The sequence below is a fragment of the Culex pipiens genome, chromosome 2, assembly GCF_016801865.2.
Source record: "Culex pipiens pallens isolate TS chromosome 2, TS_CPP_V2, whole genome shotgun sequence".
Lineage (NCBI taxonomy): Eukaryota > Metazoa > Arthropoda > Insecta > Diptera > Culicidae > Culex > Culex pipiens.
In genome coordinates, this window is record NC_068938.1 from 1,379,811 (window position 1) to 1,668,168 (window position 288,358).

Genomic DNA, 288,358 nt, shown 5'->3' on the forward strand with positions numbered 1-288,358 from the left:
ATACAAAAATACAAAAATACAAAAATACAAAAATACAAAAATACAAAAATACAAAAATACAAAAATACAAAAATACAAAAATACAAAAATACAAAAATACAAAAATACAAAAATACAAAAATACAAAAATACAAAATACAAAAATACAAAAATACAAAAATACAAAAATACAAAAATACAAAAATACAAAAATACAAAAATACAAAAATACAAAAATACAAAAATACAAAAATACAAAAATACAAAAATACAAAATACAAAAATACAAAAATACAAAAAATACAAAAATACAAAAATACAAAAATACAAAAATACAAAAATACAAAATACAAAAATACAAAAATACAAAAATACAAAAATACAAAAATACAAAAATACAAAAATACAAAAATACAAAAATACAAAAATACAAAAATACAAAAATACAAAAATACAAAAATACAAAAATACAAAAATACAAAAATACAAAAATACAAAAATACAAAATACAAAAATACAAAAATACAAAAATACAAAAATACAAAAATACAAAAATACAAAAATACAAAAATACAAAAATACAAAAATACAAAAATACAAAAATACAAAAATACAAAAATACAAAAATTCAAAAATACAAAAATACAAAAATACAAAAATACAAAAATACAAAAATACAAAAATACAAAAATACAAAAATACAAAAATACAAAAATACAAAAATACAAAAATACAAAAATACAAAAATACAAAAATACAAAAATACAAAAATACAAAAATACAAAAATACAAAAATACAAAAATACAAAAATACAAAAATACAAAAATACAAAAATACAAAAATACAAAAATACAAAAATACAAAAATACAAAAAATACAAAAATACAAAAATACAAAAATACAAAATACAAAAATACAAAAATACAAAAATACAAAAATACAAAAATACAAAAATACAAAAATACAAAAATACAAAAATACAAAAATACAAAAATACAAAAATACAAAAATACAAAAATACAAAAATACAAAAATACAAAAATACAAAATACAAAAATACAAAAATACAAAAATACAAAAATACAAAAATACAAAAATACAAAAATACAAAAATACAAAAATACAAAAATACAAAAATACAAAAATACAAAAATACAAAAATACAAAAATACAAAAATACAAAAATACAAAAATACAAAAATACAAAAATACAAAAATACAAAAATACAAAAATACAAAAATACAAAAATACAAAAATACAAAAATACAAAAATACAAAAATACAAAAATACAAAAATACAAAAATACAAAAATACAAAAATACAAAAATACAAAAATACAAAAATACAAAAATACAAAAATACAAAAATACAAAAATACAAAAATACAAAAATACAAAAATACAAAAATACAAAAATACAAAAATACAAAAATACAAAAATACAAAAATACAAAAATACAAAAATACAAAAATACAAAAATACAAAAATACAAAAATACAAAAATACAAAAATACAAAAATACAAAAATACAAAAATACAAAAATACAAAAATACAAAAATACAAAAATACAAAAATACAAAAATACAAAAATACAAAAATACAAAAATACAAAAATACAAAAATACAAAAATACAAAAATACAAAAATACAAAAATACAAAAATACAAAAATACAAAAATACAAAAATACAAAAATACAAAAATACAAAATACAAAAATACAAAAATACAAAAATACAAAAATACAAAAATACAAAAATACAAAAATACAAAAATACAAAAATACAAAAATACAAAAATACAAAAATACAAAATACAAAAATACAAAAATACAAAAATACAAAAATACAAAAATACAAAAATACAAAAATACAAAAATACAAAAATACAAAAATACAAAAATACAAAAATACAAAAATACAAAAATACAAAAATACAAAAATACAAAAATACAAAAATACAAAAATACAAAAATACAAAAATACAAAAATACAAAAATACAAAAATACAAAAATACAAAAATACAAAAATACAAAAATACAAAAATACAAAAATACAAAAATACAAAAATACAAAAATACAAAAATACAAAAATACAAAAATACAAAAATACAAAAATACAAAAATACAAAAATACAAAAATACAAAAATACAAAAATACAAAAATACAAAAATACAAAAATACAAAAATACAAAAATACAAAAATACAAAAATACAAAAATACAAAAATACAAAAATACAAAAATACAAAAATACAAAAATACAAAAATACAAAAATACAAAAATACAAAAATACAAAAATACAAAAATACAAAAATACAAAAATACAAAAAACCAAAAATACAAAAATACAAAAATACAAAATACAAAAATACAAAAATACAAAAATACAAAAATACAAAAATACAAAAATACAAAAATACAAAAATACAAAAATACAAAAATACAAAAATACAAAAATACAAAAATACAAAAATACAAAAATACAAAAATACAAAAATACAAAAATACAAAAATACAAAAATACAAAAATACAAAAATACAAAAATACAAAAATACAAAAATACAAAAATACAAAAATACAAAAATACAAAAATACAAAAATACAAAAATACAAAAATACAAAAATACAAAAATACAAAAATACAAAAATACAAAAATACAAAAATACAAAAATACAAAAATACAAAAATACAAAAATACAAAAATACAAAATACAAAAATACAAAAATACAAAAATACAAAAATACAAAAATACAAAAATACAAAAATACAAAAATACAAAAATACAAAAATACAAAAATACAAAAATACAAAAATACAAAAATACAAAAATACAAAAATACAAAAATACAAAAATACAAAAATACAAAAATACAAAAATACAAAAATACAAAAATACAAAAATACAAAAATACAAAAATACAAAAATACAAAAATACAAAAATACAAAAATACAAAAATACAAAAATACAAAAATACAAAAATACAAAAATACAAAAATACAAAAATACAAAAATACAAAAATACAAAATACAAAAATACAAAAATACAAAATACAAAAATACAAAAATACAAAAATACAAAAATACAAAAATACAAAAATACAAAAATACAAAAATACAAAAATACAAAAATACAAAAATACAAAAATACAAAAATACAAAAATACAAAAATACAAAAATACAAAAATACAAAAATACAAAATACAAAAATACAAAAATACAAAAATACAAAAATACAAAAATACAAAAATACAAAAATACAAAAATACAAAAATACAAAAATACAAAAATACAAAAATACAAAATACAAAAATACAAAAATACAAAAATACAAAAATACAAAAATACAAAAATACAAAAATACAAAAATACAAAAATACAAAAATACAAAAATACAAAAATACAAAAATACAAAAATACAAAAATACAAAAATACAAAAATACAAAAATACAAAAATACAAAAATACAAAAATACAAAAATACAAAAGCACAAAAATACAAAAATACAAAAATACAAAATACAAAAATACAAAAGCACAAAAATACAAAAATACAAAAATACAAAAATACAAAAATACAAAAATACAAAAATACAAAAATACAAAAATACAAAAATACAAAAATACAAAAATACAAAAATACAAAAATACAAAAATACAAAAATACAAAAATACAAAAATACAAAAATACAAAAATACAAAATACAAAAATACAAAAATACAAAAATACAAAAATACAAAAATACAAAAATACAAAAATACAAAAATACAAAAATACAAAAATACAAAAATACAAAAATACAAAAATACAAAAATACAAAAATACAAAAATACAAAAATACAAAAATACAAAAATACAAAAATACAAAAATACAAAAATACAAAAATACAAAAATACAAAAATACAAAAATACAAAAATACAAAAATACAAAAATACAAAAATACAAAAATACAAAAATACAAAAATACAAAAATACAAAAATACAAAAATACAAAAATACAAAAATACAAAAATACAAAAATACAAAAATACAAAAATACAAAAATACAAAAATACAAAAATACAAAAATACAAAAATACAAAAATACAAAAATACAAAAATACAAAAATACAAAAATACAAAAATACAAAAATACAAAAATACAAAAATACAAAAATACAAAAATACAAAAATACAAAAATACAAAAATACAAAAATACAAAAATACAAAAATACAAAAATACAAAAATACAAAAATACAAAAATACAAAAATACAAAAATACAAAAATACAAAAATACAAAAATACAAAAATACAAAAATACAAAAATACAAAAATACAAAAATACAAAAATACAAAAATACAAAAATACAAAAATACAAAAATACAAAAATACAAAAATACAAAAATACAAAAATACAAAAATACAAAAATACAAAAATACAAAAATACAAAAATACAAAAATACAAAAATACAAAAATACAAAAATACAAAAATACAAAAATACAAAAATACAAAAATACAAAAATACAAAAATACAAAAATACAAAAATACAAAAATACAAAAATACAAAAATACAAAAATACAAAAATACAAAAATACAAAAATACAAAAATACAAAATACAAAAATACAAAAATACAAAAATACAAAAATACAAAAATACAAAAATACAAAAATACAAAAATACAAAAATACAAAAATACAAAAATACAAAAATACAAAAATACAAAAATACAAAAATACAAAAATACAAAAATACAAAAATACAAAAATACAAAAATAAAAAAATACAAAAATACAAAAATACAAAAATACAAAAATACAAAAATACAAAAATACAAAAATACAAAAATACAAAAATACAAAAATACAAAAATACAAAAATACAAAAATACAAAAATACAAAAATACAAAAATACAAAAATACAAAATACAAAAATACAAAAATACAAAAATACAAAAATACAAAAATACAAAAATACAAAAATACAAAAATACAAAAATACAAAAATACAAAAATACAAAAATACAAAAATACAAAAATACAAAAATACAAAATTTCAACGGATTTAAAATTGTACTAAAAATTGAACATGATAAACATGAAAAATGTGATCGTTTGAGTAAAACGGCTTCCCCCGACCAGTCGTGGCGTGGCAGTTCGTAAATAAATTATGACATGTGAGGATGTGTGGATGGCCTTAGGCAGCTTGGCACGATAAGCAATAGCAATTGGTACACGTGGCTGTGTGTATGTGTGCCCATCGTATGTATCCTTCCAAGTTTATTTGCACCCAGTGTACACAGTCCCGAGGAAAAGGTGCAGCAGCGTGGCCTCCTTGGACGTGGAAATAAAACAGTACACACTGAGCGGGCATACACACATGCACACACGTACACGAATAACAAGCATCCGGTTCCGGTGGCGTCGACGGGCTCCGGCGGGGTGTTTCTTCGGAACGGAAGCGCAGACGATATAAGCAAAGTGAAATGAAAGTAATTTTTCATAAAAATTTTAGCTCGAAATGGGAAATTTAATATTTATTAAATTTATTATTCGTTGTATGATATCTCTATTCTTAAAATCCCCCCCAACTCCCTTAAAAATAATAACACTATATTCTACTTCTAACATTCTAATAAAACTAAATAAAAAATAATCATTCCCCACATTCTTCTCATAATTTATATATATACTATATAAACCAATAATATATCATCCCCTTACACCCCATCCTCCCCCTATAACAAATTTCCAACCAAAATACCCACAAAAAAACATACTAAACCCAACCAATCCAAATCCCCTCCAAACCACCCCACTCACCCCCCACACCCCCCCCCCCACACCCCCCCCCCCCCCCCGCCCCACCCTCCCCTCACCGTCCTCCCCACTGCACCACCAAATACCACCTCACAAACACCTACACTCCATCCCTAATTTCACTTTCATTATATAGATAAGAAGATACCATACATTACAACATAAACAAAATTTTTATTTATATATAAAGATAATTTTTTTTATTATTTTCTCTTCTTGTCATAGTATGTATTTTATATATGTGTAGATCATTTAGATGACAATATTCTATCTATAAATTTAGTTACGACGAAGCTTTTTTTTTTAATACTATTAAGTATATTAACCTACTGGTCCCCTCTAAAACTACAATTAAACTCCCTCTTAGAATAGACAGACTAATTGATGCTTATATGTTTGATACTAAGAAATAATAGTGATTGTACATAAAAATTGCGCAATGCTCGGAGAGGCGATTTATATTTCTCGCATTCGTGTCCCTAATTTACTCCCCTCCTAATATTATAAGATGGCATGAGGTTATAATAATATAGTAGTTTACTGCAACTATATGTTGACGATTTGAGTTATTCAGGCCTGATTAATGTTCTAGTCCATCGTTAGCTTGCATACAATTTATTTCTACCCATACTGATGTCGCGAGCTTTACCCAGATTGTTTTATATAAATACGAAGAGTTGCTGTTAAAAATCAAGTTTGTGTCAACGAGTTCCATTACAACATTTGTTAAATGACACAGGTCCCGAAAAAAACTACATAGCTCGAGTGAAATATGTGCAAGAGACTCAATGTGAAGCTGTTACATGAGTATGTATAGTTATCTGGAATAAACTCGTTATATATCAAAAATCATGAGAAATTGTAATTACTTTTCTCTTCTCACTTATAAGCATGGTATACTAATCCTTAATCATTCTTATCGGCACCTAACACAGCTGTAGCGATGTACGAAGTCTTCGCAGTCTCTGTATATCAAATCGCCAACTACCTCATATTCCCCTAGTACAATACATAAAATGACAAAACAACACCTCTCACCTTCGCAACTAATGAGTTTCTAGTACAATAATAATTAGAAAATGTGTTTAGCATATGTCGCTGAATATGTCTGCTTTGCGTGTAATTGTTTAGTTGATCATGAAATGAGTAGTCGACTATTTTCGTAGGCCGGTCAGATATGACAGGAGTATCGGATGTATGTTTCAATCGACTGGAACATTGTTCCCAATACTAGTAATCTGGATTGTATAACCTAGAGTGTTAAGGTGACATGTAGAGTGATGCACGCGTGTGTGTAACATGTTTAGTAGTACTCATTCGTTATGATAACTCGCTAAATCGCATCAGTTAATATAAGTTTCATGAATGAACTCCCACCTCCTCCCACCCTCCACCCCTCCAAGTCCGATTGTCTCGATAGTTATGAGAGAGAATTTAAGTAGAATAAAACATTTTGTGTTTCAATTTGATTCTCCATGAGTGAAAATCCAGAGTGAAAGCTGTCAATACTCACGAAGTAATATGAATATTAGATACTGGTCTGAGTCATAAGAGCTGTTTATATTATGTGGTGGTAGTACTCGATAGATGACTTCTTTATGAAACTATATCCCTCGCGAGTAATGTGCAACTTACTTACTTATTAAATGATACAATTGCATAGAATGCAGAGCTGTAAATATACTCTGCCTACAACAATGAAACATGAAAAACATAATGAATCAGAGAAGTAAAGTTGTCTTTCTTTGCTAGAACAAAATGTGTAGCCTTGACTAAAATGAACGCTCTTCTGCTACACGGAGACCAGGAGTCTAAACAACTTTTGTGTGTGTAAATGAGTGAAAAAGTTCTATAATTGATAGTGTTGTCAGCATGAAATTGGGTGCTGGAAACTGTTCATACTTTTACAGCATTGTGTTTCAATGTGTACTACTTTTCAGTGCATACAAGATACAGCTCTATGAAAATTGGGGAAAACATCCCAAGTGTTCTAGAATTTGATCTTAATACGATTATTGAGGAAATGACACTGACAAATCGAATTTATCAAATGAGTTATGTCATGTTGTTTTGTAACACATCTTTTAGTGGTCGTGTGTTGTGGTTTCGTGAATTGTCAAGAACAATGGTTTATGTATATAATTATAGATTATAATATTAAATATATTAAATTATATAAAAATTTAATAAAATTATTATTTATAAATAAAAAAGTCACTGAAATTGGAACTCTGTTTGTCACATGATACGTCGTTCGACACGATGCCACTCTTTAGTCCGATCACTCTTCGTCGATAAATAATAAAGACTTAATTGGTGCCGCCGCTACGGTTAGCGAGTACATAGTGAAGAAACACCAACAAGAAGATCTGGTGGTTTGCTTTCAGCATAAACTTAAATACGTTTGATGATTTGAAAGTATTAATCCTAACAAGGTTAAAACTTACATCAAAACTTATTATTACATAAAATAATTATTAAAAATTTCTTCTGTTTTTTTTTGTTTTTAGACATTAATGACAACAAAAGAACATTCTTCTTAATATGTGATCGGCCTGGTGTTAGATGATGCTTACTTTGAAGACATTCGTGTCCTTGAACAATAATTGCCTATGCTCTTGTTGTGATTGTTTTGGGGCAAAATAATTTTATTTACTAATAATAGATAAATTAAATCTGATTGTGAAAAAAATGAGAAAGTACGGCCCACCTACTGGCAAATGAAGGTCCTGCTCAAGTATTTGCTAAGACCGGATGTGAATCATGTTTATTTAGTCATGATGCATGAGAGTTGAGCTATGGAATAGAAAGTATTGTTGTATACTTATTGTTATATAAGAGTAGTATCCAGACCCCTGTCACCTTCACGATCGTGACCTATGATATAATATTCACGATGTGTGCATATGCTAATATATATCTAAAGTGTTTTCATTCAAGTTATTGACTCCCTTCAGCCTGTACCCCCTCACACGTGCATCATCGCAACTAACTGTGTGTATCATATCTTGTTTTTGTTAATCGAATCAATTTAAGAACTAGCATGAATGCTAATACATGCTCTGTGTGAAATCAGCTGCACGCTTAAAGTGGCTTAATGTGTTACTGTCTAAGATATGTAAACGAGAACTTTATAGAATAATGACGTATTGAATAGTTTGTCTTTATGGGCCCTTTTTGTAAGTGAACCAGAACGGTAATCATAGTTGTGCTTGTGAGTAGAGTTTGTAAGATAACACTAGTTTTTTGGTGTTATGTTACTAACTATTGTGTTCTCTGTAGCTGTCAGAATTCTGTAGATCGCTATTAATTGGTGGTATAAACGAATTGGTAAATCATTTGATGTATGCGATTAGTAAGAGTCTAGACTTAGAACGTGTGTTGTAAATATACGATATTCAACTTAAAACATACTTATTTTACATTGATAATTGTATTGATGTGAGAGTTTTTAAGACTTGTTTAGTCTTTATTTGCTAAGTATTGTGATACTGGCTTCGACTCGTTATTGTTTATTTATATGTGAGACGAAATTGATATCGTAACTATTGCTACTAATTAGGTAACTACATATTGTAACCTGTATTAATCATTTACTTTCAATTTTTATATGTAAATTTTCGGCAGAGCGCTTTGATTGGAAGCCTAAATATACCCGCTAAAAGTAAATAGTAATTGATAAATCAGTATGTTAGTCACAAGAGAGCTGTCGTCGCTCTCAAATAATATGATTACTCCGTTGCCGCTCTATCGCTGGTATAGCAGAATGTGTTCCAGACGTATCTCAGTAAGACTCCTACTCCTTCTCAACAACATGCTACAACATCATTCTCCAGTACCTCAGACCACTCTACAGTTTACTAAACACATCATCTCACATCTACTTCAGGTCTTATCTATATAGTTGCCGATGGATCCCTGTTGAAATACTATCAGACCAGCTCATAAAGCTTGCTCATAAGGTAGTAGCCAACAACTTCCGTCCATAAGATAGACATGCCCGCTGTGATGACGTCACCGTGTAAAAAAATACGCCAAATATTTTGTCTGACGCATCCAATCCTAAACCCAACTCGACTTCTCTGCTCTCCTAGCATGACATAATTACACAATAAATCTCTCATAGTGCTCTTATAGAACTATTGGTGACTGTATATAGCACATAGACTCAATACTGCTTGTTTTCACTGAGCTCAAATGCCTCATCGCCTTTAACGTTCTCATCACCTAGACCACGCTCACTTTCTCCTATTCAGCGCCTAGCTAGACCTAAAGATCCTCCTCCACCCTCTGTCTCTAAGCAATTCTGCGAGCGCTGTACGATTTGATAGATAGAGCGTCTCTCTAGTGTCTGGTCTATAATTGTCGTCCCCCCCCCGTAACAAAAAAATCAACCAATTCACGATTCGACTGCACTCGTATACATCGTCGCGACTTGCGACCCGACAATCTCCTTTAAAATTTTCGAGCCCTAACATAACACTGATCATGCATGCGGGTTATACTACCTGATCCTCTAGTCACAATTGCTTAATACTAATAGTTCCATCACTACGCATTCCACCTATCACATCACCCTTCTATGACATCAAAAACTTCGATTCCACTCGGCTAGCCATCTTTCGTACCAATCCCCTTGTTTTCATTTTTTTCATTTGCGCTTGTAGTACAAATCCCTCATCGATATTCTCCATTTTTCTTTATTTAAATAAAATATTGCATCACAAAAACATAGGCATTTTGTTCAAGGACAGAATGTCTTCAAAGTAAGATCAATTCTACACATGCCGATCAATTTTAATGAAGATGTTCTTTGTTTGGTTCTTAATGTCGAAAGAAATTTTTAATTAATTATTTTTGTAATAAATAAGTTTGATGGACGGTTTAACCTTGTAGGATTAATACTTTCAAATCATCAAACGTTTTTAAGTTTTGCTGAAATCAAACCACCTATTTCTTGTTGTTGTTTTTTTAACCCTCTACTGCCCAAATTTTTTTTTTCGAAAATATTTATTTTTCCCGTGTTTACACGGAGAAAAAAGAGTTCCCAAAATCGTGAACAAGCGTTCATGAAATTGAGAACCACGAACAAAGTGTTCAAATTCCATGGTACGTTTTTGAAAATCGTTCCATGGAATTGGAACACTTTGTTCGTGGTTCCCAATTTCATGAACGCTTGTTCACGATTTTGGGAACTCTTTTTTCTCCGTGTAGGAGGTCATTTTGAGCAACTTTTGTTCTGCGAAAAACTTTACTTCTCTTGTTTTATGTTTTTCATGTTTCATTTTTAGTATTTTAATTTGCATTTATCTTGTTTAGTTTATGTTTGTTTTCGGTAGTATTTGGCCTACTCTACCACCTAATATAATTATATTTCGCCATTCTAATTTTTTCATGTTTTTACAGTCACTTTTTCCATTTTTTGCATGTTTTTCACATTTTCTGCTATAGAATCGCACCATCATCATTTAAATTGCAAAAAAAATGCGTAGAGGCATAATCTGGGACACTATAAAAATTACTGCATACTTCTTTTTACTGAAAATATTGAAAATGTTAGTGAAAAACACAGCCTAAGTTGACCCCTAAAAAAATGTCATTTTTAAAAACATTGGCAAAGTCACATAAAACAAGTTAAATTTTCTAAAATTTTAAGAGTTCTTCTTTCCAGTGCTTTTTAAAGATCAAAAATTGGTTGAAAAAATGATTTTTGGCGATTTTTCAAATCGAAGCCTAGAGTCTAGAGGCGGGTTTAGGTTGTAGAGGGTTAAGTAAATCATTCTTTTGTAAAAAAAGGAATTATTACTCAAGTTATTCTCATAACTCTTTGTCAGCTCACGTTATGCTGTAGGGATGTTCTAACATAGGAAAATACATGCATTATAAATTGCTCAGAAGAAGAATAACTAGACGAAAAAAAACTTTAAAATTTTTATGCCATCCTCTCGCGCGCATTCATTTTTATGTAAAACAGCCCCCCTCAGAAAGCACATAAAAATCCATGTACCCTCAAACACACAGCACCCGATAGAGCACCGCCGCCACCACCAGCACCATTGGCGTTGCAGCGAGAGAGCGAGACGGGGAATTCGCGCGCCTTCCGTCGCACACACTCGCTTCATTATCATCTATTTAGCATAAAAATGCGCATACAATATCGCGCATTAAGCCTGAGCGCGCGCACCTCTCTGATTGGAGAATAATAATATGAATATGATTTCTCTCCCCCACCGTAGCCGTTTCTTTCTCGCTCGATTCGCTCATTTTCCACTCACTCACTCACTCGCACAGGTTTTATGTTTTGAAACGCCGTTTTACAGTCAAAGTTGCCCCTTCGGCACTTTACAATACATTTAAACGGGGGTGAGAGAGCGAGGAAAGAAGAGAGAGAATCGAACAAAAAAATCTCGGCTCCCCCTGGCTCGCACACACCATCAAAGTAGGCGCAGGGGAGCGAACACCCTCACAGGTTTAAACAAAAAAAAGTTAAAAAGCGTCGCAGCAACCGTTGCTTTTTTATCAGTCGTCGGACGGGGGAGCCCACCACCACTACAGGTGAAGTTTGGTCTTGGTAGCAGCAGCAGGCCGTGAGCGGAAAGCTCGCGCTCGAGAGCGCGAGAAAACTTGACGAAAGGGGGATACTCAACGAAACAATCGTTATCAGAGAATACTCTCCCTCTCTGGAAAACTCATGGCCTGCCGCTGCCTGTCAATGTGTGCGTTTTGGGGTCTTCCCGGGAGCAGCAGCAGCAGCAGCGCGGGTGGCCGCGCGCGATCTTATTGTTTTCTTGGTCCCCCCTTTTCGCTGTCAATTTCTTTCGATCCCGCTGGCTCCGCAAAAGGCGCTTTTGCTAGTCCGATTTGACGTTTCGGTGCAAACGCATGTGTGCGGGTTGCTTGGTTGTTGTTTTCGCCGGATTTTCGGTTTTTTTTTGCGCGCGCGTGATTTTTCGCGTTCGTTGTTTGTTGTTTGGCGATGCTTCGCGTTTGATCGTCGCGTCAGAGAGCCTACTGAGACTGAGGGCGGCGAGGCGACGACGTTAGATGTTTTGTTTGGGGTGGCACACGCGCGCGTGTGAGTGTGTGTGCGCGCGGGGAGCTTCAGAGTGGGAGGGAAAATTCGAGCCACCCTTGCGGAGATAAAATGAGAGAGAAAGAGTTGGCATGACTCCCCGCCAGCCAGCACAGCCTACTGAGCGAGCTTTTTCCGCTTGCCGACGGTGAGGAGGACACCGTTTTTTTTTGCTTTTTTTCGGGGGGTCCAGCGACGGAAGCTCCGGAAGAGACGAAGGTTGCGCCTCGGCTATCTATTTGATTTTTATAACTTTATTAATTAGTGTTGTTCGAGTCGAACGATGATAGATTGACAACAGGGGCGAACTGCTCTCGCTGTATTTGTGTGACTCCGAGCGACCGTCCAGTTTTCGGCTCACCGACTGTAGCGTAGTGGTGTGAGCTTGATTCGCCAGCCGGTATCCGGTTCGATACTATACTGTGACAGCCCCCTGATAGTCAGGCCATAGTGCTCGCGGATTGTGGCCGCGCTTACGGAACCGCTGTCTCGGATCTCAAACCAACCCCACGGGACGGTCTCTCGCGCGCGCGTTTAGTAGTGTTGGCGAAGGGGTGCGTGCTAATGAGAAAGGATATCATCTGGCTAACCACCCGCTTCCCTTTCCCTCCCTCCACCCGGAAATCGGAAAAGTGTGTGCGTTTGTGTAACAGAGAGAGAGAGAGAGAGGGGGTGAAGATTCGGGGGTGACCACACCGACAATCAATTAGCCCGGAAGTCCGGAAGAAAACCAAGAAGAGAGATTCTGTTGGTGTGTGAATGTTTGTTGATGTATTAATGATTGCAGCCGGGAAAACAACAAAGTAGGCTGACAAATTATGACAAAAATGCAAATGCAGCGTGAGATGTGCAGCAATGAGGGGACAAGTGCATCGTGACCAGTAGGCGAGACGAGACAAAGTGTGTAACGAGGCACGATTGCTGCGATTGGAGAAGAAACATTGTCGGGGGAGATTCGCAATTGCCGTCGGCAATTGCAGTTTCGCAGTGTGCTTGGATTGAATTGTTGTGTTGAATTGGGCTGGGCAATGCAATTGGTTGAATTGATGTAGTTGAATGAGAACGATATTTGTTATTTGCCGACGGATAAATGAGTGGTGAGTTTTTTTTTAATTACATAAAAAGTTCAATTTATTGTATTCCTTTGTATGTACTTTTGAAATGACAGTTTAAAATTTGATTTCAAAATCACAATGTTTTTTTTATTATTGTGGAAACTTTGTAAAGAAAAACCTTTTAAATCCACCTAGAGGTGGTATCAGTCTTGTTTCAAAATAAACAGCTCTGTAAAAATATGGAAACCAAAGAAATTTGTTTAAAAAAGGTGAAAATCAACTTAATTTTTTTTTCTGTGGATTAAATGCAATGTATTGAAAGAGGCTATAGACTCGGGTACTTTAGGGATCGAAGTCGGACCAGCAAGTTCTGAAGAGAGCGAGTCTTAGTCGAAGTCGGCTAATTTTCAACAACTTTTTAAGTAAGTTTTGGCTTGTGTCAGAGTTGGTGGAGTCGACATAGTTGAAGAAGCTAGCCGCAGGGTGGCCACCAGATTTCGATCTACAATTTCCCGAGTATATTTTTCCAGTTTGCTCCCAAGATCTGAAGGAACTTCTCCGGAAAGTTTTTATATCAAATAACAACGTTTTTTTTAGTCTGACGTTATTATCAAAGTACTTTTTGAACACATGCACTTAATACTATTTTTTTATTTCTCAAGAATTTTATCAGTTCAATCCAAATCCCTAATTTCTATTATGCTTGGGATTTTTTATTTCAATGCATTATAATTTTGCCAAACTTAAAATCAATTAAAATTCGTTTTAGTTTTAAGAATAAGATAAATTACATAATTACTGTTATGTTGGAAATGGCATTTACTATTTCAAAATAAGGTAGAAAAGATCAGCAAAAATGCATAGTTACCAATATTTATGAAAATACTTTTCAACCTTATTTAAAAAAAAATTATATTAGTTGGCCAAAATGGTGTGAGTACTTTCTCTTTAAGCATGACTTTCATGATTAGAATATCGGTAGAAATATAAAAAATAACTTCAAACGCTAAAACCTAATTTAATCGATTTTCTATCTTTGGCAAGTTTGTAGGTATTGATGGGATGAATTCCAGAAAAATGCTGTCCTGTTATTTCAATTTTTCATATTGAATAAATAAGAGAATTGCGCATATTAAACACTTTGGATATTTCTTTAATTCTTTTAAGTTATAAAAAAAAACAAAATGTTAAAAAATAAATCTAGCGTCCCGTTTTTTTAACAAAACATAATTTCCCGATTTCCACAGAAATAAAGTAAAAGTTTTTTTATAATTAAATTTCAGATGAATTTCCAATGAAACCCAACAAGAACAAATGATTGTTTGTATTAAAAGTGAAATTATTTTAATTTAAAAGTATTTTATTTTGAAATATTTTAGTTTTCAAATTTATTGTAATTTGTTATCAGAAGGCCTCGAAAAAACACTTTGGTTAATCGAATCACGAAAAAAATCGTTGTTTTATTTTTTATGGTCTCGTGGCGCAGGGGTAGCGGCTTCGGCTGCCGATCCCGATGATGCTATGAGACGCGGGTTCGATTCCACCTTATCAACTGAGCTTCTATCGGATGGTGAAGGAAAACGTCGGTCCCGGTTTCTCCTGTCTCGTCAGAGGCGCTGGAGCAGAAATCCCACGTTAGAGGAAGGCCATGCCCCGGGGGGCGTAGTGCCAATAGTTTCGTTTTCGTTTTTCGGTCGAGCTTAAGATTGACCCATACACCACTCCAAAATGCTTAATTTTTTTAAATCCATGATGGCGGCCAAAATGGCGGTGATAACATATTGAAAATCACATTTTTGAATTTCAAATGCAATCAAATATTCAAATTTAGCTGAAATGGGTTCGCAGAATTCAAATTAAATGTTAATAAGAAAATAAAAATTACAAAAAAAATGTTTCGATTATTCGAAGTCTCATACAAACTTTCGGATAATTGAAACTTCGGATAATTGAGTCTGGACTGTACTTCCCACCAATGAAAAAACGGCTAATATTCACTTTTGGCAAAAAAAAAGATATTGGCACCAGGCGGTAGAAGATGTTCCAACGCATCTTCTGAAACTTGAATAACTGAAATAGTCTTTAGATTTGGCTGCCGATTCGAAAAACCAAACGGCGAATATGCCACTCTTATGGGAAATTGCCTTGACGGAGATTTAATAATAGCCGAATTTTCAATTATGGGCAGTCTACCTCTCAGAAAAACCACTCTGAAAATAATGTTGAATTGTGAAGCTAAACTGTCAAAAACAGGATTTTCAATCTGCTGTTTTGATTTGTGGTTACAATGTATTGGTAGTGATATTTTTTCAACAGGGCATAACATTAGGAAAATCGAGGCCAGAATAGACAACAGACAGATTGTGTCTTTGAGAAGATTTGATAGAAAAGTGAATGTTTTGAACCGATTGAAATCTAAAACATAAAATACACTAGTCTATTGAATCCACAAGGTGAATCGATCCAAGTGTTTAGCCGTAAACACACATTGCAAGAACCTTAAACTCACTGTTTACTTTGATTAGAAAACTCTCTTCCACGGAACCACGGTCCCAGCAGGCCGCGGCCGATCGTTATCAGCGCCTCTAATGCCCAAGTGCACAAAAATGAGGCAAGGCAAACGTGTGCTCGCTCACTTGACGGTGAGACGGGTGACACACAACGAAATCGATTAGTCAGGTGCGATTGAATACAAAATGCCGACTGTTTTTCGACGTCGTCGTCGTCGTTTATTACACTTTGCCATTCACTTTTGGGATATTCCCCGTTCGTCCGATTATGATAATGATTGCGTGACTTTGAGGCGCGCTGACGTGGAAGGAAGCCACCACAAAAAGCCGGAAATGACTCGACTTGACACCACCAACTTATTTTTTTTAAAGAAGGCATTGGATTTTGATGCAGATTGGTCACATTTCCAATTAACGTCCAATTAAAGAAACACTGACAGCGGACATCTTGACCAATCATCGCACCGAAAAAGTCGGCGCAAACGCAATTGATGTTGTCGCTTACAGGTGGAAATCTGGCCGAAAATGAAAGTTGTCAGATTTCTTACCATTTATCGTGTCATTTTTCTTCTTCTTCTAAAACGCTACATTGCTGATAACAACGAGTACAGCACAAAGTAGGCCCATCGTGGCAAAGGTAAATATTTGAAAACGAAAAACACGACAAATTATGCGCGCGGCTTGCTTAGAGAGTTCGTCAGTATGTAAACGTGTCAAGTCGTGGCGGTCGTGTTCTAATTTATTATTCATTGATTTCACCTGCAAACGCAGCCGAACCTCCTTATCGAACGCTTATCACGCTGATTTCGAAATGTTAGAAGAAATATAAAGGAAAAAAAGACTTTCTTGTCACGATGGAATGTCGTCTTGGGAAGCATGTGCCAGTCAGTGACACATTGTTTTTGAAGGCGCATGTTATCATTATTTTTTTTATTTCAGGAAAATTGAGCTCATTTGGCAGATACAACTGATATGCTGACAAAGAGGGGTGTTGAATATTGATTGGTAGTTAAGAGGCAGTTTTTGTAAATATTGCTCGGTTTGTTCTAGAGGTCGTATCGAGGTGCTCCGATTTGGATGACACTTTCAGCGTTTGTTTGTCTATACATGAGATGAACACATGCCAAATATGAGCCCTCTATGACAAAGGGAAGTGGGGTAAAACGGGCTTTGAAGTTTGAGGTCCAAAATACATGAAAAATCTTAAAATTGCTCGCATTTCCGTAAAACTTTATCAATTCCAACTTTCTTAGATGCATTCAAAAGGACTTTTGAAGTCCTTTAAAATGTGCTATATACATTCAAGATTGGTTTGACTTTTTCTCATAGCTTTTGCAAATTACTGTTAAAAATGGATTTTTTTAAAACCTTAATATCTTTTTGCAACAGCCTCCAACACCCATACTCTTATAGGTCAAAAGTTAGGGAATTTCATGGACTATAAGCCTATGGTAATAACTTTTTGGCCAATCGCAGTTTTTCTCATAGTTTTTCGATTTTTCTATAACAAACATTTTACAACGTTAATTTATGACCTATAGGCTGCCATATCGGCACTTTTTGGTCTCAATTTCGTCATATTTGGAATCCTCGGACAATTTCACGTATGTTAGAAGTATTGGAGTTGTAAATTTGATTGAAAAAAATGCCATTTAGAATGAATTAAAATATTTTTTAACATTTTGTCGGATTAGGGGTAAAACAGATATTCGCCTACTTGATACAGCATTTGACGTATTGATCACAGAATAAACCAAATCTAACTTTTTTCAAAAATGTTTTATTTAATTATTTTTCAAAATCAAATTTACAACTCCAATACTTCTAACTTACGTGAAATTGTCCGAGGATTCCGAATATGACAAAATTGAGACCAAAAAAAGCCGATATGGCGGCCTACAGGTCAAAAACTAACGTTGTAAAATGTTTGTTATAGAAAAATCGAAAAACTATGAGAAAAACTGCGATTGGCCAAAAAGTTATTACCATAGGCTTATAGTCCATGAAATTCCCTAACTTTTGACCTATAAGAGTATGGGTGTTGGAGGCTGTTGCAAAAAGATATTAAGGTTTTAAAAAAATCCATTTTTAACAGTAATTTGCAAAAGCTATGAGAAAAAGTCAAACCAATCCTGGATGTATATAGCACATTTTAAAGGGCTTCAAAAGTCCTTTTGAATGCATCTAAGAAAGTTGGAATTGATAAAGTTTTACGGAAATGCGAGCAATTTTAAGATTTTTCATGTATTTTGGACCTCAAACTTCAAAGCCCGTTTTACCCCACTTCCCTTTGTCATAGAGGGCTCATATTTGGCATGAGTTCATCTCATGTATAGACAAACAAACGCTGAAAGTTTCATCCGAATCGGAGCACCTCGATACGACCTGTTACACATTGGTGAAAAACTCGCTCTTAAGTGTGCAGTCTGAATATTAAGAGCACTTAGGAACACTATATAATGTTTAGTGATTTAATTTATTTCAAAATGAAATTAATGATCTTGAAATTAATTTGAAAACAAAAACAACATTGAATTCAACTTGTAAAAACATCTACCATAGTCTGATAATATTTTGTCTCTGATATCGTTGACTAAAAAGTGCCCTCAGAATTGAGAGCAAGTATTTCTATACTTTGGCTCAATTCTGAGGGCAGATTTATATTCATATTAAGCATTATTGCATATTTTTAAACTTAGTCCAAATTGGCTTAAAAGAATGTTTTTCAGAGCTCAACGTCACTATTCTTTTAAACCTAATCCTGAATTGCTTCGTTCAAAAAACTGATTTGAAAGTTTGCTCAGATGCTGTTTCTTAATTTGGTCGTAAAAGGTGTAGATTGCGTGATTATTTTTTGGTGTTTTCGATTAAGTTCCTTGGCAAGCTCAACATCATTCCACGAGACCACAAACAAAAAAATGTAAAAAATATTCTTGAAAAGTTTTTGAAATTTTCAATATTGTATTAAGAGCGAGTCCACGAACAGGGCATACCCCTTTGTATGGGATGTCGTTTGGACCTCACCAATCTGCCTGAAATTTTCAGGGGTTGTTTGTACATATAAAACTAGCATCTGGCCAAACAACGGGAAGTGGGGCAAATCGGGACACAAAGTTTGAAGGTTCAAAAACGTCAAAAATCTCAAATTTTTTAAAGGTTTAAAATGCATGAAAATAAACATTTTTATGCATGATTCTATTGTAAAATTGTCTCAGGAACACGAATATGATAAAATTATCACCAGAAAATGGGATTTAAGGGGTCCCCCGAGCAAAAATTTACAACCAAAAAATTCACTAAAAGTAAAAGTGTCAATTTAATACGTTAAACTGCCTTACCCAAAGCGTTCTCATCCTCAAACGGTAGTCCCAGATGTCCCCTACAAGCTGCAAGTCGAACCGAGTTGATATCTGGATGGAACACTTTTTTATTCGAGTTTGAAAATTATGCTATTTTTTCACTTAAATGCCAATAACTCCCTTTAAATTTAACCAATTGGGATGCTCTACCCTGCATTTTGTTGCATTTTTCAAGTCCTTTCAGATGCATTTTGAATTTTGAAATTAAATTAAATTTTGCCTAAGTTACAGCCTTTTTGAGATTTTTGACGTTTTTGAACCTTTAAACTTTGTGTCCCGATTTGCCCCACTTCCCGTTGACCTAGAGTGCTCATATTTTTGACAGATGCTAGTTTTATATGTACAAACAACCCCTGAAAATTTCAGGCAGATTGGTGAGGTCGATACGAGATGGGCATGCTTTGCTCATGGACTCGCTCTTAATTCAATCGTACATTTCCAGCTAAATTTCTTTATTCCACAAAATTCCAAAAAGATTGCGAAAGAACAAATTATAATTAAATAACGATGAACAAGTTGCATTTAATGAGAGGAAAATAAGACAAAAATGTAAGGATATTTTAATGATCAATAATGTTCAACTGGTTACAATGCAATCCATGTTGAAATCAATTTTACCAAATATTTTTCTATGCAGATGTAAAAAAATTGCAGTTAATGAAGTTTTGTCAAAAAAAAAAATAAATTAAAAACTCAAATTTACCTATTGATTAATTTAGGAAAATAATAGAATTTGAGTATACTTATGTTACAGATTCTACTTTTGATGAATATGAGCTCATCCAGTTTCGTTTTGGAGATGTTCTAGCAAATTTAATTTATAAAATCTCAATTACATTGAAGTAGCTAAAACATAAATTCAACTGACCGAAATTCTTCCAAATTTTAAAATACAACTTTTTTTTTCAAGTAAATGGTTTGTGTCACGGGGTTTCATTTTGTTTCTTGAGCTACTGATAATTTTAAGACACTTGTTTTTTTCATAATTATGCTAAAGGAACACATTTTTACGTTTATTTTCAGCAATGTTCAAAGTATCGTGAAATATTATTTTTTTGTAATTGTCATGCCGCGAAATTTCTTTTTTTTTGCCGTAAAAAATCGTAAATTTCAACCAATCCAAAAATTGCCTCTTCCGATTTGCAAAAACCCTTCTTAAGACAGCAAAGCTCCTGAATGGCACTCTTTCTATTAAAATTTATTTTCCACTTAATTTTGCGATCTGGACCACACTCAACCAAAGTGCTATGGTTCAATTCTCGTTGTTTTATCTAAATTTATTTTTACAAGCCGTTTCTCAGAAACTAGTTGTCCGCTCTAAACCCCCTTCCTAAAAAAGGAAACCAGGGGAACACCATTTACATCTGAGACTCAGTTATCCGAAGGGTTGGAACTTTGAATATTCAAATTACGAACAAAAAAAAGTTTTTCGATTTTTTTATTTTGTTACTTTTAACATCAAATTCCAATTCTACGACCCCAATATTGCCAAATTTGAATGGTTGATTGCCAAGTTGATTGCCCTAAAAACTACCAAATGATAATATGATAACATCGAACAAAAGTAATATCCGAAGTGAAATTCGAGGCCTTCGGATAATCGAGTCTGGACTGTATATTATTTATTTGCGTCGAAATTCGAGGCCTTCAGATAATCGAGTCTGGACTGTATATTATTTATATTTTTTGCGTCTAATGTAGGCATAATGACACTTTGACGTCTAATATACTTTCTTAAAATCAATCGATATGAAGGAATAAATATCTAGTGGGAAATGGGTACGCAAATTTATCTCAAAAGTTATGCAAAATAATTTATCAAAGCAGTGAGAATCCAATTTGATGATTCTCACTGGAATTATGACTGAATTTTTAACCTTTCAAACGTAAGCAAAATTTCCCCTATATTAAAATAAATTTATTTGCGGAAAAGTCCTTCACGAAGTCAAGTGAAATTCGAAATATTTTACTGAAGGTTTCATGTACAAATTAATAGATGTATTTAAAAGTACATAAAATTGTACTCTTTTGTTATTTCCCCATCAAAGATTCTTCCTGCCGCGATAACACTAAATTTACATGTTTTTCAAAACAAACCACAAGCAACGAGCGACCACCACCCTTCTCGATCAATATTCGTCAATTTGACACGCAGAAAAGGTGACCGCTCCGATCAAAAAATCAGCCTGCCACACCAAAAACACCACGTCAGAGCGGCGGCCAAACAAACCGTGACAGCTAACAAGCAGGCGGCGACGACGACCGGCATCACAGTAGGCCGGACTTGAGTTGACTGACGGAAGGAGCCCGAGGAACGTGTGTGAGTTTACGGAACACGGTACAGGTGCTTCTATTGGGAGTTGTTTTCGTACGATTTCTTACTCCGTCTGATAAGGTGATAACCGCATATGAGTAAATAAATGATTTTAAAAATTGTATGTAAATTTACCGTAGGGTTTGTGGACAAGTGAAATTGTATCAACCGAAGCAAGCCGCGGAAGGAAGCCCTCGTTGAGAATCGTAACAAAGAAAGAACTTCCATCCAAGTTGGCCAAAAAGAGCGAAAAAACCCCGGCGGCTATTTACGCTCGGCACTCGTTACCCCGCCAGGCCCGGCTTTGATTCCCTTCCCGGTCGCCGGTTGCTTCGATGATGGCTCGGTAAAGTGAGTCGCGGTTAGCCGCGTCAAGTACACTCACTCACACATACGAGTTCGAGCAGCACGTGAAATGTTTTCGGGATGCTGCTGCAAGGAAAAGCAAAGCTTGCTGAGATGATGATGTTTTCTTCCGCGGAGTTGCCGCGAATTTGCCGTCGGCGACCGCAACCGCGGCTTGGTGGCGCTCCTTTCGCCCCGGACTTTTTCGGTCTCTTTTGCACGGCCTGCTGTGACGTGTCCGTCAGTCAGTTGGTCGTGTTGGTCGGTGAGATGTGTAACAGGACCATAGTTAGCGGCATTAAGTTGCCCCTGAGAGCGCGGTCGGTGGCGCGGTCAGTGACTACTTTGATGATCTCTTGGCCAATGATGGCCGATGATGATGGTCATGACGTGTTGATTTTGGGTGGTTGGTTTTACGCATTACGGACGCCGGTAGAAGATGAGAGAAGGGGGACGAAGTTAAGGTGGGCAAAAAGAAAGTATGGCGTAATCGGCGGCGTTGTCTTAGGAAGTGAACTCGGTTGACCAATACCAGCACCACCAACACTCAATGAGTAGAGGGCCGGAGGAGATAAACGGACCACGAGGATGTGGAACGAGTCGTGCGTGACGACTGCTGGCTGGCTGGCTGCTGGGTCGGATTGATTAGTGAATGGTCAATGGTGGAGGAGGAGGTGGGGGTTGTTGTGGCCCACCGGAAATAGATCAGCTGATTTCGCTAAGATGTGTGTAGGAAGATGAACACGTGTTTACGTGCGAAATGGTTGGTAGAGATAGTATCAACAGTTTATGGTCAATGAGAAGTTAGACGTCACTGTTTTGTGAAAGAACAATCCTCATAATAATGAGCTTTTTTTTTTAAATTTCTGGTTTATTTTTGTATTTGACTGATATATTGCGAGTAATTTCTCTATGATCAAATAGGTAATTTTACAGCACCAAACACTCATAAAACGTTTGCAATTGTCTATACAAAAATACTGCAGTCGAGACTCGATTATCCGAAGATTTGTATGAGATTTTTTTCGTGTTTAATATTGTCTTACGTTTAACATGAAATTTTAGTTAAATTTGAACAGTTGATTGCCTATTAAATTACAAAATGTATTTTTTTCAGTATTTCATAACCGCCATTTTGGACGCCATCTTGAATTTAAAAATTTGAAATTACTTTATAGTAGTCATACAGTAGTAGGTCAAACAATAAAAAATTAGACATTGAAAGAATTTAAACACCAATTTTTGATATATTTAAATAATAATGTATATAAAAATTTACGACCTTTTCAAATGTCAGGCTAAATTTTTGAAACTTTAAACTACTTTATCTACTTTATCTTATTTAGTATCTATCTAACAACAATTCATTTCAAATTGCAAAATACATTTTCAATTTTTGCTTATAAAAAGTATCACAAAATGCTAAATAAGTTGTGACAATCAGGCTATTTTAAATTAAAAAAAACATTCAAATTTCGGATTTGCTCAAGCATTGCGTATAATTTTGAGGAAGAGTCTCGAAGTTTTTGTTTTTTTGTAAAAGCTTCAAAATGCTCTATTTGATAAAAATAAACAATATTCAATGCATCAAATATAAATTATTACCGTTTGTAGTAGTTTTTTCAACACAGATTAAATTTTTTAACAAAAGTTATAGTTGTTTTCCTTCTGTTTTTTTTTTTAAGAAATTTTAAGGGGGTTGAATGCTTGAAATAAAATTTTACAATCGCCTTATCAAATTGTAAATGTTGATTTGTATACACATTTTTGGCGTTGAGGCCAATATTATAAATCATCACAAAATATATCGTAAAATTCACTTTGAAATGTTTAACAGGAATTTCAATCAAAAAGTTTTTAATTTCCCAAAATTTCAATTTATTTAAATCTTAGATCAATGGAACAACCATTCTTTAAAAAGTTAGACATTCGCGAGGGTTTTTTAAAAGGCTTACATTTTTTATTTATTATCTGGTCATTGCATTTTTTTTAAGTTTTTGTGTCCTAAAAAAATCCCCAAATATCAGAGAGCAACAAAATGATTGCTGAAAATTTATTTTTTATTAAATAAACCTTTTACAATTGATTGTAAACTATTCCAAATTATTGTGATGTGGACTCTCTCTGTGTCGACATTGAAGGGACCGTCAAGAGTGGGAGGTATCAAATTATAGAACGAAAAAATCAAGATGGAGCAATATTGATGTCGAGAACGTTTTTTTTTATTATTTTGAATCTAATAATGCACTTTTGAACTTTTTGCAAATTTTGATGTTTGAGACCACAGATTAAAAATAAAATAAAAAAAGAAGCCATAAATTAATTGATATTTTAGCATTTTTTAGGAGTAGCATAACTGTAATAATGTTTTAAATATTTTCAATACTTTTTGCTTAAAATTTGTTTAAATTAGACTTGAAATTTATTTTTTATTATTGAAATTGAAACTGAATAATCTTAGATAAACTATTTTTCACACAGAAATGTTTACTAGGTTCATTGATTTTGACGAACATAGAAGTTTTAAATCTTTTGCTTATTTCGCAATTTGCATGCCATTTTGCATCATTCTAGCAAAAGAACAGCACAAAACCCTATCAAAGTCAAGGTACACGATCTAATTTGCTTAGTGATTAAATTTAAATAAACCACCGGCTTCAATATCGCCTCAACACTTGAACCACTTTTTATGAATATCGAGTGCGCCGCTTTATCAGCTCAGCTTTCGTCAGAAAACCTTCTTTCGTAATGCTCACGACGCGCTTGATAAGACCAGAATGGATCCACACCTTTTTTTCTACACTTGATTATTTGTTAGACTGCTCTAATGGCAGGAAATTTCGATTAGGAAATGTGTGTTCATAATCAAGGGCACTACCGGCTTGAGGAAGAACCAATTTGAGACGTTTAATTTTCTGCGTCATTATCTTTCCGGGTTTTCCAAGAAAGAGAGAAAAAAATCGTCGATTTTTCGTCGAAATTTTAGTTAAATTTGAACAGTTGATTGCCTATTAAATTACAAAATGTATTTTTTTCAGTATTTCATAACCGCCATTTTGGACGCCATCTTGAATTTAAAAATTTGAAATTACTTTATAGTAGTCATACAGTAGTAGGTCAAACAATAAAAAATTAGACATTGAAAGAATTTAAACACCAATTTTTGATATATTTAAATAATAATGTATATAAAAATTTACGACCTTTTCAAATGTCAGGCTAAATTTTTGAAACTTTAAACTACTTTATCTACTTTATCTTATTTAGTATCTATCTAACAACAATTCATTTCAAATTGCAAAATACATTTTCAATTTTTGCTTATAAAAAGTATCACAAAATGCTAAATAAGTTGTGACAATCAGGCTATTTTAAATTAAAAAAAACATTCAAATTTCGGATTTGCTCAAGCATTGCGTATAATTTTGAGGAAGAGTCTCGAAGTTTTTGTTTTTTTGTAAAAGCTTCAAAATGCTCTATTTGATAAAAATAAACAATATTCAATGCATCAAATATAAATTATTACCGTTTGTAGTAGTTTTTTCAACACAGATTAAATTTTTTAACAAAAGTTATAGTTGTTTTCCTTCTGTTTTTTTTTTAAGAAATTTTAAGGGGGTTGAATGCTTGAAATAAAATTTTACAATCGCCTTATGAAATTGTAAATGTTGATTTGTATACACATTTTTGGCGTTGAGGCCAATATTATAAATCATCACAAAATATATCGTAAAATTCACTTTGAAATGTTTAACAGGAATTTCAATCAAAAAGTTTTTAATTTCCCAAAATTTCAATTTATTTAAATCTTAGATCAATGGAACAACCATTCTTTAAAAAGTTAGACATTCGCGAGGGTTTTTTAAAAGGCTTACATTTTTTATTTATTATCTGGTCATTGCATTTTTTTTAAGTTTTTGTGTCCTAAAAAAATCCCCAAATATCAGAGAGCAACAAAATGATTGCTGAAAATTTATTTTTTATTAAATAAACCTTTTACAATTGATTGTAAACTATTCCAAATTATTGTGATGTGGACTCTCTCTGTGTCGACATTGAAGGGACCGTCAAGAGTGGGAGGTATCAAATTATAGAACGAAAAAATCAAGATGGAGCAATATTGATGTCGAGAACGTTTTTTTTTTATTATTTTGAATCTAATAATGCACTTTTGAACTTTTTGCAAATTTTGATGTTTGAGACCACAGATTAAAAATAAAATAAAAAAAGAAGCCATAAATTAATTGATATTTTAGCATTTTTTAGGAGTAGCATAACTGTAATAATGTTTTAAATATTTTCAATACTTTTTGCTTAAAATTTGTTTAAATTAGACTTGAAATTTATTTTTTATTATTGAAATTGAAACTGAATAATCTTAGATAAACTATTTTTCACACAGAAATGTTTACTAGGTTCATTGATTTTGACGAACATAGAAGTTTTAAATCTTTTGCTTATTTCGCAATTTGCATGCCATTTTGCATCATTCTAGCAAAAGAACAGCACAAAACCCTATCAAAGTCAAGGTACACGATCTAATTTGCTTAGTGATTAAATTTAAATAAACCACCGGCTTCAATATCGCCTCAACACTTGAACCACTTTTTATGAATATCGAGTGCGCCGCTTTATCAGCTCAGCTTTCGTCAGAAAACCTTCTTTCGTAATGCTCACGACGCGCATGATAAGACCAGAATGGATCCACACCTTTTTTTCTACACTTGATTATTTGTTAGACTGGCTCTAATGGCAGGAAATTTCGATTAGGAAATGTGTGTTCATAATCAAGGGCACTACCGGCTTGAGACGTTTAATTTTCTGCGTCATTATCTTTCCGGGTTTTCCAAGAAAGAGAGAAAAAAATCGTCGATTTTGCATAAAGAATTAATAATTGGTCAATCATCCTCCGCTTCTGGTGCTGCTGCTCGCTCGGTATCATCGTCAGTGAGCCGAACTAATATCAAAATTGATAAAATTTACCCCCAAAACATTCCATTCACATTCCCGACACCGGAACACCGGAAAGAAGAGTTTCATCAATGAATGAATCACGCGTAAGAGTCTTTATCGCACAGCTTTTCAATTTTTCAAAGGTTGCTGTTCTTGTCCGATAATCCCAGTAATCGCCCATCGCAAAATCGATTAGCGTTGCACATGTTTGCTTTGATGGATGAAAGGGTGTGTTGGCTCATGGCCTACTCCAAACTCCAACTTCCTGAGATCACACAGCTGTAAGGTGTTGATAGGAAAGTGGTGCATTTTGAGCAGGGTTGAAGTTGTTTTTGAAATATTTTTTTCTTTCCTATTTTGATAAATAGAATAAAATTTAGTTTCCGTACAATTTTTGTGGAATGTATCCTTCAAGTACAACCCTGTTACTGTGATTGCAGCACCCGTAGAGTTCATTCATGAAAAAGCAACGTTCCTCACACACTTTTTTCAAGGCTCACTTTGCTCAATCTTAAAGTTCCGAACCAGAACCGCAGGCCAGCAAACAATTTTGAGTATTATTATAATAAAATTAAATATTTCTCGCATCTCTTATTACAGTGTTTAGCCCAATTTTCTCCGCTCCATTCAAGCTGCTGCTGCTGACTGGCGGAAATTCTGGGAGTTTGCTTACTTCATTCACGTTCGCTTTACTATTTTGTTGTTGTTGTTTTTTTTTTCATCTCACACCTTCCGCGGATCATCTTCTCAGCAGCTTTTTTCACCCTCCCTCTCTCACCTCTATCTCTATCTCGCTCGTCGGTTCCCAGAGTCGTTCTTTTGTGCGGTAATTGATGGTAATTTTATAATTTATAACGCTTACAGAAACTGCTGAGTGTATGTTAATTCCTCCCCGCCAAAGTCGTCGCCTTCGTCGTTGTCGTCGTCGACTCATGGCTTGCTTTGGAATGATATTTGGCGGCCTACTGCGGGTTGTTTTCGTTTTACTAATGAATGGGTTCAAGTGCGTGCTCGAGCACATCCCGCCCCCCGAAAATTGCTCATTAAAATATGAATTTATTAAAATTGAAACGGAAAAACAATATTCATGAGATTGCTTTTCATCTTCAAAAAAAAAAAAAAAAAACAAAACCTCATTCTAACCAACCTGGGCAGGTGAAGAAAGCCAATAGAACGAAAATGCTTATAAATTATATGCGTTTATTGCCTATTTATTTATCCTTTTGTTTTTTACACTCTCCTTTCTCCTTGAGCAAGCTTAGCCGGTAGTCGGGGCCGTTTGTTCCGGGATGAGTCTGGGGTTTTCTCCCGGAAGAACGCAGGAACAAGTGCACGGTGTTAATTGAATTAATTACAGAGGGCCCACTGCTGGTCTGACTTGTGGCGGTTTGGGATTAGACCCGCGTGGTGGTGGTGGCGTTTTCTGTGTTTATGGCCGTGTTTTGGCCCATCCAAGTAGCCCATTAATTTACGGTATCGATGGTGATAATTGGAGAAAGGTTCAAATTTGATGTAATTAAGAGGAAAATGATGGAATATTTATGGAAAGTATGTCATTTGTTTCGAAGATGCAGGATTGGCAATTTGAATATTTTTTTCATTTTGTGCTGTTATTTTGACTAACGATGGGTATTTATATTCATGTGTAGGTCATAAATCTCATTAACATCTAAAATATAATGGATGTCTTCATGAATTTAATGATTAAAATGCATTCCCAGTAATTTTAGTTATATATTTTTTATTGTCTTTCTACAAAGTAAGATTATTTTTGGGTCCATAATTTTTCAAACAATCTTCAAAATGTTTTGAAAATAAATTTTAAAAAACAGTTTGATAATCTGAAAACTGTTAGTGGTATATATTGATCCTTGCACTGTAACTTGGATTTGGCCCGCACTTTTCTCTCGCACTTTTGACAACAATATTTCCAAAAACTAGGCAACCAGCAGTTGTTTATTTACATTTCCAGTCGCAGTTTCCACCAAACTGGACATTCGCACTTTAAAATTGCGATTGACAGGTGAGCAACATCGGCTCGCTTTGATCGTTTTTTGAGAAAATTAAAATTTCCCAAGCCAGCTTGACAAGTCGCAATAGTGCGATCGATAGCAATAATTTAGTGCGAAGTCCAAGTTAGTGAGAATTGCGCAATATTTTTCCAAAATCTTTAAAAATTTATACACATTTATTTATACATTACAAGAGAACTGTGCAATTCTGTACAAAAATAGCTTTTTTCAAATTAAAATAATTTTTCATACAAAACTAGTATGGTAAAATGCAAAAATCTGTACTTTTTTCTGGTTGTGACAAAGTTGTAGGTATGGATAAAAACTACACCGAACAAATTATATGTACACGAATAAATATTGCTGATCTCAAAAATAACTTAAGCAATTGCGTCGTGAAACTGCTTACTTTTCATGTCATCCTCAAACGACAAAACGGCTTACTTTTCTCTACCAAAAATATATTTCCCCAATTTTTTTTTTAATTCTATTCAAGAGGGTTTTCAAAATTGCAAAAAATTGTTTATTTACAACTCGTTTCAAAATGTGTTTTTTTGCACACTTGTCGTAATTATCCAACTCAGTAAACCTCTTTGGATAAATGTTATGCTGAAAAAACTTTCTTTTTACATCTTGTTGCATAAACTACTTTTTGTCACAGAAACTTGATTTCTTAAATCCTGTATTTTTTCATATGTTTTAGAGGACATAAAAATGCCATCTTTCGAGAAAATTCCAGAATGAGCAATTCCATGTCAAATAGGGAATCGATTGTACTCGACCCTCTCCGATTTCAATGAAACTTTGTAGATATGTTATCCTAGGCATATATAAGCCATTTTTGTGTATATGGAGCCAGTAATACTCGATAATGACATTTGAAAAGGGCGTAAGTGTTTTCAATATTTTTGTAGTCTGTCATATACTGCCCATGTTCGCATGAATGTCCCATATGCAAAAACAGCAAGCTGAGATAAACGCATTTGAAGTTTGTCCCATACATAAGGCTACGTGTTAAGTTTTCGCGAAAAAACTGGATTTCCTCCTAATTTCTAGAACAAAGTACTGGATGTTATAGGCTCTTTTGAAAGAGCACACGATTTTGAACCAAACTGCATCAATAACTCGAAATCGATGAAAATGCATATGGGACATTTATGCGATCAGGGGCAGTATAGAAATTGCCAAAAACCATCAAAAAACCTATTTTTTCAACATTTTTATTTCTAAAACCGCTGTAACTTCACAAGGATTGGACTAAGGACAATGGTCAATATGGAGACTTTTATGTAAAATTGTCTGGAGAATCGATTCCCGTATTCGGTTTTTGAAAATTTTGACGTTTAGAGCACCTCTAAAAAAACAGTTTCAGTAAATGTTTTTTTGTATTTTTTAAGGTGAGTTGCTCCATCCTGCATTTTTCGTGAGTCTTTTTGTGACATCTTAGGCTATTTTCACAAAAATTTTGAGCGAAAAAAAATCGTGGGCTCATCTTCAAATTTGATCTTAAAAATCAAAAAATCTCATAAAAGTGGAGTGTTTTTTTTTTCAATGTATTTTTTTTCGGAAAGCCCGTCAAATTTCCTACAAGTTTGTCTTTGACCACTTTTTGATACGATGCAACGGCTTCGAGATACAGCAATGTTTAAATTACGAAATACAAAAATATTGAAAACACTTCCGCCCTTTTCAAATGTCATTATCGAGTGTTACTGGCTCCATATACACAAAAATGGCTTATATATGCCTAGGATAACATGTCTACAAAGTTTCATTGAAATCGGAGAGGGTCGAGAAAAAAGTACCTACAAAATTCCTGTTTTGACTAAATTTTAAATTTCAGGTCCAACATTCTAAATTTCTAGCAAAAACATATGACAAAATGCTTTACATATTATTACTGCTTAAGAAAATATTTTTTTCACGATTACAATGAAATGTTTCTTTAAATTGTGTTAATTTCACTTTTTATGAAGAAAATAGAAAGAAGATCCATTAAAATATTCTAAATAACTCAGCCATTCTTTCTCTCATTTTCAGACATAAAAACTTGAACAAGTTATTCGCGAAAAATCAGTGAAACCATGTGAAATTAGTGCAAAGTTAAAAATTCGAAGAAGAACACCATCGCACACTGGTACTCAACTGGTGCCGATTATGCCGCTTTTGGTCGTCCAGCGGAGTGCGCATGGAGTGGCATTAGACCACCAATTCAATCACTGCTTTTATCAGAAGCCATCAAAAGTGAGCCCGCCGCCGCCTACTAGGACGACGCCGACCAAGACTGCGACTGCGACAGGCCACGTCCAATTTACCAAAATAGAAGAACCATTATCAGCCGTGGATCAGCAGGCGCTGGATTTCACCATGTCCAAATTTAAAGCCAGCTCCGCTGCCTCGACCGCGGCCACCCGCCATCCGCTGTATCGGCAGTTTTACGGGGCCGGTGCCGGAGGTGGGGGAGGACCGGATGAGTCGCCACCGTACGAGAAGAACCACGAGGAACAAGGTAATTGTCAGAGACGAATTCGATTGGCTATCGCAGATAGCGAGCTGTCAAAACAAGATCATCATCATCCACTGTGTCAGAGACTGAGATTCTGCTCGGCAAAGTGGAAAAAGTCATCCCACAGTGCCTCGTACCCATTAAGGGGATAGAGGCACACACACATATCTATTAAGGTGAAAGGTACCACCGAGCAAAACCATAAACTCCTTATAAATCATCATTAAGTCAATCAAATAATCGTTCTAAAATCGTCCCCTATGCTCTAGAACTTCCTCCGTCAAGAGTGAAGAGTGAAAATAAAGGCCCGAGATTTGTTTTGCTCAAGGGGCAACCCTTTCAAGAGATTCCGGCACCTTTTCTTCCTCATTCCTCCTTCAAGAAGGGCGAACTTCTCGAGGGGACGATCCCTTTTGTCGCGTGCGGCGGTTGTCATCGGGTTTCGCTCGAGATGTAGAGGCGTGTGTGACAGGACATAAAAAACAACCCCCAAGCCATGTCGGGAGAACATAAGTGTTTTCCACAAGGAAGGGTTTGCGCCATATAAAAGGGGTAAATCTATGATTTATTCAGCAAATTCCTTGCGAACGTTCAGTCACGAAGGGAGAAATTGTTTATTTTATTCAATTGTAAATTGAGGCAATTTTTGGGAAATTTGAGCCTGCTAGGTGGATCAGTTTATATTAGCTTGTAATACACTGGAAAAAAGCATGTCGCTCAAGTAGGCGACGGGGTGATCAAACGGGTGCAAGTTGGTTGTTGAAAGGGGAGCCTACTGCGACCAAGATAAACGTTATTTGATTTGGTGCAAAGTCAACCGGAATTGAAAATTTGTTCCGTCGTCAAGCTTGTACGCAATTTTGTGGTCGGGAAAGCTGGTGGGGTGCATAAATTATGCGGTTTAGATTCGCGGTTTTTTGTTGAGTGTGGGAATTTCTGTGAATCAATATGAAAATCAACAGTTTTAGAAATTTTGAGTTTTTCAATGGCAAATTTTTTCTTATAAAAAACAAAATTATTTTTCAAAATGCTTATCACTGAAACCTTAAACTTTTCGCTCAGTTGGCCCACTCAGAGTTGCGTGCAGCCTGCTACGATTTGCATGCTCAGCTGCAAGTTCTGTTCTGTGGTGTGCAGTCAGAGGCAGACGTAATTAAAATATCGTTAGATATATCAACAGAAGGAGCGCTCCTTGGGGCAAGGTTTTTCGTCAAGTTGCTTTAAAATAAAATAACAATAAAAAAGAGCACTACTGCTGCTGCTGTCGAAGAAACCTTGGAGAACGCCAAGGAAAACATGGAAATCGTCATGCAAAATCATGCTAATTAGCTCTCATTACATTTTGCAAATATTTTCGCTGCAAAAAAACAGAAGGCATAATGCTCCGCAGCAGGTTCTTCCCCGTCTCTCTCTCCCTCAAGGCAGCGCCTAGTTAAACATTCATAACTGGGCCGAACAGTGTCAGTGGAACGATTTATATATGTGAATAAAAAGTTGTAAAATTAATTTTTTGCTCTGCACACTGCACACGGTTGATGGTGTTGCAACGCGTGCAGCAAATCGTCAACTGCGCCCATGGACTTATCAGTCAGTCAGTCAGAGCCTACTAGACTGCGCTGGCGGCTAAGCAAACAAATAATTAGTCGGACTTGAACCACCATTGCTCATCAAAGAGTGCCAATTAGGCAGAGAAGCTGAGCTCGGATGGCAGCGCCTACTGGCGGTCGTGCCGCAAGGTAACAATTTGCATAGCATTTAAACAAGGTAACCAGGCCTACTAAGGTGCTGCTGCTATTTTAGATTTAGACAAGTCTGACGGACGTGTTTATTTCGAGAAATGTTTCAGAATTTCAATTTGTTTCCCCTTCTCAACGCCGCTGTTCTGCGGCGTTACTTTGCATGTCGTTATTGGGCTCAGCCGGACCGTGGACACTCTGTGAGGGGCCGTTGAAGATGATAATTATAGCTGGCACCCCCTTCGCCCTTCCTCAAAAAGGCTGGAATTGCTGATAATGATCTCGTGATGTCGCATAATTACCACCAACAACTGCGGCGCGCGAGGAACGTCTCATTTTTTTCCTACTATAAAACACAATATACTTGAGGTGTACAATGTTCAAGCTTTTTTTATTCCCTTCTCTCGTTTTCAAAAAATGTAATAATAAAAAAATATACGCACAGAGACCACCGGGGCCGGAGATCGTGTGGTTTGATCGTGTCTCCCCCCGAAAATTCAAATGAGAGCTTGTCTGACCAGGCCCCGCAGTTTGTAGGAATTGAAGAAGACAACACGACAGCCATACAAAAATTTGGTGGCGCTCGCGAACGCGCGGCACAAACTGTAATTAACACCCCATGATCATTTACGAGGATCCGGCGCAAGAGCACTGTAATTAGTAGGCTGGTTTCGTATAATCAGACGAATGCTGGTGACAAGTAGGCTTGTTGTTTTTTGTTTTGGGTTCGATGAGGATCGAAGTGGTTCATACCACCATGTTTAAAAACAAATGTTTAAATATTTTAACAAAATAAGTTATTGAATAGTAACACTTATCGTGTTTTTTAAACTTAAAATAGTAAACTTTCTCAATAATTCATTTTCTATTTCAATCTAAAATTTAAACACATCATAATTCTAAATAATTCTAAAGCCGTTCCTGAAATTTGTCTTTAATTAAAGGATGTTAAAAATAATTTTAAAGTCCACTCATTGGATGTCAACACCAAGGGGACCATCGAGGAAGAGAAGCATCAGTTTACAAAACCATGCAAAGTAAAGTCTCGATTGAGATTTTTTTTGTCTGATACCCAACTATCAGAGAGAATCATGGCACTCCCTTAAAAACTCTGTTTTGCATAGAAATAGGTCAGCCAAAATATTGACAATCGGAAAGTTTTGAAATCAAAGGGAACTTTAAGGAAGGGAATCATCGATAAATGGATCAATATTGAGATAATGAAGATCGAAAACCAGAGAGTCGACTGAACATTTTTTTTAGATTTCGGCCATCCAATTTTTTGCATTTATTTATCAGGTTGAAGGCATTTTGCATCATTTCTTTGTCCATATTATTTCCAAACAAATTTGACAGCAGTCCATGCAAAAATAATATGTGAAAATTCAAAAATCTTAATTTTTTGAAGGAATTTATTGATCGATTTGTTGTCTTTGGCAAGGTTGTAGGTATGGATGAGGACTTCACAAAAAAAAAAAAAACAAAAATAAAATGAAATACGATTTTTCTGATGATATTTTTCTAGTTTTATAAATCAATTTTTTGTCTCTATAAATTGATTTACAAAACAATACATTTTTAATTCTATTTATATTCTTATCGGAGCATAAAATTACATCTTTTCTGAAAATTCCAGAAAAGGCAAAAAATCTTTAAATAATGATTTAAAAAAAAATCAAAAAATAAGTCCAGACTGTTTGATTGAAGTTTCTAAACCAAAACTTGAGTGTTTTTTTGATAAAGTGCACCATTTTAAAGTTATAGCCATTTTTAGTCAATATTTTAGATGGGACAAATATTTAATATTAAACCGGTTCAACATTTCAGTTTCCAAAATTTTCATTTTTTTTTTTCGTAGAGATCAAAATGTAGGGAATTCTACTCTATTTTTTTCCTGAAATGGACAAACTTGGGTTATGGGACATTCCAGGTCATCTGAGTACACTTTTGGACTCGACCTTCACCGATTTGGACCAAACTTGGAGGGAACTTTCATCTATCGATAGTGAACATAAATCCCAAGATTTAACCATCCTTTTATTTTTGGCACCGCCCTCATTTTTGACGATTTTCTAAAAAACTGTATCTTTTATTATAATCATAACTTTGCAACTGTTTGAGCAAAAACTTTCTACAGGTTGCATTTTATAGAAAATTGTCCAAGGAATTCAATAAAAATAAGATTTTCACGCCTTAATGCTCCCTAATATTAAATTTAAACGTTTTGAGTATTTAAATTCAGTTTTGACCAATTCCTTATATTTTTTTTTTATTTTATTACCATCGTGTTCCCCGGACAATTTTACATAATAATTAATGTAGACCTCAAACTAAAATGATCTATTGGCGAGACACAACGATTTTACTGAAAAAAGTTTTGATTTCGCTCTATCCTATGAATGCAAATCCGAAATAAGTTTCTCAAATATGTATAAAAACCGAACTATGCGGGATTCATCGCTTTTTGTTGAAAAGTACACTATGTTCTTCGTGTGCTGCACAAAATCAAACTTTTTTCAATAAAATCACCGCTTCTCGCTAAAAGTTCATTTTAGTTTGAGGTCTACATTGATTATTATGTAAAATTGTCCGGGGAACACGATGGTGATATAATAAAAAAAAATAAAAATATAGGAAATTGGTCAAAACAGAATTTTAATATTTAAAACGTTGGAAGTTGATAATTTAAGATCATGTTTCAACAAAGAATGTTTGATGTAATTTTTCCTTCAATTGATATTTTTTTCTTAAGAAATAATCAACAAGAATCTACAGTATCGATAAAAAGATTGCCAATCGTTTTTGGATGGTATTAAGAAGTTTGCCATTTGTGAAACAGAAAATTTTAAAAATAGATAAATATTTTAGGAGTGTATTTTTTAAATCTTCTTCATGAAGTCAAGTATAAGCTCATGATTAGAAATCCGCATATCATTTTTATTATAACTGGTGAAAAAATCATGTAATAAGTTGGAAATGTAAAAAAACATTAGGATTTACTATAAACAGTAAATTTAAAGAGAATGCATTCAAAATATGTCTTTTATAACAATTTATCTACAGAATTTTAAAATTAAAATGACATATTGTGCTTCGAATCTCGGACACTGATAAAAGCTGATTCGAAATCTGGACACTAGTTTTTGCTTATGAATCGCACAAATTTGGACTAAAATTTTAATGATTGGTATTCCGTAGGTCTCAAAGAAGCTTTAAACATCAAAAAATCTATATTTTGTACAACAATTTGCTAGGATTCAAGGAACCTGAACTTTTTGGTTTGCTTTCCAGTTGCTTAGGACGCCCATGAATTTTTTCACAGTTGTGGTAAACTCATATTTTATTTTTATTTAATTGTTTTGATCTCCAAATAAGTATGAAATAAAAGTTGATGTAAAAATTTATCAAATAGGACAGTTTTGACAGTTATTATGCGAACTTACTTATATTTGTTTCGAAACGTCCGGGAATTCGAAGCATGACGTTACCGGAGCATGTAATTTGATTTGTAGTTCTTTTCTAATTTAATTTAATTTAGATTGAATTTTCAAGATTTTTTTCATATGTTGGCTCGAAGCTCGAACAAGGTTGGTACTACGTATGGAATGTTTCTTTTTTAAGAGTCTTGGATGTTTCTACATGTACTGCAGGTTGGGAACAACGAAAAAAAAATACCAATTGGATTACAAACCATGCTTAAACATTCATGCATCATTAAAAATATACAAAAATCATACCAACCCAAATTTCTTTCACATTCCAACTTCAGTTCATTCCCAAAATCGTCCACTTTGCTCCTCATTTCCTCCAATTCGTCACATTTATGAATGAACGCCGTCTCGCTCTCAAGCAACCTGAACTCCTCTAGAAATTACACCTAGTTGCCTTTGGTTCCCGACGATTGACGAACCTGCCAGTCAGTCAGTCAGTCAGTATCGCCATCAAAGCAAGCCAGGCCAGGAAGTTCAAAATTATCCATAATTACCGCCAACAATGAACGTTAACACCGTTTCGCTCGATCTCTGCGCTCTGCGAGCCATCATCGAAGGTGGCGGTTGTCCCGCAGCAGTCTCAGCAGCCTTCTTGGATCTTTTCCATATATTCAAATAATCGAACCTCGCCGGAATATTATTCATCTCTCAGGGGCGATTATATCATTTTTGAGCCATCACCATCTCGGTTCCGCTTGTTAGATCGCGAGCGCGAGCGTCTTTTGTCCAAACTCATCATCCGAAAAAAGCTCGAGGATCAGAGCGGATCACCGAGAGCGGTAATTTCCTAGAAGATGATGATGATGTTGATCGCTTGGGATGGAGTTAATTTTAAAATTTGAATTTTTAAACGAATTATGGTGTGCTTCTGTGAACCGGACAGAAAATTAGGGCTACTTGGATGGAGGGTGGGGAGTGGGGGAAAAGCGGAAATTAGCGTTCAGCCCGTCAAAACAGAGCAACGTACCCGTCCATCATAGTAGGCGCCCATATGTGTAACGGGGCAATCACGAACGGGGGCTACTCTGACCACAATTAGACGCTAGAAATGGCTCACTTTTTGGCGGTCAGTCCAAAATGTATGTAAGAAAGTCCCAACTATGAAGAAGGAAGGAAAAAATTGCGATATCAATCTGGATTTCCATACACACTAATTAGTATGGTTCCAATTAGACCACGGAGGGAAATCTTCCGCCGTACTTATTTAAGTTTGACATGACAGTTGCCTTTCAGAGAGGCCCCTTCGCGATATCCATCTTAATATTTAATTTTGGGCTTCGCGTTGCGTGGCGAGAGACCTGCTATTCAAATTAACAATTTGACGATTCCCTTGGCCGCGCCACCACGGAGGTACGTAATAATTTAAATTTCCCAAAATATGAGCTTCACACTCAGGAGGCCGCGACGTGAAGACGCGCGCGGCGAGTGGCCACACCTGAGTGACCCTTTTGCAGGTGGGGGTGCTGCTACACCCTATTGTTATAATTGTACACCACCTCGCCTCCTTTGATGTCACTGTGTCGAAAGTTTTGTACCAGTTTTCATAAAAAGGTGGAATTTATTGGGGGCTATAATTGTAAATCTTGTCCGCAAACAAGTTAATTTGGGTAACCATTAGGGTGCCCAGAATATGGGACTTTTTTTCAAAACCTCGCTCCACAAGCTGAATATTGTTCCTTGACCTATTTTAGGACTCTGGGCCAAATATAAGCAAAAATCGGTCATAATTTACCAATTGATACTCGGAGGTGAAGTTTGTATGGGAAAAATCGAAAAAATGTATGGAAAACCCAAGATTCTTACGGTTTGGTCTGCACGGTGCGCTACTTCCATCCAAATATTCCCAAAAGTGAGATTTTTATTGAAAATTTAATGCTCTACAACTTTGTAGAACACACCAAAGCTGTAAAACTCGATCCTGAAAAGTTATTAGCGATTTAAAAAAAGTCATTTTTGTATGAAAAACATTTTTTTCGCGAACTTTAGGCTCTGGTATCAATGGGTTAATCTCATCCAATTTCGCTCAAAATTTACACAGATGCTTAAAATAACCCAAAAAACTGTTTTTCGCTTGTGGAGCAGGGGGTCATTTTTTCTGGGCACCCTAGTAACCATTTGAATCCGTGCATGCGTTTGTAATTTATTATCTTTGGAATTAAGTTTTTGAATAAGAAAATTTTAGAAATTTGCTTGTTTTTTGCTTTCTTTTTTGTAATTTTCAAAACTTTTTAAAATAATTCATCGATAACTCACATCTCGATCTAAGCAAGCCTCAAACAACCCAACCTGAGAACCAACGACGACGTCAACTCGTCTGGTTGGCCGGGCGCCTCTCCGTTTTCCAAAGGCTACTGCCACCGTTGACCAACCTCGCAACCCGAGCCCGGCTATCTCTGCTGTAGAGTTTCCCAGAGACTACTGCGATGCGGTCACAAAGTTGGAGCGGCGGCGAGCGCGGTGTGACAAATTTTATGTGTTTTTAAAAACGACAATGATAAACGCGCGGGAAGTGAGAAAATAGGAATAAAAATTGTCAAATAGTACAAGCAATTATTTTTTATGTGTCACAGTTGTTTATCTCCGGGTTCGGGCTTTTTGTGCGGCGGCAGCAGAGTGCGTTTTTTGTGTTTCTTTTTCCGAAAAGACACACAATTTATCGCACTCTTGTGAGCGCTAAGGTCAAACGGCGGCGGTGACCGGCCGGGAAGGTCGAAAATTGGCGGTGACCAAGCAAAAAAAAAATACTCGTTTTGAGGCGGAATCAGTGAAAATTGATCTACGATTGAACTTTTTTGCTTTTATTAGCTTTGATCAATCGCTACAATTTTGCTTAAAAAACTGGATTTAAAATTTGACTTGTGGCTAATTTTAAAGTTTTTTAAGCTTTCTTCGGCATGATTTCCTACCATTTTCTCTATGAGACTTGAAAAGTTAGATAACTCGTTTCTGAAATACAGCCTCACAAAGAATTTAGATCGACGAAAATTAGTTTTGAGTGTCACCTAAGCAGCCAGTAATTTTCAACTGGCAATTTCTCGTAAAATATTGATTCGATTTTAAATGCTAAAGAATGAATCCTTTGTGAAATTTTCTGAACTTTTCGATTTACTCTAACACACCAAATTAATTGACTCGGAGCGTTTGATACGGTATGTCCACGCGGGACTGGGCCATTCGGCAGAAAATTATTCGGCAGAATGACATTCGGCGGAAAGCCGAACGGCAGAAAAACAATCGGCGGAATGGGTCATTCGGCAGAAAAGGTCATTCGGCAGAAAATACATTTGGCAGAAAAGCTTGTTCGGCAGAAAATCAATTGGCAGAATGTCATTAGGCGGAATGGTACAAACGGCAGAATAACTCGTTAGGCCGAATAAGTCGTTTGGCAGAATGTCGTTGAGCGGAATAGTACGAAAGGCAGAAAAGATCATTGAGCCGAATAAGGGCATCTCCACCGCAGGGACCTAATTGCGTTGCAAAGCTAATTTGGCACCCGCGTCAAGCCCACCGCGGTACTTGTGCGAGAGCTAATTTAGGTTCGAGTTCATCCGTGTTCATCCGAATCTAAACAAAACTCAGGTTAGCTCCGGGATCTACCGGGAGCAAATCGTCTGACGGATGGTTTTTTCAAGCAAAACAATGTAATTAGGCCAATGTGAGTTTGTAAACAAAGAGTTTATCCTGCTCACGTCAGTAAATGTTTACATTAGGAGTGATGATTGATTTTTCGATTTCAATTCTTCGAGTTTGGAGATATTTTCCCTCCTGTGCTGCAAGTTTACGCATGAAAAATGACTTTTGGCCACCTTTTGGCAATCTAGGGTGATGCAGTTTAGTTTTTGAGGTCAGATTGGGGCTGTGTTTGATTAATTTTGGTCAACGCATTGTCGATCAACTGCTGGACATCACAGAAAAAAAAATGATGGTAATATTCATCAGGAAATGGTGACAGATTTTGTGGCAAAATAAATGATTAATTTTACCCCAGAAAATGATGAATTTTCATCAGTTTTTGATGAATATTCATCAGGTTCACATTTTTACACATTTTTTATGTAATATTACACAAATAAAGAGGTAATATTCAACCTACCAAATTTTCAACATTCCAAAATTCAACTTTTTTTTTCTGTGATGCAAGAGACAAGTCATTGGTATTGAATAAAAAGCAAAATTCAAGCAAAACATTTTAAATAAGCCAATACGGATTCGAAAACATGCAATCCTGATCTTAAATTCTAAAATTCTAAAATTCTAAAATTCTAAAATTCTAAAATTTTAAATTCTTAAATTCTAAAATTCTAAAATTTCTAAAATTCTAAAATTCTTAATACTAAAAATTTTAAATTCTAAAATTCTTAAATTCTTAAATTCTTAAATTCTTAAATTCTTAAATTCTTAAATTCTTAAATTCTTAAATTCTTAAATTCTTAAATTCTTAAATTCTTAAATTCTTAAATTCTTAAATTCTTAAATTCTTAAATTCTTAAATTCTTAAATTCTTAAATTCTTAAATTCCTAAATTCTTAAATTCTTAAATTCTTAAATTCTTAAATTCTTAAATTCTTAAATTCTTAAATTCTTAAATTCTTAAATTCTTAAATTCTTAAATTCTTAAATTCTTAAATTCTTAAATTCTTAAATTCTTAAATTCTTAAATTCTTAAATTCTTAAATTCTTAAATTCTTAAATTCTTAAATTCTTAAATTCTTAAATTCTTAAATTCTTAAATTCTTAAATTCTTAAATTCTTAAATTCTTAAATTCTTAAATTCTTAAATTCTTAAATTCTTAAATTCTTAAATTCTTAAATTCTTAAATTCTTAAATTCTTAAATTCTTAAATTCTTAAATTCTTAAATTCTTAAATTCTTAAATTCTTAAATTCTTAAATTCTTAAATTCTTAAATTCTTAAATTCTTAAATTCTTAAATTCTTAAATTCTTAAATTCTTAAATTCTTAAATTCTTAAATTCTTAAATTCTTAAATTCTTAAATTCTTAAATTCTTAAATTCTTAAATTCTTAAATTCTTAAATTCTTAAATTCTTAAATTCTTAAATTCTTAAATTCTTAAATTCTTAAATTCTTAAATTCTTAAATTCTTAAATTCTTAAATTCTTAAATTCTTAAATTCTTAAATTCTTAAATTCTTAAATTCTTAAATTCTTAAATTCTTAAATTCTTAAATTCTTAAATTCTTAAATTCTTAAATTCTTAAATTCTTAAATTCTTAAATTCTTAAATTCTTAAATTCTTAAATTCTTAAATTCTTAAATTCTTAAATTCTTAAATTCTTAAATTCTTAAATTCTTAAATTCTTAAATTCTTAAATTCTTAAATTCTTAAATTCTTAAATTCTTAAATTCTTAAATTCTTAAATTCTTAAATTCTTAAATTCTTAAATTCTTAAATTCTTAAATTCTTAAATTCTTAAATTCTTAAATTCTTAAATTCTTAAATTCTTAAATTCTTAAATTCTTAAATTCTTAAATTCTTAAATTCTTAAATTCTTAAATTCTTAAATTCTTAAATTCTTAAATTCTTAAATTCTTAAATTCTTAAATTCTTAAATTCTTAAATTCTTAAATTCTTAAATTCTTAAATTCTTAAATTCTTAAATTCTTAAATTCTTAAATTCTTAAATTCTTAAATTCTTAAATTCTTAAATTCTTAAATTCTTAAATTCTTAAATTCTTAAATTCTTAAATTCTTAAATTCTTAAATTCTTAAATTCTTAAATTCTTAAATTCTTAAATTCTTAAATTCTTAAATTCTTAAATTCTTAAATTCTTAAATTCTTAAATTCTTAAATTCTTAAATTCTTAAATTCTTAAATTCTTAAATTCTTAAATTCTTAAATTCTTAAATTCTTAAATTCTTAAATTCTTAAATTCTTAAATTCTTAAATTCTTAAATTCTTAAATTCTTAAATTCTTAAATTCTTAAATTCTTAAATTCTTAAATTCTTAAATTCTTAAATTCTTAAATTCTTAAATTCTTAAATTCTTAAATTCTTAAATTCTTAAATTCTTAAATTCTTAAATTCTTAAATTCTTAAATTCTTAAATTCTTAAATTCTTAAATTCTTAAATTCTTAAATTCTTAAATTCTTAAATTCTTAAATTCTTAAATTCTTAAATTCTTAAATTCTTAAATTCTTAAATTCTTAAATTCTTAAATTCTTAAATTCTTAAATTCTTAAATTCTTAAATTCTTAAATTCTTAAATTCTTAAATTCTTAAATTCTTAAATTCCTTAAATTCTTAAATTCTTAAATTCTTAAATTCTTAAATTCTTAAATTCTTAAATTCTTAAATTCTTAAATTCTTAAATTCTTAAATTCTTAAATTCTTAAATTCTTAAATTCTTAAATTCTTAAATTCTTAAATTCCTAATTTCTTAAATTCTTAAATTCTTAAATTCTTAAATTCTTAAATTCCTAAATTCTTAAATTCTTAAATTCTTGGATCTTAAATTCTTAAAATTCTTAAATTCTTAAATTCTTAAATTCTTAAATTCTTAAATTCTTAAATTCTTAAATTCTTAAATTCTTAAATTCTTAAATTCTTAAATTCTTAAATTCTTAAATTCTTAAATTCTTAAATTCTTAAATTCTTAAATTCTTAAATTCTTAAATTCTTAAATTCTTAAATTCTTAAATTCTTAAATTCTTAAATTCTTAAATTCTTAAATTCTTAAATTCTTAAATTCTTAAATTCTTAAATTCTTAAATTCTTAAATTCTTAAATTCTTAAATTCTTAAATTCTTAAATTCTTAAATTCTTAAATTCTTAAATTCTTAAATTCTTAAATTCTTAAATTCTTAAATTCTTAAATTCTTAAATTCTTAAATTCTTAAATTCTTAAATTCTTAAATTCTTAAATTCTTAAATTCTTAAATTCTTAAATTCTTAAATTCTTAAATTCTTAAATTCTTAAATTCTTAAATTCTTAAATTCTTAAATTCTTAAATTCTTAAATTCTTAAATTCTTAAATTCTTAAATTCTTAAATTCTTAAATTCTTAAATTCTTAAATTCTTAAATTCTTAAATTCTTAAATTCTTAAATTCTTAAATTCTTAAATTCTTAAATTCTTAAATTCTTAAATTCTTAAATTCTTAAATTCTTAAATTCTTAAATTCTTAAATTCTTAAATTCTTAAATTCTTAAATTCTTAAATTCTTAAATTCCCAGATTTTTAAATTCTTAATTTCTTAAATTTTCAAATTCCTGATTTTGAATTCAATTTTTTTGTATTTTTGATAAAAATAGTGTTTTTTCGTAAATTTTTATTTTCGAATTTCTTAATTTCAGAGTTTTAAGCTTTTGGAATTTCGACTTGTAATTTCTGTTTTTTTTTTTATAAATTGTTGAGCTCTTGAATTTATAAATACTTTAATATTAAAATTATTATTCAATTCTGCATATTTTTAATTTTGAATTTCCAAATTTAAGATTTTTTATTATTGAGTTTTTCAGTCAGAAAATAGATATTTGTATGATAATTGTCAAGTTTTTTTTCACTCTGGTTTACTTCATTTCGATCCCATCCGTGTGGATCAATTGGACAGCGCACTGGACTCACAATCCAGAGGTTGCTGGTTGGTACTACCAATAGTGGCCGACATGTCTGCCGACAGCTATAAAGACAACTTCTTTTTTTACTCTATTCGACCATAAAACTATATCTGTCCTTTTAATTTCAAAATTCTGCATTTTGAGATTCGGCGGGGATTTTCAATATTATTATATCGTATACAAGATTATCAATACGTTTGTGATTTTCAGTCGCATACAAAAAGGAAAATTCCTATTCTTCGATTCATATTGCAAACAACCACCGTGCGAAGAAACGTCAAACGCCACTTTTCGTTTTTGTTGCTTTTTAGTTGCGTACCGCTTAAGAAAAATCTTTTCGTTGCCCTTTCCCTGGCCATTTTTTATATGGAGTTTTGCGTTCCTTCCAATCTGCGTATCAGCCTTTACGGTACTACTATTCAAAATATTTTTAATTCAAATGAAAAAAAATAATAATTAAAAATGTATTCGTATTTTTATTTTACTCCCTACCCTATATTTAAATTTTAAAAAATAATTTAAAAATGTTCAAATCGGTTAAGTTATTTTTAAATTTTGAACATTCATGTTTTAAACATAGGTGGCTGATTATTTTTTATTTAAAAAATACCAAAATAAATATAAATTCCACAATTTTTCAATTTAATAAAGTCGTTTTGAACCAAATAACTCATTTCTTTAATATTTATTAAAATTTGATAATAAAAATAAATGCATCTTCAACCAAAACGAATACAAATTATTCTAAAAATCGCTGAAAAAATTAGCCACCGGCAGCTCGGGGACTTCTCGAGCACCTATCTTGGCTACTCGACGGATCCCCGATGAACTTTTTCTTCGCTGAATGAACTCGAAGGCTAATTTAGCTTTAGCTTTGCTACCCGCGGTGCGAATGTTGGGGTGCAAACATGTCGCAAGCAAATCGGATGAACTCTTTTAAAAATTTGAAAATGATATTTTATAGATGTAAGCAAACAATTAGAACATATAATGCAATTGGAAGCATGCTCTATCATGATAAAATGTATTTTTATTGATTTCGATCAACAAAACGGCTAGAATTTGAAAATGAATAAATTAGATCCCCGCGGTGGGCTTGATTCAGTAGCCAAATTAGCTCCCAGCGGTGCGGAAACGTGTATTAGCTACGGAGCAAAGCTAAAACTGGGGATCCAACCGATAGGTTTGCCACGCAATTAGATCTCTGCGGTGGAGATGCCCTAAGTCGTTTAGCAGAAAACCATTCGGCAGAATCTATGTTTAGTAGAAAAATAATATAAAAATAATAATCAAATTAAAAAAAAACCGTTTACGAAACTTTCATGCAAGTTTCAACCGTTTGTCTTGTTTTTTTTTTTTGTGCTGCAAACACACTAACTGACAAACTCACTTCGCTGAGTTTGTTTTCGCACTTTTGCCTATAAATTTTAAGTTCGCTATGATAACCAAAAAAAGTGTAATCGTAGTTGAACAAAAAAAATCAGTATGGGAAAGTGTGAAAACGAACACACCAATGTGCGTTTTTCAATTACAGTGAAAGCAATTCAGTCCAGCTGAGCGTTGTCAAAACAAAACATTATTTAGTTCCGTTTTCGAAAGTTTTCCAAATCTCTGCCCCTTCGGAAGTTCCTGTTGGCTCCCTTTCTTCATCCGGGTTTCCTGCAGGAAGTCATAATCTGTAGAAGATGATCACAGCTCGTCAGGGCATCTCAATTATTGCAAGTAATTTTAAGGTATGTTTAAAGAAACAATCCTAATCTGTTATTATTTTTTGGCAGGTGGTGCCGAAAAGAAATTTGGGAACGTCTGTCCTAGATGTTGATAGTGAACACAGGTCAACACTATTCGTCTGCACAGTTCCTCATTTGCAGAGGCGAATCTCATGGCCATGTGTCTGCAGAAGTCGCTCTCGAATCTTAGCCTGGCAAGAGGGAATCAAGTCTGAAACTCCTCCAACAACAACACCTCCACCGGCAAAAGTTTTACGGTCGCGGCGCTTAAGTCTACGGTCAACAAAATGGTTCCTACGTCGTCCTCGTCCAACCCGCTGGCGGTCATCATTGGTGACGGTGAACGTCATCAAGACTACGAACAACCTAATCAGTGAGCTGGCCGGTTGAATCGGTAGATCTGCATCCACGGCCACGACCGCAACCAGTACGGGCACGAGCAGTGCCGCGAGCCAGAGCAGAAGTATTCCGGTGGAAGTAGCAGTAGAAACTCGTGAAATAGTACCGCAAGTAGCATCTCGGTCAAAAGCAGCTCAAACTCGAGCTTGAGTGGCGGAGGTGAATACAGCACCACAACAACGACCAGTAGAAAAAACAGAACTGGTCCGGCAGTACCGATTTAAGCAGTTATTACGGTGGCCACGGCTGGTGGAAATATAAGCAGTACTTTTGAGCACGTTTTCGTGCTCAACCAGCTGGTCCTGAACACGCTTTGCTACCAAAATGGTCTGCAGCGGATCGCGCAACGGTTCATGGCGAACCCGCACAAGCCCCGCCGGATACGCCACCGCTCAGCTGCTCGACCACCAATCCCGACGGACTGTCGTTGCCACTCCAGTGATAAAGGACTTCCCAACAGTGAGGACTAACGCGTGCTCTGTCGCCCCTCTCCAGCCGTAACTAACATTGTCGTTCTTCTTCTTGTTTGCACACTTTTAGGACGCCGAACTGGCCGATCTGCCGGGAATTTTCTGCGTGGTCATGCACGACTTCCGGTTGGACCTACTGCCCACGCCCGAGTTTGTCCAGGTGCACAAGCAGATGTCCAATTCAGTACAAGGGTGGAGCGCAGGACAAGGAGGACGGCTCGGACGAGCATCTGCAGACGTTCAACATTGAAGACATGGAGAACGCAACCATGTTGGAGTGCGTCGGCGGAATCTACCCTGAAAAAGTCGCTCGAATCGTTCAAACCGAAGAAGGTTTGATGGTGGTGGCGGACAGTTCGCGGGTTACCATCCATACCAACGATAGGTCGAGTGTATCGACGCGCTCAACGGCTGCACCGACATCCAGATTGCCGCGGTTGGTAACCTGGATGAAGTCAAACAGTGTGGCAGGCAAACAGCTGACAACGTTCGACTCGTAGAAGTGAGAATGATGAACAAATCGGCCGCTCCACTGCTGTTCCGCGGTTCTGATGTAGAATAATCCCAATTTTAATCAAAGTCGTCCAAAAGTGTAGATCGAGCCGCAGATAGCACTGCATCATCCGTTCAAGTAAAGCTGAGCGGTCAAGCAGCAGGTCAACCTAATCAATTACTAGAACATGAACGATTTCGCTTTTAATTTTGTGTAAATACAGTTCGAATAAAGAATTTTGTGCAAATCAAATTTATTAATTTTTGTTTCTAACACTCTATCACTATATCACGACGGAAAGACCTCTTTCAATGCACCGGTTCTGGGATGATTCGCCTCTGGGATGATTCGCTACCGCTGGCGCGCATCGCCAGTGCAGTCAAGGATTGCGGCTGGATCGACCTGGACAATGTTCCGCTAATGGTCGCCAACACGCTATCCAGCTCGTGGGATCGCTTGTTTGCAGGGACATCCAAGCTTGCCGTGGAAAATCTGTGCCACAGCGCCAAGGACATCGGCCTGTGGGGCATCTTCTTCATGTCCGATCCACTCAAGTACGAAATATGCTGTTTGACCTGCAGGACCAGGATGCTGTTGTGCATGATGGTTACTGACAGCGAAGTTGACCACGACAAGAACCTAATCATAACGAACATGCTGCAGCAGCTGGGGGCTCGACGCCAATCTGCGAGGACATTGGCCGCCTGATCTTGTGCGACAACCGCCGGATCCCGCTGCACGAGCTGAAGCACCAACACCGAGGGCCGGGGCAGGCCCGTGAACAGAATCGGCAGCATAATCCTTGCGTTCTAGCTCCAGTGGCTCGTGAAGCTCTTGTAGAACGAACTCACCGGCAGGGGCCACGGGTTTGTTGTCATCGAAGATCTGAGGACTCGGTCCTAACCAGGTCCCAGTACCGAAAAGTACCTAATAAAAATAATTTTATGAAAAAAAACCGCTTAATTTAAACTAAAATCAATTTCGGATTAGTTTTTTGTTGGCAAAAACAATTCGATTCGTGGTTTATTTACTTTGTCGGACTGCTCGAATAAAATCAAAACATTTCAACAGTGTGACCAGTTTCGCGGAAAACTGCATGAACAAATATTTCATGGCAACCCTGACTGCATGAAAAAAAATATATTCAGTCGAGCACGATTTGAGCACGACGAGCGGAATGAGCGCGATCTGGCACGATTAGAGAACCTGGATCTTATTAGAGAACGGCCATCTCAAACCAAGAGTAACAATCGAAGCACTAAAACTGTCGAACGGAGGTACCAATCGAGCGAAAAACAACAACGATGAAGGTGCGATGAGCGAATATAGTGGAATTTGACGCGATATGATGCGATTTTTATCAAATCGCGAAGTGTCATTCCCCTCGGATCAGAAACTGTTTTTAATCGGTAAAAAGTTGTACATTAAAATTTAAATAAGGCTTTAGGACCCTTTTCATTCCTTTATCGCAATACCAGTTAATAAATAAAAAAATAAAAAACATTGATTTCTCGAATAAATGTTAATCAGTATTTATTTAGTAGGTGTATTTCAGAAGCAATAAGAGTAGTAACAATATAATGAATAAAAAGAAAAAAAAACAGCTTTAGATTTCTGATCATTCGTTCTGATCAGGCTTTAGTGGAGATGGGCGTCAATAGCATCGAGATATTCAATGATGCCGATTTTCTTGTAATCCTTGACCACATCCAAGAGTTGCTGGTTGTGATCAACCGCGTTCGGATCGACCGTTTTGAGTCCAGCTTGAATTTCGCAAACCTTGCCTTGAGCCGCCTTTTGTTCCAGTTGAAGAGCATTAATCAAGGGGATGATCCTTGACTTTTTGAAGCCCTGTCGAGCGAATCGCGCGTGCCAGCTTTCGTGTCCGTTAGTATCACGCGGCAAGCCAGCTTTAACGTTGGCGTTGACGCTCCACAACTTAGGATCGTACAAAGGAGCGACTTTTCCGCCCGTGGTCGGGTTTACACGGCCGTTCACGTAGATTGCGTCGACATAGTCCATCCATTGTTTGAGTTCTGGCGGTGTAATTTTCTGGAGTTCCATGAACGCTGATGAAAGAATTAACTATTTAGTTACAATCCTCAAGATATTATAATTCGAAACTCACCATTCGGGATGTCTTTAGATGGCACAAAAGCAAGTGCCTTCACGCGACAGTAGTGCCGATACAGTTTGTAGTTGTTGTTAACCTTGACCTTGCATTTGGTTTCAACGTTACGCCACAATGCTTGCGCAAAATGGAAAAAACACGTTGATCGCCTCACGTCGTGCAAAACTTGTCTGAACGCGTTAAGTTGAGCTTGCTCGAAATCAGTGTAGATGCGCTTGGGTCGGAATGAGATATTCATCCCGTTGGCAATAGTCAGGATGCTCTCCAAGACAGCAGTGTAGAGTTCTTCGCTTTTGGAGGACATCAGGACATATACTGCAGGAACGCTAGTGTCGTGGTTGGGTGCTACCGAGCAATGCAGTGTATACAGCTGACACAGAAGCGGCGAAAGTCCGAACGTGCCATCCCCTGTCCAGTACGTCGCACGTGCCATTCTGCGTAGATCTCCCTCCGTGGTGAAGATGAACGCACACTGGCCTTTTTCGGATTTTACGCAGCCGTGGTAAAATTTATCACCGTCCAGAGATATGCGTAGGTTCTCTGGTACGCTCAACTCCGCGATGGTCTTCGGGTCTGCGGTGCAAGCTGTACGGGCTCGCTTAATTATTTGTCGTTGAGCGTTCTTCGACATGCGTGCCTGGGTCGCGTTAGAGACCCTAGCGCCGGCTTCGGAAGCTACGCGGGATGGGGCAGCCAGGCTTACTACAGCGCCCTCCTTCAAGAACTGGCGCAGCTTGAGGTCATCAACCTTCATTGGATCTGGTACGTGGCTGTGCGGAGTCAGCTTCCTGGGCTCGTGAATACCATCAGCTGCCACTGTGGTAACTGCCCGTCCGGCACAATACGAATCCGAATTTTTGCCATGCTTCCGATTCCGACATTCCCAATAGTGGGATTCATCACGCTGTAGAAGTAAAATTGAACATTATTTTTTTTTTGATATAATAGTTCTCGGAAAAGATCCCTATAAGTTTGTATGGATATGGATATGGGTGAAAAATGAGGTTATAAAACTTGTGCCATACATAAACTACTCGAAAACATGAGTCAGAGGTATTCAAAAACAACTGACAGAAAGAATCTTGACTCAATGTTGCCAAACGAATGTACCATAAATGCAGTTAAGGTTATGCACGTGGTTTTCTAACCTCACTTTTTTGGCCTTAAGTTAATGTCGGAAAAGTGACAAATTGTTTTCATTACAACTTACAGTTTTGTCCTTCACGTAGTAATACCCGTCGAGGTAAAGTAAATCTCGGCCGTTAGTTGTCTTCAAGATCCGGGAAGAAACAACTTCCGCCGTGGGATCTTTGGCTCCAACCGGGTTGTCGTCCGCATATGACTCCTCCAGCGTGGAATCTGTTTCTTCCGGATCATTTTCAGCATCTCCCTTTCTGGCGGTACTACTACCACCCGGAATCCGTTTGGCCTCTTTGGTTGCTTCCTGTGTATCAACGTCATCGTCGGACCAGCTAGAGTCTGCTTGACTACAGGACTGATACTCATCGGAGTCATGGGACCTCGCAGAAATATCCGCTTCGGAATCCTGCGACCTCGCCGAGATGTTCAGCTCCGATTCCTGTGGCGTTGCCGAAATGTCAGCATCGGCCAACGATTCGGCTTGCAGCTTCTTCCGGTTGAGCTTTGTTCCTTGGAACGCCATTTTGCATCCGCTCACTGCAAAGATTTTTAACTGAATGACTGCAAAATTGACAGGCGTCCGATCGAAAACGAAAAATGGCGCGAATGAGGACTAAAGAAAACGGAGAAAATTTGCGCGGGAAGTTTTTTTTTATTTATATGCACGGTTAACTGAACGTATAAAAATCAAAAATATTCAATTCAATTGGTGTTTATTAGAATTTAACAGTTCTGCTCCAGGATGTTACATTTGCAATTCAGAGATTTGGAGAACCTTTCAACTGTTTAGATGTTGCTAGCTGCATGCTCTTTTAGGGAAAATAAATTTTGAGAAAAAACCCTAGATCAAAATCAAAAATATGTTTTACTGAAAATAATAACAACTAGATTCTAAGTAATGTACAAATTTGAATTTTCAGTTGAACTATTTAATAAATATTATTGCATTTGAACACAACTTATAACCGCAAGAAATAATATTTGTTGCAAAACCGTTGTTGGGTGATTTTCCCCAGTCTCGACGTTCTAGCAGGATTCTAGCAGAATTCTTAGAGAGCTGGATATTCTTAGAGCATTCTAGCAGAAATGTTCCACCGTTCTAGCAGGATTCTGACAGAACCAGCTCTGCTAGAATATTTCGTGACTGGGTCTAGACTTAGCCAAATTTTGTCGATTTATGATTAACCCCAACGTTTACTAAGTTTCAGTTTGAGTGTAAAGAAAAAAGTTTTGATGGGCGAAGGAGGCGGATTGCGGCAATAAAAATTCCGGTAAGTAGCGTGAAAAATTGTACTGGCCACGGAACTGGCTCCAGAAGAACTTTTCTGACAACCGGAAGGCCAAACAGCTCCATCCCTCTTGCCAGGGAACTTATTCTGGACGGTCACAGAGCCGGCAAAAACATCCGAAAGGCCAAGAAGTATCCTCCCTCTTGCGCAGGGTACTTCTTCCGGATGATTTTGGCAGGTTCCGCGACCATCCGGAAGTAGTCCCCTGCACAAGAGAGAGGATGCGGTTTGGCCTTCCGGATGATCAGAGAACCGGCAAAAACCATCCGCAAAGAGTTCCTTGCGCAAGAGGAATGATGATTCCTGGCCTTCCGGAAGGTTGTTGTCGGTCCCGTAACCATCTGGAACTAGTTCCTTGCACAAGAGGGAGGATACTTCTTGGCCTTTCGGATGTTTTTGCCGTCTCCGTGACCATCCGGAAGGATTTCCCATCGCAACAGGGAGGGCTTTCTGAAAGTTTTTGCGGGTTCTGTGGCCCTACACTTTTCCGAGGAGGGAAACGCTAGGCGGAAAGATGAATTTACCCCAGTTAACTTATTTTTCTTCTTCAGATATTAGGCGACCCCCTGCGAGACTTTTTGCCGGGCACTTTTTGGAACCAGTTCACGTTCAAGAACCCGAAAAAGCCAAAAACGGATGGTGCAAAGGTGGCGAGCAGGTGCTGAGGCGGAAGATTATCGCGTGGCGCAGTAGAATGGCGACTACGTGCCGAGCGGATCGTGCAGGTTGCCGGTGCACTCCCTCACCAAGGATCATTGCACCGAGGACAAGCGGTTGAGCTTTAGGTGAGTCCCATTTTTTAACTTCGTTGATCGGATTTTTGATATTCTTTTCGAAATTCCAGATTCCTTAAGACAAAAACGCAAATGCATGCGTGAGGCCAAGGCCAAGGATCGGGTGGTCGCCAAAAAAGCTGCCGGCGGTGATCAGAATAACGTTTCCGACCTGGAATCCCAGTACGAGGACGAGTTCGATTCGTATCTGGAACGGCTGGACGTGCCTGGACGAAGACCAACCAGCGTGCACCAAAAAGAGGGGAAATTTGCCGAGAGGGGAATTCGTCACGTAACGTCACGTAAATTTTGGTTTGACACCACGTATAGAAACCTTAGGACAAAGTTCTTTGTCGAAAATCTGCCAAAGCCGAGAAGACAGCCGCGGAAGAGGTAAATCTGGCGATAAATTAGTTATAATTTATAGCATACTTTGTTGAATAAAATGTAAATTAAAACAAGATTTAAATAAAAAATAATAATTCATTATAATAAGTTGATGCTAACAATGAAAAGGGCTGATTGGCTTAGTAAAGTAAATCCGCCGTTTTCATTTGATGCACTGTTGTTTGTCGTTTACTCGGCTCGACTGGCTCTAGTTTTTTGTGTCAAATCGAGTCGATTCCCGCTCGATTCTCGAGCCAAACTCGAGCCTAAATCGAGTTGAGTTTGGCTCGATTTTTCTCACTGGGTAACTCTATATCAGGACACTACGACGAGGGATTATTAGTTTTTGAATTAAATAATTGTTTTTCGCCGAGGATATAAAATTGACTACAGAACTGATTCGCTAACTCGAATGGAACTGCATACGAATAAGGTCTCCTAGGCCCAGTGAAAAAAAAAATATTAAAAATATTTCCATCAAAAGTGTCCATGTGACATTGTGATCTTCCCCAAGGGATGCACCAATCTGAAGAAGCTCTCTGCAATGAAGGTTGTGGCAAGCACTATCATCCGGTGGGAGGCCTACCGGAACAAGCGGCCGAACGTGACCCAGTGCAGGAACTGCTTGCATCTGGGCCATGGAACCAGGAACTGTCACCTCAAGGCCAGGTGCAACAGCTGTGGGGGTCCCCACACGACGGACGACTGCCAAGTGTATAAAGCCGAGCCGAAGAGGTGTACCAAATGCAACGGAACGCACGAAGCCATGGACCGAAGCTGCCCCCTAAACTGTCTCAAGTTTTCGTAGAAGGGAAGAGAAAGCCACTCGGAAGAGTAAAACAGGAGTTGTAGTTTGTCTCGATGCTCAGCACGTAAAGAAGGCCGCAGCCGGAGGTGCGAGCTCTTTTATTCATCCTTCATAGTATTCATTTCACTAATACCGTTACAAGTAAAGAGAACGTCAAATGACATTTTAATGATAGGGCGATACCTATCAGTTCTTCCCCTTTAGAGAAAATACATAGTTTTAAGATAAGAAAATTCATTCAAGAAATTACAAAGGTAATGTAGTTATTTACATAGAAAATAATCCAAATTATTTAGATGATGAGAAAGAACTAAGTGTTCAGAAATCGTAAAATTATTATCTATAGATAAATTCACTGTTCACCACAGGCTTCTTAATTCGCTTCGAGCGCCGAAGGCAAACCGCCGGCAATTCTGCCGCAGATGCGTCTCGCTTCCGGCTTCTGGATCGTGCCGTTGCAGCTTCCGGGAAACCCCGGAACAAGCCGCTTCCGCCGTATCCGGCCCCCAACATATCTTCGTCTAAATTCAGCATCTCAACGTCCAAATCCACCACTGCCGCGTCCGGCGCAGACTTCTCGAACGGCGTCATCAGGTTCGGCCGTTCGTCTTGTTGCTGGTAATGTGGTTTAAGCTGATCGCGATGCGCTAGCCACACCGCGCTTCCAGCCGACACCGATCTCCTTCGAGTCCACAACACGACGATTCGTGCAACTAGGCGCCATCGCGTTTTCTTGTCCTCGCTCCACTGGGAACCGTGTTGAACGAGTATCTGTTTAAAATACAAATAAAATTGTTTTATGACATTTATAATGAAAACTGTAATAACAAATCTAAAACTCAGGACAGAAATCCAGCATATCAGCCTGTGAACAAAGCCAATAGACCTTGATACAACAAGTAATTCATCACTATTGTGGATTTTCGATTGGGAATTAATGCAAACACTGCATGGAATCAAGATATTTTGATCTATTTTATGAAAATATATGCTAGGTATGTCCCAAGTTAAAGAGACTACCTCATTCACCACCCTTTCAAAAAGTTTCCATTGAAACCATTGAGTTTCCACATCTACTATCTGATCATCTGTCAAACACTTCTCTTGAAAAGTTTTAGTTTTAGGTATGCTACAGTTTAACTTGTTTATAATTTGCTTTTCATTCAATGTACCATTGCACACCCAACTATTTGAAATTAAACTAAATTTCCATTTCAGACAATCATCGTCTTGAATAAAATTAATGAACTGAATTGAACAAATGACCAACAAACTAAAATTATGGAATTCTCCATTTGTCACTTTCGTCAGCCCGCGAATAAGATTTCTTAGCAAACAAATTGAGAAAACTAATCTCAAAAATATGAATAACACAATGACTATTGCCAAACTGTCCAGCAAACAATTACATTCAAGCAAACAAACCAACAGCTTTGGTTTGATGCTTTTAATAAGATTCCTGTCCAACATTTGTTGTTTCTCAATTGTGTACCAAATATGACTTTCCAAAAACAGATTTAATGATTTGGCATAGATGACTTGTAAACATTTCAATTTCCCGCTTTGAAAATAAAGCGGTTTGCCAACTTTGTCATTTAACAACCAGCAATCGTCCACAAATTTTTGATCATGCCGACCACAAAAATTGTCAACAAAGCGATTGTCTAACTTTTTAGCACATCCTTTACTCAAAATCAAAATAAATTGCAAATTTGCAATGCTCGTCAAAATTTCAGTCATCAGTTCGTACAGAAACAACGAATTTTGTATAGCTTTAAATTCATTTTGGCAAACAATTACAGCAATCATAATCAAAAATATTATCATCAATTCAATGTTTTGCATATCATACTCGTTTTTCAAATTAGATTTACATAGCTTTAAACTCAAAACACTACCTTTTCGCCCTGACATCTCAGAAACTTCGTCAAATAATACTTTTTCAAAACAAACACTTTCCGAACTTTCTTGAAACATTCCCCAAATTGGGGTTAAAATCAAATTCTGAACATCATCAATACAACATTCAATTCCACAACCATCATTGCCAATCAGCAGCTTTTTGTCCGAACTCTCATAGTTATCAAGATTTGCTTGATTTGAGTTAACATTAGTGGTAAATAAACATTCCAAATCAAAATTGTCACTGTCTTCCCAATTTGAGGTATAATATAAATTTGCTGCTATTGCATTGCTTGAAATATTCCTTTTGGTAACAAAATTATGTTCAATCGAACCCACGTTATTTTCCAACATCACATCTTGTTTCATATCCAAAACATCGTCATACAAAAATAAATTATTCAAACCACACACAACATTTTCTTCCCAATTTGGGGCACCTTCAAAACTCACGCTGACATCTGCTAAAGGTTCATTAAAACCTACATTCTCACATTCACCACCTTCCATGTTCTCATCATGTAAAAATCCAAAACCACAAAACAAATTTTCATCCCAATTTGGGGCATCATCACAATTTTCATCAATATAATAACAAGTCTTATCAAACAAATCGTTCAAATCCAAAATCGAATCATCCTCCCAATTCGGGGTAAACAAACTTTTCAAATCAATGTCAACATATCTATCATCATCAATTGGTATAGAAAATGTGCTGTCATTCAACAAGCAACCATCATCAACTTCAAAATCAACCATTTGGTCCTCTATTTGTGTTTCATCCAGCTTAACATAAGTTGTGTTCAAAACAGTAAAAATTTTCATGCATTGGTCGTTATTATCTTGAAAGTTTTCTATTTGGTTGAACATTTCCGCATTTGCGTACTCAATTTCACTACCTTCATTGCAGGAATAATTATCTGCAGTACTCTCACCCATGAAATTCACAAATTGTCTGTTAAAGTAATCAAGTTTGAAGCAATTTTGCTTAGAATGACCCATTTTCCCACAAAAATCACACGAAATTCTAGTCTGAGGATATCTCCTATCATAGCTTTTGTGAAAATACCTTTGTTGTTGTGTTTGGTTATTGAACCTTCGGTTAGTGTAAACTTGAGAATCAGAATTGTAGTTTTTATAAGGCTGAAATCTGGAATTGTTTCTCCTTTCTGGAAAATTTTGCCCTTGCAACCCATCATTTTGTCTGTAATTTCCGTACCGTGAAGACCCTTGTCTTTGTGTTGTTGTCTTTTGAATGTAATGAATTTGTTCTGGTGTAAAGTAACTGTACTGTCCCAATTGAGATCCTCCAGGTTGATAGTTTAATGCTTTAACGTTTTGTTTTGCTATGTTCCATGTTGTGATGAACTTGTCCATCTTGTCCAAAGTCAAACCTTCCTCCTTCAGCAAATTCTCTTTGAGATTCCCGTCAAGAAGACCCGCCAGAACCCTGTCCATAATGGCCACGTCCTTAAACGCCCCAAAACCACAGAATTCCGCCTGCATCTTGACCGCCTGCACGAAATCCTCATTGGATTCATCAGGTTGCTGGTTTCGCTGACTAAAACGAAAGCGTTGGACTAAGTCCGGCTCCGTTTTGTCCAATTTTTGTTTCAGTTTCAACACAATGTCAGCATAAGAGGCCTTATCCAGCTCATCTTTGCTGTAGTGCAATTTTAATTGAGAAAAGAGAAATGGACCACAGATCGTCATGAAATGTGATTTCTGACGATCATCCGGCACTTGATTTGCGTGAAAGGTATAGGCTAGTCGATCGGACCAATCCGTAAATGACGTATCCTTCCTAAACATCTCAATAGAGGTAGAAATCCCGTTTGAACCCATGTCTTAAAAAAAATCACGAATAAAATCAAAATTCAAATTTCCCAAAGAAAACAAAATAAAAGAAAAACACACAAAAATCTCTATTACTGCAAATCCAGGGATCAAAATAAAATAGCTTTTCACTCACCGATCTCCTTCCCGGCCTTTGCCAGCAAGCAACACAAACCCCCAGTAGATGACTCGTCCTTCGATCAGCGCACCAGCACCGAAAATCGTCAGTGCCCGGAACAGCAGAAGGAACTCCGCCGTGGCCAATAAGCCCCACTAATTAAATAAAAAGAAAAACTCTCTTAATAATCAAAATAAAATAATGAGACCTTTTGTTCTTATAAAACAAAAGAATCATACACACACTTACTGTCACAAGGCAAAATGTTAATTATTAGTACACCAAAATGTCGAAACAAAAATTTCCTTGGTGATACTGCCTAGGAAATTTCACTTTTTTTTTAAATAAAAAGGCAAAAAGAGCTTGTTTGACCCCAATCGCCCTTACCTTGCGTTTCAGCTCCTCCAACACCAAAGAAAATCAACGCTCGCCGCGTCGCGTCGCCGACCAGTCAGCGTCCAAAATGGCGTCCTACGATGAAATTCCACCGACTACCGCACCTCCGCAGCCAATCAGCCGAATCCAGCCGAAATCCTCCCACCGGTTGCAAATCCCGGCACCAGGAACTACCCGAAGAATTTGCGCTCTCGGTCCTCTTGGTTGCGGCACGGCACCTGCGGCAAACAGGAACACAAGCTCCACTCCTCCGATCCGCTACAGTTGCACACACACACCCGGCGTAGTCGTCGGAGTGAACAAAATGGCTGCTGCCAACGCCGCACGAGGCTTTTTCCAGCAACAAATTCACCGCGTTTTGCTTAGAATCTCCCCCTTCTCACGACCGACCCACGCACAATTTTTTTTTATCAGTGTTTTGGAAGCCTCACCGGCCAATCGTTCTCCACGAGAAAAAACGAACTTTTTATAACCGAACAAAAAAAAATTATTGCACGCACTACGTCAAATTTCCCCGTCGCCAACTAAACTGTCTCAAGTTTTCGTAGAAGGGAAGAGAAAGCCACTCGGAAGAGTAAAACAGGAGTTGTAGTTTGTCTCGATGCTCAGCACGTAAAGAAGGCCGCAGCCGGACGTGCGAGCTCTTTTATTTATCCTTCATAGTATTCATTTCACTAATACCGTTACAAGTAAAGAGAACGTCAAATGACATTTTAATGATAGGGCGGTACCTATCACCCCCCAGCGTGCGGATTTCATCCGGATGCGGCAGCAATCATCGAATCCGAAACCGCCGGTACGAAAGGCGAAAAAGTAGAGTCCAGCAGTTCCGGCGTTTACGCCGCCGGAGTTCCCTCCGCTGCCGGATCGCCCTCGGCCCGCAGGAAGCAGTCAACAAAATAACGGCGCCGGCGCCGATACCACCCCCACGGCGGAAGGAGAGGAGGTGCTCTACAGTACGACTGAGCTGTGGCACATTTTCAACGAGTACAGCGCCAGGTTCCAGACCTGCAAGACCCGTGTGGATCAATTAAGACTCGTTAGTTACATGCTCGGCAAGTATGGAGGGAAATGAACATCTTTTTGTAATGTATTATAATGTATTTTGAACTGTAGAGCATGAACTCGGTCCTAACCTGGTCCAAGCACCTGAAAGGACCTAATAAAAATAAGTTAAGAAAAAAACACTTGTCCATGCGGTTTATGGATGGTCCCAAATGGTTGGTGCTTTTACTATGGGTTTTGCTGTAAATTTTACAATGAAAAATGCTGTTGAATACTGAAGTTTCATTTCTCTTTAGAATTAATAAATACAACAAATTTGATGCTTAAGTATATATTTTCACAATTTTAGAATAAGCACTCGATGCAACTCTTCTGGTAGTCCTCGAATCTCATGTATAATAGCCTACGGTCTGCATCGTCCAGCAAGGGGTCTAGGCAACCCGGCGTGGCAACAGCGGACCAACTTGCCCATAAGCTTCTGGATTCTGTTACTACCGTACAGATTTGTTTAGCCAACTCACGAATCGGGGCCATAACTACTTCCAAGTGGCCGTCTTGCCGGAACCCGTTCGAGTGCAGGCTTTCACGTCCCGTCCGCTCAAGAAGATCTGAATTGCGTACTTCTGGACCGGCGTCGGTACGTCGTAGTTCGCCAGCATGCTGAAATTGTTCTTCTAGACCATCCTCGCCGTCCTCCTGAAATCATCAAAATTGTGAATCTCAAATAGGCTTCAGAAATCAAGCCGCCAAGCCTACCTGAGATGACGTTAGTCGCTCGCTCCTTCTTCTTCTCGCGCTTTTTGGCCAGTTCCTGTTCGAACTCGTTCATAAAGTTCACCTCGTAGTCAAAATCGTCGGCGTTGTCGTCTCTTCGTCCAGGCACGTCCAGCCGTTCCAGATACGAATCGAACTCGTCCTCGTACTGGGATTCCAGGTCGGAAACGTTATTCTGATCACCGCCGGCAGCTTTTTTGGCGACCACCCGATCCTTGGCCTTGGCCTCACGCATGCATTTGCGTTTTTGTCTTAAGGAATCTGGAATTTCGAAAAGAATATCAAAAATCCGATCAACGAAGTTAAAAAATGGGACTCACCTAAAGCTCAACCGCTTGTCCTCGGTGCAATGATCCTTGGTGAGGGAGTGCACCGGCAACCTGCACGATCCGCTCGGCACGTAGTCGCCATTCTACTGCGCCACGCGATAATCTTCCGCCTCAGCACCTGCTCGCCACCTTTGCACCATCCGTTTTTGGCTTTTTCGGGTTCTTGAACGTGAACTGGTTCCAAAAAGTGCCCGGCAAAAAGTCTCGCAGGGGGTCGCCTAATATCTGAAGAAGAAAAATAAGTTAACTGGGGTAAATTCATCTTTCCGCCTAGCGTTTCCCTCCTCGGAAAAGTGTAGGGCCACAGAACCCGCAAAAACTTTCAGAAAGCCCTCCCTGTTGCGATGGGAAATCCTTCCGGATGGTCACGGAGACGGCAAAAACATCCGAAAGGCCAAGAAGTATCCTCCCTCTTGTGCAAGGAACTAGTTCCAGATGGTTACGGGACCGACAACAACCTTCCGGAAGGCCAGGAATCATCATTCCTCTTGCGCAAGGAACTCTTTGCGGATGGTTTTTGCCGGTTCTCTGATCATCCGGAAGGCCAAACCGCATCCTCTCTCTTGTGCAGGGGACTACTTCCGGATGGTCGCGGAACCTGCCAAAATCATCCGGAAGAAGTACCCTGCGCAAGAGGGAGGATACTTCTTGGCCTTTCGGATGTTTTTGCCGGCTCTGTGACCGTCCAGAATAAGTTCCCTGGCAAGAGGGATGGAGCTGTTTGGCCTTCCGGTTGTCAGAAAAGTTCTTCTGGAGCCAGTTCCGTGGCCAGTACAATTTTTCACGCTACTTACCGGAATTTTTATTGCCGCAATCCGCCTCCTTCGCCCATCAAAACTTTTTTCTTTACACTCAAACTGAAACTTAGTAAACGTTGGGGTTAATCATAAATCGACAAAATTTGGCTAAGTCTAGACCCAGTCACGAAATATTCTAGCAGAGCTGGTTCTGTCAGAATCCTGCTAGAACGGTGGAACATTTCTGCTAGAATGCTCTAAGAATATCCAGCTCTCTAAGAATTCTGCTAGAATCCTGCTAGAACGTCGAGACTGGGGAAAATCACCCAACAACGGTTTTGCAACAAATATTATTTCTTGCGGTTATAAGTTGTGTTCAAATGCAATAATATTTATTAAATAGTTCAACTGAAAATTCAAATTTGTACATTACTTAGAATCTAGTTGTTATTATTTTCAGTAAAACATATTTTTGATTTTGATCTAGGGTTTTTTCTCAAAATTTATTTTCCCTAAAAGAGCATGCAGCTAGCAACATCTAAACAGTTGAAAGGTTCTCCAAATCTCTGAATTGCAAATGTAACATCCTGGAGCAGAACTGTTAAATTCTAATAAACACCAATTGAATTGAATATTTTTGATTTTTATACGTTCAGTTAACCGTGCATATAAATAAAAAAAAAACTTCCCGCGCAAATTTTCTCCGTTTTCTTTTGTCCTCATTCGCGCCATTTTTCGTTTTCGATCGGACGCCTGTCAATTTTGCAGTCATTCAGTTAAAAATCTTTGCAGTGAGCGGATGCAAAATGGCGTTCCAAGGAACAAAGCTCAACCGGAAGAAGCTGCAAGCCGAATCGTTGGCCGATGCTGACATTTCGGCAACGCCACAGGAATCGGAGCTGAACATCTCGGCGAGGTCGCAGGATTCCGAAGCGGATATTTCTGCGAGGTCCCATGACTCCGATGAGTATCAGTCCTGTAGTCAAGCAGACTCTAGCTGGTCCGACGATGACGTTGATACACAGGAAGCAACCAAAGAGGCCAAACGGATTCCGGGTGGTAGTAGTACCGCCAGAAAGGGAGATGCTGAAAATGATCCGGAAGAAACAGATTCCACGCTGGAGGAGTCATATGCGGACGACAACCCGGTTGGAGCCAAAGATCCCACGGCGGAAGTTGTTTCTTCCCGGATCTTGAAGACAACTAACGGCCGAGATTTACTTTACCTCGACGGGTATTACTACGTGAAGGACAAAACTGTAAGTTGTAATGAAAACAATTTGTCACTTTTCCGACATTAACTTAAGGCCAAAAAAGTGAGGTTAGAAAACCACGTGCATAACCTTAACTGCATTTATGGTACATTCGTTTGGCAACATTGAGTCAAGATTCTTTCTGTCAGTTGTTTTTGAATACCTCTGACTCATGTTTTCGAGTAGTTTATGTATGGCACAAGTTTTATAACCTCATTTTTCACCCATATCCATATCCATACAAACTTATAGGGATCTTTTCCGAGAACTATTATATCAAAAAAAAAATAATGTTCAATTTTACTTCTACAGCGTGATGAATCCCACTATTGGGAATGTCGGAATCGGAAGCATGGCAAAAATTCGGATTCGTATTGTGCCGGACGGGCAGTTACCACAGTGGCAGCTGATGGTATTCACGAGCCCAGGAAGCTGACTCCGCACAGCCACGTACCAGATCCAATGAAGGTTGATGACCTCAAGCTGCGCCAGTTCTTGAAGGAGGGCGCTGTAGTAAGCCTGGCTGCCCCATCCCGCGTAGCTTCCGAAGCCGGCGCTAGGGTCTCTAACGCGACCCAGGCACGCATGTCGAAGAACGCTCAACGACAAATAATTAAGCGAGCCCGTACAGCTTGCACCGCAGACCCGAAGACCATCGCGGAGTTGAGCGTACCAGAGAACCTACGCATATCTCTGGACGGTGATAAATTTTACCACGGCTGCGTAAAATCCGAAAAAGGCCAGTGTGCGTTCATCTTCACCACGGAGGGAGATCTACGCAGAATGGCACGTGCGACGTACTGGACAGGGGATGGCACGTTCGGACTTTCGCCGCTTCTGTGTCAGCTGTATACACTGCATTGCTCGGTAGCACCCAACCACGACACTAGCGTTCCTGCAGTATATGTCCTGATGTCCTCCAAAAGCGAAGAACTCTACACTGCTGTCTTGGAGAGCATCCTGACTATTGCCAACGGGATGAATATCTCATTCCGACCCAAGCGCATCTACACTGATTTCGAGCAAGCTCAACTTAACGCGTTCAGACAAGTTTTGCACGACGTGAGGCGATCAACGTGTTTTTTCCATTTTGCGCAAGCATTGTGGCGTAACGTTGAAACCAAATGCAAGGTCAAGGTTAACAACAACTACAAACTGTATCGGCACTACTGTCGCGTGAAGGCACTTGCTTTTGTGCCATCTAAAGACATCCCGAATGGTGAGTTTCGAATTATAATATCTTGAGGATTGTAACTAAATAGTTAATTCTTTCATCAGCGTTCATGGAACTCCAGAAAATTACACCGCCAGAACTCAAACAATGGATGGACTATGTCGACGCAATCTACGTGAACGGCCGTGTAAACCCGACCACGGGCGGAAAAGTCGCTCCTTTGTACGATCCTAAGTTGTGGAGCGTCAACGCCAACGTTAAAGCTGGCTTGCCGCGTGATACTAACGGACACGAAAGCTGGCACGCGCGATTCGCTCGACAGGGCTTCAAAAAGTCAAGGATCATCCCCTTGATTAATGCTCTTCAACTGGAACAAAAGGCGGCTCAAGGCAAGGTTTGCGAAATTCAAGCTGGACTCAAAACGGTCGATCCGAACGCGGTTGATCACAACCAGCAACTCTTGGATGTGGTCAAGGATTACAAGAAAATCGGCATCATTGAATATCTCGATGCTATTGACGCCCATCTCCACTAAAGCCTGATCAGAACGAATGATCAGAAATCTAAAGCTGTTTTTTTTTCTTTTTATTCATTATATTGTTACTACTCTTATTGCTTCTGAAATACACCTACTAAATAAATACTGATTAACATTTATTCGAGAAATCAATGTTTTTTATTTTTTTATTTATTAACTGGTATTGCGATAAAGGAATGAAAAGGGTCCTAAAGCCTTATTTAAATTTTAATGTACAACTTTTTACCGATTAAAAACAGTTTCTGATCCGAGGGGAATGACACTTCGCGATTTGATAAAAATCGCATCATATCGCGTCAAATTCCACTATATTCGCTCATCGCACCTTCATCGTTGTTGTTTTTCGCTCGATTGGTACCTCCGTTCGACAGTTTTAGTGCTTCGATTGTTACTCTTGGTTTGAGATGGCCGTTCTCTAATAAGATCCAGGTTCTCTAATCGTGCCAGATCGCGCTCATTCCGCTCGTCGTGCTCAAATCGTGCTCGACTGAATATATTTTTTTTCATGCAGTCAGGGTTGCCATGAAATATTTGTTCATGCAGTTTTCCGCGAAACTGGTCACACTGTTGAAATGTTTTGATTTTATTCGAGCAGTCCGACAAAGTAAATAAACCACGAATCGAATTGTTTTTGCCAACAAAAAACTAATCCGAAATTGATTTTAGTTTAAATTAAGCGGTTTTTTTTCATAAAATTATTTTTATTAGGTACTTTTCGGTACTGGGACCTGGTTAGGACCGAGTCCTCAGATCTTCGATGACAACAAACCCGTGGCCCCTGCCGGTGAGTTCGTTCTACAAGAGCTTCACGAGCCACTGGAGCTAGAACGCAAGGATTATGCTGCCGATTCTGTTCACGGGCCTGCCCCGGCCCTCGGTGTTGGTGCTTCAGCTCGTGCAGCGGGATCCGGCGGTTGTCGCACAAGATCAGGCGGCCAATGTCCTCGCAGATTGGCGTCGAGCCCCCAGCTGCTGCAGCATGTTCGTTATGATTAGGTTCTTGTCGTGGTCAACTTCGCTGTCAGTAACCATCATGCACAACAGCATCCTGGTCCTGCAGGTCAAACAGCATATTTCGTACTTGAGTGGATCGGACATGAAGAAGATGCCCCACAGGCCGATGTCCTTGGCGCTGTGGCACAGATTTTCCACGGCAAGCTTGGATGTCCCTGCAAACAAGCGATCCCACGAGCTGGATAGCGTGTTGGCGACCATTAGCGGAACATTGTCCAGGTCGATCCAGCCGCAATCCTTGACTGCACTGGCGATGCGCGCCAGCGGTAGCGAATCATCCCAGAGGCGAATCATCCCAGAACCGGTGCATTGAAAGAGGTCTTTCCGTCGTGATATAGTGATAGAGTGTTAGAAACAAAAATTAATAAATTTGATTTGCACAAAATTCTTTATTCGAACTGTATTTACACAAAATTAAAAGCGAAATCGTTCATGTTCTAGTAATTGATTAGGTTGACCTGCTGCTTGACCGCTCAGCTTTACTTGAACGGATGATGCAGTGCTATCTGCGGCTCGATCTACACTTTTGGACGACTTTGATTAAAATTGGGATTATTCTACATCAGAACCGCGGAACAGCAGTGGAGCGGCCGATTTGTTCATCATTCTCACTTCTACGAGTCGAACGTTGTCAGCTGTTTGCCTGCCACACTGTTTGACTTCATCCAGGTTACCAACCGCGGCAATCTGGATGTCGGTGCAGCCGTTGAGCGCGTCGATACACTCGACCTATCGTTGGTATGGATGGTAACCCGCGAACTGTCCGCCACCACCATCAAACCTTCTTCGGTTTGAACGATTCGAGCGACTTTTTCAGGGTAGATTCCGCCGACGCACTCCAACATGGTTGCGTTCTCCATGTCTTCAATGTTGAACGTCTGCAGATGCTCGTCCGAGCCGTCCTCCTTGTCCTGCGCTCCACCCTTGTACTGAATTGGACATCTGCTTGTGCACCTGGACAAACTCGGGCGTGGGCAGTAGGTCCAACCGGAAGTCGTGCATGACCACGCAGAAAATTCCCGGCAGATCGGCCAGTTCGGCGTCCTAAAAGTGTGCAAACAAGAAGAAGAACGACAATGTTAGTTACGGCTGGAGAGGGGCGACAGAGCACGCGTTAGTCCTCACTGTTGGGAAGTCCTTTATCACTGGAGTGGCAACGACAGTCCGTCGGGATTGGTGGTCGAGCAGCTGAGCGGTGGCGTATCCGGCGGGGCTTGTGCGGGTTCGCCATGAACCGTTGCGCGATCCGCTGCAGACCATTTTGGTAGCAAAGCGTGTTCAGGACCAGCTGGTTGAGCACGAAAACGTGCTCAAAAGTACTGCTTATATTTCCACCAGCCGTGGCCACCGTAATAACTGCTTAAATCGGTACTGCCGGACCAGTTCTGTTTTTTCTACTGGTCGTTGTTGTGGTGCTGTATTCACCTCCGCCACTCAAGCTCGAGTTTGAGCTGCTTTTGACCGAGATGCTACTTGCGGTACTATTTCACGAGTTTCTACTGCTACTTCCACCGGAATACTTCTGCTCTGGCTCGCGGCACTGCTCGTGCCCGTACTGGTTGCGGTCGTGGCCGTGGATGCAGATCTACCGATTCAACCGGCCAGCTCACTGATTAGGTTGTTCGTAGTCTTGATGACGTTCACCGTCACCAATGATGACCGCCAGCGGGTTGGACGAGGACGACGTAGGAACCATTTTGTTGACCGTAGACTTAAGCGCCGCGACCGTAAAACTTTTGCCGGTGGAGGTGTTGTTGTTGGAGGAGTTTCAGACTTGATTCCCTCTTGCCAGGCTAAGATTCGAGAGCGACTTCTGCAGACACATGGCCATGAGATTCGCCTCTGCAAATGAGGAACTGTGCAGACGAATAGTGTTGACCTGTGTTCACTATCAACATCTAGGACAGACGTTCCCAAATTTCTTTTCGGCACCACCTGCCAAAAAATAATAACAGATTAGGATTGTTTCTTTAAACATACCTTAAAATTACTTGCAATAATTGAGATGCCCTGACGAGCTGTGATCATCTTCTACAGATTATGACTTCCTGCAGGAAACCCGGATGAAGAAAGGGAGCCAACAGGAACTTCCGAAGGGGCAGAGGTTTGGAAAACTTTCGAAAACGGAACTAAATAATGTTTTGTTTTGACAACGCTCAGCTGGACTGAATTGCTTTCACTGTAATTGAAAAACGCACATTGGTGTGTTCGTTTTCACACTTTCCCATACTGATTTTTTTTGTTCAACTACGATTACACTTTTTTTGGTTATCATAGCGAACTTAAAATTTATAGGCAAAAGTGCGAAAACAAACTCAGCGAAGTGAGTTTGTCAGTTAGTGTGTTTGCAGCACAAAAAAAAAAGAACAAGACAAACGGTTGAAACTTGCATGAAAGTTTCGTACACGCTTATGCAAGAATAATGGAAATTTTACGTCCAAACAAACAATAACAAAAGTTTTAAACTTGCATGAAAATATCGTTAATTTACTATTTTTGATAATTTTCCGCCAAATGACTTTGTCTGCCAAATAATATTCTGCCGTATGATATATTCTGCTTAATGATCTTTTCGGCCATTTGTTTGTCTGCCTTATGTACTTTTCTGCTATATGAACATTTCTGCCTTATGTACTTTTCTGCCAATCGACGTTCCGCCAAATGACCCTGTCTGCCATTTGACCTTTTCTGCCGAACATTTTTCTGCCATGTGTACTTTTCCGCCAAATGTACTGTCTGCCGAATGTTTGTCTGCCGAATGACCTTTTCTGCCTTTTGGTTGTCGGCCGAACGTTTTTCCGCCGACCGTCATTCTGCCGTATGGCCCAGTCCCATGTCCACGCATCCTTCCTCCCCTGTTGATGCTGTGAAATGTGCTCCGTTCACAGAATCTATCTATGCGGTTAATGCAACGCAGTAGGCCTGGTAGCATTATTTTTGCTTGACATTTTCGCGATTTGGGGTTTTCAAATATTACGTCAAATTTTTTTGGGATTTCGGCGCTCCCCCCCCCTTCCCCCCCATTCCTCCATCCTGTCACGATTTTTAGTTTATTTTCTATGAACATTTTATTTTTGTTAACCATTAATTTTTTGCCACCTGATCTAATAATCATGATTTTTGCACCAATATAGAAAGTTTCTGCATTTGTCCTTATTTGTTTAAGTTAAAACTTCAAATTTTTCACGAAGTCCTATATTTAGGCTACATTCAGTGATAGTTAAATAATGCAAAGACATCGTGCTAGTTCCATCTTGTATAGTGGCCTACTTGGATCCAGCAATCTAGTCATCACCTACTGTGCTAGCAACATAACTGCTTGAATTGTATTTCACTTCCGATTAACGTTCAATTCATCACATCCAGAAAGCTTATGATTTTTTTTTTTATTTCGTTCATGTAACGCAAGATGGTCCATTTCAGATTGTTACTTCCTTCCTCTTCAAGCCGCGGCAACAAAGCCCAATTCTTGCGTAATAACCCTCAACCTGTCAAAAATTGCTCCAATTCGATGCGCGCGATGGTCGTTTTTTTTTGGGGTGATGAATGAAAATATCCACTCGGAAGTTCGTATTGATGGATCGTGAGCGATATGTTTCATTTTCTTTTCGTTTCTTTTCAAGAAAGAGAGGGGGAGATCAAATTTGTTTACGTTGAAGTCGATTCTTGTTAGCGCACTGGTTGGCAATTATCTCAATTTTCTTTTCTCTTGGTGGCTTAATTTCAGATAACAGCGATAGTGAAATCCGAGATAAACCGTACGGTAAGTTTACTCTTTTTTTTTCAAAGTTCTCTTTCTATTCGTTTCCGAGGGGGGCGAACCCTCGTGCGATCCTCTGTTAATGATGATGATGATCGTAGTAGTGGTGATGATCGTGCCCGCGATCGTGGATGCTGCGACAGCAAGAGCCGAACAAGCAACGAACCTCACCGAAACGGTGGGAAAATTTGAATTTTGACAATGGAGAGCCGCGCGATTTTGAATGAAACGACGATCGAGTGCGAGGGAGAACAATGCCTTGTGGTACAGGATCGGTTATAATCGATCTGAGAGTGAGAGAAGGGGGATCGCGGCAAAGAACATGATAATCTTGGATCTTGCCTTGCTTCCTGATGATGCTCGCGGGGTAAATTGCTGACGACGAAAAAAAAAGAGTTAATTTAAAGCATGACTCGGGCGAGGATCGTGTTCGATCCTCTGAATAATGATCAAAAAATAATAATAATCTGCATATCTTGCACACACTCTGCGGTACAAGATCCCTTTCTCTTCCCGAACGATCCACTTAATAATGTAATAAAACGCCGATCGGGCCCGGTGAACATTATCCGGATATGAGAGAGGCCTTTTAATAAACAAAAGAATCTCTCACGTTTTATCGCGAGTGTAGCGAAAGAGAATGAGTGAATATTATTTTTAATCGCGATGTCGCGATCGATTGTCTCACCGATCGCGCGCTTTTGTTTCGCTCTCATCCAAGCAAGCGTGGTCCAAAAACCTGCTTCGCCTGTGCGATATTCGAAATTTGAACGTCAACGAGCATGCATGGCCAACTGGGTTCTCACACACTGAGCAAAAAAAAAAAAGATCTGAGCTCGAGACAGACAGTCTGGCCTTTGCTTTGCAGGGCAAAGTACTTCAAACAACAACAACAAAAGGGGAAAGAAACAAACGGCAAAGCTGAGAATATTAATTAAAATTGATTTTAATTATCGGCCACGGTTTGATGGAAAATAAATAGAGGTAATATTTTAATGAGAACACAAATCGGGTTGCGGGAGGCAAGCCGGCGAATCATGAACCAGAAGACCACAAAAAACAAGAAAAAAACAGAGAGTAATCGTCGCTACAATGTGAGAGCAAAAGAATAAGAGCGCAAAAAAGCGTTGTTTATTAATTTCCAGTCAGCTGAGCAAAATGAGGAAAAAAGAGTAGCAGAAACAAATTATTAATATACGATTAATTCCCCTTCTTTGGCAAGGGACGGAGCAGGTCGGGTGGTCGGTGTGTGTGGCATTTGAAGGTTATGTGAACCGCCCGGCACAATCAAAGAAGTAGTGCAGTTCGGAACCAATCTCTGGGTGCGGAATTGTACGGTATTGTATCGTCTTCAAGCATGAAATTAGTGGGTTGATATTGCTGTAAAGTTGTGAAGAGTTCAAAATTGTTTGTCTTTTCTTAGTGGGAGGTGAGGAGTTTAATAAAAAAAAATCCATGAAATTTTAGTATTGACCAATCATTCCCTTTAAATCAGTCATTATTTAAATGTACCATACATTGTTTTAAAATTCTTTATTGATGAATTTAGAATACAATTTTAGTTTTAAATTGTTTAATCTATATAAGTGAGTTTCCATTCTTTCAATAATTACCAGTTCTGTCAAATAAATATCATAGTTATTAAACTATGTTTTTGTAGCAATTCTCTATGAAATCGGTCTTTTTATTTTATTTTAATATTTGCATTTTTTTAATCCGGTTGAAACTTTTTAGGTGCCTTTGGTACGCCCAAAGAAGCCATTTTGCATCATTAGTTTGTCCATATAATTTTCCATACAAATTTGGCAGCTGTCCATTCAAAAATGATGTATGAAAATTCCAAAATCTGCATATTTTGAAGGAATTTTTTGATCGATCGACCAAGTCTTCGGCAAAGTTGTGAGTATGGATATGGACTACACTGAAAAAAATTATACACGGTAAAAAATGTGATTTTTTATTTAATTTTGTCACTAAAACTTGATTTGCTAAAAAAAACTATTTTTTTCTGATATGTTTTTGAGGACATCAAATGCCAACTTTTCAGAAATTTCTAGAATGGGCAAAAAATCTTTGACCGAGTTATGATTTTTTGAATCAATACAGATTTTTTTTATAAATCGAAATATTGGTCACACAAATTTTTCAAATTCTTTTTTCGATGTAAAATTGAATTTGCAATCAAAAAGTACTCCAGTGAAATTTTGATAAAGTGCACCGTTTTCAAGTTATAGCCATTTTAAGGTAACTTTTTTCAAAAAAGTCGCAGTTATTCATTTTTTAAATGAGTGCCCATGTTTGCCCACCTTTGAAAAAAATATTTTTGAAAAGCTGAGAAAATGCTCTATATTTTGCTTTTTTGAAGTTTGTTGATACGACCCTTAGTTGCTGAGATATTGCCATGCAAAGGTTTAAAAACAGGAAAATTGATGTTTTCTAAGTCTCACCCAAACAACCCACCATCTTCTAATGTCGATATCTCAGCAACTAATGATCCGATTTACAATGTTAAAATATGAAACATTCGTAAAATTTTCCGATCTTTTCGATTTTTTTTTCAAAAAATCAAGACTAACATTTCAAAAGGGCGTAATATTGAATGAATTACAGATTTTTGAACTTTCACATATCATTTTTGTATGGACAGCTGCAAACTTTGTATGGAAAATTATATGTACAAACTAATGATGAAAAATGCTTTCTTTGGGCATACCGGAGGCACCAAAAAAGTTTCAGCTGGATTAAAAAATACAAAAAAAAAAACGAATGACCGAAATCTCAGAGAATTGCTATTTGAGATTTTCCATTCCTAAAAATAATTGATAATATTGTGAGTTTTTTCATTCTTTAAAATATGAGCAGTTCTTTTAAACAGAACAAAGTCAGAATTCAAAAAATATTTCAAGATAATTCATTGAAAACAACGTACGTTTGATGGTGGCAGCATTATTTCATTCTCTGAACAAAAAAAATTGAGCTTTAAAATTTTTTGTCTGAGTTTTTGTTTTCTTTTTTTTGACAACCTATTCTTCATCATATTCCATATTTTGAGAGTTTTTCCCTTCTTTCGAACATGATCAGTTCTGTAAAAAAGTCAAACTTCTAAAACATTTTGTAAGTTTTCCATTCTTTAAAAACAAACTATTCTACACAAACTATACTATATTTCCATAAACCACTTGGACAATTCAACCCCCCCCCCCCCCTACCCCCCTCGTGAGACTATTGTTCATAATATTTAGTATTTGTATAAATGCCTCGAAAAATCAGGAGGCAAAATCTCAAAATTATATCGAAATTATTAACGATAAAATCCTGAAAAATAACATTCGACCTTTTGTCCATTCGACCATTTATCTATTCTACCTTTTATCCATTAAACTTTATGTCTTTCGACCTATTGTTATTAAATCCGGAAACTTCAAGTTTATTTGATCGGTTTAGTTTTTCGTACATGGATTACTCTGGCATAGTTGAAGTGACTTACTGCACCTGACTTACCAAAGGAAATTTTTCAAATGTTTTGTAAATAAAAATTATCAGATTTTGTAAAAATGCTCAATTTTTGTCTAAGTATGAATATTTTATAATTTTAAATATTATAAGTAAAATTTTAAAGTGAACTTGCTGTTAATAACAGTTAATCAAAAAATTTAATTAACAAGATACATTTTGCTAATGATTTTAAAAAAATTCAAGGGGGAGAAGTTACCCTTGATCATTTGAAAATGACGGTTTATTTTTTTTCATGTAAAGCATTATCTTTTCTTAAAAATCTCTCATTAGTCAAATTAAGTTGAATATTTAAGACTCTAACACAGATGAGCAATTATTTTAATTCAGCCCTGTAATGAACGGAGAAACGTAAATTTTGTACCAATGTAATATCGAATCTTCTAAAAAAGTTCCAAAGTCTGATTTAAAATGGCTTGGAAATTTCTCATTCAAACTGCAGACCAGATAGCAACAATGAAGTTTTCCTAAAAACATTGTCAGCAACATCACACCTGATTGCACTTATACAAAATGGTGTATCTCGCCGATAAGTTTATCACCACAAACCAGTGGTGTGTCTAGACACCTTTTGGAACAAAGTAGCCTGGGAAATGAAACACCTGCTGGCAGCCTCCGCTGATTCACCGCCCAAGGCCTACTGGGAGTGCGCTCGCCCACCTGAACGCCGATTCTCACGGGGGGCTCAATACCGATTCATCCGTTGGCAAACAGCCACAAACAAGCCGCCGCCGCCGCCAACTTGGATCCCCACACACTCACACCTTTCCCTTTCATCTCATATTGTCGGTTCCCCGCCTACTTTTTCCGCGTCCGAGACTCGCCGTAGCATCCTCTACAAAGTAGTTGGTCCATTGACGAGGCGTCCGGCGAGCTCTGATTTACTACAAAACGGGCGAAATCTACAAATTAACTACTGATCACTGTCATCATCAGCTTCTCCGCTGTCGTCGTCATTAAGGGAGGGAGGGGGAAGGAATCGTGTTTTGTTGAGTGAAAGATGAAGAACGCTCGAACCTCGCTCGCTCTCAAGTCTCATCTCATCGCAGGAGGCCTTGCCAGAGAGGCACGACGCGACGCGCGGCCAGCGCGAGATAAAGCCATAAAATTTAACGTAAAGAACTGTCAAAATATTTATTACTTCTTTTTTTACTATCTCCTTTCCTTTCTCTTTTGTGTTGAGTCATATTTTCATTATGTTGTTGCTGTTGTTGCTGTGGGGTAGCCCTTTATCTTTGCTGGGTCAGTGCCAGAATGATGAACTGGTAGATTCGAGGGGGGAGTGGAGAGTCTAGGGGAGAGCGCAGTGCAAGTAACAAATATAAATCATAATTTAAATTAAGTGACTTTTTATTACCTTTATCTCACGTCGACCGATTCCCATCGTCGTCGTCGCCGTCATCTTCTTCATAGGAGGAAAACTGGCTTAAGCGCCTCGAACACACACACACTTGCTCATCTGATCCGGAAAAGTCACTGAGCTGAGCTGAGCTTGAAGCGATCGAGATTGCAAAAGGGCCGAACAGATTATACAAATTGTTCGGTTCAAATTAAATAATAAATGAATTCATTAAATTGCACGATCTTTGCTGGACGCCGCCGCCGACGACTCCATTCTCGATCGTAGTAGGCTCGGGGGGTGGTGCATCATCTTGGGAGGGTGAGGGGAGCAATTTTGTTTATATATTTGGTCTAAATGGTGCCTTTTGTTGGGCACTTTTCTTGATGAACAACATGATTTTTGCTTCGGTGCCGGTCAGCGGAACGAAAGTAAACAATTATTTTCGAAATTGTAGAATTATTTCATCTGGGTCTGCAATTAATCATTGCAGGTTGCATTTTGTGGAATTGCGAAAAAGTGGCGTGAAACATTGTAGCAATGAGAACAACATTGTTTTATTTGCGAAACCTCTCTTATCTGAATGATAAAGAAAATGTCTATTTGTTGGTTAAAAAGACAACGAATTATGGAAAATTCTTGTATTTTTGGCAGGTTTGGGAATCGGTCCTTTTTACATCTTATATGCCGATTGTGATAATTTATGTTTTTCATAAAAAATATTTTAAAATAGTTTAACAGAATTTCACTATTCTAATCTAATCTAACCAAACACATAGGCAACCAGTCCGAAGAAAGAATCATGTCACTATTAAAAAATGTAAAAATTACAAAAATATAAAAATTATGAAAATTCTCAAAAAATGTACAACATCTAAAAATTCTAAAAAATTCAAACAAGTTTTCTTAAAAATCTCAACTTTATAAAAATGAAAAAAAAATTTGACTTCTAAGCAATCGGGACAAAATCAAAATGTCGAAAACTTTGAAAAATTCTAATATTTTATTCTTTTTCAAGAGTTCAAAATATTTAAAAATCCTAAAAAATAAAAAATTCTCATAATTTTAAAATTCAAAAACTTAACAAATCTTTAAAAAAACAATAAAGTCAACAAAAAAAATGTTTTTTCAAAAATGTTTAATATTCAACGGAGCAAAAAAATAAAAAGTATAAAAATTAAAATTACGAGTCATTGTTTCAACATTTGAATGAAAAACGTATTTTTAAATGCATTATACACCTATCCAGTTGTTTTGCAATCATTAGTTTCCAAAATATCTAAGTACTGACGAAAATTTTATTTTTTTGCGAAAAAAAAAGTTTTGCGGTGCTGTACATCGGAATTTCATAAAAATTCAAAACATTTTTAAACGAGCCCAAACATGCTAAATATGATTATCAATGCAGAAAAATGCATTTTTGATTGTTTTCAGTTGATTCGACTTCTATTTTCATTGAAATTTTGGAGTTTTTAGAAAAAAAAATTTGTTTGCCCCCTGATTTTTTGGACCAGTTTGGAAAGGAAGGGGAGGGGGGGGGATCGACATAAACTTTGAAAAATATGTGCAACGGCCTTCTAAAAAAAACCGAAATTCTAAATAAATTTTCAACACTTTTGAAGCATCTGTACGTCTCAAAATTTCTGGATTGTAACATAAAAATCACAAATTTCAATAAAAATCTTATATTTAAATGTTTTAAAACATATTAAATCCAGTTTGAAAAAATTAGTGAAATTCGAAAATTTTAAAAAGCAATGAATTCTAAAATTTTCAAGAAAAACTTGATTTTAAATTTTAGGCCATATTTTCATTTTTTAAACAAAAAGTGTCACAAAATACATTCGGAAAGAACCGAGTTTCAGTACCACATGGTTATTCACAAATCGGGAGTTCTAAATGATTCAGGGATTTTTTCGTACACTCAAATTTTGTGCGTTAGGGTCTAATTAAAAAAGTCCAGATTTTTTTTTGTTCAAATCGTGTTTTTGGTTGTTCCTAAAAAAAATATGATTGATCATTGATCCGTTCAAGACTCTGAATTGAATGAATCATCTAACGAGTTCGAAATAACTACGATTTCATCAAAATCGATCAAACATATGGAAAGCACAGCACAAAAGCCAAAATTCATCAATCACAATTCACCACGAATAATTTGAGCAGGTTTTTAAATTAATCATAATTAAATCTTGCCACAATCAAAACTTGCATTCAGTCGTCAAGTGTGTTCCTCAATTTTTGAATGCATTTCCTGTTTGCATCCAATTTTTAATTAATCTTCTCGAAAATATGCCTCACACGCATGCACACCCCACCTCCCAGATTAGATCCATTTCGTGCATGCAGCACAGAAATTACAACCTGGTACAACACTGTATAATTATTCCCATCGGCGGCGGCGGCGGTCCCAAATGGACGGACAGCAGCCGGAGCGCCTCGAAGGCAAACTGAAAACAAAACTCCGAAAACCGCTTCTGGCGAGGTCCCGGAGCCGGCTTTTCGGAATTAGTTCTTCCTTAGTTATGATCCGACTTAAAGGGGAGGTCGTCAACATTGACCTAGATTTATTAAAATTGAGGTTTTGAAATTCGGTCCACATTTGGTCCCCTTACCCTAGCTCACACATCGAGCCCACAAGTAGAACTTCTTTTCATTCATTCCGATTCACGACACACACCGCCGCGCCGCCGCCTTAGATGAGTCTCTTTCGTGTGTTCATTCATAACTTGACACGGCGAGGTCTGGCAAACCTGTTTGATCATCATCATAGGAGGCCGTTATGAATGGGAAAATCCGCGGGTACTCGTCGACGTACGTACGTACCTGGTCGAGTTTTGACCGGAAGTTGGTCAACACCCCGGAAAGGTCGCCGTGGTTACAAAGTGTCAATTGGCGCGAATGCATTGTTCGCTAATTCGCCCGAAAGCAACCTGTTTTTAGTGGAGCAAAAATGTCACTGCATTTAGCACCCACAGTTTATCACGTTTTTGCTTTCGAGCCACCCTGTGGGAAATCTCATCGCACCGACTAGAAAATTGCGTCTTTTGCATCTGATTACGGCGATTAGGTTATTTCTTGAGAGAGTGGCTAATTATTTAAATCACCCCTCGAAAACTAGAAATAATGAGAATTTAAGTAGATGGCAGTAGGCCGGCTGCGTGTGACCCACTCCGAGGTGGCGGGGGGCTTCTAACTCTTATTTTCAACCCCCTTTGCCCCACTCGACGGATGTCGAATTGCATGAGAGACCGAAAATGAAACCGAAAACGCCATTTTTGTTTATAATAAATGAAGTTGGTCCACCAAATTATTAACATAATTACCGCTTTATTGCACGCGGTGTGTTTCGTCATTTTCATAATTTTGAATTATTCCAATTATGAGAGCTGGTATCCAAGCAGGCTGGTTGGGGCTGGTGGGAGGAAAAACAGACCCCCCAAAGTCGATCTCACCTGGCGGTTTGGTGTGGTGGTGACTGGTGGAAGCACCCGCAAGGGGGGTAGCTCAAAAAACAAAAACAAAAAAGACGACGCAGATTATAAACGATCATCATTACCGTTTGAGAGATATTTTCAGTGAGACGGAATTGTTTTGGCGACGACTCTGGGAGAAGAATAATGATAATTGCTCCCATAAGGCGGTAATAATGATACAAATTCACATTCAAATTTAAGCTTCATGACGGAAAAGAGGCAGAAGTTGAAGTTTGGAAAAAAAATCTCATGAACCACCTCTCGGGCTGGATGCTTGATTTGAATAATCAAAGCAGCCCGGTAATGACGGGGGGCGCCCAGAGGAGATGACACCGGCTGGTTGATTGAAGTAGGCGCTGAAAGGTGAATGGTGTTTGCAAATGTTTAGCTTGACATTTTATGGATTTTTTTAAAATATTTATTACGAACCAATTTTTAAACTTTTTGTATTTATAGAATAAAGTTGAAAGAAAGGTGTAATCGAAATCATCAATGCTGATTGAAAGCATTTCCGATTTATTAGAATGGTCGAAATTGGAAACGCTAGTTTTAAGGTATTTTCGATTAAAATGAGTGCTAAATGGCTTATTCAGTACACGACAAAACATATGGCGGATTGAAACTTTGAAGATGTGAATTAAATTTTTTAAATTTTATTTAATAAATATTAATTGTGTAAAAAAATCATAGAAAAAACTGGAATTTAACCTAGCTGAAGTGATTAATACATTGCTTCTGAATGATTTTGTGTCAGACAAAATGTGCAAAAATTTTAATCTTTTCCTATGAAATTTAATTTTCGACACATTTACACATTTACATCTGGAAAGAATGTTTAACTCGCGAATCAGAAAAAAGGTTTAATATTACCTCTGATAGGAAGTAAATTTTGCATCTGACATAAGCAATGCAAAAAAACGTGCAATTCCAAAATTAACATCAAACTGGGTATAATTATATCCAGCTTACTAAGTCCGCGCTCCAACTGTGAGAAATTCAAATGTTGGTACATTAATTTTAGTTTAAAATTCGATTTATTTCACAGACTGTTCTTAGACTAACCCTATGAAAACAATCAAAATCCAAAAACAAGCCTCCCTTGTTTACGTTTTATCCGTGCCTCTAATGTGCTTATAATTGCGCCCTTTCCAAATACTCCACCCGGACCCCCGATTCTTCAGACTTAAATCACGATCCTGCCCCGGCGCGTCAAAGTCGTCCCATCGTTCGTCAATCCGGGGTAACATTTGGACTCTCTGATTGTCATTCGTTCGGAGTAGCAGCCCCTCGGGAGGATGTGCCGCGGCGGCGGCCACATTACGCCAACATCCGACATGATCGTCATTTGGTTATTTGGTGTTGGTTTATTTGAAGGGGAAAAACGTTGTAGTTACGTGGGTTTAAAATTGGGAAGATGATAGAAACGAATTTCCGTGTAAAGGTAGGTGGATTAATCCAGTGCCTACTTGATGGCTCCGAGCAGTCAAATCAACGAGGGAGAGTTAAATTTAAATATTGTGATTTGAATATTATAATTACAGAGTACAGTCGGTGGACCACGTGATTCGATGTCCAGACACGCATTCGTCAGTCGGAGATCACTCCGAGGTGGTCATTTTTCACCCAGTCGTATTTACATACCCTGGGAGCTCTCGAATTCAGAGTCACGAAAAGTTTTGCCTTTTCGACGCGGAAATTTGATCGATTCGAAGAAGGTGAAAACAATTAGAACCGTTACCAGAAAGGGGGCAGAATCTAATTTCCATACCTCTTTCTGTCCCACCTTTGGCATTCCGTCAGATGAAACCGGCAAGCTTGCGTTTAAAAAAGCGCGCTATTTTGAAGAAACCGTCCCTCGAAACCATAATTTATGCATGGTTCTGCCTTTTGTATTCACCGACCAACTAAATTTGCGGGCTGATCTGACGAGATCAGCTTTTTAACGTGTTGTTTTTGTTTTGCTACTACTGCCTGCCTTCTCATCACATGTGTGCATTGACGAGACTTTGATTTGTTTTTAATTTTGTTTTATCTTCACGCGCGCGCGCTCGGGTAACCCTTCTTTCCCTCCGTGGGTACACCGACAACAACAACAACATTGATTGCATGCCAGTGTTTGTGGGTCGTCGTCTTGGGCTACTTTGATGCCGCCATTTCCCCGCGCGGCACCGGCTTTGGTCACACAGGAATGAGACGCCTTTGAGGTTCCTTTTTTGGTAGCAAAAATGACCTACACACAAACACACACACACATACGGTGGCGAATTGTTTGAAGTAAGGTTGACGAGATCAATAATTTTGAGGTGATCTTATTTGTGGGGGGGTTGGATGAGTTAATGTTTGAATTGCGTTGAACGAAATCAGGACGAAATAGTGAAGCAACGTCTTTGTAGATTGAACTGCTGACTCCTGAGAAACAACTTTTTAAAGTATTAATTTAGTCAGTTGTTTTTTTTCACAACTCGCGATATCTCGGAAACTAGGGGAAATATACCCATTTTAATCCTTATAAGCGGTCGTGTTTGAATGATGCTGGATAATCTGGAGTGTTCCTTGAAATTCACTAAAACCAAGTACACCAACGAGTAGAGCAACTTATTGTGAACATTTCTGTTTATTTTCACTTTTATTTAAAGTTATGCTATTCCTTTTACAAGCATTATAAAAAATATTTCAAAAATGCATTCTTATCAGTCGGGTACCCAATGCCACGCCCATCTTCCTATTTTCAGCTTAGTTCTTTTTTTCTTCCAGCGCTCTTTTGGATCTGCTTAGTGCTGCCAAAATTGATGAAATTTTAAGCGAACACTCACGAAAAGTAGCATTTCTAATCTAATCTAATCTAACCCTAGCGCAGCCAGTCTTTCGAGGGCATCCTGGAAAATGCCTAAGGTTGATTAACGCCTAGCATCCTCTTGTCATTATTAACAATTGCAGTGCCCCAATGCAATAAATTGCTTTGAAACATCACAAACGTTAAAGCGGCCAGGCCAACTGCGTAAAGTTTACCGCAAAGATGATTCGTTGAATTGGATTGAGTTTGAACACGAATGTTTAAACAGCAATACAGTTCTGAATCTACAGGGGAGGAAGAAACGTGGGGATCCCCCGCTCACGTTCCTGTTTGTTTAGGCAATTTATCGTTGGGAGCCACCATGCTAAGAAGTTTTGGTGCTCCGGGACCCTCTAGGGATGGGACACTAGGGTGTAATATCAAAATCGATTTTCCAGCACAGCATTATTTTAGTTCCTTTTGGGGTCCTAAACAACTCCCCAAAGTTTGGGAACGATTGGTTTAGTCCTCACTTTGCGCAAAACGATTCAATTTTCCATACAAATTTGTATGGGAAAAATCATTTTTGTGAATTTTGATATTTAAAAAATCCAAGTTTCACGCTATACTAAAACCGGATTCATATTCGAATGCTCCGGAATGTGCTCTACAACTTTCCCCAAGAGAGTATGGGGCTAACTTGCTCCTATAAAAAGATATAGCGTGTTCAAAACTCGTCTAAAACGTGTTTTTTGATCGAAAATCACGTTTTAGACGAGTTTTGAGGACGCTGTATCTTTTTATAGGAGCAAGTTAGCACCATACTCTCTTGGGGAAAGTTGTAGAGCACATTCCGGAGCACCCGAATATGAATCCGGTTTTAGTATAGCGTGAAACTTGGATTTTTTAATTATCAAAATTCAAAAAAAATATTTTTCCCATACAAATTTGTATGGAAAATTGAATTGCTTTGCGCAAAGTGAGGACTAAACCAATCGTTACCAAACTTTGGGAAGTTGTTAAGGACCCTATAAGGAACCAAAAAGTTACTGTGCTAGCCAAATTTGGACAACTTTATTTTTTTCCATACAACCATATTACACCCTAATGGGACACTGTATTTCCACAAATGCCCTGGACACTACTTGCCGTGGTTATAGCGCCACAACTCGCTTACACTCACGAAAAGTAGCATTTATAGAGAAAATTTCCTGGCATCACTGGCACTCCAACAGGCGCTGCTGGTGGTGTTGGTGGCCACCCTTTGTTCTTTATTTGCCTACGCTTCTCGCTCGGTTTTCTTCAGGCCCGTGATACTGACGTAGCTTGCTGAAGCCGCCACTAAATGTTTGGTGGCGCTGTTTCGGGAATAACATTTCAGAGGGTCACAAATCAAAATATAATAAGTCTTATTTATTTTTTTGGAAAATAATCCTGTAACTGCTCATATTGATTCTTTTCATTAAAATAAACCAAAAATGCCGCCAACAACAATATATGTTTAGCATCAGGTCTCAGGCAAAGCTTCCCAGCAGGTGTCTTTTTCAAATCCTCTGAAATGTATTCCGCAAATTCTTAATTTAAATCTACAATTTGAAGCGGTTGAGCTCAACCATGTTGTTGGGAAACCTTAAGAGCGAGTCCACGAACAGGGCATAGCCCATTGTTAGGGACGTTGTGGGGCTTTACAAAAAAGCATGTTTTTGAGTCATCTGCTCCAACCTTCCATCTGCTCCAACCTTCCATCGGATGAGGAAGTAAAATGTCGGTCCCGGCCTTGGTTGTTAGGCCGTTAGGTCATTCCAGGTGTAGGAGTCGTCTCCATGCCATAAGTACAAACAACACACCAAACCAAGCCTACTCCGGTGGAATCGCTGGCGGCGGTTGGACTCGCAATCCAAAGGTCGTCAGTTCAAACACTGGGGTGGAAGGTTCCTTGGAGTAGAAAGAGGTTTGGGTGCTCTCCCCATTCAAGCCTTCGGACTCCTAGGTTCGAGCAGAAACTTGCAATAGAGACCACAAAAGACCCGGGGGTCGTTAATGTGGATGGTTTGATTTTTGATTTGATGTTTTTGAGTCAAACAAACCAACTTCTATGGTACCCCGTGGTTTGAATGTGTTGGTAAATTTTCGACAGCAAAGCCAGAACAGCTGTTTTTAGACATACAAGTTCAAATTTACAAACTAGTTTTGTTGTTTTGTGTCTATTCCTACTGAAACAAATTAAAAAATATTCAAATATTGTGCAAAAACATTGCTAAAATCACTTCTCAATTCACCCCATGTGTCTCGATTTGCCCCGGAATTTCATTTTAACTAACGAAACAAAAATAAAGAAAAAAAATATTTTCGTCCTTTCGATTTTGCGCCCTTTTCGTCATGTTACTCCCCATAATTTTGACACTAGACACCAAAACTTTGGTACTTTTTAGGCTTCAGTGACATTGTATGCAGATGACAGCCGAAGCATCCCCGTGGTTTTCTTCAGCCTTCGATTGGAATGGATGGTCAAAATTGAAACGTCAAAAGACTTAGCGCGTTTGTTTTTTTGATGGCGCTTGCTAATTATTTACATGTTTCCGGATTATTTTTCAAGTGAGTGACTAACTAACATGTTGCCGGTAGTTGGAAGCAATTTTATATCTTAAACGCTTTGAAATCGTTAGCGCAAGTGAAAAGATATAGAAATTATGATCAAAAGTGCATTGAATTTGATCTTTTTGGCCAGTAAGTGGTATACATTTGCGTGGGTATATTTCCCCTACTAGATCGATTTTTATTTTTTCTACATAAATAATTACAATACAGCGAAACAACATGTTAGAAGAGCTAAGGAACACTAATTTAAGACATCTTAAAATGTCGAGCTTGAATTACCAAGTTTGAACATATTTTTATAGGAAACAAGCCTTACCCGACAGACTTCGTTCTGCCTTTTTTCATTTGTTGTCGTTTTAAGCTCTTTTTCTTATTCAGCCTCCTGTGATCAAAATTTGATTTTACGCAACATTTCCCATACAATCTGCAGATCTTCCGGAATCGGTTCCATAGTGGCCAAAGTTGTAACTTGTTGGCGTAAGAACCTTCCTTGTTCTTATACAAACCCAACGCACGAAGAGCACCTCGATCCGACGCTTCGTATTGAAGTGATTCGCGTTCGAACAAAACCGTCGAAATTTTTTATATATATAGATAGATAGATAGGCAAAAAATGTCACACAAGTAAGTTTAGTTTTTAAACAAAAAATGTAGAACTAATTGTCTCAGAGATATTGCGACTTTAAAAATGAGGTCTAATAACATTACACTGAGAAACTAAATTTTTTTGCTTCGCGAAATTAACACATTAATCTTAGTCTTTCGAAAATATTTTTTTACAGTGGGGATTTTATTTTATTATTCATTCTTAATTGCAACATAACTTAAAAACGGTGCATACAGTCTAGAATCGATTATCTTTGGAATCTTCGAATTATCGAATCACATTTTTTTGGTTCTACGCTTAAGGGATTTATATTGAAGAAAATAAATCCATTTTGTAATTTAAAAGGCAATCAACATTTCAAATTAGACTAAAATGGGGTCACTGAACTCCAATTTGATGTTAAAAGTAGGCAAATATAACAATACAATTTTTTTAATCCTATTTAAACCTTCAGATAATCGAGTCTGAATTTTACATAAAAGAATAAAAACTCTAACTTTGAAACTTTATATCAACACAGCTTTTCTGTAATTCCAACTAAAACTAACTTACTTTTTTCTAAGATAAAGACGCTTTTTAACATTATGGTTTTTTTTTATATAAATAGAAGCGTCATCATATCGCCTACCAACATGAGTGCCACCGTTGTATACTCTTTTGACGCTGCCACCAGCAGGAATGTGCGATCGTGAAAATTTAATTTACGAAAGAAAAACATAACAAAGTGCTTAATTAGTACTCTCGATGTACCAACATGAAACGGAGCCCGTCCCGCAAAATGCACTCCACTTTATTAAGTGTAACACACAACTCTCCAGCAGCTCCAGAAGTCGTTTTTGCCTAGCCAACGCCATTAAAAATGATGAATATTCATCTATATGGGGTGGGGTGGGCATCCTTTTTTGCTCCTCTTCTGGCTGCTCGCAAAACACTACCGCAACTGACCTGTAATCTATATATCTCACGGAACCCCTCCCTTCCTTGCCAGAGTGGTGGCGAAACAAAAAACGAAGGATCCTTTCGTTCTCAGGTTTCTTTTTAAAAACTCAGACTCCACTTTGGCGCGCGAAAAGACGACTTCGGCGATGATGATGATGCAAAATGATGCATGTGCAGTAGGTCGTATTGTTTTACTCTCCTTGCCCGGGCAGGAACCAATATTGCTGGCTGGCCGCGAAGACGACGCCAACGGGGCAATCGCCTTGGCCGACGAGCATAAAGTTCATATCTTTTAATGCGATCCACAATTCGGGAGCTCCGCCCTGCGGGATCGCTAAAAACTATAATCATATTATGCTTATTGCACGCTGCTCTCCCCTTCTCATTCCTTCCTCTTCCCTCCCTTGCCAAGCAGTGCATCTCGCTCAGCCCTTTTTGAATTAAGGTTTTTGCATGCACCTTACCAGATGCACCACACACTTGCAGTTTTGCATGCAGACGTCCGTCGCTCGCGCGAAAGAAGAGTTCATTCAAAACAGCTCTTGGTTCGTCCGTCGTTGACCGTTTGTCTTCGGTTGATGTGGTGGTTCCCGACCAGGGTTCGTGCGGTCTCTGCCTTGCAGCAGTTGGAACCGGGCACCTCTTTGAGACATTTGTTTTTGCTTATGCGAAACGAATTATCCCGTTCGATGGACATCAGGTGAACGGAAGTGGGAAAAGCTTTGAAGTCTGGGGTGTTTTTGATCCTTATGATCTCGTATATCTTTGTTTGAATACATACATTTTTGAACAAGGTGTTGCCGGAATAAGAAGCTATTTTCTGCAAAGTTAGAAAAACTACTCGCATGCCAATCAATCGATCCATTATTGCTTTTTTTTTATTTTGAAATAGTTGTTTATGCAACAAGTTGCAAAAAGAGGATTTTTTCAGCACGAGTCGTTTCAAGTTTTGCAACGAGTTCCAAACAACATTTTTTGCAATTCCGAAAAACACCCATTGAGTGAAATTTTAATTCAAATTTTCATGTATTTTGTCAATAAATCGTTACTTTTCAAAACAAGTGCTGAAAACTTTTCAGCATTTATTTTGAAAAGTGTTGCTATTCGATTCTGTTATTTTTGGTACAGAAAAGTATGCTATTTCGTCATTCAAGAATGACAGGAACAGTAAATAGTTTCACGACGGAATTGCAAATAGTTTTTTTACTGTCCAAATGTTAAAAAAAAAAAACAATTTGAAGCCCTACACTTGCATGCTAACTTGCATGATTTTTGCATTTTTATTGTTAATGATAAATGATGGACAGGTTCAGTTTACCTGGGTGACATTGAAAGGATTTCAATATAATTTTCAGGTATTCGACTTGTATTTTATATTTTTTAAACACCCCATTTCTTATTTTATTAGAATTTATTAAGAAATTTGTTCTACTGAAAATGCCAATAAGTCTAAAGATAATTTTAATTTCTATTCCAATAAAACTTAAAAAAAACTTAAAACATGGAACTTGTAACTTAATAACATGTTTTTATTGTTTGTGGTATAAAATTGACCAAAAATCCGATAAAGCAGACCATTTTCCGATTCGAATTCATATTCATTGAGGAAAACATGAAATTTTGACATAGAATTGCTGCTACAGATACAGATTTTGGAACATTTGATTGAGAATATATATAACAAAAATATTGCAAATTTGACACACAACTAACCTGATAAGATCTTATTGTTGAAAAGTAGCAACCATTTTTATTGTAAATTTAATTCAGTGATTTATGTGAAATATTATAAATTTCATACACATGCAAAACTTTTGACATATAGTAAAAAAAATATTTAAACATAGTAGCTTACTACTGATTTCGAATTGAAATAAAAAAATAAGCTAAAAATATTTGATAACTGTGATGTCTAAATTTTTCGAAAATTTACATTTTTTCAAAAAATACTTACTTGGGCAAAACACTTTGTGCCATAAATCTAAAGAGGGCAACATATCCAAAAACAAGCAAAAGTCATATTTTTTCACATTTTTTTTTGAAACCAGAAGTGAAATACAATTGCAGGTATTTTTTAAATAAAAATAATAATAGGGTAATTCTCCGCAAACTCACACAGCAGTTGCCCCGACCCCTTTTCGATTTGCGTGAAACTTTGTCCTAAGGGGTAACTTTTGTCCCTGATCACGAATCCGAGGTCCGTTTTTTGATATCTCGTGACGGAGGGGCGGTACAACCCCTTCCATTTTTGAACATGCGAAAAAAGAGGTGTTTTTCATTAATTTTCAGCCTGAAACGGTGATGAGATAGAAATTTGGTGTCAAAGGGACTTTTATGTAAAATTAGACGCCCGATTTGATGACGTACTCAGAATTCCGAAAAAACGTATTTTTCATCGAAAAAAACACTAAAAAAGTTTTAAAAATTGTCCCATTTTCCGTTACTCGACTGTAAAAAATTTTGGAACATGTCATTTAATGAGAAATTTAATGTACTTTTCGAATTTACATTGACCCAGAAGGGTCATTTTTTCATTTAGAACAAAATTTTTCATTTTAAAATTTCGTGTTTTTTCTAACTTTGCAGGGTTATTTTTTAGAGTGTAACAATGTTCTACAAAGTTGTAGAGCAGACAATTACAAAAATTTTGATATATAGACATAAGGGGTTTGCTTATAAACATCACGAGTTATCGCGATTTTACGAAAAAAAGTTTTGACGTTTTAAGATTTTCTGTAAATTTTGAACTTTGTGACCTCAGACCAGTGTTGCGTTCCTCACGCGCTGACGCGCTCGTGAGCGCTCACTTTTCGCTCATTCGTGAGGAGGAGCGCTGCGCGAGCTAGCTCACGTTTGCCCGCGCTCACGTTTGCTCCGATTTTTTCAGCTCGCGTTTGCCCCACGCTCGCGCTCGCGCTCATTTTTCGCTCACGGAGCGCTCACTTTGGAAGTATCGTGAATCGTTTAACTTTTTGAGACAATTTTTTTGTTTTTCAATCCTAGTTAGATTTTATACTTAAGGCGCAGCATGTCAGTGAAAACAAGGGAAGGTGGAAGCGCGTGAACAAAAAGGACTATAAACCTTAGAGAAACTTACAAAACAATGAAATAATTCAAGAAGATTTATGCTGGGATAAGTTCGATTTAATGTTATATGCTTGGTTGATTAAAATATAAAATTAAACTGTTTTATGTACCTAAACAGTTTGTTGGCTACCATTCCAGCGTGCGGATCAGAATGAGCAACCATTAAACAAAAGTCATTCCATTTAATAAATCGTTCAGTGCTTGGAAACGGCTGATCATTTTTATAAAGTTAATCTTTCTCTTTCTCATTCTAGAAAATAGGGTAAAATTGTTGAAACAGTTCTCTTTTTACAAAAAAGCCTCCAAATTGCTAGTGTTTGAAATAACTCATTAGAATGAAATAATATAAATTGTCATTGTTATGTTTTAGCACATAAATGGTGGCACCTCTTCCGTCAAGTAAATTATATCTAATACTTCCGCTACCAAGCCTCTCAAAATATTCAATTACAGATTCAATAAATGATTATTTGAATATGGACATTTTCTAAAATGTTCCCAATATGAGGGATGATTATAACTTTTATAAAGCTTACTGCTGTTTTTTTTTTAATGTCCAATAAAACAAAACATTTTTTGGTGTTTTTGAAACCGCCTTGAGTCAAAACTCCGGATTCTAAAAACTTAAAATAAACATTTGTCAATTAATTCATTTTTTTGTATATATCAGTGCATCTCTTCACGTCAATGATTTTTTACATTAAGAATGAGTTATCTCTTTGTTTTCATTCTGCCCCTTGGCTAATTCTGAATTTAAATAGAACGTATATTTCGGTTCGCCGACTAAATCCATTTTATTGCTTACTGTTGTTTGTTTGACCACTTTCTTGTTTGTTTTTGCTGCCTGTGCTGAGATAGTTCTAGAATCTTCGTTTCAAACAGGCAGATGCTTCAACAGGGAAAAATAACTACCTACTTTGGCTCACCAGCTCACGTGAGCGCAAAACGCTCCGGTGAGCGTGAGCGAGCACGAGCTACCTGATAAAAACTCACGCTCCAGCTGGAGCGAGCACGCATTCCGTGAGCGCTCGCTCATTCGCAACCCTGCCTCAGACCGAAAAATGTGTTAAAAAACTCCACAATTTTTGTTTCATAAATTCATTGATATTTCAAAACATTCGATAGTAACATAACAGATTAAATGTATTTGTACTACTTTTTGTATCAACATTTTGAAAATTGAGTAGAGAAAGTGGATTTTTTTTAATTTTTGGCTCCTCGATCGAATAAAATTTATACCAGCCTTATATTTACCTATATTTTTTCCGAACAGAAAATTGCTGTTAAAGATACAGGTTTTTAATCATTTATAAAGCATATTTGTATAACTGACCTTTAAATTTGTATGATAACTTATATGGACAATTGATTGATGAAAAAGTGCTTCTTTACTGCCCATGATCGCATAAATGTCCCATATGCATTTTCGTCACTATTGAGTTTTTGATGCAGTTTGGTTCAAAATCGTGGGCTCTTTCAAGAGAGCCTATAACATCCAGTACTTTGTTCTAGAAATCAGGAGGAAATCCAGTTTTTTCGTGAAAACTTAACACGTAGCCTTATGTGTGGGACAAACTTGTTTAGCGTTTTTCTCAGCTTGCTGTTTTTGCATATGAGACATTTATGCGAACATGGGCAGTTTAGACATATCAAACGTATATGCAAAGTTTGAGGCAAATTAAGAAATAAGAATATTCAGTGGTCCACGGAACAATTCTTGGAGGTCCTGGTCAATAACAGAGTAGCAACTAATGGTAGACACCAATGCTATGCTAATTAAAAATAAGAATATTCATCATTTACCGATGTCTCAGAGCATTGCTCATATTCTTGTTATAACAATAAGGCACACAAAAAAGCTTATTGATGAAAACTGGTGAACAATATTATTGCAAATTTAATTGAGTGATTTGTGTAATTTCAAATAAAAAATACGTTATTGCTCTGAAAACATCGCATTTTCGTAACAAATATTTTAATTTCAAAGAGACTGTAGAAATAATCCTTAAAAATAACTTGCTTAGGAATCCTCACCTTCCAGCCAATTTCGTTATTATTCATACACACTGGCCACCTTCAGCCCAGTCCCGCAGTCATGTTCTTTCCACGGGGCTGCTCACTTATGAAATGAAGATTTTCCCGCTCTCCCCCTCCCTCCTTTTTCCCATTAATCCCATCATCGTCTTGGCAACGCTCTGGCTCTGGCTCTTCCTCGCGGCCTGCTTAGTCCTTGCCACAAGGTTCGTGCACTGCCCCACTAATATGCAGATATGGTTCAAGATATAATTTTTCGTAATTTAATTTCGTCTCTTTCGCTCCTCCTGGAGCGCTGGCTGCAAGGCCTGCTAAGGCCCCGGATCTCGTCCATGCGCCCCACAGACACTGTCTGTTTTGCTTACCAGGCAAATTGCTTCCAGCCATCAGAGCCGCGTCCCCCTCCGTTCCGGACGTCTCCGGGCGATTCTCACGGATCCGGACTACTTCTTGGAAGGGAAGTCTTCTTGCGCGCTTCTCCAGGGGCTGGACCGCGATTCATTTCGTTACTTTGCATACCCACAGCCTCCTTGGACGGTCCAGGTTCTTCCCTGGGAGGGGGAAATAGGGTGGTTCAGAAGGGGGGTTGTGTATTGGTGTAATTTGCAATCATATTTTTACCCACAATAGATGGTTTGTGGCTTTACCCCCCACTCCCGCCTCCCCCTTTTCAGGTGCATTCAGTGCGAAAGATTAATACGAAATGCATATTGGCTTTCCTGTGTGTTGTTGCTGTTGTTCCGTCCTGGCGAAAAAAGGGGTGCTTATTCCTGGCTACACGACGGATGATTGCCCGTGTGGATTCGTAATTCCATCATCATCAATTTTATCTCGACTCTTCTTGCGCCGCGGCCAGCAGCAGGCCGTGGAGTTCATGGCAGGTTCCTTCCATGGCGCGGTAACTATGACGACGTGCTGCGCGCCTAGAGAGTGTCTTACAGGCCGCGTATTATACCCCCTCTCTCTCTCACTTGCTTGATGATGCTTTCCAGAGCGAACCGTACTTTTATTATAATAATGAAAACGCAAGACGTGTTTTATGCAAAATTATAATCATAAAATTAAATAAGAATACAAGATTAATCTGAGCGATACGATGGTCGATTGTTGTTGGTGTTGTTGTTGTTGCGGTTGTTGGCGCAACGCGAGAGGGTGATTTGTGTGCGTGGAGTTATGCCCTGGTCGCGGTTGGCCATGATGGCATAGCGATGAGGACGAACCGGGGTTTGGGCTTTGTTTTTTGGAACTTTGCGTAAAGCAAAAGGATGCTTATCGCTGAGGGGCAGAGACGCAGTGTGCCATGAATTACTTTAACACGATTTGTGGTCAGCATCGGATTTAAATGGTGCAAATTTATGGAGATGAAGCGTTTGCGTAAAGTTACATCTTTGGTGTCATAACAGTTACTTTTTGAGCAACAAAGAGGAAAATTTGTCTGATTTAATTTTTTCTCGGGCATGCAGTTGAACTACTCAAAGCAATGTTTAACTTGATTATTTGTAAGTTGATCGAGAAACGATGACAACAATATTTATCAAGCTTTATCACATTAAAAATCGTGTTTTACCTAGAAACTTTCAAAAATCGATGCATCTTCCAAATCTTCCTGCTAATCCTGTCCACTTACTTGAAAATTCAATACATTTTGGCAAGACCAATAAAAATTTTATTCGATTTTTTTGTCTCCTAACGTGCCGCCAAATATAAGCATTTCGATTTTAAAAACGATTTTGTTTTATTTCTGCGAGTTTTCTCATTGTTATCTGCATGAACAGTTTTTGAAAATAAATAAGATTATCAAAAAAAAAAAAATAACTGTGAGTTTTAAAGTCTTTCAAACAATTATGCATTCTTAAGCTTGTTCTTTGTTCTACAGTGGACTCTCTCGCTGTTGATCTTCTCGATATCAATATTGCTCCAGCTGTCAATAAATTTTTCAGTCCCTTCAAACAGATTGCTTTGATTTTTCGTTCTATAATTTGGTAACTCCCGCTCTCGACGGTCCCTTCAATATCGACAACGAGAGAGTCCACTGTATTTAAGAAAATTATGTTTATTTATTGCTGTGAGTATTGTTTGCATTTTAATAAACATGAGCTTTTTTTTAAATAAACTGTTTAAAAAAATCTATGGTTGTTTGCATTCTTTTCAACATATGCAGTTTTTTTAAAATATAAATATGATTTTTCATCTGAAAATTTACGTTTTTAACATTGTTTGAACAAATCAGTTTCTACAATATTCAAGATTTTTATCACACATTAGCAGAATAGGTTTTCAAAATAAAACTGCTAAGCATTTGCATTTTTTCTGCAGGAAAAGTTGTTTCAATAATTTTGAAGTGAAAATATGATTCTATTGTGAATATCTTGTCTGTGTGCAAGATGCATTCTTTTAAACATAACCAATTAAAAAAAAAAGATTTTTAGACTCAAGTTTTTTGTGAATTTTTGCAATCTTTCAAAGTTTAACAAGTCAAACAAAAGAATATATTATTTTTTAACCAATTTGTTAGTATTTTTTCGGCCAAAAATAAACACAAAGCCCTAAAAAACTTTCGTCCTTCGACAAATCGTCCCATTCGGTAAAATGATCTTCGACTAAATGTCCATTCGGAAAACGACTTTCGCCGGCGAATATTGTTCATATCGTTCTTTCAAAGAAATACAAACAGTTTCAAAAATAAAAGAGAAAAATCTCACTTCTTAATTTTGTTTGCAAGTTTGCTATCATTTTGTCTTTTACACGTTTTCTCCATTCGACCTTTTGTCCGGCCTTTGGTCCATTCGACCTACATTTAATTTCAAGTAAAAAAAAATTATAAACTATTTTATAAATGTTGTATAGCATTTGTTTTTGCATTTTTGATCAAATGGTCTCTTTAAACCTTTTTATATGAGACTGCAGTTCGGAATTAGATAATTAAATGAAATTGAATTTCAATAATTAAATAAAATTAAATTTTTTAGCTGTTTTTTTTGGATTCTACGAATTTCTTTCCTTTCTTTAGTGTTCTTTTTGGCCTAGGGTAATCCACAAACGACATTATCTAAAAAGTGTCCAAGCTATTGGTTCGGATTCATTTAATTTGACTAAAATTATAGCATGCCAAACTATCCAAACTGTTGCATGTCTTACTTTGCAAGTTAAATAGACGCTAATTGTTTTATTGTTTACATTGAAAAACACTTCCCATCAAGATGCCTCTTCCTTTTTAATAAGATCACAGCTCGCTTAATGCAGCCAATTTTCAAATTATCGATAATTTCTCAATCTGCACCCGAACGAAGGGGTGCCCCCAATTTCATCGCCAAGTGAGGTGGCCAGATTACGTAGCCTGGCCCTCATTGCGTACGATATTTGCACACGCCAATAATTTGCGTAGCGTGATGCGTTCAATCATTTTCCCTTTCTCGATGAGGGCAATAAAAATATTTAAATGGAAAGATATGTAAAACATGTTCTATTTATTAGCATACTTGTGCGGTGTTGTTGTTGTTGAGGTTTCGATTTGACTATATTGAAAATTGTGTGAGGGTGATGAGAAGGAGGGGTGGAAGGGTTGGCAGCCGACATATATTAGCACTTGCATGCGCCTGATTTGACGCGCATGGCTGAGCTGCAGCGCGGCAAAATAAACAAATTTCGAGCCCAAAGCCATGTTTCACACCCGCAGCAGTGCAGTAGGCAAAGCAGGCCATGGTGCAACCTGCTCATCATCGCTGCTGCCTGGTGGATTACTTGGATCGACCCATCCGTCCGTCAGTTCAGTCACTCAGTGGGTCAGTCAAGCATGGCCTGCTGCGCATATTGAAGCCAATTTGCATACAGCACTTGGAGCAAGGGCGTCTGTGCGCGCCCGTGTTATGATGGATGAGCTCAAACCCTTATCAGTTCTGGCAGGGTTGGCAAAGAGTAAAGTGAAAAATTTTAATTACATAAACATTTGCGTATTTACATAGTCCACGGTTGGATCGGTCTGGGCTTCGACGAGGCGTGAAAATAAAGCGAAGCAAAAAGCGCCGAGAAAAGGTGAACCCTGAACTTCGTCCCAGTTTCTGGGAAAGAAAGCCCTCTTATTACGAATGCGCTTGGTCAGGGGCTTGAGCTTAATTCTACATGACAGGCTCACCTTCCGGAGCTGTCTAACAAATATGACGTGTTTGTTCAAAATATGATACGCACTAATTATTCAACATTTTTGTTTCCTTCAGTGCACGAAGAAAACACAACAATGATGCTCAGTTTCATTTGCATTTTTTAGCCTGGTCTTTGCATTCAAATATATCGGTTAAGCCAGCTCACAAAGCCACTTAAGCTGTCAGGTTTTAATCTGTTATGTGTTCGTTACGGTAGTTTTTTGGGACCTGCAATTTCAATTTTAAATAATTTTGAATCATACAATGTTGAGTGTTATGAACTGTTTCTTAACCCTCTCGTGCCCAATTGTTGAATTATTTCGGAGCCGTCGTAATTTCATCGACTTAAATCGTTGATAATTTATACAAAAAACTAATCAAATTTGCGATACAAGCTTTATTACCCGTAAACTTACCACCCACAGTTCAAAAAGCGAAATGCAACAACCGCACACGGCGAGATCATGATGCAAGTTCGTCATGCAAGCATTTTTATACGAATTTAATTTACAAAATCGACTTCACAAAGCCTGTCCCGAGAGAGCACATGTATTTTCATTACAGACTTGCCCGTAATTATTCTCCTCGCACAAGATCAAGATCAACTCGCATCACTTTTCCACGACAAACGGCTAGGAAGTTGCAAACAAATCTTCAATTTTCCACCTACTTTTCAGCCAGAAACAAGCCCGCTAACCTGCACCTAAAAAGCATCTCGCTCTCGTTTGTTTATTCAAATTTCACAGCGTGGCGTTAATTAACCCTCGCGAGCTGTTGAAAATAATTTAATTATCGCACACACATCGTAGCAGCGATTTTCCCCCCGCAGTTTGCGCACTCGCCGCGTATTCAAATTAGGCCTTGACGCACGTTTTACATACGCGAGCGCCCAGCCGAGTTGCTCTCATAACTTCATCAACATCGCAGTTGGCGGCGGCGCGGAGGTATAAAAGTCCAGAAAATGTTTGATCGCTTGTCCTTCGCTTCGCTGCGCATCGTCCGCGTATGCTTATGAGAAGTGGCCTGTCCAGTTAGTTAAAGTCAGGGATGGGAATTTCCTGAAGAAAGTTCTCGTCAATTTTTACACGAACCAAAGTTTGACAGAGTTTTCGCCAACACTGCCTCAAACAGTTTTTTTTTCGTTACTGTTTAAAACGCTTCCTCACCCCTGAAGGCCTCCCCCGAAAAGGACACGGATGGTTAACCATCGGTTATGCAGATAAGCCCACGGACCACTTTGCCACTACAAGACATTAAAATTTCCTCCGCGCGAGACGTGAAAGTGCGCGGTTTGCTGCGTTTTGTTTTTGTTTTTTTTTTTCTCTCCTTCACTTCTCTGTGGATCAGTAGGCTGTGAAAAGTCAACCTGCTGCGCGATAATCTGGGACTATCCCGTCGGAGGTCGTTATGATATTTAAATCAGCTAAACACAGTAGGCTTTGCCTTGTGTGTGAAAAGCATGGCCTGCTTTTCGACGAGTAATTTGCGTGTGCTGCGCGGATGTGGCGGGAATTTCCACCACACTTGAAGAAGCGACTGGTCTTTTATTGTTATTTCTTCAAAAAACATCTGACGTTTTCACCAGACCAGACAAACCCATAAATAAATTCCTGGTAGAACAAAAGGGAACCGAAACCGAAAAGTCAGGCTGCATCCGAGGGGCAAACAAAAGGAAAGATGCTCGATTGACCAGGCGCCAATATTCTAATTTGTACCTGGATTTGGCACTTCATCCTTCAGAGTTCTCGGGAAGGTATCTGGTCCGTTTTTGTCCTTTTTTAATCGTCCGTTCGGCATTGCCATCGTCCGAGCTGGACAAACCCAAATTCGAGATGCTCATGGACATCTTTTTTTGTCTATTGTCTTCGTCATCATTGGCCGTAATTATCTGGACTTATTGAGAGGACGGTGCTTGAAAAAATGTTTTTTTTTTAATAGAATCCATTGAAGTTTTCATATTTTTTAATTCTTCGAACTTAATTTTTTTTTTCGGTGTACTATTTTTTTTATTTTAGATTCTTTTTTTCTGTTTTGGTTTTGCTTTTTTTAATTTTCTTAATTTCCTTATTTTTTTTTAATTTTCTTAATTTTCTTAATTTTCTTAATTATCTTAATTTCTTAATTTTTCTTAATTTTCTCAATTTTCTCAATTTTCTTAATTTTCTTAATTTTCTTAATTTTCTTAATTTTCTTAATTTTCTTTATTTTCTTAATTTTCTTAATTTTCTTATTTTTCTTAATTTTCTTAATTTTCTTAATTTTCTTAATTTTCTTAATTTTCTTAATTTTCTTAATTTTCTTAATTTTCTTAATTTTTTTAATTTTCTTAATTTTCTTAATTTTCTTAATTTTCTTAATTTTCTTAATTTTCTTAATTTTCTTAATTTTCTTAATTTTCTTAATTTTCTTAATTTTCTTAATTTTCTTAATTTTCTTAATTTTCTTAATTTTCTTAATTTTCTTAATTTTCTTAATTTTCTTGATTTCTTGATCATTTTGATAATTTTGATTTGATAATTTTGATAATTTTGATTTGATCATTTTGATCATTTTGATCATTTTGATCATTTTGATCATTTTGATCATTTTGATCATTTCGATCATTTTGATCATTTTGATCATTTCGATCATTTTGATCATTTTGATCATTTTGATCATTTTGATCATTTTGATCATTTTGATCATTTTGATCGTTTTGATCATTTTGATCATTTTGATCATTTTGATCATTTTGATCATTTTAATCATTTTGATCATTTTGATCATTTTGATCATTTTGATCATTTTGATCATTTTGATCATTTTGATCATTTTGATCATTTTGATCATTTTGATCATTTTGATCATTTTGATCATTTTGATCATTTTGATCATTTTGATCATTTTGATCATTTTGATCATTTTGATCATTTTGATCATTTTGATCATTTGATCATTTTGATCATTTTGATCATTTTGATCATTTTGATCATTTTGATCATTTTGATCATTTTGATCATTTTGATCATTTTGATCATTTTGATCATTTTGATCATTTTGATCATTTTGATCATTTTGATCATTTTGATCATTTTGATCATTTTGATCATTTTGATCATTTTGATCATTTTGATCATTTTGACCATTTTGATCATTTTGATCATTTTGATCATTTTGATCATTTTGATCATTTTGACCATTTTGATCATTTTGATCATTTTGATCATTTTGATCATTTTGAACATTCTGATTATGTTGATAATTTTCATTAATTTTGATAAATTTGTTGAAAGTTGAAAAAGAAATCCTTTTCTGAACATTTTATCACAAAAAAATCTACAACTCAACCACCGTTCCCCCTTCACACTCGTCACTATGATTTGCATTCGGCATCTTTTCTACCTGAGAGTGCAATTTGGTTACCTTCCCGCCCTTAAGATTTTCCCATGCATTTTTTTTTAGCTTTGCTTCGCCCTGTCAGCTTGCAGTATCTAACATGTAGAAGCAAAAGGCAAAATTCGAAAAATAAAAACAACATAAATTTCGTTTTTTACGATTTTCGACTGACCAATTGTCCTTCGTGGTGTGCCCGCACGGGATGGTAATGGTTTGCCGACCTTTTTCTATTTGCTAGATAAAAATTGTGACTACAGGTTTGAAAATTGATTCTTGGAAAATTGTCACAACTTGAATTTGTTGTTTTTTTTAGAATTAGGCGCTTTTACAGAATTTGATAAGATAACACTTTTTTCCTTAAAATTCACTTTCAATTGTACAACATCATAGCAGGCTTCGTTTCTTTTTCCAGTAAGCTTGAACGACGTTTAACCAACCAGCCTTTCCAACGCCTACTAATCTGCGATCTACCTCTCACAGTTTTGTTCACAGCTTGAATTTACATGGTTCAAAGCGATTTAATTAGTGTGGTAGCGCCAAAAATTTACGAAACCGTCTCACATTTCCTCATGATATGTAAATACGGGCCCAGCCTGCTAAGATCGGAGATATATTTTTATTTCGGGCACCCCCGCGAAAGGCACTTTTCAGCGGTTGCTGCGCGACGACGCCACGACACCTGTTGTAGCGGCGCCTACTGCGACGAGAATATCAAATGAAGTCATTTGTAGACCCCTTTCGGTTGCATACATAAATCATACGAGTTTATAGCAAAGGTTTTGGTGCAGAACGCCATCGTCCTATATAACGACACTTCTTGGGTCTGAGGTGAAATACGGCGTGCTCCTTACGGCCTGTGGCCACCACGGAACGCAAATTACCGGCCGGCCGGAATTTAAATGCTGTTCCTCCAAGATAAATGTCTTTCACCCGCGGTGGTGGCTCTTAAAAAGCACTGAAAAAAGTGTTGTGAAGTTTGTTCAGCGCGAGCGCAAAAAGGTACCCCCCCGAAAAAAACAGCAATAAAAATATGAATAAAATTACCCGCGGCCAAATTTGTGTATCAGCGACCTTAATCGGCACTGGCCATAAACGACGCAACACGGAGCAGATTCTAGGGTTCCGATAGCCGGTCACCTCTAGAACGGCTCAGGTTCCCAGACCTGGTGAAGAACCCCTCGACGCGTCGCCTTAATTCACTGAACTCAATTCATCATGCCCGAGGGGCCAGACAACTTGTTAAAATCTTTATTGTATGCACCGCGTTGCAACAGCGTCGTGTTTGTTTTGAATTAAATCTAGCGCAAAATCGCTGTCTGACCAACCTGTCACGTAAATCTCCACCCTTCGCTGTATTCGAGACGGATGATAATTTAATTTATTGACGGAGCTCCTCCCCTCGTGATTTCTGCTTGATATGCATCGGACGATCATCGGAACGACATTTTAATTAGCGAGAAGCCCCCTCCTTCCCTCGATTGGCTCTAATAGTGCGCTTTTAAGTGCACATTAGCTTATTAATTGTGGCCCCTCGGCACACGTAATAGATCATTTTTTGCTACTTCATCCAAGTAGACGGGGGGATCTGAGCTACCCTGATCGAGTAGGCACTGGGAAATCAACGGATGGAGACATTCAAATGGATGGTAATTAATGGGGATCGATAATCACTGGTTGCTTTGATCGTTGTTTATCGAAGGAGGGCAAGAAAACGATAGATCACGATTAAGATGGCATTGGTTGCTACGATGTGTGATCAATTGATTTGTTTTGGATCCAGTTTTAATGTTGTTGAAATAGTACGTACGAATTGAAATACTCTCTCTGTGTCGATTTTGAAGGGGCCGTCGAGAGTTGGAGGTATAATATAAGAGAACGAAAAAATCAAAGCATGCTATTCGAATAGACTGAAAAATGTATTGACAGATGGAGCAATAATTATATCGAGAATAATAGATCAAAATATCTCAAATTTCCAATAAAAATTTCACGAATTTTTGGTGCACAATCATTTTTACAACTCAAATTCGGACTCAATTTGAAAATCACTTAAACCTTAAAAAAGAAAAAAACAAAAACCTTCAAATCCCGTTTTGGCCTCGCATGTAAATTTGGAGCTCTTCTCCAGCTCGATTGATGCATATAATATCGTCAAGAAATATGTTGAACCCATTTATCGATCGGTCCCCAAACAAAGGAAAACAACACAACCTCTCACGGCCAATCTCCCAAGCGGAAGCGCCCTGCTCGCCCCCAAAGTTCGCCGCAAAAATCTAAATAATTTAAATTGAAAAGGGCACCGAGCCGCGGAATTCACCTTCGGCTTGCTTTGATTGCACGATCGGGCCCTGTTTCGTCGTCGATAAAAGGCCGACTTTCGCGCGAGGGCGCCCGCGCAAAACAAAGAAGGCCAGATTGAGGCCCAAAAGTGCATACATTATTCAAAAAAGTAGCAATATTTACGAGTCTAATTGAACCGGCACGGATTCTGCAGAACCGGTATTGCCTTGGCCAGCAGCAGCAGCAGCAGTAGATTAAGGGGCACCGATGCCGGGACACAGAAGAAAGCTCAGAGTTGTGATGAATATGCGCGCGCTCGCGAGCGGACTTCCTTTATGGTCAATGAAGAGAGAGAGAAGGAAAACTCCTATACCTATACGTTTACCTTTGGTTATTAATGAATGAATGAGCCATGAAAGATTTCGCTTCCCGTTCACTCTGCGCGCAGGTTTGTCGGCAAATTACAAAAACACAACAACAAAAAAAAACCCTTCCCACAGGAACGACGACCGCGCGTTTGAAGAATGAGCACAATCATCTTAATATTAAAATAAAAACAAATTAATTAATCATAGTACTTTTTTCAGCAAAGTCACGATTCAATTTAGTATGAAAAAGGAGCTCGTCGAAGCACAAAAACGAACAAACAAAAGCGTTTTAAAGAGGTGAATTAAGCACTAGACGCGAGCGCACTCGCGGGGAGGTCCGATCCGATTGTCTGTGATCGGGTTCGGATCGGCAAAAGAGCCGCCTGCTTTGATCAGCCGAGCACGGCGCGTGAAATTTGCATGATAACTCCCGCGCAAACGCAGCAGGGCGTCGACTGCGTTGACTTGTTTCCGGCATATTTTGTTGATCACGTGTGGCTTGCTGAGATCGTCGCTGGATTTCGGAAGGACTGCCAAATTGGTTCTCATGAGGTCGGACGAGGCGGGGAATCGACTGCTTGCTGGAAAAGGGGAAATGGAGAGAACAAACTCGGCGAAACTAATTAAAAAGTTGTGCTACGCTCTCTCGTAAAAATATTCAGAAAAGTGCATCGTGGCCCGCAACTCCCATAAACGAGCAAAGCGATGGCTCTTAAGTGGGCGTCCATAATTTGTTTGGGGTCACAGAATTTTAATTTTGTGCAGAATAAATCCTTTTGTCCTCTTTTTTAATTGTAAAACAATTGGGTAATGAAAAAAAAGACCGCTTTACACTATTTTCCACTTCATCACCACAACCAAATTGTTTTAAAATTTGAAGATTTTTAGGAATATCATATTTTTTTTTATTAAATGTCTGGAGTTTTTTTTTTAAAGATCTGGCAATCAAATTTTCATTTTTTGTGTTCAAAAACACCCAAAAACAAAAATAAATAAATTTGGTTTATTAAACTTTAAAAAACTTCAAGATAATTCAATTTGAAATTGAATAAGATGTCTCATTTCAGCCTTCTTGTCATCTATTTTCTAGATTTTTTTTCGAGGTTTTGTTCAAAGTTAGTTGGAAATTTGTGAACCATTTTTATGAACCATCATTTGAAAATTTTAAACATATAAATATTTAGAAAATGTATAGAGTGAGAGAACGTTGGCAAACGATATTTTTTTTTGAAGTTTCTGTCTATTGACTCTGTCTAAATTTGAGCGGGCGAAAAAAATTTAAAAATGTTTTGCCATTGATTTAACATTTCTACGAAAAAAGAATTTTAAAATATAGTCCAGACTCGATTATCCGAAGTTTCTATTATCCGAAATTTCGATTATCCGATGGTTTGTATAAGACTTTATACAATCGAATCACGAACAAAAAAATTGTTTTTTTCGTGTTTTTTTTTTATTTTCTTACTTTTAACAACAAATTCAAGTTCGGCAACCTCATTTCAGTCAAATTTTGACTGCCTATTGAAATAAAAAAATGCATTTTTTTCAATATTTCATTACCGCCATTTTGGCCGTCTTTTTAGAGTAGTTTTGGGGTCATACTAAAGCTCAACAATCAAAAATAAGACAACGAAAACTTTAAAAAATCTCGATTCGATTATCCGAAGTGAAATTTTGCAAAGGTCTTCGGAAAATCGAGTCTTGACTGTAAACTAGTACAGTTTGTTTTACAATCATTAATTTCCAAAAAGTCTAAGTGCTGACATAAAAATTCTTAACAAATTTGTTTGCGGTATTGTAAAACTAAATTTAAAAAAATCCAAAATATTTTAAAACTGCTCAAAAGTGATTATCAATGCAGATAATAGTTTTCGGTAGGTTGGACGTCTATTTTAATTAAAATTGTGAAGTATTTTCAAATATTTGTTCTTTGACATAAATTTTGACAAACATTTGCAAGGTCTTTTTAAAATATTCTTATTGTCAAGTATGGAATGGAATAACGCTACATTCTTTTTCAAATTATAAAATACTGGAAGCTCTAAAAAAACATTTTTTTTAACTATCGAGAAGATTTTCAAAACATCCTATGAGCATGGATTTCCTATGAAAATTAAAATGAATTTCCTTTAGAAAATTTAGTCTGAAAATATTTTTTACTTTAGTTATAAAACGTCCATTGTAGAAGGGGAGATATTTCGCCAAATTAATAACACCGATGTGGTTAGTTAGACTGTCCAAAATGTTCTGATTTTATTGTGATCGAAAAGTCCCCCAGAGCCTCACACACGAGGTACTGAGGTTTTGCTTACTGAGCATTAATCGAGCTACTTGCTTTAATCGCGGCGAGGTAAACGAAGTTTAGCTTTGTTCGCAGTTTGGGTTACTGTTGTCGGCTGTGCTGACGATGTTGGTGGCGTCGATCAATTATGCGGAAAGCAATTTCCGTAACTGCTCCCTCACCAAGAAAGGATCGTCCCGATCCGTATCGACTGCACATAAATTTTCCATCGGAAAGAACTACCAAACAGGTCACTTAGCGAGTTTGAAATATCTCAAGCCTTTTTTGGTGATGTTTGGAACATTATAGTTGTTGCTGTTTTGTAATTAAGTGTTACAAATATTTGTAATCAAAGAATACGTAATCCTTAATTAAATCTTCGTTTGTTACATTTTTGTAACTCTGAATTACAAATTGAGACTTGTAATTAGCTATTACAAACAAACTATTATTTCATTGTAATGTTTCCTCTTAACAATTTCAAACACACTCGATTAATTTATTTTTTTTTTGCTGCATGATTTTGAAATAGTTTTCTTTGTTTTTTTTTATCACTCACACACCTTCTAAAAAAATAAATTTTGAATCGTGTTTTTTCCTTTTGTCAAATTAGTTAATCTGATCATGCTGAACTATTTAAATGATTTCCGAATTGCTGATTTTGTTTTTACTCACACACACACTCACTTAACTTATCAAATTTGGTAAAAGTATTTTTGAATTTTGAATTTAGATTTTTTTTTACTTCAAATTTTGTTGCTTGTTGAAAATCCGGGTAACGCTGTTCCTTTGTCCTCCTCGTCGAAGGTGTTGAAGTCCACGTCGTGCTGCGCTCCTGAACTCGGATCTGAGTTTTTCGCGATGTGCACACGATGGTATCACGCCTCTTGCCGAAGTATCCAGCGGATAACGTTGGTTCATCTTCTTCGGTCGGTGGCTGCTTCACCAGGTAATTTCCTTGGCTGCTTCACTCCTGATCTCCAGAGCCGTTGGTGACGAATTTCTGCTGAATGAACAACTGCCGTGTTTTTTGCATTAACTTGCACTTTCGGTCTCACTACCGAGATTTTCGCGAACGACCACTTCAATCACTGGGCACAGCCACCTTCCGGCGAAGACTCGACTGCGCCAGTTATAAAACGTCCATTGTAGAAGGGGAGATATTTCGCCAAATTAATAACACCGATGTGGTTAGTTAGACTGTCCAAAATGTTCTGATTTTATTATAATCGAAAAGTCCCCCAGAGCCTCACACACGAAGTACTGAGGTTTTGCTTACTGAGCATTAATCTTGCTTTAATCGCGGCGAGGTAAACGAAGTTTAGCTTTGTTCGCAGTTTGGGTTACTGTTGTCGGCTATGCTGACGATGTTGGTGGCGTCGATCAATTATGCGGAAAGCAATTTCCGTAACTCTTTCTAATACCAACTCTTTTTTTTAATAGAGTAATTCTCCATGTTTTTTTTTAATTCGAATGAAACTTTGTCCATGAATTCTCAATGTCAAAATTTGTTTTTCCGGACAAAGCTTCATTCAAATTTTAGAGCTGGTCATACAAAATAGGCATGTGAATATTCAAAAATCTGTACCGTCATCAGGGGTACTATGAGAAGTGATTTTTTTTTATCGATTAGGTGTCTTCGGTAATGTTGTTGATTTTGGTTGGGATTTTTCGGAAAAATTTGCACACTGGAAAAAATCACTATTATTTTTTTTTGAATTTTGATTGTAAAGAAATGAATTCCGAAATATGTATTTTTTATTTTGGTTTTTTTTTTGTTATATTTGTTAAGGGACTCAAAAATAAATCTTTTGTGCTATAGTGTAGGATGGTGCAAAATCTACAAAAAAAAAGAAAATTATGAATTTTTGAAAAAACTTTGATTTAAAAAAAATTAAAATATTAGTAACAATAATCATTTTAAGATGTAGAATCTAATTTGCAATTCAACATTACTTCACACTTTTTGACAAAATGCGCCGTTTTCAAGTTATAACCTAATAAGGTGTTTTTTCGAAAATTGTTAGGTTTTCTGGAAATTTAAAAATACTTCACAAAGGAAATGCATTCCTGCAAAAAAATCGAAATGGACATTTTGACAATAATTATTTCAAAATTTTGAAATCCAGCTCAACATTTGAAAATGTCAAAATTAAGTGTTTAATTTGGCCCATTAAAAATGTCATTCTTAATCATAAAATTTCATTATTATTTTTATTGAAAAGAGCAGAAATGTTCCCGAGGTATCGCAAGTTAGAAAAAAGGGTAGATTAAAATAGATATGCTTATACAGTGCCTTCCTGTTTTTGGCAACACGACATTTCGACACATTTCCTCTCGTAAAAATAACTGATGAATGATACTAACCTCTTTTTTATTATAAATTGTTGATCAAAAACCAATCTTTAATTTCACACAATAAGGAACAATTTATAAATCGATTTTTGGCAAGCAGAAATTTTTGAAAAACTCGTGTTGCCGTAAACGGAATGGCACTGTATCTTGAAAACGGTGCACTATATTAAAAATGTGTAGATACATTTTCAATTGCACATTTGATTTAATATCTTACAGTTTCTCTTAAAATGCATTTTTTTTTAAATTTCGTAACTCCAAGATTTTGCACCATCCTAAACTCTAGAGCAGCGATTCTCAACGGGGGCCAACTTGATTTACATGGCAGGGGGTACTAGCCTAGAAAATGGTTGAGAATCGCTACTCTAGAGCGAAAGATGCATTTTCAAATATTTCTCAAAGTTTCTGCTATGAAAAAAATGTTATCAAAAAAAAATTGGGGAAGCTAGCCAAAATCATTAATAACGTAAAACGGGGTGACTTTGATAGCCGGGGTGACTTTGATAGGTTTGCAATTTTTCCGCAAAAAAGAAGAGTACAATTAAAATACGTACGGAATGGTTTAGAAATATACTGACCGTGGTAGAGAAGTCTTCAAAGTACCTCAAGAAGAATTTTTTTATAAAATTTTGAAAAGTTTAAAAAGTTATAGTTAAGAAAATGTTGATGAAAGTCATTATTTTAAACTTCTGAAAGTGTCATGATTTTCTCAATGAACATGATTTTTAATCGGAAACTGAATGCATTTTTGGATTCTTTGGACAATTTTTCACTAGGAGAAGGTTGAATAAGTTTGTAAATAAAAAATAATAAGTGTTTTTGAAACACAATTAAAAAATATCTCCAAATTTATAAGCATTTTCAGTTGAACAAATTTCATGTAAAATGTGTAAACTTGTGATTCGTGCTTCGAATTCAGTATAAAATGCAATATAAATCAATAATTTTATAAACAAAACTAGTTTTAACAAATTTCAGGCAAAATTCCGACTTTTTAACAATTTTACCTAAAATTTGTATGTATTTTGTTAAAAAGCTTATAAACTTAGTTAACTAAACATAAACATTGATTTTTTTTCTAAAAAACTTATCAGCTACTTTAGTGATGGTACATTCAACGTACAAATAAATTTTGAACATCTTAAATATGATTTTAACAAGAAAAACTATGACTATCAAAGTCACCCCGGAATTAAAACTAAGAATTTTTAACGTAACTATTTTTCTAAACACTATTGAAAAAACTTTTTTTCCAAAATAGTGCATGGACTTTGTGTGTCCTACCCCAGTACATGTTTTAAAAATAATAATCTTGAGAAAAACCTTACCTGTTGGAAAATATTCCAAAAACAAATTGAAATCCTATCAAAGTCACCCCGGTTTACGGTATGTTGCCTAATATGTTAAAGAAGCTCACTCGATTCTAACTACACCTTAACACAAAATTTCGCAATTTTCTGATTCTGTTTAAAATTTTGGTTTACACTCAAATAAAAAAAACAACGTTGCCCACTCAAGTGTCACCCCTTTCTGGTTCATATGTGAAATGAGCTCTTCTCATGAGGCCCAGAACGAAGACGCGCGCAGGTAATTCTTCATTATTTTTGCTCGAACCACCTTCCGATACCGAACAGAGGCCGGCACAATGATATTCTTCTTCCACCCCTTCGTAACACGTGAGTAATTACGGTGTATGCAAACTATATATAATTCATTTGAATATCTTTTCGGTCGTATCTAAAGCCAGTCTGGGGGGGAGGGGATGGGAAAATAAGTTGCATTTTTGCGTGCCGTGGCTGAGTTTTGAACCCCGGGTTCGGTGGGCTTATTAACGCGATAATTTATGCATATTCTTGGGGCGGACGGATTGGCGGTGAGTTAAAAAATGGGCATGCAAGTAATTTGGTCACCTTTTGGGGAAAAAAGTAAAAAAGTAAATTGAGATGAAAACGTTAAGTGAAAATTTGCTTGCAACAATATAATTTACGTTTGATTTCAAAATTGACCTGGCTTCAAATAAAAGTTCAATTTAAAAGGCTACCATTTAATAAAACCCCCAAAAAGGTACCAACACTCAAAAGGCTCGTAATCGTAATAAACCTTCTTTTTTTCGCGCCCAAAAACCGATCCACCTAATATGTGAGCGTAAACTCTTGCACTTTACGTGTTTTACGACGGTGAATTTATTATCCCATGTCGTAAAGTGTAATAAAATTAAAAGAGAGCGTTCAAAGCGTTAATGCCAAAACGAAGTGCGATGTCGAAAATTGTAACGGATTAGAAAAGTCTTCAAATTTAGACAGTCCCGGCAATTAAGCAGTCCACCACGATGAATTATTAAAATATGAACGAATTTGGGGTGCGGTGCCCCCCACTAATTATCGTTTTTCTTTACCCGAAGCTCGCGATTACGACTGATTATAATCGAATTAACGAAACGATATGAGCAATTGCTCTTGATTTCGGGCTTTAAAAATAATGACCTAAGAAAGCGCAAACACAGTAGGCGCGCGGGGTCTAATGATGATCAAATTTTGCGCATCGCTGAATGAAGGCCCCCCTTTTCGGCGGCATAATTGATTAGCGTTATTTTCATTTTATTTCGAATGTGGTCGGAATCGAAATCGTCACAGTACGATGGCGGTGAAGAAATGTTGTGTTTTCAAAAATAAGCAAGATGGGGAAATCAAACGATTTTATTCGAGCGTCAGCTTCGATCGATTGAGCAACGCACCTTTTGAGGTGGTGAAACGGCCTGCTTTGACGATCAATTCAGCTCAATGAATGGTTCAATTTGTCGACTTTCGCTTTTGGGTGAATTTTAAAATCACAAAATTCAATTGCCATTAGTCTAGGCCGACGACGTGTGGGTGGTGCTGCAGTGGTCCTAAATTTCCCCCAGCTTCTTTCAAATGAAAAAAAAAGAGTGCGGCCAGGAACAATGCTACGCAGGGAAGGTGAACACCAAAAATGCTACTTTTTCGAACTGTGAAGCTCTCGCGAGGGACAGGCAAGGCGAAATAGTATATAATGTATAGATAAAGGCGACTTTAATTTATGTCCTGTTCCTTTTGGCTTCCTCATCGATACCGTACGGCAGGGTCGACCTCATGAAATTTTGATCCCGTTTTCTGGCTCATCCGAACGAACTCGGCAGCGTGGTAGAGTGAATTGTGCGGGAGTGTGTGCGGAACTTTTTATCGATTGAACACACCGTTTTTAAGGCGATGATATATTTTTCCCTCTTTTCCATGCACCAAGTTTGAAGTTTTTCGAGAATTTATGGCACAATAATGTGTTCGGGCCTTGCACTGAGGAGAGCAGATGTTTTAGGTATAATTTGGTTGAAAGTGAGCGTTTTGTGAAATTTTGAATTCTTGTTTGGTAATATTGATTGATTTTCAAAAAACAATAACATTATACCTTTTCGTAATTTCAGAAAATTTGTTTTCCAACATAACTTTTTGAGAACTTAAAAAATAGAAAGGGAGTATTTTAGATCTTTTCTCAACGAGGAAGCCAAAAACCTTAGCTAATCACTTTTTGAGCCATAATTTGTATAATTGTCAATTCCAGCAAACTCCCACCAACTCTAAAGAAAACCGATCCTTTCAAAGTCATCTCCCTGAACACTGTTTTGCTTTCGCTTTCCGAAATCCCAAATTACAATAATACACCAGCATCAGACGACGAGGGTCACCTTCGGGCGAAGATTAATAACGCCCAGTGGCCGAGACGATTGTGTTGCAGTTTCTTATCGTTCTTACCTCACAAAATGCAGGTAGAAATTCAGCTTCGGTCAAGATTCATCCCAAAAAATAAAGTAACGATTTCCACGCAATTTCCTTCTCAACCTTTGTACACACAGACTCACCGAGATTATTTGAGCTGTTTTGTCTGGACTTCTTTTTTTTAGCCATTCCCGAATCATTTTTCATTCTTGCCCTTTACTGACGCATGCAAACAAGGAGAAGAACCCTGCTCAATCTCAATCTATTCATCGAGCACAATTTGGTAATTAATGCCCGTTGAAGGCTCCGTGAGAAAGTTTGGCAGCCTGCTTTGATTTCGATGCAACATCTTTTTTTTCTCGTGCAGGTGAATCGCAGTGACCAGTGGCTGATCGCACTCCCAAATTCAGGGCCTACTGTGCTCCCCCCCTCAATAAATTATATTATCTAACGCTCACGCGCCTCAAGGCGCGCGCACACATTTGCTTAATTGCTTAATTTATTCATAAAAAGGCATATTTTGCCTGCGCTGTTCGTACATGATACGTGGCTTAATAATTTTGTTGTTTTTTTTTTCGTTTTTCATTTTCACTCGGAAGCGCACCTTGCGTTTGTTATTTATGCCCCCGGTTGGCTCCCGGCACTGTTTGCAAGTGTTTAGAAACATGTTTAGCATAATTTATGCACACACGTGTGAGTGTGTGTGTTTGAAAGAAGCGCAACCGTTCTGGGCTGGCACTTTGCGATAGTTTGGGGGCAAAATTATGAGTTGTATTTCATAAAAAAATACGCAGTATTTGTTTTTCTGAGATCGCAGTAGGCTCTGTCTATGGCGACAAGCTGCTACCGCACAGCCTACTAATCAAATTATCCTTCTCAATACCCAACGGTTTCATTCATAAACTGTCGAATCCAACGGCCTGCTACGCGATGACTCAGCCCGCCTAACGGCATCTGCCACGCGTCTCTATTTTCAAACAACAACAAAAAAAATAGCGAAAGGATCAATTCCAATAAAAAAAAGGCCCGGTTAAAAATGCCGAACCGCCACCATCGCATCGCAGCGAGAGTTATTTACACGCCTTTCGATTTCGATCATTCCGCTATTATACAGTTTTTGGGAGGCAGGACCAGGAGAGGAGGAAAAAAAGCGTCAACAATCTGTTTTAGAACGTTAAACATTTTAGGGGTTAGAATTTACCTTTACGATCAGAGTGTACACGCGGGATGATGATGATTTTTATCTGAGTTTAGTTTTTTTTCGACTATCACGTGTGTTCAATAACTGTGCTTATTTACGATGATGCCATCTGGAAGCATACAGGACTCGGAGGAGCAGGCACGAGCCACATTTCCCGTTAGTTAGTCAAACAGATGACTTCTGGCTGTGGTGGATGGGTTGAGTGTCATTTTGTTACTGCAGAAGGCGTTTATAGATTTGAATCGAATACTGTGAACGTGTTTTTGAACAGTTTTAAATTGAAATATTCTTATTTGAAAAATTATAACCTAGTAGATCTAATAAAACTTAAATATAAAATATGAAATAGAGAAAAATAATCTATTTGTAGACCTTTTAAAGAATTATGCTTGATTTTAAAATTTTGAAGCTATTTTGATTGAAAAGATCTGAAAATTACACATGGAAAATCGAACCAATAGTTTCCGAGATTTCGTAAATTGAAAATTACATGAATTTTCATTTTCATTGATTTAAATTCATTGTGAAGCTGTATTTTTTTTTTTTTTTTTTTTTTTTTTTTTTTTTTTTTTTTTTTTTAAATAAAATATAGTTTATTTGTTTGTAACATAAACGAATTTGATAACCTAAATTGGATATCCTAAAAATAAAAAAAAAAACTAAATTCACAAGAACTAGACACTTTTCCCTTAAGGGTGCTGTTTTCGTTGATGGTGGTGTTGTACTGGTCGATCCTGGTTCCTCGTTCAATCCTCCGGGTTTGAATCCTGAGTTCGTCCGAGGGGTTGGGGGTTTACCCCTTATGCGACCTCGTCCAGGGGTCTCAGGAGCCCGGGGGTTGTCCCTATTCCACTCCTCCAAAGACTTGTGGTTAGGGGGGCCCCGGGTCTCCCGAGCGCCTCCGTGGATCCTTCGTTGGGGTGTCGGTACCAGGCGCCCCGGAGGAGCCGGAGGGTGTTCCCTGTTCCACTTTTCGTGTAGCTTGTGGTCAGGGGGGCCCCGGGACCTCCGGGCGCGTCAGTGGTTGCACCTCTAGATCAGGCTGAGCTCGAAGTTCAAAGCAGCTACATCAATAGCAGTCGTTGCACAAGTGTCAACAAAGACGATGTAGTTGATGAATGTTTTCATCATTCTGTCTCTTGCTTCGTTCGCTATTCCGATCAGAACTGGCCTGAGCAGCTGGTCAAAGGAAAACTGCTGCCTTCCTCCGTCGATCGCCGACAGCCGTCGCTGCGTGTGTGCCCAGGCCGCTGCCACACGGGGGCACTCGCTAAACTTGTGAGTCAGCGTTTCCTCGTTTGCAGCACAGTGCTGGCAGTTCGGCCCGTCTGCACGTTGGATCACGTGCATCAGCCGTCGGTGCTCCGTCTTTTCGTTGACCAGCAAATACAACGCGCTGCGTTCGCCGGAAGTTAGTCGCCGGGACGAAATGTTTGTCCAGATCCGCTTCCAGTTCAGGTTCGGCTGCTTCGTTTCAACCCTGGGCCGCTCGGTTCCGTTCAGGAAGTGCTGGTTGATTAGTTCGCTGGAGGGGAAGTTTTGGATGTGGGCGGGGAGCAAAGGTGTTTGCTCGCAAAGGAGTTTCAGGCAGGGAAGGCTTGTCGGGGGAGGGATAGCTCGGTCGAGGAAGGATTTGTAATAAGGAATGGAATCGATCTCTTGGAGGTGGCGATTGATGCAAAGCGATTTGCACTTTATCGCCGGTAGTTGCAGCTTCAGCCCGCCGTCTTCACGGCGTCGCGCCAGCTGCTGCATCGGAATGCGCGCCGGGAGGCCCCGAAACAGGTACGTTCCCATCGTCGCTGTCAGCTTCGCCACGTGCACTTGGTACGGTGGAAGAGTTGACGCCAAGTACCACACCTTGGACGTGATGAAGGTGTTCAAAAGAATCACCTTCTGCTGAAGCGTTAGGCTGCGCATCGAGTGCATCCAGATAAGTTGCGCCACCTTCGTCACCTGCGCATCCCAGTTCAGCTTGATCATTAGTCGGATCGAGTTGGCGAAGAAAATGCCAAGCACTTTCACCTTCTCGACCGTTCGCAGCCAGGGGACAATTGGCGGTCTCCCTTCGACGTGTCCCACGTCGATCGCAACGGTTTATTGCCGGTTCAGGCGCGCGCCCGCGGCAATTTCAAATCGGCCAAACAGCTGATTGATTGCCTCGATCTTCTGCGTCGATGTTACTACCACCGACACATCGTCTGCGTAAGCAACGCAGAGATCCCCATGCACACAGATGCGTTCAAGTGCGACCAACAGTGGATGCATGTATAGGGAGAACAACACCATCGAAAGTGGGTCCCCTTGACGAACAGATCTTTTTATATCGAACCGTGGCGACAAAAAACCATTGACCAGAATGCGGGATCCAGCACGGGAGAAATGTCTCTTCAACAGAGACACGAAGTCGGGGTTGATCCCGAGAGAGAGCATCGTGCGGTAAAGGAAGGGCAGCGATACTCGATCGAAAGCGTGGTCGAGGTCAAAAGAGATCAACTTACCCTTTACCTTTTGGACCAGCAGACTGGCGATTCGGTCCTTCAGCGCGAGAGTGGCTTCCGGCGCTCTCCGCACTTCTGCGAGTCGGTGAGAACGTTGTGTTGTTGCAGCACTCTGGTTAAACGTTGCCGCATGATACGGCTGAAGACTCGGCTGTCTGTATTACACAGACTGATGGGACGATACGAGGAGATGTTCTCTGCGCTCCGGCCGCTCTTTTTCACGAGCACGATGGTCCCTTCGGAGAATTCTGCTGGTACGGGCGCCACCAGCAGTTCATTCATCACCGCGTGCAGTTCGCGGTAGATGACGTCGAACGCCCAGTTCAAAAACTCGGCAGTTAGACCATCGCCCCCTGGTGATTTTCGTTTGGGGCTGGTAATTATTGCTAATTTGATCTCCTCGAGCGTGATCTCTTCCACGAGACTCGCGTTGGCGTCGTCGTCAACGGGGATAATCCTCTCGCAACCGAGGCCGGCGTCGATGTCTGGTGCTCTCGCAGGGTCTGCGGCGTACAGCTCGGTGAAGTACTGGAGCACGTGCTGCTCAATTTCGGGTTGTGTTTGCAGAACTTCGTCGCGCGCATTTTTAAGGCGCGTGATCGTTGTCTTCTTTCTTCGTCTTTCCCCCAGCTGGAACGTGGACATGCTCTCGCCGGCAACGCGGGTTTCGTTGACGCGCGCAAAATTCTGTGAGAACTCGCGCTGCAACGTCAGCATCTGCGCCTTCACGCGGTGGATGGTGGTGAGCATGGCGGGATTCTGGTAGTAGGCGTCGTACGCCTCACGTAATTCCGCGTACAGCTGCTGGTGCCGCGCGTGGTGGACACGGTAGACTTCGTTCGACTTCCACTTGAAAAAGGATTTTATTTTTGGTTTTGCGAACGAAGTCCACCAGTCCAGCGCAGTTCGGTATCGGTTACGCTGGCGCGTCCAGTACTGCCACCGTACGGCGAACTCTTCTTTATTCTCCTGAGTCAGGAGGTGGGGGCGCAAGCTCCAAAACCCGCGGCCGCATTCACCGCCGAGGTGGGGGAGGCAGATTCGCACCGTCAGCGCTTTGTGGTCCGTGAATGAACACACATGTGTCGTGGCAGTTCTCAGCTGATCGCACAGTCCCGCGCTCACATACACACGGTCGAGTCTGTCGAGTCGTTGTGTACGATGTACGTGGGTGCGTGTGTATTGGGGTGCAGCTTCAGCCACACGTCGTGCAGTTGTATTTGCTGGACGGCCGTCTGTAGCGCGGCGCTCGGGTTCGAGCTCGTGGAATCGCACGGTCGTAGCACGCAGTTAAAATCGCCGGCGAGGACGATGTGATCGGTGTTGTGCCGAAGGTAGTACGCGAGCGTACCGTTGAAGAAGCGCTCTCGCTCAGCACGGAGTGCGGTGCCCGAGGGTGCGTAGACATTGCAGAGCGTTGTGTTTTGGACACGCAGCGCAATGAGGCGTCCGTCCAAACTCTTCTCGACGTGGCTGTATTTAATGTGCTCTTTTAGAGCGATCGCGGTTCCGCGCCTGGCGTGGTCCACGTTGCAGATAATGTTGAAACCGGGAATCGTGAGACGCTCGTTTTCAATTTCTTGCAGAAACACGATGTCGAGTTCTTGTGTACGGACGAAGCTTCGCAGGGCGTCAACCTTTGTGGCGTTGGTGATGTTGTTGATATTTACGGTTGCAAGGTTGTAAGACGAGAAATCGAAAATTATAATTCCTCTTCCTCGTCTTCCTCGTCGTCGTCGTCGTTGTCTACGTTGTATTTTGGCTTCTTACCTTTTGGGCGAAGTTTTCTGCTGCTGGTCGACGAGTCGGTGTCATTGCCATCGGATTTGCCATGGCCAGATTTTTTAAAACCTGCACCTCCGACGGGGGTAAGCCCACTGCCCAATGGCTGCACGTCCGTGGGTTGGGGCATCAAAAAAGATGAGCCGTTTCCCTCGCCGGTCGGTTTTTTCGGGGGGGTGGTTGTCCGGATTCGGCATGGGCTTACCGCCGCTTGGCTTTAACTTCCCGCCGTTTGGCTTGAGCAGTTGCTGCTGGTCGGCCGGTTGCTGCGGGTTGAGCGGTTGCTGCGGGTTGAGCGGCTGCTGCGGGTTGAGCGGTTGCTGCGGCATCGCCGGTTGTTGCGGCTTCGCCGGTTGCTTGACGGCGTCGGCAAAGGTTTTCTGCACAAGCAGTTTTTTGTTCTGCACACAACCCACGCCGATGTGGAGGTAGTCATGGCAGTGTTTACAGGTGGCCTTCTGAGCATAATATACGCACTTTGTGTCCTCGCCCTTGATTGTGATCCAGGATGCAATGTTCTCCCGAACCACCATCTTGGCTACGCGGATACCGGTGTAAGCCCCGGCAAATTCCTGGTCGTCGCCGAGTTGCTCCTCGTAAACATCACGAACATCGCCGTAACGCTCGAGAAACTTGGCGACGTCGGCGTTCGATACGTCCGCCGAAAGGTCGAACAGTTTCACCAACACTGTTCCGTCCTCGATGGTGATGGTCACTTGGTGTTGTTTCTTGTCACTTCCGGTCAGCTCATGGGCTTTGCCATGTTCCTCGCACACCTTAAGGGCAAGGGTGAGGTCAGTGACCGTGACGAAAGTAACACCAAGCGTTTGGCTGTTCTGGATGCGGATCCCTTCACCGCGTTTGAGGCCGAGTTTATCGGCGCAGAATTTCTGCACCTTCGGCATTCCCGGTTTGTTCGGTAGGTCACCATAATCGATGCGGATCGTATTTTGTCTTCCCATCTTTCACACTCGCGGCGAGTTCGCGACGCGTGATTGGAAGCACACAATAGAGAAAAAAAAAACGTATTGTTTCGGTCGAACTCTGCCCGGCGGAGAAAAAACTTTTAGCGTCCAATCGCGGCAGAGGTGCGACGCTGAGAAACTGTGCTTATTTACGATGATGCCATCTGGAAGCATACAGGACTCGGAGGAGCAGGCACGAGCCACATTTCCCGTTAGTTAGTCAAACAGATGACTTCTGGCTGTGGTGGATGGGTTGAGTGTCATTTTGTTACTGCAGAAGGCGTTTATAGATTTGAATCGAATACTGTGAACGTGTTTTTGAACAGTTTTAAATTGAAATATTCTTATTTGAAAAATTATAACCTAGTAGATCTAATAAAACTTAAATATAAAATATGAAATAGAGAAAAATAATCTATTTGTAGACCTTTTAAAGAATTATGCTTGATTTTAAAATTTTGAATCTATTGTTATTGAAAAGATCTAAAAATTACACATGGAAAATCAAACCAATCGAAAATTACATGAATTTTCATTTTCATTGATTAAAATTCATTGTGAAGCTGTATCTCAAAAACATATTGTCCAATTCCCAAATTTTAGGAAATATTTTATACTTTTAATTTTGTTTATTTCAGCGGTGGCTTTGCTTTATAAAAAAAAAGAAAAATGTTAAAAATTTCGGAAAATTATCACCTGAAAGTAAAAACCAAAACAATGCCTATTATTAAAAAAAAATCGGTTGAGTACTTTTGGATTGCAAATTTGATTTGACTTTTAACAATTATTTGATGAAAAGTTTTTACCGCTTTTTTATACTATCCAAACATCATAATATATATTTTGAAAAATTCTAATCTGGTAGATCTTATTAAACTTAAATTATGGTTGCATTTGTTTGAGATTTTGTGTTTCAAATTAGATTAAAGAATAATCACTAATTTATCAAAATCAGCGTAAAACTTCTTAAAGAATTTAGAAGTAGACTAACAAAAAAATAAGAACATGAAACTGCCCGGCTTCATGAATTTTTCAATTTCATTTGTCTAACTTTACAAGCAAGGTTTTCAAAGTGTTTGAATTTTTCTTCCTTATAACGTCATGATTCAAAATCCGAAAACTTAGTATAGCATATCATTTTTTCAATAGTTGGCTAAAATTCATGTAATTAGTTGGAAATTTATGAATATCATCAGGATGTAGTATAAACATCCTGTTTTAAGAGAAATCATGCCAAATATGTCTTTTCTAAAAACTTTTCATCAGAATTTTAAAATTGAAATGACTTGTTGTGCTTCGAATCCCGGACACTGATAGAAGCTGACGAAATCCGGACACTTTGATTCGAATTCCGGGCACTCGTTTTTTCTTATGTATCACAGAAATTTTGACTGAAATTTTAGGGTCTCAAATAAGCTGTTGACATTAAAACAATCGATATTGTGTATAACATTTTGCTAGAATTTAAGGAAATCAAGACCATAATTTTCTGCTTTGCCTTCCCGGTGCTTCGGACGCCTACGAAATATTTCAGTGAAATGTTTCACATTTTTGGTAAACTCATATTTTTATTTCATTTTATTGATTTGGCATTGACTACAGCTTCCAAATAAATTTGAAATGAAAGTTAATGTTAAATTAGAATTCATGAAATAAAACAGATTTAACATTTATTATGCGAACTATATTCAAATAATGGATAACGTAAGATGAGGTGTCCGGGTTTCGAAGCGTCCGAGAATTCGAATCATGACGTTACTATCGATTCACCATCAAAAAATCTAGGGAAACTTTAATTTTAATATCGAGGATGAAAGTGTTCAAATGAAATTATTTACATGAGATCGGCAAAATCCGAGAATCCTTTTATTTCAAAAATCCAAAAAAAGTTTTGTTTTCAAAGCGATTTTTTACTAATGATTTGCAATGTAATCATAAAAAAAGGTTAGCAGCTGCTTCAAAATTGAGCAAACTTAAAAAAACTCATTTCACAATTCCTCCAAAAAACATGCACCAGCAATAAAAACCTTAACATATTCCACCGCCATGCTGATTTTCATACACGCCACTAAATCATAAATTTGTGAAAAATCCCCATCGCGCTCAAGGGTTATCATCATTAAAAACAAAGCGCACACCACATTCACCCCCTTGACCAGCACAGCATGCTTGGATCCGGCGCTCATTTCGTAGTTTTATTAGGACCCCGTTACCACTGTTTTGGTTACATTTTACGACTTTTTAATTTCGCTTAATACCACCTTCTGGCCGAGCTCGGACTTATTAAGTGTTTTCGGTAATCCAAAGCTCATCCTGTTTTTCTTTACGACTCTTATCCCCCCCGAACTGACCCCTTTCGTTTGCCGTTCCTCTCTCTCTCGTACGATTACCGAAATATATGAAGCGAGAGGAAATAAAACGAAAAACGCGCGCAAAAAGGAAAATTTAAATACCTATAATCGTAAAAGCGACTTGGTCCGAGTAACGTCATGATTCGAAATCCGGACACTTAGTAGCATATCATTTTCGTTATAGCTGACAAAAAATCATGTAATAAGTTGGAAATGAAGAAATATGATCAGGATGTAGTATTAACAGTCAGTTTTAAGAGAATGCAAGCAAAATATGTCTTTTCTAACAATTTTTCATCAGAATTTGAAAATTAAAATGACTTGTTGTGCTTCGAATCCCGGACACCGATAAAAGCTGATTCGAAATCCGGACACTTTTGCTTCGAATTCCGGACACTCGTTTTTGCTAATGAATCGCACAAATTTGGACTGAAAATTTAGTGAATGGCATTCTATAGGTCTCAAATAAGCAGTTAACATCAAAACAATCGATATTTTATAGAAAAATTTGCCAGAATTTAAGAAAATCAAAATCATAAATTTCTGCTTTGCCTTCCCGGTGCTACGGACGCCTATGAAATATTTCACGTGAAATGTTTCGCATTTTTGGTAATGTAATAATTTTATTTTATTTTATTGTTTTGACATTAACTACAGCGTTCAAACAAACTTTAAATGAAAGTTGATGTTAGAATTCATCAAATAACACAGTTTTGACATTCATAATGCGAACTTATATCCAAATAATTGATAAAACAAGATGAGGTGTCCGGGTTTCGAAGCGTCCGGGAATTCGAATCATGACGTTAGGCGCCGCCACCGCCGTGAACCTTTTATTCAAAAATATCGTGTTTTCCCGACGTTTTTCGCGCACCCTTGCGTCCGGTCAGCGCCTACTCCGCTCCTCTCTAGCGTTATCTGCCACAAACGCCAACGCGCGTTTTCCCTGACGATTCGGCAATCATCATGGAAAAAAGGAATGGAATGGTTTTACGATTAAGACATTAAAAGTCATTACACATTTCCCGAAAAATAAAAGTGACGACCGGAGGCTACCGCCACTCACGCTCTTTACGCTCGTCTTCATTTTATATCATTTTAATAATTTTTTTATTCAAATAATTTGTTGCTATGTTAATTGCCGAAAGCTTTTACGAGTTTATATGCACAAGTACTGCTTTAAATTCTGTACCGCGCTTGCAAAGAGGTGAAGGTGCTTTTAGCTCTGCATATCTCTGAATCTGAAATTGATGAGGCACTGGCCCCGGTTGGGTTTTACGCGCTTCTTATCGGCCGAAATGTGTCCGATCGTTAACTTTCTTTTAATAAAACCCGCACTATCATATCTCGGACTAAATTGAGGTGTCGATACACGGGTACGTTTGCCTAGCCATAACTTATGGAAACAGATTCTAGCCTATTCCCACTGTATTTTTTTACTTTTTAGTTGAGACAAGCAAAGCTCGTTTAAATTTCCGTTACGCAGTTTCCCGCACTTTTTTTTCGAAAAACAACTGCGCAGCACCAAAAAAATCAACCCTACAAAAATGCATATTTTGGACCCCTTTTCCCAATGCTGGTTCCGTGCAAGATGACGAACCGAACCACACAAAAAAGGGGGATGCTGTCAGTCGACCCTACGACTTCATTTTTTTCCGTTTGAAATGTGAGGCAAAAAAAAACGAAAAATCGATTCCTTTTTCAAAACTGCAACAATACCGTCGCTTAATGGGTATGCAATTTTGAGTTTTTTCGTGTTTTTTGAGAAGGAATGAAAGGATAGAATTAGGGGTGAGTTTTTTTTTGGGTGATTAGATTTTTAGATTTTGGTTCTCGTGAGATTTTCAGTTAGGACGCGAGATTTTGGCGGCAAACTTGGTGGATTGAGAATTTATCCGGTTTTGTCGTATTGAAATAACTATGAACTTAGAGCAATTCCATCTCAAATCGGGAATTTTTCTGGTACTTTTGTACCCGACCCTCTCCGATTTCAATGAAACTTTTTAGACATGTTATCCTAGGCCTATATAAGCCATTTTAGTGTATATGGAGCCAATTGTACTTAAAAATGACATTTGAGAAAGGCATAAGTTATTTCAATATTTTTGTATTTTGTAATTTACAAATTACTGTATCAACTGCAACTGAAGCCTTTGCATCGTATCAAAAAGTGGTCAGAGACAAACTTGTAGGAAATTTGATGGGCTTTCTGAAAAAAATACACTGAAACAAAAATACACACCTTTTCTATGAGATTTTTCAATTTATAATTTTAAATGTGAAATTTTATGATAATGTCACGATTTTTTTTCGTTCAAAATTTTTGTGAAAATAGCCTAAAATGTGACAAAAAGACTCACGAAAAATGCAGGATGGTATGTCTCTCCTAAAAAAATGCAAAATTTATTTACTAAAACTTTTTATTTTAAAGTGGTCTAAGCGTCAAAATTTTTTAAAACCGATAGTGGGAATCGATTCCCTAGACAATTTTAAATAAAAGTCTCCATATTGACCATTGTCCTATGTCCAATCCTTGTGATGATACAGCGGGTTAAAAAATAAAAATGTTGAAAAAACAGGTTTTTTGGTGGTTTTTGGCGATTTCTATATGACAGACTTGATTTTGCAGTCTCGTAAATATTTTTACCAGAAAGCTCGTCAAATTTCTCATAAGTTTGCCTTTGACAACTTTTCAGTTTGACCCGTTTCAATATTTACATAAGCTGATTTACTATCCAGGTTTTTACCACACTGAAAAAAATATGCTATTTTCAGTTATGAGCAATGTAATAAAGATTATATCTATAAGCCCATACATCCAATTGAAACGGTGTCAAAGGCAAATTGTGGGAAATTGGACGAGCTTTCCGGTAAAAATATTTACGAGACTGAAAAATCAAGTCTGTCATATAGAAATCGCCAAAAACCACCAAAAAACCTGTTTTTTCAACATTTTTATTTTTGAAACCGCTGTATCTTCACAAGGATTGGACATAAAACAATGGTCAATATGGATGCTTTTATGTAAAATTGTCTTTGGAATCGATTCCCACTATCGATAAAAAAATTTGAAGCTTAGACCACTTTTCAAAAAAACAGTTGTAGTAAATGAATTTTGTATTTTTTTTAGGAGAGACATACCATCCTGCATTTTTCGTGAGTCTTTTTGTCACATTTTAGGCTATTTTCACAAAAAATTTGAACGAAAAAAAATCGTGACGTTACCTTAAAATTTAACTTTTAAAATTCTAAATTGAAAAATCTCATAAAAATGGAGTGTATTTTTCTTTCAGTGTATTTTTTCAGAAAGCCCATAAAATTTCCTACAAGTTTGTCTCTGACCAATTTTTGATACGGCTTCGAGATACAGTAATTTTTAAATTACAGAATACAAAAATATCTAAATAACTTACGCCCTTCTCAAATGTCATTTTTGAGTACAATTGGCTCCATATACACTAAACTGGCTTATATAGGCCTAGAATAGCATATCTAAAAAGTTCCATTGAAATCGGAGAGGGTCGGGTACAAAAGTACCAGAAACATTCCTGATTTGTGCTGGAATTGCTCCTTAGCATAAGGTCGAAAATGCATTTCAAATTATTTTCATTTGATAAGCTTTCTATGTCTAGTAAAATTGGAAGTTATCCGAAATAATATTTTGTTGCTTCCTGATAAAAATTAAATTTGATGTAATCAAAAACCACAACCTAACACACAAACAGTTGTTTTGCATGTTTAAATTAGTTGAGCAGTTTGAAGAATTGTTTTTGCCTTCCTCACCTTACTGAAAAAACTGAAAAACTGAACTTCTCAATTAGACCTCCTAGACCCACCTTCATATATACCTATCGACTCAGAATCAAATTTTGAGCAAATGTCTGTGTTGTGGTGGGATGTTGATCAAAAAATTGTCACTCGATTATCATGGCATTGGCTGAACCGATTTTGTCCGTTTTGGCGTCATTCGATCCGTCTTGAGGTCCCATAAGTCGCTATTAAAAATTATGCGGTTTAGTTAAGTACTTCAAAAGTTATGCTAAAAAAACAATTTTAGCGGAAGATTGTAAAAAGGATGGTTTTTGTAAGAATGGCTGGCATGTTATAAATTTTTAAAAAGGTATTTAAAAGAACTTTCCAACGCGACCAATACTTTGAAGATCTGCCAACCCTATCAAAAGTTATAAGCACTTAAGTGTTATTTATGCACTTTTTGGAGGCCGGATACCAGATATTTTGATGAAAACGTTGTCCAAATATATCATGCGACCTTTCTTTAGGTAATTAAATGACCTTTCCAACGAATGTGAGGAAGGTACCAACCACCGAAGGATGGATTAAGTAACGTTTTTAACACAAAATTCATTGAATTTCGTAATTTTAAGCATCCAAAAGCGTACGCACATTTCATTTTTTTTGTCCAGATGCCTGGATTGGAATTTTAGGTTAAGTTTATCCGTTAATTTACTCACACACACTAACCCACAAGTTCACACACAAACACACACACACACTGCACCCCACGGATGAATTATAATAACCTTTTAATATTAATTACCCTTTTGCTATAATAACTTGACGATTTGCATTAATTTGGCGCGGAATATTTGAGCGTTCGTCCCAGCGCGCACAAAGGAGGCAAGCAACAATTACCGATTAAAATTGGGTTAATTAGTGGCTGAAAATAGCTCTTAATTAGGTTTCGTTATTTTTGCCGACCGCGTCCGCACAAATTATCCTTCGTTTACTTTTTTTGCGAAGCGTTTAAAACGCTTCTTGTGTGGGCTGATGTGGAAGTCGTGTCAAAGGACTTTACAAGTTTTTTCAAGTACCGAACAACGAGAGCAACAAATTATTTCGATCGTAAACTAAGGTCCTAACTAGAATAATCCTAATAAAGTCATTACCGCTCCTGTTAAACACTCTACTTTACGACTTCCCTAGGAGGCTCAAAATTGAGAAATTAGACACTTTTTTCCGTAACTCTCACAAAACGGTTCACCTGTTGCGTGCGCGCCATCAAGTTGAATAATATCGCCATTAAACAAGCCACTAATCTGCATGTGTACCCTCTAGGAGGGTGAACCGTCCAACACCTGACGGTGGCGGCTAACCAAATTTATAACGTGATACGCGAACAAGCGAACCCATCAAAGGTGGCCGTTTTCCTTTCCCCTTCCCAACAAAGTAGGCCGCGACGACGTCGGTCGAAAAAGCAAATATTTAAATGTCGGGGGAAAAAGGTGCCCAATTTACGATAGAAGAGCTGGGAAAGCGAAAAAATATACATATCATATCATTTACATGTTGTCTGATGGAAAAAGGAAGGAACTTCTCGTTTTTTTCGGGGGAGTTAAGTGTAGCCATTTATCCGCGCCATGGTTTTACATAAAAGATTTGGCAACTTATCTAGGCGTGCACGCAGTGTGAGGGTTTCTGCGATAAGATCCCACAACATTGGTGGAGTTTTGTCCGGCGATCTAGTCGGCGCTGGGAGGAACGCGCAGCAACCACGTGGTGGAAGATTTATGTTTCTTTCCACAGCTTGCTGCGACGGATTTTGGCCTGCTGGACGTCGCCGCTTGCTGCGCAAGCCTGGAAAACTGTTTGGGCAATAAAGTTTAAGCTAAATGAGCTGATAAGTGATGAAGCTATGGATCGTCTGTCTGACGAACTGACTGACTGATGGCAAACGATGCGCGACCGTTTCGCCCAAGAGACGATCATATAACACCGAGTCAGATCTCCATCTCTGGTGGCTACACTGTGTTGAGCTAGCCTTTGGCAAGCGATTGTAAATTAAATCACATTAAAAATAATAGTATCAATCGGGGGCCCCCCTCCTCTGTTAGTTGCAATCAAAACCACAGAAAAAAATTACAGCGTGCAAATTTCGAGCCTTGATGAAAAATGCATCAACTTTCGATTCTCCTCTTCTCTATTACGAGGGGTCCCTCGACGCACGTGCGAGTTGTAAACATACATTCCGAAGAGGCAGTCCATTTTATTATTTCTGAATTACTTTTGCTGCAATTGCGTAATCAAACAACACACGTTGAACAACTCTGCGTTTGTTGAATGCAAAAACATGGACATGGATATGATACTCGTGTTCCACGTGTGTGTGTGTTGCGCCAAGTAGGCTTTGCGTCTTGGATTGATCCACGGTCTGCTGTTGTTGCTGGCGCGCGCCCAGCCTGCTTGGATTTGTTTTTCGCGCTCCACCCACTTCCACGTGTCTGTGCAAAGCTTTGTTTACCCCCTTTCGACGCAGTGCAGCCGATGTGTGAACAATTAAGGTGTAAGTGAATCCCATGTTCTGCGGATTGAAAGAGGTGCACAAGGTACCAGGGACAAACCAGGTGGCGCATCAAGTCGCTAAACGGTTTCGAGGTGGGAAACAGTTAATTGTATGGTGTCAGCGAAGGGTTTCAATTAGCGTGAAGTTGAATAATTGTTTATTATTTGATGAAGATCACAACTCGATTTTTTGGAAGTTGATGTCAGTAAACGCTTTTGTTCCGTCAGGGTATGCAGGGTGACCACTCAAAGCCCATTTTCAAATTCCCGACTTTTTCCCGACTTTTCCAGAATGCTCAAATAATAGGCATTTCTTATCTACAGAATGATTTCAAACATAACACTTTCTATAAAAAAGTCAATACCCCAGAAGAAAATCACAAAAAAAATCAAAATGAATTAAAAAAATCCAACTATAGGCAATTTTGTAAATACCGAAACTGAACAACAAATAAAAAAAATACTTAAAAAATGGAAATTCATTACTATGATTCAGAGTAAAATTAGTCTTTGAAATATAATCGAAAGATCAACAATACTTATAACTTCCATGTTATTTTTTAAATTGGCAAACGTATACTTTTTGATACTTCGTTTCAACTGGAAATGACAAAAATTTAAAGATAACTGAACTTAAAATTTCGTTCCTATTTTTTTTTAATTTCATCATCATTTTATATCAAAGAACGATTTAAACATAACTGCTGTTATTATTCTTTTATAGGATTTAGAAAAATGCCAAAGAATTCATAAAAAAATTGTTTGCCAAGTTCCCTTTTTAATTTTGTAATTTTTGATATTGATTATTTTAATCAATGTTAATTTATCTAGTGGCCAGTATTTAACTCTTTTTTATTTATTTTTTCAATGAAAATTCAGTTTGATATGATTTGTGTTGTCCCACTTATTTTAAGCATAATGTTTGAAGAGACAAACTTTTTAAACAATATGGCAATAAACTAAAAATTTCTTGGATTATTTGTTTTGCAATTTCAATATTTTCTTCATGGTTTCAAAACGTAAAAAAGTTTTTCAATTTCAATTTTTCCCCTTTGTTTGATAATACATTAATTGATAGAGATTCATGAAAAAATATTATGAAAATCTATGCCAAAGGCATCCAATATTCATTAAGATTTTGAATGTCTGTGAAAGCTGTTTAAAGCTTTTCCATACTCAAATATATTGAAATAGTGAAAAGAAACTTAAATTTAAAATTATTCAAAAGTTGAAAAATTATTTTCAAACAAGTATGCCTAGAATTCCCTACTTTTCTCGAGTTTTTGACAAAAAAATCATAATTTTCCGACTATTCCCGATTTTTTGCGGATTTTGGTGAATTCCCGAGTTATTCCCGACTTCCCGGTTTCCCGACTTTAGTGGCCACCCTGTATGCTAGATTTGGGATCTCTTAACATGCTTCAATAGACAGAAATGAATTTTGCTAATTTTCCTGCCACAAAATAAAATTGTAAATCTCGGGAAAAATGTTACTTAAGGAACCATGATATTCAATTCTGTTGATTAAAGCGTGTTCAGGGAACCCAATTCTATCGTACCTTAAAGAAAATGAAGCGTTTACTGACATGAACATCCAAAATGTTGAGTTGCGTTAGAATTCAGCAGACATAGATGAGTTAAACATCAACATAACTACACAGAAAAAAAAATTATGGTAATATTCATTAGGAAATGGTGACAGATTTTGTGTCAAAAAAAAAAAGATTAATTTTACCAAAAAAAAATGATGAATTTTCATCAGTTTTTGATGAATATTCATCAGGTTCACATTTTTACACATTTTTTATGTAATATTACTCAAAAAAAAGAGGTAATATTCAACCTACCAAATTTTCAACATTCAAATAATTCAACTTTTTTTTCTGTGTGTGTAATTCATTCTGAAACTTTTAAAGAACAATTATTTTAAGGTAAATCTTTCAAATTATTGCGACACAGTATTGAATTTCGATTTGAAAAAATGTCAACATTGGTGATGCTTTATCAACTCAACCAAAAATCATATTTCAAATTGATGCTACATTATGAAATCTAAGAACTCGAAGGAAACGCCATTAACGAGCCGCCATCAACTGGAAAGCCCCCACAGCCCACGTAGAAGAGCCTGCTCTAAAAAGTTCTAAAAATGGAAAACACAAATAAAGCTCGTTAGGAAAACGACTGCCACTTTGAGGAGCGAGCGGAAAAAGTAAGCAAAAGGACCTTCTTCAGCTTGCCCCAAACCCAAAGAAAGGTCCGCTTTCCAAACGTTGGCGGGAGCAGGAAAATGGGAAAATTTTCCATTTTCCACTCTTTTATGTATGCGGGTATACATAATGTATAAAATAATAATAAAAAATAATCTTCTTCCGCCGATTCGCCCTCCTCCCCCCTCCCCGCTTTCGAGCATAGAAAAGCGGAAAAGAATACCCAAAGTCCTCGTGGGGAATATAAAAACGTGAGTGTGTGTTTGTGCTTGAAAATCCACCTTCCTCGCTTCGTCTGTGTTTATATATTTGCTTGCGAGCTCCCGAGGAAAACTTTGCCGGAAGAATCCCCCTCCCCCCACCCCCTTCTTTCCCTATTTCGTCCTGCTGGGAGCAAGAAAACATAGAATATAAAATTTCATATTTTATCATAAATATACCGTTTTCCGTTTCGCCCGGTCGCAGTAGTCGTCGGGGTATTATTTTGCCTGTCTGTTCTGCTCGACGTCCAAGGAGCCGCTGACTCTGATTGGCTGCAAAATTTTCCAACCAATCCCCCCCAAGCCAGCAACACAAACACAATCGCAGTTGGACAAGATACGTCGTCGTCGTCGTCCTTTTTTTATGTGAACCTCAAGCCTCATAAAATTTGAATAGCGAATAAAAAACGTTCAAGCTGGTGCAGGTTCTTTTTTACACAGCACAGCACACAATCAAAATCACGATTGAAAGAGAGAGAGGGGGAGAGCGAATGCTCGCTCTCTCCTTCGTGCCTTCGTGCACGAAGTAGGCGCTGATTTACATAAAAAAGCGTATCCTTGCACCCCTTTTCTGTTCAGTGTGTGCGATCGCAGTAGCCTGCCTGCGGGGCTGTGATTCGCTGTGCACCAACACCTCTCTGTTCGGCCTGCTGCGATTGGCGCGCCCCTTCCCCAGTCCTAATTTAAATTCTAAAAAATGAAGGATGCGCGGGAAAGGTGGAAATTCAAATCCCTTCTTCCTCTTGCTACTGAATGTGTTATGTACAAAAGGGTGCTTCGCCTTTTTTTAGATCGGGTGGAAAGGGTTGCTCTCTTTATATTCAAATGTATACACATAGAGTGGAGAGAGAGGTGCGCTCACAATAGCACCAACACAAACGCCATTGCGTCCTTTTTTTTTGCACTCCAGCATTATTATGCTTTAACATTCAAATCTTTTTGGGGTCGTCGTCGTGCGGTATTGTTGTCCCCCCCACCGAAGAAGAAGGAACGAAAGAGAACGAGCATAACGACGCTTTTGAATCCTAGCTTGCCATGCCAGCACATGTATATTTTATCGATCGGGAATTGTTGTTGTTGTTGTTTTTGTTGTCGTCGTTGGTGGAGGGAGATGGAGAATGGGGCCTGAACGCGCGCGCATGTCACAAGAGAAGAACGAACTCTGTTTTGCGGGGGCCCCACATTACCCTCCCTTCAGAAACAGCTGAAAAGTTTAGCGTGAATGTGTTTGTGTGTGTGTTCAACTGGGGGGAACATCTCGTTATAATATGTGAGAGGAGTCTTTTGTGTGACACACTGTGTGAAGAGGGGGTGCTGTTGGGAGGGTTGGCGGTTGAGGGTTAAATTATACTTTTTATGCTCGGTGTATGGGAGACAATTGGTGAACTTTAGAATTTTCGTTGTACACTTCTTGAGGAGCTGGAAAATTTTAAATAAATTGAATCAATTTCTATGACTTACTTCAACTTAAGTGTTATAAAATGATTTTTTTTAAATAAATGTTTTTTTGTGATTTCTCTTGTTTAGAGAAAAAAAGTTAAAAAAAAAACTAAATTTCAAGTCCAATTTTCAAAGTTTTCAAGCCAAAAGTATCACAAAATGCCTTATGAATTACTACAGTTATGCGACTACCGAATGTTTCCAAGATATCAATGAATTTGTAAAAATGTTATTTCTTTTTAAGTTCTTTTCCGATCTGTGGTCCCAAAAATTAAAATTTGCAAACCAGTCTTAAAGCGTCCTTTTTGATAAAAATCATTGATAATCCTTGGTGTGAAATATAAAGTAATATGAATCTGAAAATATTTTAGCACGAAAAATAATTTATAAATTGGGTTATTCTCCGCCAACTCCTACAGCTAGATTTTAATACTTTTTTTTTGTTAAATCTTAAAGAATATTAATATACTTTCAAATAATAAACCTAGAAAGTTACAAATAAAACAAATTTTTTAAATATTTTTTTTTTTAAATGATTTGGACAATTGTCCACATGGGAGGGAGGTGGTTAGAGATTTCAAAAAAGTGGTTTATGAATGGTCCCCCCAAGTAACATTTTCAACCAACTAGCCACCACCAAGTTTTATTAAGGGTTTATTGCAGCATCTTGATTGCCTAAAAGTTTTATTTGGGCATTCACCGCAACCAACAAGCAAGAGCTAATTAATAGGTTCTAACAGGGTTTTATGCTTCGGACATAAAACCGGGTGGAAATAAAAGCCGACTGGCTTTCAATAAGGTTTTACGAAAGTTTTAATAGAGGCTTGAAAACCAGATGGCAATGCCATGCCAAACGGTTTTATCGCATACTTTGTTAAAACCTAGGGTGTTGTAGCTGTCAAGTGCCATTAGGCATGTAAAAAGCTCACTTAAAACCATAAGCTCCTAAAAGAGCATTTATCGCGGCCAAATAGCAGTGCATAAATATGGCGCTAAACGCGTGCTCTGATTGAATATGATTGACCGCCATCTTGATTGAAAAAATAGAAAACTGAAAAATTTGATTTAAATTTGATGAAAACACACATTTATGCTGAATTTCTGGTATGATTTATATAGCGATAGATGTTTAAAAATATTTTGAACATCTTTTTCAAAGAATTGCAATAAAATATTTTTTAACATTAAACACTATGATTACAAAATATTGATTTTTGATGTAGCAAGTTGAATTTTTGGCTCTATCTTCCCTACGTTTATCAATAAAATTTCAACCGCAGCTGAATTTGAGCCATCAATTGCGAGAAATAAGCTTTCAAATTATTTGGATTACCTCTAATATCTATTATTTATCATCGCCATTTTTGACAACCATCTCCATAATTTCATTTGGCAAGACGAAGACTTATTTTTGCCAAAATAAAACCTATTTGGCATAAAACGTTTGAAGACGTATGAAATGTCATTTTTTCCATAACTCCTGACTAGGTTTTAACAAAGGTTTTATCAAGGTTTTGAGGATGTTGTTAGGATTCAGTTGTAAAGCCTTGAACTCCTATGTAGGTTTTATAAATAGACCGTAACAACCTTTTGCGGAGGTCTTTTTGGGTTTTGAGTGGGGTTTATCAAGGTTCTGGGGAGTTTGTTACGACGAAGGGGTTTTAATGTAGGTTTTATAGCGGTTGTGACAGCATTGATAAAGCCTGAAATGTTACTTGGGCCATGACCTTTTTGTATTATTGCAGATTTAAAAAGTACATTAAATTGTCCATAAAATGACCTCAATTTTTGAGTTAAGATATAAGGCAGTGGTTTTTCTATTATTTTTGTATTATTATTTTTTCGTTGAAAATTAAGTAGGTTTTGTTGGGCGACTAATTTTTAATATAATTCTATTTGACATGAAAATTCCAAATTTCAGGCTGTAAATGATTGAAAAACACGTATTTTTCGAATGTTCAAAAATAAAAGGGATCGTACCACCCTTCCGTCACAAGATATCCAAAAATGGAACTGGGATTCATGAAGTCAAAGGTCGCATACAAACTTACAAACAATACATAAACTTTGGAAAAAAAACCATTTCGCCCTTTCTAAATATTTTTGAAAAATTCAAAATGCACACGTGTGTTTCTGGAGACCCAAAACTTCATGCTTCTCCTCGAGTTGAGCCTGCGTAATCATTTTTGTAAATTTTTGTAGATCAGTGTAATCATATCACAAAAAAAATCATTTTGCAATTCAAATTTGTCTAAAATGAGGTTGCAGAATTCGATTAATTAAATTAATTAAATTAAATTGATAAATTAAAAGTAATAAAATTAAATTCAAACTTCAGATAATCGAATCTGGACTGTACTGACACTATTTTTTTAATATTGTCTGTAAATTTTTGATAAGGAGTTATTCGATACCATTTAATTTGTCATCCGGTAAATTTTCTGTCAGTTCAACTTCGATTGCGTGACTCCACTCAATCAGCGGAGCTAATCGAATCCAGTAAATCAAGTTATGAAAAATTCAACCGGAAGAAAAATCAAAACAATCAAACAAACAAGCAGGCTAGCCTAACACCCAAAAATACCACCGCGCCATCATGGCTTGCTACAACAAAGTCAACAATCCGCCTCCAAAGAAAATCTCGCTCAACTCGAGGAAAATTTGTCAATATTTGCTTTTCAAATTTCAATATTTGAGCGCGCTCTTTTCCCTCCGAACAACGTCTTATTCTGCCCGCCATAACTTTCTTCGAAAAAGCTGTCATAATTTCTACTCAGCTGGCTGATTTTCCCCGATCCTAAGCTTCTCTAATTAATTTTCGCTTCACTGCCAGCCCAAACAGCAAACAAAAAAAACGCACACACACCCGCAGAAAAAGGATTTAATTCGAAATGGAGGCGGAGGTTGAGTGAAACATCTTGCAGCATTTCCTTTTCAAAAATTAGAAACCGAGCGTTTCGGGGTTCTTTTTTACGGACCCCTCTTGTTTGCGCAGCAAACCGAAAGCGCAAATCTGGGTTGCAGCAGGCTGTGGAAAAAAATCGAAAAATTCGTTTTCGTTTGGATCTTAATTTTTGATACTGGCGCGAGGGACAAAGCAGGCGTCTTGGAGAAATCTTCTGAATGAACCTGGTTGAATTATCCTTTTTTCGATCCTTTCTTCAACCTTGTCACGGATAAATTTAAATCTTTAACATAATATCTCTTTCGGTGCGAGCTGTGCTCGCCTACGGCGATAGTTTTCTTCAAAGAAATTTTTGAAAAGCGAAAATAACTATCCGCTCACACAATGGTAAATCGATTTCGCTTTCGATCCCTTGATCCACCCCCTTCTAACCGTCGTCGTCGTGACGGGAAGGATAAATAAAAGTTGATATATTTCTGAAAGGAGCTGAGCTGGTAGAAAACGCAACCCTTCTTAGCTGAAGCTTGAACCTAGACAAAAAAGCCAGGGACGCAAGGTGAGACTTAAAAATAAAATAAAAAACCGTCAACCTCAAAACCAGCCCTGGGATGGCCTCGGGGGAAGAACCGACGGCGGAGGACGACCCCTTTTCAATTTCACTCTTTACTTTATAGTTTTTCAATGGAAAAGGATTTTTGTGGCGGCATCGAATCGTCGTCGATCATATGGCTTGTTCGGGATGTTTTGAAGGATAAAACGCGCGCGCGTGCCATCAGACATGGTGAGCTGGGACCCTTTCGGGTAGGGGATCGTGTGCAGAGCACGTGACGACTGGAACCAACCAGCGAACGCGCGCGCCAAGTTCCGGTCCAGCTGTTGCGTTTGGGAATTTGCGCGAACTTTATGGAAGTATCACATATTTTGAGATCGAAGCAAGCCTTGACATTGAAAGTAATTGATTAATGTTGTTCATGTTGTACTTCAACATTGTAGTATGCTTTGACTGTACATCAGGATTATTTTTCGTATTTAGTCATAATTTTTACTTGAAAAAGATTGACAATGATTAGGAAAATATCATGATTGTGTTCTTTAATTTGCAGTGTTTTAATGGCACTTATCTTAAGTTTCATTACCTTTTCGGTTAATTTTATTTATTTTTAATTTATTTGCTGTCATAAAATCAAATCAAATGTTGATGAAATTCATGGATTTTTTCATAACAATCATAAACAGTATAAACTTAGTAGGCGGTGTTCATCGTGTAAAAGGGAATTAAATCCGATTTTTTTTAGAGAATGTCGCATTTTATTTTACGAAATAGGTATATCTCTCACATTTTTTTCTGAAAAACAAAATTTTCACCGATAGAATATTTTGAATCGAATATATTCTTAATCAGGAAGGTGAGCAATTCTCTGAGATTTCAGTCATTCGATTTTTATTGTATTTTTTAATCCGGCTGAAACTTTTTTGGTGCCTTCGGTTAAACTAACATTTCAAAAGGACCAAACATTCAATATTACGCCCTTTTGAAATGTTAGTCTTGATTTAAAATGTTTGAAAATATTGTTTTTGAAAGGATCGGAAAATTTCACGAATGTTTAATATTTTAACATTGTATATTGGACCATTAGTTGCTAAGATATCGACGTTAAAAAATTGTGGGTTGTTTGGGTGAGACTTAGAAATCATCAATTTTCCTGTTTTTAAATCTTTGCATGGCAATATCTCAGCAGCTAAGGGTCGTATCAACAAAGTTCAAAAAAGCAAAATATAGAATATAGAAGAATTTTCTCAGCTTTTCAAAAATATTTTTTTCAAAAGTGGGCAAACATGGGCACTAATTTAAAAAAGTGGATAACTGAGACTATTTTCAAAAAAGTTATCTAAAAATGGCTTTAACTTGAAAACGGTGCACTTTATCAAAATTTCACTAAAGTACTTTTTGATTGCAAATTCGATTTCACATCGAAAAATGAAATTGAAACTTTTTTGCGACCATTATTTCGATTTTTTGAAAAAAAATGTATTGATTCAAAAATTATAACTCGGTCAAACTTTTTTTGCCCATTCTGGAAATTTCTGAAAAGTTAGCATTTGATGTCCTCTAAAACATATCAGAAAAAAAAAATTGTGTTTTTTTGCTAATCAAGTTTTAGTGACAAAAAGTGATATAAAAAATCACCAATTTTTTTCTTACCGTGTATCATTTTTTTCAGTGTTGTCCATATCCAAACCTACAACTTTGCCCAAGACACCAAATCGATCAGAAAATTCCTTCAAAAGATACAGATTTTTGAATTTTCGCATATCATTTTTGTATGGACATCTGCCAAATTTGTATGGAAAATAATATAAACGATCTAATGATGCAAAATGGCTTTTTTGGGTTTACCTAAAGCACCAAAAAAGTTTCAGCCGGATTTAAAAATACAAAAATTAAAATTAAAAAGACCGATTCGGTAGACAATTGCTCAGGTGAAACTCAATTTTCTACGTATAAATCTCCCATGGGTGTTCTCGATTTATATTATTTTGCTTTCTCCATACCGTGCTCTTCTTACAATGAACAAAAACTGATACTATGTCAAGGGAACTTTTTAATTAAATATTCCAAGTTTTGTATTGTTTAATTTTCAAATTTCTACACGGGTACTATTTTCGTAACAAATTATACAAACTTTGATTTTGAGATAATGTAGAAGAAAACTTGAAATTTCAGTAAATTTGGTTCTGACACTTTTTATCAGAAGTCAAATACTGATAATAACACGTAATTTAGTGGCATATTTAATGAATAATAAAATTTTATGGATACGGACATAAATCTATCGATTTTCAGCGACTTTTTTAAGGTTATAAATTATAAAATAAAAAAAAACCTTCCCAATTATTGTTCTAAATTCTCAGACAAAAATTTTTAAACAATGTCAAAAAGTAAAAATGTAGGAAATTTTCTCAATTTAGAATTTTGTTTATCAAAAAATGTGTTAATTTAATTTTGATAGAAAAGATTTATTTTGCATCTAATTTTTTTTTTAATCGTTGTTTTCCAAAATTCATACCATACTAAACTGTAGCACAAAAGATGCAATTCGAAAATTAAAAAATACATTTTGTGGAAATTCTATTTTTAGTACCATCATTAAGGGTGACAGTGGGTCTGTGGGGTGAGATTGGGTCATACAAATTTCTGCATTTTTGTATGACCCAATCTCACCTTCAGACCAAATGTCACCCCTGATGACAGTAATAAAAAGTAGAATGAAAATGATTTTTTTACATATTTGTCGAATGCACCAATTTCTCTTTTCAAGATACAGATTTTCGAATACAGTCCAGTCTCGATTATCCGAAGGCCTCGGAAAAACTTCACTTGAGATAATCGAATCAAGATTTTTTTTTTCGTTGTCTAATTTTTGATTGATGATCTCAAGTATGACCCCTTAACTAAGCTAGAGTGATTTAAATATTTTAAATACAAAATGGCGGCCGATACGACTGTGTAGAAATATTGAAAAAATGCATTTTATAATTTATTAGGCAATCAACTATTCAAATTTGACTAAAATGGGGTCGCAGAACTCAAATTTTATGTTTTAAACAAGAAAAAGAAAAATAAGGATAAAAAAGAATCATACAAACCTTCGGATAATCGAGTCTGGACTGTATTCCAATGCTAATATCGTATAATCAAAATGCCAAATTGAAAAGAATTGTATGAAAATACTAGTGATGTAAATGGGTTTTTTTTACAAAACAATAAAATTTAAAAAATCTCGAAAAAAAAAACCAAATTCTAAAGAATTACTCAGTCCCTTTTCGAAATATGTTATAATTAAAACAAACTGTTAAAATTTGGTTCTAATCATAAAAATTAACAAGGTTAAGTTTGTTAAAATAGTTTCAATTTTATTAAAAAAAATTTCGATCAAAAATAATCATCATTCAAGACACAGACAAATAAGCAGCGTAAATAATCACCTGCCCACCTCAACTTCTAATCATCCCCGAGGGCACCGTCCCATTACGTTCTCGAATTTCATCACCATTCTGGAAAAATGAACCTAGCACAAAACACCGCCCAGCAGCACCGTCACAGACGCAAACGGACGCAATTGAATTCATTGAAAATCAATTACAGTAAATCTCTTTGCATGTTTACGTCTCGTTAAATTAAATGCTATCGCCGCCTGGCAATCACCCTACCCACAACACAACAACAACAAACGCAGAGTGGAATAAACGAACTAGAGAGAGAGCGAAAAAACTCATCTAAAATTGCTCGAAGAAGCAGAATAGAATATTCACGTCCTAGCAACCCGCGCTCCTCCCACCCACCCACAACACTGATAAAACTGTAGCTTGGCATGCTTTGTTCTGCGCGTTGGTTGTGTTTGTGTTCTCTCCGCACGACAACGACGTGAGATATTGCCTCGCCGTCAACGACTACTACGATGTGGCCTTGCTTGCGTTTCGGGATGCAATTTTCACCCACCACCCCATCCCCAAAAACTCACCTTTTGTATTAATGAGACTGCTACGCGCGTAGATTTGTATGAGAGTGTACGTTTTGGGGGAGAGTATAATCAGAGAAATATTGGCGTCTGGCGAAGCCAAGACAAAGATAGGGCCAGACAGTCACACACTCACACACGTGACTACTACTCTAGTGGGTCAGGTTAGAGACGCGAATTTCGCCCTCCCCCCGCACACCCTCCCATCAAAGAAAAACGCAAATATCCGTCGACGAGGGCCCAGTCATCGACCTCACATTGCCGCTCCTGCTTTTTGTTCTTTGCCCAGCGAGACTAATTTTCCTCTGGCATCAGGAAAAGTTGCCAGACTCGTGTGTGCCGTCTTGATTTGCTGGCAACACTTTCCACCCCCACTTTGTGCACTTTGTGGCTACCCGTCACAAACACAGCCAAGCCAAGTTCACCCTCAACTTCCTTGTTGTTTGGTCCAGTCGGTAGCTTTAATTCTCATGCCCGAACTCATCAGCTTTAATCCTCCTCTCGGTTCGATTGACGTGTGTGTTTAATGTGGCTCTGTGCGGATCGATTGGACTGGACCGTTTAAGGGGGAACTACAGAAAACTACTTGAGGAATTTTCTAGCCAAAAAAAAAATGTCTAAATAAAATTAGATGACACTTTCAGTGTAGAGAGGTTCCGAAATTTACCCTTAGGGTGATGAACGGCGTGACCAGGTAAACAATCAGTCAACCCTTTCATCCTAAGTTGGCCTTGAGGCGTATAATTAGCAATTGAAAATGTCACCGCACACTTCGGTTGGGAAGATGTCATCTTCAGGCTACTTCTGTGGTTAAATAAAAGGTAAAATCTTTGCAAACGATAATCGTACATAATAAATAAGTTTTAAACTGAAAGTGATACTGAATTAGCATCCAATAAAAACAAATGTTTTTTAAGTTATTCAGAATAACAATTCACTTCTGTTATCAGGAAAGTAAAAATACTTTATTTTGGGTTATTTCTGAGATAAATTATATTTTTGACCTATTTCCTATGTAGCTAGATTGAAATGAAAATTATTTATTTTTTGTTCAACGATTCTTATGTTGTAAAGCACTCAATTTTAAAACTTGCTTAATTATTGAAAATTTATCATGCAAAAAAATGATAGTAAAAAATCACAACTCAAACTCTTAAACTAAATTGTTTTAATTTTTACCATTTTTTAGCAAATAATCTTTCCAACAATTTTAGTTAAAAAAAAACGGTTCCTTGAATGAAGTTAAAAAAATATAAATCAGAAATTCAAAAATCATAAAATCTCTGAAAAGCTCAAAATTAAAAAAAAAACACCAAAAATACATCCTCGCCAAAAATTCAAAACGGAGTCATCTACAAAACAAGTGAAAACTTTACGGGGGTAGATGGAGGATGACGATTGCCCGTGGTTAATACAAACAATTTGTTTTGAATGGAAAATGGTTCATGAAGGGAGAAGGAGGGGGAAAAGTAGGGATTGTTTAATTCCATAAAAGTGTCCACGTGGTTTCTGGATCGCCCCAAATATAAAAAGTTGCTGGAAAATTAAAAAATGTATATTGGAATTCAGGAAATTATTCAATGAAATTGTTTAAAATTTTGAGCAATTAAAAATTCCAAAACTCAAAAATATATTTTATTTGCAAAATTAAAATAAATTACTCAAAAAAATTTCAAATAGAAAAAATCAATCACTTTCATACAAAAAAAAAATCAAGAAAATTCAAAGAAAACTAGAAATCACCTTCCATCGGATGAGGAAGTAAAATGTCGGTCCCGGCCTTGGTTGTTAGGCCGTTAAGTCATTCCAGGTGTAGGAGTCGTCTCCATGCCATAAGTACAAACAACACACCAAACCAAGCCTACTCCGGTGGAATCACTGGCGGCGGTTGGACTCGCAATTCAAAGGCCGTCAGTTCAAATACTGGGGTGGAAGGTTCCTTGGAGTAAAAAGAGGTTTGGGTGCTCTCCCCATTCAAGCCTTCGGACTCCTAGGTTCGAGCAGAAACTTGCAATAGAGACCACAAAAGACCCGGGGGTCGTTAATGTGGATGGTTTGATTTTTTGAAAAAATCATCAAGCAGATCTTTCAAGATAAAATCAAGATATTTGAACAAAAATCAAAAACAGAATTAGAAATGAAAATATACGTGATATTTTAAAATAATTTTAAGGTGTTTTCATATAGCTTTGTGTACTAACATTGTTTTCCATAATTATTTTATGAGATATTATTGAAATTGTTTCCGAAAAAATACAAATAGTTCATCTTGTCCACCTTCCTCGGACCTTTAACGACAACCTCGACATTGAACTCTGCTCTCAGACTACCACACCAACAGTCCATCGCAAAAACACAACTTTAATTTCTGCACATTGGCCGGCGACTTTTCTCGTCCAAAAGAAGAAAAAAAACTACACACACGAAAAACGCCCCATCTCTCTTGAAGGATATCGATCGGCCACCGCCGACCAACCACCTATTGCTTGCGACTGGTGTGTGCTGAGAAGGTGCTGCTGCTAGATTTGTACACGTTCCCCTCTGCTCCGTTCATACCCGGGTAGTACAACTATGTGTAGTGTGGTCAAGTGACGTGAGTGAAAGAATGAATGAAACACGAACCCCAGACGACACGGAGGGTAAATGAGCGGGAAATTAACGAAAGTGCGACGCGGGGTGTTGTCTGACGAAGAAGCTAGAAGACGAGGGGAATCATCTGTTAAAGACACATTTGAGAGGGGAGGGGGTGGCTGATAAGGAGGCCATGCGTTAGCTCGTGATGACGCCAGCCTACCTCGACCTATGACGACAAACGCCTACTACGCGCGGTACTAATTGCGTGCTTTTTCTCCTTTCTTTCGATTTTCAGGGAAAATTTGGTTAAGTAATGAAGCCCAATGGCATCATCCGGTGGCGCTGGGTGCCGTCGGTCAACCGTCACAGCCTCTGCTGCCGCCTACGATGACCCCGGTCGGGTTAAACCTCAACGCACAGCCGCCTCCGGCGACCACATCGATTTCACAGCACACCGGAATTCCGGACAGTCTGCTAACCATCCGGGAAATGATGCTCCAAAATCCTAGCCTGGGGCTGCTAAACGAGAGCAATTTGCTGCTCAAAAGAAGCATGCTGGAGAACATGCCGTCCGGCGGCTCCCTTGGGGCATTCCCACTCGGTCCGAACCCGCTGATGCATTCAACGACGATCAAGAAAGAGTCCACCGATGAATCCGACTGCAACGAAATGAACCTCGACGAACGAACTGCCCGATCTTCGTCACCCCAATTCACACATCATCATCATCATCATTCCATCCATTCGCGACACGGTCATCTCCCGATGGCCGCGTTCCACCGTTCATCCCCAACCTCCTCGATGCAACCGGTGGCCAACCCGGGACCACCCCCTCTACTTCCACCCCACCACCAACACCACCACCACCACCACCACTACCAACAACAACAACATCAAAGACATCAAAGAGACTCCGAAGAACGTGAATTGAATTTCAATGCAATGCCGCCGTCAAGGCCTTCTTCGATTCACCACCACCAGGCAGAACCGTCACCGACGGTGGCCAGTTCCCAGCAGCACCAGTCGTCGTCGTCGTCGCCCCACGCGATGAAAGGGGATCCCGATCCAAACCATCAGCATCATCATCCTCATCACCATCATCACCTGCAGCAGCATCAGCGTCATCACTTTGATCGACGGAATGACGAAGACGTGGGTCGTGGTGGCGGTGAAGATGAAGTAGGCGGTGGCAATGAGCATCAGCTTGAGGAAAGGGACGTGGACATGAATGGTGGACGCGAAAGGAGTAAGGAACAGGAGCGGGAGGAGGACGAGGAGGCAATCGCAGCAAGCCGGGATCGACTGGAGGCGGTGGCTCCGATGAAGGGCACTATTTCGGTGAAGAAGGAACTGGATCTAAGCAGGCGGAAGTCAGCGTCACCTGGTGAGTTGAATGCTTTTGTCTTTATTGATGGGGGCGTTTATTTGGGATATGACGTAATGTAGAACACTATTTGATGGGACTGAAACTATACTTTTTGTAAATATTTCTTACAAGTCAAACAGGCTGTTAGAACTTCGATCTGACTTTTCTAAAATATTATTCCATGGATTTGAACTTGACAAGTAGTTTAACCAAATCGATCTCGTGAAAATGAAAAAAAAAACTGTTGGGCTAAATTGAGCACAAAATGTTGTGCAGTTTGCCATTTTGAATCTTTTAAAGTCAAGTGAAAGTAAACGCTGTTTGTTAAGTTTAAATTGTAAACAACAGAATCTCTAGGTTTTGACACTCTTGGAAGCATTCGTTTTTTTTTTTCAAGCTACAATTCAAAGTAAAATGTTAGTAGTAGTAGTTCTCTCAATTTTCGCAATTTTTTCGCGATTTTATAATTTTATTTTATTTTAATGGGTTGAACCATGCCCATACATTCTTTATGCAAAAAGAAGTATAATTTGCATCATTTTTTGACTTTCTGATTGATTTGGTGTATCGGCAAAGTTGTAGATTATAATTAGGACTATTCGGAAAAAAGTTACACTCTTAAACAAAAATGCCCACTTCTTTTTTTCACTAGAATTTGAATTTTCAAAATAAAAATTAAAAATTAAGTAAAAATAAAAAAATATTCAAAAAATGTAAAAAAATCAAATTTTTGTAAAGTGTTTCGTTTTGCAGTTAAAGTCACTTGCAGTGTTGCAAAAGAGTGATAGAAAAGCTATCAATAGATTATCTCTGCACCAAAAATATCCGAGAGTATAGCGGCCGTCACTATAGCTTGTGAGATCTCTTCTTGTGTCTCGTGATTCCCAGCGATGTCATTCTCTCTCTATCACTCCTTCCCTTTTCCTCGACTATGCGCTCTCACCGCTGAGTCTCTCAACCTCTCCGAAAACTGTAATGAGAAAACGCGAGATGGCGATTATGAGCCGACCACGCATGACGCCCCTTCAAACTGCGTTTGCAAAATTGGTTTTGTGGCGGCTTTTGTGGTTAAACGCTGTTGCGGTAGGATGATCGTGGAAGCGAGAATGAGAGAGAAAAGGAAAATGTCAATAGCGAGTGGATAAACACAAAAACGTGTTCGGCTATGTTCGGCGCTGAGAGTTTCAATGAAGAGAGAAGAGCAGTTGTATTTGAGGCATGAATATTCAGGCGAGATAATTGTAGTTGCTGAGAGGTGATATTTTGATATTTTAACAACCCTGGTCACTTGCAAGTTTTTTAAATATTTTATCAAGAAAAGTTAACCCTCAGAAATATGTTTGAAGTGCTGAAAATGTTCTATCAGAATATAAATTGTTTAAAAATGTGGTTTTTGAAAAGTATCAAAAATGTTTTCAAAATAAAATGAAAAAATATTTTCAAACGCCTAATCAAATTGCAATCGAAAAGTACTTTATCAAAAATTCGATAATTTATCAAATTTTTGATGAAGTGTATAGTTTTGTAGTTGAAATCACTTTCAGGTTTAGATTTTTGGAAATTTTAACACATTTTTTCTAATGCTTAGTCAAGGAAAGCTACCCCTAAAAAAATTATTAAATGGTAATTTTCTCTCTGAGAATGAATGAATGAATTAATGAATAAAAAATCTTCTTCTCCGCCGGCAACTTGAATGACATTTTTTCCTCTGAGACTTTGGAAATGAAACTATTAGTTTTTGAGATACAGCCTCACAAAGAATTCGAATCGATAAAATTTAGATAAAAAATTGAACTTTTGTAAAATTTTCTGATCTTTTCAATTGAAAAAAAAAACAAATTTTCAAAACAACCACGTTTACGAAGGTAATGTCCACACACGCAAAACACACAACAACTAACGGAAAAAAACTAAAACCTTCCAGATCCTTGAAAATGATTGAATAAATAATCGAAACGTCGTATATAGTGCTAAAAAGTTGTTGTTCTTGCTTATTTTTAACTGCAAGCCGAAAACCGTCACTAAAAAAATAAAATGTAAACAAAAATCAGGAAACTAACCTATTTATATACCGTTTGAAAATTTATTCAGGATTTCAAAATAAAGTCATTATTTTTATTGAAAAGGCAGACAATTTCACAAAAGTCGAACCAACAGTTTTCGAGAATTGCACTCAAATTTCAGTCTCAGACAATTAGATTGCAGATGCTCGTTCGTGGAGTTTTCAAGAAAAATGTAAATTAATCATTTTGGCTTTGTTCTTTTCAAACCTAATCATGATGAAAATATTAACGGATGTAAAATTAATAAAAATCAAATGTTCTAAAACTGGAAAGATCTAGAGAACGGTATTTTTTTTAAATAAATATTGTCAATATTTGATTGCAAATTAAATTTTAACGACATTTCAAACAATCAAAATTAACTCTTAATTAAGTTGTACGAACTTTCATAATCTATCATTTCCCCCTGAATCTATGGTAGAGATCAAAGAGAAATTTCTCACCAAAATCCAATGTAACACCAACAATCGATTCCCTCACCCAAATCTAACGCACTTACGTTTATTTTAATTCAATAATTTTCCAATAAATTGACTCCCCATCAATGGTCGAAGATTTATGATCACTCACTTCGCAGCTCTCAAGTTTTCTTCACACGAGCTCACAATGTGAACGCCCCCCACCGAAAGTGCTCTCCGTACATTACTGTTTGATTCCATTTAATTCGATATGGTACACCCTCACACGAGGAACTTTCCCTTTTTTTGTGGGGGGCACTATTGTTTGCTCGGGATCCTCAATTTGGAAAGGCAGAAGACACTCTCAAAATAATTCAATTTAATTTCATATAATTGATTAGCGTGATTTGAACATTTTCAAAGTTTCTCTTAAATTTGATGTTTAACTGAATGTAATTTGGTAATTTTTCACTGTGATTTAAACAAATAACAAAGTGCACCCCGAACAAAGGTTTCCATTTAAACAGGACCCACATTTCTTTGATTTCGTTTCTTTTCGGAGTACTACTTGGGGTGGTGGGTGCAGCCAAAGAAAGGATCGTAAAATTTACGCATGCACCTTCTTTTAGGTTTTTTTCCCGTATAGTCAAAAGGGCGACAAACCAGCATCATCCACATTATATACTGATGAATGCAGATCTAACTTTTTTCACTCTTATGTATATAGTGCAAATGTCCCGATGGTGACCAGGCTGGCCATAAAGATGAAAGGGAGCTGTTTGGTTTTTATCGCCTAAATCACACTCTCTTCGGTTGGTCCTTGTTCCCGATTCCTCGTTTGATCCCCTTGGCCACCACTCGACTCTCTCTAGCGAAAGTGTGATTCGATTTTATTCCACACTTTTAGCACTTTTTTCGGAACAGATAAGGTGTCGTCTCTGCTCTGTCCACTTCTCTATGAGAGATGCATTGATTGGTTCGACGAGCTTCTTCAATTTTATTATTTATATAGAAAATGGTCCAATTTTCCGGACTGCTTTTTAGAGCGCCACTTTTCCTTTTTTTGTGTTGCTTCGAAGGTCCGATCTAGTTCCCTCAATCTCCTTGGTGGTGGGGCGTTAATGAAGGATCAAAGTAAGCGATGACCGAAGCTCGGACTGCATGCGGGTTGGTGATAGGAACGGATTTGATTCCTTTGTTAGGAGTTCATGGCATACTGTGAATGGATTTGTTCTCATGCTATCAAATTTTGCAAATTAATAAATTCTAAAGCATCAAATTTCATGTACTCCAAAAAACATTAAATACCAAAAGAAGGCGACATCCTGCCATAATCATAACAACCTCATGGCTTCCTACGATCCGGAAAAGCAGTCAAAAGGCCATTTCTCAAAGCACCCCTTTCGACCAATATTTCCTCAAGAATTATAATTCCATTATTACGTCTAATGAACGGATAAATTGATAAACTATAAACACGTTGTAAAAACACACACTCCAGCCTGCGTTGACCCCTTCTTCGTTGGCCGTTGGTCCCGGGAGGTTTCCCCCGCCGGTTCCGGATGCGAGAGTGTAAACATTGTCCAATGGTTGTTCTTTTCGTTTTTTTGCTCTGTTCCTTCCGATCAACCATAAAAAACAACCTGCTGCCAAACTTGAGCAGTGAAAAGAAAAGGGTTCTTCCAAGACAACGGCGGAAACAAATCAAGGGAAAAGGGGTGCTCAAATTCCCCCTTTTTGTTGGTTGGTACTGGTTGATAGACAAGGGGCTAAACAATTTATTACGTCAATAGTGCTACCCCCTTTGGGATTATCATACTTTGGGAAGTACTTAAGAGGCTTTTCATTTCCATCAGTTTGGTATGCATTTTCACACCATTTTTTCAAGGAGTTGAATAGGTCATGAATTTTACTCTTCATCTGACCACTGAACTTAAAATCTACTTTAAATTAGAAAAAAATATAATTTCCAACGCTTACTGTGATGTAAATAAGTCAAATAATCTCACTTTCTGAACTTGAAACTGCACTTATGATGATTTATCTTAAAAATTGACATTAAAAAAAAAACATTTAGCCATTAAATTCGTCCAAAGGCCATAACAAACACATGTCGCCACCTGTCGCCAGGTACATTTATTAACATGTCCAAACACAAGAGTCATTTAAACCCCCCTCCACTCAACCAGCAGTCAAAATATTGTCACCTCAGGTCACCCAAAACACAGCCTACTACCACACAACGAGTTGGCCCTTGTCCTTTCGCCTTCAAAAGAGGGCTCTCCAGAAACAACAACAATATTGTCCATCGCAGCAACCCGGCCTTCGTCGTAACCCGTCTGTCCCGGGCATTGTGTAATGTCACTTCAAGATGTCGTCACAATTTATTCCACTCTAAATCATCCCCTGCATGCCGGGGTTGGACCCGTTTCGTATCCCGAAAGAGAGCCATCCGGTATCCGGAGGATAATTTCCTTAAAAATTGAGACATTTTCCCGTGCCCGGCTTTACAGGAAAAAAAAGAAGCTAAGGCTTTTCGCTTTCATCATGTTTATTACATGTGATTTATATTCTCGGCAGCTTTGTCTTCCTTCGCCTCCTTCCTAGGATATGTAAACTTCCTGAAGGACGACCAACATCGAGTAGGGACGTTTTCTAAACTTTTCTGATGGGGGAGTGAGGTCGAATCTGTGTGTGTTTTTAAATTCCGAATCAATCACAACACAAATCAACCCTTCAGATTCGATTACTCAGGGCACACGACAAAGCGCAAACAATGGCCAACAAAATGGGATTTGAATTCGTAAATCGTTTTTTTTTCTCTGCTCTGGTTTGGTCAGACATGATGGTGGTCGCAGTAGGCCACGCGGGGAAAGGGGGAAAACCATTTTAAAATTACGCACATTTGAAACTAGAGGGGAAGAGGTTGCGTCTTGGAAATGACAGGGTTTGATTTGGGGCAAATTAGCATAAAGAGGGATTAATTCAAGAGTAAGTTGTGATATACATTTAGATAAGATTTAAAATGGTAGAACAACAATATAAGAAGAACAAAACAGTAATGATATAAAACACATTTTTTACACAACAACCTTTTTATTTTGTAAATAAATTTGGTAGATATCAACTTAAATAGTTAATTCAAAACCTTAACGGAATTTGATCGATCAATAAACACCCTCACTCAACTACCCCAACTTAATCAACCCTCAGATCATTACAAAATTCAATTTCAACTGCAACATATTCGCCAAATTCGTTCTGGTCCAGTTCCGCGTGCAACTATGTTTGTGGTCATTCAAGTCCCACGCCGCCGCCTGCTTAGGTTTTTCAAAAACGCACGTGCTTCTGGTAAGGGTCAAAACCCTTACATCTGCCCTATTCCAGCCTCAAAAGTGATCGATTTTTCCAACGAAAAATGAAACAATTGACCACAACCCCAGCACCGTTGACCAGGGGAAACATCGATTAAAGGCTTGCAGTTGTGGATGATGTTTAGTTTCGGAAATTGTGAGGGTGGACGGACCCACACGGGGTCATATCGATTCCTCACCTTCTATTATCATTTTGCAGCGCGCGTTTTTCATTATCGACGCTATTGAGTTATTGAATGGAATGGTTCAGGGGGCCTTTTGTTTCCAGCAGCAGCAGCAGCGGGTGTAATTTTATCCATTGAGCTCGTATCTTTGTATGACGACGAAAGCGAGCGAAGAGAGCGATTCAGTCGATTTTGGGCCATTGTTTGGCACTTTTGGCCAGTTATCGTACGTTTCCATATTGCACCCAGCAAACAGTGTGTGGGCGCAGGACAATCTCTGAAGCTGATGTGCAATAACCGAAATGAGCAGCCTCACAAAAACGACGAAAAATCTCGCTTCTAAATGTGAAAACTTTCCGATGTTGGTGAACCCGAACCCGATGACCAACCAACTCCAAACAACAGAAAGAGACACGATGCATATTAAAATGGATGTGCAGCTGTTGTTTTTCTCAATGTTCAATAAATAAATACTCACTCTTTCTGGGAGATGCTGCTGCTCCTGATGATGGTGGTGATGCTTGACCCTTGTCCACGTGCGAGAAGGAGGAAGGATACAAGTTGTGTGTGTGTGTCTCGTCTGCAAACTGCAGTCTGACACGAACCTGAGCTAGTTCTTTCTTGATACCTTTCTTTTGCTTTACTTACTAAAGAAACACGTTGAAATCGACATAAATCAGCCTAGCATACAGTTATCTTACTTTGATTCAAGAAATATCCAAATGTTTGCAATCCAAGATGGCGTAGGTAGAATATTATTAATTAAAAAAAAAAGCTTGTGACCGATTAAAAGATGTTTGAATAATTTGTTTTGGTCAGACCTGTTACATTATTTGCCCTTCAACATAAAAAATAGGTCCCGTTTTAATTGTGTTTGTCGACTATTTCAATTATTATCACTGATATTGACCGTGATGCCAATAAAAAATCTGACACTAAATACTTTTTCATCATATTCATACTTTTTCACTATTTGTTTTTTGTGAATTTTTCTGGTGTAAATTTTTTCTGAGATCCCATTTTCTGGTGATAATTTGATCAAATTCGTGTTCCTAAGTCAATTTCACAATAGAATCTTGCATACAAATGTTTATTTTCATCATTAGAACCTCTTGAAAAATAAAAGTAAAAAAATATGCAGCTGCTTTTTTTCTGTTGAAAAAATGTTTTGGAAACGAACCAAATTTAAAATCAATGTGATTCGAAGATTTTTTTAAACTTAATTTTTTTGAAGAGTGTAAATGGATAAAAATAAACATTTCCATGCATGTTTCTATTTTGAAATTGACTCAGGAAAAAAATTAAAAGGTAATTAATTAATTCATGGATTATAAAATAATATTTTAAATATGTAAATCTCAAATGTTTTCTATACATATACAAACAGCAAAAAGATCCCTTGGAATTTTTTTTGCAGTGCTTTTTTGAGTCTAACTGTATTTGTTTTTTTTAAATATATTTTTAATCACACGCTGACAAGATACAAGATAGGAATCGAGTCTCCTCACTCTCCCCTATTTATATATAAATTCTTTTTAAAATATATTCATCATATAAATTTTTACTATTATTTTTTTTTTAATTATTAGAATCTATACGGACCTTTGTTCTGTTCATCATTGAAGAAACTAGTGCGTCCATCCCGGGAATTCCCGGGACAAAAATCCCTGGGTTTTTCCAAAACCGGAAATTCCCGAATCCCGGGATTTTTTTATATTTTGTCCCAGGAATTCGCGAAATTGAAAACAAATCAAATTTTGGTCTAGAAATTCAGATTTGGTTCTGAAACTATATGAACAGTTGAATACTTAGTAATCGATTTGAATTTCAAAGCATAAAAATCTGTATTCTACATATATCAGCATTAATTTCAAGAGTTTTTTTTAATAGTTCCTTTAAACATATCAAAGACAATAGTTTAAAGAACCTTTTCAAAAAAAATCTAGATTTGTCTTATTATGGAAAATTGTAAAAATTTTAGTTTACAGATCTACAAAAATGCTTTGCGCCTTAAAATATTTTCTATCAAATTTTATTTATTAAAAAAAAGACGTAGAATTATATTCACGTGTATTTAAGAATTAAAACTTGGGAAAATTATTTTATTTAACAAAATAATTTAATTTTTCATCAAAAACCGGCATCTGAAGCGACAGAATCTAAAACGACAGAAAGACTGGAGCGCCCTAGAAGAAACGCCTATAATCATTTTTTGTCCAAATCGAGATTTTTAGTCCGGGTGGTATAGAATGTTCCAATGCATCATCTAATACTGGAATTCCACTAATTGTTGTTTTAAATTGTTTCTAAAACTAAAAATGGTATGCTTTATTGTTGCCATGCTACTTGAAAGCCATTTTTTTAAATTACTGTAAAAAATATTTAGAACAGAAAACAAACGGACAAACATAGAAAGCGTTAGAAAAAAAAGCTTTTAGGTCAAAGAATATGCATTAGACTATCTGAAAAAAGAACACAAGGAAAATATATTTCCAGAGTTTTCAAATGGTCCTTCTATAAACATGTGAAAAACAATAGCTTATAGGACCTTTTAAACAAAACTCTTGATTTAAAAAAAAGTGAGGTTAGGAGTTTCATTGATAAAACTGAAAATAAAAATGTTGCGCTTTAGAGCTAAAAAAGTGAATTTTATAAACAATAACAGTTTCAAATTAGGGCACATTGATCAAGTTTAAATGTGATTCGATTATGATACCAATTTTATGAGTCAAGAAGATTAATTTCATCGAGGTGGATATCATTTTTTTACTAAGCATCTCCCTGAACAAGAACAACAAGCGACACACATATAAAATTCACACTTACTGTGAAGTGGTGACTCCAACATAATGGATCGCGCTCGCGTAACGAAACGCCACAAGAAAAGAGAGAGCTAGCTAGAAGCTACTCCTTAAGAAGTGAGGATGACCCTATTGTTCCTGGCTGCTGCTGGTGATGATTGTCGTCCTTTTTTTTATTTTGCTAGATCACAGCCCGAAGAGACAAGGACTCATCCGCTAGCTCGGTTGACAAAGAAGAAACTGGTCTCGGTGATCATATTCATGGCTCTTTTAGGATTTTGCTTAAAATATTGCTCCATTGTGCTCCGGGAGCGCTACTTCTAGAGCAGATCTGGGTTCATCTGGGTGGGGTAAGCGGTCAATTGTTGGTCTAAACTTATCTTTTAAATTTGATATTTTGCTTTGATCTAATACTAAAAATGGAGCAAATAGAAGTTCAAAACCTGTCCAACAATTGCCACCCTACCCTAACCTATCATAGAAACGGGACGCAATATGGAAACAGCGTAAAAGCAAGAAAAATCGATATAATTTATCACCTCCTTGGAACGTGCCCGGTGCCATAGCAAAATGCGTTTGATTAAAGGACGACACACACTCATTCGCCTTGAGAATATAAAAGGACATGAAATTTTCGAGGAATTACCAACACCTCGAGAGGAGGTCCCGGACAAGATCTTTGTGTGGCACGAGCTAAAGCAGCACGTGGACATCTGTTGGGATGACACCCAATGTCTCTTGAGAGTGGTTCACCAGTTGGTGTCTTCATTAGGGCTATTTAGTTTGAAAGATTATTTGGCGGGATAGTTTGAAGAAGAAGTTGAATTGCTTTTGTAATAAAAGCTAGTTTCGAAATAACTCAAAAATTTACATGAAAATCCAAGTAACCTTGTTGTACAGCAAAGCCTACTTTGATCCAACTCCACAACAATGTTCAATCCTGAATATCAAACAAATCTTCTTGTTTTATCAAAAAACTCACAAAATCCCATAAATCAACATCCGCAGCCATAATCAAAACTGTCAGTGTTGCCAGCGAGCCTAGACCTTTCAGCAATGCCCCGATTGCAATCAGAGTCTTGTTTACTTTACGTGCAGCCTGCCAGACTGCTGGCAAAAAAACGACAGAAAGACCACCATAAATCGCTAAACATTCGCAACGTCGTCGTCGTTAGCCAACAAGGGGGAGGAATTAATTAAATTTCTTCTGCATGTGCGCCATCATCATCATCTCGTTGTTCTTCTTGCCGAGTGTGTCCTTCCCCTCGCTGTCGTAATTGGCTTTGCATACAATTATTGGTGGGCCCACAGTTGGATAGTGTCTTTTAATTCCCCTCTCGGCGAAAACGGTGCGAAAATTTGGATTTTTTTGAAGAAATTTCATTGACTTTGACTTGACTTTGACTTGACTTTGACTTGACTTTGACTTGACTTTGACTTGACTTTGACTTGACTTTGACTTGACTTTGACTTGACTTTGACTTGACTTTGACTTGACTTTGACTTGACTTTGACTTGACTTTGACTTGACTTTGACTTGACTTTGACTTGACTTTGACTTGACTTTGACTTGACTTTGACTTGACTTTGACTTGACTTTGACTTGACTTTGACTTGACTTTGACTTGACTTTGACTTGACTTTGACTTGACTTTGACTTGACTTATTTTTACTCTACTTTTGCTCGACTAGCGACTCCTAAGCAAGGCCTACTACGTATTCATTGCATAGCATAGCATAGCATGGAGACAAGAATTTAAATTGAAAATCAAAGCCTACTTTTCCACAAAAAATCTTATATTTCCGCAACGTTTCCAGAACCGCTTCGCTTTGCTTTCGCCTCTGGGGCAAAGATGAGCTAAATTACCAGTTCCTTCCCGGGCAAAGGAATAATTTTATCGTCACAGTCGTCCTTCGTAATTCTGCGTCTTATTTTCCGCGCCAGATGACGATCGATGGCCCAAGCTTCCATTAATGCCCGTAAGTAGCGCCTGGCGCTCGGATTAGAATAATTATAATCGAAGAAATTGCCCCGGGGCTGTCTGTGTTCCGTTCCGAGCTCGGTTGTCATTTTCTCAGAAGCATCGATTAGCATATCCGACCAACCAAGCAAGATGTCGACATTCGGACCGGAATGGAGCAGCAGAGCAAAAAACAACGAGGACACGTTTCCTCCACAAAACCACAGGGATTAACGTGTGATTATATATTATTTATATGCAAAATCGATACGTTCCCGCCATAAAGCATACACTTAATGTGGCCATCAATTAATTTTAATGATATTCTTTGGACCATTCTGCTCCGAACCTTTTCGTTCCATCTCCTTGGTCCTTTTCCGCACAGCTCACGTGGTCCAGGGATGTGAATTCAATATACCTTCTCTCGCGCACCCCCGAAAATGTAAATATTGCAAACAAAATTGGTTTCGGATGCTTGCATACCTTCGGGGGCAGCGACCAGCCCTTGCTCTCACCCAACTTTTATTTTCAATTTCCGCCGACCTCCAGCGAACGAGGTTAGGATCTAATAAATATTCGACCCCGATCGAAGCAGTCCGCACCGGACTCTTATCGCAGCAAGCCAGGATGAAAGGCAATGTCCGGTTTTATTTAACTTTTTTTCGCCAACATAAAAGGAAAAACGAAAGTGTTTGCTCTCGCTGAAAGGCCTAGAAATAAAGTTGTTTTCAAATTGGGTCCTAAAATGAAGCTTAGATTGCTGATATTATTGTTTACAGCGATAAAGCTTACTTTTCTGAGTACAATGACCCTTTGTACGACCACAAAGAGTTGAAAATGGATTTTTAAATCAATTTTGAAAAATTAACCGCGCGGTCCTTCTTGACAGAAAAGCTCCTACTTGACAGCTCGTTCCAAGGGGACCATAGTAGATCCATCGAAAAAATGTTGTCTTGTCAAAAAAAAATTTGCGTTAAAATGAAAAAAAGTGATTAGAAATGGTTTTTAATCGTGTTTTTTACCGTTGTACATAAAAATTGACATAGGGCCAGAGCCGTACCTAGGGTCCACGGCGCCCTTGGCGAAGCATCAATTTGGCGCCCCTCCAAATTTTTCATCATTTTGATATGTTTACTTAAATTTTCAGCGATTACTTCAAAGAGTTTTAATAATATAATGGTAATTGATTGAATAAATATAACAGCTAAAAAATCCAACCACAATTTAATTCTTTGAAGAATACTCAAATTAATGTTTTATTATTTTTAAACCATTTCAATCGATTTATATCTTTCCAATACAGATAGGTTGTAACGAAAAGGTGCTTTAGGATTAATGTTGACTGAAAATAGCAGGGTGTTGTTTTATCGTTTTAAACACGTCGTAGCTTAAATTTCTTTGTATCAGCCTTTTCCTGCATTCCTGAATATATAGTTTAACTGATTAGAAAATGGACTCCTTTTCAAACTTGTTTTTGGATGGATTCCTTTTGAAACTATTTTTTTTTTTTTTCAATTTATTTTTGAAAACAATATTTCTCTTCTCTGTGACTGTGTTTTTTGATTGATATAAAATTCCTAAAATTTGTTTTGTTTGAAAATTCATAGCTTCAAACAAAGGCAATTAGTTTTTACCTTTTTAATACATTGAAATTTTTTGTGTTTATTTTTCGACATCTAAAGTTTCTTAAAATTTTGTATAAAAACCATTACACTCAAATAGAGGGTGACGAGCGGGAATTCCCGGGAAATCGACCATTTTTGGACCTCTCGATTCCCGGGAAATTTTGTCGAAGCAAAATTATATAAACAAATAAAAAAAAATTTGAAAATTCGAAATTGTTCAGAACATTGGGTGTTCAATGTAAGATGTTCAAGTTCGAATGAACCAATGCTTCTCTTATCTTCTAATTCAGAAAGTGTAAATTTTAACTTATTAAAAATTCCAATAACTATAATTGGGAAAACTTAAAATAATGTGGACCCCAAAATTAACCTTAAAGCATACTTAGCAGTTAGCCACAAGAAGAAAGTCTAATTTGTTTATATTTTTGTTTATTATTTCTAAGAGTATAATTTTCATATCCTCTTTCAATCATAGCAATTCTTATAATCCATTTTTTTTTATTCTTATTATTTTAATTTCGCTGTATCAAGGTAATTTCCTTTTTTGATGTCATGGAGTAATTTTGTGTTTCGCTTAAACCTCAATATTAAATTATATCTTAGAAAAAAACTCTGGAAATCTTTGTAAAGTCCGCCAAATGTGAACATTCGGGTTTTCCGGATCACTATTTCTTCAATGCATTTTTACAGTTTTAAAAAAGAAAAAAATATTAAAATTGTTGTTTTGAGTCGCTATTTATTATATTGTACAAATCCCGATACTGGGAAATTATATATTAGCTATTTTGTTATTTCAAAAAAATCTAATAACAAGTTCATACAACAAGTTGTATTGCAGATTCAGAAAAAAATCAAGAAGTAGATCATAGTTCCCAAAAATAATGAGGCTACTAATTAACGTTTCATTAAATAAGCATGAATAAATCGTAACTGAATTCATTGAAAAGAAACACATTTATAACTTTTCTTTATACATTACTGGCACTATTGGCATAGTTATTAACACTACCAGGTCCCGGGAATTCTCGGGAAATTTCCAAATTCAACTCTCGATTCCCGGGAAATTGAAAATATCGAGAATAGTCACCCTCTACACACAAAGCTTTTAGAACCGTTTGTGTAAATGTGAAAATTTAGGCGAAATTACGCTGGATAGCCCAACACATGGAATCCATGAAATAAAAAAAATGTATGTGAAAGATAAGCAACTTTATCCATTCCATTAAAACATAACAAAACAAAAATTTTCAAGGAAAATGTTACTAACATTCTTCAAATTATTGACCCTAGAAGCAAAATTAAGTGGAATTTTGTGTTTTCCCCAAAAATTTTGCTGTTTTTGGAGTTGGAATTTTGCTTTGGTTTAAAATCTAATGGGTCCGCGATAATGGTGTTTCTGCAAATCAAAATTATACAAGAAATTGTATATTTTACTTTTACGACTAAAAAGTTGGTGGGCATGCCAATCTATGCAACTTTGTCGAAGACACCCAAATTTTACTTTTTCACTCTTGCTACAAGCATTTGAATACAAGCAGCAGAATATAATATATTTAGAGCAATTTATGTGCTCTTAAAAAACCAACATTTTTATGTTGAAAATAAAAAATATTTTGCTAGAAATTTAACAAAAGTCAAAGCATTTTTTGTGTTAGAAATATTCAATTTAAACACTTCAGTATTTCGAAAACGTAGCCCCCTTTGATAAATGAATTGAGAGAATTTAATTTTAAATTTAATTCTGGTACAATTATTGAAATAGTTGATTTTGGCGTCCCAAGTGTTATAAGTAATATTTGTAATATTCCGACCAAGATTATCGAGTTATTTTGTAGTCCTACTTTAAAATTTGGCTCCCCTTTTGTTCTGAATACCTTTCTAGGATTTTATAATAACATGACAAATTTGTACAATCATCGTTTTTGGCGCCCCCCAAGGGCTGGCGCCCTTGGCGGTCGCCAACTGCGCCAACCCCTAGGTACGGCGCTGCATAGGGCTTTAGTACCCAATTGATTCAAATTCAGATTCAAATTCATTTTTCAACAAAAGAATCGTTTTGCTGACCGGACGAAAAAAAGGGGGAAAACCGCACACGCACTAGTTGGGAAAAAGGGGGAACGACGGGAAAAAGAGCAATCACTTGAGGAAACGCGCGCATTTTTGGAAGGAGTTTAAGGGCGTGAAAACGGAGGGAAATGTGTGGGCACTTGAGCGCAGTTGGATGACTGTCGACTTTTCCCTCGAATCTTGAATTGAGTACTTCTGGGTGCTCCTTAACAAGACTCAACAGTTTGCCACGACTATTACAATGCAAATTGGTTCTTTGTGGGACGGCTTCCGTCAGTCAGCAGTGGTTTGAATGATTTTGAATGAGTATGGCAGATTTGATCGCAGCATGTCATGAGGTGACGAGTATGCACTAAACCTTTGGCCGAAGTGGTTATTCGACATATATTTCGCGTTTTATAGTTTCTATCCAAATTGTTTTCTTTTTTCAAATTTTAAATTTTTCAGTTTTTGAATTTGTTTTTTTTTTGTCTCCTAATGTCAATAATTTTATAAGCTGGATTAGCCATTCTCTGAAAACAACAAAATCATGATTCATGAGTCCATTTTTAAAAAGCTTTGTCCTGAAATTTAGGGTTGGTTGTTACTGTAACTTAATGACAATTGGTCTAGCCCAGTGTTTCTCAACCGGTGAGGATAGCCCTCCTAGGAAGAAATTCGTCTATTCTTGGGGAAGGATGAGAAGTGTATAGAAATTCAATATTTTTAAACGTTTTTGCAAAAACTTAAATGCTTGAATGCTCACAATATTGTTTGAACTTTTTGTGAAACAAGTGGATGTGAATTTATTTGATAAGCAACAACAGTATATATTTAAAATAAATTTAGCAGATTGAATTTTAAGGATAATATTTTTTTTGTTAATTTTGGAAAGTTTTTTTTTTTTGCTCTAATAAGAACAGTTTTTTAGAAAACCAGGATCTTGAATTAATTTATGTAATTTTCACATTGTTTGTAACATGAGAAGTTCTTAAATATTTGTGTTTTTGTTTTCTTATTTTTATGAAGAGAATTTATGTGAGTTTCTACATTCTTTCAAACATGAGTAATTTTTGAAAATATTATAATGATTTTTTAAAGAATTTTTCCGAGCTTTGAGATTGTTTCGAGGCGTTCTCAATTTTGTGTAAGACATTTTTTCGATTTTTGTTGGTTCTTATTTTTTTGTCAAGATGAACAGCTCTTTGGAACTTAAATTAAATTTTAATTCTTTTAAACCCGACCCAAAAAAAATTCAAAAATATAAAAAAAACAAGTAATGTAAAATTGCTCAAAGTATAACAGCTATTTTATAATTAAGTGGGATCTGAAACATTGCACAGAATTGATGTAAATAAAAATATTTGGGGGGTTTTGCATCCTTCAATTTTTTGTGATCATTATAACAATACTTTTGAAAGTTTTTGCATCTAATGAAGCATGAATAGAACCATGAAAAATAATTGAGCTTAAACACACATTGCTTTCTTTCAAATAAAGAAAAGTTGTTTGGGGACCATCCATAAACCACGTGGACACTTTTTTTGGGAATCTGTTACCCCCCCCCCCCCCCCACTTCGTGGACAATTGTCCATACAAAAAAAACTTTTTTGTATGGATCGTGGACAATCGCCATACACCCCCCCCCCCCCCCTAAAGTGTCCACGTGGTTTATGGATGGTCCCTTCAGACTTTATATAATTTTGCTTTCTTTGGAAACTGGACTGAAAGCATTTCCCAGTTACCGAATGCTGCTCGCTAATTGGGCTGATTAATGATGAGGGAATCATCAATGCAATAAATTTTTAAATCATTTTAGAAAATTATAGTAATTCCTAATAATTTCTAGAACAAATCTTTCAAACTCACTTTGAGATTTCATAAATCCTCGAAAAGAAATGAATTTATTTCCTGAAAATTGATTTTTACATTCGCTCGATCATTTCCCATTGTTATTGTTTTTTGACGTTTGACTGCTTATTATATTGACTTCAGCCCAGTTATCAAAAGCCAGTTAAAATGCAGCCCAGTTAAGTACTGAACAAGTACTGTGAAAAAACTCTGAGTTTTATTTTATTTAAATAACAAATATTTTTCATTCCATAAACATGAGCAAATAATGATAAACAAGTGAATAGAAAAAATCTTGAAGCATTTGTTTTTTTTGCGAGTTTGAAAAAATAATATGATGTGAAAAATGTAATCTTTCTACAAAACTTTAAAGCCAAATTTATGATATTTGTGCATTGATACCAATTAGTTAAAAAATAGACTTGGGGGTAAGGTGTTTTTGAAAATTATTCGAGGACCGAAAAGATTGAGAACCACTGGTCTTGGCTCTAGAAAGTGAAGACAATCTAAATTTTGTTGATTTTTTGTTTGCTGGTTGAGATTATACGTTGAAAAGCCACGATATCACATTTGCGAATATGGACAGATTTTTTGTTAGTAAATAAAGTGCAATTTCACCAAAAACTATGTAGGTATATTTTACCGTTCTAAACATAAAAAAGTATATTTACGCTTTCTTAATACTTGATTTAATTTTTTTCCAGGTTTATACATTATGTAATGATTTTTTTTTTATGGTTCATATCAGTTCTTGAGCAATCTTAGCAACCATTTTATGATTGTTTTACAAAAAGGAATCTTTCAACCTCAATTCTGCATATTTCACGATTTGCGAAGGTAAATTTGAACGAATTTTTATTTTGAAGCATTTACCAAGGTATTTATTTACGTTTGAGATTTTCAAACTTCAAAATCATAAATAAATTCCTTCAAAATTCTAAAACTTGTACATAGTATAAATTGCTTTGAAATTATTGGAAGAATTAATATTACACTTATTCGTAAAAGTGATGAATTGAACATGGTTAGAGTGTACTTTTTGGTTCTGACTGGAAAATTGTTCTAAATTTTTCTTCTTATCACTTTGACAGTTTGCAGTCTAATAAATCCATTTCACTCAAACCGATTTTGGATTCAAATTTTTTGTAGACAGCATTTGAAATTGATACAAAAACCAAATTGTTTTTTTTTTTTTGTTATAAAAATCGATTTTTTAAAATGAAAGACAACGCCTTGTCCAACGATTGATTAAAATTAAAACAACATTTTTTTTAGAATTCAAATTGCCATATGCTACAAACAAGATTCCCAAATTTATTCCGAATTTCAACAGGTTCCCTCTAATCAGCGACTTCCAGGAACGAACCAAACATTTTTCACAACCCAACCTTTTTCGGTAGCCGCCAAAAGTCAAAAAGCCAGTGCTTCTTCGCATCTCACTTTCCACGGCTACCTAGATGCAACTCGTTTCATCCGTTGAAGGATACCAACCAAGAAAAAAACACACAGCAACCATAAAAAGTCAACCTGCTGCTGTTTTTTCTCGAGAATTCCTCAGAAAAAAAGAGGCAATATGGTTAAAAAGTTACCTTTTATTACAACCCCCAAGCTATTAGGCAAATCAACTTTCCAGGAATGCCTCAATTTTATTACCCTCCCTCTGCCGGTTCGGACACTGCGAAAAGGCTGGAAAAAAGGTAAAGGTCACCAATGCAAATTACATCACGTGGCGACATGGATTGCCACTTTTTTATGACACCACAATTTTGAAATATTCAAAGGCACGCAACCCTCGAGAATTTCTTCCTACCTTCCTGCGGTGCGGGAGGCTAAGCCCTAATCCCAACTGCATTTAAATCCAATAAAATTCCACTTGTTGGTAACAAAATTTCACATTTTGCACGCCCAAGTGAGCCCGAGCGAAAATTCTTTCACGACCACACGTCAAAGAATGATGTTTTTAAAAGCGCTTTTCGCTTTTTCCCTCATGACGTTGATGTTGAGGGTTGAGTTCGCTTCTGGAGTGCGGCGAATGTCCATCTGGGAGGGTGATTACAACACGGTGAGAAGCACCCTCTTCTTTTTTTTGCTAGCTGAAAGATGTTCACCAGCAAGTGCTAAGCTACCTTCCGGTGTTACACGTGGTCAGTTCGAGGAGGGGAGAGAAATTTAGTCACTGATTGCATTTTTCTTTTCTTGGAATAAATGTGTACGGAGTGAGTAACATGATTTGGGAAAGAAAACGATTTCAAGAGTCATTTTTCATTTGGCTGGTTGAGGACATCAAAGCAGGCTGAACGAAACCAAGTTGGCGAAATTTCATCGAAGTTCGCAAATTTGCATTGCTCTTCACGCCAGAATCAATAAAACGTCCCATATGCAAATGCAACACAAACAGTGCCAAACAGAATCGCCCAACGAAGAAAAGAAAATCCTTTTCAACCTTACTAGCAGGTGCACAGTGGTGTAAGGTGGGTGGCCAAAAAACTCGACCTTCAAATACCTTCTTCTAAATGACGAAGTGATATTCGTAGTCTGTCTACAATAAATAAAAATGTTTTTGCTATGGTTGCGATTTATTTTTCATGTGACAAAATTACATTTCATTGCTTATTAAAATTTAATTAAACACATTTATTTGTATTATGCCTAAAATTCCTTTGATAATATTTTTTTATAAATAAAAAAATTCGACGGTTTTGTTCGAACGCGAATCAGTTCAATACGGAGCGTCGGATCGAGGTGCTTTTTGTTGCGTTGGGTTCGTATAAGCCCAAGGAAGGTTTATACGCTAACTAATTGACACTTTGGACAATCTGCAACCGGTTCCGGAGCATCGGCAAATTGTATGGAGAAAGTTACGCAAAATAAAATTTTGATCACAGGAGGCTGAATAAGCAAAAAAAACAAAAAAACGTCAACAAACAAAAAAAAATGCAGAACGAAGTTTGTCGGGTAAGGCTTGAATTTTTATAAAAAAAAACTTTTTCTGCAACAAACACGATTTTTCAGTCCTAATGTTTCCTCGTTCACTATGAAATTCATTCTATTAAAAATTTGATGAAATCTTTTTTTATCCTGTTTCAACAACGCTTCCAAATTTTCATTTTTAACCTTTTAGCTTTTCAATCTTTTCGTTATTTAAGTCAACTAACTTTCAAAATTTTAACAAATTTGTGAAGACAAAGAGGTATAGAAGTATCTTCACTACATCTCTCGGTATGATTTGAATACATTTCGTTCGTATTCAATTTAATTCATTTTTAATTAAGAAATAGAACAGTATAAAAGTTGAAATTACAAGCCATGGTTTCAACGTGTGAAAGAGAAAAATGGTTAAAGATTTATTTTACACCATTCCAGTTGTTTTGCAAAAAATCGGAAAGTCTGATATTTGCCATCATGAAAAAGGGTTCATTTAAAGCAATTTTTTTGAGGAATTTTCATATTTTATATGACTTTTCTTCAGAAAAGTCAGGTATGACTTGAGAGATTCAGAGTAACATAATTGATCAATATTTATTCTTAAATAAAAACTTGTTCGAACCGCTTGTTACTCGATTTTCCAGCTTTCTTTGAAATAACCTCAAAATCCTAGCTGGAAACTCAAAAAAGACCAAACAAAAATCATTTCTTTGTACAATTTGTCATGAAAAAATCATCAGCAGATTGCCCGGATACATTTATGAGCATTAAAATCTGCTAAACTATGTAAGAGTATTTCATTAAAAAAGTATTTATTACTCAACATATTTTTACTAATTTATAAATTCCTGTAAAATAATGATGAACAAATTGCATTTAACGGGAAATTTGAAAACAATATTTTTGCTGGAAATAAAGTTTTATTCAGTTTGGTTTGAATAATAATACCCGTTGCATAAAATTCTGTTAAGCGTTGCAATGCAATAGAATTATCAATGAAAAAAAACTTTTTTTTGAACTTTTTTAAAACACCTGATTTTTTATTTTGTCGAAGATCATTTCACTTTTTTTTAGGACGTGCTTCCTTTTGGAGATATTTTAGCAAACTAATTTTCTAAAATTTCAGTACAATAAGGATAGCTGAATCATAAATTCAGCTGATGAAAATCTAGAAATTTAAAATAGTATTCTTTGCAATGAATATTCTGTTCTAAAGGTGTTATTTTTGGTATCTTAATTCTACTACTCAAATTATTAATAATTTCCTTGTACAAAATTATTAATTTTTTTGCGCTTGTTTGAAGCATATTTTAGAGTAACTTTGAATTGTAGTAAAATTCCAATGTTTTGCAGCGCCGTGAATTTGTTTTGCCGTAAAAAATCTTGGTCAAAACTGTATAATTTTCGATTTTTTTAAGTTTCTTGTTGAAAACGACCCCGACAGAAATATCATCAGCACAGAGACGAATCGTTTGTTCGAATCCAGCAAATTTAAATCAGTTTGCTTCTCATTCGAATTATAAAGTACTCAGCATCAACAATTAGCTTCAATCTTAAGTTGATTAAATTTTTGAATTTCGTTCCATTCCGCGAATTAACTTTTTAAAGCTATATCCAATTAAATTAGATGTTCATGAAATTTTCCGCAAAATATAAAAATTTCACATTTGACCACCTGATATTATGACCACCTTCCCACTGTGCGGCCCAGGCACTTGTCACTCGTTACCCCGAGTGGTCAGCAGACCGAAGCAAAGGGCGTGTGCGGCCATGCATAAGCAAACCGTACACGGAAAACTTTCTTCCCTTTTCCCCCTTTTTTTTTTGCTGTCCACGTGCAGCAATCCAGAAAAAAAGAACGGAACCTTTCCCACAAGAACTTTTGTGAGTCCAAGCCAAAGTTTAGCATAAGTACACAAATTCTGCATTAAATTGGGTTCGGCCCTTTTACCGAATCAGCCCCCAACAGAAGCAACAAAAAAATCAATTTATTATTTCATCCCCAAACCAATAACAGAGTAGGCCACTCTTGCCCAACCCAAACTTTCCCTCAGTCCAATGTGTCTCAATTTACATAAAATTGGCATGTGTTTGCGTCTGTTTAGATAAAATTTACCCTTCGTCTTCGACGCAGGCGGCCGCGTAGCCTACTTTGATGATGCTCTCGTGCTCCTTCAATTTCGATTCAATTTCGTCTCCACTTTCGGTCCGATTGCTTCGATATTGGAATCCGAATGACGGCTACTTCGATTTGCACTTTGTCCTTTCTTTTTTTTTGTGAGCAAGAACAAAAAAAAACACTGAGGAAATTTTCTCAATTTTCCACCGGATAGCATTCGGACGGTTGTGGATATTTGTTTGTTTTTGCAAATGGGCGTATGTGCCGAACACCGACCTGCTTGCGTCGTTTTGCACCACTGTCAAACTGTCTTGTCGCATTATGCTGGGGAAATGGGTATTTACTTTCCATTTGAATTTAGACAGCTCCAGCAAAATTGAGAGCGAGAGCGCGTGTGGTCATGATTTCAAATGTGAGTGCTTTTCTCATGAATTTCAAATATTTTCAATTTCTATTCAAATGGATTGTGCTGCGGCCCGTAAAATCACTGGAAAAGTACGCGCCCGATAACATTTCACAACTTTTTTTAAGTCGGTTTAGATTCATAACATTGTCTTGATTTGATTTCCAATAATGTTTTTTTTTTTCGAAAAAGTCGTTAAGAAATAAATCACAATTCTTCTATCGCAGGTAGATTTCACTTAGTTTTGGAAAATTCTATTCAAAAACACCCCACCAGCAAAATTAAATTTTTACACCATTGCAAATTCTCACAAAGCATTTTCAATTTTGCCGCGATAAACCACCCTTTTCGCTTTTTCTTCCTTTTCAAAAAACGAAAAAATCGGTTCATCAATTTTATTTGTTCATCAGCAGTTGGGTACAAAATTTCCAAAAACCCGACCCTCATTCCGCAAAAAAAAAACTAAAATCCCTGAGTTATAAATCCAAATCAGTCTCTCAAAAAGCGTGAAAGAGTGCTCTCCGAGTGCGCCTACTGCGATCCGACAACCGAAATTGCGTAAGATAATGCGTTTTTTTGGCAGTTACAAAAAAAACGCATTTTTTTCGATCGACACTTTGGAAAAAGGAATCTTATTCTTCCCAAAAACCTACCTTTTCTTTGAGAGCAAACGCAACGGATGCTGCGCCGCACACACACAGATCTGTTCCGAAGGGTCGTCGTCCCTTTTCGTCATCGCTGCTGCACCTTATCCTCAACATCCTAGAGCTGCTTTTTTCAAAAATCGAAGGCGAATCAAAGCAACCCCTGATCGGTTTTTTTTTTCGTTCTCCCTTACCTTGCTGCTTCTGCTTCGGCTGCGACGAAATCAAGACAAAGCAGGCAACGAAAATTTTGCATCTTCTTGTTTCGTTTCCTTTGGCCTCCCTCCCCGAGGCCTCCTAGGATCAAAAGAAATGCGTTTTGGGAAACGATTTTTTCGAAATTTTCGCTAAAAAGTGCGGCCGTTTCTCACGGTGCTGTATGAAAAGGTGATTTTTTTCGGTTTTTTTTTCGCTTCTCTCTTTGCAGTTGTGCAATCAATGCACGGCGAAGAATTGTCAAATTATTTATTTAGATGATATGGATTTTGGCGTTGCATTCAACGTTTTTTGAAAAAAGTTCCTTTTTAGCAAGGGGGATGTTTAGTTATGGAATGAGGTAATTTGATTTATTGTTTGAGAGGTTCCTTCTTTTTTTGGGAAGTCTTAAAAAGCGAATCACAATCGCTTGTCGCAATCTTTGACAGGGTATTTAAATTTCTTTTGGTAGCAATTCGATAGGTTTAGGTTTTTTTTGGAAATTGCTGGTGGAGGGGAAATGCTGCTGGGTTTTGCAGAGACAACAGAAGGATTGAAGATGGTTGCAGGGCAGGAAAAAGTAACGAACTTTTTTGGAAAAAGCGCGAAAATGTTTGTAACGACTTTTCTCAACGGTTACTTGGATAGGATTTACAATACAAGGGGGATTTTTTTAAGACGTTGGGTTTTGCTAAGGGATTGCAAAAAAGCCGTTACACAATTAGCACTTCATAATGGTCATTTTGCTTTTTTTTTTCAGAACATGTTTTTTGCCATTATTTTCATAATAAATATTTTAATAAATAAAAATGATTTAATGACACCGCTTCAACAAATTTCAAGGATGATGTCACTTTTGTTTGAAAAAATAGAGAATCAAAACCAAGAAAAAATTAATGAATGAATTAATTGATCTAAAAAAATATTTTCCAGTTAAGTTTCCCGAGCACTAAATTATTTCAATTTCGATGACGATGCAAAATAAACATTGATTTTAAATAAACAGTATAAAATATTATTGCATCCTAAAATAAAAATCACTAAAAGTAACATTTAAATACATTTGCATTATTTTCGAATGATGCCGTTGCCCCCCCCCCCCCCTCGAAGTTGGCCTGAATAATTAGGGAAATTTTTTTTTTTTCGAAAAACTTCAAATTTTTTATGAAAATTAAAGTTTAATCAACTGAGTTAAATCCATTTTCCCGCGTTCATAATCATATTTAGCATTTTGAACTCCTTTGAAAACATTTTAAATTTTCATGAAATACCATTGTACAGTCCTACAAAAAGTTTAAATTTTTGCGAAAAAACAATTCCTTCAATACCTCGATATTTTCAAAACTAATGATTGGAAAGCAACTGTACGCCTGTAAAATGCATTTTAAAACAATTTTTTCATCCAAATGTTGAAACCTAGGCTTGTAATTTCAATTTTTATATTTTTTATTTTTATGCCGAGGGGGGGGGGGACTTTGGTCAGAGCCGAGGGACATAAACTTCAAAAAATATTAGCAACCGCCTAACTTAATATTCAATTCAAACATTGCTTGACAATGATTTTTATTTTTTTTCTAATTTCCATCGAAAATTTTTATTTTATTCAAAGTTTTTCCCTTAGTTCCGGTCGGAGTGAACAAAAAAATTAAGCTACTGAAAATATTATTTTCTAAAGCTATTTAATCACGCTAAATATAATTATGAACTCAGAAAATGCATTTAAAATAGTTTGCAGTTGGCTTCTATTTCCATCTATTTTTTTCCAAAAAAGCCTCTGATTCCGATTTTTCAGGCCGATTTTGAAATGGAGGCGAAAATAAAAGTTGCAATGGCCTATGAAAAAAAAACACTTTTATATGTTTTTGAGAACTGAAAACCAATATAACAAAAGTTTGAAAAGGTGTTGTATCTGAATCTAAAGCTTTAGCACCTGCATAAGGCCGATGGAAATATTTAAACAAGTTTTGTCCCTCGACTTTGCAACAGCCTAATTAATGTATTAAAAGTTGGAGATGCAACTTTAAACAACACAGCAAATTTTAAACCGATTTTCATGTCAAACGTGGTCCATTTGATCCGGATCGATCAAGGCAATTTTGTGTGGCTAAACTAAATTAAATTTAAAAAAAAAAACTAATTTCAGGCAAAAAGTATAATAATATATAAAGAGCATTAGAAGTTATACTACTGCACAAACACCATTTTCAAACATTTAAAAAACTATTTTATTATTAATATTTAATATTTTTTAAATACTTTACAGTCGATTTACTCATTTACTAATGAAAATTTCAAATTGTTTAGTTGCCCCTTAATTTTTGGGAAAATTTTGAAGAACGACAAATGAAATATTAAAAAAAAATTTGCATGTTTGCAGAGTTTAAAAAAAAAACGTTTTTTATGAGCTACCATACTTTTGGAAACCTCTAGAAAAAAATATGACAAATATTAATTGACATTCCTCCAAAAAAAAACCGTTAAAATCCGTTACTGGTGGAATTTCGCGCAAAAATCACCGCGTTCTCCCTTCCAACTGCAACACCAAATAACTACAACCCGAACAAAGGATTATGCCACTCAAAGGCACCTAACTAAACAAGATTTAAAAAAAATCTCCCTCTTTTTCCGAAAAACCCCCTAATCGAAAAGCTTCCCACTTCTTCCATCTTTCAAAAAAAAACATTCCACCACCGATAACATTCGATTCACGTGACGTCATCGAAAAAAAATCAAAAAGAAAAATAAAATCGCGAAGCCAACTACGATCGGGAACGAGCAAGAAGCTGATCCAATTTTCATCATTTCATTTTGCCGCACGGCAATTTTCCCGTCCGTTCGCCTTCAAGAACGAACAACTCGTAAAAAAAACTTGACGAAAAAAAATCTACACACACTCATACAGTCGACAAACACTCAAACGCGCGCACAGCGCGCGCTCGCATAAAATCATTTTCATATCATAAAATTGTAAAGAAGCGAAATAAAAAAACAGTTCGTATAAAAAATCATTTAAAATAGGCTCCTCCTATTTTAGATTGTGTGAGGTACCCCTCCGTTTTTGTGAATACATTATACAATTCTCTCTCTGGCCGCCGCTTTACAGCGGCGGCGAGCGCTGTTACTTTTTTATCTCCCCACTCTTCGCACATCGCAGCATGCTTTGGTTTTTTGTATTGTGTGTGCTGTGAGAGAGAGTTGCACAATTTTCTCTCGCACAAGTCGCTCTCGGTTGGTTGGTAGCCATTGGAGAAGGCGCTACCGCGCTACCAATCAAAGATCGTAGTGTGCGTTGAGAGAGTGGAAAAGCTCTCTCATCAATGAATGAAGGCAAGTTTCGTCAAATTTTCCGTTTTCTGTTTTGTCCGGTTTTCTTGTGTGTGAATGTGTACACGGAGAGACCCTTGTGCAAGAGAAGAAACAGCACACTTTGAATGCTTTGAGTTATACTTGTTCAATGGAAATCAACTCTCGTCAGTTCGTTTATATTGCTGAACGATTGAAGACGTGTGCGAGTAAGACACAGAAACACGCAATATACTCGGAGCGCCGTCGCCGCCGTCGTTTTTCGGACAAAACACGCAATACTCGTCAGCTAGTGCAGAGCCTACTGCGACGCCTCGAGTGAAGGTTCGTGTGTTTCGTGGTTTGGTTTATCGCGGGTCTTGTGTAATCTCTCGTACAAAACAACACAACAACGGCGCGTGAACGCGCGAACAACGCAAGGAAACGAAATTGGATCAAAGTTGATTCGGTGTTTATCAAAAAAAAGAAGGTGGAAGAGACCGATTAATTGCGTGACGAACGCCGAAGGTGAATCATATGTTTTCGTGCAGCGGAATCAGTGTTTCTACTTGTGATCTCAGCTAGCCATGTGACAGTTTGTGGGACACACTATCCTGAAACAATTAAAAAAAAAGGCAAGAATCGAAGCAACCCCCAAGCAATCGTGATCTAGTGAGTTAGTGCGTAGCGTAATTTGCGAACACCTTCTACGTGAGTGCTATGTTATTGTTACCAACGACGGCCCAGACCCCGTTGTCGTCGACGATTGAACCCTCCCCCGCCAACATGGTCCTGTCCAAGGTGCGCTCGTGGGCCTCCAGCCGGGGTCACCACATAGACCACCACCACCACCATCATCTGCGGGAGGACAACAACAACCAAACGGCGACCATATCGGTCAAGCGGGAACTGCTGCGGACGCCGCCCCCCTCCGGACAACGATGTAAGAAAACCAAAGCAACCTGTTTTTTTTTTTCGGGAGGTCCTTGAAATCGCGCACTTGATGTTGAGGGTAGCAGGCTATGAGTTTTGGGATCTTACCTGCGGTGGGTTGAATTTTGCTTGCGGAAAAGGAAGGGGAGATGCACTTTTCTTGTTGTGCCAGCGCCTTCTTCGATTTTTCGCAAGGGGTGTCGAGCCGACGGGTGTTGCTGTTGGGTGACTTTGGGCGCAAGGTTTACTTGGATGGTGTTGTGAAGTTTGTATGAATAAGTTTCGATGAGGAATTAGGGCTTTTGTGCTGCTTTACAATAGATTTTTTAATGCAAAATTATGTTATTCTTTAGAATTCTAAATTTAAAATGGCATATCACAAATTTAAACTTATTTGTTCCAAGTCATAGATTGGTTTTGTAATATTGGGAAATGTACATTAAATATAAATCAAATCAAAAGATGTGATTATTTTATTTGAAAAGGTAAACTTACATGTAAGGAATGAAAAAATCATTCAAACAAAAAAATAGTTTAGAAATATGTTAAAACATCAACTAGTTTTATTTAAGAATTGATATTCTTTTATATTTCGTTAAAAACTCTCTCGTTTTGACGACTACAAAGTCTGTCATTAGAAACTGTCATCTGATATTCATTATTTCAATTATTCAAGATTGGCTTATTGGAAAAACCTGCAGCAAATACTTGTATTGCTCGAATTGGAAATGAAAATCGAAAAAGATGTAATATTCTTTTACAGTTGTTCATGAAAGTTATGTTGTTCATGAAAGTTATAAATAAGTGTCATTTTGCTGGAATTGCTTTTTCTGTTAGGTTAACTTTATAAAATGGTTTGGAAATGTTTAAAATTACTCTTTTAAAGTTCACAAATACGGTGGATTCATAAATTTTCCCAATTTTTATATAATATTGTTTTTTATATACCTTTTAATTCAATCAAAACAATTCTCAAGATTCAAATTTATGTAACAGGTGCTTAGTTTTGCTTTTTGGAAAAACATAATATCTGTTGAGACAAATACGCGTAAAATAATTTAATTCAAAACCTTAAGATTAACTTTTTTCAGCTGCTTTTGCATTACTTTTTTATTGACAATTATTCTAGATTTTAATTCAATTCAATTCAATTCGGTTTTATTGGTGAATAATCAAGATACAAGCAGTTCTTTTGCAATTCATAACAGAGTTTTGGAGTTCCTTTCAGCTGTGTGTTGCATCATAATCCCTTTTGGAACAATTATTTCTATAACTATGGCACTAACAAGAGCAAGAAATTTAAAAAAAAAACTTGCTAAAATTGCAAAGGGATATTCTTGATTTCATATTGGAAATATAGCAATTGCAATTTTTAAGTTTCTTTTCCTTACTTTTATAAAAAATACATTTTCCAATATTTTTGTATTTGTTTCCAACCTATTTTTTTTTAATTTAGGGGTTTAAAATAGAAAAAAGGTTCTCAATTGAGTACAAAATTGTTTTTGATCAAATTTTAACCCTCGATTATTTAATGTTTTAATTAGACCAAGTTTTTATCCTTTCAGAATTTCTCCGAAAAATAAGGAAACAAAAACAATTGTTCTTAAAAATATTATATTCATTGAAAAGCCTTGTATCATCGATTTTAATTTTGAATTTTGTTTTGATTATTTTGAATATTTAGCAATTTTTTGACAGTTGTTTTTTTTTGCAAATTCGGCTTAAAATTTTTTTTTCGGTTACCGACTTAATATCAGGCGAATTTAAGTGGAGATTTGCCTGTTTCATTACCAAATAAATTTTCTCAATAGTCCATCGTCGCCATATTGGTCGCCATATTGGATTACATATTCCATATAACTTTAGAGCATTTTTGAAGTAATAGTCATGCTCATGCTCAACGACAAAAAAAACAATGAAAATACTTTTTTTCTTGATAACACATCTTAAGTATTTTTTGTTGTGCGTACCTCGGATAGTCTTGTCGGGACAGCATTAATTATTCATTTAAAGAAAAATTGAAAACACGAGAAGGCTTTTCAATTCCAAATCAGTATAAATCTTGTTGTTATTTAACCAATTAAAATCCATCTATTTTTTCAAAAGTATTATAAGATAAAAAAAAACTTCTAAAAAGCATTTACCACCGTTAAAATTTCACTTTCAATAATTTTTAAACTCTTTCCGAATTTTGGAATGTTTTGTTTTAAAAATTAGAAAGTTACTGGATGTGTTTCAAAACATTTGAATACTGTACAGCTGTTAATATCCATGGACAAATTTAAGGCATTTGACAAGATTTCTTTGCAATATAGTTTACGTCATAACATAGATTGAATTTGGTATTTTTTTCAGCATTCCCTTTGTCGGAACCAAAGTAGAAGAAAATTGTTTCAAAAGCTCCCTTTTTCTATTTTTTTTGTCATTTTTTATATGATTAAAACAGCCAGATAAGATAGGATTTCCTAATAAAATGCTCAATTTCAAGTAATATTTTTAAAAAAACTTTTTGCCTTCCTCACTTTACTGAGGAAAGGCTATAAAATCACTCGAAAAACGAACTTCTTAATTTGACCTCCTAGACCCACCTTCACGTATACATATCGACTCAGAATCAAATTCTGAGCAAATGTCTGTGTGTGTGTGTGTGTGTGTGTGTGTGTGTGTGTGTGTGTGTGTGTGTGTGTGTGTGTGTGTGTGTGTGTGTGTGTGTGTGTGTGTGTGTGTGTGTGTGTGTGTGTGTGTGTGTGTGTGTGTGTGTGTGTGTGTGTGTGTGTGTGTGTGTGTGTGTGTGTGTGTGTGTAGGGATGTGGGTCTGTGCACCAAAAAATATGCACTCGATTATCTCAGCACTGGCTTAACCGATTTGGACCGTTTTGGTCTCATTCGATTCGTCTTGGGGTCCCATAAGTCCCTATTGAAAATTATGAAGTTTAGTAAAGTACTTCAAAAGTTATGCTAAAAAAACGATTTTGACTAAAGTCCGGAAGATTGTAAAAAGGGTGGTTTTTGTAAGAAAACCTGGCATATTATACATTTTCTGAAAGGTGTTTAAAAGACCTTTCTAACGAGTCCAAAACATTGAAGATTTGACAACCCTACCAAAAGTTATAAGCACTTAAGTGTTTTTTATACACTTGTCAGAAGCCGGATCTCAGATATTTGGATGAAAACGTTGGCCGGATCTGTCTTGCAACCTTTCGATGGATGGGTAATTAAAACACCTTTCTAACGAGTCCAAAACATTGAAGATCTGACAACCCTGTCAAAAGTTATAAGCACTTAAGAGTTATTTAAACACATTTTAGAGGCCGGATCTCAAATATTTTGATGAAAACGTTGGCCTGATCTGTCATACGACCTATCGTTGGGTGGGTAATCAAAACACCTTTCGAACGAGTCCAAAGCATTAAAGTTCGGATAACCCTATCCAAAGTTATAAGCACTTAAGTGTTATTTATGAACCTTTTGGAGGCCGGATCTCATATATTACCTAGCATTACACTCAACATGTGAGGAAGGCACCAACCACCTAATGGTGGATTAAGTAACGTTTTTTAATTAAAGTCTTACAATTTTAGATTTTAGTGCGGAATTTTTCAATCAATAAATCACCTAGTTGAATTCAATTTCAAACAATAGAATCTGTAACAAAACGAATCTTATTGAATGCCAAATGAAAAGGAAGCCGATTTTTGTCTATTTCTGTCAGTGTCCTTTTTTGAGAAAAGAAAAAAAATCGTACATCCTCTTCTTTCGTCTAGACAGTTTGCTCGAGAATCCCAAAATGATAAATATATTCACAAAGCACAAAACTCTACGAAAAACTGTGACATATGCGTAACTTGGCGTTCCCAGCAAATGCATTCGAGAAAAAGCAACAACAACAAAATGATCATTAATGACTGCCCTCCGATCGAAGCAACCTTATTTTTTTCCTTCCTCCGGTGCATCTTTCATCATTCAACATTTTTTTTTTTCGCCCACAATTTTGTGCAACTCAGGTAGATTTTCCCTTCCTGTCCGATCGCAGCAATCCACGGCGGGACGAAAGCGAAATTTTGCTTTACCTAAAGAATTCACAGCCTGCTGCTGCTATCTAGGATCTTTGAGGTCTCTTCAAAGTTTTTTTTTTAGCGATTTTATTTCGGTGAGAAATTCCTGGATTAATATTTCAATCAAAGAATATGATCTGCTCATCCGTTACGAAGCCGGGGGTTTGCGCTTTCCCTTTTTTTCCGAACCTTTTTTCGGGAGGTAATCCTTTTTTTCGAGCTGGGAAGATAATTATGCATTTCCTGTCAGCGCGTTTCGAGGTGGAAATTTGAGATGTTCTTCCATTTTGCGCAAGGCACACACTAGATTCGCTCACAGCGCTAATCGTTTTGCATTCAGAGCATAAATTTCGCTTCGAGCTCGCGCGAAAAGCAAATTAGCTTCGCCTCATGGGCTCTCTTCCCCTTAATGCTCCCACACCATTAGCGAACCCCCCCTCAAGGGGGGTCGGGCGAGGGAGGAAGGCATCGTGCGAAACGAAATCTCATTAATTAATTATTATTCACTTTATTTTAATTATAATAATTACGTCCGTGGAGCCCACCGACTGAACTGAATGGGGCCCTCTCTCAAAAGTGCTCGCGCGCGCCCGCGCTCGAGGAGCGCATTAAAAGGATTAGTCAAGCGCTTAATTGCGGTCCAAAAGAATTAAATAAGTAAATATATTAGGGGGGGGCTCCCACTCTTTACACGCAGCAAAATGTGCATGCGCAAAATTTGCTTACGGTTAAAACGGTTGTTGGGCCCTCATTCAAAACACAGAAACGTAGCAAGCCTTGCGCAAAGGAGCAGCGTAAAAAACATGGCGCTGAACACTGAAAATGAAGAAGGTGCGCAACCGACTAGAGTACAACTGTGCATGCATAAAAAATATGCCGTAATGAGGGCTTCTTTTTTCGAAAAATAAAAAGATATATTTTTCTATCCGCAAGTAAAACGCAATTAACTGCGCAGAACGTTACACAAATATAATTGGAAAAATGGTCAGAATCGAACTTCTTGAGGGAAAACACACTTGTCCACACTTTTGAGTACTTTCTACGCCAACTTTAATCCCTTCCCGCGGAAACGTGGTCACCGTAATCCATCCAAGCACGCTCCGCCACTGCGGCGGCGGACACTCAAGATATCAGTCAAGAGTCTAATTTGACTCAGCAGGCCGCGCGCTTGATGCGGCAGAGCAATAATTGTAATTAATTGCTTCACTTTTCCACCAGCGAATGCAAACAAACTTTGCGCAGCCTACTTGTTGTTTGTTTGTTTGTTGTAGGTTGCTGAAGAAAGGTAAATCGCACTTTAAATGCCGCACAGAGCTAGTGCGCATATTAAGCAAATTGCGGCCTGGCCTACTACGACTGCTACCCCTCTACTGTAGATACACATACGGAACTCATTATTGCCATTAAACCGGTATAAATCACGATGATTAATGGACTTTTCATACGAAGTGAAATGCACAAATTGATAAGAGATTACCACATCAAAGCTTGCTGCGATCGCTCATCCACACACAAAGTTGCACCGCTCGGAAAGTGTCGAAAAAGGCATTCAAATTGGCACCGAAGGTGCCCAAAAGTGCATCTTTCTTCTTTAAAGAAAACAAAAATTAAGCAGTTTATGGGTGCGCCCCCACCTAATTAGCAAATGACGCTAATGAGGGTCTCGGGAACTCTGTCAGAGCTGCCTTTTTATGAACTGTGACCGCGCGCAGAACACAGGTTCGTTAGGAGCAAGTGCACGACTCCGTCGTGGGTGGAGAACTCTGAATGGTAATCAGCGCAAACGAGGGAAAATGGGAGGTTTTAAAAGCGCTCCCGGAAATTACCATGTCTTGTTTTCTCTCTGGTGCGAATCGCAGCAAGCTTTGCGGAGCACTCAAATTTTGTTGAAATTGAACCGACTCAAAAATGAGTAGCTAGGCGTGTCAGATTTTGGGTAAACTTCACAAGTCAAGACAGCTGAGCCAACGTAAAACGAAAATTATCAAATTTCAGAAATCAATATGCTCAAAAATGGGTAAATATGCAAGTGTCAGATTTTGGGTAACTTTGCACAATCAAAGCATTGATTTCAGACGTAGCAACATTTGCTGAAGTGCACCGAAAACGACTTTAAATTCGTTGAAATTGAGAACTAACTCAAAAATGAGTAATTGTTGAAGTGTCAGATTTCGAGTAAATTTTACTCAGTCAAATTCAAATTTTAAAAACTCGTTTTCAATGAAAACTAAGTAATCTTGAAGAACTGTCAATCGCAGCCTGCTGCGTCCCCGTTCGAACCCAGGTTTCGCACGGCCTCCTGCGTCCCTTAACCCCTTCCAATCCCAGCACCTTTAAACCAAGTCAAAGTGTCAAAAACGGGGGTCCTGTCGCACCACACCGAGCTGACCAAACCATCAATCAGGCTTAATTCTTCACGGTCAGCGCGGGACGGTTCAATTAGGCTTTTGTCGTGTCCGTTCAGTACGTGCATGCGAAACGAAACTGATTAAAAATTCGGAACCAATTTTGGGTTGGGCACGCGCGCGCGCTTGCTTCGCAAATCTGCATCAAAACCAGCAGAAGAAAATTAAATGACCGACCTTCTTTGCAAAGAAATTTGTGGAGGGTTGATTTTCACGTGGGGACCAGCAGCTAAAGGCGAAAAGGAAGCAGATATGTGGTCCTCTTGTGCACATGTCAATATATTTTCATTTCTTCCCTTCTCGCTTCTCGTTTCTGGTAACCCTCTTTTGGGTAGTGCGCTGCGAGGGTGGGTAATAAAAATGGAACCTTTTATATCCAAATGAAGAAGCGTTTCGGAATGGTCACCAGTGGTCGGTTTAGAGTAGGGTGGTTACATTTTAATAGGCAAAAATTGTTTTAAAACAAATTAGAGCAAAATTAGTAATTTGATAGACTTAATTCTACGTCAATATGACGGACTAATCAGGCCTTTTCTAAAACTATCTGATTAAATTAATCATAGATTTATGCTTATTATTCATCTTAGTCACAATTTTTGTTAAGAGTTTTTCATCACTTATTGACGTGGTACTACGTCTTGAAATAGCTAAATTATGTTTCCTCTGAACGGATTTAATTCCGAAAAAAGGGGAAAAAAATAACAAGCTTTTATCAAAAAATGTCTTCTTTACAGTTTTTATTGATTATTGACGTGGGACTATATCTTTGAATGCTTTTTTTATGTTTCGTAACAATTTAAAATTTAAAACCTTCAATAAAATTTTCATCAGAATAGTTCTCCGAAGATGGCATTTTATAAGTTTCTCAAGCCATATTGACGTAGAACTACAACTTGAAACTTGTTTTAGGTTATCTTTTTATAATAAATTTGTATCCATATCTTCATTAGAAAAGTTGTTTGCAGAAGGAATTTTAGGAGTTTCTTTTGATATATTGATGTGGGACTACATCTTGGATTCGCTTAATTTTTTTTTTTCAAATCATTTGAAATTTGAAAATGTCGTGAAACAAAAAAAAATAACAAGCTCTTATCAAAAAAAATCTTCTTAAGAGTTTTTACTGATTATTGACGTGGGATTACATATTTGAAAAATATTCTTAAGAGAAAAACTTATTTTAAGTTTTGTAACGATTTCCCCAAAAAATGGTAAAGGACAGAAAATATTCAAAAAATAATTCATCAGAATAGTTCTCCGAAGATAGAATTTTATTAGTTTCTCAAAACATATTGACAAACATATTGAAATACAACTTGAAACTTGTTTTAGGTTATCTTTTTACAATAAATTTGTATCCATATTTTCATTAAAAAGTGGTTTGCAGTAGGAATTTTAGGAGTTTCTTATGATATATTGACGTGGGACTACATCTTGGAATAGCTTATTTTTTTCAAATCATTTGAAATTTGAAGATGTCGTGAAATGACGTTAACAAATTGACAAAATGAATCAACATAAATTTAAAAAAAATTGCCTAAGTTCTAAATTGCCTATGTACCTAAAAAAATTCAGACAAATAAAAAAATCACCGCAAAACAACCACCCTATTACGAAGGCTGTTATAAAAATGGATGTGTGGGACAGCAAAGCAACCCAAACCAAAAAGGATTCTGCGGCATTCGCGCCCCTAATCCTGACCAAAGGTGAGCGCAGCGCAGATGACATCTGCCCCCGCCGCTGTCCACACCCGGCAAAGCCCGTTGTCCAAGGGGTCAAAGAGATGAATGTGCGGCTCGGGCGAGGCGACATTATTAAGAGCACATTATACCTATTTATTTACAGCGCATCCCTTTTGGTCGTCGTCGTTGAGCTCTCAAATTTCGCATCCATATTTTACGAGTTACTTACGAGCCGGGTTCGAATATTGTTCCCAGGGGGTTTTAAAATTTATTTCCGAGCGGCACTGGCCGCTTGCTGATGTGGTCGTCCCCTCGGTAATTTTGGTCGCAAAAAGGGGACAAACAAGTCCAAATATTTTTATGCAAATCGATCGGACACGTACGCATCGACGAAACGAGCCGATGCAGGCATAAATTCATGTGTGTATATGTTTTATTAAGGGGAAACTGCTGGTGGCTGCGTGACGAAATCGAAGGGCGACTGCAGTTGACCTTCTGTCGCCTGAATGTCCCTTCTCCTCTGCAGAAAGAGTCATTTGCATCGTCGATCAGTTTAATTAATTGTACTGTTTTGAATTGTGAACAAGTTTATGCTAAATGGTCGGCAATAAATTAGTGCGGGTAATGAGACGGCTCAGCGCGAGCGAGAGGGGGAAAACCTCGATCTGATAACAAATAATTGCTAGCGAAAAAAATAATAACTGTAGAAAAAAATCGTTTTGCAATCGAAGGGAAGGTCGTAAAAAAGCGATGACCAGCAGCGCAGCTCTGTATTTTTTTTATGCAAAGTCATGTGTAAATTACAGTCAATTTTCCATTCATTGGACACTTCCCTGCGCGCTGAAATGAGTATGCATATTTTATCTTTTCCCCCTTGGCGAGGTGCACAAAAAGTCATTTTACCTTTTCTTTTTTTTCGGGGAAACTAATCTGCACCAGGATCAACGCAAACTAGACGAAAAGGAAGCTCCCAGCTGAGATAGAGGAGGGAAAGGAGGAGCAAAAAGTGCAATTTGCAGCTTTCAGCTTTTTGTTATTCTAAATGGTGTGTAATTTATTTGCCTATTTTTATGGATTTTTTTCTCTTTTTTACCGTGTGACCATGGGAAGTCAGCGGGCGTTCGGTGAGGACGATTTTTCAGCTGGTCCCGGTGAGATTTATTACTTTTTTTAAAAAAAATATTATTGGAGTGCAAACGTAGTCCAACGCCATCAGGTCCATGTTTTGAACGGGTTGAAAAGCAAATGCTCTTTTGGACATCTGATTCGCAACCTTGAACGTCATTTCAGTTCAAGGCCTGTTTTGATTTTTCAAATCTCCGAATAAACTCTGCTCGTAGATTTTTGGGATTTGGAATTTCTTCAAAATATCAAATTTCCATCTGTCGATCCTGAAATCTGTCCAGGCCAGAATCAACGGTAAACAACACCCAGGAAGGTATCCCACAAAAAATATCGAATACACCATAGTCGAATTTCCTTTTGTCTATGCAAATAAGCATACGATTTTATGCTCGTTTCGTCTTACTTTTATGTGCGCTTTTTTTTTTTTTTGTGTGAACCTCCTCAGAAAAGCCCTTTTCCCTCCGGCATGCATGTACAGGTTCTCTAGCAGCACGTCGAGCTGTGCGTGAAATGAGCATTTACCAAAAGCAGCAGCAACGGCTCACTTGGATGCACATTCTTCTTCTCTCGACATCGAAGTCGTCGACAAAAGAAACGGAAACAAGGTGCGCGCACGCAGATGCCGTCCCATTCCCTTCTCTCTCCCATCTATATATGCAAAGCTGATTTTCCAATATGTCAGCATAATTTGTCTCGTTCGGGACGTCTCTAACTGTTCCCGATTCGCGCGGCGCAATTTTCTACCCCCGTGTGTGCTAATTTCCTTTCTTCATTTCCCATTGCAGATATCAGCCGCCTCTCGAAATCGCCGTCTCCACCTCCGTCACATGGTAAGTAGTAATCCCGGAAGAAATGTATTCAAAACCCCTTTTTTTCTGCGCTAGCCACGTGCCGAAAATTAAGTAATCACACCACCCTAACTCGTTTTTTGCAACCCTTTTTTTTCGGGGGGCGTTCCCGGAACTCAAACGGTGACACGCGACCTCCGGTCGCGAACGCCGCCTTTAGATTAGCAGCTTCATTACATGATCGTTATCGGAAGCAATTGATTTTCGAAGAAAAAAAAACTTCCTGTTCGGAAGTCGGCGTAGTCCTACGTCAAAGTTTGAGTTTGTTTTGGAACGCGAAACCACGTGGCGAAATGTCAGTCGCGTACGCGCGACGATGGCTACTGCGATCCAAATGCGATCGCTGCGCCAAAGATTTTGAATCTCAAATTGCGCGTCAAACACGTTCAATGCCTGCTTTGATTGTTACGAAAAATTGAGGTAGTGACGTTCACACTTCCTCAAATAAGCACCCCACAAACGATTCCTTTATTAACTCTCTCAAGAACACGAGCCAACACTTTCGAGAGCAAGTCTATAAAGGGGCGAACACACTTTAAGGATCTACCAAGGTCTAGAACGTGCCACTAAAGAGTGGAAAAAACCCTTTAATTTACAACACAGAACACATCATCCTTTTGAAAGGCCCCGATTCTGTGTTTTCCCTTGGGTGCGAACAGAAAAGTAAAGGGGGAGCAGGACCTTGACGTTTCTTGCGTCGTCGTCAAACTAATGATCCGTATAAATTCGCGGTCCCGGAATCCCTTTTCTTCTTTACCTTCGGAATTCGGAATTAATAGTTTTGTGTGTCCTTCACCGTTTAGTCGAAAATACACAAAAAGTAAGAAAAACAAACTTTAAATCGTTCGATTCTAAAAGTGGCGGCATTTTCGTTTGCCTCAACATCCTCAACCTATAAGAAGAGGAAAAGGTAATCCTTTCGTCTTCGATGGCAGTCACATTTTTTTCTGAAAGAGTCAAGCCACGTGTCGAACAATCGAGCCGGCGAGATTCGGTTCACCTGTCCCCGCTCTCTAATCTTGAACGTGTGTCGGTTTTTTTGGTACAAGAGGGAGAAGAACATCTGGCAAGGACCCTAAATTAGCATATTTGATTGAGGGACAATCGTCGGTTTTTGGAGATTTATAGGGTAAAACAGCTTTAAAGTGGAAAGATGGTAGGAGTTATTTGAAGCAATTATGTAAATGAACCATTTGTTTAACAGAAAGACGAAAACTTAATCCACGAATAAGCAAAATCGCTAAATTTGCGATTCGGACCTGTTGGAACGAACAAGCTAACCTCACTCACCATCCAAGATGGCGCCTCGAACTGACCTACTTGGATTCAAAATTCACTGATTCACTTGTTTCTCCTTCTTCTCAAAAAGATAAAATCGCCAAAATTGCGATTCCTGAGCTTCAGAAAGACTTCGGACTACTTGGATCCTAGAAGCTAACCTCACTCTCAATCCAAGATCCTAACTAACCTACTTGGATTCAAATTTCGCACGTTCTCATTCAAATGCATAACCGCAGCCCGACCAGCAGTGGATTACCATGTTCCCGTGATCCGTGAACTGGATATCGATGAGAGAATCCCATATGGTGGTCAATTTTAAACAAAAATTAATGGGATTTCTCCGCTCGAACCTCACTCCGTTTCAATCGCCATTTGATATTCTCGAAAAACACTGCGCTGAACCCTTGTTCGTAGAACAAGATTCGTTTAGAATTCTCAAACCGGACTTTTCGAAACGAGAGAGCGAGGGTGGACCATCTGTTTGCATATCGTTTTCGGTCGACGTGAAAATCCTTTTTACGAGCTGCCCCGACCAGACGAGGAGAGTTTAAATCCGAGATATCTCGGACGGAGTGCACGCCAATATTCACATAATACAATTTTATGCTCGACTGAACTTTTGGTCAGGAGTCGTCGTCGTCGTTTCTCTATCGCTCCGAGTTTCCACTCCTGAATTTTGAAAGTCTGGGAAAAGGGGGTGAATCCCGCATCGAAATCGACTGGTCAGTTTGAGAATAGTCCGCTTTCTCGACTGTGGAGTGTGTTATTCAAAATTTATGCAAAAGACACGTCGAAATCACTGCGAACTCGGACCACCGATGAATATCAAGCAGGCAAAACTCTGCTGACGATGCTTGAGAAGAGAAAAATCAATGCCCGCAATAAAAATTCATATCTCGAACATCAAATATTCATCATCACCCCTTTTTGCGGAGCAAAAAATGAATCATCTTTGCATATGTGACCTGTGCCAATAACCGGGTCCGTTTCGAAGTCTTGAAAATATCATTCTGATAAGCAAAGTAGGCACTGACTGTCCGACTGACTACGGTGGTTTCACAATACGTGTTTAAAATCCACTTGGAACGAGCTCATGGCCTGCTGCTGCTGCCGTTGATGATAAGCCCACCGAGTCCCTGAATGTGAAATCGAGTGGAAGATTGAATAATGTACATCCAAGTAGGCGGTTGGGTTGGGAGCAGTGGTCAATATGGTTGCTTGGATGATAAAACGGGTGCCTGTCACAGCAATGGGGAGGGGAAAAGGGCCCAAATCGAACACGGAGAGAAAAAATTGACTGGAATTATCCGCAACCGTTGACGACGACGACGATGACTCGTGCGTTTGATTCGAAATTAGCTTTAGTTTGAATTGGAAATTTATTTCTGTTTAAAAAAAGATGCGAAACGGACTCGAAAGGGGGAAAAACCTCGGCACAAAAGATGATGTATGGCGATGCGGAGATAAAGCAGTACGGGCCAACATGCAACAAATATGGAAGCAGAAGTAACCCTTCTTTTACTCCTTCCTCCCTCCTACCCCCTTTTTGCATGCATATTGAACCGTTACAACATATTGCCGCACATAATATGTGCGTCGTGCGTGTGCACGGATTGGCCGCTACAATAGCTAATCGTTTCAGCCATCAGAAAGAGGAAAAAATCAATCATCTATCTCTATAACAAATTTCGTATAATTTGCGAAAAGGCCATCTGCATCCGCCGTCGCCACCACCACCATTGCAGTACAACACCCCTTTCCACCCTAAATTTCCCAATTTTCCAAACAACCCAAACAGAAGCTTGCACAATGGCAAAAATTGCCACTATCACTGATCAATAAACGTCATAAATTTCAATTTTAAAACGGTCGCTGCGAAGCAGCGGCAGCATGCCATGACCCCTTCACCGGCGTAATTAATTTTGAAGCCATGGCTTGCTTTGCTGTTATTGTTACGCGAGCTTGTTTTCGGGGAGAAAGTGCGCGACTTACCACACGCGCGTGCGCGCGATACGGGCATATCAATCATCCTCCTCTCTCAGAGCAAAGATGATCCTTTCGCCTACTTGGTGATACAAATTGGATAATACCCGAACGACTCGACCAAGTTAGCCCGACCGATCAATTATGAAACGCGCGCGATAATCGGACTCGGGGTCGAGCCCATAACTCATCAACGCGTGCGTTTCAAGCGAGATTTGACGTTAGTTTTATAGTGTCAACCCCTTCTTTTTTTTCTGTATGTGTGACTTTTTAATTTTTCCAGCAAAACCAGCAGCCATGTTTTAAACATAACTAGGTTTTTCTCTCGTTTTTTTTTCAATTAATGGCGCCCATTCTGAAAGTTTTGCCAGTTAGCAATCGTAGTAGGCGCTGGTAATTGACGTAACAATGGCGTTGATTTGGCTGATGTGATACCTTCTCCTCGTGGCGTCGTCGCGAGGCTCCTTGGCGTCATCGAAGCCCATCGCAGTAGGCCTAGTTTTGATTCGGTTCACGGATTGCCCTGCTGGTCTGGTGCCATATGGTTGCCGTGGTGTTGTTGTGTGGTTTTATTGGGCGATATTTATGGCCAGTGCGGTTTGCCATAAATCAACGATTTGGTAAACAGAAGTCATCTCGTGGGGTAAAATTTCTGTGTCGAGTTTGGACCACTTTCAGATTGTTTAGTTTTTAATCAGCCTGACATAAATTGTTGTCCGATTTACTTTTTATTTTTTTTATTTCTCTTTTTCTCTATTTTTTTTATTTCTCAAAAAAAATCAATTATGAGATAATTTTATTGCATTCTCATCTCATTAAAAATCAAAAAGTTAAATTTGTTTGACAGTTCCCGCAAGAAACTGAGAAAAGGCAAACATCCCAGCTTACTTTGATGTTCTTCACCTGTCCACCACAACAGTCCCTCGCGCGGCAAAGCGTGTCAATTTATTGCGATTCCATAGATAAACATTGCATTATCTGATGCCTTTTCCCCTTTCATGCGTGCGCAAATGTGGCGATAATATAATCGTCAATTTAAGGTAATTTACTGCGTTGTCACACCTCTTTTTTCCTCTTTACCCTTTTTTCAAGTGGAACACCATCAGTTAATTTTTTATTCATCTCCGATTACCTTTCCGGAATAAAAAATGGAAAACACACTCCAACAAGTGACGACATCATCAACATAAAAAAAAGAGTAAACCTTAAATAGGCCATCAAAAGCTACCTGTGCGCTACCCCTTAAACCCCGATTAAATATGCATTTATTCACGGCGCAAGTGAAAGGGGTTCGCATCCTTCCCCCTCGTTTAAATATTTAAATTCAACCCCTTTATTTTCACCCTCGAGAGCTAAAAAACGACCCCTTTCGCATCAAAGCAACCCTCGCGCGGTAGTCAAAAGAGATGTAAAACGCGGCCAACTTGATTGCCACTCGCGGCTCCCGATGAGAGCGGGATGAGATGGCGAGCAAGCTCATTATTAGTGTAATCGCGTCCTCTCAGAACTCTTTTTTTACGGTGCACCCCGTTCTTCTTGCTTCGGTGGGACAATCCCACCACACTGTAGAATGTAGAAGCCGAAAGAGACTGCATAAATTAAGGGAGTTTTGTTGCTTTATTTTTACGAGATTCTTCAGCGAGAAAGAGAGGAGAAAAAAACCGAGCGCAACTCGCGCAATTTGAATTTGATGTCGGCCCCGCCGTCGTCGTCATTTTGCTGTCGCCGCAGAATCCGAGCCAATCACGACGCAGCAGGCGGCGAGATTTATGTTTTCCCATGACTGTAAATTTTTAAATAAAAGGGCGCGGGGTGCGCGGCGAAAAAAGTGATACTCACGTGGTGGTTTTAAGAGGAGGAAGAAGAAGATGCTGGGGCTACCATTTTGAATCGGCCGCAGTGGTGGCGCCCCCCGACTGCCGGAAGGGTCTCGCGGTGCAGTTTATAATTTAATAGTAATAAAACGGGTTAATTGAAATGAAAATCACGATTTGCGAATAAAGTTCGCCAGAAATTAGCAGCAAGTCGTGGAAATCTGGAAGGGGTTCTTCGGGCATGAAGGTTGGCTCGGGAAGAATGATAATGAGCCCGACGACTGGTTTTATGGTCGGAGGAGCAAATTATTCAGAAGTTCGCTGGTTCTGATGAGGTTATGTTCAGCGAAGTAGGCTTTGGCGGGGACCTCGGGCGTTTCAGGCTTCTTGGAAAAGCGTAGTTTGCTTCGATTTTAATAAAAAATTAAAGAAGAGTTAAAAAATAAAAATTGCAACAAAAAACTCAATAACAACATTTATGTATACATCACCTTTAATTTTTTTATTTTTTGAGAATAGTTAGAGGAAAACATCTTAATTGAAATGAATTATTATTTCCGATTGAAATTTTGCGAAACGGCGCTTTTCTGGGATACAGTCCACACTCGATTATCCTAAGGCCTTGGAAAAATTTACTTCGGATAATCAAATCTTTGGATAATCGAAACAAGAAAAAATATTTTTTAGCTTTGTCTTATTTTTGACTGTTGAACTTAAGTTTCGAAACTACTCTGAAGTGATTTAAAATTTTTAGATCCAAAATGGTAGTGATGAAAACTTGAAAAAAATACATTTGGAAATTTAATAGGCAATTAACCATACAAATTTGACAAAAATGGGGTCGCAGGACTCGAATTTGATGTTAAAAGATAGAAATTTAAAAAAATAGAAATCAATTATATAACAGTGGAAAATTCTTTAAAGTACTTCTAAATGATAGTGTTGAGAATATTTTTAAAGATGGAAGAAAAAGTTAAAATTTCAAAAAATATGTTGATTTAGCCTTATTTGACTTGAATTATAACTGTATTCAAAATCTGCAAAATATATCGTTACTTTTGGCGTCATGGCATTTCCCAAAACTCATCCAAGCAAGCCCTTGAAAACCAGCACCAACGACGCACAAAAATGCATTAGGGTAGGTCACTACCAAAAGCATCCTCACAGGAAAACACAAAAAAAAACTCCGCTAAACTTCCAAACATGACACAAATTGCGTTTTCCTTTATCAAAAAGCGAAAGGCAACAGAATAAAAAAAAATCTCCAACAAGATCATCATCGACACCAGCTGGAAATCCATCCGACCATCATCATTTCATAACCCCTCTGGCAACCAAAAAAGAAAAAAAAAAAGTGAAACAAAATCGCAGCAACCCCTTTTTGCCAAACTCAACCCCTCAACGAAAAAGTTGCATCGCAGTAAACGCGACAATTCGCTACGCCTGCTGCGCGACGCGTCAGAATTCATCCCCCTTCTCTTCAGAAATCAGCGTTTGATTGGTTAACTGCATGTTTTGATTTTAAACCCCTTTCAGTTTTTAAAATCAATGTTTTTTTTACTTCTCCTTTGGGAGATTTCTTGTAACTTTAAGGGGTGAAAATTGAACCCACCTTTTGCAATGCAATTTTTTGGTGAAAACACGTTGACTTTTCGATTGTTGTGAGGAAGAAAGTCATTCTTGAGATTTGTCGGCCTACTTCTCCTTGTAAACTAGGTCATTAACGACAAATTCGCACAGCACGTGGCCCCGTTGAAGAACCCCTTTCTTTCCTCTTTTTTAAAGAGGGGGATAATCTTACGATTTCTTGAGATTAATGAGGATTTCTTAATTACAGACGATGCCTACAGTGATCGGGACGATGGCAGCGACCGTGACCACCTGGCGAGTCCGATTCCGACGGAGCGTCCGGATCGTGTTACGCCGCTTAATTTGGTAGGTTATTTTGAGGTTATGTTCTAGATGTGTCAAATTTTAACAAATTTCTCTCTCCACAGATTACTGACTCAACCCGCCGGACCCCGTCTCCGGGTCAGCTGCACCCGCAGCAGCACACCCCACCGGGCGGTCCTCCCGGAAGCGGCGGCAACCTTGGAGTCGCTCTAGCCGCGCTCCAGAACCAGCTGCCGCTGGGTTCGCTCTTTCTGCAGAACCAGCTTGGCCTCGGTACGCTCGGAGGTCTCTCCAGCCAGGAGCTGAACGTCCTCCAGCAGGCCCTCCAAGCCCAGCAGGCGTCCTTCCAGCAGCAACTCCAAAACTACATGCTCATGCAGGCGCAGGGCAATGCCGCCGCCGCGGCCACCGCCGGCGGAAACGGCAACGCTGCGGCTCAGGTCACGGCCCAGGCCGCGGCCCAATTTCTCATGCAAAATCAGGTAGGTTTCGGGGAAGGGAGATTCTCCCAAGAGATGCCTCTTTCAACTTGTCTTTCTTCTTCTCTCTCTTTTAAATCTTGCTTGCCATAGCTGACCGCCAGCTATCCCTCTCCGTCTCAGTCCATTACTAACACCGGTGGTGGGACAGTTCCTTCCACCATTACGACCAACACCACCAACAGTAGCATTGCTAACATCCCCAATACTAACATTCCCAAGCTACCCACCCTCGATGGACCAAGATCGTTGCAGGTGGGTGCACCATCTCTTCACCATTACCACACTACCAGCAAGTCCCAAGAGATAACCCTCTAACCACAACAAATCTTCACCCCACAGGTCCAGCAAGCGGTCGCCCAACTGCAAGCCCTCCAGCAGAAGCAGCAGCAGCTCAAAGCAACCAGTTCCACGCCGACCTCCGCCACCACCATGTCCGGATCCTCCCCCCTCCACAGCCCCGCCGGAAGCCCAGGCCTCCACCCGCACCACCATCACCACCACCACCCGTCCTCCTCCCTCCTCGGCTCAAACCAAACCACCCCGCCCAACGTGAACCAACTCCAAGGCGTCGGAGGCATCCTCACCCCCTCGACCCCCTCCTCCGGAACGCACACTCCCCAGATGCAGAAGCACCCGGCCGCGCCCCGTGCCCTCGAACCGTCCCCCGAGGAAACCACCGACCTGGAAGAGCTCGAGCAGTTCGCCAAGACGTTCAAGCAGCGCCGGATAAAGCTCGGATTCACGCAGGGCGATGTGGGCCTGGCGATGGGCAAGCTGTACGGAAACGATTTCTCCCAGACGACCATTTCGCGCTTCGAGGCGCTCAACCTGAGCTTCAAGAACATGTGCAAGCTGAAACCGCTGCTGCAGAAGTGGTTGGAGGATGCGGATAGCAGCATCCAGAACCCGGGCGGGTAAGTTTCTATTCTGTTTGTTATTATTTTTAAGGTTTTAAGAAATATCAGATTACCATTATCATTTTCAAAATTGTTTTTAAATAATTTCTTAAATAGTAAAAATTACAAGTACTGCTTTTGTGATTTTGTCAATTTCTAAAATTATTCAATTTATTCAAGCTGCATATTCCATAGAAAAAAAATCATACCGAAATTCGGTAATAAAATTAAAACTGAATTTCGCCATAATCAGATTCGTTTTGATATGATTTCTATATATTTTTTTTTTTTTTTGAGAAGGTCCAATAAACATTTTTGTTTTTTTTTTTTTGCTTTTTATGTGTTTTTTTATACTCCTGACTCAAAGCAGTTTTAAAAACATTTAAAACGCAAAAAAAAACAATTTTGTTTATTGGACCTTTCAAAAACTCCAGATTTGAGCAATTTTTCAAAACATTTTTGTAATAATTATCATGAAGATTAAATCTTGATATTAATCCAAGAAAATCACACAAAATTTAATTATGTATTATGATCATTTATTATCGTAAAACCTAAACTTCCATGTTTGCGAAAATGACAAATAATTTGGCATTAAATTTTAAAAGGTTTTTTAATCGAGTTCAAATTCTGCAAATCAGAACCCTTAAAAATTTGCCCCAAAATTAAATTATTTTCAAAACTGAAACTCTTTTTCAAATTAGTCGACCATGGAATTTTGGCTGCAAATGTTACTTTTATAACACGTTAACAAAAAATTACATTTTTTTTCAAATCATCGCAACTGCTCCCAAAACTTTGCAGAACATACAATATAAATCATTACCATATTAATTTTACTCAACATTTTTTATGTATGAAATTCCAAAATTTTGAAAATTATTTACATTTTTATATGTTAACATTTTCACTTAATTATGCCACGACATTTTAAAAATTGCACAAAATTGTTCAAAAAATCTTTAAATTATTCGTATGATTTGTATTTACAAAAAACTAATTTTGAATCTGAAATCGTTCTTCTATCATTGAAAAACTTTTATTTTTTTACAATTCTCAAAAAATCTTAAAAATTATTAAAAGTTTCAATAATTTTTGAAATTGGAAACAAAATCTTTGAAAATCGTAAAATTTCTTAAATTTGTTTAACCTTTTTTTGACTACAATACAAAAATTTAAAAAAATGTTCATAAATTTCATTATTTTTAATAAACTTATTTTTTTAAATATTTTAAAATCCCTTATTGCTAATTTAGAATTGTTTTAATTTTTTAAAGCATTTTTTATCACAAATAAATGTCTTAAACTCAGAAATTATTAAAAGTTTCAAAAATCTTCATAACTCAGCCAATTAAATAAAATATCTTCAAATCTCAAAATTTCTTAAAAACATTTTTTTGTAGATTTTCAAAATTCTATAAATATTTCACTAAGTTTATGTCCCTCGAATTTGACCAACACCTTCAGTTGTTTTGCAATCATCAGTTTCCAAAATATGTAAGTAACTGAGGACATTTTTTTGTAAGGAAAATACTTTATAATTTCTAACTCTTTGCAAAGAGAGTTTTGACGATATAATTTTTTTGTCATTCGAAAAAATAAAAAATATATTTATAAATTTCAAAAATAATTAAAAATTTTGAATTTATATTTCAATTCCTAAAAAATGTCTTAAATTAATTTCAATAATAAAAAAATTAAAAACAATTTTTATTCAAAATCTTTAAGAGATAAAAAAATAGTTTCAAGTTTTAAAATAACCTTGAATTTGTATTTTTTTAATGGTCGAATAAAAAAAAAGGTTTTATACCTGATTTTCAAAAAATTCAAGCGAAAAGTACAATAAAAATGCTTTGTATTTTGCAAAAATTGTAAAAATTTTGTACATTTGTAAAAAGATAAAACAGTATTTATTCGATTAAAATTACATAAACAAGATTTATGCGATGGATTCTGAATAGTTTACAATCGACTTAAATTAATTTAAAAAAAATGTCAATTTTCAATCAATAATTTTTTTGCCCCCTTTTTTCTTAGGAAAATATCTTGACATTTTTTTGATAAGGTCCTATAAACAAATGTAAACATTGAGTGTATCCCTTTCACACCTTATGTCAAAGTCCATCGGAGTAAGCGGGATACACTCAATGTTTACTTTTGTTTATAGGACCTTATCAAAAAAAAGTCAAGATATGAAACTGATTTTTTTTATTGGTGCTAAAAGTTTTCACTTTCTAGAAATTATTTTAAGTTGTATAAAATTGTTTGAAATTATTTAAATCTATTACATTATGTTTTAAATTGTTCAAAATTTATATTTTTTTTTAATTGTTTACAGTTGTTTAAAATTGTTTAAAATTATTTAAAATTGTTTAAAATTTTTTAAAATTGTTTAAAATTGTTTAAAATTGTTTAAAATTGTTTAAAATTGTTTAAAATTGTTTAAAATTGTTTAAAATTGTTTAAAATTGTTTAAAATTGTTTGAAATTGTTTAAAATTGTTTAAAATTGTTTAAAATTGTTTAAAATTGTTTAAAATTGTTTAAAATTGTTCAAAATTGTTTAAAATTGTTTAAAATTGTTTAAAATTGTTTAAAATTGTTTAAAATTGTTTAAAATTGTTTAAAATTGTTTAAAATTGCTTAAAATTGTTTAAAATTGTTTAAAATTGTTTAAAATTGTTTAAAATTGTTTAAAATTGTTTAAAATTGTTTAAAATTGTTTAAAATTGTATAAAATAGTTTAAAATTGTTTAAAATTGTCTAAAATTGTTTAAAATTGTCTAAAATTGTCTAAAATTGTATAAAATTGTTTAAAATTGTTCAAAATTAAAAAAAATATTGAAAATTGTTGGAAATTGATTAAATTTTTTGAAAGTTGATTAAGAATGTTGAAAAATGACTGAAATTGGTTAAAATTGTTTTAAAATATTTAAAATAGCTTAAATCTGTTTTCAAAAAATCTTGAAATTATGCAAATTATGTAGTAATAGTTAGTTTCATTTTAATCTTGTTAAAGACAATCTAATTGCAAACCCAGCTTCCCCTCGTCTTCCTCTTCTTCCAGCCGCATGTTCAGCCCGAGCGCCCTCACCAACACGGCGACCACCCCGGAAATCGTGGGCCGCCGGCGCAAGAAGCGCACCTCGATCGAAACATCCGTCCGCGTCGCCCTCGAGAAGGCCTTCCTGGTCAACAGCAAACCCACCAGCGAGGAAATCACCAGCCTCGCCGACAGCCTCTGCATGGAGAAGGAGGTGGTGCGGGTGTGGTTCTGCAACCGGCGCCAGAAGGAAAAGCGGATAAACCCACCGGGCATGGAGAGTCCGACGCACTCGAGCGGCAGCAGCGAAATGTTCCAGCTGCCGAGTGGCGGCGGAGGTGGTTCGGGAGCGGGTGGACCACATTTGTACCATCCGTCGTCGATGAGCGGGGTTGGGGGTGGCGGGATTAAGCAGGAATGACTAGGCGGCAGCTGCGGCGAATCGACCACGACGACGATGGACGACGACGGGTCGCGTTCGCCACAGCACCACTTTCATCACAGCTTCACCGGCGCCAGTGGACCGTTTCTGATTTGAAGTGATCGCACTTCGCCCTCCAGACATATCACCGATCGAAATCTACGTGGAGATCCGTGAAACACGCAACTTCTGAGAAGTTGTGACCCTCCAGTGTGGTTCCCCTTCCTCCTGTCCCCCTTGAGCATGAGCTAAAAACTCTTATTTATTGGATTTAAAAGTGGATATTTACATTAATGTGTTCTGTAAAGCAACAAGAGAACGCGCGAACGAGAATTAACTTTAATTAAATCAATATTAGTGTCGTAAGTGTGTAAGAGTAAAATAAAAAAAGAAAAAACCCCTTAAAGTAGTTAATCGAGAGAAAACGAGACAAACGATATCATTCCAAAAGAAGCTTTAAGCATGCATTACGATTTAGTTCTCAATATTTCTTCTAACACGTGGTTTCCAGGGCGGGTAGATCGCAGCAAGCCACGTGCCAATGCTTTCTGGGAAGCCTCTCTCCCTCTCTCGGCGAGAAGCTTCTCACAAACCATTATAAAGCACTAGTAGGCTCTGACAGTTCTTGGTTCAGACCTTCAAACGTACTTCATCGAACATTCCTCCCCCAGCTTGCTTCGATCAACCCCCCATAAAACCCCCTTTCGCTCTGTAAATATTCCCAGCAAAAAAAAACTAAATGTCTAACATTAGTTGAAACTAAACGCTCTTTTCTGTACGAAAATAAATCTGTAAAATTGTGTATTTAATCTGTGTAGAAATAATCGTGTCCCGACCTCAAACTCAAATCTCCCTCGTTCCTTTCTTTCTAATTTTTCCACTCGACACAGCATGAAAGCAGTATGACACAGTAAATAATTAGTAGTAAATCGAACGACCTGATCGAATTTTGTGCAATTTGCATACCGGTTTCCTCTCTGTGTAGTAAAGTGGTGCATTCTCTCCTCTAATCTTAATTTCTCTTTTTTTTCCCAACCCCTCCTAAATGTGACGCAATGCCAACGAGAAGCATTCCTAAAAAAAGTAAAAGTTGTGTTTAGTTTAGTTAAAATTGCACCCCCCTTTTTTTGGTTTTGTTTCGTTCACACTCACTTATCCGGATAGACGCGTAAAAAAACAGTATCAAAGATGTATACTAAAAACTTGTACTACTTAACGAAATTGTAACGTTTAGGCCAGACAAAATGAACTTTGTAAAAAAAGAAAAAGAAAACTAAATTTAATGTTAAGACTAAAAACAACAACACACACACATATATCCAAAGAAGTAAAAGAAATAATCACTACTAAAGCTAACTCTTAAGGAAAACAACAAATCAACAAATGTTTCGACAAAAAAATAAACGAAAAACACACAATAAAAAGTCAAAGCAACATGTAACTTATTTCTACGTATCACGTTGAGAAAACAAAACAACTCACAAAAACATAATTCTAGAGGCTTGATTTCCACTCAAAACATTTTCCTCAACCGAACTAAACAAAAAAAATGCAAACGAGCGTAAAAAAAAATGAAAAAATAACACACGAGAGAGGAGACTCTCCCAGTCTTCCAGTCAGTTAAAACAATGATCGCGAAAAATACAGAACGAGTAGAGTTATTTTTTCTAAGTAAGTTAAACAAAAACATTCAAAGTAACGGATTGATGTTCCTAACAAAAAACGGCGTGAAAAGACACACACACTCATCGGCACAAATTGTTAACAAGAAAAAGTTATTTTTCGTCTATTTCAGTTGTTATGTTGAAAGCAGGAGACAGGTGCGAATTAATTTTGCGCGAAAGCTAAAAGTGTCAGTTGAAGCATGATTTTTGTCTATGTATTTAGTTTTTGTCTTCAATTTGACGGTATTAAGTAAATTCAATGGTGTACATAATACGATGAAGGAATTATGAAAAGAAACAGAAAATCAACTATAAATAAAGATCTAGATGAATATGAGTAATAAATATTGATTTACAATTGAAAATGGTTATCTTTTGTTTTATTTGTTGACAAACTGCCCAAAGGGCTGTCCTGAAACCACAGAAACCCTGAATACCACCTACTCTTCTTGTGGACATTTTATTCTATTTGTAAACAAAACAATTTTCAGTGTACCGTAATATTGAACATTTCTCGACTTTTTTTGATTAGGTCCTATAAACATATGAAAGACAATAGCTTAAAGGACCTTTTCAAAAAAAAAACTCTGGATTTATCTATTTTATTTTTTTTTTTTGATCAGAAAATATTACAAATGTTCAATTTTTACATTGAAAATTGGACCATAAGAGCTGAGATATTGGCATCAGAAAATGGAGAGAAGTTTGGGTGAGACTTAGAAAAAAAATGTTCAGAAATTGTCACTCATGGGCGCTATTTAAAAAAAAGCCTCAAAAACTGTGCACTGAACCAAAATTTCTGTAAAGTTTCTTTTGATTGCCCAATTCGATTTTTCAGAAAAAACCGTGGTAAAAAAATTTGTTAAACTGCTATTTTTTCCCAAAAAAACACAATTTTTCAAAAAAAAATATGTGTCGGCAGCAAATAAAAAATGCTGATTTTAGGAAATTGATTTTTTGTCAATAGGATTTGGGAAATTGGACGAGCTTTCCGGTAAAAATATTTACGAGACTGAGAAATGAAGTCTGCCAAAGACCACCCAAAAACCCTATTTTTTAAACATTTTTATTTTTAAAACAGACCTCCGTGTAAGCACGAGAGCAAGCAGCAGTCAAGTGCTCAGTGCTCCATCGTTTTTTCGATTTTTTTCGCCGTAAATTACCGTGATTACCCGCGAGTTTGCTCCTGCAGCATGCCAAAGGCCGGCCGTGGCCGTGGCAGTTCGAGTGCGGCCTCGAAAAACCCGCGAAGTTCGTCTACCGGCCGTGTGCAAAAAGGTAAACAAACCAACGCCGTGTCGACCGCCATCGCGCAGGGGAGCGTGAGCGCAGAAGGCATCGACAAAAAGTTGCTACATCCCGGATATGTTCCAAGATCACCAGTGCGAACCCGTTCCGGTACTTCCGGTGCCACGACCAACACGTCAACATCCGCCAACATTCCCATCAGGAACGAGTTCCAGATGCTGAGCGACGACGAAGAAAACAACAACAACAACACCGACGGTAGCAGCACTACCGACGACGACGATGACGATCGTCGTGCACGGAAAAAAGTGCCGACGCCAAAAACGAACAATTCTCCAAAGGAACGTAGACCACCTCCAATTTTTGTTTTGGACACGTTGGTGGACGATATTGACGAGTTGCTGGAAGGCCTCGGATATTGTCTGAAAATCGGTAAGTCGTCAGTGCAAGTCTACACATTTGACAACAAGAACTTCGACCTGGTTGTGGAGAAATTGAAGGGTAAAAACTTCAAGTTCTACACATTCGACCCCGTGCAGAAGACAGCCGTTAAGGTCGTCTTGCAGGGGTACCAAGACCGCCCGATCTCCGACCTCAAGAAGGACCTCTCGGGTGCTGGAATAACGCCGCGTGACATAAAAGTCCTCTCGCGGAAGACAACAGTCACAGGTACACACACACTGTACCTGTTGTACTTCGACCGCGGCACCGTCAAGATTCAAGACCTGCGACGAACTAAGGCGTTGGACGGGTTTTGGGTAAACTGGCGGTTCTACTCAAAGAACCCGTCGGACGCAGCACAATGCCACCGTTGCCAGAAATTCGGCCACGGCTCGCGGAACTGCAACCTCCCGCCCCGCTGTGTGAAGTGCGGTGAAACACACCTCTCTGAGGCGTGTGCACTGCCGTGCAAGGCGAACCTGGGGGACAAGGCAGAGCAAACCAAGGCGCGCATCAAGTGTGCCAACTGTGGAGGTAACCATACCAGCAACTACCGTGGATGCAGTGCACGAAAAAATTATCTCGAGGAGCAGGAAAAGAGGAAGAAGAAAGCAGCAGCGTCCCACCCTCCTCAGCGAAGTACGAGCGTAACCGTGCCGGCTGCTGGGCAGCGTACGGTTCCCGCGGACAACTCAGCATTCCCCCCTGGCTGGGGGCGATCGTTCGCCAGCGTGGTCGCTGCCGGTAGCGGCAATGCGGCCCAGCAAGAAGTCACCGGGGAAGATCTCTTCACCCTGCCAGAGTTCTTTGCTCTCGCGGGGGAGATGATGTCGAGGTTTCGGACCTGCCGTAACAAGGCGGAGCAATTTCTAGCCCTTGGGGAGCTGATGATCAAGCACATCTACAAAGGATAAAATACTGTGATGTAGTTATAAGCTTTTTCTCTTTCTTTCCCCTTTCCTTTGCAATTTTAGCAAGTTTTTTTTTTTTTTAATTTTTCTTGCTCTTGTTAGTGCCATAGTTATAGAAATAATTGTTCCAAAATGGATTATGGTGCAACACACAGCTGAAAGGAACTCCAAAACTCTGTTATGAACTGCAAAAGAACTGATTGTATCTTGATTATTCACCAATAAAACCGAATTGAAATTGAAATTATTTTTAAAACCGCTGTATTTTCACAACAATTGGACATAGGACAATGGTCAATATGGAGACTTTTATTTAAAATTGTCTGGGGAATCGATCCTCACTATCTGTTTTTGAAAATTTTGACGTTTAGACCACTTTTCAAAAAAACAGTAAATGATTAGTAAATGATTTTTGTATTTTTTTTTAGGAGAGACATACCATCACATACCTTTTTGTCACATTTTAGGCTATTTTCACAAAAAAATTGAATGAAAAAAAACCGTGACATCACCTTAAAATTTAACTTTTAAACCTAAAAATTGAAAAATCTCATAAAAGTGGCGTGTATTTTTCTTTCAGTGCATTTTTTTTAGAAAGCCCATCCAATTCCCTACAAGTTTGACTTTGACCACTTTTTGATACGATGGAACGGCTTCGAGATACAGTAATTTTTAAATTACAAAATACAATGGCTTACGATAACATGTCTAAAAAGTTTCATTGAATTCGGAGAGGGTCGGGTACAAAAGTACCACAAAAATTCCCGATTTGAGCTGGAATTGCTCTCTAACAAAATCCATTTCCGGAATTCGGGGAGAATCGCTCAACTAAGATTTAATATATTAGCTGTTGTCTTAAGTCCGAAAATGATAATAATGTTAAATTATTTTTAACCGGGGTCTTTTTCCTTTATGAAATATTTTTTTAAAGTTAAAAGATTGAAAAAAATCGGTAACACGAACGATGGTTTTTCGACTTAAAAAGTTGATTTGTGATAAAAGATATTATATGCATTACAAATAATTATAGTAGTGACTATTTAATTTATGGTGAGACCAAAAATATCAAATTAATTTGGGTGTTGCAAAATCGGAAAAAATTAAGAAATTGTTGCCAAAATCGGGTGTCGACGAAAACTGGATGGCACTGTATTTTTAATCGATCCCAAGCATGCTACACATGATTTTTAATACAGGAAAATGTATTCCCAATTTTTACGATAAAGAAAAGTTTCTGCTTTTGTCAGCGGTAATCTTATGTCAAGAGAGTTTTCACTTCTTTTTCTGTAGAGCCTTAATACCACTGCGATCAATTATAGGAATATTGTGGTGTGACTTCACTTCTTTAATAGGGACAATTCTACTTTGAAGGGAAAATTCAACTTTTGTCAGCATTTATCACAAAATCGAAATCTTAACACTTTAAAATGTGCAATAAAAAGTACATTACGTTATAAATAAACTATTCTGGGGAGTGAACCATTCTGGGCAATGGTATTCTCGGGGATGGGATTGAACCGAAAAATGAATGATGCAAAATTGCATATTTTTACAAATAGTTGCTGAGTGATATAGAGAAAACCTCATTTTTCTGTTTGCTTTTCTTTCTGAAGCTGTATCTCAGCAACCATTGGTCCAGTCTTCAATGTCTTTGAAGCAAATTTATGACTTCCACAGGTAAAAAAAGTCACGTGATTAACAAGAAAAAAAAACAAAAAAGTTTTTAGTGACTATACTATGAAAATGGTGCACGATATCAAAATTTCTGTAACGTACTTTTCGACTGAACATTTTATGGTACATCTAAAAGTCGAAAAATTGACAACACTATCAAATGAATTATGGCCAACTTGTGCCACAGCTCAAAAGATAGCACCTCTCGGATACCGGATATCCAAGAGACCAAATCAGTCAGAAAATCCTTTCTTAAGATACCGCTACCAAAATTGTAAAGAAAAAGTACATACAAAGCTTTACCGAACAAAATAGAAATTTCAAAAAAAAAAATTGCAAATTCTTTGAAAAAAAAAATTGAATTAAATTGGAGAGCGGGGATGAAGCCTTTTAGTAGGGGGGGTGAGATTGGGTCAAAGTGATTTTTTACGGATTTTACTATTTCTCAGGTACTTCTCAATGAAACTAAATTCTGTTAAAAGGGTTGTGCAAGGGACACCTTAAGATGACTTTGCTCAAAAATCTCGTTCCTAGAACAAATCCTGTCATTTTAGCAGCTGTCTAAAGTTGAAGTAAGTTTTTGGCCAAAAATTACCTCTCGAAAAATCAACTTTTTAAAATTTTTGTTGCAATTGATCAAAAAGTACCCAAATGTTTGAAAATCTCTACATCAAACATTTTAGCATGTCAATACGATTCCCTCGAACAAGAAACACTGTTGGATGACTTATTTTTACCATATCTTTGTATTTGAGCTTCATTTTAGTTTCATTTGACCCAATGTCACCCCCTCTAAGGGGTGAGATTGGGTCAATTTTCAAACGATTGCCATTTAAGGTAGAGTTAATCAAATTTCACCATATCTTGTAAAAATGTTAGTAAACTATCTAAGAACAGTTCTATAATAAAAGATTTTCGATGTTATTTAAATTGTTTTTGTTATTAAGAAATTCCGAGAGGTGTATCGTTTTTTGACCCATACTCACCCCCACTGACGGTAAGTAATTTATAACAATTCAGTTAAAAATGTGTGATCTCCCGAAAAAAAAAATATTTTCAAAATTTTTAATTCAATCCTGATTTTGAAAAAAATATATCAAAACTAATTGCTTGTTTTAGATCAGGTTTCGTTCTAATTCATTTATGTGAAATTTGATCATAATATTATTTATGGCCAGAGAAGTCATTTGAAAACAAGACCAAGGATTTTAATTTCGGCTTGCCTTTTTTGCGATTTGGCGAGCCCTGCCAAATAAAATTTAAGAAAAGTTTTCTTTCTTGAAAACCATAGAGGAATATGAAAAATGTTAAGGAATGATTTCTTTCAAAACAACACAAGCTTATACAGTTTAGTTTCTTTCCAAGCAATTTGATTAAAGACTTTATTTCTCGATAGTACCCTCACTCAAATACAGTGTGTCGTCGGATACAAACAGGATTTTGAAGGTTTTCTCTGCTTCTTCACTGCTTTTTTTCAGACTATCTTCTACTGCTTGTCGCAAACGCTCCCTAATTTTTGAATGATTTCATTGTTTTTTTTTTTCTTTTTTCATAAACTGGAATTTTCTTTTTATACAAACACGAAGATTGAATAAATTTTCACCTCTCTCCCTATTTTTTCTTCTTTGCTATACTTCACATTACTGACTAATCTATTCCACATTGTCCGCGTTCACTGTGTCGAACAGCTCTGATATTACTTGCTCTCTTTACTCCGATTCTGGGACTTTCTTCTCAAATAAAGCTTCTATATATCGAGCAATAATTTTATACGTGGAGCATAAACTAAAAAAAGGTTACAAGCTACAAATATATCGTTTTTTTCTTCTTCATCTTATTACTGATTTTATTTTCCTGAATGTTCGTTTCGCTACACTATTGACAGAGTATGTTTCTGCATTTTTTTATATTATCTCGATTTTTGTTAGTTTTAATTGTTTCCAACATGTGAACGACAACGCTATTTTGAATCTCTCTGGTGTGTTTGTGATTGTTTGTTTCGTATGGTTTTCGCCTGGCGCCTCCAGAAATTCTTATTTTGCTTGTTTTGAAGGATAAATTTAACGCGCTTGTTTAAATTAAAGTTTTTTTTTGTTAATTTCATCATACAGATCGAATCAGCCTTTGCACAAAACTTACACTCTACTTCATTTATTCTTCTTGCTTGTTTGTATTTGCAGTTTTATTAGTTATTGGTTGTGTCGTGGGTTTCGCATGATTTTGAGTTTTTTTTTCTGTTTATTGCACATTAATAATTGTTACCTTTTCTTTGCGTCAACGTTAGTAGTTGTTTAGTAGTTCTTTTCATTGGCAAACGTGGGGTTTTATCGAGTGTTTTTTTTTTTCTCATTTTATTACGGTTATAAGAGTGTTACAAGTTGTTACAAAACTCTAACTAACATCAGTTTGGAAAATGTACACAAAAATATATAATTGATTTGAACGCATGAAACAAAAATATACTTCCATCTTTGTTTTTAGGACCTTTCACCTAAGTTTGGGGAAAACACACGTTCGTCAAACGTGAGGGGCAAAAAATCTGAGTTAAAAAATATATATCCTGTACCTTTCATTTATACACACACTTGCAGAAGTTCCCTGGATTATTTAAATATTATTTACTCTGTTGTTGTCTGTCGCTGTTTCTACAATCGTTACGATGTAGGTTTAAAAAAAACTCCAAAAATAGTCGCGTAACTGAAGGGTTGTGAGATATCGCCGTATTTTGGGAGAAAAGCTGCGAAATGTCTAGCGGGTTTGCGAAGATTTTACATTCACCTACATGGACCCATTGCTTCGATTTGTTTTTGTTTCGGTTAGTTTACTTATTTGTTTGTTTTGGCTGTGGAATTTGGAAACCCTTTCTTAAAAGATTACAAGAAACTAAAATGCATTACAAATGTCGAATCACCACGCGTCTCCATTGAAACAGTTGGTAGCAAACATTTCGATGGAGACGCATGGTAGCTCATCTAAAGAATGCAGCATCAAGTTGAATCGATCAAAGTAAGCATTTGCAGTTTTTTTGTAGGCTGACGCGCAAAGTGATTTGTTTTCATTTGTCCCACCGAAAACGTCAAACCTTACAAAACAGCTGCCGGATCTTTTCCGGAAGAGATCCGGAAAAGTTGCCATAATTCGCAGGGATTGTGACAGCACTTTGTTACGACGGCCGTGACTGCTGGAAACGAGCCATGCAAGAGGAGTTCCAGGGTCGACAACAACACGTGGACGCTCGCCGAGATGCCGAGGGGACGGGAAGCCATCAAGTTCAAGTGGGTATTCAAAAAACTTACTCCCCGGTCGTTCGATAGTTCGCTGCGGTAACTGTTTGCCCTGGCCGCGAAACACGACCTGGCTGTGGATCAAATGGACGCCCCAGCTGCCTTCCTCCAAGAGAACCTCGGCGAGGAAATCTACATGGAGCAGCATCCAAACTAAAAAAGCCGCTGTATGAGCTCAAGCAGTCGAGTACAGTCTAACACCAGAAGCTGGACGCAGCTTTGAAGAAGTTCAGACTAGCCCCGACGAAGTACGATCCGTGCGTCTACCTAAGCAAGAACGATGGCAACATCCTGATCGTGGCCAGTTACGTCGACGACCTGATGATCTTCAGCAACATCTCGAAGACGAACACGCTTAAAAAGCAACTCAGCGGCCAGTTCGGATTCACTAAACCGATCGACATCCGGCACCACTAGATCCTGGAACAAGGTGTGGTGAAGTTGGAGTACGTGAGCACGGACAACCAGATTTCCGAAGGTCCCACGAAGCCGTTGCAGAGGACGAAGCTGGCAGAGAACCGGAGTTCAATGGACAGCATCTTCAGGGGGAGTGTTGAAGTAGAAGATCGAAGCAAGCCATGAGCTGTAACCGTATCTGCACTTCATTAATAGTACAACCGTCAATTACAGACATACTTTTAGTAACTCTCTATATTTTTTGAATTAAGATTTTTTTCAGATTTAAATTTAGAAGTTTTAGATTGAAAAAAATAGATTTTTCTAAAAAAAAATTTTTAGAATTGATCGTTTGAATTCCCAAATTTTTAAATTTGAAACATTTGAATTTGTATACTTTTGAATTTTAAATTATTGACATGTTTGAACATTTGAATTTTTGTAAACAAGCTTCGAACACATACCGAGATTTACATCATCAGTCGTAATTTGTCGATAGTAGACAAACGTTACTTTCCCATAACTTAACTGCCGGTCAAATCCCCCACTGTGTGCTCATTAAAACTCTTTCGAGTTTTGATTGGTACCCGAGCAGACGGAAATAAATTTGGAATAAATTTTTTTGATATTTGAAAATACTAGGCCAATAACATTTTATGTTATTAATCACAAGTTTTGTTATTCGCCGTAAAGATTTTTTTGTTATTGGATTGTTATTGTAATAACAAACTAATAACATTTTATGTTATTCTTCGAACAAATCTTTGTTATTATTTTTTGTTATTTTAACAACTTATCCGACCATCCCAATAATATTTGGAGACATTCTTCCATAACAAATAATGTAATTCCCAAGTTGTTTTTGTTGTCAACCATTATCAGACCAATAACAAATTTAGTTATGATAACATAAACTGTTATTCAACTCTTTTTTTTTTTTTTTGAAATCCCCGCCCCCATCGTGGACAATTTCCATACAAATAAAATCTTGTTTGTATGGAGCGTGGACAATCGCCAACTAAGGTGTCCACGTGGTTTGTGGATGGTTGTTATTGAAATGGCATGAATTTTGTTATTACCGTCTGCCCGGATAGACTCCACAATATGACTATAATTTAAATTGGCTTACTTTGATCAATTCCACGAAACTGAATTTCATACAAAAAAAAGTTGTTTTATTGATTTGTGCCCACAAAACCCTAACCGACGACTCCCGGATTAAACCCAAACCGATCGGTAAGACACTTTTAAGCTAATATTCACGCGAATTATGACTTGTCTGTCTTGTTAACGCTACCACTGTCCGTCCGGATGCCGAGTAAATTTATACCTTCATTTGATGGAATCGTTGTTTTTGGCGGCAGTTTAACCTTGTGTGTTTGGCGCGACTGATAAATATATATATTTTGTAGTTTTATCCATTATTATAATATAATAATTTGGGTGTTTCACAATCTTGTCAGTTTAGAATGGTTTCTGTTTTTTTTATATATATCTTAACTCTTTCTATACACCTGCCCCCGCGTTTACATCGGCTGCCTATTGTTCTCACTTACTAAACATTAAACATAAAATATAAATGACTTGAAACATACATCCTACACGATACGCATATAAAATAATCTGTACAATTAAATAAATTCCTCACTCAATGTGAAAAGAAAAGAGAAAAACTACACAAAGAAGAAAACAAAAAAGAATCCTAACACGCCCTCCCGCGCCTAGTGTCCGCTCCATCCGTGGACATCGTCGTCGATAAACTCCACGTGGGTAAAGGGAAAGTGACCTACCTTGCCGCGCAGTTCGCCCTCCCACTGCCCGTTGATGTTCGTCTTGATGACCTTGATGACGTCGCCCACGTTCAGCTTCAGCGCCGTCTCGTCGTACGCGTTCGGAACGCGCTCCTGCTTGACCCGGGCCAGCGCCGGCAGCTGTCGGTTCAGGTTCGATCGGAAAATGTTCGAATTCTCCGACTGGTGATGGTGGTTGTGCATTCCGGAGGGTGGCGCGTGATGGTGGACATTTGGACCGGCTCCTCCACCGCCACCGCCGCCTCCTCCTCCTCCCGTCGCATTTGGTGGCCTGTCCAGGATGTTGTCCTCGTACCGGGTCACGTACGGTACCGGAATCTGACCCGCCTGGCCGCGTCCATTCCTCGCCGTCCACCACTGCTCTTCGTCCTTGTTGAGAATCTCCAGTATTTCACCCTTCTTGAAGGGCAAATCGTCCGGATCGCTGCCCTCAAAGTCAAACTTTCCTATCACCTTCTCGCAGCGCCGGATCGCCGGTCTCCGCAGCGGCGTCGTGTCCAAATAGTGCAACTTGTAGAACGTCAGCAAATCTGGCAAATCGGCAAACGTCTGGTCCCCGATCCGGAACACGAAACACCCGTCGTCCGACGGAAGTTTGTTGATAATGTAATGGCTAACTTTCGAGTCCTCGCGCACACACAGCACGTAATCGCCGACGATGGTCGTGCTGTCCCGGACCAGAAACACCCCACTTTCGCGCTCGTTCATCAGCAAATCTGTCGCGTCCTGGCGGTTCATCGACCCAAAGTACCAGGCTGCCCGATCGTACACGTCGAAGGTGGACATCCTGAACTCGTTCTTACCACTAAAAAGAAAACAAATTGCATCAACTTGTTTTGTTATTCTATAACAACAATTTCATTTACCTTACACTTTAACGAGTCCAATAAAAGTCAGAATATGCCCTCACCCTCCGAAAATAAAAGATGCTCCAGTAAATCTGCAAAGAGGAAAGACACGAAACGAACTCATTAGTGGTAGGCGGCAACAACAATGTGTGCATTATAATTTCTCTTGCTCGATAAAACCTAATTAGGGCATTATACATATAAACAGGCAGACTCTGACTCTGCCGACGTCATATGCTGAACGAGAGACTCAATGCATCAGCAAAAGTCGCGATGACGACAGCACGACGTTCTGATAAAAGTGTAAAGTGCAATCGTCACACACTTTTCGTTTTCATCCCCGCGTACCACCTCATACCTCCAACTTTGCTCTTATACAGTATAGGTAGAAGAGATAAATAACCCCAGCTCGGGTACGAACTTTGTATAGGTAGCCGTATACCGTAGAAGTCTAGTGCGAACACCGTAAATGAAGCGAGGATGACCTCTAATCACTCTCCGGCAGAGTCTACCTCTTCGCATCTGTTCGGTATCGTAGCGTGGGGTGAGATTGAAATTAACTAAGTCTGGTAAAAGTGGATTGAACATTTTTATCTGCACTGCCGTTCTACGCATAATTGTCCCATGTTCGAAAAAGTGCAACTGAGAAAAACGCGATTGAAATTTTTCGATCGATTTTTGTGTTTCTACGCATAATTGTCCCGTGGGTCCCTATTCGCTCTATATGTTCCTAATCACCCTGGTTATCATTTTATCACCCTTATTTGTAATCCTCTTGCTATACAACAGATAAACAAGAGAAAATGTTCGTAAAACTAATGATTTTGTGATACAAAATACTAGGTGGGACAATTATGCGTAAAAGTTCAACGATGGGACAAACAGACTTGATGTTGTTTTCAATGATTATCCGAACAAAGTACTAGATTTTATGTGTTTTTCTAAATGTTTACGTCAAACTAAACTTAAAAATGATAAAAAGTCAGAATCGTCAAAAAATGACAATTGTGCGTAAAACGGCAGTGCAGTATTAAGGTTTATTTTTATCGGAAAATTGAATTAATAAAAAAAATCTTATCACTCTACAACTACCGAGCGCGTGGAAAAGAAGGTTTGTTTGATACAGAAAGTCTAGAGTTTTTTTAAAGGTCCCATAAACAAAAAAACTTTTTTTTTTGCTTGTTGGGTTTTTTTAACCGCCTTGAGTCAGGGGTACTAAAAAAACCCACAAAAAAACAATGAAAATTGTTCGACCTTAAAAAAAACTCCCGAAGGTATAAACAACTTTATTCCGAGTAATCACTAAAATTCCATTTTCAAATTCACGACTTTACCCTAATATTTCGTCCATTTTTTGGGTTATATTAAAGTTTCAATTTTAATTTTTTGCCGTCGAAGTTGTATGGATGTATGGACTGTAATTAACTTCAACATCTTGTTTTCAAGTTGTTTGTGATGGAATCTGAAACTCGACACATTTTGTAAGAACACTGTCTAGTCCAGGGGTGCCCAAAGTTTTTTAATAACGGGCCCACATGAAAAATTTGGATAATTGTTTATTTAAAAAAATATAATTACGTTATTAAATAAAGTTTTTGAAATTTTCAAAAACTTTGACAGAAATTTCAGCAAATAACTTTGTTTTATTTATGATATTTTTTAAACATTTTTATCATATAAAAGTTAGAAAACGGAAAAAAAAATTAAAGAGTTGTGTTCAAATCAGCTTTCAAAAAAATGATTTTAGATTCAAAGAATCAAAAAAAATACAAGCTTAAAATATTATTCAATTTTAGATTTTTTTTTCTAATAATAATTGAAAGGAATGATAAACACTATACGAAGGGCGTTATTTCATTTTTAACCCTTTCGAGCCTGATGGGTCATATATGACCCAAATATCAAAATTTCCAAAACAAGCCTATAATTTTCGTATGGTCATATAAATCATTTTCCCATCATTGACTAAAAAAATATTTTTTTGAAAATTCAGGCCTGAAAGGGTTAAATAATTTGCAGCTTATGAAAAATCTTTGCGAAAATATGTTCTAAAAGTTGTTTCTCTAATTTGAATTAGATGGTAGTGACTCAAATTTGTTAAGGAAAGGTCAAAAATTCGAATAACAAAGGCTTCCAAAAAAAAATATGCAAAATATGTTTTAAACTCAGTGCGTTATAACTTTTAAATAAATGTCAAATGTTTTATAACACATTTCCCAAAAAAAAATGATATTGTTGACGAAATAGTAGTTAATCACTCATTTTATTAAAAAAAAGTTTAAACATAACCATCAATTTAAAAAAAAATCACTGCATGATCATTTAAAATGGGTCCGCAGGCCATACTTTGGTCACCCCGGATCTAGTCTATTGAATAACATTTAGTTCCCAGTACTGCCCCTGATCGCATAAATGTCCCATATGCATTTTCATCAATTTCGAGTTATTGATGCAGTTTGGTTCAAAATTGTGTGCTCTTTCGAAAGAGTCTATAACATCCAGTACTTTGTTCAAGATATCAGGAGGAAATCCAGGTTTTTCGCGAAAACTCAACACGTAGGCTTATGTATGAGACAGCTTCAAATGCGTTTTTCTCAGCTTGCTGTTTTTGCATATGGGACATTTATGCGAACATGGGCAGAGTAGAGGTAATAAAAAAAAGAGCGAGCCGGGAGCCGGTTGACTAAAAAGAGCGAACAAACCATGGCTCTAAAAAAAAGGGACGCCATTTTTTTAAACTCCGGTCTTTTGAAAGAGTTTAGGACAAATAAATGGCATGTTTAAGATGGGCTTTTCCTCGACATTTTCATAGCTGAATCGACAAATTTCGTTGGAAGGTCTTTTGCAAATATCTCAACAATGTACATTGAAAGAATCTAAATAGCATTTATGACAATATTTTGAACACCATTTAAAAGTTTCCAATGTCATATTTTTCGTTTTGTAGTTTTCTTTAAAATGTGAATGATTTTCTAAACAAAAAAAAATCATTGCATAACTATTCGTAAAGATGCATTAAATTATTACCCGAATACAAATTTGATCATTTCAAAATGCTTGGAAAATGTTGCCAAAAAACTACTAAATAGCCCATGAGATGTGATTCTCTTGACCGATAAAACTTTGGAATTCATATTTTCTCAAAATAAAATATCAGCATTAGTTTAATTTTACCAGAACCTAACGCATTTTCGTAAAATTAATAGCAATTATCTCCAAAATCAAAATTAGATAGATACCGCCAAAAACTAAGGTTTTCAAGCGATTCTTCTAGTTTTTTTTAATAATTTATAAAAGTTCAATAAAAAAACATTCAGAAAACAAACCATTCTTTACAACAGCCATTTCAACAAAATTTAGGAATAGAGCGAAAGAGATGCTTATTTAATGAGCATGTAAAAAATCAGCGGCTCCTATAGAGAAATCTACGTGCGTATGTATTGCGTGTACATACACGAAAATAAAGTGAGGTTAAATTTGGTCAGCCAGCAAAACCGAATGGAGCGCTAGTGTGCGTACGCGAAACGTCATAAAGCTCTATAAAAGAGCAGTTAAGCCAGGGGTGCCCAAAGTATGGCCCGCGGGCCAAACGTGGCCCGCGAGGTGATATTTTGTGGCCCGCGGACCCATTTTGAATGATCATTATAATTGGCCCGTTGACCACTTGTAAAGTGATTTTATACTTTTTCAAAATTATGGTTTATTTTAAGCTTTTATAAGTTAATGTTTTTTTTATTTTTTTGTTAATATAAAAAACTTATAATTTATCAATATTTTGATCCCCACTTTAGGATACAAATAATATGTTCAAAATATTTTATAATTAAAACAATTTCACACGTTTCAATGTGAGTGAAACTAGTAAATGTCGTCAAAACTTTCATCAAACATTTTTAGAAATATCAAAAAGACGTTCAAGTTTGCCTTAGGTAGAATTCTGTAATAGATGCAAAAATAAAAGTTTTCTTTATTAATTTGCAAGTCACCCTCAATCTTACATTGCACTTCATTAGGGATTCGAACTCATTACAGTTAGATAACGAATCTGATTGACTATCAACTGATTCAGGCAGACAAAATGTGGAAATCGGAGGATCAAGTTTGCAGCAAATATTTTACAAAGCTTTCGTCGATCAACCCACCCCTCCACCATTATTAAAAAATTTACTCGAAAAACCAGGAGCAAAAATATATTTTCAAAAAACTTAAAAAAATGAAATTTAAGAGCATTCAGCTGAAATTAATTAAATATGCATTCCTTTGCATTTAAAATCATTTGAGCATGTTTGGGTTTATTTAAAATAGTTTGAATTTCAGTGAATTTTCGATGAAATAAATAAATGTAGTTTCGCTTTTTTTTGAAAATAATGATTGCAGGTTAACTATACGGAAGCTTAAAACATTTTCCAAAAAAAAAAATCATTGAAATGTTGAAATTCTGGATCTCAACGATTTTTCATTAGCCACACTTAACTTATAGAAGAATTGTTCAACATGTAATGTCACCACAATTTTCGAAATATAAAAACAAAACATTATTTTTTTTTTTTTTTTTTGAAAATGCAAGTACATTCAGCTAAGAACTTTTTTTTTCAAATACCAGAAACAACAATACTGATAGAAACTCGTTATTTTGTGGTTTCTATTATTTTGAAAAGATTTTTTTTAAATAGCAGAAATGTCCGATTATTTACATTAAAATAACGTAATTTATTTTTTTAACAACCTTTTTTTTTGTAAATTTGGCCCGCAAGCTCATTTGAGCTTCAAATTTGGCCCGGCCTTCAAAAACTTTGAGCACCCCTGAGTTAAGCCCACCTCTAGTTCCCAGCCATAATATTTTATAGGTTTTATTCTGTAAAACCAGGCGCCTCCATGGATCCATTCTAAAAAGTGAGATTCCATGGAGACGCTTGGTATCTAAGAATGACTCCGTTGCATTTCACTGTCACTGAACTAAAATGTTAATATTTATATTAAGGCGTGTTCAGAGTTTTGTTAATGAAAAATATTTTCGAGTGTTATTTTAAAACCATTATAGTTACTTTGATCATTGTAAATCCATTGTTTAGTTATTTTAATCATCGTATCACGCTAGAGTAAGCGGAATGATTTTACTAGCAAAAGAGTACGTTCGATTTTGCTGCTCATTTAAACCATTTCCGAGGTAGGAAAGTAACAAGCCATTTCAAAAGAAACACAAAATTTACAACGTTTGTTAAACCGCAAAGTTACCCCACTCCACGGTGACTTGTTTCGATATCGCTTCTAATCTTTTCGTTTTCCCACTATACTTCTTTTTTTTATCTCTACGTTACAACGTAATCGCAAAACTATGCTTCCAATCCAGCTCTTGCTAGCGATTATGTGACTAAACGCCTTGCCATTATCAACAACAACAAAACTGACTCATGGTCTTTGGTCGGAACCGAAAATCGACCAAGCCTTATCGACTACGACAAATTTGGTATGTTCCGCTGGGCAGAATTTTGTTTGTTTTTCCCTTGCTTTTGCCACCGATTTTGACGGGGAAGAGAGGCGTTGACGCGTCGTCGTCGTCGTCTTCTTCCGGACGAAGATGGAAAAAAAGTTGGACCAGCGGAGATAGGAAGAAGATAACTTACGTGAAACCCGCTCCCTGGCCAGTAGAGGTGACAGAATAATCCGAAGATATCAAACCAGCAGCAGCAGCAGCATCCAGCGCAGATTCCCCGTTACGCCATCATTCGAGTTCGGGGCGGAATGGAACCAGTCGGAACAACAACCGACGAATACAATCCGCACGCTTCGTCCCCGGCAGCTGGTGGCACACACCCAACACACTCACTAGCATGCACAATCCGGAATCTGGAACCACTTTTCACACCGCGGCTTTTGCGAAGACCAAAAATTATATTAATCAATTGAGGCGGATACGCGACGACGACGACGAACAGAGCTAGCAAGAGAGTACGAGGAGCGATACAAGATGAAAGCTTTGGCAGCAGTCGTTTTGACAGATGGGCACGGTGTGTTTGAAGAAGATTGTAGAAATATATAAATCCTAACAACTCTTAAAAAAAAGCCATTTTTATAACTATTTTTAGAGGGTTTACCTGAAATTCAGTATTTACCTGAACTTGGTATTAACAAATTGTATTGTTTATTGTTCAAATCGTGCTTAACTGCATCCAGAAAATAAAATGTCAAGAATAAAAAAAACTCGAATTTACTTTTAATTTTCTCTTATACGAAAATCGCCAGTAAACCCACCGCGGCTCTATGCTTATGTTGGGGGGGTTGTCAAACGCCCGCGCGGCGATATGCGCCGATGACAGCCGACGTCGAGGGGTTGGACAGCATAAACATTGGAAAAAGGGGGTGCGCCATTTATGCTGATAGGGCAGCGCAGCATGCTGGGCCGAGCGTTTGCGGGAATTCCATACTGAAACGAAGAGTGTATTTTTGTACTTGGCAAAAAAAACTAATAATGACCGATTCTTAGCACTTGTTTACCAAGCAGTCATTTTTTCAAGTTGAACTTTGGATGGTTCTGATAATTTTCCATGTTTTCCAACTATTTGAACAACACAAAAAACATATTTCCACACCAAAGTTCCTATTCTAAACATATCTGTGAGCAGAAGTTGTAAAATGTATAAATGCTGGAATTTTTAAATTTTCCCAACTTTTTTAAATAATTGCTCAAATTAATGGATGGAATGCAGATATTTAATCATTCTAAACGGAATTTTATAGTAAAATGACTCTTTTGTTTAATTTGCAATAGTTCGTGAAATCCGATTTGCATCATATTTTGGATTCTCTTCGTACTCGAAAAACCCTTTGAAATGCTTATTAGAAATCGAAAATTGGTCAAGAGGAACCAGAGTTACGACTGACGCAGGTTTGCGTTGTCCCGTCACGCCAATTTTTTGGTCAATGCACGAATTCAAAAAAAAAGGTGCTCATTCGTCGTGTCTAGAAGCAAATCGTGTAACATGCCAGTTTTTGATCGATCTAGACTGAATCGACACTCCTGAATCCAAATTTTCCCTGAGTCTCAAAGGGAAGCGAGATATTCAAGATGGCGTCTAATATGGCGGCTGAATGGAAAAACCACCATGAAGGGATTTTTAAGTTCAATCAACTAGTCAAATTTAACTAATTTGGGGTCGCTGAACACGAATATGAGCCATATAATACTCCAAAGTACTCAGGGAATGTGCAATCCAAGATGGCGGCCAAGATGACAAACCTAGAATATTGGAATTTTTTATACAGACATGTAACAGGCAGTCAACAGGTCAAATTTAATTAATTTGGGGATGCTGAACTCGAATATAATCATTACAATATTCTAAAGTCCTTAGAACAGTCTATGCAGCAAAATGCCAAATACGGTGACAGATGAATAAATAAGCAGGTACTCAGGGAATTTAATTCAATTTTCTAGCTTCGCCATATTGGCCGCCATCTAGGATTGCACATTTCCTGCACATTCCCTGAGTATTTTGAAAATTCCAGGGGTCATATTCGAGTTCAGCAAACCTTTGTTGAAATTTACCTGTCCATTGCCAATTACATTTCTTTATAAAATATCGAATATTCTAGCACCGCCATATTGGCCGCCACCTTGGATTTCACATTCCCTGAATACTTTGGTGTATTCTAGGAGTCATATTCGAGCTCAGCGACCCTTAATTAGTTAAAGTTGACTAGTCAGTAGAGATTTTTACAATTGTTTCATTTCGTGACGGGACAACGCGAGCAAAACCCTCTTTTGCAAAATATCTGCGTTGTCCCGTCACGAAAAGAAGTACCTGTCAAATCAACAAAATTTGACGAAATTGGGTGATCCAGGAAGCAAAATCTTCGTTTTTCATTTTAGAAACAACTGTAGAAAAAGGGTTTTCCAAAAACTTACTAGGAGAGCAGAGTTCTTCACTTTTGTGTATAAAAATCAAAATGATCCAATTGTACGATGTTGTCCCGTCACGCTACATTTGTATCTCACTTGACTCAAACTTTGTGTTTTTAAATGTTTGCTGGAGTGAATCTTATTGGAAATTTAATGTACTTTCCAAATTTGTATAAATATTGGTACCTTTTCCCACAGATTTTAAAGTTATCAGCAAAAAACTGAAAACATATGCGTACAAACGTTGTCCCGTCACGAAAGAATCGGTCTAATAATGATTTCATTTTTTCAAGCATGATTTTCGAATTTCAGGTGAAAAGTAAAAGTTGCAAAATTAATTTGTAGACAAATTACCTTAGAGCAATTCCAGCTCAAATCAGGAATTTTCCTGGTACTTTTGTACCCGACCCTCTCCGATTTCAATGAAACTTTGTAGACATGTTATCCTAGGCCTATATAAGCCATTTTTGTGTATATGGAGCCAATAGTACTCGAAAGTAACATTTGAGGAGGGTGTAAGGTATTTAAATATTTTTGTATTTTGTAATTTAAAAATTACTGTATCTCGAAGTCGTTGCATCGTATCAAAAAGTGGTCAAAGACAAACTTGTAGGAAATTGGACGGGCTTTCTGAAAAAAATACACTGAAAGAAAAATACACGCCACTTCTATGGGATTTTTCAATTTTTATGTTTAAAAGTTAAATTTTAAGGTGAAGTCACGATTTTTTTTCGTTCAAAATTTTTGAGGAAATAGCCTAAAATGTATTAAAAAGACTCACGAAAAATGCAGGATGGTATATCTCTCCTAAAAAAATACAAAAATCATTTACTAAAACTGTATTTTTGAAAAGTGGTCTAAATGTCAAAATTTTCAAAAACCGATAGTGGCAATCGATTCTCCAGACAATTTTACATAAAAGTCTCCATATTGACCATTGTCCTAAGTCCAATCCTTGCGAAGTTACAGCGGTTTTAAAAATAAAAATGTTGAAAAAACAGCTTTTTTGGTGGTTTTTGGCATTTTCTATATGACAGACTTGATTTTTCAGTCTCGAAAATATTTTTACCGGAAAGCTCGTCCAATTTCCCATAAGTTTGCCTTTGACAGCTTTTCAATTGGATGCATGGGCTTACTGATATGAGCTAAATTACATTGCTCATAACTGAAAACAGAATATTTTTTTCAGTGTGGTAGAAATCTGGATAGTAAATCATCTTACGTAAATATTAAAACGAGTCAAATTGAAAAGCTGTCAAAGGCAAACTTATGGGAAATTGGACGAGCTTTCCGGTAAAAATATTTTCGAGACTGAAAAATCAAGTCTGTCATATAGAAAATGCCAAAAACCACCAAAAAAGCTGTTTTTTCAACATTTTTATTTTTAAAACCGCTGTAACTTCGCAAGGATTGGACTTAGGACAATGGTCAATATGGAGACTTTTATGTAAAATTGTCTGGAAAATCGATTGCCACTATCGGTTTTTGAAAATTTTGACATTTAGACCACTTTTCAAAAAAACAGTTTTAGTAAATGATTTTTGTATTTTTTTAGGAGAGATATACCATCCTGCATTTTTCGTGAGTCTTTTTGTAACATCTTAGGCTATTTCCTCAAAAATTTTGAACGAAAAAAAATCGTGACTTCACCTTAAAATTTAACTTTTAAACATAAAAATTGAAAAATCCCATAGAAGTGGCGTGTATTTTTCTTTCAGTGTATTTTTTTCAGAAAGCCCGTTCAATTTCATACAAGTTTGTCTTTGACCACTTTTTGGTACAATGCAACGCCTTCGAGATACAGTCATTTTTATATTACAGAATACAAAAATATCTAAATAACTTACGCCCTTCTCAAATGTCATTTTCGAGTACAATTGGCTCCATATACACAAAAATGGCTTATATAGGCCTAGGATAACATGTCTACAAAGTTTCATTGAAATCGGAGAGGGTCGGGTACAAAAGTACCAGAAAAATTCCTGATTTGAGCTGGAATTGCTCCTTATCGTCTGTGCTCCCAATTTTTTTGTTACATCCTAAGGCTTTATTTGATTAAAATATATAAATAATAGGGGAAATAACCCATTTTAATCACTCTAAGCCGTTCGACCAATTCTCATCACTTTTGCCGTTTTCCGCTATTAAATCAACATTTTCAGATGTATCAACAATGGAGAGTTGTTTGCTCACTTTTATTTGAGCTATTTATTACTTTGGAACAGTCAAAAACACTTTATGAAAGCTGTAATTCATGATCAAAGTGCTGATAGGCCGATAACAGAAAAAGGCTGAAAAAGGGTATAGTTCCCCTATTTACCATAAATAAATTTGCTAGTGCCTTACAATTGAAATAAGAAATTATGTGTTGAGAGAGTGCAATTTCAATAATTTTGAAATTTGATGCAATTTGATGATAAATTTGTCTAGAATTTGAACGTTTGAGAAGTCAATTATAAAAAAAATAAATATCGAAATTACATGAACGTTAATATCGCGTCATAAAACATTTTGTAAAGGTTTCCATCTATTTCTTAAACAAAATATTTCAATTTCTAGTTTGAAAAACAAATGATTATGATTAAGAAGTAAAATTTGATCAACAAATATTGGGTGATATTTCATAATTCAATCACAATTAAATTTAAAATAAAATTATAAAGTCCAGACTCGATTATTCCAAGTCTACGGAAAAAATTAACCTCGTAGAATCGAATCACACAAAAATATCGAGGAGTTCAAATATGACACCAAAAAACCCCAAAAATGGAAGGTAAAAAAACACAATAATATTTTTAACTCTATGGTTGAGGCCGATGATTTTTTTTATTTATTTATATTTTTGAAGATAATTCTGGACTCTGACTAAAGTCAAAATATAAAGATTTAAAATGCATTTTCACCAACCCAGTTGTTTTGCAGTGCTGTATATGGGAATTTCACGAAAATTCAAAAATATTTTCAATCGAGCCCAAACGTGACGAATATGATTTTCAGCGCTAAAAAATTCATTTAAAATCGTTTTAAATTTAATTAACATCAAATTCCATTGAAATTTTTAAGTTTTTTTAAATATGTTTTCCTTTCTGATTTTTTGGCCCCATTTTATACTTTGAAAAATATTTGCATTGGCATTAAATATTTTTGACAATTTTCAATAAGTTTGCATGATTCAGAAAAACATCAAATAAAAAAACGGTGCGAATGATTTGAGTTCTCGAGCAGAGCATACTTATCACACGCAGAAAAAAAGGCATATTTGAATCAACAAAACATTTTGTTGATTTGAAAAACAAGATTTTTGTTGAATCAACGCTAAACGTCAAAGCAACTTTTTCAAAACAACAAAAGATTATTGTGAAATTGAGAAAATCAAGGTTTGGTTCAACGCAAAATCGGCGTTGAATATATTCAACAAAAATTTTGTTGAATCAAACCTCGTACAGGCTGATCGTACAAAATATTTTCTGGGTGCACCTATTAAATACAGATAAATTTTTCAAGTTTAAAAATATGTTATAAAAAGATAAAAATTATAGCGTTACGTTACGTTAATTCTTCCTGTGCTTTTAATGATAAAAAAAACTAATTCTGTTTTATTAATGAGTGGAATGACTTGTGATATTTTATCATTCGAAATAAAAACAATTGAACAAGTTATTTATTTTAACATTTATTGATTTGTTAAAATTGAGTGTTTTGTATACATTCCTAAAAATTACTACAGCACAATGTAAATAAAAATATCCTAATATATTATTACTGACAATTGGGCTATACTTACTATTTCTGCTGAGAGTATACGTTGCGTGTGTGGTCCTATTCTGGTTTCTTCTAAAAAAAACTGTGTTTTTTTTTCCTTTTTTCTGTTTGTGATGCTTGTCTTGATTGTCTACCCTGCTCTAAATACCTACATCAAATATCATCAGACCATTTTGTTTTCCATTTTTTTTTTTTTTTTCATGCAGTAAAAAATGTCCCTGGATAATTTGGTAAAAGGCACATAATAGAATTCATCAATTTGACATGAACAGATAAGTAGTAAAGTTGCGTTTTTTAAGATACTCTTGTTAAGTTGTTTGATGGTTTTTTTTTTGTTTGTTACTATTTTGGTTGACGATTTTCACTAAAACATGAAACTCGAAGCAGTGTCAACTGGAATCTATGTTTTCTTTTTTTCTTTTTATCAGATTATAAGATTCCAAAACTGTTGTCGAAGTGAATCACATTCTTGCTAAGTAAAAGGAGGGGAAAAGTACACTCTGTTCGTTTCGATCACTGAATGATGTTTGTTTTGTGGGGGAATTAACAAGCTCTTTGTAAATACTACCTTCGATTTGCTTCATGTCGCGTTATACCCTTAACAAAATAAATTATTAAATGCTAAAGCAAATCAGATGCACTTACGACGCTCGCACGCGTTTTTTTGTTTTCGAAATCTTCTACTATTTGAAATCACTCGCAGTCACACTCAGCTCATGTGCTCACGGTTTCTTGGCGATTCTCGCGTACAAAAAGATAAGTATCGATTCTAAGTTGGTCCATTGGTCCAGAGCTACCACAATTGTTGAGGCATTGAGATTTACTTGTTGTTTTGGTTTTGCTGATTCAACGGAACTCCCTCCTCAGTCTCACGGTTTTCGATGGCGCCCTTCTCCGGTGGGTTGTTCCACGGCTGCAGCTCGCCGGTGCCCATGATGAGGTAAGCGGACGAGCCGACAATGTAGATGACCGCCAGAATCCAGAACACGATCTGCCATTGGCCGTAGGTTTGCTGAAAGTGGGGAGAGGATGGAGTTTGAGGTTATGTTATGGGATCACGTGGCAGGGTCAAACTTACGTTATCGTTCGTGAGCACTCCGACCATGTACGCGGACACAAATCCACCGAACGAGGACAGCGTGTTGGCCATTCCGAAGATGGTTCCGGAGAAGTTTGGCGCGATATCGAGACCGTTGCCAAGGTATCCGGCGGTGACGGCACCGTTGAGGAACAGGGCCAGCGTGAAGATGCCCACAGCCCACGAGCGGTTCTCACCCATGTACACCTGCACGATCATCAGGAAGCCGGGCGTCATCACGGCGAACGCGGTGAAGATCTTGCGGGTAGCGGTGGTGGTCAGAGCGCCGGTTTTGCGCAGATGATCAGCAAGGTGCGACGAGAGGACCGCCATGGCGTACTTTCCAAAGTAGGGCAACGAGGACAGCAGACCGTTCTGAAAAGGGGAGATTGTTGGTTAAGCTTTGTTTTGGGACTATGAAGATCTCAAAGTCTACAAACCTCCTTGATGTTAAAGTTCAGGATGTACTTCATGTAGGTGGGCAGTTGGTTGACTACGGTGAAGAAACCAAACACCGAGGCACCGTGAGTCAGGATGATAGCCCAGACCGGAGGCGAGGTAATGATCGACTTCCAGGGCACGTACGTGGGCTTCTTAGCCTTGGAACCGGCGCCGATGGCGGTTTCGATCTCGTTACGTTCTTCAGCCGTGATACGAGGGTGAGAAGCCGGGGTTTCAAAGACCACCAAGAACCAGGTGATCGACCACAGCAGGGCTAATCCTCCGGTGAAGTAGAACACGGACTGCCAGCCGATCGTGGCGATCAGATAGCCGCAGATTGGCATGGTAATGGCCGCACCCAGCGACGATGCCATCATGTTGGCAATAAACTTGGATCTGTCCATGGGCGGAATCCAGACTGCAGTCAGCGGGTGAATCGCTGGCCAGGACGCTCCCAGGAAGAATCCTAGAACGGCTCGCAATATAACAACCGCAATATAATTGGTGTAGGCAGCTATGGGAGTAAGCAAGGTTAGTACACTAGCGAACAGCATGCTGTATCCGAACACGCGCCGTCCTCCAATGATCTCCGCCAGACGACCTCCCGGAAGTTCCGTCAGCACGTAACCCCAGAAGAAGCTTCCCAGCATCAGGTTCTGCTGGTAGGCATCCCACTCGAATTTGTCCTCTTCGGCAATTACGCTTTCCTCGGTGGTCGAAGTCACCCCGGACAAAGCCAGGGCCGTTCCGTTGCCCAGATCGTCACCGCCGGCGCCCTCCGTAAGATTTTTCAACGTTTTGGCCATCACCACGATCGCAATGGTAAAGTTGACTCGCAGCGCATAGTTCAGCATGAAGCCGAATATGACCATGATGTTCAGCACTTGGCGACACGTTAGCCATCCTGAATGGGAGAGAAAAATTAAAATGACATTTTACTCAATGCTATTTAAAAACAATTTTCAATGTTCAACTACTTACTAAAAAGATAAAAACTCAAGCTGGACTTAACCAATCAAGCTCATATTTGGACAGAAAATGCGTATGAATATTTGCTACAAGATGTCGAGTAGATTTTCCACAAAAAATGTATCATTTTTGCGAAATTTTAATTTTACTGAAAAAAACTTAAAATCTTAACCTTAGCCCTTAAGCTGCTGTTATTGAACCTCATTAAACGATCATACAAAGATAAAGAATCAACTTGCATTTTGAAACTTTTTTTTTTCGAAAAAAATATATCACGCAATGCAATCAATAACAAACATGTTTTGTTTAACCCTTTTTTTTGTAAACTTCATCGAAATTGGTTGAATTTAGTTTCCTGAGTTAAAAGCATTAATAAAAAAAAAGTAATACAGTAGGCATGTCTCAAACTGGGTGCTGAAAAGTGGTTCGCAAAACGGCCTCAATTTTGAACTGTCAAAGTAGAACCAATTTACTGTTCGCCAAAAGTAGAGAGTATTGTGATCGATCATTAAAAATTGTTTTTTTTTTTTGCAAGAATGAAAAATTTGTGGCTTTTGAGAACCTGTGGTTGAAGTCAAGAGACCTTATAAAAGTTGAAGGCGAGATCGTATTTTTTAATAATTATGAATGGAAGTTGTTTATGGAGTCGATGCGGTTGTATCCATCCAAAAGCTGTCTCTATTGTTTGATTCCGTTTGAAAACCTGGTTTAGTGAAAATCCTTTCTGTTCGTTAGAATTAGCGATGTTTTTTCGTTGGATCAGGAAGAGCTGCAGGATTCCAAAATCAGCCAGGGAATTTATTTGCGACATCGCAGAATTACACTCTCGCCGCAGATCTTCGTCACCCGTAGAAAAGAAAAATCTCTTCTAAGCGATCGAATCGCGACAATTTTGCAGCAAAAAATGTCAAAAACTAGACAAAATAAAACACACACTACTGATTATAAAACAGCTCATTTACCAGTAAGAAAAAAGTCATGCTTGTGCTTGAACAACCTCCTCCTTTGTAGATGTAAACAAATTGGGATCATTCGAAAATCACGTTACGCATTCTCTCTATTCATCACCCAGGTCTCAAATAAAAACACGACTACTTTGACGCATTTGCAACGTATGACAAAAACATATCTGATCTAGACTCAATTTAGTCAAAAAGACACTTGCGACAAGTTAGCATAGAAAGAAAGATGGATAGACATTTTTGTAAAGAGGAAGACTAGTGTTGTGCAGTCATAAGCCATAGGCTCCTTCATTGCTAATTCCAACCAACCAAAACGATTCGCTTTTCTTTAAATTCAATTTAAAAATGTAGTTTGAACGATGTCAACTTCATATCTCGAGATTTTTTTGAAAAGGTCCTATAAACAAAATTTTCACTTTTTGCTTTTTGGGTGTTTTTGAATACACCTGACTCAAGGCGGTTCTAAAAACACCCAAAAAGCAAAAATTGCAAATTTTGTTTATAGGACCTTTTCAAAAAAACTCTAGATATTCACTCAATGTTCAATTCACACAGTCAGCTCTGACACTATTGTCATGCCAATCTTCTTAATTGATTCCAGAAATATCGAGTTGCATCCACCTTACATAAGCGTCCATTGTACTAATATCGCACGTAAGTATCGTTCACACATAAATTTCTCGCCCAAAGTTCATCTCCGTCGGCAGCATCCGCACACCCATTTTCTCAAATTCTAACGCTTTCGTGAGACTAAATTTAGCAACTTTGTGCCAAAGTTATGACCACCGGAACCACCGCCACGGGGGGACAAAGGCGATTACCGATAATCGCATAAGTGGCCAACGTAAATGTTATCCATTTGTCATCCAAAACGACAAATTCGATTTTCGCTTCAATTGTTGAGTTCTAGAGAAATCCAAATCGTCAGTACTCTTGTCAGTAGGACAGCTACGTTTTTACGACCAGCCGTTATTCCCACTTGGTTGACGTTGGCGATGACCTGGCGCCAGGTCTGCAACCCCCGAACCCCTCATCAACAGCAAAAGCAATGAATACATGTTGTGTAAATATAATCTTGGGATGCGCGCTAAAAACAGACAACCTTATCAGTCATCACGCTGTGAGGAAAATTTCGGCATTTTTTCAAACAAACGAAAAAAAAGCGGTTCCCCGGAAACGTTAAGGTCAAACACGCACACGTCAAAGCTCGAGAGATTGGAATGTCGCAACGGTGAAATTACACGGGCGCTGTTGGTCATTCATCAAAGCAGGCGCGTCACATGTGTAGCAGGCCAGGAGAAAACTATGTCACCGCACACTATAATAGAGGAGTTGCGTTGCACAAAGCAATCAAAGATGGCACATATTTTTTTCCTCTCTGCGTCGCATACTGCGACTACGACTAATGAAAGGGCAATTTAGTAGGAGGGAGCGAAAGAGAAAGAGAGAGAGAGAGTTTGTGTGGGGAAAATTGTGCCTTTCACAACGGCGGCAGAAGGCACGTCGTCCCTAATCAGGGCGTTTTGAGGACCTGTTGCATTCATTTGCATGCACCATCGAGCTACTAAGTAAGTCAATTGGTGCATATTGCTGTTGATTGAGGTATGCGAGCTCTAGTGGGTATCACTTTGCAAATAAAGGAGGGTGCGATAAGTCAATTAGGTTTAAGTAATAAATTTAAATTTACATTTTTTTCTATCCAAACTCTTAAATAACAGAATATGAACTGCACATTAAAATACCTAAGTAAAAATGTATTTAGAAATGGGTAAAATCAGCAAACCAAACATCTTTGAATAAAAACATTTCAGTCTTAACATAGCCTACTATGTGTGACCGGGACTAACAATCAAGAGCACATGGTAGATTGAACTTTGCCACGAAGTGTTTTGCTGTTATCATTTTCCACCAAAGTTTACAAATAAAAGCAAAGTACAATCTTCTCAGCTGTTTTCAAAACAAGCAATCATAACATTGAACTGAGCATCACACCCGGAAAGTACCCATGTTCATCGCTCCGAATAATAAGGCTGAACATCGTTTCAAAAACAAATGTTATGGTTGTGTCTAAAACAGTAGACAAAATCATGAAAACCCATAAAAAAGATTAGCAACAAAAAAAGCAGATTAAGCTTATTGTGGACAATTGAAGCAATCTTGTAGATTTGTATCATTTCAATGGCGTCACAAAACAAGCAATATTTCAGAACTGAAATCAAGCAGTGACTTTTAACAATATTCATCACTTCAGAATCACTTGTTTTGTCGCTCCGAACCAACGAAACAGCTCACTCAATTCGATTAAACGGAAAACAAATTCCCAGTTAACGGCTCGCCGCAGGTCAATTAACATCGTGAGCTCTCCAATTGAGTTCTACTTTTTTTGTCGTTGGACACAGTCAATCCAAGCATGCCATTGATAGTTCCACTAGCTTGCTGTGACGAAAATCGTTCTCGAAGTTATTTCATTAGCCGTGAGCAATAAAACATGTGGGTCAAATTTGATAGGGCTGATATTTTGAGTCGTAAATAAAAACGTAACAATTTTTCTTTTATTATTTTTTAAGTTTTTAGACTGCGCACAATAACATATTTGTCAATATTAATTTTTTAACTTCGGAACAAAGCACATTTTGAATTTTTGACAGATTTTATTTTTTTTTATTCTAGAGAATAAAAGGCAAATTTTGTTTTTGTCTTATAATCAGTATGACCAACAAAAAATTTGATCCAAAAAACTCAAAAATTACAAAATTTCACATGGGACAACTGTGCATTTACTAACAATACAGTCAAAAATAGCTGCTACCAACGTTATCGGCCTCCAGCGGTGCGCGGTCAGCGCTTGCTGCGACCGCCGCGAAGAACGTTCTCGAAATTGATTTGATTGGGTTCGTATAAAAATACATATGCGGGTCAATGAATGATTGAATGCGCCCCCCACGCCATGACATACTGCGCGCACAAGGGCGTTTCGCGCTTTGCGACGTGCCTGCTGCGTTCTTTATCATTCGGTGACATTGAATTTCAATTGAGCTTCTTGCGGTGTGTCCAGCTCGTTTAAATTTATCTGTTTGATGAGAGACGAACTGCCACGGATGATGGGGGCTCGTCCCGAGTGTGTATCGTGACCCATGGGAGCATCGTACGATGTTCAGGGGGTTGATGATAAGAACCGTGGCAAAACGCAACTTTGGATCATAAGGTTATCAGCAAATGGTTTGTTTTATATAAAGTGAGTTGATCACTTGCGGTTGCAAAGTTCACCATAACTTTTCTATGACTTCAAATTTATTTCATTTGTCATTTTAAATTATTCCTCAAATCAACACGAGTTGCTTGGCAACCAAGTGTCAATAACCAATCCAAGATGACATTGTAGCTGAATCAGACGTAATAACTCAGACCCTGGACAGCTAGTTGGAATCACGTGGCCTACTAGACGCCTACAAAACAAACTGCGTCCAACTTGTTTAGCATTGTGTTTACACGGAAACGTGTAGCACACGTCACCGAAGCAATCTGCGTTTTTCAACTATAAATTGAACTTTGAATATTGTTTGTTTCGTCGCGTTGATTGATTGCAAAGAGCAAAATAATTCAATCAAGCCGCATACGTCATCCAACGCGCACGCTGTGTACGCCCAGCCAAGCCCCCAGGAGAGGCCGTTCGTAAACGGCGAAGTGTTTTTTCTCTCTCTAAACAACAACCCTTGAGTCACTTGAATCATGTAACTTCAAGTGGGTTGAACATATTTTTTTCTCTAATTCCAAGCACACAAGTCGCAGACTGCAATTGCAAGTACTCCCTAAAGTGCTCTGGGCAGACAATTGCACCACGGAATTCAAAGAGCAGGGATTTACCTCTGTAGTAAATGCGACTTTAATTATTTGTGCTGTCACTCGTGACGCGACCATAACAAAGTTGGCACTGTATCGGATGTACTACACAGATAACAGACGATAATTCATGTGCCATTCAATTGTCTCGGCGCGGCGATGGATCATAGCAGGCAGGAAGTTGTCATTGTCACCGGCGGTGGCGGCGGCATGGCGCACAACTCGTGGCATGCTGGGATGATAATTTGTAATGTGGACAATCTATAACCTAAATCAAACAGAGTGGTGGATTTACCACACTAGTGCTAATCACTTTGATAAGCGTTGGGCACGTGGCAAACGGATGCAATTTCACACATTTGGAGCTTTCAAGTTCGTCTAAAGATCAACCAGAATTCTTAATCTTGTTACAAGAAGTAATCAACTACATGATGCAATTTCACGCTGATGTGGCATCACTCTGTTAATCCTTTGAATACTGGTTCCAACTGGAATTCGGAATCAAAAACCATCCAGGTTATTAATAGCGACGGAAATTGAGTCGTTTTTTGCCTTATCGATGATCAAATCATCCAGCAGCACTTTCGTGAATGCAAATTTAGCCCATAACCAGTTACTCGTTCAGTGAACTGCATATAAATTCTAAAAAAAACACACACATTCCGCACAAGATATCTGTGAATCGACGATATGCAAATCGTATGCAAAATCGCACCCCACCCCAACGCAAACCTGATTCGCAAAATATGCATCGTAATTCGCAGTCTGCAAATTAAAACAACCCCCCTTCAAGGTCAATTTAGCGTGTACTGTCTTATCATTTTGTTTCCCGACTGAACATTTCGTTCACTTTCACTTTCGTGGTGTTGCCAACGGTTTGCGATTGATCCGTGACGGGTCCCAAATCTCATAAATGAATATTTATTCTCACAACACAGCGAGTGCTTCCGAGATTAAGGTGTCCACCGAAAAAAAAATCTAGTTACCATGCGCAACCGGTTTATTTGGGCGTTCGTGGCCTGCTGCGCTACGCGCGTAAAAATTGACAGGTTGCCATTTTTTTTTCTCTCAGATTATCGCGTTATCGCGGTCTAATCTCGGCCGATGAGTGTGCAACTCGGGTAAGGTGGGCCGGTCATGCTGACGTACTTTGCGAGGGAAAACACTTATTTTTCGACACTTGAATTTGGAGGATGGACCCGAAAATTTACGTCCGACGTCGTTTGTTTTTCCTCGACGACGACGTCAAGTGGGTTTGATGGACAGATGGACATCAGTCGGAACTTTTTTTTACGTGGGAGTAAAGAGGGATGACTAGAATAGAGAGAAAAAATCTTTTGCTGAATGACGGTGGAAGTCTAGAAATACCGTGTTTATATTTGCAGAAGGCAGTGCAAAAACGAAAGCAAAAAAAACGGGCGTTTGAAGGTAGGATTATTCAATTTTGAGGTTCTCTTTGTTCGCCGTAAGTTCACTGCAAGTTGAAGGCTAGTCAATGGTCTGGGAACGTCTGCTGACGTCATGAAAATGCAAATGCGGACTTCTATTCAATGTAAAAAATATTTGGTAGTATATGGAACACGTTGCACAATGATAAAAAATAACTTTTTGCAATTCCGTCGTGAAACTACTTACTTTTCCTGTCATTCTTGAACGACGAAATAGCCTACTTTTCTGTATCAAAAATAACAGAATCGAATAGCAACACTTTTCAAAATAAATGCTGAAAAGTTCTACTTTTCAGCACTGAAATGGGTGCTGAAAAGTTGAACTTTTCAGCACTTGTTTTGAAAAGTAACACTTTTCAATTTTTTTTTGATTTAAACGATTTATTGACGAAATACATGAAAATTCGACTTAAAATTTCACTCAATGGGTGTTTTTCGAAATTGCAAAAAATGTTGTATGGAACTGCAAAACTTGATTTTTTCAACACTCGTCGTATTTATTCAACTCGGTAAACCTCGTTGGATAAATGTACGACTCGTGCTGAAAAAATGCTATTTTTGCAACTTGTTGCATAAACTACTTTTTCAGCACTGTTAATTTTTGTTAGCCATTTGTAGGCAATTTCTAAATTCAACAATATGAAATAGTAGGCCAACGCAATATTTTTTTCACAGCAGAAACCAAGCGTCCCCGTGCCATGCCAATTTGTTAAAATATTTACAATCAAGGATCCGTTATTGAGCTGTTACCTTAGACATTTGGAATTACAAGGCTTTCTTGGATTGCCTACATATGAATGTTGAGAATAGAACGAATAAATCCAGAATAATCTGCACTGAAGTGAATGATTTCATCATAAAACTTCTAAAATCAAGATGTGTCATTTCAAAATAAGTGTTAATTATAATCAGATTACCATTGTTAAGATAATTGGCACTTTTGAGATGACTTCACGAACAGGATATATTTAGATCTTCGATCAGTTTGATTGTTAAAAAATAATCGTGATTGAATTGAGGATGTAACTGATTTGTCCCTGAGTTCTTGACTCATTTTTAATTGAAGATTAAATTCAATTGGAAAAGTGAGTTTTTTAACTTCCACAAAATGAGGTATTTTCTAAATTTGCTTAGCCTATTTCGCCCTTACCTTTGGCACCTGTAGTCATTCTCTAGATCGATAAACAATCGCTTCACCTTCAGCTTCTCCGAGTTCGACACTTGTCTGGCTGTCTGCAGAGGAAGCCCAAACGCTGTTGTAATAGAAAGACAAACAAAACGAAAAATCGATTAGAGGTTGGTCGGTTGGTAAATAAAGGGCGTGTTGTGCCGTAATGTAAGCACCCCTACGCAGTTACTCAGTTTACTCCTATCAAAAGTGATAAATTGAATGCCAAGGACATTTCGATAACGTGGACCTGTGATCAAGCTGGAAATTCGCAAACATTGACGTCGAATCGAAATATAAAAAGAAGCAAAGCTAATCCGTTTCCCACTTGTTAACGATCCAATTTCCTCTTCATCTCCTCCCATTTATCTTTTGCGCTGAAGATAATTGGCGGTAGGAACTCGGCAGGGTAGATCCTCCACTTGAACGTGAAGGCCACTTGCCCCACGCCAAACCCGTGTGGGGTCAATGGTCAACAACGGTCGATCTGTTTGGAGCTGGAGTTGGTGAGAAGACTCTTCACGCACAGTATAAAATAGATTCGTTTCAGTTTGTTTTAGGTGCTTTGAAGTGAGTAACAAGTTTTAGAGGGCGCCGCACGTGGCTCTTCTTCAACACTTTGCGTGGCTGGGAATTGGGCCACGTGTTAGATGACAGGGCATGTTTTGAGAAGCTTATCAAATAAATTTAGACTTTTTGAGCGATGAGTCAAACGACTATTAACATGATATTGTTAATTATATTGGATTATTTGATACTATATTTTTAACACAGTGCTAAGTGATGACTACTTTATCTATTAGCGTTCAAACTGGAAATGATTTGAGCAGGTGATTCAATTTGATACATTTAGTGGTGACTTCATTTAAGACATCATCTTGCCAAACTGTTTTGATAAACTAACATAATAACTTCTTCTGTTTCAAGGTATTGAAACCCGCGAAAATAAATATTTTTTTCAAAATTTGAATTAAAGTAAAATTTAGAAAATATATTTGTACGATTTCTGCTAGCCTGTTGGTAGTTCACTTCCTGCCATGAACTTGTCATTAATAGCGACAAAAGCAACAAAAAACCTTCAAAAAACCATCAAAATTCGGTTCCTAATCTCCACCCTCACGTTTTTGAGCGCACGAGTCCCTCACGCCCCCATTCGCCTACTGCAATCCACAGCGATGCAATTTTCACCACCGCCCCAACTCTCTGTTTGCCACGAGTAAAGTCAAACAAATGTGACGTGGTTGTACTTTTATACCACACACACCTTGCCGGTATGTTTGGCTCAATTCACGAGACCACGTTGGTGGCGGCGCCGACAATCCTACCGGCATTTATTGCCCACCCCCGCCACCCCTTGGACAAAGTCTGGAATTGTCTAGAAATTACGTGCTTGACGATGTGGAGACACTGAAATTCATTCGAAAATGTTCGTGAGTCATATTTTGGGGACGTTTGTTGATCGCGAAAAGTTGAACATTTTTCGTCCAGTTTGATCAACAATTGCGAGCTTACCCTATATCCACCCTCACGCCGTGCACGCCGAAAAATAATCGTTGAATTATTCATGAATTATTAGCACGTTTTTCGGCTGCGCATAGTAGGCTACGAATGAATCATTTTTCGCGCGCGTATTTCCAACGGTCTCGTGATCCGCTGAGATCGCCACATTCCGGCTTTTTACGACTTCCCAAATCGAGATTTCAGCAGCTTAAGCTGACGCCGAAGAGGGGGGCCCCCGAAATGAAGAAAGCCGATAAAACGCATTTCCAAGAACACTGCGAGATCCGGATGATTGGGCAAAGTCTTGTTGAGGTTTGAAAGGTGAAGGTTACGGGCGAGTGATTCCCCGAAAACTGGTTCCGACCAGATTGCGTTGAGCGATTCTGCGGTAAGTGAGGTGAGGTCGGCAGCGCAGATTCGAATGGAATCGAGAAGAGAAGAGTGGAAACCCTTCTTGGGTTGTGTTTGCGCGCCAATTTCCAAGAAAACGTCCTTTCAAGTTGAACCGGCGAAACCTTCTACCTGACCATGGCGGTGAGGTTGGCCGCGCTCTGGAAATGTAACCCCAAGGCTCAGGGAATCTGTGCGCTGGTCGTCGATACACGAGATAATTAAAATACAAATTCCTTCTTTATGTATACATAAATACACTGAAATCCGGCGATGGACGCTAAATATAGACCGGTACGATAAATCAAGTTTACGAGCAATCTCTTCTCTTTTTTTCTGGCGCGGTGCACCGGCGATCGCGAAGAAAGGTTGCCCCCTGTGGGGGGTTAAGCGGGACACAACGGATAAAAAATTTAAAAATTGTTTTCAAATCACGTGGCCTTCTTCGCCTAAACCAAACACAAACTTCAAAAGAGCCCACTTTACCCCACCTTCCCCCATCAAAGCAATCCTTTATCATCACGGCGTGAGACACGGCGAGAAAAGTGGTTCAATTATGTAAAATGCCGCGCGCGAGGGTTCAGCCGAGGTCGAGACTCGAGATCTCGGGACGCGGACGGGACGCGCCGGGCTACTTGGACCAACGGCGTGTAAGGGTAGAGGTACTACTACATAAGGAGACCAAGGTGGAGGGATGCCAAGGTGTGAATGTTGGCCTGCAACTTGTTGCATGCAGGAATGCGGCTCTCTGCGAAGAAGCACGTGACTTGTTCTGGGGTTTTTGTTGGTTTCGGAGGTGGTGCGTGGTTATGAGATGGTTGAGAAGGGGGTTTTATTTGAGTTTGATTTTTTGGAGCAGTTTGTTCTATGATGTGGAATACTTAACTTGCTGGTAAATTTACGAAAAACCTCTTTAGCAGATATTTCGAGTCGTAGTAAGCGTGTTTAAATTATACTGTCAGCTTTACACTAAGAAAAATATTTGCATGATTTTAATCAAAACTAAGAGAATCAAATCACGCGAAAAACAATTTATTTCCACGAGTTCACGTTTCGCGTGAAACTGCTCAATCACGCTAAATCAACGAACATGTTTATCAACTGAGCATCAAAACAGAAAACATCAATAAAGCAACATCTTTTCCAGGATCAACTCACGTCTCATTTGACCGATTAATGTGAGGTTAAAAGCAGTTCCTCATACTTTTAATTACTTTGCCAAAATTCCTTTTCTTGAAAATAATTTGCTGAAGATTTCTCTCGTCTTAAAAAACCCAAGTAATTAAAATTCTTCGCACACCAGACTCCATAGACTGTAAATTTTACAACCGTCGTTACCGCGCACCAACCTCGAACCTTGATCGTGAAAATTCCCGGTCCCGGGGTGGGTTAGGTCAGTGTTCCCCCGGCTTCCTCAGCTGGTTTTCTCTTTTTATGTGCATTCATATATGCAACCTCGTGGAAGGAACAGATGTCGATCATCAATTGAGCTCGACTACTGTACTCCAGCTGGCCAGCCGTTGAAAACGTGTTGCGAAATAGATGAAAGAATGAAAGGTAAAGGTGTGGTACAGCACTCTTTCCACTTTCTAGGAAACCGGGTGCCGGTACTCGATTACCACATCGAGAAGATTAAAGGTCCCGTTTCCAGACACTTTTGTACATAACTTTGCGCCTTTTTAGCATTTTCTCTGTTCGCTTATTTTTATTTTCCTTATAAGACAGCTGCACCAAACGCTCACACCTTTGCAGGATAATTTGGCACAAGGTCAAAAAGCTTCTTGAAAATCGAACTGATGCGTCACCGTTGACTGCACTTTTCGGCCGGGGGAGAAACCCACGTTTTACTCATGCATACATAACGCGCTTAAGCCACTTGAATCAATTCAGCTTAAGCGCCTAACCACCATTCAGAAACAGACCGACCGCACATGTGGCTTCCACGAAGAACGAAACGACGGATTGAACCCCCCTCACACGTAAGAACGCGCAACCAAAACTCTGCACCAACAGCAACGTACGTATTAACATTTCTATAAATATTTAAACGCGTCGCGTGTGCAGTTCAGAATCAGAACATACTTAAAAAGCAGTTAAAACATATGACAATGCCCACTTTGTGTGCCTTTGCCTCCAGACTGAACACAGTCTTCGTTGTTTTCCGATAATTCAAGTGGCCCCAAAAAGTACTTTACTCACTCTTTAAACTAAAAATCACTCTCACAGAGTTATCAACACTTTTTTTTTCTATGTCTTCCTTCCACTCACAGTTGCTTAATTTTTCTTAGATTCTCTCCGAAAATCCCGGCAGCCTTTCACAATTTCACGTCCACACTGGTTGGCGGCGAGTAGCGAACTGAGCTGAGCTAAAAAGTTAATTCACAAACCAGCCAACGTCGACGTCGATGCTCTCTCGACTTCCACACTCCGTCGTTTCCTCCGTGCCCGGCACCAAACCCAACCCTCCGATCCGTCCGGCACGAGGGAGAGTATTTATACATGGTTGTTTGTTTCTTATTTCCTTCGATTCTTCGGCAAAGATGCTTATTCTTGGTGGCATTTTTTTGGTTTTTCGAAAAGATTTGAGAGCTGACCTTCTCAAATTGAGTTCTTACTGAATTTTATTACATAACAAAACTTGTTCAATAAGGTCAAAACAAGTACCGAACTAATTAAAAATAAACAAGACATTTAACAAGACAGCATGATTTGTGAGACAGCTCAGTAATATTAACTTGACAATTAGCGTACGGTTAGAACTCGTTTCAACCGACAAGATCCACTTATTGTTAACTCACTTAATCATTGAACCATTCTCCGTCCGGCCATTCGTTCATTCACGATTAACTGTCGGGTTCTGATTCGATAGCACAGTTAAAATAATTTTGTTCAAAAAAACTAAATGCCTTCACATATTTTATTTATGGTTTGAAACGAATTTAATTCCGATTTGAATAAATTAACAAAAATCGAACAAACCAAAAAACTTTTTCTCACAGTGCCACCCCATCCCAGCACCCATTGCTTAAAAAAATAACTTCTTGACGTCGTCGCTTGGGTGCGTGTTTTCCTCCCAGCGACGACGACGACGCGATCAATCTGCTTGCGTGGATTTTCCGCCAAACGCGGAGAGCGCGAGAGAGAGCCAAAAAATGAGAGAGTTCGCGCAGCATACTGCGATGCCATGTGCGCAGTTTGGCGTTGCTTACGTAGATAGTGCGGCGTAAAGCGCGCGCAATTTTGGAGGATAATTTAGCAAATTAATTTGTAAATAAAATTAACTTATTTTGAAACCATGATTAAAGATTTGTTTGAGTTTTAAATGATTACTTTTTAAAGATTTTACTTATCGGATTATCGGTAAATAATTTTGAAAATCGGTAAATTAAAATAAAATGAGCATTGTAAATTCAAATATTTTTAGAACCGCACTTAAAACAATTAATATTCAAACCACCGTCAAGACACTTTGTTTCTGTAATCGTTTGAGTAAACTTCTACTTGATTCTCTCACATCCATTCCAGAAGCAATAAACCCATATCCCGGAGTTGTACACGATCGTTTATACAAACACTTTGACGAAAAAGTGGCCATAACCCTTAACGCCCGTTCGGCTTGAGCAGTTAAAAAAAACTGCGTTTCTAAGTGCTTGGGAGCAGTTCTCTAGCTATTCGCAATAACATGGAATTTTCATTGTTGTTTTTTTTTTCCTGAAGCAATTTCGGTCCTGAAAAAGAAATCTGTTGATACTTTCTCTTCCTTCATTTTTTTTACCTGGCTTGATCACATTTTTGTGTACTTATTCATCTCTTTTTTTTGTGGCATTTTTCTAATAAAAAATATCAATGAAAATCGTTTTTCGAAAACGTAGAGAATTTGTTCTTCTGTCAAAGTTTTTGTTGACGTATCATCGCGGATGTTAATCGGCTGAGCCGGCAGCGCTCTGGAGTACAGGCGACCATGACTTAACCGAAACTAAGACGAATCACCAAGATGAGGGAGGGTGAAATTTCCGTTTTTCTTTTCTTCTTTTTACTCCAAGTCAAAGTCTCCCACCAATTGGTGTTAATTGCGGAACCATTCGACTCAGCTCACCCAAAGCACGTGATTCGACCAACTTTGGCGCGTTAAATAGTTCCCGCTTGAATCACTTAAATTCAAGTTGTTGTTTGTCAACGCCTGCTGTGACTGCCGCCGTTGAAACTTATCTTATCAAGCACACGCACATGGTCGTCGTCTCGATTTCGCGACAGGCGTCAAACTTTTCCCGATTTCGCGCCCAATCAGCAAAAAACGTGAAATAATCAATCAAATTTCCTTATCTTACGCTTTGTCGTGCCTGATGGGGACAGTTTAGTCACGAGGGAGTGACAGTTTTTTTTTTTTTTTGGAACCCGCAGGAAACGTGGTTTTGATCGAGTGCGCCCTGATTATTGATAACGTGCTAGAATTTTCCTTTAAAAAACAATGGCTTAATAATGGAGATTGATGAATGTGGTGTGAAGTTGAATTTGACCCGCGTGCGTAGGCAGTTGATTTTGCCTTTTACGCGATTGTGGTTGGTGTTTGTGGGGGCCAAGCCTTCCGCGCACCCAACTGTATTTATCGTATTTTTAAGTACATAACGCACAAATACGAAGAAAAGAAAACAAACACACCCACATTTGCGAAAACGTGCACGCAAACTCGTCTTGTGAAAATAATCGTTGATTATTTTTCATTCTTAAGTGCGAAACGTTGGTCATGAAGATGAATGAAAAAGAAAAAAAATCATCGGAACACGCAATTTTTGATACCACGGTATCTTTTCCTGATAGTAGCAAAGGTCATGAATCGAAAGTGATTTTGCAAAAAGATAATTATTCTAGGGAAGGAAGGTAAATTATTTTCTTATCAGTTAGTTATCGAATCACCGTTTTTAATACATTTTTAGGCTGGTACACATTGTTAAGGCTGTTGTCCCTCTACTCTGCTTTTGATAAAGTAAAAAAATTAAATAAATTCAAAATGGTCGAAGAGGGAGCCAAAAAAATAAATGTTAGTCTTATTATCAGTCATATTATCAGTCTTATAAAGTCTTATTTGAGCAGTTCTCTACGGAATCGGCCTTTTCTCTTTAATTTTAATTTTTGTATTTTTTAATCCGGCTGAAACTTTTTTGGTGCCTTTGGTATGCCCAAAGAAGCCATTTTGCATTATTAGTTTGTCCATATAATTTTCCATACAAATTTGGCAGCTGTTCATACAAAAATGGTATGTGAAAATTCAAAAATCTGTATCTTTTGAAGGAATTTTTAGATCGATTTGGTGTCTTGGGCAAAATTGTAGGTATGGATATGGACTAAACTGAAAAAAAATATACACGGTAAAAAAATTTGGTGATTTTCAATTTCACTTTTTGTCACTAAAACTTGATTTGCAAAAAAAAAATTTTTTTAAATATGTTTTAGAGAACATAAATGCCAAATTTTCAGAAATTTCCAGAATGTGCAAAAAATCATTGACCAAGTTATGATTTTTTGAATCAATTCAATTTTTTTTCAAAAAATCAAAATATCGGTCGCAATTTTTTTTAACAAAACTCGCTACGTTAGATGGTAGCTGGGAAGGCCAGCTATTGTTTAACACATCGAGTTTTGTGAAAAAGTTACCTGTTGGCTCGGAATTTGCAGAATAATTCTAGATGTCAAAATGCTTATCCGCCCTTTTCTCGTGTTGCTCCAGATTTGCTTTTTCGGATTTTGTTGATACGACCTTTAGTTGCTGAGATATTGCCATGCAAAAGTTAAAAACAAGAAAATTGATGTTTTCTAAGTCTCACCCAAACAACCCACCATTTTCTAATGTCGATATCTCAGCAACTAATGGTCCGAATTACAATGTTAAAGCATGAAACATACGTGAAATCGATCTATTCGAAAAAAATATTTTCATAATTATTAAATCAAGACTAACATATCAAAAGGGCGTAATATTGAATATTTGGTCTTTTTTGAAATGTTAGTCTTGATTCAGTGACAAAAAGTGAAATTAAAAATCACCAAAAAAATTTACCGTGTATAATTTTTTTTCAGTGTAGCTCATATCCACACCTACAACTCTGCCGAAGACACCAAATCGATCAAAAAATTCCTTCAAAAGATACAGATTTTTGAATTTTCACATATCATTTTTGTATGGACAGCTGCCAAATTTGTATGGAAAATTATATGGACAAACTAATAATGCAAAATGGCCTTTTTTGGGCATACCGAAGGCACCAAAAAAGTTTCAGCCGGATTAAAAAATACAGAAAAAAAATTGAATGACAGAAATCTCAGAGAATTGCTCATTTTCTAAATTTTGAAAACAAAATGCTTTCATCACCATTACAGTTAGGCTTCTATCGCAAATTTGCAGAATATATGAATTTGTAAAAAAAACCAACAATATTTTCCAAAACTTATGCGTTTTCTATCGATTTGTTTGAAACAAAACATGCTAATATTGATTTGATAGTCTTTGTTTAACTAAAAATAAATAGGATTTTTAAAACAAAATGTTAAAAAAAATCATTCTGAGTTATTTACAATCGATTTTGCAAGTTTTTACTGTTAAAAGTTCAATTCTCGGATTAGTTTTCAAAAAGCCGTAAAAGCCATTGGTAAACAAAGTCCTTTTTACATCGGTATTCGACCTACTTACAAAAAACCAATATCAAAAATGCTCGAGATTGTTCATCTACACGTCCTTCAAGTGCCCCATACTTGAAAAAAATGAAATTTTGTTTCATTTTCGAGAAAAACTAAAACTAATGTCAGAGGTCACAGTGGCTCTTACGGCTTTTTGAAAACTCACCCGAGATATGCTGAAATTCATAATTGTTAAATTCCCTTCAAAGGGATTCTTGGAGAAAAAAAAAAACAGATTTCATCCAGCTAATTGTACTGAGAACTTATTTCGATGGAGAAGCATATAAACATATGAAACACAATCGAGAAATTAAAAAGAGATATGTGAGCCGGTAACATGGAGTGAAACTTTCGCAAGTGTTATGGAAAACTTCACAGCAGCTTGACAGAAAGTTTAACTCCATGTTGCACTTTTAATTTCTCGATAGCTTATAGGACCTTTTCAATTGTCCACGAGGGGAGGGGGGGTTCGAGATTTCCAAAACGTTGTCCACGTGGTTTATGGATGGTCCCATATGATAACAATAGTAATTCCAGATTTCTTATCAGTTTTATTTTTCTTTTTAATGCAAACAAAATAAACTGACAAGAAAACTTTTTTTTCGAAGAATCAAATATGGTCCCCTGGAAAAAGCAAGTAGGGCCGCAAAGCTATTTTTTTTATCGAATTAAAAATCAATTTTCAATCCTTTGCAGTTGTACAAAATGTCATTGTACTCAGGAAAATAAGCTTTATCGTTGTGAACAATAATAAAAATAATCACAAATTTAAGCTTAGGAAGTTCTTGTCTTCCTCATCAAATCTTTTATTTCAAAATATTTGATATTTTTTTCAATTTTGAATACAATTTATTTTTTGATATTTCATTAAGATTCGATTTCAAAAATATTTTTCTTCAAGGCAATTTAAAAAAATAGGGCAGCGAATTCTAATTTGGTTAAAAAGAAAGCAGAAAACATTTAAAAAAGAGTAAAAAAAGGTTTATCGACAATTTATAAAAAATATACATCATAGTCTGTGATATAGAAATGCTACCAACTGAAATTTTCTCATAATTCCTTTTTTAAGTTTATTTGGGTTTATCAAACACTCGTTTGAATTTGAGTGAAATTACTTTGACACAAATAGTTTTGCTAAAAATTTGTATGTGTACAAGTATAAAAAAAATGAATATAAAACAAAACATACCCATAATTTCTGTTATATGGGACACTAAGCTAAATTAATAAAAAAAACTGGTACCTGTCAAAGGTTGCAAAAAGAAGTCAAATAAAAAAAATCCTTACCATTTTTAAACATTTTTGATACTTTTTGAAAATAAGGTTGTAAAAAAACTAAATTTAACTTGATAAACCTTTGGCAACAACCAAAAAGTGTTAAACTACCGGGACTGAAACCGATTCTTGGAGAAAAAAAACAGATTTCATGCATGCCTCTCCAGCTAGTTGTACTGAGAACTTATTTCGATTGCTTAAAGTTTTAAGGCTAGTATGCAGATCGGAAGGAAAGGGGTCAAGAAACAGCTTTACGAACAGCAGAACAAAGGAGAGGGAGCGATTTCTTGGGGCTTTTCTTCACCCTCTCTGACTTGCTTGCGCTGCCGCTGCTACCAATTTGATTTTTTTCTTGACCGGTTCCTTCCGAACAATCATCCCACATATTCGAAACGGTTTCCAGATCGGCCAATGTTCAAAAAATCATAGCAAATCGATAATTGAACTTAATAATTCGCTTTTACCTTCATTTGAAAGCTTTTCTTGCGGTCTTTCTAATGTTGAATCGAACAACTGCAAATTTTAACGTTTACATCGAGTTTTTGAAGAAAAACTTTTATCCTTGAAATCCACAAATTCGGAACACTTTTTTCTTACGAATGTAAACAAATTTTGGGTCTCTCTAGCAGTACATATTTATTACCAAATAATGACTTCACACACTGAAACCAATAAAACTCAAGCTCTGGACAAAATAGTCTTGAAATGAAGTTTTAGTTCAAAAAGTACTACTTTTACTAGTGAAATAGCAAGATAATGTCCAAATGAAGGTTCTAAAAATAGTAAGGTCGACAGAAAAGCTACTTTTGGCATGCTACTGACAAATTATCATAAAAGTGTTCCGAATTTGTGGGTGTTCCGAGTATGTGGGATGACTGTACCGCTTTAATAAAAACATTACATATGGGACCATTAATAAACCACGTGGACTATTTAGGGGAGGGGGATTGTCCACGCTCCATACAAAAAAAAAAGACTCCACGAGGGGGGGTCCAGATTTCCAAAAAGAAGGTGTCCACGTGGTTTGAATGATGAATTATAATAAAATGCTACTTTTTTTAGTTTTACGTTAAGAATGAGATTTTGGGGTCTTTTATTAAATAAAAGCAAACAGAATTTTTATACAATCATCAAATAAATACAAAATTAAGCAAAAAATATTTAGTATCCAAACTCCCGAATGTATGCAACCCAAATCACATATCCCTCTCGAACCTCTTCAAACCCACCGTGCACACAGCTTTCGAAACAAAATTTCTAACCAAATCCATGCCGCGGCTGTCATCGCCACACCCCGAGCAGAAAGTTCCCATCACATCGTTCAACTCGCGACTGGGTCGCAGCAAATTTCCCAATCCCGTAACTCGTGAAAGAAAAAAGTGAAAATCCCCGTGCCGAAACAATTCCACGGTTCCGGAACGCTCACCGGAGGAACGTGACCACCGAAGGGGGTGGGGTGCAAGTGCTCCAGATTGACGTACGTAAATATTGGTTACATAACCGCGGTGCGGCGCGCGGCTTCGACTTCGAGGGGCATGATTCGCCGGGGCAAATAGAAGGCAGAAAAAAAAGTCTTGTGTTGAAGGAAGGACGGAACATCGTGCGAACGAAATTCATGTTTTTTGGAAGTTGCTGGTGAGTGGTGGGCGTCACGGATGTCACGACGGGAGGGAGCGGATTGCGATTGTTATTGTTTTGGTTGGGTGGCAGTAGGCGGTTGGGTTTTGGTTGGCTGCCGCGAGAAAACAAGATGAAAAATCGATGATCGCAGCAAACACATGCTGTGTGTTATCACAAAAAAAGTGTCGTAATCGGGCCTCCTCACGTCAGTTTGTGAAAATTTCAGCCCCGGGGCGCTAATCTTTTTATTTTTTAGATAAAACACCGTCTTTTCACGAGATCACGGCGAATTTTGCACTTACAAGAGTGTGGTATAGATAAAGTCAACGCTGATAAGAGAGATGAGCACGGGCAGTACGGGTTTGCCAAAGTGGCAGCTGGCCATTCTGATTGGGGCGCCGGTCGCGCTCGGAATCGGTTATTTGTACTGGCGCAAGTCGGCGGAACCGGAGGGCGAGGGCGGCGACAAGCTGACCAAGAAGAAGCTCGGCGAAATTAAGGACAAGACCATCTCGCTGGACGGGGAGGATCGGTCCCGCTCGCAGGATGTTCCGGCCAAGCGGAAGGCGCTTACGCCGTTGGAGGAGGCCCAAAAGCACAAGAATGAGGGAAATACGCATTTTAGGTGAGTTTTCGTGAATGTCTTGGTCAGAAATTTGTTTATAATTCCTATTATACTTCAGAGAAGGCAAATACGACGAAGCCATCAAGGCGTACGACCTGGCCATCGAGCGATGTCCGACGACGGAAATAAACGACTTGTCCACGTTTTACCAGAACCGAGCCGCCGCGTACGAGCACCTCCAAAAGTGGTCCGCGGTCGTTGACGATTGCACCAAAGCGCTAGATTGTAACCCGAAATACCTGAAAGCCCTGAAACGCCGCGCCAAGGCGTACGAACAGCAGAAAGAGCTGGCCAAATCGCTGGAGGACACGACCGCAGCGTGCATCCTCGAGGGATTCCAAAACAAGCACACGCTGATCATCGCCGATCGCGTCCTCAAGGAACTTGGCCAGCAGCACGCGACGGAAGCGATGAAGGAAAAGACCGACCTCAAACCATCCAAATTCTTCGTCAAGAACTACTTTGCCTCGTTTGCGGACGATCCAATCCGGAAGTTGGTAATCGCAAGCACCGAACCTAAAGGCTTCGTCAAGGCCAAACTGCTGCTGGACCAGGGCATTTACGACGGAATTGTGGCCGCGTGTACGGAAGAAATCGAATCGAGCGAAGCGGATGCCGAGTACAAGGTTGAAGCCATCCTGCTTAGGGCGACCTTCTACCTCCTGACCGCACGTTACCCCGAAGCAACCGTCGATCTGGACTCCGTCATCGGAATGGAACTGGCCGACAAAAAACTCCGAGCAAACGCCCTCATCAAGCGAGCCTCGCTGGCCATGCAAACCGTGCCCAACATCCCCGAGGAATGCTTCAAATATTTCGCCCAAGCAGAACAAGTTGATCCGGACAACAGCGACATCTACCACCACCGCGGCCAGGTCTACATCCTAATCGAACGACTCTCCGAGGCCATCAATGACTTCGAAAAGGCATCCGCCCTCTGTCCCGACTCGGGCATCATCGAAATTCACCGATGCTACGCCAGCTATCGACAGGCCCTCATCAACAAGGACGAAGGCGCCCTCATGAAGGTGATGCGGGCCTTCCGCGAGGCGATCGACCGCTTCCCGGACTGCGTCGAATGCTACAGCCTCATGGCGCAAGTACTCTCCGACCAGCAGGAGTACCACGAAGCGGACAACTTTTTCGAAAAAGCCACCAAAATCGAACCGGAAAACGCCCAAATCCTCGTCCACAAAGCCCTCCTCCAGCTCCAGTGGAAGGGAGACGTCGAGTCGGCCGTGCAACTTATCGAGAAAGCCATCGCCATCGACGACAAGTGCGAATTTGCGTACGAAACGCTCGGCACGATCCAGGTCCAGCGCGGCAAGCTGCAGGAAGCGATCAAACTGTTCGAGAGCGCCATCCAGCTCGCCAAAACCGAAATGGAACTGGTCCATTTGTACTCGCTCAAGGATGCCGCAATCGCCCAGGTCAACGTGACCAAGTCGATGGGACTGGACATTCGGAGTATCGCCGAAATGACGTCGATGCCGCAGTTCTAAACCGTAAATCTCCCATTCAAACCACCAACCAACAAAATTCTAAAAAAAAAATATTTTTTCAGACGCGACGCCACCCAGAGAATGCTTTTACCCTCAGTTGTTCCGTGCTTCATTTCAAAATTCCACGTGCATCACCCCCTCGTTCCACGAACGCGAACCAATAACAGTTTAGAAACACACACACAAACTCGTTTGCGCGCGAGAATTGTGGCAAATTATGGTACTTTATATAAATTTTAGGTTTTCAAACAACAACAACAAACAATACACACATTCAGCGAAAATGCAAAGATTGTATTGTAATTAAGGTAACTAAATATTAAATTGTAAGAGTTATGTTACACTGCTGTAAAACGATATGATTTTTATTTTTGTTTTTCGAAAGAAATTGTCAAAGAAACAACTTGCGTTCAATGGGGGCGTCTCCATCGCGGGATTGGGGGAGGGCAATATGGTTGCATTTGACGTTTGATGGAATACGGTTGAGTTGTTCTCTAGGATTTCGCAAATTGTCTTATGTTTGTATATTATTGGTTGAATGAAACTTTGTCCATGTAAAAAGAAGTCATTTTGCATTAGAGCAATTCTCTACGAAATCGGTCTTTTTTCTTCAATTTTAATTTTTGTATTTTTAAATCCGGCTGAAACTTCGGTATGCCCTAAGAAGCCATTTTGCATCATTAGTTTGTCTATACAAATTTGGCAGCTTTCCATACAAAAAGTCAAAGTAGTTATGTCACAGACATAACCGGAATGGCGTAGACTACGTAAAGTTTTGATATGTGAACCATTTCTTAATTTTGATGAATTAGCTAGACACTTGAAATACATTAACGGAATAAGATCGTGAATGCGATCGGTAAATTCAGTCGGACCGTGTACGTACCGGTTGTTGAAACAGAATTTATATACGATTCGAATTGACTTTTACTAGAAAGAGATGGCAAATCTAATGCGAACAAAACCGCAGCTACCATGTAAACATACTTTGAATGTGTTGATAAATCTTTGACTAGACAACATCGAATGGAGGAAGGAAAGAGAAGAACGAAAAACGATTTTTTCGCGAACAATTGGGTCCTAAAATGAAGCTTAGATTGCTGATATTTTTGTTTACAGCGATAAAGCTTATTTTTCTGAGTGCAATGACCCTTTGTACGACCACAAAGAGTTTAAAATGGATTTTTAAATCAATTTTGAAAAATTAACCTCGCGGTCCTTCTTGACAGAAAAGCTCCTACTTGACAGCTCGTTCCAAGGGGACCATAGTTGATTCATCAAAAAATGTTGTCTTGTCAAATTTTTTTTGAGTTAAAATGAAAAAAAAAAAAGATCCCAAATGGTTTTTAATCGTGTTTTTTACCGTTGTACATAAAAATTGACATAGGGCTTTAGTACCCAATTCAATTAGAGGGAAGGAAGATATTGTGAAGGCAGACAAAAATCAAAATACGAGCACAACCTGTCAAAGCCTGTTGCGCCACAGGGTGATGTATACGCTTACGACAAACAACTCAATTTTTGTACGGCGCAACAGATTTTTTAGCGCAACAGAAGAGATGCGCACTTCGGTTTGGTGGTGCGCGGATAATATAAGCGTTTGACGGATGACGCAGTATTCCAGGGCCTTCGGCCCGGGTTTTTAGGAGTTGGGGGCGAGAGCAGCCTCAGAAAGCTGTGCAGACCGTCGCCCCCGAAAACCAAAATTTGTTCCTGAAATTTAAACTGTAATTATTCATTGCGCTGCCTCGCCCCGGGTGGTGGAAGGGAAGTGAGGGAACTCCGAAGAGTTGGAAAGTTTAACAACTAGAATTTGGAAGTTTCACAACCACGGCTTGACCCACGAGAGGCAACTTGAAGGAGCAAGCGCGCGCCCCATCTTGTTGCTGCCTCGTCCCGGGTGGGACGATCCAAACGGTCCGGCCATCGAGAGGCAACTCGCTGACGGTGACGACGAGAAGGCGATGCGCACTTCTTTTGCAGTTCTGGTCCCTCTCTCTCCTGCTGCTGCTGCTCTGGGCTGAGCTTTCCTGCTGCTGCTGCCGGTCCGACGTCTGAGACGCAGGGATGCCATATCTACGGATTTCTCCGTAGATCTACGGATTTCAGCCATTTCTACGGATCTACGGATTGATCTCCAAAATCTACGGATTTTCATGCTGGCTGATAATTGTATGAAGGACGTGAAATTATATTTTTGCGTGAAAATTTTTTTTTATAAAAACGTTTTGAACAATCTGTTTTAGAGAAGAAGTTTTGAGGAACGTTAAAATGAAAAGTCGTTTAGGAGAAATGAGGCGATGGCTGAAATCCAGTGCAGCTATCCAGCTTTTGGCGTTCGAATGGTGAACGCCCGAAATGTCAAAATCACGCAGTGGTACCAACATTACGAAAAAAGTGTGCCATGGCATGACAGCCGCATTTTTTTCTAATGTTGGTGCTCTTGCACGATTTTGACATTTCGGACGTTCAACATTCGAACGCCATCTTCGCTTAAAAACCTGGATAGATAAGTAATCGATCTAGTGGGTTGAGGTCACGTCAAGTCGATGATTGAAAAATAATTATGTTGGTGTACATAAAACATTAATAAATAATTTAAAACAAAATCGTAACATAAGTTAAACTTGAGTTGAAAGGCAAATTTGGATTGAAATTGGAACATGTGGTGTGTATTGGGCCCAAGAAACAAAAAAAACCCAAAACTTCCTTTTTCCTCCTAGCGCTTTGCGATGTTATACTAAGTTATTCTCCGGATCAAAAACTTTAACAAAAATTGAGCATAGGAATATTGTATAGGGTTTTGAGTAACTTCCTCTAAGAAAAGGTTACAAGTGAAAATTCCACATATTTTTTTCGCGTGTTCATGAGGTCATTTTTAGTAACTTTTGCTCTACGAAAAATGTCACTTTTCTTCAGGGATGCACCTTGGGTCCAAGGGGCCCTTGGCGAAGCATCAATTTTGCGCCCTCCTTAATATTTCCCCACTTAGATGAATTGATTTTAAATTCAAATATTTGCCGATTGCTTTAAAAAATTCTGATTTAAAAATTGCAATTGGAGTAGTAAACAGGTTGATAAAAAAATCCCTAATCCAGTTTTCTTGTTGCAGTATTTTCAAATCGATGATTTAATTTCTAGTTTCTATTTTCTACTTTAAATTGATATGAAATTCAAAAATACAATTTAAAAATCAAACATTGAATCTGTTTTTTTAAATTAATTTTAGAATCAAAAAAAATTTAAAGTGTTTTTTTTATTTAATTTTTTATTTGTGAAATCAAATTGATTTAAAATTCAAAGATTTTAAACAAAACTAAGGAAAAAATAATTTTTCAAACCACCTATAAAAAATATTTTTTGTTTATAAATTTTATTATTTCTATATTTCTTAATAACTAAAACCAAATTTGCTTCGAGATATGTCCAGAGCATTAATATGGTAAATGAGCAATTCTCTGAGATTTCGGTCATTCGATTTTTTTTGTATTTTTTAATCCGGCTGAAACTTTTTTGGTGCCTTCGCTATGCGAAGCCATTTTGCATAAATAGTTTGTCCATATAATTATCCATACAAATTTGGCAGCTGTCCATACAAAAACGATGTATGAAATATCAAAAATCTGTATCTTTTGAAGGAATTTTTTATCGATTTGGTGTCTTCGGCAAAGTTGTAGGTATGGATAAGTTCGACACTGAAAAAATATGGTAGTTGGTAAAAAAAATTTAATGATTTTCTACTTCACTATTTGTCATTAAAACATGACTTGCAAAAAACACTTTTATTTTCTGATATGTTTTAGGGGACATCAAATGCTAACTCTTCAGAAATTTCCAGAAAAGGCAAAAAATCTTTGAGCGAGTTATACATTTTTTAATCAATACGGATTTTTTCAAAAAATCGAAATATTGGTCACAAAAATTTGTCAACTGAATTTTTCGATATAAAATCAAATTTGCAATCAAAAAACTTTAGTTACATTTTGATAAAGTGCACCGTTTTCAAATTATAGCAATTTTCAGGTAACTTTATTGAAAATAGTAGCAGTTATTTATTTTTTTAAATTAGTGCCCACTCTTGAAAAAAATATTTTTGAATAGCTGAGAAAATTCTCTATATTTTGCATTTCTGAAATTTGTTGCTCTTGATAAAAAAAGACCGATGAATGAAGAGTTGGCATTTGATATCCCCTAAAACATATCAGAAAATAAAAAAATAAAAATAGTGTTTTTTGCAAGTCATGTTTTAATGACAAAAAGTGAAGTAGAAAATCACTAAATTTTTTTTACCAACTGCCATATTTTTTCAGTGTCGAACTTATCCATACCTACAACTTTGCTCAAGACACCAAATCGATCAAAAAATTCCTTCCAAAGATACAGATTTTCGAATTTTCATAAATCAGCTGACAAATTTGTATGGAAAATTATATGAGCGACATATACGATGCAACATGGCTTCTTTGGGCATACCGAAGGCACCAACAAAGTTTCAGCCGGATTAAAAAATACAAAAATTAAAATTAAAGAAAAACGTTACTTAATCCACCGATGGTGGTTGGAGCCTTCCTCACAATTATGTACATATTTTATTCCTGTAGTAAGAATGTCCAACCTACTATTTATTTAAGTAAACTTCTTACAACATATCTACATGGAATATGGGGTCTAGAATCCCAAAAATCATTGGACGTAATATTTGAACAACACCTACGGGGCTATTTCATGAAAATTGTTCACTTTCAATAGTTGTATTCACTAGCGTGCCCAGGTCCTCAAGGAAGGTGGGGCAAAAATATTAGAGTTTTGAAAATTTCGTCGTTTATGGACACCCCCTGCCCAATTTTAGAACAAATTTCCGAGGATGGTGGGGCAACTGCCCCATGTTGCCCCACCCTGGGCACGCTAGTGGTTGTATTACTTTAAAGTTATGTAAGCCTTAAGGCAGTTAAAAAAGTCAAAGTAGTTATGTCACAGACATAACCGGAATGGCGTAGACTTACGTAAAATTTAGATATGTGGACATGTGGGTTTTCCATATATTAATTTGAAGAATTAGCTATATTCTTTAAATAGATTTACGGAATATGATCATGAATGGGAGATGGAATTCAGCTAAGGGCGTTATTTCGGGGTGGTAGTGTTTGGTGGGAATGATGAACAAGAAGAACTCTTTCGTGAGAAAATTGGTGGGACCGATTAGAGTTGGATGGTGGCGTTGGTCGCAAGGCTGCAGCCGGGAGATGTTCTGTCCAGATGGGTGATAGGCCGCGGTGGATGCTGCAGGTGCTGGCGTTGTTGATGGATGCGAAACCGACAAAGTTGTTTAGGAAAGCGTGTAGTATTTGCAAATGATTGTGGTGCGAAATTTATATTAGGCTGGTGTATCAACCAAAGTCAAAATCGGCCGATGATAACTAAAATACGAAACATACCTTCGTGACTGTGTCAGAACATTTCTACCAAAAACAAGGTCAAGGCATGTGCGCCCAAAGGATTGGAAAGCAGATCAAGCTTGAGGTACTCTTTCATAATTCATAAAATCAACAAATTTCAAATTTTCCGGTTTGAGGATATCAATGTTAAAATCCCCAGACACAACAATGCGGATGTCCTGCTTTGCATACCAGAACAAATTCCGGATCAAGAAAGAAATTTTCTGTTTGTGTGTTGCACTTGGCGAAATATACACAACAACAAACAATGTTTGAATCCCATTTTCTGAAACTTTTGTGGCACAAATATCCCCAAACGAATCAGCCTCGAGTAAAATTGGATCATGTTCCTCACTTAACTGCTCAAGATCGTGAGGCATGGCCGTCGAAGAAGACGAACGAACGGCAAAGAGAGGAAAGAAAGAGACGAAGGAATTTTAGCGAGTCGAATGGGGGGAGGGGGAGAGGGGGCATAGGGGTTGGGGGCGAGAGCAGCCTCAGAAAGCTGTGCAATCCGTCGCCCCCGAAGACCAAAATTTGTTCCTGAAATTTAAATTCAAATTAGCTCGCTGCCTCGTCCCGGGTGGGACGAGTGCCACTCTTTCAACACTAGAATTTGATGAGACGTAAATCTTTCAGAAGCGCTCGCCGCGAATGCGACGAGCTAGTTGGATGTCCCGATTGTTTAACAACCAAGGCTTGACCCACGAGAGGCTTTTCGGCGGAAGGCAGCAGGCGCGCGCCTCATCTTGTTGATGCCTCGTCCCGGGTGGGACGAGGGATGGGGATTGAAGCACCTCCGAACCACAGCAACCACGAAAGATCCTAACGGTCCGGCCATCGAGAGGCAACTGGCTGACGGTGACGACGAGAAGGCGATGCGCACTTCTTTTCCAGTTCTGGTCCCTCTCTCCTGCTGCTGCTGCTCTGGTCTCTCTCCTGCTGCTGCTGCTCTGGGCTGAGCTTTCCTGCTGCTGCTGCTGCTGCTGCCGGTCCGACGTCTGAGACGTGAATGATGGAATGGGCTCTGGCGCGCGTTCTTATGTATGATTTCGGCCCGCTACTTCCCCTCCTTTTTCGCGACCGACACTCGGTCGCGTTGCTCGGATGATTTTCCCCTCAAAATAGGTACTTGACATTCCCGTCCGTGAGTGGGAAGCGCTCATTTTGCTTGCAAAATCTCTGCATTTTGAAAACATTTTAAAACATTCAATTGTTTCAATAGTTAAACTATTTTGCCAACAATGAAAGTTTTATAGCAAATTGCTGAATAATTTTCGAATCGAATGGCACATAAATCGTGTCGATTCGATTAGAGGGAAGGAAGATATAAGCGTTTGACGGATGACGCAGTAATCCAGGGCCTTCGGCCCGGGTTTTTTGGAATGACACCCCAGTACCTTCGACAAAGACGTAAGTCTACGTCAAAATATATCTGTTCATTTTTCCCGGGAGTTTCAAATCAACAAAATCCCGGGAGCCACTCGCAAAACCCAAGGCACAAAAGAAAATGTCAAAAACCTTCTCAGCTCATCCACACAAACGTCAAACGGGTGTTTTCCTGCAACAGTTCTTATTGCGTCGCGTTTTTTGAAAAAAAAAAATGCATCCGTATCTCCGCGCCTTAAAACCTTCGCAATTTCGGTTCCCCGCAATGGCCACCCCGGAACGCCGGCACTGTATGTAACGGTAAGTTGGTGATATCCGTTCTTCAGGAAGCAATTGTTTTATAGAGATAATGTTTTTGTTTACGTTTTTTTTAGCAGGATCTCAAGTTTAAGCTGAAAAACACGGTTCCGGAGTTTGCCGGCGATGGGACCGTCCGGTACGGGCGCTACTTGCTGGCGGCGGCCAGCGTGGTCGGATATGTGTTCATGGAGACGACCGCCGGGCAAGGTGATCGATGAGGTTGTTCCGCTGTGGATAGTTCCGGTGCCGAGGGAGCCGTTCAAGCTAGCGATGTACTGTGACCATGGGCTGCTAACGGTGGATGTTGATGTGGGTGTATCAATTTGTGATATTTACTCGGTCCTGTCGTTGATGACGCCGACGGCTGGGAAATTGTACGAGATTCGGACGTCACCGGAATGTGGCGTGAGGAGACGCAGATTTTGTGGAATCAACATGTTTTCGATGATATAATTATAGGCAGTGAAAATAATGTTTGAAAAATAAGATGTAGAATAGATGAGAAAAAAAAATTATTTATATACTTTATTATAATAAAAGAAACCATGGGTAAAATTGGGAAAATTGTTTTACTATATGACTTATCGGCTCATTACTTTTGATAGGGTTATAAGATTTTCAATCTTATAGTATCATTTTAAAGGGTTTTCAATTATCGGCTCATTACTTTTGATAGGGTTATAAGATTTTCAATCTTATAGTATCATTTTAAAGGGTTTTCAATTATCCAACAACTGTTTGATCGCACGATGGTTCTGGACATTATTTTCATCAAAATATCTCAAATACGGCCCCCAAAAGGCGACAACTAACACTTAAGTTCTCATAACATTTGATAGGGTTATCAGATATTCAATATTTTTCACTCATTAGAAAGATCTTTTAATTATCCAACTAACGACGGGTCGCATTATGGACCCGGCCAACAATTTCATCGAAATATTTGAGATCCGGCCTCTAAAATGTGTTCAAATGACACTTAATTGCTCATAACTTTTGATAGGGTTATCAGATCTTCAATCTTTTGGGCTTGTTGGAAAGGTTTTTTGAATACCTATCCAACGATGGGTAGCATGATAGATCCGGACAACTTTTTCATCAAAATATTTGAGATCCGGCCTCTGAAATGTGTACAAATGACACTTAAGTGCTCATAACTTTTGATAGGGTTATCAGATCTTCAATGTTTTGGGCTCATTAGAAAGGTCTTTCAAATACCTTTCTAAAAATGTATGATCAGACGGGTTTTCTTACAAAAACCACCCTTTTTACAATCTTTCAAACTTTAGCCAGAAACGTTTTTTTAGCATAACTTTTGAAATACTTAACAAAACTTCATAATAGTTAACATAGGTCTTGTGGGACCCTAAGACGGATCGAATGAGACCAGAACGGCCCAAATCGGTTCAGCCAGTCCGGAGATAATCGAGTGCATTTTTTTCGGTGCACGGACTTACAGACATACACACGCACAGACATTTGCTCAGAATTTGATTCTGAGTCGATAGGTATACGTGAAGGTAGGTCTACGAGGTCGAATTAAGAAGTTCATTTTTCGAGTTATTTTATAGCCTTTCCTCAGTAAGGTGAGGAAGGCAAAAAGACCGATTCCGTAGAGAATTGCTCAAATGTGTTAATTTTGGCAAAATAACGCTGTAATATCCCACAACCTGAAATCCATGTAAAAATTAAAAAAATATATAGACAATTTGTAACTTTTCTCCATACCAGCACGTACCTGATTTTTTTTTGTACATAAAAAAGATAAAAACAAAATTCATATAAATGTTTCAATAAATGTTTTGTTAAAAATGTTAAAATTTTTTATCATATAATTGATTTTTTTTTAATTTATGACATTAATATAATTTTCTAAACGGTCTACACAAACAATTTTCGAAAACCGCCGTAGGCCAGATAAAATGCCTTCGCTGCCGGATGTTAGGTAGCCCTGGCTTAGCATTTGCGGAAAATTTAAAATTTTCTAAATTTAGATAATATTTAATGAATGAAAGGGCTACCTTGAATAAAAAAAATCGTGCTGTTCGGGTGACATTTTGAAAACTATCTTTTTTATTTTTTATATTTAAGTGGTTGTATCGCAAGAACGAAAAGACAAATCTACAATGTTTTTTTAGACGATTTTATAAAAAAATTGTACTTAAATAAAAACTAAAAAAAATAAACGAAATGAACACTTATGAAGAAAAAAATTTCATTGCAAAATCTTTATCAAAATTTCTAAAAACTGCTTTTCGATTGCAAGTTCGATTCTACTTTCAAAAATGCAGTTGAAAATGTTTAAAATTTGTGTGAAAATTGTATAAGTCACGGCCAAACATACGTTTTTTTTGGAAAAATTTAAATGCAAATTTTGGGAATTCAAAAGTTAATTATAAAAATGTGTATTTTTTTTGTTAGAGTTAAAAATCATATATAGCATGCCTGCGATCGATTAAAAAATATTTTGATTTTTAGTGAATTTCCGTTGTACATTACTGCAAAAAGTTTTTTTCAGCGAAAAAAAATCGTCAGTGCTTAGATATTTTTAAATCTAATTATTGCAAAACAGCTGGCCAGGTGTTAAATGCATTTCCGAAAACACCAAATCAATCGAATAGTTCATTCGCAAGATAAAAAATTTCGACTATTTAAAAACCACTTGAAAACGTTAATACATAATACATATTAAAATTACGTCATTTAAGTAATTTTATATGCATTATGTAGGTTTATCAAATTATACATCAATGATGGGATAAGACTGTGGACATATTTTTTATGTAATACACATAAATTCAATGTTAATGTTGCCATTTTTTCTAAATAGGGTACCTAACAAATTATGGTAAATCATTTTTTGTAATAAAAATCAGAGTTGTCTTGAAAATAGGAGTGCAATCAACTCAACATTAAAATACATTTCCCTGTGTTTATAAGACACATTCTCCGGGCTAGTATACCAGTAGGAAAATTTTAAAACTTGATTTAATGGCGAAAGATATGTTGTGATTCCACCTTCGGAATCCTGAAACATATCCGGTGGTCAGGATACATTTTTCCAAAGTCCAGAAAATAGAATATAATATTTACTTTCAGAATCTGTAACAATATTGAGGATGTTTTCTTTGAAATTTCCGAGTCACAGCAAAAAACTGAAAAAGAAACGTCATTCTGTCACGGCACAATGTATCATAACCATCATAACGGACATATGCACATAAAATCATGAAAAAACATATTTTCAAAAAATCATTTATATTTTGTAGTTTATGTACAGTAGCACAGCTGTGGAAATATAGTAAAATTAGGCATGAAATTTGAAATTAATTTTTTGTTGATCTTGATAAAACCTTAATTCAATTTTAGTAAAAAAAATCTTTAAAAAGAAAACTATTTGTTTGGGAAATACTATAACCCCTAGCTAGAATAAAAATATTTTGGGTTCCCAAGACACCAACCACCTGGATTTTTTTTAACAAGTCTACGGATTCGACTTCCACCAGACCTGGCATCCCTGCTGAGACGTGAATGATAGAATGGGCTGAGCGCGCGTTCTTATATATGATTCCGGTCTGCTACTTCCCCTCCTTTTTCGCGACCGACACTCGGTCGCGTTGCTCGGATGATTTTCCCCTCAAAATAGGTACTTGACATTCCCGTCCGTGAGTGGGAAGCGCTCATTTTGCTTGCAAAATCTCTGCTTTTTAAAAACATTTTAAAACATTCAATTGTTTCAATAGTAAAACTATTTTGCCAACAATGAAAGTTTTATAGCAAATTGCTGAATAATTTTCGAATCGAATGGAACCAAAATCGTGCCGATTCGATTTGAGGGAAGGAAGATATAAGCGATTGACGGATGACGCAATATTCCAGGGCCTTCGGCCCGGGTTTTTTGGAATGACACCCCAGTACCTTCGACAAAGACGTAAGTCTACGTCAAAATGATTTATGAAAATTCAAAAATCTGTATCTTTTGAAGGAATTTTTGATCGATTTGGTGTCTTCGGCAAAGTTGTAGGTATGGATATGGACTACACTGAAAATAAAATATACACGGTAATTAAAAATTTGGTGATTTTGACATAGGACTATGTCTCTACTTACTATATTGGGGGGCCAGTTCAGAAATTCGATCCAAAGCGTCACTTTTAAGCGTTAAAAAAGGGGACATTTTGAACGCTTATATATTTTTTCCCTGTGAATCAATCCAGATGGTTGGACCACCAATCGAAAGAGGAAGACTTCAGCTATTGTTTAACTACATAGATAGTCTGACTTAACATAGTTAAAGCACTTAAAACATGCAATCAAAATGAGTAATTTTTCAGTACAAATCGGACAGATGACCAATCAGAGCAAGCGTATGCATTCGAGACCGCGCCCCTTTTGTGCCGTTCTCCGGCTGTGCCGCTATTTAAGAGCGAGTCCACGAACAGGGCATACCCCTTTGTATGGGACGTCGTTTGGACCTCACCAATCTGCCTGAAATTTACAGGGGTTGTTTGTACGTATAAAACTAGCATCTGGCCAAAATATGAGCACTCTAGGTCAACGGGAAGTGGGGCAAATCGGGACACAAAGTTTGAAGGTTCAAAAACGTAAAAAATCTCAAAAAGGCTATAACTTAGGCAAAATTCAATTTAATTTCAAAATTCAAAATGCATCTTAAAGGACTTGAAAAATGCAACAAAATGCAGGGTAGAGCATCCCAATTGGTTAATTCTAAAGGGAGTTATTGGCATTTTAGTGAAAAAATAGCATAATTTTCAAACTCAAATAAAAAAGTGTTCTATCCAGATATCAACTCGGTTCGACCTGCAGCTTGTAGGGGACATCTGGAACTACCATCTGAGACTGAGAACGCTTTGGGTAAGGCAGTTTAACATATTGAATAGACACTTTTACTTTATGTTAATTTTTTGGTTGTAAATTTTTGCTCGGGGGACCCCTTAGATCCCATTTTATGGTGATAATTTTATCATATTCGTGTTTCTGAGGCAATTTCACAATAGAAACATACATAAAAATGTATAGTATCATCCATTTTAACCCCTTAAAAAATGGAAGATAAAAAAAATTAAGAAGCTGCTTTTTTCTGGTGTCATCTAGTATCCTTGGAAACGAACTTGATTTTCAATAAATGTGAATCAAAGTTTTTTTAACTTTCATTTTTAAAGGGTTAAAATGGATGAAAACAAACATTTTTATGCATGTTTCTAATGTGAAATTGTCTCAGGAACACGATTATGATAAAATTATCACCAGAAAATGGGATCTAAGGGGTCCTCTGAGCAAAAATTTACTACCAAAAAATTCACTAATAGTAAAAGTGTCTATTTGATATGTTAAACTGCCTTACCCAAAGCGGTCTTAGTCTCAGATGGTAGTCCCAGATGTCCCCTACAAGCTGCAGGTCGAACCGAGTTGATATCTGGATGGAACACTTTTTTATTTCAGTTTGAAAATTATGCTATTTTTTCACTAAAATGCCAATAATTCCCTTTAGAATTAACCAATTGGGATGCTCTACCCTGCATTTTGTTGCATTTTTCAAGTCCTTTAAGATGCATTTTAAATTTTGAAATTAAATTGAATTTGGCCTAAGTTATAGCCTTTTTAAGATTTTTTACGTTTTTGAACCTTCAAACTTTGTGTCCCGATTTGCCCCACTTCCCGTTGACCTAGAGTGCTCATATTTTGGCCAGATGCTAGTTTCATATGTACAAACAACCCCTGAAAATTTCAGGCAGATTGGTGAGGTCGATTCGAGATGGGTATGCTTTGCTCGTGGACTCGCTCTTAAGCAGAAAATTTCGCAAAAGCAAGTCACATTGGAACGAGCACTCGAACTGTGCACGTCGGGCCGGCGCGGAGCAGCAGCAGCAGCGGCCAATAGAAGAAGAGGACCAGCAATCAGTAGGAAGAACCACCGGCAGCAGAAGGAGGAAATTCGAGCGAAGCGGACTGCGTGGAAGTCGCTATGATGCGGCGGTTCTCATGAAAAATGGCCATTTCGACAGTGGTGAAAAAAAAGCTGGAGTGGCCGGTGCCCTCGAAGAATGTTCCCCCGGGGCGTGGGGGGACAATTACAGAAACATACGAGTTGTGGCAATATGGGTATCAAAATTCATGGTTTTTGATACTGAACATAATAATGGCCATTTCGACAGTAGTGGCCACAACCTGGAGTGGCCGGTGCCCTCAAAGAAGGTTCCCTCGGGGCCTGGGGGGACATTTACAGAAACATACGAGTTGTGGCAATATGGGTATCAAAATTTATGGTTTTTGATACTGAACATAACAATGACCATTTTGACAGTAGTGGCCACAACCTGGAGTGGCCGGTGCCCTCAAAGAAGGTTCCCTCGGGGCCTGGGGGGACATTTACAGAAACATACGAGTTGTGGCAATATGGGTATCAAAATTTATGGTTTTTGATACTGAACATAACAATGACCATTTTGACAGTAGTGGCCACAACCTGGAGTGGCCGGTGCCCTCAAAGAAGGTTCCCTCGGGGCCTGGGGGACATTTACAGAAACATACGAGTTGTGGCAATATTGGTATCAAAATTCATGGTTTTTGATACTGTACATGAAAATTGACATTCCGACAGTAGTGGCCACAACCTTGAGTGGCCGGTGATCTCAAAGCAGGTTCCTCGGGGCCTGGGAGGACATTTACAGAAACATACGAGTTGTGGCAATATTGGTATCAAAATTCATGGTTTTTGATACTGTACATGAAAATTGACATTCCGACAGTAGTGGCCACAACCTTGAGTGGCCGGTGATCTCAAAGCAGGTTCCTCGGGGCCTGGGAGGACATTTACAGAAACATACGAGTTGTGGCAATATTGGTATCAAAATTCATGGTTTTTGATACTGTACATGAAAATTGACAGTTCGACCGTAGTGGCCACAACCTGGAGTTGCCGGTGCCCTAATGGAAGGTTCACCTTGGGAGAACATTTATGACAATTTTGCCGATAAATCTATGAAACAAAATAAAATAATGTTATTTCAGATTTCACTAGCAATCCAAAAACACATTCAAATTGTTTGGTCCTATGTCTTTCGGTTATGTCTCTGACATACCATCTTGAACTTTTTTATTTAACTTTTTGTCACTAAAACTCCCTGGGCCTTGTAAAGACAAGGGGCATGATTTGATCCTAGTGCATTAGTTAAAATTTGGGTATACATTATTTTTTATAAGCACTATGGACACCACTTCATGCTACGAGAACTCGCTTTGCCGCAGCCCCAGGGCTTAAGCGTTGACCGATAAGCTGTCTTCGTGAACTAGGTAGTTCTCCGATAGTGAAAATATCACAATTGCACAAGACACCGCTGCTCCTGTGACTTTTTCACTATCACAATGTGGGATTTAGGTTGGGTCTTCAGGATAGTACAGTTGATTTGTTGCTTAGCATTAGCATTTAAAATAAACCTGTGTCCTTTCCAAATCTATTTGATGTTAAAGTTAGTTGCAATTGTTAAGCTAGAGTAATGCTGTCAATAAACAATAAATGCATTCTTTTATGTCAAAATTTCCATAGAATCTCGATCAATCAATAATGTAATGATATTTGACAAAATTCGTTGATCTGTTGAACTAACGGTTTTCGGATTATGGTTGTATCGACCATTGTTGCGAATCGAGGAACTACGGATCTTTTGACGTAAATGGTCATTTCTTTTTCAAACCGCGATTTCTATCCTATTTGTATATCAGTTCATAAATTTTTATTGTTTTTGATAGAAGTACTACTACAACAGTTAAAGGAACGTTTACTTTTGAACATTAAGTTTAGAGGATTTTAGATTAAAGTTTAGATTTTCAATCCAAAGTAGTTAGCAAATGAATATTTGGACTTAAATGAATAAGTGAATAAGTTGGACTTATGAATAACACACAACTGTGCATTTAGTCTAGAGTCAGATCCATACAGCGTCAGTGTTTATTTGGTCGAAGTGTACTAATTCATTGGCAGATCTGATTCTAGTTGTAATGTACGACAAGACTGCTGACAGACGTGACAGGACGAGGGCCCAGTTTAGAGGTTTCAACATCAACGATGTGCGGCTGGATCACCCTCCCAAAAAAAAAAAAACAAAAAAAAAAATTTGTCACTAAAACTTGATTTGCAAAAAACACTATTTTTAATTTTTGGTATGTTTTAGGCGACTTTTCCAACTATTCAGAAATTTCCAGGTTATAAAAAAAAATTGACCGAGTTCTGATTTTTTTTTCTAAATATCGAAATATTGCTCCCAAAAATTTTTCTACTTCATTTTTCGATGTAAAATCACATATGCAATCAAAAAGTACTTTAGTGAAATTTTGATAAAGTGCATCGTTTTCAAGTTATAACCATTTTTAGGTAACTTTTTTGAAAATAGTAGCAGTTTTTCATTTTTTTAATTAGTGCACATGTTTGCCCCTGTTGAAAAAAATATTTTTGAAAACCTGAGAAAATTCTCAATATTTTGCTTTTTTGAACTTTGTTGATACGACCCTTAGTTGCTGAGATATTGCCATGCAAAGGTTTAAAAACAGGAAAATTGATGTTTTCTTAGTCTCACCCAAACAACCCACCATTTTCTAATGTCGATATCTCAGCAACTAGGGGAAAGTGGGGCAAGTGTAACAAGCTAAGAAAATGCTCGTTATAACCCATTCAAAACGTTAAAAATCTGTCCGATTTTTTATAATCATCTTATTCCAGGTCTCGAAAATTGAAAATTCAGTTACCCCTACCTCAATGAATTCAAATAATTACAATTTTTTTTGAGGCGAATAAATAGAAACTTTTAAAATTTAGTTTGGCCGCCATCTTGGATTTAATATTTTTAAATAATTTTAAAGTTGTTTTTGGATCATGCTTAAGAACGACAATCAAAAATTGGAAAACGAAAAAAATATTTTTTTCGTGATTCGATTAACGGAGGATTTGATTATCCAAAGTGAATTTTATCCGAGGCCTTCGAATAATCGAGACGGGACTTATGATGTTAAGAGATCAAAATCCCGCAATTTTTTTATAGCAGTTTAGTTTTTCTCAATAAATAACAATTTCTCAAACAATGCTTCAGTTTTTTACAAAAAGTTGTATTCATTCCTCTTTTTAGTCCAAAAGCACAGTCTGTGATCAAGAGGTACATTTTGTTAGATTTTTAATTTGTTTTTTTTTGTCTGAACTTTTTTTTCACTTTTTCTTCCTAAACGGTTTGAGTTACTGGATAAATATGAATAAGGAGGACGTTTAAACTAATAATGATTAATATGTGGTTCCTCTTTAGGTTAACATTCTTTAATGTTTTGTTTTGCGTGTAGGCGTGTAATCTTCTTTAACCACTCTTTCATTTCTGGCTTGTTAATAAATTAAACGACACAGTTTACATGCAAGAAGGTTCGTCGCTTCACTCAAGTGTGAGAAAGCTTAAAAATTGGGGTAATTCTTCTCAAAGAAAAAAAAGTCTAACAGTTACTCAGTTCTTCACCGTGCGTAAACGTTCTAAAGTGGGGTTAACGATAAAATTCACTTTTTTGTTTCTCATAAGATCTTCAGAAAACTTAACAAAAATTTAATGTTTTTTTTTTTGTTGAATCGTGTTTGAGAGGAGACATCTGTTTTTGTTGTTAAGGGGAAAAGGGGGTTACATAAATACGAATAAATATAAACAGAAAAATTAAATAACAATTCACGTTCGGGGGTTGGTAATAAATAAAATTAATGTAGAAAAAAAAAACGAAACTCAAAACAAATATAAATTCCAAAAAACAAAATCAACAGCAGTGTGTTTGTTGGTGTGGGTGCGCTTTGAAAAGTGTTTTTTTTTTCAAATTAATTGAAGGGGAGGATAACGAAATCTATTGTTTTCTTATTTCTTTTCTCTCGGAGCAATTGTTGTAGGATTGTTGGTTGGTTTCTTGGTTGTTGTTTTGCTCTTGGGTAGACTAGATGTTTGATTAATACACAGCTTCAGCATCATTATTTGGTGGTTAGCAGAAGGGATTAGAATGATTTAGTTGTTTCTTTTTTTTTATCGAAATGGTATACATTTGATGGTTGTTTTTCCTACTTCTAAGAGAGATTGTTTCTTTTGATGATTATGAAATGTGTGTATTTTGGTGATTAGTACGTGTATGATCTCACTTTCGTCGAACCCTTTTTCAAACAATTTCAATGCATGAAAAATGGCCCTTTTTACTTTTTACGATTAATCTCATGTTGGGGGGATGTGAAATATTGTATGGTTAATTCATCTCAAGCCACCTAATTTGGTGGCAACTTTGTAGAGTGAAACCATTTTAAAGGGTTAAGCTCAAGGTTCGAAATGTTGCTCCAAACTCGGAGAGCACTTCCGACTAAACGTCTACGCGGATTAAATAGTTAAGGTTCCAGTAAATAGTTAGCAGCTGCTCTTCTCTCCTCTATCTCCTCCTCATTCTCTCACTTGCATACTCACTTTCTAATCGTTAATGTTACAGAAAATATAACAAAAAAACGGATAATCGTAATCTATAATTAGAAGTTGCGCGTCACGTAAAATTCAAAGAAGAAGAAAAAGACCGCCAAAATCAGCCCTCCTTCGATTCACTGGCTATCGTCGTAGTCGCAGTCGCAGTCGTCGTGCTCGCCGTTCCGGAACCACTTTCGCCGTCAGCCGTGGTCGTTTTCGGTGTGGTCGAGCTAGGCGGCACCTCATCCCGCTCGGCCGACTCGCCGGAAGTATCTCCGGCACCGCCGGTTCCGCCGTCCTCCAGGGTGGACTGCTTCTTCATCTCTAGAAATTTGTCCCCGTTGAAGCGGCCCTTGTCGTCGTTTACGTCCTGGGGGTGTTATTTTAGAATGAGGAAGAAGAAGATATTTTAGTGATTATTTTGATTAAAATGTTTAAAAAAATAAAAAATAAATTTTACGAAATAGTATTATAAAATTATAGTAAATATATTACATAAATCAAGACAATATTTTTGACTACCTTTCCTTTTTACCTAAATTTTCTGTTACATTTTCATTGAAATTCCATAGAAACTGCAACGAGCTCTGTTAACAAAAAAAATCACCCGTCGATTTTAAACTAATTTTCAAAAAGGAAGTTTTTTATAGAAAAGGAAGGTTTGCAAAAAAAAATCAGATTTAGAAAAAGTTAAAATCTCAAGATATTTGACAACACTTATTTCTAAATATTTTTAATATTTTAACAATAAACTATACTACCGCTCAAAGCAAGTCGGTCGTGTAGAGGAAAGTGGGGAGACTTGATCCTCGGGGACACTTGATCCCAAGCTTGTATCTCGACAGCATGTGGGTAAAAAAATAGCTTTGTTTTAGAAAGTTGTGCAAAATTGACTCAAACTCATTGTAGAAAACAAAGAAAAAAGTAAAAAAAAAAATGGATTGAGTTACACACATTTTTCTAAAAATTGCTTCCAAAAATCTTTGATAAATCTTTTTCCTTTGTTTTGATATGTATAGAAGACACTTAAAATTTTTTAAAAAAATATTTTTATACATGAATTTTTTGATAAACTTATCAACTACACAACCCTTGTCCATTTGATGTTAAATTTATCGTCATATTATTTTTAAATCAATTGTTTAAAAAAGTGCGTTTAGGGAGATTTAATACCTTCATTTTTACAGTCATTGGGATCAGCCTCAAGATTAATTAATTGATTTGTTTTTCGTACATGGTTTCCTTTAGTATAGTAGTACATGACTTACTGCAGTTTGAACCATTTTTCAAATGTTTTGTAAACAAAAATTACCAGCTTTTGTAAATATGCTTAATTATGGCCTACAAAATAATATATTTTTTTTAATACTTTACATACTAAACTTGATATATTTTGAACACAAACGTACAGGTTTTAGGTGAAATTGCTGTAACTTATAGAAAATCAAATATTTTGATGAATAAGAAACATTTTGCTTAAGGTTTCTTCAAAATGTTGAAAGGGGGATCAAGAGATCGCTAACATTTTGAAAATGCCGGATTATTATATTTTTTTTTTTTCAAACGCTTGGCATGATTCGAAGAGTTCATCTGATTAAATACCCTTATCAGTGAAACATAATTGAATGTTTAAGCATTCATCTTTTTCAAAAAGTTCATAGTTTTGTAAAAAAAGGACAGCCAAAATCTCCCCACTCTCCCCTATGTAATTTCGTCAATTTTGAGGGAAAAACGTACTAGACTATGACAAACGAACAAACTCGCAAATAAACTTTTGGACAGTTTGGTAGTTGCCTGCATTGTTGTTTGCCTGCATTTGTTTGCAAAAACGTCAGCCTGCATACATTTGGCTTTGTTTACGAGTTTGGTAAACTGTCAAACAAACAAAAAAGTGTGAGTTTGTTTGCCATAGTCTAATACCCCCTTTAATGATGCAGTTTGGATCTGAACAATATGAACTACTAGAAGAAAAAAAAAACAACAAATTTTTGAACTTTAGATAGACCATCAGTCACAGACAAGACATTCTGTGGATATCTTAAAAAACTAAATTTTTAGCATCACTTCCAAAATCTAGAAAATGTACCCCGAACAAATTTTGCGCATCCCAAGGCAAACGAACGCAATGCAACTTGGTATGGTCTTAAACATGCGTGAAGCATTCATTTTGTCGTGAAGCAAGATCTATCGTGAGCAACGTGCGCCGAAGAGTCAACGGACAAAATGACAAAACGACAAAATTAACATTGTACTTCATCCTTTCGATTCCCACCTCGCACGCTTCTCCAACCCAAAAATGACACCAGTTTCGAGCAGCAATGATTCCCAGGACAGACGAATGTTTCTGCGACAAATATGAGGCGACAACTTTGGTGCAACATTCAGATCAAGATACAAAAGAATATGCTAAAATGCCGGGGGGGTTTTGGTGTTGATATAAATGGAGCTTCATGTAGCAGCCTCATTCGTATCAAGCTTTTCGTGCGAAAAGGACTCATATCGTAGAACGAAGTGCGCCGAAATCAACGGACAAATGGGCTCATTGCGCAGATCGGTAAGTTACTCGAAGTTAAAAGTGATGCAGCCATTCATATTTGGTAGAATGTCAAAGTGATCACATTTCATTTACAAAAAAAAATCTTTTTAGACAAATTATAAGTACAGTACAAATTTCTTATTGAGAAGAAAAAAAGTGAAGTGAAATATTGGGTGACAAATTATGTTTAGTCGTTAAAAATTAATTAAAACAGGTGTTTTACACAGTAAAAAATTGTATAAATTATAAAAGTGTAATTTTGGAAGGTTGAATATTACCTCTTTTAAGATGTAATTATACCTCAATTTAGACTGAAAAAGTGACATTACACCAGAAAAGTGGTAAAATTACACATTTTTAGAAGCAAAATTACACATTTTCTCCTTTCCAGATGTAATAATATTACCATGTTTTTTTTACTATGTATATTATTGCTTGATTCGATCAAACTATTGTCTTGGACACTCAGTTTTTGCTGATTTAACAACATTTGTGTTCTGTTTTTATTTAATGTTTCATAAGAACTAAGTACTAGTTTTTTTCATTAAATATTTTCATCAGAAAGTGCTGGTACTTTTAAAATTACTAACTCAATAAAAAATTAATTTAATTTTTTTTGTGTCTAAGGCTAACAACTTTCAGCGGTGAAAACTTCGAACCAAATGAAAATTTGCAGAATTTTAGCGTTCTGAAAAGATAAGTGAGCTGAGCAGTCCTCTACGGAATCGGTCTTTTTTCTTTAATTTTAATTTTTGTATTTTTTAATTCGGCTGAAACTTTTTTGGTGCCTTCGGTATACCCAAAGAAGCCATTTTGCATCATTAGTTTGTCCATATAATTTTCCATACAAATTTGGCAGCTGTCCATACAAAAATGATATGTGAAAATTCAAAAATCTGTATCTTTTGAAGGAATTTTTTGATCGATTTGGTGTCTTGGGCAAAGTTGTAGGTATGGATATGGACTACACTGAAAAAAATGATACACGGTAAAAAAAAATTTGGTGATTTTTAATTAAACTTTTTGTCACTAAAACTTGATTTGGAAAAAAACACTATTTTTATTTTTTTTTATTTTTTGCTATGTTTTAGAGGACATCAAATGCCAACTTTTCAGAAATTTCCAGAATGGGCAAAAAATCTTTGACCGAGTTATGATTTTTTGAATCAATACAGATTTTTTCAAAAAATCGAAATATTGGTCGCAAAAATTTTTCAACTTCATTTTTCGATGTAAAATTGAATTTGCAATAAAAAAGTACTTGAGTAAATTTTTGATAAAGTGCACCGTTTCCAAATTATAACCATTTTTCGGTAACTTTTTTGAAAACAGTCGCAGATTTTCATTTTTAAAAACTAGTGCCCATGTTTGCCCACTACTGAAAAAAATATTTTTGAAGAGCTGAGAAAATTCTCTATATTTTGCTTTTTCGGACTTTGTTGATACGACCCTTAGTTGCTGAGATATAGCCATGCAAAGGTTAAAAAACCGAAAAATTTATGTTTTCTAAGTCTCACCCAAACAACCCACCATTTTCTAATGTCGATATCTCAGCAACTATAGGTCTGATTTACAATGTTAAAACATGAAACATACGTGAAATTCCGAGTGAAATTCCGATCTTTTCGAAAAAAAAGTTTCAGCCGGATTAAAAAATACAAAAAAATCGAATGACCGAAATCTCAGAGAATTGCTCAGCTATTCTCTACCAAAACCGGAAATGGATTTTATTTGTATTTTTTGATTTGGCTCAAACTTTGTGGGGGCCTTCCCTATGACCAAGTATGCTTTTTTGTGTCATTGGTTCACCCATACAAGTCTCCATATAATTTTGGCAGCTGTCCATACAAAAATGGTATGTAAATATTCAAACAGCTGTAACTTTTGAGTGAATTTTCTGATCAATTTGGTGTCTTCGGCAAAGTTGTAGGTATTGTTGAGGACTTTTGAGAAAAAAATAGGTACACGGAAAAAAAAATTTCAGATTTTTTTATCAACTTTTTTTTCACTAAAACTCAATTTCCCAAAATACGTATTTTTTGATTTTCGAGATTTTTTTATATGTTTTAGGGGACAAAAATCCGCAACTTTTGAGCCATAGAGAAACATGGTCAAAAAATCTGCCACCGAGTTATGAATTTTTGAAAAAATAGTGATTTTTGGAAAAAATCTAAGTTTTATGCAAAAACAAGTTTGACATTACATTTTAATGCAAAATTGAATTTGCAATCGAAAAGTACTTAACAGATTTTTTGTTAAAGGGATCCGTTTTCAAGATTTAGCCACCGAAAGTTTGATTTTAGCGAAATATTTGCAGTTTTTCAATTTTTAAAAATAGTGACCATGAGTGACCATTTCTAATTTTTTTTTTAAATGTTCAGAAAATTTGCTATAAAATTGTCTAAGAGACATTGAAGATTGGACCTCGGGTTGCTGAGATAGAGCCGCTTTAAGAAAAAGAAACACGAAAATTGAAGTTTTCTAAGTCTCACCCAATCAGCCCACCATTTTCTAATGACGATATCTCAGCAATTAATGGTCCGATTTTCAATGTTAATACATGAAACATTCGTGAAATTTTCCGATCTTTTCGAAAAAAATATTTTGAAAATTTTTAAATCAAGACTAGCATTTTAAATGGGCGTAATATTCAATATTTGGCCCTTTTAAAATGTTAGTCTTGATTTAAAAATTTTCAAAATATTTTGTTCGAAAATTTCACGAATGTTTCATATTAACATTGAAAATCGGACCATTAATTGCTGAGATATCGTCATTAGAAAAAGGTGGGTTGTTTTGGTGAGATTTAGAAAACTTCAATTTTCGTGTTTCTTTTTCTTAAAGCGGCTCTATCTCAGCAACCCGAGGTCCAATCTTCAATGTCTCTTAGACAATTTTATAGCAAATTTTCTGAACTTTTCAAAAAAAATTTTTTAGAAATGGTCACTCATGGTCACTATTTTTAAAAATTGAAAAACTGCAAATATTTCGCTAAAATCAAACTTTCGGTGGCTAAATCTTGAAAACGGAGCCCATTATCAAAAAATCTGTTAGGTACTTTTCGATTGCAAATTCAATTTTGCATTAAAAAGTAATGTCAAACTTGTTTTTGCATAAAACTTCAATTGTTTCCAAAAATCACTATTTTTTCAAAAATTCATAACTCGGCGGCAGATTTTTTGACCATGTTTCTCTATGGCTCAAAAGTTGCGGATTTTTGTCCCCTAAAACATATCAAAAAATCTCGAAAATCAAAAAATACGTATTTTGGGAAATTGAGTTTTTGTGAAAAAAAAGTTGATAAAAAAATCTGCAATTTTTTTTTCCGTGTACCTATTTTTTTCTCAAAAGTCCTCAACGATACCTACAACTTTGCCGAAGACACCAAATTGATCAGAAAATTCACTCAAAAGTTACAGCTGTTTGAATATTTACATACCATTTTTGTATGGACAGCTGCCAAAATTGTATGGAGACTTGTATGGGTGAACCAATGACACAAAAAAGCATACTTGGTCATAGGGAAGGCCCCCACAAAGTTTGAGTCAAATAAAAAAATACAAAAAATAAAAATGGTCGAAATCGGCCGATTTCGTAGAGAGTTGCTCAAGTCAATATTTTAGTTCTATTGATGAATTATTTAGAATGAATGACTTTTTTTTATCTGATGCATTCAAGTACTCTACAAGTGTTATACTTGATCAGGCTGTATGTAACTCCGTTTCTGGTGACCATAATTTCATTATTTTCTTTAAATGAAAAAAAAAATACATGAAAAAATTTAATAGATTTTTTTATTTTTCGTGTACCTTATTTTGTCTAAATTGATGTAATATTACTTCATAAAAGAGGTAATATTACAAATTTACAACTTTTTACTGTGTAGATCACATTCTTTTAACTTTGATAAGACGTTCGAAAGAGCGCCAACCAAAAATGTAAAACCAAAAGCAAAACAATAACTCGCTGGTCGAGACATCGCTCTCTTTTACCTTCCCCACATGCGAGTACTACTAGGCTGAGCCGAACCGAACCATTTATTTAGCATACAAATTAGTGGAGAGGCGCGCGCGTAGTGGCCACCTTGTACTGATCGATTCCCCGAATTCATTCAACAAATTTCGGTCATTTTATCCGCGTTTTGGGTGTACCAGCTTAAATAAATTAGTATTCCCCGAAATTTTTACATATTCCAAGATTATTATTTTTTCCAAGAACCATAGAGAAATCTGAGAAATACAACATCTGTGCTTTCCGAGAAGAAGAGATATTCATTATGTAGAACGAAGCTTCCATCTTTTCGAGGTGGGTCAAGCAAAGTAAATATATTTTTGACAAAAAAAAGTAATTTTTAAAGTTGGCTGAACTCCGATCTCTGAGGTGTCATTTCACCAGAAAAGTATCAAATTTTAATCATAATTTTAATTTGTAGAGTAAATTATTTTATTTTATGGTTTGGGGAGATCGCAGTAATCCTTGGCCGTGATCGGTCGACCTAAATTTTCGCTCCGGGTTTTTTGGCCTCACCTCGTTTAAAAATTTTCATCGTGGTGCTTTTCGGTTCGTTTTTTTTCCGGCGGGACAGTTCCGTGGGTCAACTACCCGGTTTTAAGATACTGAGTTCTTCCCAAGTTTGAGGAATTGTGTGGTTGTGCTGAAGGGAATTTCGTTGAGTTGGGAAGAAAATTGTGTGATTGCGGTTGCTGAAGATGAAGATTTTGCTCAATTTTGTCCACCGGCTTGTGGAATTCTTGCTATATCTGGCCTGATAAGATGTACAACCTATAGTTTTAACGAGTTTGAATGAAATTAGTGTGAAAAATGCGGATGGTTGAGCAAAGTGACACGAAGATCCTATGTGTGTTCAACGTTTTCACTTTATTGCTTCGCATAATTTTGTTTATCGCGTAACCATAGAAACCGGTTTGGTGCGGTACGAGTGATAGTGAGCTGCTTTAATTGGGGGAGGGGGAGGGGGTTGGGGTGTGGTGAATTTAGTGCTGGCAAAGTTTTAGTGATTTAAAAGAGTCTTGTGAAAATTCTTAGAGGAAACGCTCAGAGAAGCATCATAACTATTTGGGACGAATTCCTTTTTTTTGTTTAACAGTGAATTATAAAAAAATATGCATAACAAAATTGTGGCTCAGGTACCGTTCCAGTTGTTTTCGTTTGTTAGCATGAGGACAAGCTGAGATGGGTGTGCTGCAGGCGCCCGCAACTTAGTTGTCGAAGAAGAAATGAGAGGCCTACTATGTTCTATCGGGTGAGCTCGTTTCATGTTAAATATGTTTGCGGAGATGTATGAAGTCTCTAGTATATTCGGTTTGTGTCAAATTGTTGGTCTCATTCCTAAACTTACGTATCATATAAGTCAACATGTTTCTTTTTTTTCTTCTTTTTCGGAGAATTGTTAATCATGTTGGTTTTTATTGATGTAGCATGATTAACCCACCAACAGTCTCGAGTGTGGAATTTGTACACATTTGCATGATGCTGGTGGTGGTTTTATGTAGAAATGTCTTAAATTTGATTGTTGGTTTTGACAAATTTGGAAATAACTTAGTGTCAGTGTTTTGAAATCAGTTTGATAGTTTGAATTATCTTACAAAATTTGTTATAAAAATATAGATACAGGTTTTATATTTTATCTAAAATTTACTTTTACAGTTTTTTTTATCCTTCTAGTAGTTACATTTAATAGATGTTTTTAAATATGTCTTATTGCAGGTACAAATATATAACTTTGGATTTCAGGCTCACAAGGGAGACGTCATTCATAAAATAATTGTGTTTCATTAAAATAATTAAATTTGATAAATAGTTTTTACAGATAAATATAAATAAAAAAGAGTGTTTTTAAGCATCTCGGCAATCGAGACAAATATAATCAATTAAAATAAGGTTTGACAATTCTTTTGACGTTTTTCTTCTCAAGCCTCTTAATTTTTCTCTAATTAAGTTTTAGCTTTATCTGTTGCATTTTATTAGCAAGTTTTTTTATGATATTAAAAAAAACTATAACTGCCTAAACGAGCATTAACAGTCTGGACCCGAAGCCTGATTTTTCTGTTACATTCTTATTGGAATTCCATATAAACTGTAACGGGGATTGCAGGCACCGGGTCCTGACTATTAACTTGCTTCCATTATTTTGAATACGATTTTGAGAGTTAAAGCTTCGAAACAACTTGTTAAGTTCTTACAGGAGTCCGGTTTGTGCTGTCATCGAGTGCGGATCGTTGTGTTTCGCGTGTGCGGTTTTTTGTGTTTTCAGGCTGTTTTGGGAAGTGTTTGTTCCATGTCTTGTGTGATTCGGCCCATGTTTGTGCTGGAATTGCTTTTGCGGTCGAGTTTTTGATGGTTTTTTGTTTGATTCCCGTTGAATTAAGTTTTTCTCTGAGATTTTTCCAATCCAAATTGATGGTTTGCGCGGCGTCGGTTCGATTCGGTTCGGTGCGTGCTTGTGTATTAGTGTCGTCGAAAAGAAAAAGGAACGAGTTTGGTTGTCTGTATGCGTGCGTTGTTCAGCGATGACACGAGGTTACAGCGGGTTACAGCGTATGTTGTAGCGCGGGTTGCGTTGGTGTAAGTGAGCTGTAATGTGAATGTGGTAACGAAACTCTGGACGAAAGGAAAAGGGCGAAGGAGACACTCAGCAGCACACATGAATTTGAGAGAGCAGAGCGGCAGCCGAGCCGAGGTTTTGTGACAAATTCTTTGGTCGTGCCTTGGGATTGGTGTTGAGTTCTCGGCGGGAGCAGCGGCAGAAACTGGTGAGGAAATTCCAATAGGAACCCAGAGCGAGAGAGTGCCAAAGCATGTATGCGTGTGTGCATGTGATTGTATAGATCAGGGTTGCCGGATTGTCTAATTATTATTTTTACAACCATTTTTTTTACGATTAATCAAAAGATGAGCCTTTTCACGTTTCTTTTATTTTGCTTTTCTTTGGCGCTAAAATGCACCAATAGCTAAAATGAATTGATATTCAAGCATATGTCTACGTCTGGTTCAATGGGTTGGTTTTTATTTTTTTTGTGTCGCTGTTTGTGTGCCTTAAACAGTAATTTAAATTAGTTAGTTTTTTGTGTGATTGGCTGAGTGAATGAATGAATGAGAGAGTATGAAAATTACTAATGAAATATTTGGTTTCAGGGCAAGCTCTTTCTGATATAAAAACGAACGGGTAGCGTTTTTCGGTAGTCGTGTGATAGATTTTTATATAATGTATAAATAAACAAATTTAGTTCGATAGTTAAGTCCAAGCAACGCGTCGGGTTAGTTTTGTTTTGCGCGTTCGTCGCCGTGTTTGAGAAAAGATATAGCCGTTTTCCTTGTATTATTTCTACGACTTGAAAATATGTGTTTTGTAGGTGCGCTATACGCTTGCGAGGTCTAAATTTAAAATTCGAAAAGACGTTTCCCGTAAAACGCGTGAAAAAACTCTCAGCATTATAGCCCGGAGAGCACGATAACGAGTATTTCTCCTACGCGATTGCCAAGCCCTTCTTGTATCTTCGTAACTCATCAGTTATCGGTCGCTATTCTTATACTGCCCACCATTGAAAATACGGCTAATATCCACTTTTGGCAAAAACGAGATATTAGCACCAGGTGGTAGAGGACGTTCCAACGCATCTTCTGGAATTTGAATTTTACTGAAATAGTGTCTAGACTTGGCTGCCGATGCGAAAAACCAAACGGCTAATATGCCACTCTTATGGGAAATTACCTTGACGGAAATTTTGTGTCAAACACTAAAACGCGTTTTTCTCGGAATACTTGATTTGGCATAATAGCCGAATTTTCAATTATGGGCAGTATAACTATTCAAAAATTGAAATCGTCTATGATCCACTCGAACTAAACACTTTACGTAGAGTTTAATATCTCACCTGTTAAATACATTCTTTGTGGTTTTATCTTTCCACAGCCGGCTGTCTAAGATAATCCATCTAATCCTAAATAAATCACAAATAAACGGGAATAGTCTCAACAGCAGCATCCGATTGCTTGCCTTGGGAATAATACATCACCCCATTAAACAAAACTTATCGATTATTTGGGTCACATCATCATCTTCTATGATGAATCCTGACCATTATCCTTTCCTACTAACAAAATCCCAAGTAGAAGTAGTTTTCCGGCACACGCGGGGGTGTGGATATCGTATAGAACCCACCCTTGGTAGCAGCCTGTGCTAACTAACATTCCCGTCCCATTCCCTCGAGATCTACAAACTGACATGGCGGGCGCCGTTGGTGGCCAACGACTGTTACCTATCTGCAGAAGTTCTAGTTTTGATGACCTTGATGTTTTATCTTTTCATCGCATTCATGCATGCTGTTGATAAGGGAAACATCACCAGATCGTTGAAGCGTATGATCGGTTGTGCTGATAGGTTATTACGGTCCTGTTCAGCAACGGAGAAGGACAACCATGGGTGGTCTCTCATGCTCATGCTCATGCTCATGCTAAATTATTTTATTTTATGGTTTGGCTTGAACTTCACATTGAATTAAATCAAGGGACAGATTTTATGAAAAAATAACAATTTATTATCTTTCGTTGTGTTTAATTGATTTTTCTTTAATATCTTTTTTCAGTACAATATAAACGTGAATTTCACCGCAGACGAAAATGGACTTCGAATGATCAACGCCTTCATTCAAACAATCAGGAACGAAATCAACGGAGGACGCCGCGAGCTGCAACAGCAGTTGTACCAACTTTGTCATCGTAGAGATCAAATAATCCTCAGCCTAAGGGCCACGAAGACTCCAAGAAATGGATACAAGAGCTAGCTTATCATACAGCAAAACGAAAGCGAGAGGTGAATTATTTCGGCTTTTCTTCACCACGACAATTTACTTCTTTTTTTGATAGCGTTTCTGAACACAAATATTAACTTAATAATACTTAATAATCGATGTGTTTAATTTGTAATCTTCGAATAACCATTATTAATGATCTATGTAAGCAATTTGTTTCTATTTTAATATTTTTAGTGGGCAAAATGTCAAACTCTTGATCTTTGTAATCCGAGTTATAATTCAAGAAAAAATCGTCAAAACTTATTTACGAAGTAAACATTTATCGATTTCCGACGCTACTCATATTCAACAATTCATTAAAGACCAACCACTCCAATCTTACTAAATACGCAGTAGGGTGCTCTCTTTGTCGTTCGTGAAGGTTCGGTTGCTTATTAATTTCTCGTCGCTACATACCTTGAGTGACGTGCTGGAAGCAAGGGCATCTATGCGAAGTGTCCCTTCACCCGCAACATATTTGCCGTGCTTAGGGGAGGGGAATTTTGTTATACACTCAACCCCCGGTGGTTGATCACTTTTTCGTTTGATACTTTTTTAGTTTGTACCCCGTTGGTTGGTCAAACTCAAACTAAAAAGTGACGAAGGCGCTCACGCACACTATCAAAACAAACGTGTGTGTGTGAACTCCGTGTAAAAGGGGTGTCAAACTAAAAAGTGACCCCGTTCGTTTGACAATAGTTGGTGTCAAACCAACGGGGTTTGAGTGTATGCACCAGTAGAACTAAAATTCGCGCAAAAATAAAAACTTACGCACGTGGCTGAACAGATTATGGAGTCGAGGCTCAAGCAACCAAACAAGCTGTTGCTTGTCAAAGGAGCTTGAAGAAAAAGTTGATGTTTTGAGCGGCGGTGCTTCTAAATTATGTAAAAATATTTATCTTTTCGCACTCTTCAGCAAAGTTCTTCCCTGGAACACAAACACGAATGAGGTTGAGGGAAATTTTACGATAAAAAAATATATTTTGATTTTTTTAGAAATAAAAGTTTAAATCTCAAAAGGGCCAAACATCCAATATTACGCCCTTTTGCAATGTTAGCCTTAATTTAAAAAATATTGAAAATATTGTTTTCGAAAAGATCGCAAAATTTCACGAATGTTTTTTTTTGACATTGAAAATCGGACCATTAGCTGCTGAGACATCTGCATTAGAAAATAGAGGGCCTATATTCTGAATTTCAAAAAAAAATGTTTTCAGAAATTGTGGCCACTATATAAAAAGAAAATCGAAAAACTGCAAATATTTCGCTGAAAACTTTCGGTGGCCTATACTGCCGTTCTACGCATAATTTCCCATGTCAGTTTTGGACGATTTTGACTTAATGACATTTTTAAGTTTAATTTGATGTGTACTTTAAGAAAAACACATAAAATCTGGTACTTTGTTCGGAAACTCATTGAAAACAACACCAAGTCTGTTTGTCCCATCGTTGAACTTCTACGCATAATTGTCCCACCAAGTATTTTCTTACATGGAATCATCAGTTTTACTTAGTATTATGCCTTGTTTACCAGTTGTATAGCAAGATAATCACAAATAAGGGTGATAACCTGCTAACTGGGCCGATTAGGGACACATAGGGCGAATAATAACCCACGGGACAATTATGCGTAGAAACACAGAAATCGGTCGAAAAATTTCAATCGCCTTTTTCTCAGTTGCACTTTTTTGAACATGGGACAATTATGCGTAGAACGGCAGTATAACTTGAAAACGAGGCACTTTATCAAAAAACCTATTAAGTACTTTTCGATTGCAAAGTATAATTTACACAAAAAATAAAGTTAAGATGTAGATTTTTTTTTGAGAAATCATTATTTTTTTTTTCAATAAAAATATTACATTTTCTGACCAAATTTCTTATATTTCTTCTCGAAAATCAAAAAATACAAATATAATAATACAAAATCGGCAAGTTTTTTTCCGCGTGATTTTTTTTTTTTCATCAATACTCACAACTTTGCCGACTTTGACACCAAATTGATCAGAAAATTCCTTTTCAGATTTTCGAATACTGGCGTACCATTTTTGTATGGACAGCTGCCAAAATTGTATGGTGAACCAAAGCCCAAAATGGCTTCTTTGGTCACAAAGTTTGAGTCAATAAAAAAATACAGCAAAAAAATGGTCGAAAACTGCCCATTTTGTAGAGAATTGCTCAGTGACTACAAAACACAAACAAACCCACCACCCAAACACAAAGCCCAAAATGGTACAGAAAGATGAGTGAGTAATACTTACATGAAGAAAACGCTATCTTACAATGTGGCGAACAACATTCACAGGTGAGTGGATTGTTAGAATGCGCTAAAACTACTCAAAGCTACACTAAAACCGCGATTATTATTTTTTTAGATAATAGTTAACATAACTGACATCTTTATTCCGATTACAGTGTGTGTGTGTGATTGTATAAAACTGTATATGTTACAACATCTTTTCGATCTTGCGGAAGGCATCGTGTTTCGTTTTGATTCGTTTCGAATTGCGATCGTTTCTTCTTTTTACACAAAACAAAGTCTTTCGTTTCGTACTGAAAGTAGTCGTCAGTTTTAAACTTTTTGAGATCTATAACAATATCGTTTTTTCTAAAATGAATACGCGTGTGAGTACATCAAGTTTCATAACATAAGCGTAGTAGGAATATCAAAATGTTTCGCTCCATTCCACTTCTTGCGAGCGTTTGAACCATGCGTTCAATTGCAGAAAACACAAAACAAGACAACTTTAAAAGAAATATGAAAAAAACGAACAAAATTTCAGAAATCAATCGCTGGTCGATTTGTACCGAACCAGCCGTTGATAGGGCACGACGACCCCGTCGGAATCGATCGACGAAATGGACGGAAAACGGTTCCCGTTGCCGACGCGGCCCGTCCCAGCCGAGCAGGTGGTCATGTCGAAGCTACCAGCTAAAGCCGGAGTCGCGTGTCTGGCGTAGAAGCCACCCTTCGAGTAGTAGCCGCGCGCAGGGCGGTTCTGGTCGTAACTGCCGTTATTGTTACTGTCCTTATAGCTAGTGTTATTGTTAGCATCGTGAGGTGGATGGTTTGGGGTGCTGTTGTTAGTTGGGTTATTGCAGTCCTCCGGCGGCTCGTTGCATTCGCCGGACGGGGAAGACGAAGAAGGGGGAAGAGGGTTGTTATCACTGTTGCTGTTGTTGTTGTTTACCTTATTTCGTACTAGATATGGTAGCTTGTCGCATATCTTCAGCCAATCACGTGGCAGAGCCCATGAGTGGGGAGATTTGGAGTAGTAGATCAAGCGTTCGTATTCATGGACGATTCTCACTGCAAAACAGAGACACGAGATATTGAAGGACTCCCCCAAGAATTAACTCTTGTCCCTTACCTGGCGTAGAATCGTCCCTCGAGCCGTCCTTAATGCCCTCCGGTGCGCTGTCCTTGCGCGAAAAGTGACTCCGTCGGGAGCGGCTCAGCCCGTTGTTGCTGGCGGACGACGGCGTCGACGTGACCAGCGTCGAGTTGGACGAACTGGAGCTCGTCAGCGTGGGCGGATCCACGATAAACACGTCGTCATCGACCTCGATGCAGTTGCCGCCGCCGCCGCCGATGGCCATCGCGTCCAACCCCACGCCACTGTCGACGAAGGGCGATCCGGTTATGAGCTGATGCTGGCCAGCCATCGGGGTCACCGGCGAGGCCAGCGAACTGGGCAAATCAAAGCTGGAACCCATCTCGACCGACGCCAGGAACTCGTTGCTGCTAAAGTAATCGTCCAGCACTAGCTTCGCGACCTGAGAAACAGAATGACGAAACGATCATTCCCAGAACCACCAACCAACAAATCCCGCAAACAAACTCACCCTCACTAAGTCGAAACAATCGCCGGTGATTTTGATGCTGTGCCGGCCCACGTTCACCGTGTACTTGTACTCGCCCAGCGACGCGTCGTTCTGGGAGAAACTGTGCAGCAACATTCCCGCCTGGCCATTGTTCTGCGAGCCGTTGCGCACCAGCTTCGGATGCGTGTACTGCTGATGCTGATGCTGTTGAGCCTGCTGCTGTTGAACCTGCTGCTGCTGCTGCTGGTACATGTTGTTCAGGTTCAGGTTCAAGCCGGCGGCCGACGGAGGACCCTGCGGGCTCGACATGAATCCACCGTTCGGGTTTCCCCCGCCCATCGAGTTCATCCGCTGGAGTTGGACGTTTCCACCGGGGACGACGACGCCACTGGAGGAGGAGGAGGAGTCCGGGACGGAGCGGCGGGGCATCGCCACCATACCGTCGTCCGAGGCGGACGAGGCCAGCGAGCTGCACGACCCGTCCTGGGACGTTTCCAGCCGCACCGGAGAGGCATTCCGACGGATTGTGTCTTCGATCAATTGCTTCGCGTAGCTGTTGTTGGAGGGGAGAGTGGAATTGTTAGGAAAAGAGTTTCGATCATTTGGACGTATAGTAGGGGATGCACGTTGTTCTCAATTACTAAATTTCATCAAATTTTACGGTAAAGCGAGCAATTTTAGGATGTTTCATGTTTTTTGGACCTCAATTCAAATGCTTCTAAAATTATTGAATTCTTATATTCTAACAACTTCTGAAAAAATCCAAACATTCTGAAAAATCTATAAGTTGGAAAACATATATTTTATTTATTTAAGAAATATAAAAATTATAAAATTTCTTTTGAAAAAATATTTTTTTTTAGAATCTCGTTAAAAATTCTGAAAATTCTTAAGCTTAAAGCAAGAATTATAAAATTTCTAAAGATTCTCAAAATTCTGAAAATAAAAAAGAAATAATAATTATTTCTTTTTAAAATTATTTAATTTTAAAATTTGTAAAAAAATAGATTTTAGAAATTCAAATAAAATATCTTTCAGAATTATTCTGAAAGATATTTTATTTGAATTTCTAAAATCTATTTTTTTACAAATTTTAAAATTTCTAAAATATCTATAAAAAAATCAAAATTTATAAAATTTCTAAAATTACCTAAAATGTTCTACAATTTCGAACTTTTTTAAAATTTTCAAGTATAAAATTTCAAACATTTCTAAACCTTTTAAAATTTAAAAGTTTAAAATAGTAGTTTATGCAACAAGTTGCAAAAAGAGGATTTTTTCAGCACGAGTCGTACATTTATCCAACGCGGTTCACCGAGTTGCATAAATACGAAGAGTGCTGAAAAAATCAAGTTTTGCAACGAGTTCCATACAACATTTTTTGCAATTCCAAAAAACACACATTGAGTGAAATTTTATGTCAAATTTTCATGTATTTTGTCAATAAATCGTTTAAATCAAAAAAATGTTGAAAAGTGTTACTTTTCGAAACAAGTGCTGAAAAGTTCATCTTTTCAGCACCCATTTGAGTGCTTTTCAGCATTTATTTTGAAAAGTGTTGCTACTCGATTCTGTTATTTTTGGTACAGAAAAGTAGGCTATTTCGCCGTTCAAGAATGACAGGAAAAGTAAGTAGTTTCACGACGGAATTGCAAAAAGATTATTTCATTTAGTTCCAAAAATTTCTTAAATTACTCTCTTATTTATGATCCTATTGCTATACAGTATGTAAACAAGACTCAATGCTTCGTATAACTAATGATTCCGTGAAAGAAAATAATTGATGGGACAATTATGCGTAGAAGTGTAACGATGGGACAAACAGACTTGGTGTTGTTTTAATGCGTTTCCGAACAAAGTACCAGATTTTATGGGTTTTTCGAAAAGTATACGACAAAATAAACTTAAAAATGCCAAAATCGTCAAAAAATTACATGGGACAATTATGCTCAGAACGGCAGCTTACATCTACATCTCACCCTTGCTCTGAGTCATTACGAGCAAGACGCTAGAACAAGCTTTTTTAATTTTTGGAATTTTGGAAAGCTTTTAAAAATTCTAAGAAATTCTTTAAAATTTGAAAAACTTTAAAAAAAAATGTTAATTTCTTACAAAATAAACTTAAAAATTCCAAAATCGTCAAAAAATGACATGGGACAATTATGCTTAGAACGGCAGCTTACATCTACATCTCACCCTTGCTCTGAGTCATTACGAGCAACACGCTAGAACACGCATTTTTTAATTTTTAGATTTTTTTAAGTTTTTAGATCTTTTTTTCAAATTTAAAATAATAAAAATTTTAAAGCTTTCAAAAAACTTTTAAAAATTCTGATAAATTCTTTAAAATTTGAGAAACTTTTTAAAAAATGTAAATTTACAATTTAGCACTTTTCTTAAATTCCTAAATTTTAAAAAAATCTCCATTTTATAAATTTTAAAAATCTTAAATTGAAAAAATGCTAAGAGTTGTAAAAAATCTTGTTTTTTTTTAAATTCTGAAAATTCCTAAAATTTCTTTAAAATTCTTAAAAATTAAAAAAAAATCTTATTCCTTTTAATTTACTTACTAATTTAATAAAAATACATTTACATTTTACATTCTATTTTTTTAATTCCAGAAATTTTGAAAATGGTATTTTAAAAATTAAAAAAAAATAATTCCATTTTCCATTTTTTTTACCAAAAATTTAAGAATTTAAAACGAAACGAAACTATTGGCACTACGCCCCCGGGGCATGGCCTTCCTCTAACGTGGGATTTCTGCTCCAGCGCCTCTGACGAGACAGGAGAAACCGGGACCGACGTTTTACTTCACCATCCGATAGAAGCTCAGTGGATAAGGCGGGAATCGAACCCGCGTCTCATAGCATCATCGGGATCGGCAGCCGAAGCCGCTACCCCTGCGCCACGAGACCCACGAATTTAATGAAGAATTTAATGAATTTAAATCAAGAATTCTAACAAATTCCATTTTATTATATTTAAAAAATAAAAAAATCTAAGAAATTTGCCTGTGTGGATCAATCAATCGGTCCAGTGCGCGACTCAAAATCCAGAGGTCTCCGGTTCGAATCCAGAGGCGGACGCAACAAATTCTAAGTGTAAATATAGGTTTTCGGTGCACTCTCCCCCAGAGCTGAAAATGTCAGGGCTTACAGTCACATGCTAGCACTGAACTGACATTTTGGTTTGCTTCATGTGTACGCTGGGTTGGAAACATTTTGCAGGCCTGCTCTCCCCGTGCCATACCTTCACACTTAGGAGACCCGGGAGGCGGAGTCTTGTCACAAAAAGAACGATACACGCCTGTGGATCCGTTGACGAAACCGCAAGGTTTAAGAGGGCCACATTGTAAGGTGTTACGTCGATTCCGTTTTTTTTAAGAAATTTAAATGTTATATAAATTATAAAAGTTAAAAAAAAAATAATTTAAAATTTCTGAAAGCTTCCAAATTCTCAAAATTTTTAATTTTTTTTTTTTTGTAATTTGTTGATTTATTGGGTATTGGGAAAATAAATCAATTGTTAAATTTTTAAATTAAACTGTTTAAAATTTAGTAAAAATTGAGCCGATATTCAAAATTGAACAGCACAAAAAATGAACACTTACTTGATTTTATCTTCGTTGGGACCGGTAATCTGCACAAGACGTTCCTTTGCACCAGGATTGACTGCGAATAAAGCAAACATTTAGTAAGTACGGCGTCAGGACATAGTCTTTCAGCTTAATTCAAGCAAGCAAGGGGTGATTAATTCTGCAGAAGATTCAAATTCGTTCCATGAGTTCCAATGCTCCATGAAGCCTTTTCGTTGATCGATTTCCAGAAGGTCACGTGTACAACTAGCTAATTAAATAACACAAAAGCAACGGCGACAAATGTGTGGTAAATGCGAGTGAGGTGCAGCGAAACAGGAACAAAAAAACGGTGTAATCTTTTGCAATAGGAAAATGTGCACTTGTTTAGTGTGTGATGAAATAGTGATTTATCTGGTCGTGGCACAGAGTTTGGGTCACGTGTTTGACACACGTGAGTGCAAAATTTGAGCGTGCGAAAACATTAGTGCAAAACGAGGGTGCAATTAGTCAAAACACACACACAAAAATCTCATCAGAACCAATTTGTTTTACCTCTTTGGAACGATATAACCGTTTCGCTCAATTCCTCAATCATGTGAACTCTACGTCCCTTGATTCCCATTACTTACCGAGGGGACAATTTAAAAAATAAAGTAGGAATAAAATAAAGAGTAACAATTAACAAACAATTCACTGGTGTATCAAACAACAGAAGGGAGAATACAGTACCTTTGCCGGAATCAGCGTTGCGGATGACAATCTCGTCTTTGCAGTACGTCTTGCCGGGGATCTTGGTCGGCTTCGGGAACTTGCCCGAGGTGCGGATCAGCTCGCCGGGCGACAGCGACGGAATGATCTGCTGCTGTGCGCCGAGCGACATTCCGGGAGGGGAGGTGCTCAACAACGAGGAAGGATCGTCGGGCTAAAAAAAAAGAGAAAGTTCTAACTTCATGACTTCAACAACACCAAGAAACCAAGATCTTCCTCCTACCTCAACATTGGTGGCCTTATGCTTGTAGTACGTGTTCGTGCCGTCGGAAACCTGCCACGATTTGGCCCGCAGCTCAATCAGTTCGAGCAGGTTCAGCCGGGTCATGATGTTGAGCCGTTCGTCCTGGGACGCGTTGCGGAAGATGACGAACGCCCGGTCGAGCGTGTCCTTCGAGACCAGCTCGAGCTGGGGACCGTGCAGGCGCAGGTTCGCCAGCAGTGCGTTCATACCGTCGGCGTTGTTGCAGCCGTTGTCCAGGCTGGCGGCCACATTTTCCGTCAGCGTGATGAGTTCCTCGACTGGAAGATGGAGAGAGAAAGAGAGAAATGGAAATATGTTACTTAGTTTTAAGAGCGAGTCCACGAGCAAAGCATACCCATCTCGCATCGACCTCACCAATCTACCTGACATTTTCAGGGGTTGTTTGTACATATAAAACTAGCATCTGGCCAAAATATGAGCACTCTAGGTCAACGGGAAGTGGGGCAAATCGGAACACAAAGTTTGAAGGTTCAAAAACGTCAAAAATCGTAAAAAGATTGTAACTTGGGCAAAACTCAATTTAATTTCAAAATTCCCATCCCAGCATCCCAATTGGTTGAATCTAAAGGGAGTTATTGGCATTTTAGTGAAAAAATAGCACAATTTTCAAACTCAAATAAAAAAGTGTTCCATCCAGATATCAACTCGGTTCGACCTGCAGCTTGTAGGGGACATCTGGGACTACCATCTGAGACTGAGAACACTTTGGGTAAGGCAGTTTAACATATAAAATAGACACTTTTAATTTTAGTGAATTTTTTGGTCGTAAATTTTTGCTCGGGGACCCCTTAGATCCCATTTTCTAATAATAATTTTATCATATTCGTGTTCCTGAGACAATTTCACCATAGAAACATGCATAAAAATGTTTATTTTCATCCATTTTAACCCTTTAAAAAATGGCAGATTGGTGAGGTCCAAACGACGTCCCATACAAAGGGGTATGCCCTGTTCGTGGACTCGCTCTTAAGACTCGACCGTAGATGTAATTAATTTTTGGTGCGACTTTCAAAATTTGGGGTAATAAACGGGTCTCCTACGAAAGGCAGAATTCTCAAAAGGCCGAATCTCATAAGGCAAACTGCGTCCAAAAAGGCGGAAACGCATTCCAATCTTCGTGTGTAATGCGTTTCCGTCTTTTTGGGTGCGGTTTGCTATTATAATTTTTTTAAACCATAGTTACATGAACATTGGGTTCGAAAAAAATAAGGCTGCTAACTACATTTTAAAATATTCTATTTATTTGCAGCAAAAAAATAATTGTAATTATTTGAATTCATTTAAGTACTTGGTGACGAATGATCAAATTTCGGTTATCGTCGCCATAATTCAATCAACAACAAGATTGAAACACTTTTGAAATGCTTTAATTCATTCCACTCTACTCATTTGTATGCATGGTAACCATATGATCGGTAAAGATAAACAGAATGTACTCATTATGTACTTATTTCGCTTAAAATTATAAAAAAGAACACAGTTCATTAGTTTACTGTATCTTTGAACATCATAATCAATAAAAATCGTGAAAATATAAACAAAATTTCGAATTCCATAATCATTCTGCCTTTCGAGACATTCGGCCTTTTGAGACGTTCTGCCTTCTGGGCAAATGACAAAATTCGGCCTTTTGAATTTCGGCCTTCCGAGATTCTGCCTTTTGAGTTTCGGCCTTTTGAGGAAATCCCTAATAAACCGAACCCGTTACAGAAAATTAATAAAAACTGAAAATTTACCGAAGAGAAACCCCGTTCTGCGATGTTTTAGGTACACCCACAACTATGCTGCAAATCACAAAACAATACCTCCTACAATCACAAATTGCTTCCTACATTGCCGCACCCTTTTTTCAGCCGTTTCGACGCTGATCCTCGCTGGTCAAAGAATTACGGGCCGTTTCCACAAGCCATCAGCGAGATCACACCTTGTCAGCCTGATGCACAAATTTAAAGAAAATAAACTGAACTCAATATTTTAAATGTTTTTAGTACGTAACACTTATATATTTCTCCAAATATCAGTGAATTTATGTAAATTTAATTTTATTAGATTTTTCTGTAATTTTGTAAGTCTGTAATTTCGGAATACAATTTAATTTTATTAGATATTTATTTTTTAACCCTCTAACGCCCATGGTTATTCAAGAGCACCACTAATTTTTATCTTCAAAATTAAATTTCCCGGCAACCTTGCAATTTTACAACCTGGATTAGTTTGAACAGATTGCCATCACTAGCACCATCTACATTCGAATTGTGGAAGTAGCATCAAGCGATTACGCATCATTTTAAAAAATCTGGAGTTTTTTTTTTTTTGTTTGAAAAGGACCAATAAACCAAATTTTCAGTTTTTGCTTTTTGGGTGTTTTTGAAACCGCCTTGAGTCAGGGGTATTGAAAAACACCCAAAAAGCAAAAACTGGAATTTGGTTTATTCATCCTTTTCAAAAAAAAACTCCAGAAATATCCTGTGCGAAAAAAATAAAGCTCATAAAATTAAAATTGCAGAACATAAATTTGTGTTTTTCAGTTATAATTGAAACATAGTTTTTAATTTTGTTCCTAGTTTTATTTTATTTTATTTATTTTTATTTTATTTTATTTTCCTTGAAAAAATCAAAATATTTATAAATTTTTAGTAGGTTTCCTTTTTAATTTGGTGGATGTTGATTTTTATATAATTCCGAAAAATAATGTTTATTTATCAAGTTGTAAGTACAGTCCAGACTTGGCTATCCGATGGTTTGTATGGGACTTCGGATAATCGAATCATGATAAAAAAAAATGCATACTGTTTTTATTTATAACTTCGAATTCGATTTCTGCGACCACATTTAAGTCAAATTTGAATAGCTGATTGCAATAAATTTTAAAATACATTTTTTTCAATATTTCTGCATTATTTTTTCAATAGGGCGAATCCGTAGATGTAAACAAACAGAATAAGAAAGGATAGGCTGCTTGTCTGCATCTGAGGTTTCGCCCTTTTGAAAAGTTAATACATTTTGACCGCCATCTAGGATTTAAAAATTCTAAATCACTTTAGCGTAGTTTAGGGGCTATACTTGAGGGAGGGGGTCTGAAATCCCGATAATATCTGGACGTTATATTTGAACAAACCCTTAAAGGTGCTTCCTAAGGAAAACGCCGTATCTTGAACAAGTTCTGTCTGTTGCAGACGATAAAATATAAAGTTAGCACGATAAAATATAAAGTTAGCGAGTTCAGAAATTGATTTCAGTTGAAAATGTTCTAACTTACGAAGTTTTGTTCGATTAGAAGCAATCTGTCGAGTTCAGAAATTAATTTAAGTTAAACAGAAATAGTCCTAGAAATGGCGACCCGTTTTACCTTAATTAATTAAGGTAACTTAAAACGACAGTTGAATGCAAATTGTACAACATTCGAAAAAAACGAAGTTGACTTTATAGCTGTCAGCCACTATTGCTAGTACCAACCACTAGTGTCTTCCTTTTATCTACAAGGACTTCGCCGCCCTGGGCTCCTAAGTGTATGAGAGTATGGCACGGAGCGACGGCGCCGAATACCCATATTTACACAAAGAATTTTAGAGCGCCCGCCACGGGATTCGAACCGGCAACCTCTGGATTGTGAGTCCAGTCCAATTCACAATTTTCAGTGTAAGAACGGGCCTTGACCGATCTTATGCACCAGGTTCCCGACGAACACGCACTGCCCTTACACCTACATCTCACCCTTGCTCTGAGTCAGTACGAGCAACACGCTAGAACACGCTTTGAGTGTTCGTGACAGGCATAGATATTACTAAATTATTCAAGAGTTAGAATTTTCAAATTTAAATTTTTCAGGCAGGTATGTATGGGGTTCCCGATTTTTCTCGATTTTTTTTTTTGCGAATTTTGGAAAAAAATCCAAATTTTCCGATGGCCACCCTGGACTTTTTGAAAGCCCGTATCATGCCATTTGATAAACTTTGGCAATTAATTCTGGAATAACTGCGTAGTTGGCCATGGCCATATTCCGGGTTCAACCGGGGTACTTAGAATCGGTCCCAAAGTGGCCAGATCGGTCGAAAATTGATTTCAATTGTGCAACTGTTTTGTTTTATAAAATATTAAACGCTTCGAAGGTTCCCCGTGTTTTCATGGAACCTGGGATAGCCACAAAAGCATTCCAGAAAACCATTTTTTTAGAATATGCAGTTTATGGATTACCTAGTTTTTTTTCTAAAAATATTCCAAATTGCCTCAAACGTTCACCATATATATTAAAATATGTATATAAAAAGCTTTCATCCATGGATGTTTGATATCTATTCCAAAAAAAGTATCTACTCACTCGACTGAACCTCGTACACCGGAACGTGGACGTGCGTTTGCTTCAGCGTGGACTTGAGCGGACGCGGCGCCTCCAGATTCTTGACGGCCGTACGGCCCATCTGCGCCATGGCTGCTGCCGAACGATGGCGGCGATCACCACAATAAACTATTCACGACTTCACAATCTTCACTCGAACGACGATGCAACCAGACTGACTTTGAGCCTTCACAGGTCGTCCCTTTGGGCGAGCAAAATTATGATTGATTCGATATTCGCGAAGTCACTTTCAGCGGGTTTCCACGTTTCGTCACGTTCTCGGAAGACTTTGCACACACACACACAAACGCACGCGGACACACACAAACGCACGCGGACACCCTCAACACACTCGCACACAATCCCTCCCTCACGTGGAGACAGGTCGTCGTCGATTGATGTTGCTGATGATGTTGTTGGTAACAAAACAAAAGGAAAATAAACGGATTTCAGCCGATGTTTGTGCACCTCCCCTGTGGAAGAAAGAATGAAAGAAGGAAAGTGAGATAAGTTAGTTTACCTGTTGTTGCTGTTGTAGATTTTTTTTGTAAATAGTAGAAGGTACATAAGGTTCTTTTAATGGGAAAATTATGGTTATCGAATAAACAACCGACGACAAGGAATCCTTAGGAATGACTCCCACTCTTTGGCTCTAAGTATTGAAACACACGCGAATTCGATCCACTCGTGACCGTAATCTGGCCCCGTCGCCAATCAATCGATGGGCACCTGTGGCAAGGTACCGCCGTGTCTTGTTGTTGAGGAGGGCAAAAATAACCGCAAACTTTCGATTTGAGAAAATTAAGAGAAAGCGGAAACAGCTCAACAACCAAGTCGAAGAAGCAAACCAAACCAACGTCAAGTTATCATTACTCGGCCCCGAGGGGGGAAGAGCTCTAATCAACAGGCAAGCTAGCCCGCCAGCGAGCAAGTGTGTGTGTAGTGAAAGAGAAAAGAGTCGAATCTCCAATTCGGCTGAATAATGCAACTGTACATATGAATTTTCATCCGTGCAGCAAGGAAAACCTAAACTGCACAAAGGCAACCGCGCAGATCTCAATAGACAATACATTTAACAATTTTAAGAGGTAGAGAGTAAGAGAGAAACATCTGATTTGCACACACGAGATTGAGAGAGAATAAATGTTGCTCTCGGGAGGGGCGATTGGATGCTGCAAGCATGATCAAAGCAAAATAGGGCATGCTCCAGTGAGTGATCTTTGTTGATGATGAGACTCTTGTTCAAGAGGAATGCAGCTGGAATGCACTTGGAATGGCTTGAATAATTGTAATCTCCAAAAAGTACCCTTCAGTAAATTTTGCGGATCTTATTTAGTTTAAAAGAAAAGTACAATGCTCGAGTTAGTTTGCAATAGGTTCTATCAGCCATCAAGACCTGAAAATTCATTGTTTTTGAGTTAAGAGCATTTGAAAAATGTTTGAATGAACAAACTTTAACATTTTTGAAAGTGATTATTAGAAAAAAATAAAATATTTGTTCACAAAAGGCGCTTACGACAACATTTGGCGAATTGTTTTTGGGCAAGTATTGAATTTAACAAAAATCATATTACAAAAAACGTTTCTAGATGTTAATATAAATTTGTAATTCAAAAGTACACTTTTTTTTGACGATAAATTGCACCAAATTAAAGCATTTTTTGTAAAACAAAAAAAAATATAGCTTTACTGTCATTCTACGCATAATTGTCCCATGTAATTTTTGGACGATTTTGACTATTTAGCATTTTTAAGTTTAGTTTGACGTACACATAAAATCTAGTGCTTTATTAGAAAATTCATGAAAAAAAAACACCAAGTCTGTTTGTCTCATCGTTATTCTTCTACGCATAATTGTCCCACCGAGTATTTTTCTTCACCGAATCATTAGTTTTTCGAAGCATAATGTCTTGTTTACCTGTAGTATAGCAAGAGGATTACAAATAAGAGTAATAAACTGCCAAATAGTGTTCGAGATATCGTCAATTGAATTTTTTTGGCTAATTAGGCTGACTAATTAGGTGACATTTAAAAAAAATCATTTGCATCGAATCGAATTATTTGTGCTAGCTACCCAACTTTCAAAGTCTCAGAGAAAAAGTTGTAGGCTTTTCTAAACTTTTAAAAAATATTTATTTTCAGGGGTAAGCACTTATTTTAAGAAATATTTTCAGAATGCAAACAATCAAAAAGAAATCGAAAATTTATACCCGAAAAAAACTATAACTTGAAAACATTACATTTAAAAAAATATATATGTGCTTTTCGATTTTATTTTTCTTCAAACATCTGATTTTAAAATTCTTTTTTGTACTTTGTATTTGTAGTTTGATTGAATCACAAAAGATGGGTTAAAGCCGGACCAATTCAAACCCTTCCCAGCCAGACCAAAATCGAGATTTTTTACGTTTTTCCTTGCCATTTTTAACAGACTTGCCCAAATTGGATGTATTAAACATCCTGATAAACACTGTGCATGAAGAATGAGTTCATTTCACTCATTAGTTTTTGAGAAATGTCAATTTGAAGTGAAAAATTAGTGGTGCTCTGGTGCAACCATGGGCGTCAGAGGGTTAATAGGTAAACCTAGCCTAACCGGATCATTTGGAAAGACTGTCAAAAACTGAAACAATGTCGAAAAGTATACAAGTGTACAAGTTTTAAGGACTCAAATTTGTGCTGTAATGAATTTTTCAGCACTGTTATTTGAATGGCAGGAAAAGTAAGTATCTTCAAAACGGAACTGGAAAAATACTAAACAGAAGTTAAGGTTAAACCAATACTATCAGCATTCAAAAAGCTTTAAGAGGCCATTTACAAAATTAGATCTAAATTTGTTTTGTTTATTTAATCTAAAGTGATCATCTCAACGTCTTTAACCTGATACAAAGTGTTATAATGACAGGACTTTGTTTCCAATAAATTACAAACAAAAAATTACAAAATAAATTGATGATTAGTGATCAGTGCAGTGTGACTGATGCGGTGTTACGTTTTTATTTTATGGTTAGAAATACATTTTGCTGCAGTACTTTTCAAATAATACTGGTTATTTTAGTTTGAATTCAAGTGCACAGTTTGTACTAACAGGTTATCTTGACCAGTAAAACAACAACTTTCAGCTTGATAGAACAGGTAAAGTTATAAAAATAAACAAATTTGTACAACCTCATTCTAAAACACATTTCCACCATAAGAAAAGGGGAGCTTCGTCGTTCCAAGCGATCACACTCGATGACACATCCGAATTCTTCGCACATATTTTGTCATGTTCCTTCTTCTCCGCGCGGTTGACCTCGGCAAATTGTTGCTTTTCCAATATTTTATTTTTTATTGCTACTATCCGTCGTCGCTGGGGCTGGTCATCGGAAACCGAAACAACACAATCTAGTAGGCGAGGTCCGATCGATCAGCAGACAGCCAATAATAACACATACTAGCGAGAGAGCGCGGGCGCATCGAAAAAAAAACAGAAAGGAAATCAAAGTAGGTATCTTATACAAACGCACACAAGCCTACGAACTACTACACCGCAAAAAAGTCCAGCAACACAGCTTTTCCTCGCGGCACCCGCACTCGCGATCACCACCACCGCCTTTCCTCCCACCACCCAGTTCTTCCACACACACCACCCCCACAAATTGGCGACGTTTTTCACGCAAGCCCCGCAAGCACAGCTGTCAGATGAACTAATGACGGTGCGCGAGTTTCTTTGCCGTCGTCGTTTTCTTCTTCTGCTCAACTCAGCAGGCCGAGCCAGGCGCGAGGAGAAAAAGTGAAAAATTTGTCCACACGGTTCGAATCCGCGGCCACGGGGCAGGTTCCGTGCCGTCTCCAGAAAGACACTTCCGTTTCCGAAAAACGGGAACCGAAGAAACCGCGAATCGATCGCGACAGACGAAAATTACGCATTTTTCCACAAGACTCACCTTTTTTTCTCTGCGCTCCTCTGTGCAGCTCCAACTTTCCTCAACGCGATCAAATTGTCGAATGAGAATGTGTGCGGCGGCGGACTGCCGTCGTCGTCGTCCGTCGGTCAACTGGTTGTGCGATGTTTTAGGGGTGCGACTGTAAATTACGTTTCAGAAAAATGTTTTTTTAATAGATTTTTTTTTTCAAGAAGTTGTAAGAAACAAATTTTCGACCACTCGCAGTATTTTAAAACAAATTTACAGTGCACAAGCTTGAGCTTTTCATGATTAATCATAACAATATTCGTGTAATTTGTTTTAAAAACATTTTTCAAAATATAGGTTGTTCCCGCTGAAATAACAAATAAAAAGCATTTTTTTAACATTTACTTCAGCAGCAATTTTTTTAATGAAGAATTTAAACAGGCCTTTTTTTCAAAAACTTTAATTTTCCAAAATCCTTAACTTTATTTTTTTAAATATCAATAAGGCTGGTACAAATATTTTTAGAAGTTTTTGTCACCCCCCCCCCCCCCCTCCCCTTCAAAATTGGCCCGAAAAATCAGGGGGCAAAAAAAATATTTTTACAATAAACTTCAAAATTTCAATGAAAATTCATGTGCAACCAGCTGAAATCAAATTAAAATACATTCTTCTGCGTTTAGAATCATTTTTAGCATGTTTGGGTTTATTAAAAAATCTTAAGATTTTTTGAAAATTTTCGATGCAAAATCTTTTTTTTCGATGCAATTTTTGTTTTTGTCAGATCTTAGATTTTTTGAAAACTAATGATTGCAAAACAACTGAACAAGTGTAAAATGCATTTTAAAACACTTTTTTTCATTTAATTGTGAAGACTATGGCTTGATATTTAAACTTTTATATTTTTTTATTTTTTTGCCCCCCCTTGACCTCGGCCAGGGCCGAGGGACAAAAACTTTTTTAAATATTTGCATCGGCCTAAATGTTAAAAGACAAAAAACCGAAACTTTTGAGCTATAGAAAAGTGCGGGCAAAAATTTTGCAGCCGAGTTATAACTTTAAAAAAAAATTGCAATAGGTAAAAAAGATTTTATTCGAAACATTTTTTTGACATCATTTTTTCATGTTAAATTTAATTTTGATAAAGTGCACCGTTTTCAAAATATTTTTACATAGATATTAATTTTAACTAAAAAATCCAGTTTTTCTAAATTAAAAAAAGGAAATTCAAAAAAAATATTAATTAAAAATATTTTATTAGGAGTTGAGAAAATATCAAACAGAATTGCCTTAGAGAGATTGAAGTTTGGATACCTGGTTGCTTCAAAAGATACAGATTTTCGAATATTTACGTGCCATTTTTGTACACAATTGTAAACAATCCAAAGGTCGTCGGATCGAATCCCGGGGTGAATGGAAGCTAAGGTGTAAAAAGAGGTTTGCAATTGGCGTTCAAGAGCCAAACGACATGCGACACCTGGTGTTGAGTGGCAGAACAGAGCGAAGAATGTCGATTGAAATTTCCACCCTTTGAGGTTATGTATGCGAATTCTGTTTTGTTAAATTCCAGCGTTCAAAACAACTTTTGAGCAAAACTTCGAGCTAATCCTGTGTAAACTTGTGATGCTCTATCATTTTACGCAATATTTTTTTTTCAAAATTATTTTTTTTTCAATTTTTTTTAATGCTTTAATTTATAGAGGGCAAAAAGTTTACACTCATACTACTTGAATTTTTTCTCAAAGGTTGTTCTAAGAGCTGTAAATTCAATTTTAAGTTTGCATTCCTATGTTACAGAACAGCGAAAATTTGAATCGTTATTTTTTGATGCTTTGCGCCATCTTCGGGAATTATGAAGCTTTTTATCGCCTCAACAAGCCTTCGGACACTTAGTTTCGAGTAGGAATCTCGCAATCGAGAACGCGAGAACTGTAGAGCGAATAATTTGATTTTTTTAATTTTATTTTGTACACAATTAGAATTTCACGCAAAAAAAAAATCTGCCAAAATCAGAACAACTTATCGCTCGGCAGAAAGAAAAGCCGAGTTTCAGCAAATTATGAGTCATTCTGCTGAATACTCAGCGAAAAGTTACAGTTAATTTGCCGAAGTTCGGCGTGTTTATTTATTTTCTTATTATTAACATTAAATTCGAGTTCTGCGACCTCATTTTAGTCAAATTTGAGTTGTTGATTGGCCTTTAGCATACCAAAAACATTTTCTTGAATTCCAACACCGTCATTTTGGCCGCTTGAATTCACAAATTCTAAATCACTTCAGACCTTGCTTCAGACCATGTTTGGGATCTTATTCAAGCTCAACAATCAAAAACAAAACAACGATTTTTTTCGTGATTCGATTATCTGAAGATTAGATTATCCGAAGAGAAATTTTTCCGGGGCCTTCGGATAATCGAGTCTGGACTGTAACAAAAATGCAAGAAATCGACCGATTTTGTAGAGAATTGCTCATATTATAGCAAAAAAAAAACACAGTTTTTCCAAGAAATCTTAAGCAGGTTTTAGACTATGACAACAATCAAACTCGCCCTATTTAACAGTTTGTCTGCAAACATATAAAGCGTTATTTTTTTTTTTTTTTTTAAAAAAAAGGTCCAATAAGCTATTGTCTTTCATAAGTTAAAAAGACATAATCAACAAAAAAAACCCTTGATATGCTCATTTATGCATACATTTGCTTTGTTTGCCGCAAACAGTCAAACACCAAAATTGTGCGAGTTTGTATGTTTGTAGCGCAAAATCTAGAGTTTTTTTTATTAGGTCCTATAAACATATGAAAGACAATCGGTCCTTTTCGACAAAAAAAAACTCTGGAAATGTTCATATAAGCACTAATAATTTCGCAAATTTGCAAAAAAAAGACCTGTTAAAATTTGTTAATATGGGTTGGGGTGAAAAAAAAATTTGTTGCGTCATACAAGACCGCTTCCTTACCTCGCCGGATACCATCCAAGCCAAGTTGGCTTAAAACTTGAGCCAATTTTCTCACTGGGATGTATAACAACATCATAAACTTTTTTACGCTCACGTCATTTTTGGATGGTCAAAACACTTGTGCGATGTTTTTGATGATTGATTGGTTTTAAGGTGAAATGGAAAAGAAATTCTTTCACTAATGTAAATTAAAATGTAAATTTTATTGAAATTGCTGTTGCTACTCTAAAAGGTGATATTTTTTATTAAAATTAGATACGGGGTGTGGTATGTGATTTTGAACTTTCTCATGTTTTGGGGACTTCATCGATGATTTAGAAATACACAATTTCGGGTTTTTACATCCATTGCAATAATTGTATATATTTAAGTGATAAAAATTTGGCAATCAGTACAACATTACATAGGCTTCTTTGTGTTTTGTTATCTTACTTGTTTAAATTACTAACACTTTTTCTTTTCTTTATTGTTTCGGATGGGATATGTTTATGTTTAGGTGTTATTTTTTAAATTTTGTAATTTGTTAAATTTTGCCCATTCCCAGTCTCCAATAGGTTTGCTTTTCCCTCCAATTGTATGGTGTGGTGGCGAGTTATGATTGTTGTAAGCTTAGAATGTATGAGACAGTGTGTTCTCACATGTAGTAAGTAATATATTTTAGGTAATAACGATAATATTTATAGTGTTGGCTGCTGCTTGTCTTTTGCATGCTGCGCGAGAGCCGCAGACTGTAAATGCTATACAGATAAATAGCTCGTTAGTTACTTGGTTTTTTTCTTTAAATCTTTTCTGGAATAGTTTTTTTTATACACATCTCTTAAAACAATCAATGACACAGTCAGAGATCCCGAAAGCACACTTAGTATTTTGTATTTTGCTGGGGTTTCAAGAACTCCTAAAGTATAAACTTGATAAAATATTCACAATATATCACTGAAGATTAAAAACTTATGCAATCAGAATGACAACGCTTTCCCCTAATGGTTAATTGTGCTACTAAACAGTAATTAAAACTCAACTTCTTAAAACTCAAACGCTCCCAACCGATGCAGAGATTACCAGAACGCATTGCTAACAGAACACTCACTTTTTCTCTCAGTTCTAATACCATTTTTCCTGTTTTTTGATTTCTTCGACTTGCTTACTTCTACTCAATCAACGGCTCCGAATCGCTCTGGTTGGGACTGTCCAGGACGCGGTTCAGATAACGGTTGCGGATCGATTCCACCGGCGGGGCCGCCACTCCCTGCGTCGTCACGCCATCCTCATTGACCGACCCATCCGACGGCACCGGTGCCACATTCTCGTCGTAACGGTTGGCGGCCTCGACCAAGCTGTTTCACAAAAAAAAACCCAAAAATTATCCTTCCGATCGATATGAAAGTCACGTCAGTTGAGCAACCAATTTTGAACAAATTTTGGCGGGGTGTTAGTGTTAGTCGATTTAGAGCTTCGCCTTCGGGACGTGGTCCTACCTCGAGAGAATCCCCCGTGCGAAAATCCTGCCACCAGCATAGCCTTAGTCAATCGGTGCGTACGAAGCTCTATCTCGGTCGTCACTTTTTAGGTTTGAGGAGAAATTCGACAAATCAACACTTACAAAGAACCTACCGAAAACGCAACAACGAAACAAAGCAAGAAAGGAGAAATGAAAAAGGATTTTGGTACTCACAGTTTGCTGGCGGCGATCTCCCGCTCCTTCGGGGACATGTTCAGGGCTCCGTTGTTGTTGGCGTCGTACAGCCAGATGACGATCGTGGCCAGAAGGGAAACTGAAAGAGAATTGAATGAGTTGCGGTAACTTTTGAAGAAATTTGCTAATACAAACCAACGAGCCATCCAATGAAGAAGATTTCCAGCATAAAGTATCCTCCCTTGTCGACAATCAATCCCGAGAACATGGAGATTACGGCCAGCCCAAGGTTCTGGACGGATTGGCAGATTCCATAAGCCGTTCCCAGCTGGTACTCGGGCACGATCAGCGCCACCAGTGGCCACAAACTGCTCGCCAGCATCGAGTACGCCATGCCCATCGTGATCATGGCCACGTACGGGTTGTAGAAGGTAAACGCCAGCAGTCCATGCGCGAAGATCGTCACCGTAATCGATACAAAAACCCACAGCACGTTCCGTCCCGTACGATCAACGATCAACCCAAACAACGGAGAGGCCACCCCAGCCACGATGTACACGATCGAGTTGACCGTGTTGGCGTCCTCCGGCGTGAATCCAAACTTGCGCATGAAGAACACCTTCCCAAGCGCAATGAACGGAAAGATGGCCACGTAGTAAGCGACACAGATGACCGTCACCATCCAGAACGAAATCTTGAACGTGCCAATATCAGAAAGCTTGGCCACCTCCCCGTTCGGTGGGTTATCGTTCCGGCGCAGGATCCGAGCCGCCCGTTTGTCCATCCAGCCGAGGATCAACGCGCACAGCATCGACATCACGCAGGTCAGCGTGGCTAGCAGCAGGACCACCCCGGTGCACTGGTGGCCGGTGTAGCCCAGGTCGCGCACGTAATTGTACACCGGAACCATCACGAGGAAGTTGACGGTGCTGCCAACGCGGGCGAACGAAAGCTGCAGCCCGAACACCATGTTCAGCTCTTTGCCCTTGAACCACAGGACGGCGTAGTTGTTCTGCGCCACGGCCAGCGATTCCGCTCCGATACTGGAGGAATAACAGTTTTAGTTAAAAGTTTTAAATCTTGAAATTTAACATTTGAAATTGTAGTGTTTTCAGATTTCAGAATTAACACATTTTAGAACTTTAATTTTAGTGTTTTCAGAATATAGTCAAATTAGAATTTAATAATGTTACAATTAAAGAATTCAATATTTTAATATTTTAATATATTATTATTTTAATATTTCAATATTTTAATATTTCAATTTTTTAATTTTTTATTTTTTTAATATTTTAATGTTTTAATATTTTAATATTTTAATATTTTAATATTTTAATATTTTAATATTTTAATATTTTAATATTTTAATATTTTAATATTTTAATATTTTAATATTTTAATATTTTAATATTTTAATATTTTAATATTTTAATATTTTAATATTTTAATATTTTAATATTTTAATATTTTAATATTTTAATATTTTAATATTTTAATATTTTAATATTTTAATATTTCAATATTTTAATATTTTAATATTTTAATATTTTAATATTTTAATGTTATAAAATTCAATATTTTAATATTTTAATATTTTAATATTTTAATATTTTAATATTTTAATATTTTAATATTTTAATATTTTAATATTTCAATATTTTAATACATTAATATTTTAATATTTTAATATTTTAATAATTCTTCTAATATTTTAATATGTATTTTAATATTTTAATATTTTAATATTTCAATATTTTATTATTTTAATATTTTAATATTTTAATAATTTCATAATTTTATAATTCAATAATTTATTAAATTAATCAAAATGATTTTTAACTTACCCAAACAGGAATCTACCCAGGATCATCAACCAAAACGCGTTGATCAACGCTCCGGTGGCAAAAATCAGCTGTCCAATCAGCAAGATAAACATGTAGATGATCGTGCCCAACCGAATCCCAAACACGCGATCAATCAGAAACCCTCCAATAAAGCACAGGATCACATTTGGCCATGAGTAGATCGAGTACAGCCACACAAACTGCGTGGTCGAGAGGTCCAGATCCGACTTGAACTTGTCCTGCAGGGCACCCGGATTGTCGTAGCAAAAGTACGATCCTGCAAGACGACAAAGAACTCGTTACAGTTACAGCGTCACGTGTCTAATCGACCGCTTATTACTCACCAAACCCGACCAGACACATGAAGATCAGCGCCATGAAGCGGTGCGTGGCGGAACTCGGATTGCAGCACGCACTCGCGCCACATCCGGTCGGCTGGCTCAGCTCGTCATCGTCACTCCGGTGCAAAATCCGCTCTCTTCCGGGTGCGATCACCGATCCCGGAGCTTCGCTGTCCGATTCCGCCGCGTCCAGGATCGGCCTCCGCGCTTCATCTTCCTCGTACGATCTGGGCATCACTTGCGTCTAATCACTGCGCGAGCCAGCTACTTTTTGACCAAGTTCACACGTCCTGAAGGGGGAAGAAAATGAGCGATTTGTGCTGGCGATAAAGAAGAGAGCGAACAAATGCGGGTCGCCAACCGACCAACCAGCTTGGAAGTGTGTGATGAACAACGAACAATACTCTAAATAATTACGCCGTCCAGGGCGTCCTAGTCCCGTCGAGAGTATTGCGAACTCAACAGAAGCATAACGAGCCACAGAGTCACAGTTACTACTACCACTAACTAATACGGCAATGAATCAATCGGCCCACATATTCTGCTGATATGGCCACATTAGCAAAGCTCTGACACCGATTTCGCTTCTTCCTTTCTAGGCTTCTGAGCGCTAATCAACTGCGACAACAGGGTTCTAATGCAAACATGTACTGGAATGATCGCGATCGAGGCCAAATTCTGACAAAAAAAAATCTCTAAATTCAGTGTAATCAATTGCATTTGCATCAGTTCGAGGTCACAATCTTTGTTTTTGTTTGGCAATGATTAGTGCAAGAGTTGTTTCTGTTGTTGTTGTTCGTCGCACACTTTTCACGCTCAAGCTAGTTAATCCAGCTCTTAAAACTAACAATAAATACCTTCTTTGTTGTCGTTTCCTTTCTCTAAACTGGTTTCCGCTGGAAAATCCAATATTTTCCTCCCAAATCGCGAGCACAATCAATCAATATGTAACGCACAATGTTTTAGACGCACCAACAACAACGACAACAACACGAAGGGAGTAAACGCGAAAATGAATGACGGAGACGATGAGAAGTGACAGCTGCACTCGCTGAACTGAATCAAAACATCAGCAAACACCAACCAAGATGTAAAGGTGGTTACTAGTAAAATTAATGGAAAATTACATAAAAAAATAATTTAAGATTATTAATAACACAATTTTTTAAAATGCAAAAAAAAATAAATTTAAAAAATCTTACAAATTTAATAACTTCAACTTTTACCGTTCAAGCAAAAAATCAGTATTTTTTGGTATCTATTTTAATTTGATTCCAATACAAGTGTTAGTGTTTTTTAAGGTCTAATAAACTTTTTTTTTGCTTTTTGGGTGTTTTTGATACCGCCTTAAGTTAGGGAAAACCGTTCACAAAGTTTGACA

The 288,358-nt window shown here is 37.1% G+C and overlaps 11 protein-coding genes and 2 long non-coding RNA genes across 29 annotated transcripts; 6 read left to right on the forward strand and 7 right to left on the reverse strand.

Moving 5' to 3' along the window:
* Nucleotides 1-12,646: 12,646 nt before the first annotated feature.
* Nucleotides 12,647-188,545, forward strand: LOC120427085 (protein nubbin-like). Of its 6 annotated transcripts, none has more exons than XM_039591926.2 (10): nt 12,647-13,967; nt 31,459-31,927; nt 69,154-69,189; nt 137,383-138,471; nt 175,287-175,331; nt 182,265-182,362; nt 182,425-182,802; nt 182,893-183,054; nt 183,142-183,716; nt 186,738-188,545. In XM_039591926.2, exons 2-10 carry the CDS (start codon nt 31,576-31,578, stop codon nt 187,159-187,161), a joined length of 3,159 nt encoding a protein of 1,052 aa, XP_039447860.1. In that variant the 5' UTR covers nt 12,647-13,967; nt 31,459-31,575; the 3' UTR covers nt 187,162-188,545. The 6 variants fall into 6 exon arrangements, with proteins under 6 accessions (XP_039447860.1, XP_039447863.1, XP_039447866.1 ...); XM_039591927.2 differs by having other exon boundaries at nt 12,649-13,967; nt 186,765-188,545; XM_039591929.2 differs by lacking the exon at nt 69,154-69,189.
* Nucleotides 46,387-49,783, forward strand: LOC120427086 (mitochondrial-processing peptidase subunit beta-like). 2 transcript variants are annotated; one of them, XM_052708215.1, is made up of 2 exons: nt 46,387-47,318; nt 47,400-49,783. In XM_052708215.1, exon 2 carries the CDS (start codon nt 48,150-48,152, stop codon nt 48,528-48,530), a length of 381 nt encoding a protein of 126 aa, XP_052564175.1. In that variant the 5' UTR covers nt 46,387-47,318; nt 47,400-48,149; the 3' UTR covers nt 48,531-49,783. Both variants share the same exon structure in this region, with proteins under 2 accessions (XP_052564175.1, XP_039447867.1).
* Nucleotides 52,110-53,626, forward strand: LOC128092963 (uncharacterized). The gene is made up of 3 exons (XR_008212127.1): nt 52,110-52,364; nt 52,934-53,167; nt 53,227-53,626. It is a non-coding gene; the product is annotated as an uncharacterized LOC128092963 (long non-coding RNA).
* Nucleotides 54,372-59,191, reverse strand: LOC128092962 (uncharacterized). Its single transcript, XR_008212124.1, has 3 exons — nt 58,594-59,191; nt 58,225-58,361; nt 54,372-55,121 (listed from the first exon to the last, which is right to left on the reverse strand). It is a non-coding gene; the product is annotated as an uncharacterized LOC128092962 (long non-coding RNA).
* LOC128092961 (uncharacterized) lies at nt 59,929-61,759 on the reverse strand. 2 transcript variants are annotated; one of them, XM_052708216.1, is made up of 4 exons: nt 61,505-61,759; nt 60,702-60,935; nt 60,364-60,642; nt 59,929-60,303 (listed from the first exon to the last, which is right to left on the reverse strand). In XM_052708216.1, exons 3-4 carry the CDS (start codon nt 60,614-60,616, stop codon nt 60,206-60,208), a joined length of 351 nt encoding a protein of 116 aa, XP_052564176.1. In that variant the 5' UTR covers nt 60,617-60,642; nt 60,702-60,935; nt 61,505-61,759; the 3' UTR covers nt 59,929-60,205. The 2 variants fall into 2 exon arrangements, with proteins under 2 accessions (XP_052564176.1, XP_052564177.1); XM_052708217.1 differs by lacking the exon at nt 61,505-61,759 and having other exon boundaries at nt 60,702-61,212.
* Nucleotides 64,124-67,576, reverse strand: LOC120427087 (mitochondrial-processing peptidase subunit beta-like). Of its 2 annotated transcripts, none has more exons than XM_052708214.1 (2): nt 66,552-67,576; nt 64,124-66,470 (listed from the first exon to the last, which is right to left on the reverse strand). In XM_052708214.1, the coding sequence occupies exon 2, from the start codon at nt 65,718-65,720 to the stop codon at nt 65,340-65,342; it is 381 nt and encodes a 126-aa protein (XP_052564174.1). In that variant the 5' UTR covers nt 65,721-66,470; nt 66,552-67,576; the 3' UTR covers nt 64,124-65,339. Both variants share the same exon structure in this region, with proteins under 2 accessions (XP_052564174.1, XP_039447868.1).
* Nucleotides 188,546-194,589: 6,044 nt separating the features above from the next.
* On the reverse strand, nt 194,590-221,946 carry LOC120427095 (adapter molecule Crk). Of its 2 annotated transcripts, none has more exons than XM_052708212.1 (3): nt 221,937-221,946; nt 199,457-199,530; nt 194,590-199,395 (listed from the first exon to the last, which is right to left on the reverse strand). In XM_052708212.1, exon 3 carries the CDS (start codon nt 199,374-199,376, stop codon nt 198,501-198,503), a length of 876 nt encoding a protein of 291 aa, XP_052564172.1. In that variant the 5' UTR covers nt 199,377-199,395; nt 199,457-199,530; nt 221,937-221,946; the 3' UTR covers nt 194,590-198,500. The 2 variants fall into 2 exon arrangements, with proteins under 2 accessions (XP_052564172.1, XP_039447881.1); XM_039591947.2 differs by lacking the exon at nt 221,937-221,946 and adding an exon at nt 205,063-205,405.
* LOC120427092 (sialin) lies at nt 210,996-225,300 on the reverse strand. 2 transcript variants are annotated; one of them, XM_052708210.1, is made up of 5 exons: nt 225,165-225,300; nt 220,989-221,091; nt 212,619-213,523; nt 212,179-212,553; nt 210,996-212,112 (listed from the first exon to the last, which is right to left on the reverse strand). In XM_052708210.1, exons 2-5 carry the CDS (start codon nt 221,005-221,007, stop codon nt 211,921-211,923), a joined length of 1,491 nt encoding a protein of 496 aa, XP_052564170.1. In that variant the 5' UTR covers nt 221,008-221,091; nt 225,165-225,300; the 3' UTR covers nt 210,996-211,920. The 2 variants fall into 2 exon arrangements, with proteins under 2 accessions (XP_052564170.1, XP_039447876.1); XM_039591942.2 differs by having other exon boundaries at nt 225,096-225,253.
* Nucleotides 225,301-232,148: 6,848 nt separating this feature from the next.
* Nucleotides 232,149-234,947, forward strand: LOC120427093 (mitochondrial import receptor subunit TOM70). Of its 2 annotated transcripts, XM_039591943.2 has the most exons (4): nt 232,149-232,478; nt 232,720-233,088; nt 233,147-234,593; nt 234,653-234,947. In XM_039591943.2, exons 2-3 carry the CDS (start codon nt 232,805-232,807, stop codon nt 234,588-234,590), a joined length of 1,728 nt encoding a protein of 575 aa, XP_039447877.1. In that variant the 5' UTR covers nt 232,149-232,478; nt 232,720-232,804; the 3' UTR covers nt 234,591-234,593; nt 234,653-234,947. The 2 variants fall into 2 exon arrangements, with proteins under 2 accessions (XP_039447877.1, XP_052564169.1); XM_052708209.1 differs by lacking the exon at nt 232,149-232,478 and having other exon boundaries at nt 232,606-233,088.
* Nucleotides 234,948-236,882: 1,935 nt separating this feature from the next.
* On the forward strand, nt 236,883-242,209 carry LOC120427096 (uncharacterized). Its single transcript, XM_039591948.2, has 3 exons — nt 236,883-236,935; nt 241,555-241,714; nt 241,789-242,209. The coding sequence occupies exons 1-3, from the start codon at nt 236,883-236,885 to the stop codon at nt 241,930-241,932; spliced, it is 357 nt and encodes a 118-aa protein (XP_039447882.2). The 3' UTR covers nt 241,933-242,209.
* A 9,100-nt stretch (nt 242,210-251,309) lies between these two features.
* LOC120427088 (eukaryotic translation initiation factor 4E-binding protein Mextli) lies at nt 251,310-280,382 on the reverse strand. 3 transcript variants are annotated; one of them, XM_039591937.2, is made up of 9 exons: nt 276,295-276,785; nt 271,935-272,233; nt 271,673-271,865; nt 271,496-271,567; nt 270,977-271,037; nt 267,385-267,916; nt 266,910-267,315; nt 266,730-266,848; nt 251,310-252,559 (listed from the first exon to the last, which is right to left on the reverse strand). In XM_039591937.2, exons 1-9 carry the CDS (start codon nt 276,401-276,403, stop codon nt 252,308-252,310), a joined length of 2,043 nt encoding a protein of 680 aa, XP_039447871.1. In that variant the 5' UTR covers nt 276,404-276,785; the 3' UTR covers nt 251,310-252,307. The 3 variants fall into 3 exon arrangements, with proteins under 3 accessions (XP_039447871.1, XP_039447869.1, XP_052563504.1); XM_039591935.2 differs by lacking the exon at nt 251,310-252,559 and adding an exon at nt 280,242-280,382 and having other exon boundaries at nt 266,074-266,848; XM_052707544.1 differs by lacking the exons at nt 251,310-252,559; nt 271,496-271,567 and having other exon boundaries at nt 266,074-266,848.
* Nucleotides 254,230-263,828, forward strand: LOC128092811 (uncharacterized). Its single transcript, XM_052707548.1, has 2 exons — nt 254,230-254,743; nt 263,332-263,828. The coding sequence occupies exons 1-2, from the start codon at nt 254,630-254,632 to the stop codon at nt 263,527-263,529; spliced, it is 312 nt and encodes a 103-aa protein (XP_052563508.1). The 5' UTR covers nt 254,230-254,629; the 3' UTR covers nt 263,530-263,828.
* Nucleotides 280,383-283,494: 3,112 nt separating the features above from the next.
* On the reverse strand, nt 283,495-287,999 carry LOC120427094 (major facilitator superfamily domain-containing protein 1-like). Of its 4 annotated transcripts, XM_039591946.2 has the most exons (7): nt 287,835-287,999; nt 286,981-287,267; nt 286,637-286,913; nt 284,988-285,835; nt 284,832-284,931; nt 284,635-284,718; nt 284,287-284,493 (listed from the first exon to the last, which is right to left on the reverse strand). In XM_039591946.2, the coding sequence occupies exons 2-6, from the start codon at nt 287,210-287,212 to the stop codon at nt 284,679-284,681; spliced, it is 1,497 nt and encodes a 498-aa protein (XP_039447880.1). In that variant the 5' UTR covers nt 287,213-287,267; nt 287,835-287,999; the 3' UTR covers nt 284,287-284,493; nt 284,635-284,678. The 4 variants fall into 4 exon arrangements, with proteins under 4 accessions (XP_039447878.1, XP_052563505.1, XP_039447879.1 ...); XM_039591944.2 differs by lacking the exon at nt 284,635-284,718 and having other exon boundaries at nt 283,495-284,493; nt 287,835-287,997; XM_052707545.1 differs by lacking the exon at nt 284,635-284,718 and having other exon boundaries at nt 283,495-284,493; nt 286,981-287,297; nt 287,835-287,995.
* Nucleotides 288,000-288,358: the final 359 nt, after the last annotated feature.

Excerpts from the sequence above, each read along its gene's own strand:
- LOC120427085 (XM_039591926.2), top strand. The coding sequence starts at position 31,576 with ATGCCGCTTTTGGTCGTCCAGCGGAGTGCGCATGGAGTGGCATTAGAC. Across the intron at positions 31,928-69,153 it reads GAAGAACCACGAGGAACAAG|ATAACAGCGATAGTGAAATC; the intron begins GTAATTGTCAGA and ends GCTTAATTTCAG. Across the intron at positions 175,332-182,264 it reads GTCTCCACCTCCGTCACATG|ACGATGCCTACAGTGATCGG; the intron begins GTAAGTAGTAAT and ends TCTTAATTACAG.
- LOC120427086 (XM_052708215.1), top strand. The coding sequence starts at position 48,150 with ATGATTCGCCTCTGGGATGATTCGCTACCGCTGGCGCGCATCGCCAGT.
- LOC128092961 (XM_052708216.1), bottom strand. The coding sequence starts at position 60,616 with ATGCGTGAGGCCAAGGCCAAGGATCGGGTGGTCGCCAAAAAAGCTGCC. Across the intron at positions 60,304-60,363 it reads AGCGACTAACGTCATCTCAG|GAGGACGGCGAGGATGGTCT; the intron begins GTAGGCTTGGCG and ends TGATGATTTCAG.
- LOC120427087 (XM_052708214.1), bottom strand. The coding sequence starts at position 65,720 with ATGATTCGCCTCTGGGATGATTCGCTACCGCTGGCGCGCATCGCCAGT.
- LOC120427095 (XM_052708212.1), bottom strand. The coding sequence starts at position 199,376 with ATGTCCACCTTCGACGTGTACGATCGGGCAGCCTGGTACTTTGGGTCG.
- LOC120427092 (XM_052708210.1), bottom strand. Across the intron at positions 212,554-212,618 it reads TGAACTTTAACATCAAGGAG|AACGGTCTGCTGTCCTCGTT; the intron begins GTTTGTAGACTT and ends TCCCCTTTTCAG. Across the intron at positions 212,113-212,178 it reads GAGTGCTCACGAACGATAAC|CAAACCTACGGCCAATGGCA; the intron begins GTAAGTTTGACC and ends CCCCACTTTCAG.
- LOC120427093 (XM_039591943.2), top strand. The coding sequence starts at position 232,805 with ATGAGCACGGGCAGTACGGGTTTGCCAAAGTGGCAGCTGGCCATTCTG. Across the intron at positions 233,089-233,146 it reads GAGGGAAATACGCATTTTAG|AGAAGGCAAATACGACGAAG; the intron begins GTGAGTTTTCGT and ends ATTATACTTCAG.
- LOC120427096 (XM_039591948.2), top strand. The coding sequence starts at position 236,883 with ATGAGGCGATGGCTGAAATCCAGTGCAGCTATCCAGCTTTTGGCGTTC. Across the intron at positions 236,936-241,554 it reads CAGCTTTTGGCGTTCGAATG|CTCATCCACACAAACGTCAA; the intron begins GTGAACGCCCGA and ends AAACCTTCTCAG. Across the intron at positions 241,715-241,788 it reads CGCCGGCACTGTATGTAACG|CAGGATCTCAAGTTTAAGCT; the intron begins GTAAGTTGGTGA and ends CGTTTTTTTTAG.
- LOC128092811 (XM_052707548.1), top strand. The coding sequence starts at position 254,630 with ATGGAGCTTCATGTAGCAGCCTCATTCGTATCAAGCTTTTCGTGCGAA. Across the intron at positions 254,744-263,331 it reads TGGGCTCATTGCGCAGATCG|TACAATATAAACGTGAATTT; the intron begins GTAAGTTACTCG and ends ATCTTTTTTCAG.
- LOC120427088 (XM_039591935.2), bottom strand. The coding sequence starts at position 276,403 with ATGGCGCAGATGGGCCGTACGGCCGTCAAGAATCTGGAGGCGCCGCGT. Across the intron at positions 271,038-271,495 it reads GGTTATATCGTTCCAAAGAG|TCAATCCTGGTGCAAAGGAA; the intron begins GTAAAACAAATT and ends CTTTATTCGCAG. Across the intron at positions 267,316-267,384 it reads ATTGTTTCGACTTAGTGAGG|GTCGCGAAGCTAGTGCTGGA; the intron begins GTGAGTTTGTTT and ends TCTGTTTCTCAG.
- LOC120427094 (XM_039591944.2), bottom strand. The coding sequence starts at position 287,212 with ATGCCCAGATCGTACGAGGAAGATGAAGCGCGGAGGCCGATCCTGGAC. Across the intron at positions 286,914-286,980 it reads CATGTGTCTGGTCGGGTTTG|GATCGTACTTTTGCTACGAC; the intron begins GTGAGTAATAAG and ends GTCGTCTTGCAG. Across the intron at positions 284,932-284,987 it reads CTTCATTGGATGGCTCGTTG|TTTCCCTTCTGGCCACGATC; the intron begins GTTTGTATTAGC and ends ATTCTCTTTCAG.